This window comes from Microtus pennsylvanicus, chromosome 4 (genome assembly GCF_037038515.1).
Source record: "Microtus pennsylvanicus isolate mMicPen1 chromosome 4, mMicPen1.hap1, whole genome shotgun sequence".
Taxonomy (NCBI): domain Eukaryota; kingdom Metazoa; phylum Chordata; class Mammalia; order Rodentia; family Cricetidae; genus Microtus; species Microtus pennsylvanicus.
This window is the reverse complement of record NC_134582.1, coordinates 77,149,602-77,419,841: the sequence shown is the minus strand read 5'-3', so window position 1 is coordinate 77,419,841 and position 270,240 is coordinate 77,149,602. Positions and strand designations below refer to the sequence as shown.

Below are 270,240 nucleotides of genomic sequence, written 5' to 3'. Positions count from 1 at the left end.
GAAGTCAAACGGGGCCATTCAGATCGTTCACGCCTGGCAAGTATGGAAAGACACTCACAAGACAGGGCCCTGGAATCCCCTACACCAACCCCACACACCCCAAATCCTCCCCACACCCACACTCTGCTCTTACACCCACAGCACACTAGTGCCTAAAGGGTCTGGGACAGAACTCCAGCCAGGAACAACTGCACTCCTCTTCCGTGAAGTAAATGCAGCCCATGACCACCATGGAGTAGAAACAAAGAAAACAAAACCGACCCTGGGTCTATAATAATGAGTCTATTAACACTCCCTAGTAGAGGGTTGGGAGAATTCACAGACCCTCGCCTGGGATTCAGCGCTGCCCCCACCTCCAGCTGTGCATGCTCTGGAGAGGTACTGTCCTGTATGAGAGGTGGAAGGTTAGCTGAAGGTGGGACTCCATGACACCCTTCTCAGAGAAATCACCGATTGTTAGTCGGCCCACTCCTGTACACTCTTCACACTGCTGGGGCCTTTGGAGAAGGTAGGTGGCTCTTACACATTCCCAGAATCCTCCCTGCCCGCCATCCTCGCCAACAACCCCCCCCCTCACGCGCCCTGTTTTAATTTCCAGGAAGTTCTGAGATTTGGAAGTAGCAGAGAAGGACTTCTGATTAAATGCCCTCATTTGGGCAGAAATGAGGTTTTTGCATGAACAGATGGGAAAACTCCTCTTCCTCTCAGTCTTTGGCGCCTGCGGTCCCGACAGCTTCTTGAGAGCCATGTGTCAATAATTGAAGTTCAAGGAAGCAGCGCCCTTGAGTTTTCAGGGATCCTCGGGACACAGGATGAGAACAAACCCTGCTGTTTCCAGCAAGCTGAGCAGAGCACAGCTACTTCCCCGGGGTGGGAAGGACGGATACAGAATGCTGGGTAGATACCCCTTGGTGCTGAGATTACAGTCATGGGCCACCATTCTCGGTTTAAATGCAGTTTATATTGGCCTAAATTCTGCAGATCATGTGCTTGTCAAGTGGAGAGCACCTTCTACTGGGCAGCTGTGCACAGCAGGCATGCACGAACACAGTCACAAACCAGCTTCTTTGCTTGCAGCAGGAAAGAGAAAGAGCCTTCATCCTCAGAGTTCATGGTGCCTCCATCGTAGTAAGGGAACTTGAAGGACCCTGCAGGTGCTGACGGCATGGAAGACCTTGACTGAACACCCAGGACTCTTTCACCTATGGAGAACACACACCAATGGGGCATTCTGGGCCACTAAGGGATGTGAGGTTATGCTATAAGTGGCTTATCTATTAAACTCGCAAGAAAAATTCTCCCACCAGTGAGTACATTTATCAGTAGCCAACTGCTTGTCGTGGAGATCACAGAGTTTATACCAGTGAATGACTTAAAGTAAAATCCCATTTGTTGCCTTCCTAAACTAAATGTTTTTTTTTAATATTTATTTATTTATTATGCATACAATATTCTGTCTGTGTGTATGCTGCAGGCCAGAAGAGGGCACCAGACCCCATTACAGATGGTTGTGAGCCACCATGTGGTTGCTGGGAATTGAACTCCAGGCCTTTGAAAGAGCAGGCCATGCTCTTAACCTCTGAGCCATCTCTCCAGCCCCTAAACTAAATGTTTAACTTCAGAAAAATACTTTGGGTGCTGTGAGAGTGGCTTGTAAAACAATGATCCTCACTTCACAATAAGAGTGCTGGAGCTGGGCAGTGGTGGTGCTCATCTGTCTTTAATCCCAGGGTGCAGAGGCAGGCAGATCTCTGTGAGTTCTACAAGAGCTAGGCAGGTTCCAGGACAGGCTCCAAAGCCACAGAGAAACCCTGTGTCAAAAAACCAACAGGGTGCCTTCATTTCTACAGAAGCCAGACATCAGCCTGCACAAGAGGCAAAAACAATCATTACCATGACTCGACGCAAAAGTGAGGTTTTTATATATTCCTAATTGCATTTTCCTGCCCCTCAAACTCCTCGTTGACTGAGCTCTTCAGGAAGCTGTGGTCCTTCCTTCTGGTCTAGCACAGTCCCTTGCTGTGGGATGATGCTTTTGTACACTGTAAAGATTCGTCACTCATTTTGGTTTAATGAAACGCTGTAGCCAGGCAGGAAGTAAAGGCAGGGTGACCAGACTAGGAGAATTCTGGGAAGAGGAAAGGCAGAGATATTCAGTTACCAGCCACATCACTGAGAAAAGGTATCAAGTCACAAGAATTATGGATTAATTTAAGTCATAAGAGCTAGTTAGTAATAAACCTGAGCAATAGGCCAATCAGTTTATAATTAATATAAGCATCGGTGTTTCTTTGGGACTGTATGGCTGTGGGATCAGGTGGGACAGAAACTTCTGTCTACAGTCCCCCACTCCTACTCCCCACCCCAAATTCTCCATCCTCCTGGCGCTAGCTCCCCTAGTCTGAAACAAGAGCTGAGTCATGGAGCTGATGGTCTGTAACTTTTCAGCCCTAAGATAACTAAAGAGTGTCCTGGCAAGCAAGCGTGAGATGAGCCACTAGCTAAGGAAGACAGGAGCCTGTGCCTTCTGCTCATCTGTCATTCATTGCTGAGCTCTAAATGCCCCTCATACTGAAATGGACCATGTTTTTTTTTACAGTAGCTCAGTGGTTAAAGCATTTGCTATCCAATCACGAGGACCTGAGTTTGAACCCCCAGAGCCCACATTAACGCTGAGACACAGATGTCTATAACACCTGATCTCCTATGTGCACACAGAGTGTGAAGACAGCAAAAGCTTGCGTGCCAGTTAACCTGGAGTACACAACAGGAAACAAACAGACAAAGAAAACCACAGAAGCCCTATCTCCTACAGGACAGAAGGCGAGAGCCAACCCCTGAAACTGTTCTCCAACCTCCGCACATGCTCTATGCCATGTTCAAACACGAATGTGTGCACACACATTCATATGTACCATATGGAGGGGAGGAAACTGTCAGTTATGAAAATACATAAAATAATTGTCTACTGTTTGCTCTAAGGAGTTAAAACTCGTCTTCCCTCTGAGTTTGACTCTTTTTCCAGGGGAGGCACAGCCCCAGCTGATTTCATCCATGAAAACTGTTTTCCTTGCACCACAAAGTCATCTCCGACTTCTTGTCCTCGGCCGTGTTACCTCTCAGCAGTCTGTCTCTTTGTCTCTTTGATCTGCACAGCTGTGCGCACATCTATAGCACACCACTTAAATTGGTGTTAATCTCATACCTTTATTAATAGCATCTTATAGACTTAGATCTCATTAGAGCTCTTTCTTTTTGAAGATAAGTTGTTTTTTTTCTCTTTTCTCCCCCAAATTTATACTTTCTTCTTGTAAAAAAAAATGCTAGAAAATGTAGGACGCAGAAAGAAAAAGTGAAAATATTTAATATTTATCATTCTACCACTGGTGGTCATGTAGAGCTCCTTCTCAATTTGTGTTTTGAGGAAAATGTGTCCATCCAAAACATATTGCACCCTCATGATAGAAATAAAGCCCAAGCCTGTGCACAACAAATAACACTCTACCACCAGGCTGTGTCCCCAGCTGTCATCTTCCATTATTGTGCTCAGGTACACTTCAAAATAAAAAGAAACCCCATCAGAGTAGGAAGAACTCCAAGGCAACTCTGGTGGTTTTGGATGTTAGTGATGCTCCCCTGATAGCATCAGCGGGATCATCTGGCTGGATGGATATCACAGCCCACTCAAGATAGATGTTTACACCAGTTGGTGGCAGAGTGGGACATCAGACTGAAGTCTGAAAAGAACTCCAAGAAAAGTTGCTGGTTTGAATACAGATAGAAGGGACACAGGCAGCCTGGAGTGGGAGAGAGCAGTCCCCAGCTGACAGCCATCGAGGACACTGACCCCTCTGATCTAAAGCCACAAGGAACTAGATTCTACCACCAAGGCCAATGACCCTTGGCAGGAAGTCTTCACTCTCTGAGCATCCGGTAAGAGCTCTGTTGATGCCATGGCCCCTGTCTGAGAGAAAGACCTTAAGTAGAGACTCCAGCCAGCCCGAGATGAGGAGCAGGCATTCTGTGAGGCAACTAGTACAACCCACCCCTGGTGGCTTTACCGTGAAGAACAATGACTTTCTATCCTGCAGCCGTAGGGGCCTTGTTAGAAGTACGGATTTCTAGACTCCATCTTGTCAGATTATGCTCCTGTCTCATTTGTATGAAGAAGCCTAGGAATTAAAGCAAGCAAACAAACAAACAACAAAAGGGAAAAAATGAAAACAAACAACAATAGAACCAGAGTCTGTGTTTCCTGTAGCTAGGCCAAGCTGGCCTTGAACTCCTCTTGATCCTCCTGCCTCCATTGCCTAAGTTCTGGAATTATCGGCGTGTACCACTGAGACAGGGAGAGAAGTGGGGAAAGGATGAGGAGATCCTAAAATGAAACTAATCTTTCCTGCCTCAGCTGGACAGTAACTCAGGCGCTGGAGTCCTAGAGAGTCAATGGTCATCAAGCCATAGCGGCTTCAGGGTCCACTATCGCATTAAGTTGAAGAATGAATTTCACAGAGGATCAATGTGCTCTTCAGCTTTTACTGTCGAGTTGACACAACCTAGAGCCACATTGGAAGAGGAACTCTCAATTGAAGAGTGCCCTCAATGAGTTTGCACGTGGCCGTATCTTTGAGACCTTGTCTTAGCTAACAATTGCTATGAGAGAGCCCAACCCACAGCGTGTGGAACCATCCCTAGTTACAGGTACTCCGGGCTGTATAAGAAAGCTAGGGGAGGGTGAATCACGGAGAGCAAGTCATAACAGGGTTCCTCCATGTGCTTCAGTCCCTGTCTCTAGGTTATTGCCTTGGGTTTCTGACCCTATTTCCCTCGGTGACTGACCGTAACCTAGAAGTGTAGGCTGAAATAACTCCTTTCCTCTTCAAGTTGTTTTTAGCCACGGTGTTTTTCATAGTAACAGAAAGGTACCTGAGAGCAGTGAGCTTTGCAGAAGGTGTATTGTAGTCAGAGGTGAGTGCCGCAACTTTGCAGAAGGTGTATTGTAGTCAGAGGAGAGTGCCTCAGCTGGAGGGTACGAGTGTGTGCCAAAGATGGGTTGCTGCTGAGGACAGGTGTCTGGAGTTAATAAGGATTGTGTAGCCTGAGGCATGGGGTGTGGGGGGGTGAGCATTACAGCTCTGAAGGGAAAGGTATCCTGAAGCCAGGCTATACCTATAGGCCAAAAACACAATCTACCCCTGATTTGTGTTTTTTGCTATGTATTCTGGTGGTTTCCCAGCAGGAACATAGCAATCCTGCTCCAGAAGGAGAGGGAGATGGAGAGGGAGAGGGAGAGGGAGAGGGAGAGGGAGAGGGAGAGGGAGAGGGAGAGGGAGAGGGAGAGGGAGAGGGAGAGGGAGAGGGAGAGGGAGAGGGAGAGGGAGGAGGGAGAGGGACTACTACAACTCAGCTCTGCTCCACTCTGTTGAGGGGATTTCCGGCAGAGATGTCCTTAGCTTCTCTGCTCTGGCGAAAGTGTTTCTTCTCTGCTAAGGGGGAAACCCCATAGAAATATAGCAGTCTTCTGCTCTGGCAAAAATTGTTACTTGTTACTTCTCTGGCCTGGTCCACTCCTGCATAAGAAGGCCTTCACCCAAAACTCATTCAAGAGATTTATTGGGAGGGAGGAATCCAGGAGAGTGACTGCCTCTGCCAGGGTGGAAAAGGGAGCTCCCAACTGAACAGACACAGGGTTTATATAGGGCTTCTTAGGGCAGAGTTTTTCCAGAGTGATGATTTTCAGGGTGGGAATTGGTCAGATTTCAGTCTCTGAACTTGGACAAGCTCAGAGATGGGCTGGATTTCATTCTTATAGATTGATTGGTTTTCCTGCTCAGGGATTGGTTGTTCTTTTGTACTGAGTTGGTCAGGGGTAGATTGTGGGTTTTGCCTATGGCTTCAGGGCCAGAGTATGTATTTTTTTTTCTGACTCTGGTTTCAGGGTGAGGGTATGCCCTTTTACTCTACAGGGGGACCCAGTCAGTACAGTTGGCCCAACCTCTGGATGTTGTGGGATAATCTTTTTTTTTAAATTATGAAAATGTGTCTCTGCCAAGGCACCTTCTGATTGGGTTAATGAAGAGCTGAATGGTTAATAGCTAGGCAGGAGAGGGTAAGACTTCTGTGCAGATATAGGAACTCTGGAAAGGAACCAGAGAGACAGGAATATGTCAGTGAGACGTGGAGGAAATGGGAAGCACAGTATAGAGGAGAGGTAACAAGTTACACGGCAGAATGTAGATTAATGGAAATGGGTTCGTTTAAGTTATAAGAGCTAGTTAGGAATAAGCCTAAGCTAAGGCCATGCTTTCATATTTAATAAGAACTCTCCGTGTTATTATTTGGGAGCTGGTGGTTCAAAGAAAGTCCGGCTACATCTGGGAGTCTATGTACCTCTCCCATTCCAGGTCCACGGACAGAAGTTTCAGTCAAACCTTCATGCTCAGCTTCCAGTCACCTGTGTAGAAGAAGGAATATAACAAGGAACCAGAGCCTCCAATACTTCCCTGGCTTCTGACCAAGGATAAGAATGGAGGTCCCTGTAGGTGGAGGCCTCTTGTTCATTTCCCAGCCACCCAGACTCCCCAAATAATCACACAAAAATTATATTATTTAAATCACTTAAGCGTATTGGCCAATCACTTAAGTGTATTGCTAGCTAGCTCTTATATCTAGAATTAACCCATTTCCATTATTTTATATTTTACCACAATGGCAAGGTTCCAGCTAGCAGCTCGTGTCTTTCCCCTTTGATGGCTCCATGGCATCTCTGACTCCACCTTCTTTCTTTCAGCATCCATTTAGTTCCCCCCTCCCCAGCTTTACTCTGCCCTATCACAGACCAAGCCAGCTTCTTTATTCATTAACAAATACGTAGAAGGACCTCCCACACCAGGTCCCTGCCCCTAAAGCTACTTCACCAGATTCTACTTTCTCATGACATGACACCCAGCTCAGTATATTTAAAACTCTCCGGCTCAATGTCTCTTAAAAGTCATGAAAACGAGGATTCTGATGCCATCACTTTGGGATGGAGCCAGAGACTGTTGCATCTCACACAAGGTGATATTGATGCCATTGATCCCAGGAGCCACAGTCAAGGCCAAAGTCTCAGCAGGTTCAGAAGGTCTGCCCTAGAACAACTGAGCATTCTCAAGTCTAGTCATGGGACTAAGAGCATCCCCAAGGACAGTGACTCTCAACTTGTGGGTCGTGACCCCTTTGGAGGTCTCATATCAGATATCCTACATGTCAGACATTTACATTACAATTCATAAAAGTAGCACAATTACAATTATGACATAGTAACAAAATAATTTTATGGTTGGGGGTCACTACAACATGAGGAACTGTGTTAAAAGGTTACAGCATCAGGAAGGTTGAGAACCACTGCCCTAGGGACTTGTTAGAAAACAACTTTGGGGGGTCCCTGCTCAGCTCCATTGGATCAGACATTCCCCACAGTTTCAGGAAACCCACTAAGAGTTGCAGGAAGCCTGGGAACCACAGCCAAGGTTGGGGAAACACATTTGCTGGGACAGCAGCAAGGCCTGTGTTGGAGGGGATGCCTGGCTCTTTTCAGCTTTGTTCCCAGGGGCCGAGTCCCTGGGGCAGGAAGCAGACTAAGATCTGCCAGTGCAGCTGGGTTTCTGCTTCCTGATAAGGTCAAAGGCAGCTGCGTGGGCATCATTATGTAAATATGAAAAAAGCAACATTCTTGGGTGGGGGTGGGGGAGTCCTTCACTCTGGCTTTAATGAGCGGAGGCTCAGGCCAAGCCAGATGTCTATTCCACTAACAGCTGCCTGAGAGATAAAAACACATCTGATTTGTTTGTTTTCTCTCAATGTGATGTATCAGTTTCTAGCGTCTAAACACCCATTTCTGGAAAGCTGTGGGATTTCCCTGTGAGGAAACAGGAAAGCATCTCTCTGAAAGGAAGGGACAGGTTTGTCATTCCAAACTCGCAGGCACACGTTCTTCCCGTAATGTGCGGAATGCCTGCCAGATGGCAGCCTCTGTGCTAGGAATCAGAGACGGAGCTGTTTATCTTGATAGTAAATGCTGTCTTTACAATTATTGTCTCCTTGTAACCAGGCTTGCCTGGCAGGAAGAAAAATACTCTAAAGAGACACTTGTGTTGCTCAGTTTGAATCAATGAACCCCAAGAAACTGGAAAGCCCTCAGGGAGTTCACGTTGGCAGAGAAAAACACAGAGAGTCTGAAGCCTGGTGGTACCCAGAGGAAAGAAGCTTGTCTTCCAGAAAGAGATGCATCACACATCCCATCACACCACCTGCAGAAGAAGGTACTGGAACTATGTGGGGGTCAGTGACAGAAGGGACCACACCTTCACCAAGATTGCTTTTACCCTCCAACCAGCTCCCAAATCATGACACAGAGACTTAATATTAGTTATGAATGTTTGAACATATGCTCATTTCTTGCTAGCTCTAATAACCTGTTTCTCTTCATTGACATTTTGCCTCAGGACTTTTTACCTTACTTTACTTTTGTATATCTTATTTTCCTGCTGTCTCCATGTCTGGCTGGCTAGCAGCTGCTTGGCTTCTGGCCCCAGACATGACCTTCTCTTTCTCCCTTGTTCTTTCCTCCTTCTTTTCTCTCTTGAGTCTAGCTTTTTCCTCCTTATTCTCTCTGCCCACCAGTCATGCCTAGCCCTCTCCTGCCTAGCTACTGGCCATTCAGCTTTTTATTAGACCAATCAGGTGCCTTAGGTAGGTAAGGAAACAAATGTAGCCCACTTTTACATAGTTAAAGTAATATTCCACGGCATAAACAAATGTCACACTTCTTTACATAGTTAAATATTCCCTATTTCCCCTTTTTGTCTAAATAAAAAGAAAGGTTTTAACTCTAACATAGTAAGATTAGATACAATAAGAACAGTTATCAAGTAACAATTACATTTACAATATACAGTCCATTTGTATTTGGCAAAATTAAAGAAAATACTCAGGACCTATGTAGACATTTGTACCTCACATTAGGCACCAAATAAACCTGTCTTCCCCTTAGTCACACACCTTGACATAGTTAAATATTCCACAACAAAGGTTGAACATTTCTTTGCATTTCTCTTCCACTTGAGATGTCTCTATCTGTACCTCAATTTTTAATTGCATCATTTATTTGAGTTTTTTTCTTTCTAGTGTCTGGTTTCTTGAGTGCTTTATATATTTTGGAAATTAACCCTCTGTCAGATGTGGGGTTGGTGAAGGTCTGATTCTGTACGCTGCTGTTCTTTCGTGAGGTTCCATTTATTAATTGTTGATCTTAGTGCCTGTGCTTGGGGTTCTATCCAGTACTTTTTCTCCTGTACTAGTGTGTTCGAGGCTGTTCGTCACTATCTCTTCTATCAGGTTCAGTGTTTCTGGTTTTATGTTGAGGTGTTTGATCCACTTAGACTTGCGTTTCATGCAGGGCGATAGGTGCAGATCTATTTGCGTTCTTCTACATGCGACATCCAGTTAGACCAGCACCATTTGATGAAGATGCTCCCCCCCCCCTTGTATAATTTTGGTTTCTTTGTCAACAATCTGGTATCCATAGGTGTGTGGACTTATATCTGGGTCTCCATTTCAGCTGCATTGATCCTCCTGTCTGCCTTGATACCAATTTAGTTTTTATTACTGTATTTGTGTACTTAACTTCACTACAGGAAAGAATTTTAAGACAAGTCGGTATGAAGCTGAATCAAAGTAGGGATTTTTGTGGGTTGTGTGTGTGTATTTTAGAGACAGGGTTTCTCTGTGTAGCCCTAATGTCCTGGAACCCACTCTGTAGACTAGACTAGCCTTGAACTCAGAGACCAACTTACCTCTGCCTCCCCAGTGCTAGGATTAAAGTCCTGTGCCACCACTGACCAGCTGGAGCATGAATTTATTTAAAAAATATTTTAGGGTCTGGAGAGATGGCTTAACAGTTTGGAGTGCATACAATTTTGTCAGAGGATCAGAATTTAGATCCCAGCACCCAGCTCACAAATGCCTGTAACTCCACTCCAAGGAATCTGTTGCCCGTTTCTGGCCTCTATCGGCATTCATGTATATATACAAATGCACACACAGACACATAAACACACACCCACACATGTACATAAATAAGATAAATCTTTTCTTTATCTTAAGAAAAGCTTTGGACAGATTTAAGCATGGCTGCTGTAGGCACAGAGGGAAAGAGTATTACAGACAGAAGTGTGAACATGGGTGTCCCTGGAGAGAGCTAATGATATAAGTGTCCTAATAATAGCCATACATAGTTTTGGTGACTTTGGAATTTACATAGTTTAAACAGTGTCTAAAGACCTTAGTTTTTATTTTTCAGTAAATGAAGTCATAGATTGATCTCTGAGGTGCATTGGATAGGTGTTAGAATATGGCCTGTACCTTTAAGCCTGATCCCATAGCCTGAGTCAGGCCACATCTCCATGAAGCTTGGTCTGATTCCATCTGCCGAATCATGGCCTGGCCGCAGCCCCTAGTCTTCCACAGCACCTGGCTCCTCCACACTATGAGGCTGCACTAAATCAGATGCTATGAAACATCCTTCTGTCCTGAAAAGATTGAAAGTTAGACCTTGCTTCTGTTTAGGGGAATGATCAGCAAATCCTTGGAGACTTTTCAGAGATTTGGTTCCAAAAATGAAGGCTGCTCTCTGAAGAGGCTCCTCTGACCTCTACCCAGGCACCCCATAACACACCCCCCCAAACATCACACGACACACACACAAAAAAAACACCCCTTCCTTTTATCTCCCTTCCTCCTCCTCCTCCTCCTCTCTCTCTCTCTCTCTCTCTCTCTCTCTCTCTCTCTCTCTGTCTCTGTCTCTCTCTGTCTCTCTCTCTGTCTCTCTCTCTCTCACACACACACAAAACACCCCTTCCTTTTATCTCCCTTCCTCTCATTTCTCTCTCTCCTCTCTCTCTCTCTCTCTTCTCTCTCTCTCTCTCTCTCTCTCTCTCTCTCTGTCTCTCTCTCTCTCTCTCTCTCTCACACACACACACACAACACCCCCTTCCTTTTATCTCCCTTCCTCTCATTTCTCTCTCTCTCTCTCTCTTTCTCTCTCTCTCTCTCTCTCTCTCTCTCTCTCTCTCTCTCTCTCTCTCTGTCACACACACACACACACACACACACATCCTTCCTCATTGATTAAGCTTCCCTTCAATCTTAAAATGAAGTCTCTCTTTCCTTTGAGGCCCCATCGTGTTTTGAGATCTTTGTGTGTTGTTTTGCTTCTTTCTCCCGTTCTCTCTTTCTCCTCAAGGTCCAATCACGGCCTTCCCATCACAGTAATCATAATGATAAGATTATAATGGCTGAGCATCATCACAAACCTCCTCTCTAGCGGCAGTCTGTGTCAGCTTCCTTTGCAGACTGGTCACTGCTAGTTCATATTTTGCTGAGAAGGTGAAAGCCAGGGGTCAGAGGGCTGAAGGGAGGCTTACTGTTGCCGCCTGAAGGGGACTGAAGATGTGGTTTGACTCCAAGCAAAGTTCATAATCTTGCTTGTGAGATTCTCGGAAGGCATTTGCAAACTGACAGCTGGAGAAAGAATGAGGTTAAACTCGAAGGTCACACATCCTTGGGCCCTCAGCAGGGTTTCTTGCTATTTTAACATTCTTATTTCAAATAGCTCTGTAAAAATGATACGTCTCTGTGCAGACGGGCTTTACAGCTATTAGTGTTAATTATGCTGAAATTCTTGACTTCAAGCTAGCAAAGAGTCTTCCACCGGACTCCATAGCGAGAGGCCCCTCCCCTCCCCACGTCCCTTTCATTTTCCATCTTTCCATCCTGCCTTATACCTAGGAGAACTTGGTACAGCATCTGTACTTCATTTACTTCGTGGCTGTGGTCTTTTCACTGACCTTGCTACCTCAGGCTGGTTCTTGTCACTGGGCACACAGCGCAGGTGAGACAAACAGAAGGATGGAGAAGGTGACTTTGACTTCCGGCCTAGATATCAAGATTAGTGGGTTCTCAAGAGACCTCATCCCACCAACCACACCCACCCCAGAGGTCATAGGTCAGAATCCCAACCTGTTCAAGGTCATCAGTTATGACCTGGGAAGGGGGTGACTTATAGTTCCCAAAAAATCTCCTTTTAAAAAATATTTCATTTTAGCCTATATATATATAAGTGTTTTGCTGGCATGTATGTATGTATGTGCCACACATGCTTGCCTGATGCCTGCAGGCATCAGAAGAAGGCAACTGGAGTTATAGATAACTATGAGCCACTATGTGATGCTGGGACTAGAACTCGAGTCCTCTGTCTGCTAAAGCAACAAGTTCTCTTAACTATTGAGCCAGTTTTCTGCCCCCAAAAGATCTTTAAAATGAAAACCTCAGTAAATCCATGCCTCTCTGAGCTGGAGCTCTGCCCTAAATTCAGGGCCTCCTTACAGTGGAAAGTGCTGAGGAAGAAACAAGGGCCCTGGGCCATGGGGTGGAGGCAGCAAGACTTGGCCTCTTGTGTTTTCCTGGAGTGCATCCCCACCCTCCAGCTTCCTCCCTCCTGTGATCTAAGAGGTCACAGGAGATCTGAGAGATCTAAGATCTAGATCTAAGAGGTTTAAAGTCCCACTGCTCTGCCTAGTGGTGGTGGAAGCCTTTGAGAAGCAGGACTCCTGCATGAGGAGCCCACATGAAGCAGCTCACCTGTCCCTAAGGGAAGAGTGACTACTTCGCAGAACAGTGGAGTAATGTGGTGTAGGAGCCCCTTCTGTCTTGGTTAATGAATAAAGAAACTGCCTTGGCCTCTTGATAGGGCAGAACTTAGGTAGGCAGGGAAGACAGAACTGAATGCTGGGAGGAAGAAGGGCAGAGTCAGGGAGAACCGCCATGGAGCCAATGCCAGAGTAAGACATGTTGAAGTTTACCCAGGTAAGCCACTGCCACATGGAGATACACAGATTAATAGAAATGCGTTAAACTAAGATGTAAGAATTAGCCAATAAGAAACTAGAACTATTGGGCCAAGCAGTGATTTAATTAATATAGTTTCCATGTAGTTATTTCAGGGCTAAGCTAGCCCGGTGGCCGGGATGAACAAGTGGTTCTCCTTGCAACAGTAATGATTCTATGCTTCTGTTTCAAATCTGAGATGGAGGGGACATGAAGAGCCATGCACCAATGGCCACGGAATGTATCCAGTCAGAGCTGTGCCGAGCAGAGGGAGAGCCACCTCTATGCCACCTCCCACCAGGTACACACCTAAGGTCTGTGCATTGAGATACAGTGTGTTTGCAGTCATCCTGAGGGTGTGTGCAGGGGAGGTCCCATTTAGGGGTTCAAATTAAGTCAGATCATCCCCGTATCCCTCCAAGCCAGTTAGTGTCTGTATCCTAGTATGACCCCAGGAGCTTTGAACCATTTCTTGCCTCTTCTGTAACAGAAAAGCAGAAGAGACCAATTCTGGTGCATAATGAGCTGGCCCGTGCTAAGGGAAAGTGGGGAGCCAGCAGCATGGCTGGCAGGGTTCTGCTGAAAGGGGATGGAGTCTGGGTTCACGTGGCTCAGAGTTCAGTGGCAACAAACAGTGACCTCATTCAGGACACGTTATAAAAATGGAGCCAACGGGGCTTATTAATATATTGACTGGGGGTGGGACAATGGAGGAGGAGAATCGCAGATAGGGTCTAAAGGTCTGACATAAGCAACCAAATGGACTATCTTGTCACTTCCTGAGGCAGGAGGCCAAGGAAGACCAGGCAACGTGGGCTGGAGGGAGTTAAGAGTTCTGGTTCCCCCAATTTGAAACATCACTGGAACATTTCAAGTAGAGCATTGGATGCTAGAATCTAAGCGCCAGAAAAACCTGGGATGGAGGGCTTTTTTTTGTTTTAGTGACATGTATGTGTATGTGTATATGTATGTCTGTATGAGAGAACATACACTTGAGTGAAGGTGCCTGTGGAGCCCCCAAGAGGGTGTTGGATTCCCTGGAGCTACAGGTAGAGGTGGCTGTGAGCCTCCTCTGGAGACTGCTGGAATGGAACGCAGGTCCTCTGCAAGAGCCGTGCATGCTCTTAACCCCTGAACCCTCTCTGGGCTAGAGATTTATGTTCGGCACTGCTTTGGGGAAGTTTAGACTAGAAAGCATGCCTGAAGTTGTTAAGATGTTAAAGGTAAGGAAAATTTGGATTTGGCCCGAGATCACTTTGACACGGGCTATTGATTTAAGGGGGGGAAATGTGCTTTAAGAAAGTTGATTACAGGGCTGGAGAGATGGCTTAATGGTTAAGAGCTCTGGTTGCTCTTCCAGAGGTCCTGAGTTCAGTTCCCAGCAACCACATGGTGGCTCACAACCGTCTGTAATGGAATCTGATGTTGTCTTCTGGCCTGCAGGTATATATGCAGACAGAGAACAGTATACATAAAATAAATCAGTCCTAAAGAGAAAAGAAAGTGGATTGAGATAAGAATAGAAAGCAATGCCTAGCTACAAGGGGACCCAAGGATTGGACTATTGCCAGGAAGAGACATAGATTAGGAGACAGTGGGGTGATTGTGTTTGTGTTTTATTTTTGTGGGAAAAGGAGCTGTAATGATTAATGTTGATTCTCAGCTTGACTCTAAGAGGCCCTCTGGTGTAGGCGTCCTCCTCCACAAGACAGTCAGGATCTTGTCTATTTTGTTCTGTGTTTGATACTGTGTGTTCATCAAGAATAATTGGAAAATAAGATTTGAGTAAAATATCAACCTGGCATCTTCTTCCCACCCACTTCAGCTGCAGCAGCAAGGTCTGCTACAGGTTCAGAGGTTCAGTCCATTATCATTACGGCTGTGAGCAGGCAGAGGTGATGCTGGAGGAAGAGTTGAGAGTCCTACATCTTGTAGACAACAGGAAGTCCTAAGATCCTGGGGACAGGCAAGTTCCGCTGGACAGGTTTGAGACAAGAATTTAATAGAAAAAACACATGGGTGTGTCTATATGCATTAAACCATTTATCTTAGCAAACACTTCTCTAACCTATTAAGTCCTAGATGATGTAACTACTACAAGGGTCCCTGCCCTTGAGTGACAGATTCATCCCACACAAGTGAAGACAAATCTCATGGAGTATCTGGAGAGGGTGTAGAACACTAGACAGGAAACAAGTAAGGATGGGGAGGGTGTATTTGGTGTCCCACACATGGCCAGCACAGGACAGGGAGGGACAAGTTTAAACAAGAAAGGATGGAGAGGGTACTCAGAATCCCAGACACAGGATAGAGAGGAGGAACTTGGTTCTTTTAAAGACCTACAGAACAATTCTGGGTAACTGCATTGGAAGAAGGACATGCTGCAGGGGATTGTCACACTGGTCCTTAGTGTAAATAAAACGATAAAAGGTTCAGTGGGTGAAGCACTTGCCTTCCAAGCACAAGGGCCTGAGTTCGAATCCCCAGAACTATATCAGGTGCCATGATCCTATAGCACATGTCCACAAGGAGATGGAAGCCCCCAAACACGGGAGTCAGCTAGTCTGGTGCACAACACAGCAACAAACAACAAAAGACAACCCGTCCCAAACAAGACAAAAAGCAAGGCCTGCACCTGAGGTTGTCTTCAGACCTGCACACAAGAGCCATGACTGACAAATGTATTTACACACACACACAGACACCTTCAGAATTTATCACCCCTCTCCCATTTTTATTTTTTTTACCTCTATCCAGATGTATCTCTTCTATACATTCATAATTTTTCCTTACAGCGTATATACCCTAGCAAAATCTTTCAAGTAATAGAAAAATTACAATGTGGTTACATTCTATTTTTCAAGTGAATGGTTATGCTGAATACACGTTAAAAACATGTTTTCTATTTCCCTTACATGATTAAATATTTTACATATTACAGATGGAAAACAAATTATCCCCAAGAACCCACATACATTCATGTCCAAGCAACTTGTTATAGGTTAACAAATTGCAAGCAAGCAAGGTATTTTTCTCAGCCAGTTCTTTTGCTGGCAGACTGTATTTTGCAGTTACAAAGAAAGAATCAATCACTTTGCTATTTGACTCAAAAAGTAATCTTATAATAAAAAATCTTAGAAGAATCACAAATCTAAACCTTTCTATATGGAAACAATCATCTTTGCTTTAAATCCTCAGAGTGCATACCTATTAATAAACAGTTCTGTATATCAGGAAGCTGAGGGCAGAAATGGGGACAAGGAATTAATCATTGCCTTTGATCACAGACCCATCTTAGCAAGAAAGGTTCGTCAGCCAGTGACAGTCAGGCTGTTTATGTCCCTCACTCAATTATTAAAAGTGTGCCTTTCTAAACTTTAAACTGTTCCTCAAAATTTTCAACCTCAAAGTCATTAATAGAAACATCTTAACCTGATGTTAAGTCATTATTTAAAGCTTTGTTTCAGCTACAGTGCACACTGAAACCTGTGAACCCATCTCCCAACATTAAGATTAAAAGAACTTGAGCGAGCCTGGCTTTTGGGTCTCGGTTGTTTTCCTTAATCATTAACCTAAGCCACAGTCTATACAGTGGCTCCTCAAGAGAAACCAAGTCCTAGCTGTGTGACACTTTCCTTGTTCCTATTTTCTCTCCTCTGCAGTCCCTGCTCTACCAGGGCTGTGAGCAACACTATATCCTACCTTTACCTGTATTAATTTTCCCAATAAACTAATCTTTATCATAATCCCTTGGGGTGATATTTTGTTCGTGCTCTAATAAATAAAGCTTACCTGAAGATCAGAGTGCAGAGCTAGACCCACTAGTTAGCCATAGAGATCAGGCAGTGGTGACACACACCTTTAATCCCAGCCTTTGGGAGACAGAGGCCAAAGGATCTCTGTGAGTTCAAGGCCACCCTGGGCTACAGAAGACTGAATCAATCTATAAGAGAAACAGAGATTACACTTTTGATCCCAGCACTAGGGAGGTAGAGACAGGAGTGATATGGCTGGGTGAAGAGAGGAAGATAAGGTGGGAGGAGACGGGAGCTCAGAGTATCCAGTCTGAGGACTTGTGGAGACAGGACACCTGCTGCGGGAGCTCCTGCAGCAGACGCCACACTTGCTTTCAGGATTTTGTCGAGGCAAGAACTAGTGGCTGCCTGCTCTGCTTCTCTGATCTTCAGGCAAGCTTCATTTGTCACAGCACAAGTCCCTTACTACATTTGTTAGAATTCCTTAACCATCAAAATTCTATTTAAATTATTTTAATTAAGTAATTATACTATTATTGTATAAATCATTGCTTCAGCTAAGTAGTACAGCTTAAGAGGAAATCATCCTCATAATAATCTACAGGTAAAAATACCCAGTAGAACTAGATATTTGCATGAGATAATCATACTACATAAAGGCAGTGGGGATACCCCCACCCCCATTCACACCATGCTGGATGGATATGAGAGGAAAAAAGTAGTGGCAAACATGTAAAGGCACAACGGTAGCAAGAGACATTCTGGAGCCAAAGCCCAGAATCTAGCCTTGCCTAGCCTAGATTCACCCATCAGTGCCTTGCATTCTGGTGGGCTGAACTCCTGAAGTCAATAGCCACCTGCTGCTCCTTTGACAAGGCCACCAGCAATACACCACACACACACACACACACACACACACACACACACACACACGCAGACACTATTCTTTAAAAATAAAATACTGAGTGGAGGCTGCTTTAAGCTTACAAGACCCTCCTGGAGTACTTGGAGTGAAATCTCGATAAAGCAACACTGTGTGGTTTGTATAGGAATGGCCCTATTAGGAGGTGTGGCCTTGTTGGAGTTGGTGTACCCTTGTGGTGGAAGTGTGTCACTGGGGTTGGGTTTTGGGCTTTCAAATACTCAAGGTACAGTGTCTCTTTCTTCCTGCTACCTGTAGGTCTGGAATGTAGAACCCTCATCTACGTCCCTAGCATTATGTGCGCTGTGCGCTGCCTGGCTTCCTGCCATGATGATAACGAACTAAACCTCTGAATGTAAGGAAGCCCCAGTTTGTCATGGTCATGGCGTCTCTTCCCAGCAATAGAACAGTGACTGAGATAAACAAACACCGAAGCTTGAAGCCGCTGCTGTGATTTTCCCAGTATCTATGTCTTCACGGTGTCCCCAGATGTATGGAACTGGCACCAACAATTGTTCACTATAGGATCTAGTGAGATTGTATGCAGAGAAGTGACCAGTGACCTTAGCAGGTTTCCAAGTCATCAAAATTATATTAGCAACCATTGGATTAAGCAAATTAAGAAAAAACAAGTTGTGCCAAGTGGTGGTAGCGCACACCTTTAATCCCAGTACTCTGAAGACAGAGACAGGTGGATCTCTGTGAGTTCAAAGTAACTTCCAGGATAGGCTCCAAAGAGAAACCCTGTCTTGGAAAAGAAGAAGAGAAAGAAGGAGGAGGAGAAAGAGAAGGAGGAGGAGGGAGGAGGAGGAGGAGGAAAGAGAGAGAAAGGAAGGAAGGAAGGAAGGAAGGAAGGAAGGAAGGAAGGAAGGAAGGAAGGAAGGAAGGAAAATAAAGATCACATAGCCAGTCTTTAAAATGAGAATACAGAGCTCAGGGAAGCCAGACAGTCAGACTATATCGGCAGGTCTCAAACCCAGGATGGGATGAACAGATGGAAGCTGACCAGGGATTTCTAGCATTCAGAGGCCTTATAATTGCTCTCCCAAGGATACAGGAAGATGGCACTAGTAACAGTATTTGCTAATGGAGGCGTCTGAAATCACCCAGTTCAGGCAGCCAGACACACTGTAGCCATTGTCAGCAGTTACCGAAAGCATTGTTATTTTCCTATCCCCCACCTCCATTCTCCTGCCCCGACTTGTCTCTTCTGTTCCTGTCTTTGGGGATGAAAGAGATTGGGAAAAGTCTCGGTATTTTAGGAATAAGAATTGCCTGGCAGGAAGACAGAGTCCAGCCCTGTATCCCAGATGCTCCCCCTGGTGGGCAAATATTCCTGGACCACAAGAAAAATCGCCGGTCTTTGGGAACGGGAAACCCTCCTTTTAGTCTCCCAACCTAATCCAGACACCACTGGCTGCAGGAGCTTGTGCCCGCCTGCTTGTCCCACAGTCCCAGGGACCCCTCTCTGCCCATGCTCTGCTGCAATCATAGGTACAGTGTAGGTGTCCCGAGGACAGAGAACATCTCCCCAGTGTCTGCCTGGCGTGAGCAGCCCTAACAGGTGTGAAAACAAGGAATAAATGCTGAGCGTTAGCTCTCAGACTCAGCGGTGGAGCGGAGGGCGCACTGTGGGTCCACACATCTTCCAGGGTTTCTGTTCCCTGCCCTGCCCCATATGCGTCTGGAGTAGCGGGAAGGGGACAATGGAACATACACACCCTGTTGTTTGAGAACCTAGAGCCTGTCTGGGGTGTGTCTTTCTTCCTCTCTCTTTAATAAATGCCGAACTCTGCTTCACATTGGCGAGTCCTAAAATCTGTCGCCAAAGCCACAGATCCCTGTTCTGCCTGAGTCAAGGTCCCCAGGAGATGGGAATGCCTCTGGCGGCTGTGGGTAATAAGGAACCACACACAGCAGGGGTGTACACAAGCCTCACTTCGTATTAACACAGTCTGGTGTTTCCTTAAGAAGATGAACATACACTACTGTGTGATCCAGCCACCCTACTACAAGCTATTTACTCAAAAGAAAAGAAGGCACACGGTGGGCAGGGGTGGGGGGTGGGGCTGGAGCAACACTCGGAACTCAAGATCACTTAGAGGTGCTCAGCCATTCAGACCAGCTCCTGCAGAGGACCCAGGTTGGGTTCCAAGCCCACAACTATCCATGGCTCCAGTTCTAAGGGATCCAGCACCCTCTTCTGAGGGTTGATCAGGCATACACATGGTACACACACATGAAGCCAAACACTCATTTAAAAATCATTAAAAATTGAGGTATACATGAATGTTCTTAGCACCCTGTGGAGGTTTGAATGAGAGTGGCCCCCAAAGGTTCTTGTGTTCAAATGTTTGATTCCTAGATGGAGATAATCTTTGGAAAGGGTTGGGAGGTGTGGCCTTTTGGAGGAGGTGTGTCACTGGCAGCAGTTCTCTCTCTCTCTCTCTCTCTCTCTCTCTCTCTCTCTCTCTCTCTCTCTCTCTCTCCCCTTTGTGGATCAGGGTGTAACCTCCCCTCCTCCCCTCCCCTCTTACCTACTGCTCTAGCCTGCCTGTTGCCAAGCTCCTTGCCACAGTGACCATGGACTCACAGTCTGAAACGGTAAGGAAACCCCTATTAAATGCTTTCTTTTATAAGTTGCCTTGGTCATGGTGTCTCCACGACAAAAGAGAAGAATCTAAGGCACACCTTCAGTCATTATGATCCCTGAGCCAAAGACAACTGAATGTTCACAAACAGGTTGATAAACAATCTGTGGGTAAGGGAATGACAGATTGAGACTGTTCTGCAGAGCTGTCCTCGGAACCAGACTGCTGCTATCTTTGAGGTCAAGGGGGCCTGCTTGCTGAAGATGACTGAGCTGGGCTGGTTGACTGTGACCTTTCCTTGTAGAAGGAGGCCTGGGAGGGTCATGGGATCCTCAGGAAGTACCCAGCCTCTCCTCCTAACCAATTGTATCCAGTTCTGCCCTAATTGTGCATGGCCTCAGGGTGGTGGTGGGGGGGGGTTAGAAGTACCTCAGCTGGGAGAGCTAAGGAGGGGCTACACGCATGGGCCCAGTTGAGAGTTATCATCCTTGCTGAGTGGAAGCCTTCCCGTGTGGCTGCTTTAAGGCCACCTACATCCTGCTGTGTGGCTGTAAACTTAATAAATTCCCGGGCTCCCCAGGGTGAGCTCTGGTGAAATCGTATGTGGATTTGTTAGGGGGTGGGGTAAACATTGTCTCTCCCAAGGGAGGAATTTTAGCAACAGATAAGAAAGAACATGTCCAGGGCCATATGGCCTTCGATAAATTTTAGCAACAGAGACTTTTGCGTCCGCACCAAGGAATCTGAAAATAATTATGCGGAGAGAAAGACGCCCAGTGAAGACAGTGCTACTCTCTGGTTCCATGTACATAAAATACTCTGAAACTGATCTGGCCTGAGAGAGTAGAACAGAGCTGCCTGGGCGTGGGAGGGGCAGAGTTGGAAGTAGGAGAACAGTTTTACAAAGGGGCGTTAGAAATGTTCGCCATCTGGATCGCCATCTTTCCAAGGGTCTAGATGAGCTGTTCTTAACACCTGGGGTGCAGCCCCTCAGGGGGTTCACGAATCAGATATCCTGCATATGAAATGTCTACATTATGATTCATAACAGCAGCAAAATTATAGTTATGAAGTAGCAACGGAATGATTTGATGGTTGGGGTCACCACAGCTGAGGAACTGTTAAAACCACTGTCTAGAGGAATGCCAAAATCTGCCAGGTGCAGTTCATTGCCTGCCAACTCATTGCAATATTCTTGCAAAGACTTATCATCCACAGGGTTGCTTGTGTAGCCTTGGGTTGCACAGGGATAGGGATGAACTTGGTGGGACTTCAGTTGGAAAAAGCCGAGCTTTAAGAGTAGGAGCAGAGAGCTAGAGAGAAGGCTTAGAGATTAAAAGCACTCACTGGGACCTGCTTCAGTTCCCAGCACTGACCTCGCTTGACCCACAGCTGCCTGTAACTCCAGCTCCACGGGATCCAACACCTCCATGGGCGTTTGCACTCAGGTGAGCATATGCCCACAGACATCTACACATAATTTAAAGTAATGAAAGAATTCTCTGAAAGAGATGAGGAGCAAAAGGCTTTCCCAGTGTGGGATATGTGTGCATGTATATGTATGTGTGTGTGTATGTGAGTGTGACTGTGTATATGTGTGTTTGTATGGATATGTGTGAATGTCTATATGTGTGTTTGTATGAATGTGTGTGAATGTGTATATGTATGTGTATGTGTCTGTGCATGTGTATATATGTGTATGTATGTGAATGTATGTGTGTATGTATGAATGTGTGTGGGAATGTGTATATGTATGAATGTGTGTGAGAATGTGTATGTGTGTGTACGTATGAATCTGTGTATATAAATGTGTGTGAATGTGTATATGTATGTGCATGTATGTGTGAATGTGTATATGTGTGTATGCATGTGTGTAGTTGTGCATATGGGGGTTTGTTTATGTATGTATTCATTTGTGCATGTACGTGTGTGTGTGTTCATGAGAGACAGAGAACTGACCTTTCTCAATTACCCAAACACCTGCAGATTTCAAAAGCCACCAGATACTGTAATGAGCTGCGAGGCTTTGTGACAGAGCTTTTATCAGATTCTTACAAACATATTCAGTGACCCTCTTTGCCCTTCTGACTCTGCCATACCGTTTAACAGAGGAGGCTCAGGAGTGTCAAGTCTGCTGTCCAAACTGCACAGCAAGGAAAAGACAGAGCCTCAATACATGGGACTAAAAATGGCCGGACTGTTTCCTCTCCCTAGGACATGGCCCCTCCCTTCAGGCAGCTCCCAACTGGGTGACTGCAGATCCCTGACTGCCTGTGGTGGGTGTTGTGACAATGGGCCACGCCTGTCCAAGTGTTTAGTCCTCCTAGGTTAACTATAGTGCATAGTGCTATATATAGCAGGTTGTCAGAAAGAAAACAAGATTTACTTTTTGAAGGTTCAGAGGATCTGGGTGACCGGAGTGGTCCTGATGCTTTGCAGGAGGCCGAGAGGCCATTGTCTGAGCACAGCTGGTGTGTGGTGTGGGTTGGGAGGTGGCCTGGCTCAGGAAGGTGTAACACTTGGCTCTGCTCAAAATAGAGACTGGCCATTTCCTGAGTGGGAGTTAGCCGGAGATGGGAAGAGTGTCCAACCCTGGAGCCTCTGCCCACAGTCCCTCAGAGAACAGAAACTGGACAAATGTTCAGGGTCCCTGAGGTCTCAGGCTGGGCAGAGATGACAAGCGAGTTGGGTAGGTGTGTGGGTGACAAGGACAAGCCTTGGGAGACCCATGCTGCTGAGGCCACCTAGCCAAAGGGGCAGGGGTGGATTTTGGAGAGGAACAGCGAGGGCACTGTAGGGGCGCATAGTGGTGGGGAACTGGGGGCGGGGGTGTGCTTCAAAACACTGGGCGTGGGGAAAGTTGATGATTCTCACGTAGAAACTGAGCTCACAAGGATCCAGAAAAGGAGGCAGAGGCCAGATGATAGCCTCACTTGAGTCAGTGGGCAGCGAGCCCAATGGCTACTGAGCGAGCATCGGAGGTGGTAGTTTAGAACGCCCACAGGATGTGGCTCAGTTCCTGTCAGCGGTTTTTCATTGGGGCTGAATCCTGGTAGTTAACTGTAACTAGGCACTGCCTGAATGCCCTTTTCTGGTAGTTAACTGTACCTAGACAATGACAGATTCCCTTCTTGGTAGTTAGCTGTAACTAGGCACTGCCTGAATGCCCTTCTTGGTAGTTAACTGTAACTAGCCACTGTCTGAATGTCCTTTTCTGGTAGTTAACTATAACTAGCTAATGCCAGATTCCCTTTTCTGCCAACAACTCCCACAGCCTCTGACCCCATCCCATTACCTCCCACAGACCCCACCACTAGGGACTTAATTCTTAGTTTCCTCTGACTGACTGCTTGTCAAGGTTTGAAATGGTGGACTATCACCCAAAGAGAATAGCAGCCACCTTCTGCTGTTGGTTATATACCAGACCTCATTCTAGCCGGTGGTTCACTGCGTCAGTCAAGTAACAGACAAGCGCTGGGTGCCCACTGGGGACAGCTGTTGTGCCATGTTGTATACTGACCGTGAAACACAATGCCCACCATTCATTCAGCATTAACCCTCTTTGGTTAATTTTTAAGACAATGCTTCATCCTCAAAAGAAAAAAAAACCATAAGGTTCAATATGCTAGTCATTTTTTGTCTCAATGACAATACCTGAGAGAAATAATTTAAGAGAAGAAAGAGGTATTTTGTACCATGATTTCAAAGTTTCAGACCGCAGTTGGCTAGACCCATTGCTTTGGGCTGAGGGGGAAGGCAGATGGCTTGGCTGCAGAAGGATGTGGAGAAGGAGGCTGCTCACTTCATAGCAGCCAGGAAGCAGAGCAGGGAGTGGAGACAGGAAGGAAATGAGCCAGGTGTGTTTTCAGGACAAGCTTTTCAGAGTCTCCTTCCTCAAAGTAGGCCCTGCCTCCAGCCCCCCTCCCCCATGCCATCATACTGTGAATCTATCTAGGGATTGATCCATTGATCAGATTGGCGATTTCAGAACCCAGTCATCTCCCTATGACTATACCTATCAACTGGGGACTAATTCTCTAACATATGAGCTTCTGCATTGTCCAAACCTCAGCGCAGGTAGTGACAGACCCGGTGACTCCAAAGCCGTGTCCTAGAATCACTCTATACTGGATGGGAATTTGAAAATGCGTGCAGGGTTTTCTGGAAAACTGTGGCCGTTTGAATGAAATGGCCCCCACAGGCCCCTAAGCAGTGACATTATTGGAAAGGATTAGGAGGTGTGGTCTTGTCGTAGTTGGGGGTAGGCTTTGAGATTTCAGATGCTAAAGCCAGACCCACTTAAATAGGTCACTCTCTTTTCCTGCTGCCTGCCGATCCCCATGTAGGACTCTCAGCTACCTCTCTGTCACCACGTCTGCCTGCTTGCCCCCATGTCCCACTATGATGATAACGGATTATACATCTGAACTGTAATGACATGTTTTCCTTTATAAGAGTTGCCTTGCCCATGGTGGCTCTTCACAGCAATAAAGCCCTAATGAGGACAGAGACCACTATTCATTCTCTCCTCCACACATCCGCTGGGCACACAGCACCCTACTCTGCGATGCCTCTGACTTTGCTGCTTCATGTTCCTGACACCGCCCCTGAATTCCACAGATGCTGCCCTCATGCTGTGAAAATCAATTAGATTGTGCCTTGGGTCTCTGAGGGAATTTTCTATTCCAGTGGCCTCAAACTCTCCAGAGAGTACATGAGGCCTGTGACAGTCCTGTGCTGTCTACCTCTTCTGCCTCCAACTGTGGTCCCTTCCTGGACACCTCCTGTCTCTGCTTCTTCTGCTATGCTGAAGTCAAAGTGAGGCCACCGTTTTCTGTAGCATCTCCTTGCAGGCATCCTTGAAGATACCCTGTTGCTAAAAACAGCATCCCGCTGCTGTGTCCAGGAGCCTTTCTGCGGACCAATGACGGGCAGTTTCGTATGCCTCATTCCTCAGCAATTCAGGAAGGGCCCATGGATAAGTGAGCCACGAAAACCAGACCCTGTCCAAGACATTTGCAGACGAGGGAAAGAAAGCAACATTAGACGTATAATTACAGAAAGGAGCAAAATGATGTCAGATCTTAAATGGAAGAGTCAAGGTCATAAGAAGAGGAATTAGTATGACTAACAGCCAGGCTGACACATGAAATAGCCAGGAGAAAGGACAGGTCTCAAGAGCTGCCCGGGCAGTGGGAAAAGCCTAGGCCACAGCCTCTGGGCTGAGGTCAAAGTTCGGTATGTTTCAAGTCACAGAAGATAGAGAAAGCAGTGAGAGGGTTGGAACCAGGTGGTGAGGATGACAGATCCCTGAAAAGGGACTGTTCTGGGTAGCACAGGTGAGGTCTTAGTGCTGAAGAGGCCAGGCAACAACCCCGCGGCAGCATCCTTGGCACTGGGAAGGGGAGGAGTCATAAGTGTCCTTTTTCCACTGTGGTCCCAGCCAAAGAAGGCATCCTGCATTACAGTAAGCCCAGAGAGGCCACGGTTCAGCTTTGTGTCTAAACCTCTGGGGTCCAGACTGCTGCCTCTTCCAGGATGCTTCTAGTCCTCAGAGGCAGAAATAGCTGATGTGGTTCAGGCTAGAGACAGACAGTGGGAGGCTCAGGGGAGCCAGCAGGAGTAGAGAAGCTCCAGCGGCCCCTGTGTCCTTTAGGGACCCCTGTTTCTCTGCACCCCTTTCTCTTCCCTTCTCTCTTCCTGCTGACATACATGACATGAAGATGTCATCCACCAATAAAGATGGCCTCATGCTGCTTCTGACAAAAGAACCCGACAGAGATGTGAATTCTGAATGTCTCACTTATCTGCCTATCCTCAGGCAGCTGCCCACGGGGGACAGCAGTGTCCAATGGCTCTGGGCCAGCATTGCCTTAACTACTGGGTCAGACTCACTTTCCAGGAACACCGAAAGTGAGAGTTTACCCCCTGGGGAGGTTCTTCTCCTTCCCTCCCTCCTTCAAGTAGAATGTCACTCTTCCAAAAGCCATGCATGGTTCATACTGCAATCCTAGCCCTCAGCAGTCAGAGGTAGGAAGAACACAGGTTCAAGGCCAGCCATGGCTACCCATGATGGGTTTTAAAAACCCACGTCAGGTTCAATTAGCGCCCCCACTCTCTCTCTCTCTCTCTCTCTCTCTCTCTCTCTCTCTCTCTCTCTCTCTCTGTGTGTGTGTGTGTGTGTGTGCATGTGCATGTCTATCTCTCTCAGTTCCTGCCCTCACGCCATGCCTGCTTGCTGTCACTCTCCTCCCCATAAAATAATGGCCTCACTGAAACTGTAATCAAGCTCCCAGTTAAATGCTGTCTTCCATACGTTGCCTTGGCCATGGTGTATCTTCACAGGACTAGAGCAATAACTAAGACACAAAATATTAAGTTGCCAAAAAAATGTAACCCTGTATTCTTCTTTTCAGTTGCATCCTGGATGGAACTTTGGTTGACCTTTCTCTGGGTAAGCCTCATCTCACAGTTTTCTCGCTCTTATATTTCTCCACACTGATGTCAGCATTCTTGGTTTATTTGCATGCATGCATATAGTACATACATATGAGTGTGCAGGTGTACTAGTTTTTTATTTGCATGTATGCATATAGTACATACATATGAGTGTGCAGGTGTACTAGTTTTTTATTTGCATGTATGCATATAGTACATACATATGAGTGTGCAGGTGTACTAGTTTTTTATTTGCATGTATGCATATAGTACATACATATGAGTGTGCAGGTGTACTAGTTTTTTATTTGCATGTATGCATATAGTACATACATATGAGTGTGCAGGTGTACTAGTTTTTTATTTGCATGCATGAATATAGTACATACATATGAGTGTGCAGGTGTAGTCTCTGCTCACACGTGCAAAGGCCTGAGCAGGACACCACGCATCATCCTCCATTTTTCTGTCACCTATTCCCTTGAGAAAGGGTCTCTAACTGGCCCCGTGCTCACCATTTCAGTTAGACTGAGCCCTTAGGATCACCTTTCTCAGCCTCCCCAGCGCTGGGGCTGCAGGCACATGCAGCTGTGCCCAGCATTTTACATGGAGTATTAGGGTTCTCTAGAGAACTCCATAGAACTTATGGAACGAATCTGTGTGTGTGTGTGTTCATTAGAATGACTTACAAGCTGCTGTCCAACAATGGCTAGCTGTGAATGAAGAGTCCAAGAATCTTGTAGCTACTCCTTCCCACGAGGCTGGGTACCACAGCTGGTATTCTGTATGTGCTGGAATCCCCAAGAAGTAGCCTCCAGTGCCAGTGAAGGAGTGGGTGAGCTGACGAGGCGAAAGCAAGCAGGCAAAGAATAAACGCTTCCTTCTTTCATTACCTGTAGAAGGTGTGGCCCGGGTTAAAGGTGTGTATGTCATCCTGCCTCAAGATTCACATCACAGGTGTGCCCTCCACTTCTGGACGGCAGTTCATTCCAGATATAGTTAACTTGACAAACAAGAATAGCCGTCACACATGGTGACAGGGACTTGAACTCAGGTCTGCATGTTTACAGAGCAAATGCCTTTATCCGCTGAGCCACCTCCCCAGAAATCCCCCACCCCCGCAGTCGTATTATTATTACCACAGCTTTAGGTGTGACCATATGTGTTACACATGCACACGCCCACTTGATCACCCCTGATTTCAGCTTGTGGTTTTCACTTTCCTATTGTCATTTAACCTGGTCAGAGTGCACAGCGCTGCCCCAGGAAACAGCTGTCTGAGTCATTTTCCTTTGTAGGTGAGCTTTCTCTGTGCCTGGAAACATAGCAGAGTTCTTCCTTAACCTCACATTTGAGAACCCTTCAAGAGATGGCTGGGGTTTTTGCTTGTTTGTTTGTTACTTGGAATTTGATTAGCCTGTTCTAAAACTGAAAGCTTGTCTTTCTTTGTCTTTATTTTTTGCAAAGGGTCTTGCCGTGAAGCCCAGGCAGCCCTGAAAGTCTCTATCCTCCTGCCTCAGCTTCTTAAATTCTGTGGTTACAAGCCTGTGCCAATATGCCCAACCAAATGCAGGTTTTCTACAGCTTAGACTTCTGCTATTTCTTTTCTTTTTAAATGTGCTTGTTATGCCTGCCTGCGTAGATATGTGTATGGTCGGTCACATGTATGTGTAAGTATGTTTCCTTGGAAACACTGCCATTATTTATTAATATGCCTCTTCTTTTTTAATGTGTGTGTGTGCGTGTGTATGTGTGTAAGAGACAGGGTCTCACGTACTCAACCTGACCTCAAACTGGCTATGTAGTATAGGATGGCCATGAGCTCATCTTTGTGCATCCACTCCCCAAGTGCCAGGATCATAGGTGTGCGCCATCATACCTAGCAATATAATATCTTTTCTCTTTGCTGTTAATGAAGAAACATCTAACAGGACTTTTTATGATGCAGTTGCCGGTCCTGCTGGGCAGGCCTCGTTGAGTATCCAACGTTGCTGCTGAACTCTGGATTCAGGTCCTGTTGACTCTGAGGAGCCACTGCCTGGTCTCACGCAACAGTCTGGATGATGACTCTCCCTCCCCTTCTAAACTGGCCACAGGGACTCTCTCCTTCAAGGACATATGAAATAAAGAAGTCTCTCCGGAAGAAAGAGCTTTTCTGGGTAGCCGGGGAGCAGCACGCGTCCATCTCAGAGAAGAAACACTGGTAGATTTCTGATTTATTCCACTAAGTAAGCCACGCTGAGTTCCATTAGGGATTGTGGTACTTCTCGAAAATGATGAGGTAGCTACGACCCTGGCCCTGTTGGCTCTGCACTGGTTACTTCCCAGCACTGTGACTCTTTGTCAGCTGCAGGAACCTCTGATGGCTGCCCTGGGCAAGAACAGAAGGAGATCTGTAGGACTCATGAATCAGGTCTCAGCAAACGCAAGGTCAGGACCACATGGACCAATACCTCACCTCCCACAGTCAGCGGGGTTCTCAGTGGGAGGCGCACTGTTGCCAAGTCTTCCAGCTGCACCGAGTCCCAGCTGCCTATGGTGCATAGAGGTTCAACAACTCCCTTTGTGATCTGCTCGTCTTTCATGGGGGCAACCTACTATATTTGCCTCTGCCCACTCCCCTGCCTGAGCTGTTTCCTAGGTCACCAAAGTGTGTATCACAGCTGGTAAAACCCCGATGGCAAAGACTGCTTGAACAAAAGGACAAGGGCCAAGTACTTCTGGCTTCTTCCACACTTGCTCCTTGGACCACTGACAAGGCAGAGGGCTCTATCCTGAAATCCCCCTATCTTTTCACTCCCAACTGCTTATCTGACAGGTTTTATACTCAGGTGAAGAAAACACAGAGTGATGGTTTTTGTTGCAAAACAAAAATGAACAACAACCATAAACAAAACAAAAACAAAAAACCCACAAAGCAACAACAACAACAAAAACAACACACATGCACACTACACACACACACACACAAAATCCCAATCTGGACAATAGAGATCTATCAAATGCAGCTCAATAACGTCACTAATTTCTAGGAAATGGCAGTGAAAAGCTGAAATGCAGCATTACAGAAAATCATCAGACGGCAGAGCACAGTTCAGCCTCACCAACAGATGTGCCAGCGCCAGCGCCGGCACCAGCAGACAGTCTCCCACACGCCCTTGGCTTTCATGTTGTTTTGATTTTGTTGTTTATCTATTCTGTTACCTTAAGAGTGTTTTACCTGAAAAATAGCCATTCATCTGAAAGCATATTTTAGAGACAAAGAAGGGAGATTTATAAGAGCTGTTGAAAACTGCTTTATAATTTTGAATAATATTATGGAAATTTTAATGTCTTGGAGAAGCGTTTGCCTAATTTTTTAACAAAAAAATAATAATTTGAGATTATACATTTATATATGTAGCTTTCTGTCCTGATCCTACCTGACCTTATCTCTATCTTTATTGATTCAATTATGACTTTGAGGGTAATTTAATTTTTTTTAAGACAGGATCTCATATAAAGGATGACGTTGAACTCCTGATCCTCCTGCCCCCACCTCCCAAGTGCTGGATCACTGGTTAATTTATGTGGTTCCAAGATCAAATTCAGGGCCTCGTGCCGCTAGGTAAGTTCTCTACCAACCGAGCTGCATCTCCAGCCCCGATCAACAACTTATTAAGTGGAAAACACAGACTACTTGGGCTGAAGAGCTGACTCAGCAGCTAAGAGCCGTGTTGATCTTGTAAAGGACCCAGCTTTGATACCCAGGACCCATAGGGTGGCTCACAGCCATCCCTAACTTCAGGTCTAGGACATCTGATGCCCTCTTCTGACCTCCACAGGAACCAGTGCACACACAGGCAAAAATAAAGTGAAACTCAAAAATCTTATGCTAGGGCATGAAACCACACACACACACACACACACACACACACACACACACACACACGCACACAGAGGCACACAGAGACCAGGGTGGGGAGGGAAGGAGGGGAAGAGAGCTCCTCCCTGGAGCAGAATCCCTTCTCTTCTCTAGAAGGCTCATCCTTTTGCTCTTTGCTTCCAGGTGCTTCCTGCTCCCCGCTGAGCCCTGTGCTTGGTGGGACTGCTTTCTTCTTACCAGTGTCCTTACCCCAGCAGGCCTTTCAGAGACATCCTAAGGTAAGGAAGACTGTGGAAAGTATTGTTGTAACATCCTGAGTTCAAGCTTGCATACCTTAATAAAGGCTTTAGGAATGTTTTCTCCCCGGAAGACTTGAGTTGCAGAATACCATAGCCTGTCATATTTTCCTCGGTCCCACCCTGGGCATGACTGGCGCGAGGAGCTGTTCTTTGTAAAGCTATTGGTCATCCTAGCTCCTTCTGGGAGTACACTGACCTCAGGAAGTTGTGTGCCTCCATGGAGGGGTCAGGTAAAACGGGGTATTTAACACCCCCCCAAAATTGTGATATGCCTTAGCTAATGCTTATTTTGTGGGACTCTGAACTGTATAAACTATTCCGAAGGCAAGATCATGGCTATGACTTAGGAAAAATGGATGCTCACATCTAGCTCTGAGCCCTTGGAGGGAAGGAGCCAGACTGGACTGGTCTAGAGCTGAAAGGATGCTCCCCTAGGTGCCCCCTTCCCAGGGTGTGCCTGGGCCCAGCGGGGCAGGAGGAACCTGGTGGCACTAACCCTCCTGGGTCAGGCACCGAGTATGGGAAATCTTACAGAGCAATGGGCTCCCTTTTATTCCTGTTTCTGTGGTCATGGCTACTCCTATTGGTAAAAAGATCTTAGTGTATATTCTCAATATTCATCCTAATGGGCCTTCTGAACTGTAAAATTCTAAAACATGAGGTGTAAAATTTAAAAATAAATAGAATATTTTCCCCAGCATAGCAGGAGCCATATCTGTGCTTCCCAGGGGCTCTGGCTGTATCAGGAGTGCTCTTGCAGTTTGAGTGAGTAGCTTCATACACCACACACACGCACACACACATACACACACCCATTGCTTGCCAACACTCCCGAAGGTGCAGAAAAGGCCCAAGATTGAAAATGCATAGAAAAGCCATCACGTGTGTTTGGGAAGACCGTCTTCATACAGAACATCAGACTAGGTGGGGAAAGTGTTGGCATCGCATGTTCCCTGTGCCACAGGCATCCCTGCTCCCATCAAAGACTCTCAGCAAACCTCTGTGGTGGGCACTCGGACTGCTCCAGAACTGCTGGAACAACAGAGGCTCAAAGCCTTAGAAGGCAGCTAGCTGGTTTTGGGTGTTGGGGAGGGAGGTTGTTTGGGATTTATTTGTTTGTTGTTTTTGATGAGCTCTGAGGAATGTCATTTCCTACTTAAGGCTAGCTTGTGTTTCTACACCCATTCAAAGACTGCAGTCCCCAGAAAGGAGGCAGGCAGAGTTCAAGGGCAGGCAGGAGAGGAGGTGGCCAGCGAGTGAGCAAGGTATTTTAGAGGCCTGCGGTCAATGCTTTGATGATAAGAGGGAGGGTATGTTCCCACCTCTTCCTGATGCTTCCTCCTCCACTCTGCATCAGAGAGCCAGGGTCTGGGGAAGGAGAAAACTCACTTTAGGATGGCAGCCCCCTTCCTCTCCTTCACTCACACCCATGCGATGTTATAGCTTTTTGCAGTGTGGCTCAGTTTGTCTACGGAAAAGGCTCTGCTCAGGACATGACGTCTGTTCCTGCTTCTATTGACAATTGGGTCACAAACCCATCCAGCCAAACACTCTGCTCTTGATTATTGAGAAGTGGGGCTGGGAGACCCACACATCTGCCCAGGAGTCTCTCTGTACAGGGACAGGGGGACAAGGAAGTGACAGGGACAGTTAAAACCCTAAGGGAATGAGTGGCGCTCCCAATGCAGCCCGCAGTGTTGGGTCTGTCTTATCCCTGACAGAAAAGACAACACTTCCTGTAAGTACACAAGCTCACACAGTGCACCTTGTGCTCCCAGAAAGGGGACAAAGGGACAGAAGAGTGAAACTGATGGGAGCAAAACCCAGAAGAAAAATTTAAAAAACTGTTTGTCATGGTGTAAACATATCACATACACACACTCTCACACACACACAAACACACACACACACACACACACACTCGGGGAGGGGGGCGCAGGGCGAGGAGAGATAGATTTGGGGATATTTATTTTTATTTATTTATTTTTGGTGTTTTTGAAACCGGTTTCTCTGTATAGCCCTGGCTGTCCAGGAACTTGCTCTTTAGACCGGGCAGGCCTCAAACTCACAGAGATCCACTTGCTTCTTTCTTCCAAGTGCTGGGATTAAAGGTGTGTATCACCATGAACCTGGCTTATTTTTTGAAATTCAAAGAGCTTCACGAAATTAAGATATTATCTGGCACAGTAGCTCACACCTGTAAGCCAGCGCCTGGGAAGAAGATGGCCGCACCACCGCTAAGAACTCAAGATGCATTAGCGCTACAAAGCAAGCTTTAGGCTGGCCTAGGCAACACTGAGACTTTGAGTCGCCTGCCCCCCCACATTGAGGTAAGTTACAAATTCAGAAAAATGCCTGAATTAGACATAACACAGAGCTAAAATACCAATATACAAAGATCATAAGGAAGAGGGCTGGAGGGGTGGCTCAGTGGCTAAGAGCGATTGCTGGCCTCTCAGAGGACCCAGGTTCCCTTCCCAGAGCCCACATGGCAACTCACAACCATCTGTAACTACAGTTCTAGGGGATCCAATGCCCTCTTCTGGCCTCTGTGGGTACTGCACATACATAGTGCACTTAACATACATATGGGCCAAATACCCATAAACATAAAATAAAAACAAATAACCTTTAAAATAAGGTTTAAAGACAGATATCCCCAATAGTGAACTAGAACAATAATCATAAATTTAAAACAAATCAGTGGCTGATGAAATTTGGAAAACATTTAACTTCATTAGTAAATTCAAAATAGGTCTGTTCTGAGGTATAAATATTGGTTGGTTTTTGTACTTATGATGCTTGTGCTGATTTTGCAAAGCAGTTTGAAGGTGCTACCCCCTTCCCACTGAACAGAGTTCTTAATCCTGTGTGGTTCAGATTTGCAGTTTTATCTCTTCTTCATGGGGCGGAGGGAGGGCGTTCTGACCACTCAGGCTACCAGGTCCCCTTTCATAGCTTTTACCTTGTGCATCTACCTCAGTTGCCTGATGACAACTGTTGGATTTATTCCATTTGCCAACCCAATGAGACAGATAAATAATAGAGTTTATATTCAGGATTTACCTTAGGGTTTTTATTGCATTTAACCCTCCTGACAAGCTCACAGTATGCAAAGGATGAGGGAAAGACAGACACGCATCTGTGTAGAATGCAGATACTTGTATGTCCTTGCAATCTGCGCTCCTGCCGTAGGACTCCCACCCAAAGCTCCTGGGGCAGCTGTTTTAAGACCCGAGCTTTGCTACCAGAAAGGTCTGAGTTCCACAGCTTTGAGCAAGGTTCCCAGTCTTATCAAGCCCAGCCTGTGGTTGCTGGGAATTGAACTCAGGACCTTTGGAAGAGCAGGCAGCGCTCTTAACCACTGAGCCATCTCTCTGTAAAATTGTGATGATAATAAAAGGATGACTTCGCGGCTAATGACATGAGTAAGAAAAATGCTTAGAAGCCAGTGGATGGCTCAGCAAGGGCTGATGCCCCAGTCTGATGTGCTGAGTCAAATCCCCAGCACCCATGTGGCAGCAGGAGAGAACGGATTCCTGCACACGTCCTTCTAATCTCCGCATGCGTGCTACTGACACCGTCTTCCGAAGGAATCTGAGATGATCCCCCAAGATGACATGGTCTAGGGGTCTTGGTCAGGTTCATTCTCCCTGCCAGTTAAAGAATTAAAAGGCAGGAAAAACCTGAAGGGCAACAGACAGAATCGGCAATCGTGAGTGGCTTTTATCGAGGGGTGTGACAACAAACACACAGCACACACACAGAGAAAAAGACCCTCTGCAAAGCAAGGGGAGCTCAGAAAGCAAAAAAATCCAGTCTCTTCCCAAGGGCTGGCAGTTTAAACGTCTCTGAAGAGTTTTCCTCCCCGAGTTCAGGGCTGGCCAGTTTGAAGAAAGCTAGGAGGGTTGATTGGCCCAGAATTGTGGTGTGGCATGTCCTTGAACTTGTTGAGCTAGTCCGGCAGTGGTGTGCCAGCTGGTGAAAGATGGAAGCCCACAAGGGCTTTGTTTGAAACTGCCAGGCTTTTGTCTCAAGTCAAGAGGGTAAGGAAGAAGCCAGCCATCTTGGAAATGTCCCACCTTTATTACCTAGCCGTGGTTCCTCTCCCTGTCTGTCTGTCTGCCTACCAGGCAGTCTGTCTAACTCCTAGTCTCTCACGAGTGTGTGTACACACATACAAAGTAAATAAATATAAAAACTTTATTTTTAAAGAAAAGTGTTTGGTGGAGAGCCTGCAGTGTCTGCATTTACTACTGATATTCATAGACTTGACTTGATCATAGAAATGAGCCACTTTGTTTATATCTTAATTGTTTTTTATTCCTGAATTATTTTTAATGGGAACATTCTAAGCAGAAGTGTGTGTTTACTGGACTCAGATCACAACAGACTGGACCTAACAAATTGATTCTGCTTTGAAAATGTTTACTGTATTAAACATATATATAAACATACTATATTAAAATTAGATATATATTAATATAATATAAATGTTTGTTGTGCAAAGATAAGCTATGCAGTCTCTCCAGGCCACCGCTTTCCAGTTTGTGATGTGTCCTTCCTGGTTTTGGTTTTCGCCCAAGTGTCGTGGATAGTTCCGCATAAGGAACTGTGACCCTTGGGGGCAGGTTGTCTGCACTCAGGACATCACTGGATAAACTGAGGGTCTGGGCACCAGATGCATGTGTGACTGCTCCAAGGTATGGTTGAGGGGAAGTATTTTTATTGTAGATATGAGGGAGAGTACAGCCAGAGATAATCTGGATAATCCAGAGCAGAGAGAGAAAGTAGCAGATTGAACACGGCCAGTAGACTGGACTGGGCCATGAGAAGGGGGTTGTGGGGGTGGTGAGAGAAGAAGAGAAGGAGAGGACCAAGAGAGAGGAGACCAGGAGAGGGACACAGAGGAGACAGAGTGTAGCTGAAATGGCAGGGTTGTCTGGGAACAGCTGGGAGGAGGGAAGCAGTGAGTGGAGAAGTTTAGGGTAGGGGCAGAGAGAGAAGAGCCCAGAAGAGCCAGGCGGGTGTGAGACTGAGAAATTCCGGAGGCCAGCCCATGCTTTGGTATGCTAATAGGCACCACAGTTGGTCATTGGTCCTTTTGGATGCTACCATCACCGTCACCAACCAGTCCCTCTGCTTTTCTCTTGACTTTAGCCTGTCTTCCCCCTACCGCTCTTCTCATAAGATCATTCTAGTTTCCTTTGATTGAGAAACCACCTCTGAGTTAGTCAGTGTACACTGTCAGGCTAGCCTGACACCCGAAGATGGAGACTATCCCTGTCAGTCTTCAGGGGAAGCTAAGGGTTTCCTTTAGCATCTCAACTCTTTGATCAACTCTTCAGTACCTGGATGAATCAACCCCGCTAAGCCTCAGGGGCCCAGCTGTAAACTCAGTTTCAGTATCCGTTGCACTCACAGTTACTGATTGCCTGCAATAGGCCAAGCCTCTTTCTAAGTGCTGGGTCTATAATGATATACAAGGTAGACAACGCTCCCCACTCTGTAAGCAGAAAAAGAGGTGACAAAATGCACACACAGGAGTTAATGCCTGATTATGCCATCTGCTAAGAGGTGTGAGGACCGCCAAATGGGGAAAGTGATGAAGCTAGGGAGGTCAACGGTCTCCTTGGGTTATCAGGCCTGCAAATGTTTCATCAGAAGGTGGTGTAAACGTAAACTATGGCATAAAATATGTTAATTCTTAGTAAACAGGAAGGTGCCCAAATGTTTGTATTAACAACTGCTCGAGATTCTATGCCTCTCAAAGAGAAAGAGGTGTGTTGAGGGGAGAAGCTCATTCAACCGCACGAGTATGAGAAATAACGCCTTCAGTTGATAAAACCCTTCAGCCCGTCTCTTTCCCCAAGTGCAGCGGCAGGAGGAAGAGAGGCAAGCTTTTGGGTTTGCCACAGGGGTAGCCTGTCTTTCAGGGAAGCTAGCTGCTGGCACTCCAGCGAGTAAGAAAGACTTTTGACTGACACTCCGCACTCCGTAGTGTCCTTCCCTGGCACAGAGTGCCCCGCCTGCCACTGGTGGAGAGCACTAGCCTCTCCCATGAAGCAAATCCGGCATGAAGGCACATTTGCACATTCTGGTAATCCTCTGAATATCCAGTGAAGTGGGCACTGTTTTCCTGCCCAGCCGAGAAGCCTGGGGCTACTGGGGAACATGCAGGTGACTAAAGGCACGTGTGAACTGCTGCCCACCCTGCTCCCAGGCTCCAGGAGCTCAGGAACCATCTTGTTTTCTGGTCTAGATTGTGATACTCATTATGGTCTTACCTGACAAAGGGTCTTTGCTGTCGTTCTTCTAGGGGTCCTTGGTCCCCTTCGTGGTCTCTTGACCATGAGGAACATGGGTCTTCCTGCCCTCTTTTTTTTTTTCTGTAAGACAAGTGCTAACACATCTTCCTCAGCCATTTGTGAAGGGATGTCCTACAGTGTCAAATGTGTTTTCTTACGGATAGTCAGTCGCCCCCACCTGAAGTCAAAGTTCCCATTTGCTTGGCTCATTGCCATACTCTCAACATCAGACACAATTCCCAACAAATACTGGCCAAGTTGTGCTTGGAAGAAGGGGAGGAAGGGATATCTTGGTTTTCGAGACAGGGTTTCTCGGTGTAGCCCTGGCTGTCCTGGAACTAGTTCTTGTAGACAAGACTGGCCTTGAACTCACAGAGATCCACCAGTCTCTGCCTCCCAAGTGCTGGAATTAAAGGTGTGCGCTACCACCGCCTGGCCTAGTTTAGCTTTCTTCCCTGGTCATGGGATACCAGGTGTTGGAAAAAAAATCTGAGCCTGGATTGGACCCGACAAGGCTCTAAAGCGTAGGTTGGTTACTGTCTCTTATTTTTTTCAGTCCCTGTTTCTTCTTCTGTGTAATGGAAAATTAATATCCCTGACAATATTGAATGGTCATTGTCCTATCAATCGCATGAAAAGCATGAAGAGATGGAAGCCACAAAGGCCTGGAGATATGGACACACACAGTGCTGTGGTTTCTTGTCCTTCTTTCAGTTTGCACCATGGATGAAGAATTCTAGGTTCACTCCTGCTTCTGTTATCTGGAAGGACTTTGGACCAAAGCCCCGGGCTCCTCCTGAAAGCATGGGCTTGGGCCAAGGGCAAACATGCAAGGGCCTCTGCTATACGGCCCACTCCCGGAAGCTGAGGGCTTTGAATGCTGTGCCAAGCCTCCCTCCCAACTTTTAGCAGCAGCTTCCAGCTCAAAGCAGACAGAACAGTGGCACACACGCGCGCGCACACACACACACACACACAAAAGGATTCTGGCCTCAGATTCTCACTCCTACGCCCTTTCTTCTCCACCCTCCCAGACCCACATTTCTAGGGACCCCTTTGCCCTAAATTTCAGCAGGAAACAAACCAGCAGCCAGATGTCTGACTTCTTCACCCCATTGGCAGGAATTAGCCATCTTCCCTATACACTTCCTGCCCGTCCTCTCTGTTAGATCTTTCAGCTTGTTCACGCTCCATCTCCTTCAGCTCAGACACAGGAACACCCTCTGGAGGAGAAACAAAATGCAGCCGGGCAGGAGTAGCCAACGTGTAGGGGATTTCTGTGCCCTAGCAGCCAGTGGGCGGTTGAGGTTTCGGGGAGGATGGGTGTGGGGAGGAGAGCTGTATTCCTAGATGCATTTACTTTATCACTAAATTCAAGTCTGAAGAAGACTAGAGACTTTGATCAAAGACAAGATAATTAAACAAATGTACAACTTCAAGAACACACAGAGGAAGAGAGAGGAAGATGCTGTCGCTTCAAAGTATTTGTGAAAAAAACAAGCAGTCTGGAGTTGGGGTGTGTTTGTGAGGCTAGAGGGTGGGGAGTGTGAGGGGGTTGCTTCCCTGACACAAAGCAGAATCTTTGGAACAGAAAGAGACCACAGAAAGCATCTCACTCATTAGATTTTTTGCTTCCCAATCAGGGCAACCGAGGCTCTAATGGAAAGGGAAGGACTTTCCCAGGTCTGTGGCTGGATGGCAGAATGTGCCCTGTTCAGGAAACCACGCTTGGCTCTCTGGAGTGGTGACTGGCGTGGCTTGGCCTGCTTGCCGTCTCTGCCTGCTGTCTATGACTACCACTGGAAGGGCCCACTGCACCCAACCAGGAAGTAGCAGCCACCATGGAAATTTTTCTGTCTAGTGGCAGAGGGCTTTTGTTTGGCTTTGCTGAGCTTTGTTTTTGTTTTTTCAGGTCCTGTTGTGCAGCCCAGGTTGGCCTTGAACTTATAATCTTCCTGTCTTGGCCCCCCAAGTACCACCAGGCCCAGATCTGAGAAATACACATGAAAGGAAAGAATGAGAAATGACTCTGCTTTTCAAGCCTCTGGGCCGGCTCGTGGGGAAGGGAAAGTTCTTCAAGAAGAGTCCTAGAATCGGGAGGGGGTGACAGGAAGACTTTGAGATGGGATTTAAAGAAATGTCCAAGCAGGGCAGTTGTGACACACACCTTTAAACCCAGCACTTGGGAGGCAGAGGCAGATGGATCTCTGTGAGTTCAAGACCAGCCTGGTCTACAGAGTGAGTGTTCCGGGACAGCCAGGACTGTTACACAGAAAAACTCTGTCTTGAAGAAGAAAAAAGAAATAAAGAAAAGAAAACCAGAAAGAAAGAAAGAAAGAAAGAAAGAAAGGAAGGAAGGAAGAAAGAAAGAAAGAAAGAAAGAAAGAAAGAAAGAAAGAAAGAAAGGAAAAGAAAAAAAAGAACTGTCCAGTTAACTGCCCAAACTCCAGTGTCCAATCCACCCCTTCTTTTCCTCTTCTGGTCTTTCATCACACACCTCTGGTTCTATGGACATACATCTCCATCTCATTGTTTCTAAAAGTGTTGCTTGGGAGAGTCACTGATCTTTTTGCCTCAGTTTCTCCACTTGTAAAACAGGGACAAAGTTCGTATCTGGCAGTTTCTTGGAGGTGCTATGTGAAGAATTCCTGCAATTAGCAGTGGTAGACCTTTGTTAAGCTTTAGTTCTGGCGAATTCTCTTCCTCTTGTCAGAGAAGGCACCTACCTGTCTGTGTGCCTGTTAGGCAGAGGGTCCCCGCAGAACAGGAGAGCTCCCTCTCCAGCATTTCCCATAGGGACATAACTGGATCTTATCCTGAAACTCTGGCTATTCCCCAAAGGAGAGACGCTTCTAGGTTCTGTAGCATGCTTCCAAGCTTTCTGGGTTGGGAGAGCATTGCCCTCCGCTGTGGGTGCAGCATGTCCATCGAAGATCTGTTGGATGTTTGGTCTCGAGATGGTGATACAGGTGGTGGCAGGTCTTGAAGAGGTGGACTCATGACAGGCCCCTAGGCCAATGGGCGAGCTGTCCTCAGAAGGTCTTAATGGAGCTCTCATGGAACTCCTGAGGTCTTTTGTTGTTGGGAGAGCAAGCCTGCCCTTTGACCCGGTCTTGACTTCCTGTTTGAACATGGCATCTCTCCCTCTCACACTGGTTCCCACCACTGGGATAACCTCTGCCTTGTTGCCTTCATCAGAGCCACCCTGCTCATTCTCAACTTGACACAAACCCAGACTCACCCAGGAAGAGAAAACCTCAGATGATGAACTGCCCATATTAGACTGGCCTGTGACCATTTTCTTGGGAATTGGAGGGCCCAGCCCATCGGGGGCAGTGCCATCCCTAGTAGTGGGCCTGGCTGGATAAGAAAGGTAGCCAAGCAGTCCAGAGGGAGCACGCTGTGTTCCTCTGTGGTTTCTGCTTCAAGTGTCTGCTCTGTTGGAGCTCCTACCTTGGTTTCCCTCAATGACAGATTAACCTGCAAGATGAAATTAACCCTTTCCTCCCCTAGATGTGCACAGCTGTGCTTTATCACAACAGCAGAAAGCAAATAAGACACAAACTTTTCTTCCTCCGTAATAACCCATCTTGGGCGTTTGGTACATCATGGCAAGGTCGCTGTGGGAAGTAGGCCCATGCCCCTTCTTTCTTGGGTCCAGGGGCTATATCATTCATGTTTTCAGTCATTTACTTCACAGAACCTAGAGGAAAAGAGGGAAGAAAGACAGAAAAAAAGAAACCAGAGCCCCAACCGTAATGTAACTGAAACCCAAGGAGGGACTTGTTATCTGTGTTCTAAGCAAGAACTTAAGCGAAAATGGTGATGAGAGAAAACAGCGATCACTGACAAATCCAGGGGCAAGAGCAGGTCTGGTTCTGGGCAGTGGGTCAGAGCAGGCTCCCTCAAGCCACCTGAGATGCCCGTGGATTCTGGCAATAATTACCTGGGGGTGCCAAGCTGCCTGAACAGCTCTGCAGATTCATCAGCGGACTGAGAGACATGCCGGATGGCAAGCAGTCTGTCAGGCTTTGTGAAAACCGTGAGGTCTGAGGACATACTGGTAACCTAAGGATATCCCTCTGCGATGGACACTCTACTGAGGTGTCATCTGAAATCTCCACGGCCACGGCTCACTTTATATTCTGTCCACACCGGTCCCGCGGGCATGGGTCTACTGAATCAGCCCATCAGTTCTAGCTTCTGGCTTCCAGTGTCGCTTTGCTTGAGCGTCGGGTGAGACAGATGGTTTACTTGGAACGTTTTGCAAACAAACTAAGATATTAAACTTTTCTTCTAATCATGCCTGGCCACCTAGACCCAACACACATTCTGCCCATAACAGTCTTGCATCATGCCAGTAGGCATGGACCGGGTAGGTAAAGAAGTGAGGGTTTTAAACATAGCAACACAGCTGAGATCTAAGCTGTGGAGATACTGTGTCTCACATTGCATCGGGAGCTCATTACTTGGATACTCAGCTATCTAAAGGGCCACGAAGCAGTGAAAATGGTACCTCCAGCGAGTCTTTCATTTTCACAACTGATGGTGTCCGTGACAAGGGGAACCAGAGAGAATGTGTTGGAGAAGGGATATGGACTATCTACTCAGAAAGAAGATGCTACGCTCCCTCCTTGTAAAGGAGAAATGCTCGGCATGGTGGATCCCTAGCTGTCCCTGTCATGCCTCTGCCTGTCTCTTGGGGGTTCCTCAGAAAGTGTCCTCTGATTGTGTCCCCCCTCCTAGCTTTTTGTGAGACCTTGTAGCCAATATTGGAAGATGTCCACCATCATATGCCATGAGGGAATCTTATGACCAGGCTAGCAATGGCATTTTCTCTGTGTCTAAACTTGCCCATTACTAAAAGCCAAGACAACATTGGAGCACAACAGAGTGGTTCAGCTTCTGCCAGTAGGAGTGAAAACTGGCTCAATCCTTTTTACAGTGTCTGGCAGGATTTCTCAGAATGAAAGATGCGCTCATCCTTTAAGTCATGTCTTCCTCTTATGAACTCTGTCCCGTGGGAACGTGCACATGCGTGCACAGAGACACAGGTACAAGCCTGTTCTTCACCCTGTGCCAGCAGTACGGGAGGACTAGAAACAGCATGGAGCTCATCCAGATCCACACAGATGCACAGACGCTCGGTATGTCAGCTTTGTAATAGCAACCAAGAGCAAGATGAAGCAAAACCCCTGGTTGGAGCTGCTTAATGTCATGCTGGGCTGGATTAGTGTACAGCCCTTGGTAGAGAAGAAAGGCTGCAGATCTACGGTAAGAGAAAAGAGACTGCAAAGTGCTACGTGGAGTGAATTTAGGAGGTAGCAGATGCACAGAAACATGAGCTGCGTGAACAGACGGGAATATCACTGCTGCCGTCTTGAGGGCTGATGGAAGCCAGCAGGGCTCCTGCCCTCGCCATTCTCTGTTCCTGTGATGTTTGACTCTGATGAACACATACTAACCTAGAGTTTTAGTTAAAAACCAGGAAGAATGGTTGATGACAAACACAGGAACGGAACAGAGCAAATAAACCCGAGGGCTGGGACTATGTGGCACCCATACAACCCGCAGGACATACAGAGAGGGGTTGATTTTTGCTCTCTGTGGGGATCTTCAGTGGGCAGTAGGCAAGGTTTGCCAGGACCTGAGGCACAGCTAACAGGTCTGATGCTGATGAGGATTGCAATGTGCAAGCACTGGCATGTCCTGCCTTGCTCAGTGATATGGGAATTCTAAGCAGAGCACAGTGAGCCAGGCATCTGGATGCAGGGCCAGCCTCCTGTTTTTCTCTTCGCATGGATCTCTGGGCCAAGCCTGGCTCCCCTTTATGAATGAATCTGGGTCTGGGCCAACAGAGGAAGAGGGGCTTCCATGGGAGCCCATCTATGGCCCAGGCTGGGAACTCCGGATATCGGGTCTTCAATCCTTCCCTCCTCCTCCCTGGCTTCCTGAAGAAGCTTTTGTACTTTCTCTGTGACCCTCTGATTCTTCAAGCAACTGAAGGTATGGGTAATTCAGAGAAGCAGAATTTCCATAGCTCCTTGGGCTCTGCTCCCTTCCCAGCTGTGAAGCAGACCAGCTCGGCCCAGACAGTCTAGAGACACTGGTCTCAGCGTTGAGGCTGGAAAGCTCCGTGATCAAGGCCCAGCAGACCTGGGATCTGGTGAGAGGCATCGCTCATATACAGGAAAACTCTTGGACCACGCTCGTGGGCAGAGAGCTCAATCCTGATGGTGGAGCCCCATGACCTAAGCTCCTCCAGAGGCACCCCTCTTCATAACATCACACATCACTTTGGGGTGGGGGCAGGAGGCAATATGGGAATTTTGAGTGATGCAAAAATCCTCCCCAGAGCAGCAGCTGGCTCTCACAGATTTGTGGGTTGGGTAAATCTCCAGCGAGCCATGGACTGCTCCTCTACAGCCACCAAGTCCAGAGCCCCAGCTTATTCCCTGATCACCTGAACCCATAGGAAATATGGAAACTCTGCAGTTTCCTTAATTCTGACCAAAATGAGAATGACCACTGTCTCAGTTAAGGTTTTTATTGTTGTGAAGAGACACCATGACCACAACAACTCTTATAAAGAAAACATTTAATTGGGGTGGCTCACTTATAGTTTCAAAGGTTCAGTCCATTATGACAGAGAGCATGGCAGCACATGCAGGCGGACATGGTGCTGGACTAGTTGAAAGTCCTATATCTTGCAGACAACAGGAAGTGGACTGACACACTGAGTGGTATCCTGAGCACAGGAAACCTCAAAGCCCGCCCCCACAGTGACGCACTTCCTCCAACAAAGCCATACCCATGCAACAAAGCCACACCTCCTAACAGTGCCAATTCCTATGAGATTATGGGGGCCATTTCCATTCAAACTGCCACATCCACCAACTGCAGACTGCAATGCTGTTTCTGAAAGAAGCTTCTATCAATTGGACAATTTCTCTCTCTCTCTCTCTCTCTCTCTCTCTCTCTCTCTCTCTCTCTCTCCTTTCTGACATAGAGAAAATCCACAGGGTATCTTGTCACACACTCATGACTATTTAGAAAGATGCTACCTCACAGAAAAAGCTTTTACAACTAGCCTGTGGATCCTAAAACATGTCCAGCCTTATCAATGATGGGCATGCCTTGTGAGGGAGAGAGGCCATTTTTGCCCATTGTAGGGAGTTGTTTTTCTTAGGAACAGTAAAGGAAGTAGCAGCAAGCCTTTCCGAGTGATTTCTCTTCCAGTATCACACAGGCATGTGGCCTTCACGAGAGCCATTGAGTACTGGCCACACTCGGAATTTGGGCCAGCAAACAGAGGATGTTTGCTGCATATTTTTTTTTAACAGGATAATAAAAAGATGAAGGAAGGAAGGAAACTGGAGCTCTGTGTAGTCTTTGCCTAACACACATCCTGTTGCAGAGCAGAGGAAATGCTCCACATGGTGTCTACTTGGACCCTTAGAATTATTTTCTTTTCCATAAATTCAAGCAAACAATTTTTATCATCTAAAAGGCCAAATCCCCTGTGATTTCAGAGTCATTCAAATCGGTTTGAATTTCAAAGACAACTCTTCAAATTTATGTTTAATAAATTTAAGGCTTTTAGGAAATAGCAAATCTGGGGCTGGAGAGATGGCTCAGTGTTTGGGTGACTCACCTCTTCCAGAGGACCTGGGTTCAATTCTCAGAACCCACATGGCAGCTCACAACTGTCTAAAACTCCAGCTCCAGGGGATCTGGCACCCTCATACAGACATACACGCAGGTAAAACACCAATGCACATAAAATAAAATAAATAAACTATTTAAAAATATCTTATTCTCAGAGCCTATAGACACACAGTAAGACATTAAAATTCTGAGATTTGGAGTCTGATAATTGACTTAAAATAGCTTTAAAATGTGACCTGATCAGGGCTTGGGGTATACACCTTCAAATCGCAAGTACTCCAGAGGCGAAGATAGCAGAATCTCAAGTTTGTAGCAAACCTGGGCCACACAGTGAGACCCCATCTAAAAGAGAAACTCTTGAGGGTCACCTCAGGTTGCTATTGCTCTCAACCCCAGTCATCTCACTAAAACAGGGACAACAGCAAAGTACTGACAGCACATTCAAATTAATGTTAAACGTTCTAGACTGTCTGCTTATCTCATTGGATGCTACCAGCCAGCCCTGAGCTGCTGGTCTTGGGCTCAGAGCTTGGTGTCTGCTCCAAGTGTGGATTGTCAGAAAGCAAAGGGTAAGTACAGGGACTATGGCTGTCGTCCACAGACAGGCGTTTTAGGAGAGAGACGGAGGTAGAAGAGTGTTACCTGTGTTCAGAAGTCTTTTATGGACCATTCAGTTAAGAGTAAGGGGTGTCTGTCTAGAACGTCATATAAACCCTGGCCAACGGAGCATGTCCCTCTAGGAGGGGAGGGGCCAGAGAGACTGTCAGCATGGGGAAGCATCCTTGGACTCAGTTTCACAAGGGTAGAGCGGGCCAAGGTGGCCATCTGTAGCCTTCATAAGCATATCAGGTAAAGAGAACGCCCTAGCACAGGAATGTGATCTATCAGGCTTAGGGAATGGGTCTTCCATCCAGGAAGGAGAGAGCTCTGAGCCACATTTCTCAGCTTTCAGTTTCTGCCACACTCCATGTTGGAGGCCCAGGATCAGTAATGGAGAACCTAGCGCTGTCAGCTTCCTCCTGCTCTGTCCCCCAGGAGAGGCTCCTGAATGGCTCAGGGTGCCCTGGCATGGGGACTTGTTCATTCCATTCCAAACACATTTACTGATCACCCACTGTGTGCCAGGCCTGATGCTAGATTTGGAGGATACCATAAGCAGCAGAGAACCCCAGCCATCTACTTGGTCAGCAAATTGATTGGCCGGTCAAGCCCAGTTTATGGACACTAACCATTGATATCATTGGATACTTGGGACTAAGAAAAATCTGAGCTGTGCCCTAGTCCCAGGAAGCTCTCAGTCCCATTCCAGAGGTTCTCTTTGGGAACTCTGAGATGCTCCTCACACAGGGAGCATCAAAGACAGAATTGGTGGCCCATGGTCACCAGAGTAAGGCCCGGAATGCTGTAGAAATTGTGTGGACGAGGCAGCATGAACATCCTGAGGAAACAGGGATGGGAGAAGACACTATGGAGATGCTTTGGTTCCTGATGACAGGGCTGTTGCTAGGGTATCTGAAGCCGGTCTTCAGCCAAGTGAGAGCTGTTGGATGATTTTAACCCAGAAAGCATCATGCTTAGGCAAGTTGAGGTTTTCGGATCCTCCTGACTGTTGGGTAGCTTGTGGACTTTAAAGGATGAAGCAGGGAGGCAGGGATGACTGGGGATACAGTGACTGTCCTGGTAATAGAAGGCTAGTACTTGCGGGGAGCTGAAGAAGTCCCGAGTCCGTGAAGTTCTGAGTGACTGTGTACTGTTTGACTTGGGTGTAGTCAAGGACTCCAAAGCTTCTTCCCCATCACACACACAGTGGGAGTTGAGGCGTGGAGAGATGACAAAGCCTTCCTTGGCCCGTGTGAGGATGTTGACAGTGTGGGTCGAAAATGTCTACCAGAGCTTTCTCTCCCACTGATGAGATGGCTGGACAGACATTAGCTAACCTGCCTCCTTGTTCATCTGTATGTAATAACCCCACTTCTGTGTTCAGCTGTGAGCAATGACCCTACCTACCCATTCAGCTGTACATGATAGACACACCAGGTTTCAGGGCGCTGTGGTTTCTCCATCAGTGAGCTCAGTCCATTTTTGGAGCCTTCGCTGGGCAAGGCACGTACTGGAGCGATTTAATTCATCACAGGACCTGAACTCTCCATCCCGTAACACCTTGAAGGGTGTCTGGTACCCAGAGGAGCTCCACAGCCATGGCCCAAGTTCCATCCACAGGGTCACTGTAAGAGTGGGGAGAGACGGAGGGGGAGATGTGCATCCCGAGGTTGTCTCTGCTTCCCTCTTGCTCAGGGTCACTGTAAGAGTGAGGAGAGATGGGGGAATGCCCCCCCCAAGAGTCTCTGCTTCCCTCCTGCTCAAGGTCACTGTAAGAGTGGGGAGGGACGGGGGAATGAGCCTCCTGATGTGTCTCTGCTTCCCTCCTGCTGCTTCTTTCCTCTCTTGCGATGTTTCTGTAGCTCCATTGCCTCTGTACACGCCACCATTATCCCAGAATTCTCTCCTCCCTTTCCTGACCTGACAACTTCTACTCTGGCTTTGGATGTCACCTCAAACACTGCATCTTTAAAGAGGATCTGTCACCTCCCTGCCCATCACATCACCTATCTCTACACCCATCATCTATTGTAGATCAGCTACTGTGTTTGCCAGGGTTCCTATTGCTGTATAAGTGCCCATGGAGGGGCACTGCTTTGCTGGCTTACTCCCCATGGCTTGCTCAGCCTGCTTTCTCATAGAACCCAGGACCACCAGCCCAGGGATGGCAGCATCCACCATGGTCTGAGCCCTCCCCATTGATCTCTAACTGAGAAAATGCCCTACAGCCTGATCTTATGGAGACATTTCCTCAATCGAGTTTCCCTCCTCTCAGATGACTCTAGCTCGGGTCAAGTTGTCATAAAACTGGCCATGTACCATTCACCTACCTTCATCACACACACGTCTGTGTACTTCACCACATTGTAAGTTCACTGAAGACAGGAATCTGAAGTCTGCTGTGAATAGACAGCTCTGGGCCCAGAGCCTGGCACAGAGTAGCAGCCACTCTATCAAAATTTTGTTAGACACATGAATGATTCAAGATGTGTTTCTAGATGCTCCCATTCATTTATATACTTACAGAAGTTTGTTGTTGTTTGTTTGTTTGGTTTTTCAGTATCTGCTGGAGGCCGGATCCCAGGATAGCTTCTAACAATACAGAAAGAGGGAAGCAACTTCCCACCCAGTCGTCTCCATTCCCAGTGTGTAAGAACATGCAGATAGATGTGTAGAAGTTCCATGTGAACCCAGTCTAAAGGCCGGCAAAGCCAGTGCAGAGGAGCCTGGAAAGCAGAGGAGGGAAGCAGAACTGAGGGGTGGAGCTGAAGACCATTTAAGGGTGTAAATCTGGGGGTGGTGGGATTGAGAAGATAGGGTTGGCATCAGCTGGAGACACATTCAAAGGATCAAGGAGGGATGGAGGAGATGTTGTGGACCTTCCAGGTGGATGCTGGGGGTGGGGGTGGGGCAGCAGGGAAGATGGAGAGGTGGGGATAGTGATGAGAAGGGGAGACAATGATGAAGAGAAAAGAATCTTTCTGCAAACCCACATATAATCATTAACACCACTATGCACACGTGGACACACACATACGCGCGCACACACACATACACACATGCGTGCTCGTGTGCGCACACACACACACACACACACAGCCTCTACTCATCTTACTTGGTGCAGATGGAGGGGGACCTTATCTAGGTTAGAGTTCTTCCCTGGACTGGGCCCCTTCCTTTATTAACCACTCAGTCCTTCACTAAGGGAGAAACAGTGGGACTGCCTGCTAATAAAGAAGCAATGAACATTCTGGTAAGAGCCTGACTAAACACGGCAAAAGCATCCCCTGGGCCATCTAGTTCAGTCTTTGTCATCCTCACTGGACAGGAGCCTGAACTTCCAGACTGTCTGGGTTAATACCGTTCGGCCTCTATGGCTTCCTTCCTTCCGCAGGAAATGCAAACCGCTGCTCACAGCTCACACTCCCACACCGTTACCCTCCTCAACCCAAAGAACTTTGAAGCATCGTGCTCCCTCCCCCTCTCCGCCACACAACCCGACCCTCCGACACTCTCTCAGACTTCAGGCTGTTCCCTGGCAGTGACTCCAAGAGTCCTCCCTTGTGCCTCCTCACCCTTGGGTGTCACCAGCCTTCTCTCACTTCTCATTCTTGGCTTGATGTATCCATCACGCCACCATTTTATTTTGTCCTGGATGGAACCCAAGGTTTCTCTTGACAGACTCCCCAGGCTGCTTACATGGGAAGGGAGTGAGAAAGAATCTTCAAGAGCTGCAGGCTCCAGGAAGAGGGACAGCGAGCCCCCACTGCCCGGCCTGGCTCTGTCCCCTTCTCCTCTCATCCTCCTCGTCTCTGACCTCCCAGGGGTAGCAGTAGTTGGGAGATGTTTGGTCTCAGGAGCTGAACAGAGATGAAGACTTAGCCAGTAGGAAGTTTCTTGTAGTGAGTTCCACTTCAAAGCCAACAAGCAGTCACCTAGACAGAGCTACCTCCTCATTCCCAAGGACATTTCCTAGCTGGTCGCTTCCATGGTTGTGTGCCATGCACGGTACTGTGGGACAGGTCTGTGTGTGCAGGCACTGAGATGACCAGGCAGGGGTGAGGTCAGGTTCAATGGAGAAACATTTACATTTGTAGACATGTACCTAGTCAGGTCTCTACTGTGGGAGTGCCCAGACCCTGGCACCAAGTGGCAGACAGGTGGGTACCCTGTCCCTTCTCTATACCAGAAGGTGAGGGAATCCTGGCTTATCCAGGGTGCGATCCCCAGGTACAGGCCAAGGGAGCGATCCTGTGAATGAGTGCTTTTTCTGCCTTTCTCTCAGGCAGTCCCAGCAGGTATGAGCCCTTTCTCAGTTGAAGTTGGATTCTCTGGGATTTCCCCCCAGGTCACAGGTAAGTGCTATCTGTGACATTGCCTATGGGAGAAACCTGTCCCAGCTCAAGCGGGCTGACTCCTCACCCAGGAACCTTTCCAATCACACTCAGATGTCCCTTAGGGCACTGTGACCAGAGGATTCGTTCACAGGCCACAGTCACGTAGTGAAAATATACCTGGGCTCCAGTCCTGCTGAAGCGCTGACCCGAGTTCAATAAATAAAGCCCCATGGCCAAAACCAGAAGCAAGGAAATGATCACTACATGATGCTGGTGAGTGTGTGTGTGTGTGTGGGGGGGGTAAGCTCAAGTCTGCCCACCCCCAGCATTTACAGTTAGCTCATACAGTCCCCCCCCCCCGCCGTGTACAGAGCTTGTTTTGCTGTTAGCTTTGGGGGTGTTCCCCCTAGACTTTTCCTTCAAGGTCCTGCTCTCAGAAGAATGAAAACAGCCATTCAGTCAGCCCTCCCAGGCCTCCGTCTACCTGGCCTTCCCTGCTCCTCTCTCTTCTCACTCACGTTCCACACAATAGCAGGAATCCAAGTCAGACCACAGCCCAACAGAGGAGCTTCGCGGGCTTCAGGAAGGCCCACTGGGTGGTTGATAGGTGCCGGAAGGGTCTTGAGATGGCCCTGAGTAGAAGCCACAGGTAAGAGAGTGGCACTGTTCTTCAAAGTTTGGGCGAAGGCTTGTCTTTAAGTAACTGCCTCTTCCTGACAGCTTCCGCTCTGTGAACCACTTTCTCTGGGACCTCCTTCTCACTATAAGGGTAACTGCCTAAGGCCCAGAAGACTTTGGTGACCACTGATGACACGTGATTCAGTCAGGACAATTTTGAAAGCCTGTGATAGCCTCAGAGGCCTGACTGACTTACCTGTCCACTTCTGCAAGCTCCCCTTGCTCCGCTTCCTCTGTCCGACACCTGGAACTTTCTTTGGCTTCTCATAGTCACTCTCAGCCTCTCTCATGTTGCTGGGGTCTTTGTCCACAGGAATCACTCAGCGTAGAAGGCTCATCCCTGTGCCACTCAGCCATACTCCTTATTTCACTTTCCCTTGTCAGAGCAGTGTACCCGCCCCTGGCTTTGTAGCTTCATGTCTCATGTTCCTTTGTATAGTGTGGCTATTTGGTCATTGTCCCGTTTCTCCAACTGGGTTATACAGTTTGTGTGAGCAGGTCTAGTGTTACTTGTCATTGTGTCTGGCACCTGTTATTACAATGTCACATGGTGGAGTACGACTTAAAGTCAACGATACACCCCTGGCAGCGTCAGCCACTGAGCAAAGGGAATGGACGGGTTTCACTAGGCCTCGAGATAAACATGTTGGAACATGAACTCCATTCACTTAGGGTCTTTAAAGCTTGCTAAGGGCCCTGGCCTGGCTGTTAGAATAAAGTTTTATGGTCTGCTTGCTCTGTATGACTTTGTCACCACCAAATGACATGGATTCTGATTACAAATTGCAATTATGTGCATGAACACATTTATTTATTTATCCTTTTGCTTAGCAACCTATGATTTTCCCAGCTCACTTTGCAGAGTATTGTGGTTCCCTAGCATTTGCCTTATGATGCATAAAAACCATGTGGCTGGGGTGGAAAGCTGAATATGGTTCTGGGTTTCCTTGAGCCAAGTGCTTAGGCAGTGTCGTGCAGTGGTTAGACACAGATGGATGTGAATTCTGTCCCTGTTGCCGACTACCTAGAAATGCTGGAGACCTGACTTCACTGACTCCTGTTTCTTGTCTATGCAATGGTTGTGTAACCCCGTCTGCCTTACACCGCATGCTGTTTTCCTTTTTACACATTTCCCAGAATACCAAGTATTAAGAGAGGATCTCTAAGAACCAGTCCGTCCTTACAGAAGACCTGGAAAGAGATGGGTCAAGAGACAGGGCAGTCATCGGGTCACCTGGACTCTAGTACAGGTGGTTGTGAGGCTGAACTAAACTCAAGTCCTCTGGAAAAGCAGCAAGTGCTCTGAACTGCTGAGCCATCTCTCTAGCCCCCCAAAGACACCTTTTACGGTCGGGCCAAAACTATGTCCTAGGACTGTGAACCTACAGTCAGGGATGTGTGGTGACATGGGCGGTTTCTTAATAGTTGGTGCCATTGTTTCTTTTCTATACAGCCCTGGCTGTCCTAGAACTCACTCTGTAGACTAGGGTGGCCTTGAACTCAGAGATCTGCCTGCCTCTGCCTCCCAAGTGCTGGGGTTAAAGGAATGCATCACCACTGCCTAGCTTATAGTTTCTTAATGTAAAAAAATGAGAATGTTAGCAATTGTTAGTAAAAGTTTCCAGTGGTATTTCATAAAGTATACAAGGTAGCAAAATGAGTGTGCTTTCTCAGTGTGAGATATCACACACACACACACACACACACACACTGGGATGTGGCAAGATGTTACCTTATGTCTTAACTATAGCTATTTTTTATTCATAGAAATTCAAGCAATTTTACATTTCTCTAGGGTTTAAAGTTTCCAATAAATGTGCATTTCTCTAAAAAAATATGAAACTGTAAATTTTGGGGAATCAATGTCTTCAATTCCTCTTCTTTCTTTCTGAACAGGGTCTCATTATAAACCCAGAATGGCTTTGGACTCATGGTCCTCCTGTTTCTGCCTCTGGAATTACTAATGTGTACCATCACACGAGGTCCTGGAGTCCCTTTGTTAAAATCCGTATTTTAACAGGAAGAGTTGTCTATGGCAAGTCTAATTATACTTCGCTTTCAAATGGCTCCAGTGACTAGTTCTGTCAATTAGGGTGAAAATCTTCACTGCAGGAAAAGTGTGTGACTTTGCATTTTCACAGCTGAATTGTCCAAAGGAAACAAGGGTCTCTTTGTCAGAATCAAGCGTCACCTCCACAGTGGACAGTTGGCATTCTGAAATGACAGGCTTGATTTTCTCCTTTCCAGCTCTCACATGAAATAGTTGAGGAATTTGAAGACAAAACACAAGCAAGCATGCTCAGGGGACAGGGAGACCAGGAGCCCAGGAGATCGGGAGACTGGGAGTATTGCCATGACAGGAAAAGTACCTTTGTATGCCTAATTTTGAACACCTCACTCAGCATAATCTCCATTACTTAACACAATGCCTGGCACATAGGAGACACTGCTTGTGTGTATTTGTGTGTGTGTGTCTGTGTGCGTGGGAGTGTACATGTTTATTGATGTATGTGTATGTGTTTGAAGGTGTGGAGGCCGGAAGTTGATGTTGGGTATCTATCTTCCTCAATCACTCTCCACCTTATTTGTTTGAGGTGGCATCTCTAACTTAGTTGGAGTTTCTGATTCAGTTAGACTGCCTGACAGAAAGCCTTCGGGACTTTTCTGTCTTCCGTCTCTCTGTGCTGGGATTCCAGGCATGACCTGCTACCCCTCGTTCTTTACATGTATGCCAGGGGTCTGCACTTGGGTCTTGATAATCGGTGTGGAAAGGACGTTATGGACTGAGCCATCTAGATCTCTAGGCCCCATGCCTACACTCTTTATATGAATGAATGCATGAATGAATGAATGCCAATCTAAGGCCTGAATTTCTGTCACAGGAAGAAGGAGGTCACACCCCAGTACATAGTAATTGAGGGCCTGCATTAGTTGTGAAGCTTAATTACAGTGGGGTATGCAGACTTTGATCAAGTCTTGACCTGTGAGAAGTGAATTCCAGCAAGGCAAGAACTGGTTGTTCTCCGAGCATAGAAGGGAGAGCCCCAACCTAGAAGTGGTGGAGACGGAGGGAAAGAACTCAGTGCAGCTGGGAAAGGCCTTTGTAAGAAACACGCGTTTGAGATGCTGGTTGAGGAGGAACAATACAGTTCTCTAGTACTAGGCATAGCATTCCAGAAGATTCCAAGGTAGAGAGACAGGGGACCACATACACAAAGCCTCTGATTTGCATATGAGCTTGTGACCCCGCTGGAGGACGTCAGAAATGGTGGGATGGCCCCTCTGGGTGGGCTGTGGGAAGGCAGTGAGAGGGCCTTGAAGGGTTTTCATTTGAGGGTGACATCGTATTTAAATTTTCAACACTGGACTCAGCAGAAAGTCCAGGAGGTACAGGATAGTGACCTGGGCTTGGTTCCAGTGGTGATTGTCTGTGACAACAGACACGGAGACGTGTGGATGGATCTGAGATCATTTCTGAGTAGGACAGATAAGTCTTGAGCTGCATTGAGAGCAGTGGAAAGCCCTCTGGAATCATGCAGACTGCAGTCACACAGCAGCCTCGGGGGCTCTGCATCCCAGCACTTTCCCAGCCTCCCTCAGGGGCTCTGCTTTCCCACCAGGTCCATATGACCTTGTTGCATGTTAACAGTTACCTGCTTCCCTATTTAAAAATAAATAAAGTGACCCTCAGAGATGGCTTAATGGTTGAGTGCTTCCTGCTCTTCCGGAGGACCTGAGTTCAGTCCCCAGTCCCCACGCTGCGCAGCTCATAGTCCCTGTAACTCCAGCTCCAGGAGAGTCAGATGCATCTGCCCACCTTGGGAAACTATACTTAGTGTGTACAAATTCTCATACCTCACACAGTTTTCAAAAACAATATTACATCTTTAAAAATGATCTATTTGCATAACAATTTAGATATTTATCTGTTTTATCTAATTTCTCATCCCTAATGCCTAAAGCATGCTTGATACCTGAGAGGTGTTTAATAAATGTTTACCATCCTGTTGAATTTAGGAATAAATAAATAAATAAAGGCAAAAGCTAGGAGTAAGTACAGAGTGTTTTGGTTGACTGTCACCACAGGGCAAACCCCAATGTTGTGGAATATTATTTCCAGATGTGTTACGTTCATTTATGCTGTGGAATTTATGCAGTTGTTTAATGATGCAAAGACGTGTTGTATTCTTTTATGTTGCATTTGTTTAACTCTGTGAGGCTGTATTACTTTGCCTGCCTAAAACACCTGATTGGTCTAATAAAGAACCGAACAGCCAATAGTCAGGAGGAAAGGGATAGGCAGGGCTGGCAGGAAGAGAGAATAAATAGAAGGAGAAAAAGAGGTCAAGGAGCAGGAGAACAAAGAGAGGAGGACTAGGGGCCAGCTACCCAGCCAGCTTCGGAGTAAGAGTGAAAGTAAGATATACAGAAGTAAGAAAAGGAAAAAGCCCAGAGGCAAAAGGTAGACGGGTTAATTTAAGTTAAGAAAAACTGGCTAGAAATAAGCCAAGCTAAGACCAGGCATTTATAATTAACAATAAGCCTCCATGTATGATTTATTTGGAAGCTGGGTGGTAGCCCCCCCACCACCACAAAGCCAAAAGAGTAAAAAAAAAAAAAACCCAACCAAGAGCATCCCAGTCTCTGTGTCAAGGAACAAGACATTGTGTTTTCTCACACATGGGTCAGAATCTGCCTGAACAGCTGTGGAGCTGCTGGTATCGGTTCCACTCTGTTTTGTTTGAAGACGGGCCTCACTCTGGGGCCCAGGCCAGCCTCAAATTTAAGACATACCTGCTTTTGCCTCCTGAGTTTTGGAATTCCAAGTGAGTGTCATGATGCCTGGCTCTGGGACTGATCTAAAGATGGGTAGCAAATGACCACTTGGAAGCATCAAACACATTGACCAACTGTATTATATCACGTTTCCTGCCAAAAGTCATCCTGGCAAATTTGACTCCAAAGAGGCCAGGAAACAAATCCCATCATCACTAGTGAAAGATGCCACAGGCATCCACAGCACACATAGAGAGAAGACATGTATGTCAGTCATGTAGATATCACTTGAGTGATTGATTGTCTGATGTAACTGCCATCTCCTGAGAGAGGGAAGACTGGAGTGGGACCAGGCAGTGGGGGGGGGGAGGCAGGATGTCAAATATTAGGAGATCAAATTTGCACCTAACAGGTTCAGTGAGATTGCCATGGTAACTAACTGAAGTGTAACTAACTGAAACAAAAGCCAACTGCAGGGGACTGGGGAGAAGGCTCTGGAGGTCAAAGGGCATGCTGCCCAAAGCTGATGACCTGAACTCAGACACCCAGACTACACAGAGCAGGACATCAACAACAAACCAGAGACCCTGCCTCAAATCAAGGGTGGAAGGCAAAAACTAACTTCCCAGAATGGTCCTCATGCACATGTATGTGTGTATATGTGCGCGCGTGTGCACACACACAGGAGCAGACTGGAGTGGCTGAAGTAGTTGGAAAGTCTAAGGAGGATCTTGAGATACCTCAAGTGAAGCTGGATCCAGAAACTCAGAAGAATCTGGCGGGGAGTTGCTCCAGTGTTTTGTTCTCAGCTCTGAGTCTGTCTCTGTTGGCTTTGTTTCCAAACAGACGTCCTCCAGATGGTGTCAAGGAGGTCCCTGCTAGTCCCAGAACTAGCATTCACAGTCAGAGGGGGGAGTCTTCTATCAATATCCAGACATCTCTCATGGACCTAAGTGATGGTATGTGTCCCTTAGTTTACTGTCCATCGGTGAGCGAATCACAGTGACCTAGATTGCTAGGGTACTAAGAGGTCAGGTACTCCACCTCTCAGATAGGCAATGCCCACTGTGGTCAAAGTAGGAAGGAAATGTGTCATGAAGGAGGAAGGAGAAAGAGCACCCGGAGGAAGGAAAGTGGAAAATAACCCTGCAGCTACTACCCTGCAGTAGGGAAGCTGGGAGGGGAAGGTGGTTTACGGATCTGGAGTCTGTCAGTCAAAATGGACACATCAGTTTAGGAATTGTATAACTTACTGCTGGAACACTTGTCTAGCTTGTATATAATACACACTTTCCTCGTGTGTGTGTGTGCATTCTTTGTAACAGATGGTATCAGAGACCCTCAAATGAACAAAATTACCTACTACAGTACAGGGAAAAGACAATTTATTAATCTATAGGGTGAATACATTTCATGTAACTAATGCATTTGCTAAGAATATTTTGGAATTATCTGGCATGTCAGCAGGAAGTGGGTGTTTTCAAAACAAACACTGTGTAGCACTTGCTGTGTGTCAGGCATTGTGGGTGCCTTGAAGGCGCCGTGAGTTTAATCTTCGGGATGATTCTATTACTTCACTACTCCTGTTATCTCTGTTTTGTAGGTGAAGAGACACAACTGGCTAAGAAATCTTGTCAAGGTCACCCAGGTAAAAGTTAGACGGCCATTTTTCAAATCAAGAATTCCGACTTCAGGGCTCTTGCGGTTAACATTCCACACTGTCAAAGGCCGTCCTGGAGACATGAGTCTTTTATCTTCTTCCTCCCTCTCTTCAGTTCCATCCCACTCCCCGATTTTCACCTGCTGTTCTGGGTTTGAAGTGAGGTACACATGCGGTTTGACTCCCGAGAGATGGGGTCTCTGAGGATGTAAGCCGAGAAAGCAGAGCCATGGGAGTTAGCAGAGTTAACTGAGAAGTGTTCGCCAGCAGGAGACAGCAGATGCTGCTCCAGGCAGGAAGAGGCAGCCTTCTCTCCAAGCCCCAAAAGCCTCTTTGTTTTATGACTCTGGGTGCAAGCAACCCTTTTAATTTTGTGTTTTGGATTCCAGCCATGGAGAGTCTTCTTTAATGTAGCAGATGGCTGGAGACAGGCAGGCCAGGTTCTTACATTCTACATGAAGCCGCCTTCCCCAGAGAGGAGTCTCCTAACTATGCTAAGTGAAAAAGGAGAGAAGCTGTAACTTAACATAGACACACTGGCTGTTTACCATGTGTAAAGCAGCCGCTGTCTTGAGTGTCTGCAAGAATGTGGAAGTCAGGAAGTCGTTCGGGAGTCTAGTGAAAGCCATGGACTTTTTCTTCAGAAGATTTGTACACAGGTATACACAAAAAATGTTCTCAATAATCACAGGGGCCCGGGGATTCTCTGCTGTCATTGCTGGAGCTTCAAAGAGTCTGCGGTTGATAGTTTCCTGGGCTTTGAGTGGACACAGCTGTTATCCTCTCTTTTCTTCCTCCTCCTCTTACCGTGTGTTATGGCTTCAGCTTCCAAGTTATGAAAATAGATTTGACTATGGGTTCTTTTTGATTTTTGAAACAGGGGCACATGATGCAGTTCAGGCTGGCCTTGAACTCACAATCCTCCCATCTCAACTTGTACAGTGCTAGGAGTCCAGGTGTATGCTGCCATGCCTGGCTTACTGATGAGTGTAGAAGTCTTCTACACAAGAACACTAGAATTTTACTGGAAAATACTTTCAATTTTTCTATAAAAAATTATTTCAGTGTGATCTCCTGTTGGTGTGGCCCTTTGGTTTATTCTGTACTTCTTTAAGGTTTATTTTTATATTTAATTATGTGTATATTTGCACATCTATCATGGGTTTGTGCATGTAAGTGCAATTGCTCACGGAGGCCATAAGAGGTCATTGGCTCCTCTAGAGTGGCAGTTACAGGTGGCTGTGAACCATCCCACTGGGTTCTGGCATCTCACTCAGGCCCTCTGGAAGAGCAGTTTGTGCTCTTGTCAGCTGGACCACATCTCCAGCCTGGTTTCTCTTAAAAGAGAAACAAAGTTTCTTTTGACCGTCTATGTTATGTATTGCTGTTTGCTTCCCCACCTCTGGCCTGTGGGGTATCTTCAGGTGCCATTTCTTTGGAGCCTCGTTGCTTTGGGAACTTTGTTTGGTTTAGCTGTGCTTCCTACACTTTTTCTAGTACTAGGGATAGAGCCTGGGGGTATTTGGCCAGTGGAAGAACATGCAGAGAATGAACTCTCAGAGTTTGAAATGGAGGTTTTATTCTATCTAAGGATGCTGTCTGGAGAATGCATATAAGTTTGGACATTTCTTCTCCGGTGCCTACTTTCCATAACTGTCTGAGGAAGGGAGACATTTCTGGAGGCTATGAAGATACGGATGCCTCTGAAGATGTCGTCTCTGAGGGCTATGGAGATACGGATACATCTGATGATGTCGTTTCTGGGGGATATGACAATATGGATACATTTGATGGTGTCATCTCTGGGGGATATGATGATATGAATACATCTGATGATGTCGTCTCTGGGGGCTATGGAGATACGGATACATTTGATGGTGTCATCTCTGGGGGCTATGGAGATATGGATACATTTGATGGTGTCGTTTCTGGGGGTACAGATACATTTGATGGTGTCGTCTCTAGGGGCTATTGATGCCTCTGATGGTGTCACTCAGGGATGTTTCTGTTGGGTGACACCTCCAAACACTTAGTTCTTCTACTTACACTTGTGTATAGGTAGGTGTCCTCCTTTTGTGCTTAGAGTCAGCTGATTACCCAAAGCTCCAGTTCCTTATGACTTGGATAGCTAGTAGGCCCTCTGATTCCTACACCCTGTGAAGTTTAGGTCATGTCTCTGTTCTCTGGGAGAGTTCTTTTGGCTGCTGATCTCTCCATTCCTCTGTTCTGTGTTATTATCTCTCGCAACTGAAGGCCTAACCTGAGTGCCCCAAACCACCTGGGAACCTAGAGTCTGGTTGATTGGATCACTGTGCAGATACACAGTTAAGGAAATAAAACGTTTGGTTTTAGGGTTATTCGTGTGACTCTGGAAAGGACTCCAAGCCTCACCAATTGTCCTTACAAATATGCACACGTTTGTTTGTGGAAGGATTTTTACTAGTGGCTTGAAGGGAGGAGTGTCACTGGCACACACACAGTATTCAACAAGATCCTCTGCAAACATCAATTCTGAATAAAGGGCATTTCTCTCGCTACGGTTATAGGTACTTCTGAGAGTTGTAAATCCATGCCAGGCTCCAGAATCCATGCCTTCCAAGGGCTGGAAACATTGTATTTAACAACAAAGAACCAGTAAGCACGACAGAGAGTCAAGGCACATGGAGTCCTCGTTCACAGTTTATGATGCAGTAAAGAACTTTAAGATGGAGACCTGAGATTGCAAACTGAGGGCCAGCAGGCTAAATCAGGACCATGGGTGTGTTTTGTTTGGCTTGTGCTGGTGTGAGTCTTCTCAATGTCAAAGAGAAGGGGAGGGGGTGGAAAGGGACAAAGAGGCTGATCGGATAAATGTGAGAATTTCCTTTCGTGTAAAAAGATAAATTTCCAATCTTCTTTGTGAAGCCAGAAGATCTGCCAATACTGGGTCCTTATTCCCACACCTCTTCCTGCTGATGGCTGGCTACAGCCAATAACAGCCACTCTTCTTAGTACGGGAGTGGATAGATGCTCTCTGGTTACCCAGCTCCCACCCAGTTCGCTTCTCTCACCATTTGAGATGGCTGCTTCGATCAAGCATCATCAACAGCATTGGAAACAAGCCACGGAAACTTGGAACAACACGGAAACTGGCCCATTTGTGTATCAAGTGAGGTGACCCCGGTTTAGGCCGCAGAGGTGGCATTAAGGTGACAAGAAGTTGTCAGATTTAGGGTCTACAGAATTTTGAACCCAATGGTATTGGAGAATGGGATTAACTGGAGGTTTAAAAATAGTTCCAACTTATTTAGCAAGAAAACGACACAATCAGTTTTGAACACTTTAAAAAATAAACACAGAATTATTTAAAAGCTTTCCCTTGCTGTGCAAATCGGGTGCCCTAATACAGATATCATATTTCTAGGAATGCTGACCCTTTGGGGAATTAGGAGGGAAAGAGGAGCCAGACGGCCCGATTATTACGGCGTTAGCCTGTGGACAGGCTGTGCACCTCCACGCCTCCACTTGCGCCCAAGACACTCCCTGCTTCCAGATGTGGGGCGGTGTCCCTTAGACAGCTGGGATTGTGTCCTGAGAAATGGACGATCTCCCCTGAGCTCCGGGTTAGCACGGTCTCCATCTGCAGAGCATTTTTCCTTCGGGCGCCACGGTCTGGCTGTATCTAGCAAGCTGTATGATAGTTAGGATTTATATCACACGTCAACGTAAGAGGCGAAGTTGTAGCTGAAGACACCTTTCAACGCTTTCTATAGGCGAGAGCGGTCCCCCGTTGTCCACGGCGAGGACAACTGTTTGGTTAGAAAGCGGGTCAGTTCCGTGGGTGCAGAGCCTGGAGCCCAGTGCCACGCTCAGGCCGGCCGTGCACCGACAGGGTAAGCCAGGCCTTGGCCACTCCCGACGCGCATGCGCCGGTCTGCCGCCTTGGACCTCCGTCCCCCCCCCCCCCCCCCCCCGTCATCCGGGTCCCGGGCAGGCGGGCGAGCGGGCGCCGTGCGCTTGTCCCGCGGCCGAGCTGCTAATAAAGTTACGGCGCGTGCACGGCGCAGCGACGGCGTGAGGAGAGCGCGCCCGGACGGCGGGGAGGTGAGTGAGGGGCCCCGGGGCGGAGGGGCACGCGCGGCGGAAGCCGGGGTCGGGCGGAGGCCTAGCGGGTCCCCGCGCGAGACCGGACTGGACGGGGCGCCGAGCTGCGCGACGCGGCGGGGGAGGCCTGGCTGCCGCGGAGGCCACTGCTCCCTCCACGGTCCCGACGAGGCCCCCCCGCCACCTCGTCGCGCCACCGAGCGGTGCAGACGGCCTAGGCCGAGCCCGCGCCCCGCCGCTTGGTGTGCTCGAGATAAGGATCCGCGCTTATCGGTGGGAATTACACTCCGGCCCGCGGCGACCCGCCCCTGCACCCGGCTGTCGCCCGCCCGCCTGGGCCGCCCTCCGCCCGCTCGCCCTGCGCTCTGGGGACGTCGCCGAGATCCTCGCACCTCGCCAAACTTTATGTGAGGAACTGAAGTAGCTTTTGTCTTTCGGCCGGTCCCGGTGGTTCCCTCGGGCGTGCGTGCCCCAGTGCCTTCTCCACCCCCCACCCCCTGGCCCTGTTCCTTTTCGCTTTTCCGAGGCTGGTGCGGCGCCGAGGTGCGAGCCGAGCTTTGAAAACTCCCCCGTGGCGCCCGTCTGAGGTCGGAGCATGCTCAGTAGCCTGGACATTTTGGTTGCAGAAAGAGCTGGCGAGGATAGTCGAGGTATTTGGAGGTGTGCCAGCTATCCGAAGCGCCTGTCCCGACTCCGGTTTTTGGATGGCACCGGCGAATGGAGCCCAGGCCAACCTGGGAGCCAGGACTGGCCGAACACTCTAGGCCCGATCTTTATCTTCATTGTAAAGACAATGTTTCCTGGTCAGCTGGAGGTGGGGGGCGTACTCCTGGCCGCGTTTGCGTCTAAATGGGTGTGGTGCTAAGTATATCTTGTTTATCTTTCTTTGGAAAAAGTTTTGAAGTCTAGTGGCGTTTGTCACATCATCCCTGTTGCCTAGCGCTATCAAGTGTGTTCCTACCTAGCAACAGAGAAGGGGATCAGTGGACTTTGTTGGTTGGCTTTACAGCAGCTAAGAGAAAAGGGTACACGTGATGTTCTTTTCTCTCTGACAGGGTCTTTCAGTGCAGACCTTGAACTCCAGCCAGTCCTCCTGCCTCAGCCTTCCAAGTGCTGGGATTGCAGTGGTGAGCCATCACCGGTCTGGTCTGGCAGTCTTTCTTTTTTTAAACAAAGAGTACTTGGATGTCCTTAGTGTATGGGAGTTACCACTAGCGAGGTAGCTTTTCATTTTAACTTGAAGCTGAAAACCCAGTAGGCTTAGTTGAATGTTTCTGCTAAATGCCAGCCCATAGTGCCTGTTGTATGCAAACAGTGCCCACATGCCGCAAGACAGGACAGTTTCACACTCAACGGCCCTGTCCTGAGATTGTTTCAGATTTTGTAGAGAAAGTCAGTGGGTCAGTAGTAACAAATTCTATTCTTCCTTTTACCCATTTGGTAACATTTTTCCCCCTCTAAAAAGAAACCCTGGAGTTATAAAAATATCCAACACAACTGAGAAGCAACAGTTCATCAAAATATAACCTTTATAACGTTTATATATTATGCCCAGATTTTTTTTTTTTTTTTTTTTTTTTTTTAGCCAGGCATGCTGGCTCAAACCTTAAATTTATTCCAATACTTGGGAGGCAGAGGCTGGTAGATCTGCCTGAGTTCCAGGCCAGCCAGCGCTACCTAGTGAGGCCTTGTGTGAAAAACCTTTCATTTTGTTTGATTGCTTACACAATGATCTCTGGGGCACCTCTCCTTCCTCTGCTGCTCCCTCTCTCAGTCTTTTCAGATCACGACTGTTACCATGGAAGCCTTTACTGTGTCTTTGTTGCAAATGCCATCCATCGTTTGGTCACTTTAGGTCATAGACGAATCTTCTCAATTGACTTCCCTCCTCCATTCTGCAGACAGCTAGCCCAGGTTGGCCTCAAACTTGCTGTGTAGTCCAGGATGACCCTGAACTCTTACCTCTACCTCCCAAAGGCTAGGATCACAAGCCCGCACCCTCACACTTGGTTGTTTGTTTGAATTGGTTGGCTTGTTCTTTTAGCTGGCTGGAGCCTGCAGACTGCACTGCACAGACCTCACAGATAAAGTTTTCCATGCATCCATGGGATATGGGATAGATAGTTGAAGGAAGGAAGAAGTCAGTGAACTGGGGGAGGGAGTAAAATGTGTCTGTGGTTTGTGCAGCGCTGTGCTTACCTGCTTCACTCTGGTGGGCACCACAGAAAGGGGTAGACTGATATGTTGTCTTTCTTTTCCCTCTGGCAGAGTCAGCCATTAATTGCAGTGTGAGACAGTGGCAGAATGTTGCTAATGAGGTTTGAATCAGATTGTTGTGTGCTGGTTATGTAACATGTTGTGAGAGTGTTATTAAAAGTTGCCTTCTGTAGCAAGGAGAGAGGCAGGTCAATTCTGCTTACTCTTGTGGGCTTTCATTCCTGGCTGAACCTGAAGGCACATTAGACTACAGCTGTAATTATACCTGGGCTGCCTGTTTCCTGTTTTCATGATGGACCCAAACAGCATGGTTTGCAGTGATGAGCTCTTGTCCTTTGTGTTAAACAGAGGCACCGTGTTCTCTTTGCTGAAAACAGATTGGCGGCTTGATTGAACAAATTCCATTTTAGTGTTTTGAAGATAAGGCAGTAAAATGATAGTGTTTTACTTCTTAGTAGCTTGTATCAAAATTTAATATAAAATCACTTTCATATGCATATTCTTTGTTGTGTAAGTTTTAATTCAATACTTGTGTAGTGTGAATCAAGAAAGCTCTTTTTTTGTTGTTTATAACTTACCAATGTTTTTTATTGCCCGGCATTTGTATTGCTTTGGGCAGGGAGACCCACATCAGAGCTAATTGCAGGGCCTTCATTCCCCTGGTTTATCCATCTCCACATTATATTTATTCCTATTGTATGTTCCTACCTGTAAGTGCTCTGTATTAAGAACATGGTTTAGGCACCTTGGGTTCTATGATTTGCCAGCATACCTTGAAGAGGTCGGATTTTGGAGAAGATTCCCATCTTGTAATGGACAGTAGTAGCCTGAGGAATGATTCTTATCTTCACTAGGTGTCAGTCTGGAAGAGAACTGAGAAAGTGGGATGTGGAAAGCCTGTTACAGACTCAAGGTCCTCTCTAGCCAGAAAAGTTGGTGTAGCGCTTCTCCTCTCCCCGCCCTGGGGCAGGGAGGTTGACCTGTGCCTTCTTACACCTTGTTTTTCTACTTCTGAACTTAGTGGACTATTAGCAGTTGGAATTTTCAGGGCAAGGTCATCTAGCTAATTGCTATTACTATACATCCTTTACCTCCAACCAAAGCTTGAATGTAGTGTGTATGTTTACTAAATGGAACCATCAGCATTTAGAAGTCTTTCAGAAAAATTGTTTAAAACTAGATTATTAGAATTTTTCAATCTTTTATTTTGTTTATTTATTTTTTTGAGGCAAGGTCTCATGTGGCTCTGGCTGGGTCTCACTATGTAGTTCTGTCCAGGAACTCACTATGTAGGCCAGATGGGGCTTGAACTCACATAGATCCATCTGCCTTTGCCTCCTGGGTGCTGGGATTAAAGGCTACAGACTAATTTCCAAATCTCATAGGTCACATATTTTAAATCTTTATTGTTTCATAACTTGGGATGATGTAATTATAGAACATTAAGGCTTTTCATAATTAATCACTAGTTCTGGGCGCTGTGTAGCTTTGATAGATGTGTGAATATGCCCACACACATACACAGGCACACACTTTTTTCCCCCAGCCAGGTTAGAGGTTGTGGTTTAGTTTTACCAGAAGTATTTTCAGTAGCTTTTCTCTTTGCCCTTATTTACTGTGTCTTAATTTTGATGAGATTTTTTTTTTGGAAGAGTTATTAGGACAGTTCTCTTACATGAGCCTATAATTTTACTTCACTAGTTATTATTGTTAATGTGTGTTTTGTAAATAGGTTTTGTGCTGAATCCTTTGTGAACACAGTCTTTACCTGTAGTATATCTGTATTTTCTAGTTTGGCATTCCATGGGAATTTGGAAATATCTTGATCTTTTTTGAGGTTTCTAACTGGAGCATTTCCTTCTGATTTCCTGCATGTTACTTTGTTACGCTGGACGGAATGGAAAAGGTAGCAGCCACAAATGTCAAGTGTCCTTTCTGCCTTCTCAGAATATGCTTCAGGAAGAGGCTGGCACTCTGCAAATTTAACTTTGCTCTCTGAGTATGTGTGTGATCACAGGGGTTCTGTTCTCCCTGAAGTACTAGGTCTTGCCTTTTTCCCTCGGTGGTGGACTGCCTCACTGGAGGTCTGGTTATCCTGGTGTGTGTTCCTGAGAAGAAGGGATAGTGTAGAAATACTTCTGAGCTGTCTGTAGTCTTGCCGTATTTGCATTTTCCTGTTCTCTTAGGTGAGAGTCTAGTTAACTCACTGACTGTTTGCACTTTTCAGCTTGAGTGCAGATTAAATGACAGAACAGAAGGGCTAGCCAGCACTGGTTTTTGTTTGTTTTCTTCTCTTCTATTAAGGGGGGGTACTTGTACTCTCAGGTACACATGCAGTGCTGGAGGACAGCACAGTGGCATTGGAGTGGATGCTGTAGACTTCGGCTTTCTGTGCTTCAGAGGCTCATGAGGAGCAGCAGTGATTTTGTTGTAATTGAAAGGAGAGCACTGTGAAGGAGACTGGCCAGCTCTGTTTCTGGCCTTGTGCCTGCAAGCCTGTACAAGCACGGTCTACTTCTGGTGGCAAGGCAAGGAGTCTTGCAGGCTCTCTGAGGGTGAGCGATACATCTAGATCAAGCTCTGCTTAATTAGAGGACTCAGAGAAGCAGCTGCAGCCTAAAGAGTGGTTAAAAGCTGGGAAACAGAAGTCTGGATGTGGGCGATTCAAAGGAGGGACATCTGGGGGTACAAAAGAATGAGCAGGACTGTGCTTTGAGAAGTGTCGGGACCCCTGTTCATCATCCAGAGAGCTTTGAGAGCTGTTTAGAGCTTTGGATGTCTTTTTAAAATGTAATCTTTATGTGTTCTACCTGCGTGTATGTGCCTGGTGTCCAAGGAGTCCAGAGGATGCTGGAACTGGAGTTACATTTGGTTGTGAGCTGCTGTGTGGGTTCTGGGGATTGAACCTGGGTCCTCTGCATGAGCAGCAGCAGCTGAGCTGTCTCTCCAATGCTTTTGAAATTGGGAGTCAGAGCTGGTTCTCTAGGAAAGCAGTTTGAGTGCCCGTGTAACCTTCCTTCCTTTAGATCTTCCTGTAGAACTGGTGAGTTTCTGAGTCTGGAGGAGCTGTGCGTCCTGGCGTTCTCTTTCAGCTCTTCTGCAGCAGGCGTAGCTGCAGCCTACAAGTTCTAAAGCATTAGAACTAAAGCTTAGGCAGTGGTGCTGGGGTCTGTCCCTGTGATCCTTGGTGGCTGCTGTTTATGTTAGAACCAGAGGGAAAGAGATTTTCTAAAGCTTCATCCTGGTTAACCTAGAAAGTTAACTCGGTGTATGTTTGCAGGTGGCTTGCTTCTACTTGTTTGTTTCTCAACTTCTTGGTTCTCAAACTCACCTGGGATTCCTATTAGAAATGTGGGAAGGTTTTGTTTTGTTTTTGAGACAGGGTGTCACTGTTTGGCCCTGGCATGGAAGTCACCGTGTAGACCATGCTGGCTCAAGCTCATAGAGACCATTCTGCTTTCTGAGTGTGGACTACCACACCTGGCTATTTTTTTTTAAGATTTATTTTTAACTCTCTCCCTCTTTGTTTCCCTCCCTCCCTCTCTATCTCTACTCTCTCTGTGTGTCTCTCTCTTGTGTATGTGTGTGTCTGAGTGCATGACTATAGGTGTCTGTGGAGGAGACAGCTGTCATCTTCTGGAGCTGGAGTAGTTAACAGGTGTTTGTGAGCCACCTGAGGTGGGGGTTAGGATCTTCGGCAAGAACAATATGCTTCTCTAACCTCTGAGACATCTCTCCTGCCTTAAGATGCCTATGAAGAATTTTGGGGAAAAAAATGGTATTGTATTGCTGCCTCTCCTAAGAGAATTCATACATGTGGAAAATGCCTGTGTATTTAAGGAATGTAGGGAAATTTTGCTAAATCTTATTTCTGAATATCCATGTAGGTGACTCACTCTCAGTGTAAAGAATGCAGGAAAGTTTTGTCATAATGAACCATCAGTTCACATCCGTAAGCCATAACTTAAAGGAGTCTGTGAAAGAGTTGTGCAGAAGACCTTGAAATAGAAGTCAGGCCTTCCTCTGCATTGGAAGCATATAGGACATGTGAGACCTTGTACAGCTAATGTGTTAGCTAGGTAGAGTAACACATGCTTTCATTCCCAACCCATTCCCAGCCCTTGGTAATACAAGTTCTCTGAGATGGGTTGAAGGCTAGCCTGGCAGCATAGTTGCCTGTTAAGAAACCCAGATACCCTGGAAATGCATGGATTATGGAGAGGGCATTCAGCCACACTCCCACTCAGCAGACATGAAATCACTATGGATGTGAGAACCCAGCTGTTAAGAGTTGGTCTTGGGATGTGGTTCACTGGCTTTGTGCTTGTGAGACTTGTCTGATATGTATGCGTTTGTGATGGGGAATTGTGGGTCATTATGGAACGTTGGTTTGCATGGGATGGTGTTGTCAAGAGTTTGCTTTGCATTTTAATTTGAGTTGAAGCAGTAAGGGATGTTGGAGCAGAGAGTGAAGGAGCTGCTCTTTCCAGGAATTGAGAAGTCTGAGCATGAACTCTGTGTCTGGGGGAGGGTGATGGAGAGTGGGTTCTGCATTGGTCAAGATGAGTGAAGACCTGAACCCTTGAGTTACTAATCAGTGTTACTATGACTTATATGATACTGAAATCTTGAAGCTTAGTAACATTTTATTCCTACATTTAATATGTATACTATTAAAGTCCTGATCTTTGTTTAGACTGCTTATCAGCCTTTTCCAAGTCAGTTGATGACAAACCCTATTCTTCCAGCTGCTCAGACTGACACCTTGGAATCTTTATTGACTTCTGTTCTCACACAACTCATATCTCTCATTCAGGGATCCTGCTGTCTCTGTCTGCTTCTCACCACACCAGTGCTATCCGCCTGGTGGTAGTTGCCAGTTCCTCTTACTTAGATTACTTCAACTCTCAGCACACTAGCCACAGTCTGTTGTTTAGTTTTTAAGACAGTGTCTGTTTATCTCTAGCTGGTCTGGAATTTGTTATGTAGACCTGGCTGGCTTTTCACATGAAGAGATCCACCTGCCTCTGTCTCCCAAGTGCTGGGATCATAGGTGTGGGCCAACGTGCCTGGTCTCAGGATAATTCTCAACAATATAAATCAGTTATTGTGCCTCCTCAGCTCTCTGAGCCAGTCCGTATTTGACCCACAGTAGAGACTGACTCTCTTCCTGCCACTGTGGCTGGTCTGCCTTGCTTCCCTCTTTGGTCCCCATCCTTACCTTCTTGCCTTATTTTATTATCTCACTTTATTCCCAGGAATCACTTCGTTCCTTGAGTTCACCAGGTCCTTTAGGGTCTTTGTATTTCCTTTTAATGGTATCCCCCTGTTTCCTTATAATTATGGTTCATTTGGTACCTTTTCAGCGTGGCCCATCCCCATCATCTTATTGGAAACTGCCTCTCTTCACACTCCCTGTTAACCCATCTCTGTCTCTCCTCCCCCACCATCTGATTCCCCCCGCCCTTCTTAACAGTTTTGGATTTTTGATATAGGGTCTTGTTATGCAGCCCTGGTTAGCCTGGAACTCACTATGTAGATCTAACCAACTTTGAATTTGTGGGCAGTCCTGCTAGGAATATAAGCATCCCACCATATTCTGCCAGCTGTTACCTAACAAAAATGTTACTAACTACATTGTGTGCTTCCCACCACTGAAATATAAGTTACTAGAAGACAAGGGGTTTTGATTCCTCCCTGCCCCGAGGTTTCTCCCTGTATTCCGGACTGTACTGGAACTCACTCTGTAGATCAAACTGGCCACAAACTAAGAAATTCACTTGCCTCTGCCTCCTGAGTGCTGGAATTCAAAGTTGTGCCTCCATACCTCTTTCCTTGTTATATTCCCAGCTCATAATAATGCCTTAATAAGTAGTGAGTTAATTAATGTTTTATTCTTAGTTTGAATAAACAGTATCTAGTAAATAGTAACTGTGAAATGAGTGAGTTAAAGAATTTATTTTTTAACATTAATTTCATTTTTAATTATCTTCCTTGGGATGACAGCCAAAGCTGAAATCTGAGATAGGAGATGGAATTTAGTGGTTGGTACTTGAGCAAAGTATTACAGGGAAAAAAAAAAGGTGCATTTGAAAATCAGATAACAAAAGATAGTCTGGGAAGAAAGAGGCTTTTCAGGAATGGGGAATCAGGAACATTGCTTCTGGAGTTGTGCTGTCTTAAGATGTAGCCCCACCTTTGTAGTAAGGGCACGCTGGTGTGCGTAGACTGGATGCTCTTTCTTGGTCCCTCTTTGTTTCTTGTTCTCTCACATGTATCTCATAATCACAGAAGAAAAAAATTATATAGTTTACATATAAACTGGTGTCTGTTTTTAGCTACACAGGCAATCCCAAATCCTCTTCTTAAAGTCCTTGGAGAACACCGGTCTCAGAAGCAGTGCTTGCTGTTAGCTACTGAGCACAAGAGGTCCAAAGAGTTTTCCAGTGAGAGAAAGATTTTAGTCTACCTGTCTTGGATGATTCCCTGGGTAAAGAAGCATCCAGGAAGCAGAGGCAAGGCCTGGAGTTGGAAGGTCTTCTATCTTCTTGGAGGAGCTAAAGGATTTTGCAGAAGCTGCATGTCTGTGCTAGAAGCTCTTGTTAAAATGCCATGCCCTTAGATCTGTAAAGGCACTGAGAACTAGGTACCATTACCTGTTATTTAAACTGGGCATATAAGCTAAATTTAGGTGTGTATTTTATCCAATTAGTTACAGTTTATCAATGCTAGTAAAAAGATTAAAAGGAATAGTTTAATAAGTTAAAGAACCTTAAAACGAGCACACAGGCACACAGAAACATTTATAAAGTTACACAGACATACTGTGGCCACATCATTTTGACAGACAAACAAAACATTTTTAGAAACCTGTGTTAGCTGACCAACTTAAAATTTTGGCGTAGTTAGGTGGCAGAAGCCAGGAGGGTGGAAGGACAGAGGAAACAGATTTATTTTTAAAAAATTTTAGAGTGAGACAAACAACAAACAGCTTGGAGAAGTAGGGAAGGGGGGTAGCAGGGCAGGAGTGTGTGGCAGAAACTGCGGGCTTTTGGAGCCTTGTTTGAGTTAGGTGTTAGTCCCAATTTAAAAGGATTTTTTTTTTTTGTAAGAGGCTGCCCAAGTGGCAAACAGTAGGGAGGGGCTAGAGTGATCCCAGCATAGAAGGCAAAGGCCAGGGAAACAGCTGATGGACGAGTGCCTGTTCCAGAGAGATCGGCAATGGCCTCTGCTGTCCTCAGCAATAGAAAGGGAGTTGGGTTTAGATCCCAAACCGGAACAGGGGTCCTCACTGCCTGATGGAAGTGGGGGCAGGACAAACCGCTGGCTGTGAATGGGGGGGGGGGGCGAGAACACTGGCTGCGAATAGAGAGAAACACACACACACACACACACACACACATACACACACACACACAAGTGGGGGTGGGACGAGAGTGTGCATTTAGAAACCATGGGCTTTTGGTGCATTGTTAATTTACGTTAGATAGGCCCCCCCTTTTTTTAAAAAGATTTATTTATTTATTAAACATACAATGTACTGCTGGCAAGAAAGGCACCAGGTCTCATTACAGATGGTTGTGAGCCACCATGTGGTTGCTGGAAATTGAACTCGGGACCTCTGGAAGATCAGTGAGTGCTCTTACCCTCTGAGCCATCTCTCTAGCCCTAGATAGCCCCAATTTAAAAGGATTTTTTTTTGTAAAAGGCCATCTAAGGGCATTTGAATAATTGGCTTGGAATCACAAGAAACCCATTAGAAGTGCATGCCTCTGTGACTCAAGCCTGTTGTGCTGTGTTCACTGAACAGAGCCCTTGAGTGAAAATGGGGGTACATGAGAAATGAGTGTGGGGAGTAGTTTCTCCACACCCAAGTCCCATCTCAGCAAAAGTTCCTGGCTTTTGCCAAGTGGATCAGGATTCCAGCATGGGCCTGTGACTTCAGTGGAAAACCCAAAAAGCAAATGGGTCACCCCAAGACCATACCTGCAATGCAGTTTAAAAGGGGGACTCACTGAGTGAAGCTGATCTTGCCTGGCGGAGGGCACACGGAAAGGGCATTTTCCAGCAGGCAGCCCTGGACCCTAGGCCCTGGGCATGTGGGAAAAAATAGACTCTTTTTGGTGGAACCTCCATTTGTTTAATATTAATCTTAAGAAAAGCCACTCTGCCAGTGCCAGTCAGACCAGATTAGATCAAATTAAAATACCTGCGTTTAATAAATGCGGCACTCTCGGGTGGACCGAGACAGCATGGTGAGGAGAGGAGCTCATGAAAACCCCGAGACCATGTGTTCTTTTTTCCGGTGGAGCCTAAATACCCCGTGGGAGTGGTCCTGACCCTCCCTGGGAAGGGGTCAGTGCTTGACAGGCTGGGACTTGAGTCTAAGCACTTGGCAGGCTGGGAATTGGAGTCCAACACAATATTACATTCCAGACTTTTTGGATATAGGGTGTTAGAGGGCTGGAGTCTCACTTTTGACCAAACAAACACATTTTAATTTAATTATATGCTTACTTTTTATGTTGCTTAGGATTGATCCCAGTGCCTTGTACAAATGCTCCACTATTTCTCCAGCCCAGAAATGTTTCTTTCTTTTCTTTTTTGAAAAAAATGTGCATGTGTGCACATGCACACTTGTATTGCAATGTGTATGTATGTACAGGTGCTTGCAGGTATGTGTGTGTACATGTGTGTGCAAGTGCACATTTATTATTGGCTGTGTAGTCCTGAGTGAAGACATGCTATTTTTCCTCTGGAATGTTCATTCTCTTGGGGCAGATTGGGTCGATAGATGTAAATACAGGAATGGAAGCACTGTAAGTGAGACTTGGGATACCTTAAGTCCATTAGGGGATTCCTTAGGCTGGGTGGCTTGGAGACTTCCTGGAGAAGAGGTGTTTTATTTTATTTTTTATTTTTAAAGATGGCTGACTTTATTATTTTATTTATTTATTTGTTATGTATACAATATTCTATCTGTGTGTATGCCTGCAGGCCAGAAGATGGCACCAGACCTTATTACGGATGGTTGTGAGCCACCATGTGGTTGCTGGGAATTGAACTCAGGACCTTTGGAAGAACAGGCAATGCTCTTAACCGCCGAGCCATCTCTCTAGCCCCAGAAGAGGTGTTTTAATTCAGAGAGATATCTGTGGGAACTTTTGTAATGTAATATAGTGATTTTTTTTTGTGATGCACAGATACATGTTTTCTCTCTGCTCCCATTTTTTTTCTTGTGCTAGAGATCAAACCCAGGGCTTCATGTTCTACCACTATCCTAGACCCTATCCCTGTGGTAGCTTAGTTTTAGAAAGCTTTCACTTTTGGTTAAGGGTCCAGTGTGCTTCTCTGGATTTCTCAGCGATGTTCTGAATTTTATTCAGTGAGTAGTAGGAGCAATCCAGAGAAATTTCAAAGAATTTAACACACCCAGAAGTTTCTGTAGCTTACCATCTAGTTTTGTGCTCCGTTTTCTAAGAATGACAGAAAAGTCATGCCTTTATTTTAATCCCAGCACTTGGGAGGCAGATGGATCTTTGAGTTCAAGGTCAGCCTTACCTATGGAGTGAGTTCCAGAACAGCCAGGGACTTACAGAGAAACCCTATCCTGAAAAACGAAAAAAGAAAGAAAGAAAGAAAGAAAGAAAGAAAGAAAGGACAGAAGACATAAGCTGTATTAATATATGTGTGGTGTGTATTTTTATAAATCAGAGATAAAGTACGCAATGCCCATAGCAGGTCATGGGATTATAATTGGAGCAACACATGTTTCTGTGTGTCCAAGTCACCGGTTGTCTGTTTGCTGGGATTATGCTGAAATACTCCCGAGACCTCTTGTGGTGGTTCGAATAAGAATGGTCCATATAAGATCCCATATTTGAATGCTTAGTCACAGGGGTGGCACTGTTTAAAAGGGTTAGGATTAAAAATGTGGTTTTGGAGAAAGTTTGTCACTGAGGGTAGGCTTTGAGGTTTCAAAAGCCCATGCCAAGCCCAGAGACTTCCTCGGTTTCTCTGGATCAGGAGGATCTAATTCTCAGCTCTTGCTCCAGCACCATATCTGCTTGTAGGCTGCCGCGCTGCCCACCATGAACTAAATCTCTGAAACTGTAAGCAAGCCCCATTAAATGCTTTCTGTTGCAGTAGTTGCCTTGGTCATAGTATGTCTTGTACCAGGGGTGGGCTATTGCTGTGATAGGCCTGACCATGCTGCTTGTTGGCAGGATGTGGACTTTGGGATTTTGGATTAGGAAAGCAATTGAACACTTTAATTGGGGCTTAATGGGCCATGCTAGTGGGAACATAGAAGACAGTGGTGCTGAGAGCAATGTAGATCATTAATTACAGCCAGACTCGAGGGGTTTCAAAGAGGAAGAATATTAGTAAATTTGACTAGAGACCATTCTTGTGGTATTTGACAAAGGATGTTGCTGCTTTTTGCCTTTGTCCTAATAAAATGTCTGAGGCTAAATTGAGTTTTAGATTAATGGCTTTGGCAGAAGAGATTTCAAGATAACCTAGCATTGGCGCTGTCCTTTGGTTAGTAATTCCCTTATGGAGATCTGTAATGAAAAGGTGAAGCTCGACAAAAAGAAGTACAAAACGTACAGTTTGATGAGAAAAGGAGCACCAAAAAGGATAATGGAGCTGCGTCCAGTGCTCATAGAGATCAAAAGTTTATAGAAAATCCTGATGCTAAATGAATAAAGGGAGTGATGCCCTTAGGGCAAGACCCCACTCAGCTGAGTTCCAGCCTGTGAAAAGGAGTTAAAGAAAAGCTTTATCGGTGAAGGAAACCTCTGAAAACAGAAAGCTGACAAAAATGTGCTTAAACTAGGGGCCATGTTCCATTCCTAGTAAGCAGCAGAACTTGGCAGCTTCAGCCACATGCCTTCTGGCTTTAGAGTCAAGGTTACAAAAAAGGGGTTATGGAGTCTCCCTTCACTGCTAAGGAAGACTGCTGAGGCCAGGTGTGTATTAAGTGTGTCCCTGCCTGAAAGCCTAGAGAGGCCATTGTGTGAAGCTGTGAAGGTGAAACCTGAGTTGTATTGGAGACCCAAGATGTTGGAGATTCCAGAGTTGTGGGATACCTGCGGAGGAGAGCTGTTGACAGGGAGTGGAACCAACCCAAGAGAAAGAAGTGTGTTGCAGTCAACAAAGCTGAAAGGAGTTGGAGTTGTAGGAGCGCTTTGACATCAGACATGGAGATGCAGTTTGGAGTGTCCCTAGCTGGTTTTGGTCTTGCTTTGGTCCAGTGTTTCCTCACTACAGCCTCTTTCCTTCCTTTTGGAATGAGAATGTATGTTTTGTGCTGTTGTATGTTAGAAGTATGTGATCTGTTTTTGATTTTGATTTTACAAGGGTTTGCAGTAGAGAGATTGCCATGAGTCTCAGAAGAGACTTTGAAGTTTTAAACAATGTTGAGACTGATAGACTGGAGACTTCTGAAGTTGGCCAGAATGCAGTTTTGCATTATGAAACAGCTATAAGCCTATGGGGGCCAGGGAGTAGATTGTGGTGGTCTAAATAACAGTGGCCCCCATATTTTCATATATTTGAATGCTTAGTCATCAGGGAGTGTCACTTTTTAAAAGAATTAAAAGGATTAGGAGGTGTGGTCTTATTGGAAAAAGTATGTTACTGTGGGTGGACTTTGAAGTTTCAAAAGCCCATGCAAGACTAGAATCTCTCTCTCTCTGCCGATCTATAGATCGGGAGGATCTAACTCTCAGCTGCTGCTCCAGCACCCAGTGCCTGCACACTGCCATACTCCCCACCATGATGATAATCGACTAAACTATAAGCAAGCACCAGTTAAATGAGTCTCTTAAAATAGTTGCCTTGGTCATGACATCTTTTAACAATATAACTGTGGCTAAGGCATCTATATAGTCTTGATGGAAGGACATACTGCTAACAAATTTCTTAAGTATGAAAAAACATTATGTAGTAATTGATGAAACAATCTCAGATACAGATGAAAGACTGCCTTTATGACTTATAGCAACCCTCTCCAGATATACCTGAGGCTAAATAGCTCACTGCGTGTTTAGTCACATGGTCTTGGGAATAGGACTTTCAACCCCGCTTCCCAGATTGCTGGCAGGGAGAAGAGGCTGATGGCCAGCAATGTAATTGTGGTTGCAGACGTAATTGTCTAAGCTTTTAGATAGACAAACGCACAATGTTTCAGGAAGATAGAAGGAGCACATCTGCCTTGGGGAAGCATCCCAGAGAATTCAGAAATTTCTGTCCTTTCCTTTTTAGGCCTGTCCTATGTGTGTCCAGGTATATGTAATAAATTTGCATATGTGTTTTGAGTTTCGTGAGTTAGTCTCAAAATTAGTCACATGTCAGCAACATGATGTAAGTTAATCCTTCTAAGATTCTAGTTACCGGGCTGGAGAGATGGCTCAGAGGTTAAGAGCATTGCCTGCTCTTCCAAAGTCCTGAGTTCAATTCCCAGCAACCACATGGTGGCTCACAACCATCTGTAATGGGGTCTGGTGCCCTCTTTTGGTCTGCAGGCACACACACAGACAGAATGTTGTATATATAATAAATAAATAAATATATATATTTTTTAAAGATTCTAGTTATCCTCAGAGGAGAGACAGGGAAATCTCGTGGTTCTGATCCCTCAGCCTGTGCCATCTGGCTGTTTTACAGGATACAGTCACTGTTGTGACTTCTGCAGCATTGCCTGTTTGGATTGTGAGAACCCTGTCCCATGCTTGGTGACCCCAGTGTTCTGGGTTGTAGGATGTACAGAGGAACTTGATGACTTTTCCCTGCATACAGGGAGAGCCTTCATTTCCTGCAGACTGAGCTCAGATGAGGGAAGACTGGACTGAAGTGATAAGAGAACGAGATATAGTGTGCTAAGTGTTGTCATACCCAGTTTAAAAGGAAATGTATTGAACTATAATTCTTAGTCTCTCAAACTATATAGTCTTACTTTAAAGTAATAAAAAATATTTTGGAGAAGTCAAAGGAATATAAAAAGTAATAGAGTTCTATTTTTAACATAAAACATTACTTAAAATCCACTGAAGTAGAAGAACCTGGCATTTGAGTGTGCCATGACATGAACAATTTTAAAGATCTAAACAATTTATTAGAGTATAATTTATATGCCATACATTTTACTCACTTATAAAGTACAGTTAATGAAAAATGTTAATTAGTAATTATTAAAAGGAATTTTAGAATATTCAGTAATAATTTTAGGACATTTTAATCTCTTGCAAAGACACTGTACATTCGCAGTCAATCAATCTTAGCTGCCGCTTTCTCCAGGCTCTGGTGACTCCTGATCTATGTGGTGTCTCGGAATTTACCCATTTGTTTCATAGAAGTAGCCTTTTATGACTAGCTTCTTTCATTTAGCATTATGTTTCAAAGTTACTCCTGGCATAGAACTTTTTAAAATGATTCATTTAACTTTTTTCATACGTATATTCCACTCAAAAGATAAACCTAAATTCCACCCTGTAGGAGGAGGGCCCGCTTGTTTGTCCTGGCCACCTAGCTTGCTTAGCCCTGAAATAATCACACAGAAACTGTATTAATTAAATCACTGCTTGGCTCTAGCTTCTTATTGGCTAACTCTTACATATTTAACCCATCTCCATTAATCTGTATATTGCCAAGTGGGAGTGGCTTAGCGGCAATGTTTCAGCGGGTCTGACTCTGGTGGCGGCTCTCTAACTCCCCCTTCTTCCTCCCATGCTGTAGGCCAAGCCAGTTCTTTATTCATTAACCAATAAAAGCAACATGTAGATAGAAGAACCTCCCATACCATTTCCCCTTTTCTGTTTAAACAAAAAGGAAGGCTTTAACTTTATCTTAGTAAAGTTACATAAGACAGGTATCAATTATGAATTACAGTTATAATATTTATATCTCTTTTATCATAACTAAAAATAACTATAACTATCTATTCTTCAACTCTATCAAAGACTCCAGAAGTATATAATATTACCTAAAATCAGCAGGAAGTACATTATAAGCAACTTCCAAAACTCTAGAATTGACAGAGGCATCTTGCTGCTGGCAGTCACCCAAAGTTTTTCTGTACTGTTGGGGCATCCATCTTCAGCCTACAGGCCCATAGTATCCAGCAGACTTTTCCATGAAGCAGGAAATTTCAATGACAGGTCTGCCTATATTGACAGTTTGCCAGTTACTTTCTTTTGTGTCCTGCATAATGTCTTGCAGACTCGTTCATGTAGCACGAGCCCCATTTCACCTTTAGGCAAGTTCAGTAGTCATTTCTCTGAGGATTCTGTGTGTCCAGTTCATCTAAAAAACTCCATAAGAAGCCTCCTCGATACCCATCTTCCTCTTGAAGTAGATTGGTGCTTCCAGGAGCAGATGTATCTCACTGTCCTAAGTTCTTAAAATACTTAAATGTCATGTTCTGAAGGTCTCTGAAAGATTTGAAGAATACCTAACTGAAATATATCTCTGAATATCTAGAAAACCGAACATGACTACAAGCTTGAATATTATAGATGACTAACTATTAACCTATATTTCTTAATTATACATTACATTTTAAAATGAGCTATACAAATACAATACCTTAATCAAGATCAGAAATACATGTAACAAAATTGACCTTAAATTTGTATCAATAAATTAAGATCTACACTAATGCAGGTTATTCCTATCTATATTATATTCCCCTTTAAAGAAACATTTATAAACAATATTTGGGAATATGGGCATAGTTTTGTCCATACATCTTCCTGCTGATTGGAGGCGCTGTTAATCAGATCTTTTATGGTGTATTTTGTGTGCTAGGTTCATCTCAGTCAGCAGTTGGGCGAGGTAATTTTTGAGGGGTATTCAGGGCGACCTTTCAGGGATTCTTATTCCATCAAACCACACCAGTCTGAAAGCAATCCACAGGTTCTCATCCTCTGTGGAAACAAGAGAACCTCTTTTTCAAAGCAACATATCCTTAGACCCAAATTTGGAAGTCATGATACCTTTATAATATTCTGTTTTAGCTTAATAGCCCATACAATGAAATGTCTCTCTGTACTTAGCTCATTCACAGTCAAAAAATTTAAAGAAAACACGATAATATACATAATCCAGACTCTCTCTGAATTATCCATTTTTGTGTGGCTTATTTTTCTTTACTCCTTTTAATAATGACTATCTGTACTCTGTCTCTTTAAAAACTTTACCCCCCCCTTTCTTAAAGCATTAACTTTATTTTATGACTCTCCATACTCTGTTTCTTCTCTCTTCCAAGCCTATGTACATTTATCCAACACTGTGACTCATCTGGATTTGTCTTTATTGCACATCTGTAATTCTTTACTGTCCAGGAGCGCTTTTTAAAAATGGTAAGTGCTTCTTAAAACTTAAGATATGCCATTATTATGGTATATATGGTACTCTCTGCTTGCCTGCCAAGTCTGAAACTTAACTGCACCATTACTGTGATACATACGGTACTCCCTGCTTACCCCCCCCCCCCAGTCCAGCATGGTGAAGGCACTTTGTACCTCTGAGAACCATGCATACAGCCCCATTCTGAGGCACACAGCCAGTCCTTGTGGCAGTTAAGCAAGCTACAGCGGTCTGCTCACAAACCATATCCCCATTCAATGCTCTATAGCTGGACCTCCTGCCTGGCAGGAGGCTCAGAAAGCCGGCATTTTTAAACAGTAACAGCTGAATCAGGGAAACCTCTCTTAAGGGAGCTTCAGCATGCTGCCAATAAATGGCAAGAAGCTGTGTTAAACGCTGTATTTTTATATCTAGAATTAAGCTCTCTCAGGTTTTTAAGTGGATTTTAGTTGGCCACATGGGTGCCAATTTATAGGAAGAGGGCCCGCTTGTTTGTCCCAGCCACCCGGCTAGCTTAGACCTGAAATAATCACATAGAAACTGTATTAAGTAAATCACTGCTTGGCCCATTAGCTCTAGCTTCTTATTGGCTAACTCTTACATATTAATTTAACTCATCTCCATAAATCTATATTGCCATGTGTTAGTGGCTTACTGGCAAAGTTTTGGCATGTCTGACTCTGGCAGCGGCCTCATAGTGTCTCTCTAACATCTTCCTCCTCCCATGCTATAGGCCAAGCCAGTTCTTTATTCATTAACCAATAAAAACAACACATAGAAGGACCTCCTACACCACCCCGTTAGACTGATGTGTATAACTAAGTACGAATGCAGTCAGTGGTGTCCCCATTAGCATGCTCAGTGAATGTTGGTAAAGCAAGCTGTCTCCTATCCAGCCCTGCCCCTGGCAAGGGTAGAGAAATGGGTGTGCACTGGTGCCTCGTGCGCTGTGGTGACCCTGTTAGGTGAGAACTTTGCTGCCACAGAAATTCCCACTCAAAACTCACAGCTCCGAGTTCACTGCAGTGGTGGCTCTGTCCACTTTGCTCCTTCCACAGCGGAGTCATTGTGCCCATCAGGTTATAGACAGTTGTGAATCTCTAGATGTGCTGGGAACCAAATTGGGGTCCTCTGCAGGAGCAGCGAGGGCTTTTCACTGAGCCATCTATCTCGCCAGCCCCAGCAATTACATTTTTAGAAAAGAAGATACTGAGATTCTTGAAATAGCTGTGTTCTTTTTGAAAGTGCAAAAACTTAACCCTTATGAGTACCAAGATCCCATTGGTTGCCAGCAGTGCCATGCTCCATGCCTCTCACAGATTGTAACAGTGACAGCCACAAAGAGAGGCTCTGCCCTGTGTTTTGACTGCTCTGTGACAGTGATAGCTGGTCAGGAAAGTGCTTATATTAAGCTCTTCTTGGATATTTTATTTATTTTTTTAAGAATCAGGGAATATTCCTTCAGTAGAGCATTTGTAAATTTTATTATTTTTTTATTTTATGTGTACTGGTATTTTGCCTGCATGTGTCTGTGTGAGGGTGTTGGGTCCCATGGAACTGGAATTACAGACAGCTGTGAGCTGCCATGTGGGTGCTAGGAATTGAACCCAGCTCCTCTGAAAGAGTAGTTAGTGCTCTTAACCACTGAACTGTTTTTTCAGTCCCCCACTTCTTGGATATTTTTTTCTTCTGATTATTTTGAGGCAGGGTTTCTCTGTAACAGAACCCTGGCTGTCTTGGAACTCTCTTTGTAGACCAGGCTGGCCTGGAACTCACAGAGATCTGCCTGCTTCTGTCTCCTGAATGCTAGGATTAAAGGGGTTTGCCACCATGCCTGACCACTTCTTGGATTTTATTGTGAAAAGAAAATTCTCAATTAGAAGGAAACATTACATTATAAATATGAATTATTATGATAAGCAGTGAACAAATAGATTGAATTTTCCACAGAATAGTTAGCAAATCATCCTTCAGTATGGCATTTACAACATCAGCATTAAGTTTTTATTTTTCAAAAATATGTGTTAAGAGTCATGTGCTGGCTCATGCCTGTAATCCTAGTGCTCAGGGAAGAAGCAGAAGAATCAAGACTTTAGGGCCAGTCTGGGAACCAAACTGGCCACAGAGTGAGATCCTGCATAAAAACATCCTAAATATTTGTATCTTATATCTTTCTGTCTTCTCTGTGTGTATGTGTATATTTGTGTGTGTGTGTGTGTGTGTGTGTGTGTGTGGTATATATTCCCCCAAAGGCTTCTATTAATCTTTTCATAGTCAAATTACTCTTGAGTCCTTTGAAAAGAATATGGTGTTTGATGGCTTCTGACCATAAAAGTAGGAGACTCAAAAAGCTCAGTATTTGTAGATAGATCCATGGAGCCAAAACCATCTGTTGGAACCTTCGGCATTTTTTTGAGCATCTTAGAGACAAAGGAAACCTCGAGTCCTGTTGACGTTTATGCTGCTTTGCTGTGCTGTGAATGATAGCACATCTTTTGTTTCTGATCTGGGAGAACTTAGGTCCCTTGTCAGCATGCAAAGGGTGACTTGGACTAACCTAACTGACAGTGTGCCATGTGATGAAGCATACAGAATTTACAGGTATCTGTAGCCTCAATCTCATACTGCCCAGAGTAAGATATAATTTCAGTTTCCACAGAGGGCTTTGGGTGCTCCTCTTAGGACCAGTGGAAGTCACTAAAGCTCGCCGTTAGTTTTCCTAGTTTTGAATGTCAATATAAATGCAATGATATATGTATTTTCATTTTTCTATCAAAAGTTCAGTTATATTTTGTGTCAGGCGTGATATATCACTTGAAATTTCCATGATTTGGGCCTTTTACATACTGTAGACATACACTTGTTGCTTTCTTTCACAGCATTCATTATGTTGACCATATATATACCTGGAAATAGAATTGTTGGACCACAAGGGTCATTGTTTAGCATAATGGATGCTGTCAAACATTTTCCAAAGTGGCTGAGCTGCAATATGTAAGAGTTCCGTTTGGTCTGTATTATCATAAATGTTTTGCTCCTCCCTCCCTCCTCTTTGGAATATTAAGAGCCCTTTGAGCACAGAGCTTGTAGTGGTGCAGCTGAGTCAAATGGTAGTTTAATGTTTAATTCTTCAGGAGCCTCCATAGTGATTTACAAGTGACTGTGCCGGTTGACAGTCCCATCTGCAGCAAGCAAGGGTTCTCCCTCCCCAGCATTTGCTGATGATGCCATTCTGTCTGAGTAAGAGAATCTCCATGTAGTTTTCATTTGTATTTCCCCGATGGGTAAGGATGTTGAACACATAATCAAACATTTATTGGCCATTTGTATTTCTTCTTTTGAAAACTGTCTATTTTATCAGTCCACCTTTTGATTGGGAGATCTTCTTAGTGTTAGTATTTGTAGTTCTTTTTTTCTAGGTATCAGCCCTTGCCTGCTGTGTGCTTGCTGAAGGCTGACCTCCTGTCCTGTCGTCAGTTGATTGTTTCGTTCCCGGTATTCTATTTGTCAGTTCTTGGGAATGTTTCCTGTGCTGCTGATGTCATTTTAAGAAAGTCTCTGGCTGTGTCTGTATCTGACGTTTTTAATCTACCATTTCCTCTAGCAGTCAGTGTTTCAGTCTTGCGTTGAGATCTTGGACCCATTCTGAATAGATTCTTCTGCATGTTTGTGTGTAAATTTTCTTTGCTATTTGATGAAAAAGCCTTCTATTTTTGAGTATATCATTGGTTGTACCTGTGTAGGTTTATTTATGGGTCCTGTATTCTACTCCATTTGCCTACACATCTGTTTCCTGCTAGTATCAAAAGATACTGGCTCTGTAGTAAATTTGAGATTAACTTCCAGGGTGGCTGTTGTTTTACTTAGGGGTTATTTGGAATCTTTGGACTTCAGTGTGAATTTTAGGATATTTTTTTTTCTATTTCTGTGAAGTGTTTAATTAGATTTTTATGGCGATTGTGTTGTATCTGTAGATCTCTTTGAACAATGGGGCCATTTTTGCAGTATCCTGAGAATATACCCATGTATTCAATTTCTTCAGTGTCTTTAGAGTTGTATTTTTAGAGATCACTCACCTCTTTAGTAGATTTATTCGTCATTTTTTTTAAAGCTATTGTGAATGATTTCTTTCTCAGCAAGTTTGCCGTTGATACAAAGATTAGCTACTGTTTGCGTGTTGACTTTGGGTCCTGCCTCTTTACTGATGGTTTAGAGATACAAGAATTTTTCTGATGGAACATTTAGAATTTTTTAAGTATAGGAACTGTTGTCTGGAAATTGGGACAACTTGTCCTCTTTTATTTTTTTATTTGTATCCTTTCTCTTGTCTTGCTGCTCTATCTAAGACATTGAACACGGAATAGGAATGTGGAGAGAATGCCTTCTTGTCTTACTCTCAGTTTCAGAGGAAATGCTCTCAAAATGTCCACATTCATAGAGTGTCGGCTACGGGCCCCCAGCTAGTCTTTGTTATGTTGGAGTGCAGGGATCTTGTGCATTGTCAGAGGCCTGTTCTTCATCTCTTGAGATGACTGTGATTTTTGTCTTTAAGTCTGTTTGAATGCTGTGTTACGTTTATTACTTAATGCTTTGTGTATGTTACTGAATCATGCTTCCAGGCTTCCTGTAATGATACTATATGAATTCTTAATGCATTTTTGAATTAGGTTTGTAAGAATTTTATTGAGAATTTTGTGTAATGTTTAGGGATATTGGTCTTATATTATTTTCTTTCTTTCCTTTTCTCTCTTTCTCTCTTTCTCTCTTTCTTTCTTGTTAGGCTCTTACCTGGTTTTCGTTTTGGGTAAGGCCTCATATAATGAGTTTATGGTATTCCTTCCCTGTCTTGGTTAAACAGCACGTGAAGAATCATTCTTTTTTTTAAGTTGGTGTTCTTTTCTAAACATTGTCCTGTTATTTCACAGTGTTACTGTTTGCAGTTGGCACTATAGTGTTCTACAGGTAATTTTACCCCGTCTTAGCACTAGAGCACTGTAGCATGATTAATAAAATCCCAGACACACAAATGGGGCTCAACCTGGAGGTCAGAAAAGCAAAGCAGCCAGCCACTGGCTCTTACCTCTACCTCAGTCCGAAATGGCGATCCTGCCTCCAGGAATCTCAGAATGAGACTGAGACTGAGAGCTATCTCGTCCCATCTTATATTCCTCTCTAGTGCTGGGATTAAAGGATGCACCACTACCGCTTGGTTTCTGTGTCAAACTAGTGTGGCTACTGGGATTAGAGGTGTGTGTCACCACTGCCTGGTCTGTAAGACTGATCAGTGCTCTGAACTTCAGGCAAGCTTTCTTTATTAAAATAAAATGAAATGTCACTACAGAACACCATGACACAGAACTTCTCTTGCTATTTCCAAGGGCTTCTTGATAAAGCATTTTCCTTAACTAATGTGCTTAAATATAGAAGCCAATAGTCATTATAAAGTACAAACTGACATTTTGAGGAGTTGAATAACATTTATTTTCTAAGTCTCTTTAGCGTTCTTCATTCTAAAAATAGATAGTTGACACTTTCCTGGTAGTGTTTGACATTTTGGTGAATCCACGATTTTTTGGGGGTGGGGGCCTGGCTGTCCTGAAACTTACTCTTAATATGTAGCTCAGGCTGGCCTCGAACTCAAGAGATGCACCTGTCTCTGTCTGCCATGGCTTCTTTGACCTTTGCTTTGCAGCTGAACTGCTTGTGTTCTGGAGACAGGAGCGAATGGCATACTGAAATTTACAGACATTTTTGTTTTCTGGCTTTGGATGCTTTTCTGTTTTTATTTATGACAGCAAACGTGCTTTTCAGTTAGGCCAATTAGTGTTCTTAGATTTAATTAGTCTCCTTTTCCCCTCTCTTTCAGGACTTGAAGAAGCATATGGCACCTGTAAAGTTAAATGTCACTCCTTGTCGCCACTTGGACCTTCTGCTTGAGACCTGCATGTGACTTTCCATCTGTGATCTTGGCTTCTCATATCTACTGACTTTGATTACAGAAAAGTCTCTGAAGATTCATATCAAATGACGTCAATGGCCAGCTTGTTTTCTTTCACTAGTCCAGCCGTGAAGCGATTGTTGGGCTGGAAACAAGGTGATGAGGAAGAAAAATGGGCAGAAAAGGCAGTCGATGCTTTAGTGAAAAAGCTGAAGAAGAAGAAGGGCGCCATGGAGGAGTTGGAGAAAGCCTTGAGTAGCCCAGGACAGCCAAGCAAATGTGTCACTATCCCCAGGTCCTTGGATGGACGCCTGCAAGTTTCTCACAGAAAAGGCTTACCCCATGTCATATATTGCCGTGTTTGGCGCTGGCCAGATTTGCAGAGTCATCATGAGCTAAAGCCATTGGATATTTGTGAATTTCCTTTTGGATCTAAGCAAAAGGAAGTCTGTATCAATCCATACCACTATAAGAGAGTGGAAAGTCCTGGTAAGTTTCACTTCGCTGAGAAGAATTAAGAATAAACCACCAAAAACCCAACATGGCTCTTACCGATTTGCATATAACTAGGCTTATTACATTAGCCTTCGTTAAAGATTTCATCTTAGGAGGAATACTAGGTTTTAAATTTAGCTTTTTTGAACATTAAGCTCTTGATTGGCTGCTAGAACTCACTGTCTCTAATAACACCCACTTCTTTTCTGTGGCTGACATCTCTGAATGCTAAACCCATGTCCCATGTTCACACTAGATCTTGTTCCTTGTTTGTTTGGGAACTGGGCTGTCGTGCAGCAACTGTTTTTCTGGCTTTACATCTTACAAGAGTCGTTATTGTTACATTTACTGTGTGCGTGTGCTTGTGTGTGCTTGCATGCTTGCGTATGAGATGACACATGTGGAGATCAGCTGACTATTTCCAGGAGTCAGGAGGTCTTCCTGGGTCTTGTTACTCAGTTTTCATTGCCTAGGACAGTTCCCTTCACTAGTTGTTAGTAGGTACTGGCCAGTATTTTTTTGTTTTTTTTGTAATCAGTGAATTATATATTAGTCCTTTTATTGATGCTATAGCAGAATACCATAGACTGGAAAAGTTCACTCTGCTGAAAAGACTCCAAAACACAGCCAACATGTCTCTCTGATTTGCACATACCTAGGTTTATTAGCTAAAAGTTTACATGAGCCTTTGTTAAAGATTAACAATAGAAATCCTGGGGGTAGAAAGTCCAGGATTAGGAGACTGTCTGGTGTGGGCCTCATAATCAACTGTGCTACTAGCAGCACTCAAGTGTGAGTGAGACAGAGAAGACAGAGTGAAGCTAGAGCATCCGTAAGGAAACCTGTGGTGCTGGGGATCCAGACCAGTCTCGTGCATGTTAGGCGCGTGCCCTGTCATGGGCTACCCCCCAGCCCAAGTCATCTGTTGCTGTACCAAGGAGTCCACCTTCACAGGTACTACCTCATTGCTTCCTGTTAGGCCCCACCTCCCAGCACTGTCATGTTGTGAATTTTCTGGTGCATGAACTTCTCAAGATTTTCTATAGCAGCTGAGATACTAGTTGGGATCTTTATCTGTTGATAAACAATAAATAACATACCTGTGGTAGTTTAAGCACAACACACATTTATTACCTTACAGTTTCTGAGGTTCAGGCATCTGAACTACCCTTAACAGGTGACTACCCTTAACAGCATCTTTTTTGAGTTTCTAATCAAGGTGTCTGTGAGGGCTTGGTTTTTTTTTTTTGGAAGTTCAGACAGGGAAGGGGCTCCTGTGCTACTGACAAGATTTAGTTCCTGTGGAGGCCCTGGACTCTGGTTGACTATTGGCTGGAGACTGTGTCAGGAGTTCACCTTTCTGTGTGTTCTACACTGTCGTTCCCTCGCAGTGTCACAGTTGCTCTCTACAGAGGGTTTCTCAGAGCATGCATGCATGTTATTTTGTTTTCTTCAGAGCCAGGCAGAGCATTTTCCTACAAGAGGGCATTGAGTTCTTAGCAGTGTGATCTTGCACTCCCATTACTTTGCCATAATTCTGTTGGCTGGAAGCAAGTCCTCGGTCGCATGCTGGAGAGAGAGGACTGTCCAAGCTCATGAATACCCAGAGCCTGTCTTCCGTACTAGAGGAACTGCAAGCCTATGTGGTTGGATGCAGAGACTTGTGTTACAGTTCAACCGTGAGTTGCGGTTCATATTTGAGAAGAGTCTCAGTTTCTTATGGAGCCCAAGAAGACCCTTGGTGTGAGGGAACTGAGGAAGAAAGAACAAGGCAGATTTAAAGGAAGAATATTGTCTGAAAATTGAAAAATTCTCAAACTAGGTATTTACTAGCAATCCATGTAAGGATTTTGTCTGTTCCTTCTCATAGTCAAAGTGTAATCGACAGTGGCCAGTAGAATTGTCTTTTAATCCACTTTATTGTTCCGTGGAAAGGACCGGAGCAATTATGATACTTTACAATAACTTCAGAAATAGCTCGCTAGTTGAGTTGCTAGAAAAAGACTATAGAAACCTCATATTGGTCCCCTGCCCACATGTCTTGGGAGGGTGTAGCCTTATTCAGTAGTGATTGGTGTTCCTCCTTGAGCAAGCAGGAAGGACAATAGATGCCTCATCTCCTGGTACGTGCTAGTAAAAAGGGTGTTGCTGATTATGGTGACAGTGAGCAGTTTTGAGCACTCATGAACAGAAGTGCTCTCCTAATTCTGGGCTTCTTTTGTTGTAGAGGTAGACAGAAAGCCATGACTTTTCATGGCATTGAAGTCTATTAACTATAAGTCTTAACTTACACAGAGCACACAGTGAATGCGTGAGAAAAGGATGGGAGGTATAATGAGCCTAGAAGAGTAAGGCCAACCTAAATGGTCCAGTATTTTTTTGACTAGAAAGTATTATCTGGTGGCTGAGAGGTTAGTTTCTAGAGTTATGGTTTTACTATATAGTTATTACCTGTCCTCAGGCAGGATACAAAATCTCTTTGCTGGAGACAGTACTAATACTGACAACCTAACAGTGTTTTTGGGGAGATTGTTTGAGTCAGTGTGGATCTAAGTACTTAAACATTATGTAGCCCCAGTCAGTTTCAAATCAAGATCATTTCTCCAGAGGGATCCATTCTGGAAACAGAGCATATGGGGAGTGGGAGGATAAAATTTTCAGTAAACACTGTTGCAGCTACTTCGAACTGAAAATGCAAGAGCCAAGTAATTAGCAAAAGGACTGAAAAAGACCTACTGATAGAGTTCTAGTTAATCATGTATATGGATATTCTGAAAGCTTCCAGAAAGAAAATATAGGGCACATAAAAACAAGAACAAACAAAAGCTAGAAATATAAATTATTGCATTTCTTAATCCAATTCTGGATCCTAGAAGAAAATGAATCATTTATCTTCAAAATCCAGAAGGAAACTATGGCCTGGATTTCTGTATGTAGAGACATGAAAGGGAGAATAATTTCTTACATGTTTCCCATTCCGTTCTAAGAAGCAAGTAGAGGGCAAAGTCAGGAAAGGGGACCCAGTCAGACAAACAGTCCTAAGCAGCAACTAGGACAGATAGAGGAAAGGACTGAACACTCCAGAGGAACACAACACAGCAAGTCCATAATTGTTTGATTTATAGCATCTGAAAAAGGTGCTATTGACGGGCTCTGACAAGTGGGTTAGGATACTGGAAATGTGAGTGGTGTGTACTTAAAATTAAGGAAATCATTAACTTTAACAAAAAACACTGCTCAGGAGGAAAATGCACAGTATACTTGATTCCTCAATTGATTTTGTGTGTGTGTGTATAATATGTATGTATGAGAGTGTATAGGACGTGCATATGTAGTAACACTACATACCAACTGAGCCCAAATTTTAAAAAATAGGTTTTATGTGTATGGGTATTTTGCCTGCATCTTGTGTGCCTGAAGAAGCCAGAAGACAGCATCAGATCCTGTAAAAGTGGAGTTAGAGACTGTTATGATCTGCCGTGAGGGTGATGGGAATCAAACCTAGGTTCTCGCTCTCTCTCTCTTTCTCTCTTTCTTTTCTTTTTTTTTTTTTTTTTTTTTTTGGTTTTTTGAGACAGGGTTTCTCTGTAGCTTTTGAGCCTGTCCTGGAACTAGCTCTGTAGACCAGGCTGGCCTTGAACTCACAGAGATCTGCCTGCCTCTGCCTCCCGAGTGCTGGGATTAAAGGATTAAACTACTGAGCCATCTCTCCAGCCTCTTAACCCAATTTTTAATAGATTAGGGAAATAGAAAGGGCTAGACTACTATAAGAAAGATGCCTCAGCTAGTAGTCATAGTTCTTGGGAGGCCAAGGCAGTAGGATTGCTGTGTTTGAGGCTAGTCTGTGCAGCAAGACTGTTTGAGTTTCTCTCCCCCACCAACAAAAACAGTTGCTTCATTTACCATAAGAGAAGTTTATAAATAATGTCATAGAATCAATAATAACAGTTTATCATAGTATGCATATAGGATGCATCGCAGTGCCCAGCGTAAACAAGGTCTGTGGAGGAGTTACAACAGAAAGCGCTCAAAATCCCTTGCAGGCTGTCGTCTCTTACTAAATATGTTAGACTTGTCTCTTACTCTCCACATATTATTTTATGTGAAAATAAAAAATAAATAAAATCTTTTGCATAGATAGTATACAAATGAGAGGGAAAACAGGGATTTTAACTATGCCTACAAAAATACCTTGACTGAATTGAATTCTTTAGTTATTTTACTGTTATTCAGATTGTGGGATAGCTAAGTATAAATCCTTCCTAATTTCTGCTCTACTCTGCAGGCAGCTGTCTCGCCTTTCTCTAGTGATAGCTGTTGTTACTACATAAGAGAGCAGAGCACTGGCTGCAGGATCCTTATGTGTGTCTTTACTTCTGAGAGGTGAAGGATGACCTGGTTAGCATATATATTTGATTTTGTTGCTGCTGCATAGTCCAGAGTCAAATTATATTCTTTTTCTTCCCCCTGAAATGGAGTCAACATTGACAACTAAAAGAACATTGTGAAAGAGATAATCGGTACGTTTACTTTCCTGCAGAAGATAATCAGCTGCTCGTCATTATAGTTGGGGTCTTTAGAGGTGGACACTCGGATAAAGGAAACTACTCGATTATATTCTGAGAGGTTGTTACGTGTGTCCTCATGATGGCATTTAGAGGGCTGACTGTGAGCAGGCTCTCACTCTGGAGGGTTGTTGGATGGACGAGGAGAGCCTTACCAGTTCGCTGAATGCTGAACGTGAGCTCTCTGACCTACTGGAAATGCTCAGAGCACCGCACGCTGACCTCCACTTCTTTCCCTAGTCTTAACCACCTCTGCCTAGATCGGTGCTAGACCAACTCGCTGTTTCCTCCCTTCTCACCGCCTCTCTTCTCTCCTAGCTTTCTCATGGGAAATCCTCTTGTCCCGTCAGGTGTTACCCTTTCCATGTATTTGGTTTCTTGCTGGCTAGATTGCTCACTTCTTGAGTTCTTATTAATTGCATTAAATGTTTCTTATTCTAACTGCTTTTGAAATGGCTTACATGGAGAATGGCATCCTTTCTGAATTTCTGCTTCCGGAGTCCCTCATACAGGCTAAATGCCAGAGGGCTTTTGGTTTGGTTCTGATGTAAACACAGATTCAGATTCTACAGAACACTGCCCCCCATCAGTTAACTTTAATCACAGCTTGCTTCTCTTTTCTCCTCCAGCCTCTTAAGTGTTCCTGACTGACTGTTGTTTTTCTTTCAGTCTTACCTCCAGTGTTAGTGCCTCGCCACAACGAATTCAATCCGCAGCATAGCCTTCTGGTTCAGTTTAGGAACCTGAGCCACAATGAACCGCACATGCCACACAACGCCACGTTTCCGGATTCCTTCCAGCAGCCCAACAGCACCCCTTTCCCCTTGTCTCCTAACAGTCCCTACCCCCCTTCCCCCACCAGCAGCACATACCCCAGCTCCCCAGCAAGCTCTGCACCAGGAAGCCCATTTCAGCTCCCAGGTAAGACTGAGAGTGGGAATTGTTTGAAGTGCTGCTCTTCTGAGTGAGATTGCTGTGGGGGACATTTTCTTTAGGAATTTATTTCCACAAGAAGTAGAGTTTATTTTTCAAGTTCCATTATGTTCAAAAATCTGGAAATAAGGGTATTAAGTATAAATGTTTAATTTGCTGTTAGGCATTGTCTCAAATAAATACTTTCATCTTAGATTCAGTGCTATATGTAGCTCTGTCTTAATATATCCTGTATAAACCTTGAGGCAAAAGACAACTTCTATTTAGGTTTATATTTATCAAAACAAAAAGATCTAGCTGTAGCTTTCGCAAAAATTCATAACTTTGAGTGTTGGAAGGCCAAAGTTTCATTAACGTTTCCGAAGCTAATTGCTCTGTCATTTAATGGGGCGTGTTAGTTATTTGGGGGCATTACAAAAGAACGAGATAACTTCAAAAAGTGCATTTTGAAGGGACACAGTTTTAGAGGACACTGCAGTATGTGATGATAATGATGGCAATTAAAAATGTGCCTGTAGTATATGTCCAAGGTGGTCTGTGGCTGCACATTGCTGTGTTAGCTGCAGTTTCTTTGAACATAGATAGCTTTAAAAGAAAGAGAAAATTTTTGACCTTGGGTTCCACTTTAGTGTTGTTCCTGGTATCCTGGATTACTCAGGGTCCAAGTTAATGTATGCTTGTAGTAGGTGTGCTGGAGAGGTTGTGTGTGCTCTTTCCTGCTCTTGTACAGTATCCTACTATCTGTGTGTGCATTGTTCTCTAGTGAATCCTGCTGATAACCTTGTCAATTTAAAAATGCTTTTAGAGTAATAGCTTTAAGCAGAATGAAGACTATCTTCTTTGAGGAATGGATGTGTCTCATTTTCTTGCTCTTAGCTGATACACCTCCTCCTGCCTATATGCCCCCCGAGGATCAGATGGGACAAGATAACTCCCAGCCCATGGACACAAGCAGTGCCGTCATTCCTCAGATCATGCCCAGCATATCCAGCAGAGGTGAGAAGAGTGCTTGCTGCTTCCTTTTGTTGGTGCTATTCCTGCTTCCTTAACTGCTTGACCACTTTTCTTTACAGTGCTAGGAATCCAATCCAGGGCCCTCCTACTCTAGGTAAATAATCTCCCACCAAGTTAATTTCTCAATCTTAGTCACTTGTGCAAACAGCGTGAATGGAGTATGGCTGTAAAATCAACTGAGTGTGCAGGTCAGTGGTTTGGGCAAGTATATGAAATTTTGGTTCAAAATGTAGTTTACAAACATTGCCATAACCTTTCCAAAGAGATTTCCACCTCACCCTGGGCTCAACAAACCTCTGTTCTCTATACAGATATTTTTCTGAATGTTTCATAAAATAGAGTCATGGGGAAAAAAAGGCCAGGCGGTGGTATTGTACACCTTTAATTCCAACACTTGGGAGGCAGAGGCAGGTGGACCTCTGTGAGTTCGAGGCCAGCCTGGTCTACAGAGGAAGTCTCAGGACAGGCCCCAAAGCTACAGAGAAACCCTGTCTCAAAAAACCAAATATATACATATATAGCGTCATGGGGACAGTGAAATGGATTAGTGGGTAAGTGCATGTACTGCTAACCCTGATGATCATGCCAGGGACCTGAGTTTGTTTACCAAGAGGCACATGGTAGGAGAGGAATCCCCTCCTAGATAGTGTAATAAAAGTGCACTGGTAGATAATATATTTAAAGATTTATTTATTTTTGTTCTCTGTATATGCTTTGCCTGCATGTGTGTATGGGTGTTGTGAATTGAATCTGGGTCCTCCTCAAACAGTAAGTGTTCTAAACCACTGAGCCATCCCTACAGCTTCCAAATATAATCCTTTAGATTGTATTTCATTCACTTAGCACAGTGTGTCAAGGTCGCCTATGGTGTAGCGGTGTTCAGCAGACCTTTGAGTGGTTTGCAGTTGGATTAGTGTTCTGAGTAGCTGCACCCTTAGAGCACTGTATACAGGGCTTTGTGTAGGTACTGGCTTTTTTTTCTTTTTTAAATCTTGGGTAAATGCCTATGAGCAGAATTTCTGATCAGAAGGTAAGCTTAACTATTTGAGAAGAATAGCCAGACTTTTCCAGTGTGGCTGCCAATATCTGTCTACTTTCTATCTAAAGTCTAGCTTCTCCGTACCGTCCCAGTACTGTTACCGCCTAGCTTTTGAAGGGTTATTGTACCCGATGGATGTGAAGCACTCACTGGATTTCATTTGTACCCCCTATAGAGTACTGACGTTGAACACTAAAGTGCTTTTTCTGCAGTCTTTATTGAGCTGTAGCGTTTTTTGTAGATTCTGGAAGTGGATCACCCCACTCTTTTTGGTGAAATCTAACTCAGGTCACAGTGAGTGGTAGTAGATTGTTTACATGAAGAAATACTGTTCTAGATCAGTTTTTTTCTACTTAATTAACATTAAATAAAGCCATACAATACTTGTTTATTATTACTAGCTTATTTCTCTTAGCACAACACCCTTTTGAGGCCCACATACATTGTTGTATTTGTCAGAATTTCATTCCTTAGGTGAACAGTCCTTCCTTGTGTGTGCCCTGTGTGTTCGCCTGCTCTCACAGAGGAGCTGCTGTGCTGTTCCCACTTTTGCTCTGCTCTGTCATCTGCAGAAGCACCACCTGGAGGCTGCTGCAGCGTTGCCGTGGTGTAGATGCGCTCTTGTTATGGTACGCTGGTTGATTACAGCGCTCAAATGTTCTATTTCCTTTCTAATTGTTCTTTCTAAAATTGAGAGTGAAAGATTGAAGTCTCGAACAATTAGGATAGACTTACCTATTTCTATTTTCAATTCTTTTGATGATTACTTCATGTATTTGGGGACTCCTGTCAAAATGTACAATTCAGGAATATTAAATACATTCAGTACTGTGCAGCTGTCCTCACTGTCTGTTTCCAGAGCTTGTTTTCCTCCTAAATAAACCCTGTGCCCATTATAAATACCCCCATTTTTCTTCCTAGAACCTCTGGTCAGTAGCAGTCTACTTTCTATCTGAGTTTTCCTGTTCTGAGTGTCTGCTCTAGGTGGACTCATCTACTGCTTGCATGTCCTTTTGTGTTCTGCATGGCATGTCCAAGAGTTAGCCATGTCACAGTGTATGTTTAAATCTCATTCCTTATTAGGGATGAATGACATCTGTATAGTTGTTCACCATTTATCTATTTATGAACACTTGGCTTTATTCTACTTTTGTGGCCATTGCACAGCAGGCTGTTGCTTGGGTCTGTCTGAGTATTACATACATTTTGGAGTAGAATTGCTGTGTTCTGTGCTAATGATGTTTAACCTTTGGAACCCCCAAACTGCACAGCATCTGCATCACTGCGTTCCCAGTGGCACTGCATAAGCTTTTTGAGTTTTCCACATTCTCGCCAGCTTGCTTTTCTGTTGTTTGTGATATTGTCCTTGCTCTCCTCATTATTACAATGGTTGTCCTAATGTCTGAAGTGGTGCTATATATATATATATATATATATATATATATATATATATATGGTGCTTTACTTGACAAGTAAGGAATAGTGTAGTTGTTGTTTGTTTTTCCCGTGATGTTAGCATTGTGCTTGTGCCTTATGTTGTTACAAGTGTTTTACAGATGATTTACTGACATTTTGGGTGCTACAGAGGTATCTCTGAGTAAAGTCTTGCTGTGCAAGTATAAGGATGAGTTCCCATCCTTAGCATTCACATAAAATCCAGGCACACAGCACACCTTGAATCCTGGTGCTCCTACAGGGCAAGGGAAGTGGAAACAGAAGAATCCCAGTAAGTTTGAGAGCCAGGTAGTTTTCCAAACCAAGTAGCAAATAGTCAAGAACCCTTGGCCCCCAAAGAAGGTGGTGGAAGGCAAGGATTAATCCTTCAGTTGTCATTCACACTTGCACTACAGCATGCAACGAGATAAAGTAAAAAGATACCATTTACACTTTTAAAAGATCAGTGTGTGTGTGTTTTATCTGTGATATTCACCACAGCTAACTCTGTACCTAATGGTGAAAGATGGGTTTTCCACTAAACTCAGCAATGGCAGGGTAGCACCTCTGCAAGTGCTCCTGGTCTGTTTAGACCTCACGTCGTCTTCAGTGCATCTGTTTGTTTAGGATAATGTCACAGATACTAATGTACTTATGTATTTTCATAAAGTTGCTGGAAAAGAGTTTGACTTGACTAATTTAAACCTGTATTGGTTTACTGTAGACCTGTTTCAGAGGTGCTGTTGCTGCTGCCTTTGGGATTGTGTCTTTCCCAAGTTAAGTAGAGAACTTTAAGCCCCAGTCTGGTTGTATTTGGAAATGTGGGCTTTCGGGAGGTAATTGGGTCTGAATGAGATCATAAGGATGGAGTCGTCCTAGTGAGGCTAGTGCCCCTATGAGAAGAGGAGTTCCCTTGTTCTCTCTCTGCCCTTGAGCACAAGCCAAGGAAAGGCTGTGCTAACAAAAAGCAGGAGGGTAGTGGTCTACAAACCAGGAAGTAGCCCCTCATTAAACATGGAAGTTGCCTGGATTCCTTGCCGCCAGGACTGTGAGAAATAGAATTCTGTTGCTCACGTCAGCCATCGTGGGTTTCCTGGAGCATCTGAAGCCACTGATACAGAAGTTGATACCTAGAATGTGGTGCTGTTGTACAGATACCTAAGAATATGGCTATGGTTTTGGAACCAGTAGAGGCTGGAGAAAGGGCTTGTGAAGTGACTGATAAAAAGGAGTAAAGAATCTTTGCATTTTTTTTAAGGAACATAATTAATTTTGTGTTTGGAATGTGGTGGGAATATAGTGCTGAGCCTGATGCTTCTGCACTCAGGCCTAATTGAAAACACTGGAAGATGGAGAAAAGGCCTTCATTGTAACAAATTTGCAGCTTGGTTGGATTATGTTGATGTTCAAGTGTTTTGGGGAGGGAAGAACTATATAGATGCAAAATGAGTTACCTAACTGAAGATATTCTTAAACCAGTCAAAATATGACTGGTTTCTCCTGATTGCTAATAATAAAATATGAAAAGATTAAAAAGGAAACTCTTACTTAAAAAATAACTTAAGATTTAAGAGATTTTTCATGCTGTACACATTGTAAATAAGAATGTGTGTTTGGAGAAGAACTAAGGATTTTGTTTACATTTAAGAGTGGCCTGATCAGGCCCCTCTGAACCACGATTAATAAAAGCTCAATTAATAAGACCTCAGGATCAGAAGAAATTGGGTTTCAACCTGAAGATTTTAAAAGCAAAACAGCCACTCACTGATTCTTACCCCAACCTCAGTCTAAGATGGCGATCTTACCTCCTGGAATCTCAGAAGGAGACTGTGTTTCTGAGAGCTGTTTCCTCCCATTTTTAATTCTCTCTAGGGCTGGGATTAAAGGTGTGTGCCATTATGGCTACTGAGATTAAAGGTGTGTGTTACCATTATCTGGTCTGTAGGGCTAACCAGTGGGACTGTTCTACTCTCAGATCTTCAGGCAGTCTTTGCCTTTAATCCCAGCACTTGGGAGACAGAGACAGGCAGATCTCTGTGAGTTTGAGACCAGCCTGGTCTACAAGAGCTAGTTCTAGGACAGGCTCCAAAGCTACACAAAGAAACCCTGTCTTGAAAAACCAAAAAAAAAAAAAAAAAAAAAAAAAAAAGAGAGAGAGAGAGAAGAAGAAAATGCTGCTGTACTCCTCCTCCATCAGGAACAGAGTTAATTTGAGTTGAAGGTAGGTGGATTAGGGGTAAGGAAGACTGTTAGACTTTTACAAGGCAGGACATTTAAGCTCTTTGGTTGTAAGCTCAAAAGAGCTGGCCTGGAGGGTGTTTCATCAGGTTGCATGGACCAAGGGCTGAAGATGCTTAGAGCACAGCTCTCTGCAATGCACAGTTGAGCTATATCACAGCTGAAGAGGCTTAACTACAGACCTTACAGTTTTTACTGGTGTGAATTAAGTCTCTGGGAACTTGGGAGATAAGATTCGTATATGTTTTGCATGTGAGACAGAGGTGAAATAGTAATGGACCTAATTTTAAGTCCTTCCGATTGTGTTGAAACCCTAACCCTCAGTAAATGCTGTTTAGAGATAGGGCCTTTTAAGAGGCAGTTAGGTTTAAATAAATTCCTGAGATTAGGGCCTTCAAAATAGTTACTTTTCCTTACATATTAGACATGGAGGCCTGCTTGCCTGGGCAAGCCTAGTGACTAGACTTCAGATCCCTGAAACACTGTACAAAGAGCGATAGCATGTCTCTGTGATCTCAGCCCTTCTGCAGTGAGATAGGAAGTGGATGCAGCCTGGAGTATGTAAATAAAGCAGAGATAAGGAGATCCTGACACACACACACACACACACACAGAGTATGCTCTGAAGACCTTATAACACACAGCAAGAGGACAGGCAGCTCTCTGTTTATGTAACAGGAAGTGAGTCTCTACTAGACAGCACATCTGTTGACACCTTGGCCCCTGGAACAAACTGTGAGAAATAATTGTGGTTTTGTTATTGTTGTTTTGCTTTGAATTTAAGCTATTCAATCTGTGGTATTTTGTTAGAGCTGTCTGAGCAGACCAAGATAAGTTGTCTTGGACTCTAAGATAGAAATCTCAGTGAAATTTAAATGAGGTATCTATTTTCTTTGTTATATAATGCTTGGTTAGGCCTAAGGGTAAATAAATATTCACAGAACCTGGTGGTTTAGCTAATCAGTTATTAAACTTCTTTTCTGTTTTCAGATGTTCAGCCTGTTGCCTATGAAGAGCCCAAACACTGGTGTTCAATTGTCTACTATGAACTGAACAACCGTGTAGGGGAAGCTTTCCATGCATCTTCTACTAGTGTGTTAGTAGATGGATTCACAGACCCTTCGAATAACAAAAGTCGATTCTGCTTGGGATTGCTGTCAAATGTGAACCGTAATTCAACCATTGAAAACACTAGGCGGCATATTGGAAAAGGTAATCTTGAATTTCTTTCCATGCCGTTGAAGGAAGTCCTTTTTTATATTTTTGTATTATCTGGGTACAGTTCATTGCAGAAGGTACTGGAAACATCCAAAAAAATCTTAAGGCATGGCTTTTGCCTCAAGTTTCAGGTTTAAAGAATGTTATCAAATAAAATGACGGTAAGTGTGGTCCTGCTCAGTTTCTGTTTCTAGTACTAGAGACCTGAAGTTCTGTTGTCTGCTTTGTCAAGTTTCCCTAACAGTCAATTAAGTCAGGGCCTAAATGAAAAGTAAGAAACATATATAGAGAGAGACTAACCAGAGTCAAGGAGATACCGTGTAGCTGCTGAAGAAGGAGGAGAAGGACCTATCAGAATCTTTCCGGTAAGCCACAGCGTTGTGGCGATACACAGATTAATAGAAATGAGTTAGATTAAGATGTAAGAGCTAGCTAGAAATATGCACAAACCACTGGCCAAACAGTTTTGTAATTACAGTTTCTGTGTGATTATTTGGGTCTGAGTGGCTGGGAAACAAACATGCGGTTTCCGCCTACAAGCCTCCACAGAAGCACACAAACAGACTGCATAGGAACATATGTGTAACTTAATCTTTTGCATGAGATAAGGTTTAAAAGGATATACACCAAAGTCAGAGCAGTGTCTACTTATGGCTAAGAAAAACTTGAGCTAATTCCTAGATATATTGAAGAAGTATTTGGTAAATTTTACTATTAGAACTATTAGTTAAATTTTACTATTAGAACTGCTTTCTCATAGTGTTTTTAAGTATATTTGTAGAAAATTTTAATTGTATTTTATTATTTTGTGTGTATGTATTTTACTATAGGTATATCTGTGCACCATATGCATACAGTGCCCTCAGAGGCCAGAAGAAGAGGGTCTCCTAGGACTGGAATTAAAGATGGTTTTGAGCCTCTTTGTAGGTGCTGGGAATCCAACGTGGGTCCTCTGCAAGAGCAGCCAGTACTCTGAACTGCTGAGTCATTGCTCCAGTTTCATAAAGGGTGAGGGGGGAGAGACGGCTTTTTAAAAGAAAGGAAAATGAGTCTGCCATTTCAAAGCTCTTTCTTATAATCCGAAGTCACATCGTATGTTTGGATTTCTGTGGGTGATGGTTGAAATGCTGTGGTCCTGTTTGTCAGCAAATGGTGGAAAACTTCACTAACTTTTATGATGATTGACGTACCAGGCGTTTCTTTGAAAGTACTCATAGAATGAAGTTTTAAAGAGCATCTTTTCTTTGGTAGAGAAACAAATGATGGTTGGAAGAGCAAACGTGGCACAGTCCCAAGATCTTTTAGTTAGGCTGATTATTTTTGGCTACTGAAGGCTGATTATTTTTGGCTACTGAAGGCCATCTAGTGGTGGTTGTTGGCATTTGTTGTGCCTTTCTAGATGCTGTGGTTCCTCCACACTTGTCTGGCTCTCTGAGGTGCTTTGCTCAGCCTCTTTCTGGTCACTTCTCTTTCAGGTGTTCATCTGTACTACGTTGGTGGGGAGGTGTATGCCGAGTGTCTTAGTGACAGCAGCATCTTTGTTCAGAGTAGAAATTGCAACTTCCACCATGGCTTCCACCCCACCACTGTCTGTAAGATTCCCAGCAGCTGCAGCCTCAAGATTTTTAACAATCAGGAATTTGCCCAGCTTCTGGCTCAGTCTGTCAACCATGGGTTTGAGGCTGTGTATGAGCTCACCAAGATGTGCACCATTCGAATGAGTTTTGTCAAGGTGAGTGGTTTGATCTCTACTATGACTTTAGTCATTGTAAATATGTACACATTATTAAAAATTACTAGATGAAGCTATCACTACTTTTGACTCAGTTTGATACATTGCAAGTGAAGTCTCAAATTTAACATTTTAACCATCTGACAGGTTATTTCATTTTATAATATACATAAAATCCTTGATAATTTTGATATTGGGTGAGGATAAAGTTTATAAAATATTTCAGTTAGCAGACTAAATTTTCGGAAAGCATTAAATATTATAATTGCATTTTGAGTGCCTCAGATTCCATGGCAGTGACCGTGAGATTGAATTATAGTGCTAACTTACTTTACTGTGGCTCAGTCCTCTTACAAAGGATTTCTAAAACCTATCATTTACTTTTTTGTTGTTGTTTGTTTTGTTTTTAGTCATTTTCAAGACAGGGTTTTTCTGTGTAGCTGTTATAGAACTCACTCTTAGACCAGACTGGCCTTGAACTCAGAGATCCGCCTGTCTGTGCCTCCCAAGTGCTGGGATTAAAGGTGTGTGCCATGCTCACCTGGCCAGAATGACACTGTCATTTACTCTTGTGGCCTGCTGTTACTGAACATTCCAAAGATTGTCTCATTAGGAAAATGTTGAGGAAGTTCCACAGTCGGCTCTGCTCCACCCTGGTGCTGGAGGGTTAGCACAGGAGAGCAGCAGCATTGTGTGTGCAGTCTGTGTGCTTGCTTGTGTTATGTTGTTGTTGTTGTGTGTTTCAGTTTTTGGCATTTAATCCCAGTCTACTGTTTCCTTGCTGCTTGTCAGTCATATGAATTTACTTTCTCTTCCCTTTTTGAAATACGGCTTTGTCTTTTATTTTCCTGTCTCTCTTCATTTCCTCTACTTCCCTGGGGCAAGGAGCACTATAAACAGAAAGACAGAATTTGATAAATCAAGAAAATAAAAAGTAAAAATTATATATATGTATTTCTGTTTTTATCTGAAAGTTACTTTATCTTATTAATTTCTCACCTTTAAGAATAATGGCTTAATGTAATTACTAGAGGAAATAAAAAACAGACAACAGAAAAAGCCCCAAACCCTGAAGACCTTTTTCTGTGAGAGATCATAGTCTATGGCCTTTGTAAAATTAAAAACATTCCAAAATATATTTGTCCCCATGGGTCTATATCAGAAATTCTGTTATTTATTAAAAGTTTATAGCTTTGAATAATGAAACTATTTTCTTTTAATAGCATGTCACATGAATGCTGATTGGTTTTCTGTAGGTGTTCAGTTTAAGTATACTTTTTGTGTTTTTACAGTTAAACTTTTATTGTAAAAGTTAATATAGACTGTTGACTGTTCAAGAGGGATTTGCTTTGCTGTCTGTTCCTTTTCAGGGCTGGGGAGCAGAGTACCATCGACAGGATGTTACTAGCACTCCATGCTGGATTGAGATTCACCTCCATGGGCCTCTTCAGTGGCTGGATAAAGTCCTTACTCAGATGGGCTCTCCTCTGAACCCCATTTCTTCTGTTTCATAGTGCAGAAGTATTCTTTTCAACTATATTTTTACTGGACTTGTTTTAATTTTAGAAGAATTTCCAGTACAGATGCTGTGAGCTGACATGGAAAAACAGATATTATTGCTTATTTTTTCTACATAATTGTGACCAACACATTTGTATTTTGTGATGAATTTACATTTGTTTGTATTCATGTTCATTGTAACTTTCAAAAGTATTGTAAACAATGTAGAGCATTTTGCCCCCATTGAGAAGTTTGGCATTGATGTTAAACTGGAACATACTTTTGTTTATTGTCCCAACTGTTTTTTACAAGGCAGTGCACCACATAATGAAGATTTTCCTGGAAGAGGGCATGGAATGTGGAAAGTCCTAGGCGATGAGTTTCTAGTCAGGTCTTTGTCCTGCCACCTTTGAAAAAGCATAGTACATTGTTTTGCAAAGACATGGTAGGAGCTTAAAGGAAACTATTGAATCTCTATTTGAAGGATACTGTGCACTCCTGATGTGTTTGGTGAAAGCAAGGTGGTGGATCTCTAATGTCATAATTGACATTTAGTGGAGCTGGTGTTTGTCAGTGTAATGTGACTCTGTGCTATATATCGTTTGTAAAACATTTCCTTTAAAATGCCTAGTATCTGTCATTTACTCAAGTTTGTCATAAGTTTTATTGAACAGTTCAGTATGTACATGGCCTTGTTCAGCTGTGTTTGCTGCTTTGGGCCAGTGTTTCAAGAACTCTAATTTTAATGTGCATTAACCTTTTCATTTTGCACTTTTATGGGTGACAGTTTTAGTGTGACCTGCGCTAGAACAGTCAGATGACCTGATCTTAGCTCTTCCCTTTACTTCCTTGGCGCTCCTTTGTATCAGCACTGCCATTTAGAGATTCCAGTTGTGCAACATGATGCTTTCCCTAGCTTTTATCTTTTAATCTAATGTATGAAGTTGTTATTCTATAGCTCCAACTAAGGTGCCTGTTAATTCCCTACAATTTTATGGGTGTTATTAATGTTGAAAGATCATATACTTAATACTATTGCTCTTACACCAGACTTTCCATACAAGGACCTATGCAGTGTGGCCATCAGGCTCTTTGGGTGGGTCCTGAGGATGAGACTCCTGGTGTGCTGGTGACCCAGTCATCAGTGGGGGTTGGGATAGCGCATTTGTAACGTCATGTAACAAAGCATGTAGACTTGTCTCTCTCAGCATCAATGCTTTGCCTTTTTCTTTTATTCTTTTAGAGCCTACCTTGATGCTAGTCTCCAGAACACCATCTTGGATGTCAATGCTCTAAGACACCCATTTAGTTCACTGTGCCTTTGGCCTTAGGGAACAGTCAGACGGACAGTTTTGGCCTGAGAATGAAGACACTACTTTGATAAAGAAAAAAAAATGACCTAATTTCCCTATCAGAACGAGAAGCTTGATTTCCTGGTGCCACTTTATTCTGCTGCTGAAAATGTTATTTTGGTTTGACTTTTTATAATGCCCTTTCTGCCGTTATGGGGAAAACAGCTTTTTGGGGGGTGGGGGAGGCATGAGTCCCCTTGTTTTCTGTGTCATTATTTATTGCCTTTCAGAGTGTAGCCATTGGGTGGCTTCATTCCTTCCAAGAAGTGCTTTGCTGGGCCTTCAGTAGCTTGAGCCTTCATGGCGCAGTCTTTAGAGTAAGTTTGCAGGTCTCAAGTTGAATGACAGGTACCCGTCAGTGAGCTCTGCTGAAGTCTGGAAACAAGTGCCTTGCTAGTTCCTTTGTTCGACAGTGAGTTGGTTATGTTTGTCCACAGTCATGTCACGGCCCTCCGGGTTGCAGGGTTCTGTGTGAATGGTAGGACTGAAGCTCTTAGCTGTCCAGAGTTTCATGGAGAAGTCCAAACCTATTTCCTAAAAGTTGTCAACATCACATCTGTGTCTGTAAATGAGAAGTGCAGTCTGTCTGCCTGCTCCTGTAATGTCTAAGGACATACTTAAGGTCTGTGGGTAGGAAAAAAAGTGCGCAAAGCAAGTGCAGAACTCTGGCCTGCAAGAAGCAGTTCTTGTAAAGAAGCCGTTCAGAAGGGTGTGGCTGTTTGGCATTTGTGAGGAATGCTTGTCGTCAGACCCAGAGCAGCAGCCATACACCTCTCTGTGATGAGTCTCCTGCAGCCCTGGACTGGCATTGACCCTGCTAACTTGCTGAGAGTGGCCTTGAGCTTCTGATCCTTCTGTGTCTACCTCCCAAATGCTGGGGTGACAGATGGCCACTTTTGTACCCGTCTTTGTAGTGTTGAGGATCAGACTCAGGACTTTATGCATGCTAGGCGAGTGCTCTACCAACTGAGTGACATCTCAAGTTCAGTGACCACATTTTTAGTGTGCAAAATATATTAATATATGCCAGATAAAATGACAGATTTGCAAATAATGAAAATTGCCTTCAGTTTGGTGAATTCTACAAATGGTAGAATCAAATCTCAGTCATGGAATACAGCAACAAGATGCATGTAGGAAAAAGCATGGCCTGAGGAGGCCATTTGACTGGTCCGTCTGCAGGGTAGCATGACGGCCTGGCTGTTGTTACCAGACTAAACTGAGGAGGCCGTTTGACTGGTCCGTCTGCAAGGTAGCATCTGGATTGCCAGCGTGAGACCACTATTAAGATTGCTAGATACACACTTCAGCCAGCTACACTAATAATGCAGGTAGGGAATGTGCCGGTGTTAACGTGTGGACACCCTTGGGGGTGTAAGTGGCAGTGACATTGCCATACGAGATGTACTGTCGAAGTGAACACTGGGACTGCCTACGAGGACCTGCGGAATATTTCCGTCCCTGGCCAGTAGTGCCCTCGTGAGGAGAGACACCTCATGAAACCGAGTCGGGGGTATGGTGTGCCCGTGTTGCTGAGAGCACCGCGGTGGCACAGGCCCTGTCCTCATGCCTTTCTAGCCATTTCCCTGGAGCACTTGGATCGTCTTCCTCTTCTCACTTCAAGTTTTGTCTCCTTTTGATTCCTAATTCTTAAAAATTACTGGTTTTTAAAAATTTATTTCCTTGGGCTTTTGTTGTTTTGAGACATAGTTTCTCTATATAGCCCTGGCTAACATGGAAATTACTGTGTAGGCTAACCTCAAACTTGAAGTAATTCTCTTGCCTCTGCAGTTCTGGGGTTACAGGCACATGGCTCGGTACAGTGACCTCTGATGGTTTTTAGAGTTCAGCCTCAAGTGATGGTGTGCATTTAGACCTGTTATCTTTAAAGTGCTCTGAACCCCTTCTTTGTCTACCAGGTAAATCCTCTGCTATCTGGGGTCTCGGTAAAAATGTATGTTCTCAGTATACACACAGCTAAATAACAAAGCAGCTTTAATGTAGGTGACTTGTGGTTTTAGAAGCGTTTCTTGGTCTTAGGGGAGGGGATTTTCCTAAGCGGTGGTTTGTAGGGACCCCGATACTAAGGAGAATAACCTCTTGAAGGTAATCTCCGGTGCGTGGCTGTTTCCTTACAGTGGTAGGGGTTTCTCCTTTGGAATGTGCCAGTTCTTAGAAGTTTTGTTTAATAAGATGCATGTATAGGAAGTGAGCATTGAAGGCATTTGTTCTACACTAACAGTTTTCTGTCTGCTGGACGGACACTTAAACAGTTCTGTAGACTGTTGGGCTGCAGTGGAGTGTGTGCTGATAATGGCCAGCAGTGGTTAGCAGTGGCCTCAGTGGTGGAGCACTTCTCTGGCAGGCTAAAGCCCTGTGTTTAGTCCCCAGCACTGCATAAACCAAACAGCTCTCAGATGCACCAGTACTGTAACTGAAGTGACCACCCACAACTGGATGGTGTCAGAACCAAGGACAACGGAGTCTTAGCGACATCCTAAAAAGTGAGAATCCATGTTAGAACGCTCAGCCGGTGACTGTTGCTGCTCAGTGATGACCTCGTCCCCTGCCAGGATCCAGTGCTGGAGCATTGGACCTTTTAAGAGGAGTTTGTGTCCTTGTCCAAGTGAAAATCAGCATAAACAGTTACCATTTAAGGATTTGTTTGAAGTGCTCTTCTTAAAAATCCCCGAATTTTGTGTGCAGATGGGACACCTGCTGGCTCCCGCCCCGCTGTGGGTCCTGTTTGTTACTGTGAACTGGTGTTAGCCATAACTGCGCTCCAGTTAGGCCAAAGAGTCAGTCCTAAGTTCTTTTGAAAGGTTTATTAGAGTCGGCTGTCGTCTTCTGATGCCATTGGCAATGCTGCTGCTTTGGCATTCTATGGAGCTAAAGTATGGGGATCGTAAGTAATGATTGTTGGGCCGTGGCACTTTAGCATGCCTGGTTAAAGTTGCAATCTGAGTTTACTTACTTAAATTTGGGTAGGAATATAGTCATGGAGAACGAATAGCTGGTGTGTCCCTGCCTTTTCCAAGGAAGACCTCTCCCGTGTGGATGGTGGAGAGCAAGAGCCGACGGCTGCACTGTGGTCTGCTTGCCTGCATTGGGCCTGATTCCCTTCATGTCGTAGGAGATGAAACTTAGCAGCATGCTTCAATTCTGCTCCTTTTTGATACTTACAAAAATGTATTAGGTTTTACTATGTTGTGCTTCTCAAAGCCATAACTATTAAGCAATTTGTTTTGCATATTGTTTGCTAATACTTTATTTTAATAAACCTCAAAATGTGCTTGTGGTGTCTGTTTTTGTTTATTTTCTGGTTCTCTGTCCTAATTCATGATTCACATAGTAGTGATCTAAAGAGGGCGAGGTTTTCGTTGATGCAGAATGCTCAGTGCTGTGGACAGGAGGTGCATAGACCACACGCGCCCTCTAACCACGCACGTGAACTTGACTTGGAAAGTTTTGTCCATTTTGTTTGAATGGGAGTTGCTGTCTTGTTCCTTTTTGTGCCTTGTTTTGAAGAACGATTGAGGCCTATTCTGGGGTGTTTTAGTTTAGTCAGTGTGTTCTAGATCTGTCCTCTAAGTGACGGGCTTGCCTAGCAGAGTTGGCTATGTAGTGTGTGCCTGGCTGTATTTTAGTCCTGGGCCTATGGCTCTGCACTCCTCAGCAGGATGCTTAGTTACTCTGTGCCTCAGATTCTGCAGCTATAAAATAGAGTTCTGCTTCATAGAAAAATTAAGTGAAGCAGTACAAATCAAAGTATTTAGGCTACTGCTTGGGATAAAATAATTCATTAAAATTACCTGTTAAGTCTTGTTACTTTGACTTCAAGCAACTATTTCTAATACTATTGAACCTTGACCCTGGTTGATAAACTTGGTCAGTGGTCTTCATAATGAGCTAACTAAGCTAAAAAAAAAACCTTTTAAAAGTTTATTGTGTGCATATACATGTATGAGCACTCATGTCATAGTGTACTAATTGAAGTCAGAGAAGAACCAGGATTCTCTCCCACCATGTAGATCCTAGGGGTCACACTTAAGTCCTCAGGCTTGGCAGCCTGTGCCTTAGCCCTTTAGCCCAGCTTAGATCGTTTTTTAAAATTTTTCTCGTTTTCTTTTTTTTGGTAACTGAAGGCATACTAGCTTCTATGATCCTCCCTCTGGAGTGTGCTCCCGTGACATGAAAACCATGGCCAGAAGGAGAAAACATTAGATTCTTTACCCCAATAGAATAATCTTAAAAGGACACAGCATTCTTCCAGCCTAAGTCTTTCCTTTTCCATTTTGCTGCCTTAAAGATTAAGGGAGTGGGGTAGTAGGAAACTTTGAAGACAAACTGTAGGCGTCTTGATCTCCCCTGGACTTAAAGGTATTTAGATGGGAAAGGGTGATAGGATTTTGGCTGGTGTTTAGGCCTCTCCAGGTTGTATTGAGAGGGAAGTGATGTGTGGCTCCTGGGGAGAGGAATGTCCGGGAGCAGTTAGTGGGTTCTTATGTAGAGATGGGTTTTGTTTGTTTTTGTTTGAACCAAAGTCTCACATAGTCGTGTAGCCAAGGGTGACCCTGAGTCCTGTATCTCTTGCCTCTAGTTCCTGAGTGCTGGGCATACGGGCTTGGCCCACCAGGCAATGTCTGTCAAACCCAGGACATTGTGCGTGTTAGGCAGATGCTGCCTCTGCTGGGCTATGACTCCCCTAGATTGATTTTACAGAGTTCCTTTTACTTTGCCTTAATCTCTCGCCCCTTCTTCATTCCATAAACTTTACTCACCTCATTTTAAGGATTTTATTTATATTTTGGATTTTCGAGACAAAGTTTCTCTGAAGTTTTTGGTGCCTGTTCTGGAAATAGCTCTTGTAGACCAGGCTGGCCTTGAACTCACAGAGATCTGCCTGCCTCTGCCTCCCAAGTGCTGGGATTAAAGGCATGCGCCACCACTGCCCGGCAAGGATTTTATTTTTTATTTACCCAAGGTGAATTCAGAATTTTAACAGCCCAGAAAAGCACATGGTAAAACTCGCAGACTAATAGCTAACCACTGCACACTTAGGCATACGCCCTTCTTATCTGTTCAGGTAGTCACTCACCATTGGTTCTCTGCTTCCTTCGACAGAGTCCTAGCTAGTCATGGGTGAGACTGTGCGTGTGGCGGGGCTATGTTCATGGGTATGAAGATGTACACTCACCGCACAGGTCTAAGTATAAATGTATAACTGAAATGAAAATTTCTCATCTGAGCCGAAGGTCATCTGTCAAACCCCCAACAGCAGGCACGAAAAGGCTCTTTTTGACTTGTAGTCAGGATTGTCCAGGAGATTCCCAAAACATTACAGGCTATTGCTGTGACCACTTAGCTGTGTCAGCGCTTGTGAAGGCAGACCTGCATCCTCTGCTGGAGCAGTTCCCGAATGTGGAGTCTGCTGTGGGACTTGTTGACAATATTGAAGCTAGCTGTGATTTAATGCTAGAGGTAACCTTTTGTATAACGTAGTAAGACAGTTTTGAGTTAAATTGATTCTAGCCAGCATCATTAGAGCTCTTCACCATATCTCAGAGGGAAATTCAGCTAAGAAAGCATAGCTCTTAATCTGTTCCTCTTCTTTGAACCCTTGGGCCTTTGCCCTGATGTAATCAGGTACCTGGAGCTGTTGCTTAGCTGACCTTAAAGTGTGTGTATGTATATATATATAGCCGTTGAGCTGGTATTTTCACCTTTTGGCATTTGGTGTTCTCTCTGAGAAAGTAAAAAGGACAAGAGACCAGAAGAGACACGTATGCTCCTATTTTAGAGCCTGGAGGTGAATGCATTCTGATCTATTGTATTCTGGCTCTGGCCAGGAAGGTTCTCCCCAACCCAACCATTGCATGGAGGGAAGGCCTCTGAGAGCTGGATTAGGTTTAGTTGGTAGAGGTTATGTGAGTGACGGAGCCCTGGACTTGGGCAGCTATTGAGTACCATACAGGTATGTCAGCATTAGTTCAGAAGTGTAACAGCAGTCCACGATTAATCTCACACTTCTGCAAAATGTGCCTTTCATTAGCTTAGAATGGGTTAAGCCAGCTGAGGGATGCTAGCAAATGTGGAGAAAATGCAAACACCGACGTGAACTCGGCTGCAGAGAGGCTTCAGAGACATGGTCCCATGTGGTCTGCCTAACACGCTGCAAGCTGTCACCTCCCTCCTTCATACACCTGTGTTCCCTTTGCACAACCTGCCTATTTTCTGACCTAGATCAACATAATTCACCTAATATTTAAGAACTGTTATGTGGGTATACAGAGAAAAACCTTCCTTGCACATTCTCATTGATGGAGACACCAGACAAGGTAAACAAAATGTATGTTTACTGGCAAGTTCTAAGGAGACATGCTGGGAAGGGAGGGTGGGGAGGAAGGAATTACAGCTGTGGGTATGGCAGCCTGGAAAGAGCTCACTGAAAAGCTCATTTTGGGTTAAAGTTCAGGAAGGAGTGAGGAAGTCAGTGTGTGACAGAGATTGAACATTTTTATTTCAGGCAGTTGAGAAAGCATGGGAGCGACGTTGCTAAGATCTGTCCTTTCCTGCAGGAAGTGGAGCGTTGTAAGCAAAAATAGGACATGTACTAACATGTAAGTTCTGTACTCCATCTCCACAGACGATAATAATAATAACTCAAGTGTTACGTACACAGGAGATAATAATATAATAACTCAGGTGTTAGACAGGAGATAATAACTCAAGGGTTACGCACAAGAAGACAGGAAATGCTAGTTGCTAACACCAGATTGCCACCCTGGGAAACGGGCTGCTTGGAAGATGAGTCGGCAAGGGAGAGTTCAACTCTGTTTTGTCAGATACAGGTTTTGTTTCAAGTGAAGAATCAAAGATAAATGCACCAGTAAAACTCGCCTTCTGTTTCAAGGTGTAATTAACCAATGCCCACCAAGTGCCTGTTCTGTGCCTTGAATGCTAGGCATCTAGAAGAAGCGGTGAGCAAGACAGATGTCTTGATCTCAGATGACTGCATGCAATTGTGGGGAAGAAACAGGCTAATTATAGTCATGTCGTAACTCGTTAGGGACTTGAGAGGAGGAAACATTTGAGTCTGGAGTCAAGGTCAGAATACACTGAGTTTGAAATGACCACTTCCAGAGTGTAGAATGAGGTAAGAAGGCCAAAGGGAGATGGACGGTGGAGAAATGGGCAGTGATGGGCTTTCATGAGTGACTGTTGGGTTCAGCTGCATTAATATCCTTGTAAGTCATCTTCCCGATGACTGGGCTCGCCGAGAATAGAACCGATCCATTTGGGGAGCTCAGGCATGTCCTTTTTGTCAAAGATTAGACAACAGGACAAGAAGACATTGGCCAGAGGGAAGAGAAAGCAGTGTAATGCAGACGGCTCCTAGGGATTAATGGGTTTCAGATTCAAGAAGAGTATGGGGAAGTGAGGCCAGTTGTGGGCCAGAAGGGTGCAGGCCAAGTCTTTCAAGAGAAGGAGAAGCCATTAAAGTACAAGCAGGGCCTAGAAGCAGATGCTGCAATCAGGTACACGTGATTGGAGGTAGATGAAAGGGCTGTAGGGCTTTGAGTTTGAGGGGCAAGAGTGGAGGTGAAGGATCTGATGGGGTAGAAGAGCGTTTAGCAGATAGTATGAGCATGCTAGCAAGTGAAATGACTACCCTGCTTTTTTATATTAACCTTGGGTAGTTAATACGGAGATTGAGACTCCTGAACAACCCTTACCCTGAGATAGAACGGTGATGGGTCTTACGCTGGGTTTTTCTGTAAGATGCCCTGCTGGGGTGCAGAGCAGCCCAGCTGTGGAGGGGAGGGTCCTCTGAGGAGCACAGAAACCCCCCGAGAGTAGATGAGGCTCAGCCAACTCTGACTTTGGCAGACCTGCTGGAAGTGCAGACCCTCTATCTACCTGTGTCCCACGTGGGTGAGAAGACAGCAAGTCTCGTGGAAAGCAGTCCGTCTGTCCTGTAAGTACTTCTGGAGTCAGCATCCCGATTAACCACAACAATAGCCCACATTCAAGCACTTCCGACATCTCCAGCATGAGCTGATCACTTGACCTGAAATGTCTGTGTTGAAAATCCCACTAGGTAGGAGCACAGATGTGATCCGGGTATAGAGTATGTGATCACATTCAGATCACCAACTGACTCCAGAACATGGTCCCATGGTCCCTATTATCGTCTCTCCCTGGTTCCCATTATCTACAACCCCATACCCTCACCCCTTCTTACCCTGTCAGAGTATCTTTTTGATAATGCTTTTGCTTCCCGTGGCTCTTTGAGCAGGGGAGCACAAACACTCATGACATGGTGTTTCCATTACAACTTGGGATTAGGATAGCAGCAAGGTCTAGCTTCTAGATAGCCACATGTCTTAAGCGTGGGCTGCCCAAACAAAACACCATATTCGATAGATTAAACAATAGGAATTTATTTTCTTATAATCTGGAAGTTAGAAGTCTGGTTTGAAGATTCTGGTTAAGTCAGTTTGGGAAGAGGGTTCGAAGATGGCCAGCATCTCTGTATGTGCACACATAGCCTTCTCAGCTACAGGGAGTGAGGGGTACGTGAGGGCTTCACCCCTGTCTTCAGGAAGCTCCAGTTCCCTGAAAATGCAGCCGTTCTGGGAATCAGGACCTTGACATCAGATTGGGGAGAGCATACCTATCACTCCGCCCACAATACTAAATTGTAATCCCATTGTAGTCCGCTGGCTTACATATTGGCAGAGGAGATGGGAATTCAGCCACATCCTGCTGTCCCTGGGGTACCCCAGTCCCACGTAAAGAAGAACCATTGCTGCTCAGCCAGCCCAGGAAATAGGTAGAGTCATTCAGAAAGTGCTGGCACAAGGGGCTCCCTCTCACTCGGCCTGCTTTCTAGATTCCAGCTCCATGTAGGCCCAGTTATCTGAGACTATTCCAGAAGCATCTACTGAAAGTAGCCACAGCCATGTTCTAAAGACATGTGTTCCGGCTTGTGTCTCTCTTAGCACCTTTGGCCACCTTGGTGCTATGAGGGGGTCCCAATGGCTGTGCATCATTGTGGCTATTGCTGATAGTGGCTTAGGAACCACAGGTGACTAACTTCGTAACCTATCACTCAGTCATGTTCTTCTCTGAGGGGACCAGCCGTTGCTTTTTCTTGTGACCACAGAAGTCAGGTGAGCACATCCTGTCTGGGAGTCAGCTTCTCTCCTCAGCAGTACTGCCTCACATCTGTATCTCAATTTAACCATCGTTAGCATTTGACAATTCTTCAGTGGGAGCATTGTTCAGGCCGTTACACTGGTTTAGTATGCTGCCTGACAGAGCTTGGTGATACCATACCCATTTCACAGCGGAGGCCACAGGACATAGGTTAAATCGTTCACACAAGATCATATGGCTTTTGAGAGACAAGATGGCATGTAAAGCCGGAGGGTCAGGACAGAGTTGGGACTGGCTCAGCACATCACCTTCAAAGCTGGCCGCTGGGGTGTAGTAGAATGCCCTTCTACACAATATTCCCATCCTTCCCAGTCCCCAGTCTTGAGCATGTGATTTTGGTATGCCAGCTAGGGGCTCGTGGTTTGCTCGTCTATGCTCATGAAGTCTCTGCAGCCACAATGCCTGTGGATTAGCTGGCTTATCCTTACCAAAGGCTTGAAGATGTTTGGCTCCATTTCCTATAATCTACAATGCTCTGGGGAACTTGTGGAGTGGGTTGTGCTAGCTAGAGCCTGCCGGCTTTGTGAGCAACCCCACACCTGGAAACTTTCCTGCCACCGCCTGCCTCCTCCCTGGCTTCCTAGGATAGGGGTAGGAGGCATGGTGGAGAACCCTGCCTAGGCTGCCCGAGCCTCCTGTTCGGCCATCCGAACATGTCTAAAAGCCCTTATGAATGTTGCCGGCTTCCTGTGTGTATGCATTCAGGCAGGAGCTAATGTGCTTTTCCTGCTTCAGGTTCCCATGACTCCAGCATGGCTGAGAATTAACTGGATTAATATGTCAGATTCTTCTTCAGTAAAAATGTCTCCTAAGCTCAAGTGAAGTGAACTTTAAGCCAAGTAGCTCCTGGGAGTATTTTACACAACCATGAAAAGAACTTCCTGGCCTGGCACGGTAGCACGTTCCCTTAATCCCAGCCCTTGAGAGGCAGAGGCAGGGGCAGGGGCAGGGGCAGGGGCAGGGGCAGGGGCAGAGGCAGAGGCAGGCAGACCTCCATGAGTTCCAAGCCAGTGCTGTGAGACCCTGTGTCAAAAACCAACCATCTACCTGGAATTAGGCTGACTTTGAAAATAGCCAAGGCTGTCCCCAGACCTATCTCCTTGTCCTCCGTTCCTGTGGGGTTCTCGGGACTGACTTTTCTCTGCTTGGGAGGAAGTGGCCTCTCCCCCTTTTAGAACCTACCTTCACCAAGCCCTGTCTCTGGTTCAGAAGCTTCAGGCCCAAGAAGGCTCTGAGAGCAAAGGTGCGAGGGAAGGACCTGCCTTGCAGAGAGGGTCTCCATGGGGTCCTGCTAGAAAGAACTGATTCAGCAGGTAGGATGGCAGTTATCCCTGGAGTCTGCCAGAAAACAAAACAAAACAAACCCCTCTTCAGCAGGTGAAATGCTGGGGAAAACCAGGGAGGAGGTGGTATGCTCAGACCGGCCCTGGCAGGAGAAGATACCTTGGGTCTAGGCCCTCTAGATAGACCCGCTCATACTCCCTTTCCAAAATGGTGCAACTAATGATCAGTGTTCTCAGTGCTGGGTTTAATTTGGTGAGATTTTATTGTAGAAACATGATCCGTGGAGGCCTGAGGTGCAGACTCTCCTGTGCAGGACCCTGCAGCTGTGACCCTTTGCGCCTCCACTAGCCCCCTGGGCCCCTGCTCTTAAAGGAAACTAGGTAGTTGAACCCGAGCTGGACACAATGAACCCTTGCATTATTTCCCTATCGGATCCCCAGGGTCAAAGAGCAAGAGGGGTGGTAGCCGCTGCAGAGAGACAGCCATAGGGCTGGGGAGCCCAGTCCGGAGAGGCAGCTCTTGGTTAGTCCCTTGAGGTGCCTGCTGCCCCTCTGTGAGCAAAGCCAGGAACTCACCAGGCAAGCCAGGCTCCTGTCTGGCTGGGTACTCCTCTATCTGGATGGTTTCCTGGCAGGACCCGATGTAGAGGGTAGAAGGGGGCACTCGACTGGGGAGTACTTTCAGTCACCCCACACAAACCTCAACGGCTCTCCCGCCATCACTTATTCTCCAGGTCCGAAAGGGTCTTTTAGTTCTAGGCGAAGTGTCCCAGGGGCCAGCGACTCAGGAGCCCACCCTGCCCTGCTCCTGCTGGAGGCTCTTCGAGACTAAGACCAAGCACCCCAAGGGCCTGATTCAGTCTGCTCTAAACCGGCCGCGTCTTCCAGGGCGCACGGGCATCGCGCAGCGAGCGGTCGTGGGGCAGCGCAGCAAAGGCCGAGTGGCGCAGCTGGCAGCCGATGAAGAGGACGACGAGAGCCACAGATAGCAGCAGGAGGAAGAAGAGCAGCAGGTAGGTGGATAGGTCAGGCTTGGTGGCCGAGCCGTCCCGAACTCCACGCGCTGTAGCCAGTTCCAAAGGCAGAGCACCCTCTGCCTTAACTGTGGCTCCGGGGGCCAGCGCGCCGCTTCCCGCTACCTCCGGGCCGCTGGTGGCGTTGAACACGTCTCCGTACATGATCCGCGGGTCCCGCCGATCCTGGCGGGACCACCTCACTTCTGCTGCAGACCTGCGCTGCTCAGCGCCTCCATGGCGTTCCCTTCCTGCGCACCTGAGGAGGAATTGATGCCCCGCGGGCGGGAGGTCACCGAGACAACTGGAGGGTGGGGAGGGGCGTTCAGATGTGTAGTCCAGGCTACCCAGGCACCTCAGGTGTTCCCTCTTCCCATTGTTGCTACCAGGACAGAGTCCTGAGCCCTTGGCCCATCTCGTGATTTTTTTCTGTTGCTCTTCAGCTTGGATGAGCTCCGGAGCAGTCCTGGGCTGCAGCAGCTACTAAGGGTGCAGGTGAATGCAGCAGCAACTCTGTTGGGCTCTGCGCTGGGCTCGGGGTGCTCTGGGATCCTCCGCTTCCCCAGTCCTGCAGCCTCGGATCCTTGTCCAGACGCCCGGTGTGTAGGAGCCTGTCCTAACGCGCTCCCACCGCTGCTGCTGCTGCTGCTGCTGCGCTGCTGCTGGTGCTGCGCTCCTGTCTGAGCTGGAGACTGAGCTCCTAGCGCCTTCTGTCCTGGGAGGGAGGCAGGGAGGTGACAGGATTTGCAGCACTGCCTTGAGAGAGGCTGCAAGCCAATGGATGTCCTAGGATCAGAAAGGAGGCAGCACTGTGCCTGCCTCTCATCACTCTGAAGAGGACACTGAGGGGGGGAGAGGGAGAGAGAGGAGCAGGAACAAGAAAGGCTGGGAGGGGAGTGGGGTTTTAATTCCTCTTCCCAGTTGCTTCTCCAAGCCTCACACCTGAGTTTGAACGAGCTGGGATTTGAACCCGAGCCATTGCACAGTGGTTCTGGCAGCTGATGTTCATGGCTAACCACAGGTTGGATACAGGGCATAGGCTTCAGGGTTTAGGTCTAACACTTCGACCTGTCACAGCGGTGTGGCACCTCTGCCTGGAAGGATGTCACTTGCCAAGCTTGCACACCAGGGTTGTGGTGCAAGGGAGCCTGGGCTCAGTCCCTAGCTACCTTTCGAGGGGTGGGGCACAACTGATTTCTGACCAGCCACAGGCCATCAGGCAGAGCACTAAATTAAGGGGTGAGCTGATTACTTTTTGTCAATTTGACACAAGCTAGAGTTATCTGGGAACCCCAAGAAGGAAACTGACTGAGGGCATGTCTGGGGGAGGGGGCATTTTCTTGAATAAAGACAATGTGGGAGGTGTGCTGTGCCATCCCTGGGCAGGTGGTCCAGGTCCATGAGAAAGCCGGCTGAGCAAGCTATGGGAAGCAAGCTAGTAAGCAGTATTCCTCCATGGCTTCTGCTTCCGTTCTGCCCTGGCCTCCCTCAGTGATAAACTGTGACCAGGAAGTACGCCAAAAGAGACCCTTTCCTTCTCTGGGCAGGTCTTTCTTGGTCAGAGAAGCAAACTAGAATGGGGGCGGCCTGAGTCAGAGACCAAGTGCCACCAAGTGTCACCAAATGCCCCCTGTTCCCTTCTACCTTGCCTCTTTAATTATCCCCCCCCCCCGGTGTAGCCAGTTTGCATAGAGCCCCAGTGACTGGCTGCCCGTTGCTTAGTCTGGGCACCCCTGAGCAAAATGGGACTGAGGAGAGGTGATTCACACGGGACCTGTGGGTGCTCAGGGTTCCACGTGAGTCGGTCCCTTGCTCAACAACCCTTGTCTGCTCTGCTGTCCCATAAAGAGGCAAAAAGAGAGCATGAGCTGACCACTGTCTACTCAGATCGATAGCCCTGGAAAAGGCTTGGTGGCCACACCATAAGTGGGAAAGCAGTGGGACTGGGGGTGGGGGTGGGGGCGGCAAGTCTTGCCTTCAAGCGTGAGGCGAACACCAAGTTGCCACGCTCAGCAGGCGTGGGCTGCAAGGCCGGAGCCAGGCGCTGCAGGTGAGAGACACAGGACCAGAGTAGACAGTGGCCTCAGATATGCAGGGGCAGACACTTCTTCTGGTTTCCCATTCTAGACGTCTCTCTCACTCCTCTACTGTCGGCTCTGCTACCTCCCCCACTGTGGGAGAGCATTACCTAAGCAGCCATGTTCACGTCTGGGTCCCTCTGTGCCTTTCTCCTCCCCACATGGAGAAGTAAGAGCCTCAGGAAAGCATGGGCTGGCAGCTGAATGAGCTGATGGAAAGAGGAGCTAGTTTCTCTCCCACCGCACACTGGGTGCGGCCACAGCACAGCAGGTCAGAGGTCATCACCACAAGCCCAATTCTCCATGTCACGGAGACACCTCTTCACCCTGTCTCACTTGACATGGTGGCCCTGAGTGTTGAATTGAACAACACGTAGAGTATTCTGGGGAGACTCCCTGGGCCAGGAGGGGCCATGTAGAAGTTAGGGAACAGCAGGACTCAGCACTGCCCATACCTGCTGGGTTACCACCCTTGGCAGCCTCCGTCCTGGCAAGCAGCCTATGTGCTTAAAGGACACCAGTCCCTGGGCCTCCACGTTTGGCAACTGTTTAGACCAACAACTCACTTTTCAGATGGGAAAGCTGGCTCGGAGAGGTGCCAGAATTTATCTTCGTTAGCCCCGGACACTGTAACTGGCCCAGGGCTGCAGTAGCAGGGGCAAGTGTTGCTTGCTCTGTAGGTCTGGTCTAATTTGTACTGCAATTGCATGGGAGGTGAAGTCCTACAGACATGCCAAGCCAGAACAGGCCTCCCTGGCACCTTACCCATGCAGTGGTCAGCCTCGGGGCTGGATGGAGGTTTGCTTCTGGGATCTTGTGTGGCTTGAATGAAAGACCCAAGTGGTTAGGTTTGGGGCTTGGTCTGAACTCTCTCCCGAGCACTGGGTGGGAAGTGGTGAGGCTGACTTTGCCCATTTCTACTAAGTACCAGCCTGGCTAGATAAGTGCCCAGGCAGTGGGCTTCCTACAGCTATGTGGGCAGCTCAGTTGGGAGGTCCTAAGTGGCATCCTGGGCAGGACAATGTCTTTGGGCTATAAAGGGAGGCTGGGTAGCAGACAGATGGCTGGTCTGTCTCCGGTTGTGTCTCTAGGATGTGGCTGTGGAACGTGGGTATATAAAGAAGGCTTGGTATGAAGAGAGGGTCCCTTCCTTGCAACATCGTAGGCTCATGGTGGGGGCAAAGCATCTCTGATGCTGGCCCAGGCCCCTGACACCACTTGCTCCTCCTGTCTGTGCTGCGCAAGTCCTCCCGCCTGGCACTGAAGGAGCTGGACCACCAAGGCCGTACAGATGATGTCACTGAGCTGTTCTTATGGCAGAGCGGTTCTGGTAGCTGCTGTTCGTGCCTCTATCCACAAGCTGAGCACAAATGGCCTTCAGGGTTCATCTCGCACTCTGCAGCCTGTGATGGCACACTGCGGTACCTCTGTGCCTCCCAGGCAAGAGGGCGGGGCCTAGGTAAGGGGTCACTTCCAAGGTCACACAGCTGGGTTGCAGGATGAGGGAGCCTCAAATGCCACAGCCTGGGAGTGTTCACCCAGTCTACCAAGCCGCGTGTTATCAAGCTGCCTTTTCTCTTGACAAAGTTGGAGGGGTACCCTGCCCCTTTGAGGGAGTCCTCTAGTATCGATGAGGAAGCCACCGTTTATTTTCTGAAAGACAGAGCCCCGAGAGGGTTGATCATGTTCCCTGCACATCCCCGGACAGGCAATTGAACAAGCCTGTCACTGAGTGAATGCACAGATAGAGGTTGCGCAGTTTTTTATGCAAGCTGGAGTGACCTTCCATTAAGGGTGCTTTGTGGATGCACACATTTAAGTCTTTGAAAGATTATAAAAGGGGGCTCCAAGGCCGCCTTTGACTGGCAGAGGTCACAGGGCTGTGCGCTCACAAGGACCTCTCTCCCATTCCGTGCTTATTGAGTGGTATGTGTGCCCCTCCTGATGCCTGTCTGCAGAGCCCCAAGGGAGGCGAGGTAAGGACACCCTCCTGCCTTGACGACCATTTGGCAGTTGTTGAGTGGAAACTAGGGGAGCATTGATGTAGCACACCTGCGCTACGGGATGGTTCACGAGCCAGGAAAGGGGATGGAGGTTTAAATACATACACATACACACACACACAGACACACACACACACACAGAAACACGGGTCATCCTTGAAACAAGAATGCCAACTTGATTGTGTGCCAGGGAAGCTTATATAGGTAGGGATCCTTAACTGATAGCCACGCCCCAGCTCTTGGGATTTCCAGCTGTAAAACCCACCAGAACCACTTCTCTGCCATCAGGAATTCATGAGGGTCTCATGCTCAGAGCAGCTGCAGGCACAGGAAAACAACTTGTTTACTCTGCTCACTCCAGCAGGCAAAGGGTCTGAGCCAGACAAAGAAAATCAAGGGACCAGAGGTCTGCAGCCCCCAACACACTGAGCCCCAGGATTTTGTAAACTTTGCTGAAACTGCTACGGTGCGTGGTGAAGCCATTTCTGTTTCTTCTAAATGTTTGGGGAATCACTATGAAACCACTAATGTCAAACAGACTGGGGGCGAAGAGACTTCCTGTGTATGTGTGTGTGTGTGGGGTGGTGGTGGTGGGGCTCATAGTTCCCCTCTGAGTGATGAAGATACATACCCTGCTTGCAGAACTTATTTTTGGTTTGAGAATTGTTTTATTTATTTATTTATTTATTTATTTATTTATTTATTTATTTATTTATTTATTTTGGAGACAGGTTCTCTATGAGTAGCCTTGGCTGTCTGGAACTTGCTCTGTATACTAGGCTGGCCTTACACTCAGATCTACCTGCCTCTGCCTCCCGAGTGCTGGGATTAAAGGCATGTACCACCACCACCGCCGGGCTATTTTTATTTTTATTTTTTTTTTTAACTGCCTTTGCTCCAGCATCTGAGTCAACCTGAGGACAAAGAGGAAGTGCCATGTTTCCGGCATAGTAAACCCCCCTTCTGTGGGACCCCTCTCACATCCGGCATGCCCGTTCTCCCAGCCTGTTGCCTAGCCTCCTTAGGAAAACTGCTTCATTTTGGAGTCTTGGGGGGAATTTGTTGTTTATTTCCTAAAATGGCCATTCTAAGTGGCAGCTAGGTCATAAGCCAGTACAGTTGTCGAGATTGTAAAACAACAGCTAACTATTGGCAGCATGATGATTTGGTTCCTCTGGGGGCAGCTTCAACAAGGTCGAAGTAACTGCAGAAGACGTTTCTTTTTCCACCTCTTGATTTCTCCTGATTATGAAGAGAAGAAACTCCGATGTGATGCTCTTCGTGGGGGCCCCATGATGAGTGGGCTGTGTAGGTCCAAGAAGCCACCAGACTCTAGAAAGGAGGGCCTGAGAGGAACCGTTTACGACTAAAATGCCATCAGACAGGCCTGTGAGGAGTTCCCAAGCAAACATGGCCCCCTGGAGTCTCTTGTGGGGCAGGATGTAGGACATGGTGGCAGTTTTGAGCTTGTTGATTAATTCATCGGAAGGCTATCGTTCTATCGTTGCTCAGGCTTGGAGCTGGTGACCCTCTGTGGCCTGTTGAGTTCTGGGAGAAGAAACAGTTGGCAGGGGCTCACTTTTCCTCAGAGATCTCCTCTCTCAACCCTGGCCCCAGCCACGGCCTTCCTGTCTGCCCTTCTGCCCTTGCTGGTGTCTGAACCACTGTGAGCGCCCCCTTGTGGCCAATGCTTCACCTTTTTTTTTCTTTATGTTTTGTGTTTTATTTTTGCTCAAGTTATGGTCTCACACCGCAGCCAAGCTGTCACTGAACTTGTGACCGTCCTCGTGCCTCAGCCTCCCGAGTGCTGTGAGGTTGCAGAGGCGAGCGCCTCACCTGGCTCGGTGTCACTTCTGTGGTCAGCAGTGGCAGGCCCTCGTGAACCCCAGGCTTTGGGTCCTTGATGGGCTGACCTCCCTTTCCTATTTTTACTGAGGTAGCTTCTACCCAGGCCCAGCCTGTGTTGCCAGGCACGGAGGCCACAGCAGCTTTCTGCCTTTGCTCTTCTGAGATCCATTCTCAAGGCTGAGGGAAGCGTGGAGTTTTACATTTTACAGTGACGTAACTATACAAGGATTTATTCTCTTCTGTTTGATAAGTTCCTCCCTGGGACCAGTGACCCTCTCTCTGCTCCAAACTGTCCCTGTCGCTGTAGCCTGAGAGGGATAGCTCTCACCTCTTTCCTTCCCCTCCACCAAGGTGACGGTACTGTCCTTTCCCAAGGAGAAACTGCAGGTTATGGTGAGCTCTGTGGGGACTGTGGTATGGGTAGGGGCAGAAAATGGCCCCTGACCAAGGCAACCGTGCTGGGCTCATCAAGACCTGAGGAAGGATGCTTTTCCTGTCAGCCTCTGCAGCGGGGGGGGGGGGGGGTGAGACACAGGCTCATGGCCTGGCTCGTGATGAAATGTGGAATTGCGCGGGTGAGAAGCTGTCCTTTGAGTGGCATTTCCAAATCTAAATTGGAAATTCCATCAGCACTGCCATTTTGTGATGAGGGGACCTTTTCCTTCTTTTGGCTCCCCGCAAGGACACCCAGGCCCCATCCTGGGAACTCTTCTCTGGGGGTAATTTGTGAATCCCTGTATCCCAGCTCTGCAAGTGGAAGGGCTTCTCCCAGCCCTGGCCAGAGGGTGGCCTTGTCTGGGGCATGGCGATGTGGCCTGCATCACCCAGTCAGAGTTCTGTTTCGTGGGAAAGACTTTCAGATCACACTCCCTCATAGATGGCGCTGGGTCTTGACAGGGAGCTCTGGAAACCAAGCAGATACTCAGGGGGAGTGAAGAGTGTTGAAGATATGCCAAGCCAGCACCCAGCCTTGGTCTTCCGTTCCTGATCACCCACTAAGGTGATGGGCTGGGGCAGCTTTCACCAGTTATGGCCACAGTGTCTCCTTCCGGGGCCTCTTTATTATCATCAGAATGGCTTGTGCTTTTAAAAGTTAATGGTCTCTGCCTTGGTTTGCTTTCTGTTGCTGTGATAACAGCTGATTGAAACCAGGAAAGAGTTTATTTGGCTTATGGATTACAATTCACAGAGGGAAGCTAACGCAGAAACTGAGGCAGAGGGCATGGAGGAGTGCTGCTGACGGGCTATCTCCCTGTGGCTTGCTCTGCCTGCTTTCTTAGACCACATCGGCCCACCTGCTGAAGTGAGACACTGCCGAGAGTAGGCTGAGCCTGCCCACATCCATCATTGATGAAGAAGACTCCCACAGGCCAGTCTCGTGGAGGCAGTACCTTAACTGGGGTTCCTCTTTTCCAAGTAACTAATTAATTTGTGTCACACGGACAAAAGTTCTTCTGTTCTGTCCTAGTCAAGATTCAAACCTAGTATTTGGAGCTATGCATGGATTGTGTAGGCATGCGTGTGTGCTCTGTGTGTGTGTGTTGCAGGGGGAGGGGAGGGCAGGGCATGTGCTTGCATGGTACTGGTTAAGTATGAACCAAGGCATCCCGGCATTTGCTGACACTCAAGTTCCTTCCTGGTATCCAGAAAGCCGTTAGACTGTTGAACATAAACCTCGGAGGGGAGGGACAACATTGTAACACTCAGTTGACTGAGAAGGTGAAATGTTGGCTAAAATGTTTCAGCTGTCACAGCATGATGAGCAAGGACGAGCAGGGCTGTGGCCCGCAGCCCTTCTCTCCTGCATACTGCCTAGTCCCCACCTTTTTGCAGGTCACTTTGTATGTCCATACTGCCTCCCCCTACTGACAGCCTTGAGTGATGGCAAAATTTTCCATCCCTGAAGTTGGGAACTATTCCCCAGATCTTGGGGAGAGTACATGGAAAAGACAGTTGATTGGGAGATACAGGGTCCTTATATGTTGGTTGGTCTGTGAGAGAAGACTAAGAGGTTTGCTGCCTTAGGATAGCTAACAGAAACCCAGATAGAATGGGGACTCTGGATGCACAGGGAGGCAGTGCTTTTCCTACGCAGATCTCTAAGACCACACAAGTCCTCAGGGACATGGCTGGCTCGCCCCGAACCCCACCAGGGGTGAGGGGTTGGAATAAGTCCATAGATGTACCTGAGCACTCAGGGACTTTAGCTGCGGCCTCTAGCTAGGAAGTGGTTTGGAGGCTCCCTGGTCAGTGCCCGGAGAAGAATGGGAAAGAGGTCAATCATGTTTTGAGGTATGCTTCCCATGGGACTGGGGGTCCATATAGCAGTGGCCTGCAGAAGGGACTTCAAGGAAGCAACTGGACCTTTAGCAGCATGGTGGACGCAGGTCCAGACAGAGGGGTTCATGCATGGGAGGTCCTCTGCCTTGTGCATCAGACCCTGCCTAGTGCAGGACCGAGGTAGTGGGTGTGGCCACTCTGAGCGGGACTGAGATGTCTGTTCCTCAAAAACGGAATAGAGATGCTCCAGCCAGAACAGAAAGGAAAAACAAAACCAAACAAAAACCCCTTATATCTTGTAGCCAATTATTTCCTGTATTAAGATTTATATAAATATGCAAAGACAACTGTAAGCGAGTGCCTCCTAGAAACCACCCTGGACTGGATGGATTCAGAGAGATTTTCTTTTTCTTTGAGTGCTAAGGATTTTGGAAATTTCTCCAGCTGCTGTGGTTTGCTTTTTGATGAAAATAGTATTTTAAGGAAACAGCACACACCGGAGCAGCTAAAGCAATTTGCTTTGCCACTTCCCACCTATCTCTGGGGTGCCCATTCCTTAAGTGCTCCATCTGTGCCTCTTCCTCCGGCCCCTGCCAACCTGCAGAAGGCAAAGGCTGGCACGGGCTGGTGCTGTAGGGAGAATCTCATTGGTGATGCCAGAGACAGTTCATCATGAAGAACAATCTTTACCCCCTGCCTCCACTGGAGAGGACAGAGGGATGGATGGAGCTTTGTCTTTTAGGTTTGGGGGAGAAGTTCTTTCTCATCTGGCCATTAAGAAGGTTGGGCCAGAGGGTGACTGGGTAGGGTCTTTTTCACACCTATCCACACTACCAAATAGTCTCTCTCTCTCTCTGGCACTGTGGAACCTTTGCTCAGAGAGATCCTTTCTAACAGCAAAGCTAGCAGAGAAGCCCACTGTCAGCCCCAGGCCTATTTGGAAAGAGAAAAACAGTGAAGACAAAAGCTGGCAGAGCTGCTTTAAGGAGTTCCTGCCAGGGAGGGGTGGGGTGAAAATAGAAGTGGGCACAGGAGGGGGAGGTTTAGTGGGCTGGAGGGAGAAACGGGCTGATTATTAAAGACCGAATTACCTGGTCTAATTATGAACGCTCTTTAACAACACAGCTCTTGATGCAGATCGGAAGTGACTATATTCAGTCCCCAAGAGAAGGAGAGAGCAGGTAAGGAACCAGCCATGCTCCCGGGTGCATTGTGGTGGGGAGAGGTGTAGACCCCACCCCTGCCCAGCCTGTTAGAGTCTTTCATCTAGCTACCTCAGAGCAGTATGTTAGGGATGAAGACCTCCCCAGCCCCCCACCCCTGTCCCTCAGCCGAAGGTGCCAGAAACTTACAAGTTTGTTTTGCAACCCTGGCAGGTTGTATGTCTTGGTTCTGCAGCCCTGATACCCTGGCCTGAAGGTCACGTGGACCCTCCCCGTGTCCTAGGGGATAAATGCCATCTCTTTAACCCTAAGGAAAGGAGAGAAAGTCCACACACAGCTACTCCAGCCATAGCTAGTGTCCATGGCCCCTTTCTCATGGCTCTAGCAATGCCCTGGGTGTGGGGTGAAGGGTGGTACGCTGAGCTACGTGGCCCTGGCTCTTCTTTCTTTGCTGTTTCTGGTGCTTCATCCCTTGCCTTTCCTGCTTGCACACATCCTAAACCTCTTTCAGAAACTAGAGCAGCCCCACACTGGTCTGCCTAGGGACTGGGCCAGGACTGGGCCCAGCCATTTCATCACCACCCCCCCCCCCCCCCCGGTCAGCCTGACAACCATGCCATCTCACGAACTGTCGTTTTATCAGTGGTCCACTCAAGGGGACACTTGCCCTACTTAAGCTCTGTTTATGAAACAGGGACAGCAAATCCCAACCTGCCCACTCCGTTGGGTTGTTGTTAGGACTGAACGAGATAAATGATGGGAAAGTTCTCAGATGCCGTATGGAGAACTAAGAAGGCATCATTTTCATCTCTTGGACAACACGTTGGCCGGCTCTCAAGTGAATGCTTGAGATGATTCTCTTATTTTAAAAAGGTTTATTTTGGCTCACAGTTTGGAAAGTTCCAGGGCATGAATGGATGATTGATTGCACTTTAGGAAGTGTGTCAAGTGCTCATCATGAGGGGAGCATGTGGCAGGGAAAGCCACTTACAGCATGAGCTAGGAGGCAGAAGGGAAAGAGGCAGCAGCCAGGGTTCCACAAGGCCCTACAAGGACACACCCCAGCCACCTCAGACCTCTAACCAGGCCCTAGGTTCTACCACCCCCAATAGTACCGCTCTGAGGACCATGGTTTTAAAACACAGGCCTTTGGGGGACGTTCAGTGAACTTCAGCCAACAGACATTCTTGTTTCCTTTTGCTCTGCTCTCTGTGGTGGCCACAGCTCTCGTTAGCATTCCAGGGCTCTTCTTACCTATCCCCAGGCTCGCTCTTCTCTCTCTAGTGAATCAGCAGGCGTCCATGCAGTCTTGCTAGTCTCTCACACTGCATGGGAGCTGAGCTGGAGACGGAGTGAACTGCCTGTATCAGCCTGCTCAACGACGTATGCATCCTCCTGTCTGAAGGCCAAAGCTAAATGGTGTGCATGTGTGTGAGCATTGTGTGAGTGTGGGATTGTGTGTGAGTATGGGATTGTGTGTGAGTATGTGCATATGAGCATGTGTGTGTGTGTGTGTGTGTGTGTAAGCATATGTGTGAGTGTAACTGTGTGGGAACATGTGTGAGCATGTGTGTGTATTGTGTGAATGTGTGTATGAGTGTGTGTGTGTGTGTGTGTGTTGGTTTTACTGGTATCTAGAAACAGGCTTCTAACTGAGGCATGGCTGGATTTGGTGGGCTGGAAACCCTAACTACAGTTTTAGTAGCGCCTGCCCATGTGGGTTTTTTGGATAATGTTAGTGGAGGCAACAGTAGAATGCATCATTATTTGCGGATTTAGTAATGAGATTGCTTTTCCAGAGACAAGTAGACAAAAAGAGCATGGAGACAGGATACAGCTCCGTGGTAGAGTATTTGCCTCATATACAGGAGACCCTGGGTTCGTTCCGCAGCGCGGAGGAAAGGTTCCCGGACCATCTTCAGCCTCTTTGTTTAAATTGTCTGTCACTGGGTACCATGTACCTTAAACACAAGTTCGTACATCAACAAACTCTACAAATGTATATATTATATGTATGTGTGTGAGCCTGCATGAGTTTATGTGTACCACGTGTGTACAGGTGCCCTTGGAGATCAGAGAACACTGAGTTCCTTGGAAGTGGAGGTGTATGAGGTCTTGAGTCATCTGATGTGACAGTTGAACTCAGGTCCTCTGTAAGACAGTGTGCACTCTTAATCACTGAGCCATCTCCAGCCCCCATGCAACAGAATGTTTCTTCTCAGGGCTCAGCTGGGTGGTTCTTCTGCTCTCTGGGGCTGAATTGCCTGTGGGCTGCTTTCTGCTGGAGCTCAGCCAAACTGGAAGAGCCCCTCCCCTCCCCCGTGTTCTGAAGTTTCTCTCTGTGGTCATACTCCAATTAGGTGTGCCAACTTATTTACAACAAGGGACTTGTCTTGCTGTAAGGCAAGCCCCAGTGACCATGTACTCATCAAACTATTGCTTGTGCTTTATTTGCTAATGTCTTATTGGCTAATGCAAGTCACATGGTGGGCCAGTCAGGCATGTGCAAAGGGATTCATGGAGTTTGAGACATGGAAGGCTTGTATCATTGGGGCCATAGATGCCACAGCTCAGCACAGCCATTTTCCCCTTTTCTTCTTGAGAAGTCACCCAAACACTCCATAGAATAGATAGCACAGCAGCCACGGGAGACAGCTGAGCTTGTGGCAGTGGGACTTCTGCCTCAGAATGGTGTGTATCCTTCAACTGGGACTTGGTGCTGATGTCCCCCTCATGTCCTGTGTAGGACTTGCCAAAGGTCACACAAACCCAGGCTCCTCTGCCACTAGTCCTTGTGCTCCTGGCTGTGTGATACTGCCTCTTGCTCACTGACTTTGGGTGTGACCTCCACTGAGGCCCATCTTGAAGAAGCCTCCAAATGTCCTCAGGTCACCCGTCTCTGCCACGAGGTGGACCTGGATACAATCACTTGTCTGTCCCCCACCCCACCTCTACTCTTCCCTTCGGGTTCTATGTTGTTCCCAGCAGTCCCAGTCTCACCTTCAGATACCCCTCCTTGTCTCCTCTTTAGTGGGGCAGCATGGTGTCAGTGACAAGCGGAGGGCTTGTGTCCACATCTTGTCTCTCTGGACAGTTTACCTGCGGCTACCAGTGCACACAGCTGACAGACAGCTGAGTGCAGACGGACAACACTTAGTGTTGAGCTGGAATGAGAAATGCTTCTGCTAGGCTCGTCTGTTAGAACACTCCATCCCCGGGTGGAGCTCCGGGGAGCTGGTGGAACCTTTAGGGGGTGCAGCCTTGCAGGGGAGGAACTAAGTCCCTGGAGGCTGGCTTTGAGGGCTCATAGCCAGCCCCACTTCCTATTCAGGGCACAGCCAGCTTTCTGATCCTGCCACAAGGCCATGTCTTCCCTGCTGTTAGGAACTCTAGCCTCTGGAGCCAGAAGCCAAAATAAACTCTCTCTTCCTTAAGTTGCTCTGGTCATGGTGTTTCACAGCGATAATCTGATGCACACGCTATCCTCGCATGTTTTATGTCTGATGCACACGCTATCCTCACATGTGTTTTATGTCTGATGCACACGCTATCCTCACATGTGTTTTATGTCTGATGCACACGCTATCCTCACATGTGTTTTATGTCTGATGCACACGCTATCCTCACATGTGTTTTATGTCTGATGCACACGCTATCCTCACATGTGTTTTATGTCTGATGCACACGCTATCCTCACATGTGTTTTATGTCTGATGCACACGCTATCCTCACACGGTGTTTTATATCTGATGCACATGCTATCCTCACACGGTGTTTTATATCTGATGCACATGCTATCCTCACACGGTGTTTTATATCTGATGCACACGCTATCCTCACATGGTGTTTTATATCTGATGCACATGCTATCCTCACACGGTATTTTATATCTGATGCACATGCTATCCTCACACGGTGTTTTATATCTGATGCACACGCTATCCTCACATGGTGTTTTATATCGGATGCACATGCTATCCTCACACGGTGTTTTATATCTGATGCACATGCTATCCTCACACGGTGTTTTATATCTGATGCACACGCTATCCTCACATGGTGTTTTATATCTGATGCACACGCTATCCTCGCATGTTTTATGTCTGATGCACACACTATCCTCACATGGTGTTTTATATCTGATGCACACGCTATCCTCGCATGTTTTATATCTGATGCACACGCTATCCTCACATGGTGTTTTATATCTGATGCACACGCTATCCTCGCATGTTTTATGTCTGATGCACACACTATCCTCACACGGTGTTTTATATCTGATGCACATGCTATCCTCACACGGTGTTTTATATCTGATGCACATGCTATCCTCACACGGTGTTTTATATCTGATGCACACGCTATCCTCACACGGTGTTTTATATCTGATGCACACGCTATCCTCACACGGTATTTTATATCTGATGCACACGCTATCCTCACATGGTGTTTTATATCTGATGCACACGCTATCCTCACACGGTATTTTATATCTGATGCACACACTATCCTCCTATGTCTGTGCTCTTCTGTTTTCCAGGAACCATCCTCGTGTTTCTCCCCGGTGCAAGTCCTCTCTATCCTATGTTTGGACAGGAGGCAAAATGCAAGGTCGGCATTTGTGAGATGCGCCGAGAATCTGCCTGGAGTGGCTGGAAGCCCCATCCTTTCCTCCCTCTCCCAGCAACCTCAGCGCAAGTTAGATCACACCCCCTTATACTGCGCTCAGAGACAGACAACAGACAGGCTCAGGAATCCCAGGACACCAAACTCATCTTCCTCTCTGGAGGAGAACTGCTATGGAACACAGGGCTTTTCCGAAGCACAGAGTATTCATTGTGTTCACACTGCTGGTGACATACGGTGACGATAATTCTGAGTGTCTGCATGTGGAGCAGAAGAGCCAGTGAGGCTCTGTGGAATGCTCACCTTCAGCAGGGCTCTGCTGGCTTGGGGACCGCTGATTTCCTTCTGCAGATTGGGAAGGCACTGGGGGATCTATTTTGCTGCTGCCTTTCTGGGATTAAGCAGTGCAGAGCTGGAACCCTGGGGCCCATTCTCTGCTGTCATTGAAGTGATCTGAAGAGTCACTTCCTCTGTTCTCTCAGGTCTGGGCATCTGCAAGATGGTGAGTCAGAGGTATGGTGGCTGTAACTCTGCTCCTGAAGTCTGCACACACTGGGAGCTACAGATGTCCCCAGAATCAGTACTCAGTTGTTTTTATGTAACTCCAATAGTCGACTCCACCAGCCTGTACTTACAAAACGAGGCTGCATAGGTCCTATTTATAGCAACAGCATTACCAGCCAGAAATTGATCATCCACAGAGTGACTACTGGTTATTTCTGGAGTGTCTGAGGTTGGACCTCACAAACAAGGGTGAGAATGTGGTCACCATGCCTGCATCCTTTCTGACCTCTTTGCTTCACCTCCTGTGCAGTATCTCCATTTCCAGCTCCTCCACAGGGGCCAGACAGCTCTTTTAATCCCGAGGGGCCCAAATCCCCGGGCCACTGAGCAGCACTGCCAAGCCCCACACCTCACACATTCTCCTTGAGCTTTTGACTTGATCCCCCTTGTCTGCTCACAGTCGGTGCACCCTCGGGAGAAACAGTGCTTGTGGACAGCCTTGACATCTCGAACGGTGGAAGCTTGAAATTTAACACAGGGAAGGGCAGGAAGGAGTTAGGGGGACATCCAGCCAGGCTCAGGAGATCACAGGGGGGCACCCACTGCAAACCAGCTTGAGCAAATGTGGCGTTTGTTTGGCGGTGAACTAGAACGTCCCATGTAGCAAGTCACCAGGACGGAAGAGCTGTAGGAAGCAGGGCCGCAGGGGCGGGCATCACCCAGGGACCTACTGCCCTGCGCCCACTCCTGCCTCCCTTCCCTCCTTCCTTTCGCCCTTCTACTCCTCCCTCTGCAGTTCCTGTCCCTACAGACTGCCCCTCTCCATACGCCCAGGGATTGATGCATGTTCTTTTGCTCAGCACCCCTGTGGTCACATATATATGTGAAACTCAAGGCAAAACTACAAGCTGCCTTGCTTTGGGCAGTTGACTGCGTGGGAGGACTGTGCCTTTGGTTGGCTACACTGGCATCAGGTGCTGGCTTCTGCTGGCTGGAGTGAGAGCAGTGCAGTCAGTACCCCACGACCAATGTCTGTTTTCTTGGTTTCCGCACTTGCCACATCTTACCTGATTCCTGCATGGAAACGACATGGCTATGTTTCCCCCATTTCCTGGTTGTCAGGAGAAAGTGGGAGCCATTGACATAAGCTGGTGGCCCTGCAGGTAGCTTCTGCATGTCAATTGCTTGAAGCACACACGGGCCTTTTGCCTGTCAATGTGGCCGACACTATGCCAGTGGGCCAGGTTTGCCCCACCTCTTTCTGATTCAGACGCACCAAGGTTCTGAGATGAACACCTTTAAATTTACCTTTTGTAAGAGCACACCAAGGGCTGGAAGGGGCCCCTCCCCTTCCTCTTCCTCCTCAGTCCTCCCAGGTGCAGGGCAAAGGCTAGGTGCCCACAGGAAAGGCTGCGCTGTTTCTGGCTACTTCCAGTGGGCAGAGCTGCTCCAGCCAAGGCCCTGATCTCTAGGGTACCAGGACACCCCTCTTCCAGCTGGGCCTCCTGCCTGCTACTTTGGCCTCTCTGTGGCTTCCATGTCTCTCCCACGCTGATGGAAGGCACTTTGGGGTGTGGGAGAGCCCAGAGACAGTCCATCGCCATCTCCCTCAAAGGCTTGCCCTTGTCTGAAGCTCTTTTTCTCTAGACTCAAGCCTTTGGAATCACCAGCCCTGTTCCTTCAGTTCCTCCACATTTTGAGGCCATTCCTTTTCTGAAACAAATCAAAAGCTGCTTGCTGGGGGAACCAGAGGAGACTAGTGAGTGGGTGGGTGGTGTTCCCATGGTGTCATCACGCCTCTGTGACTCTTTCCCGGGGTCAGTGAGGGTGGGTTAGCCTCAGGATCTTGCTGAGCCCGGGAGCCAGCTGGAAGCGGTTTCATTGAGAGCCAGGACAGAGAAAGTTGGCTTACCTCTTTCCCTTTCCTGTGCCTCCTTCTCTCTAGAACTTTCTCCCTGCGAGAGGTGAAGGGAAGAGACAGACAAGAAAGGAAGGTGCGCCTGGCCGCACAGGTAGGTCAGAACCCCTTGGCGCGGCCTCCGCGTGCCATCCCCGTTTCCCTGCAGTGACAGTCCATGAAGCTCCTTGTTTTCAGGATGTCACAGCCTTCCCAGGCCTGCCACCTCCGTGTGAGGAACTTCCCTGGAGTCAGACCTATCAGGCCCTCACTTGGAGGGGAGGAGTGCTGCCTCCTCAAGCGTGTGAGAGCACGCTTGTCAGCGGCAGCAGCCCCACAGCTAATTGGGGGTTTGTCTGGGAAATGTCAGCAGGACCTGTTGAGTCCTATTAGAAGTCATTGAGAGTGACAAATGACAGACGATCTCCACGCTTAATCTCTGCTTACCCAGAGGCCTGATCAGGAGCCTCCCCCGGGCGGGGAGTGGGCTCTGCCAGGGAAGGCAATGGCCATCCTCCAGGCGAGCGGGAGTGGGGCCACATAGCACAGTCACAGCTGGACAAAAATGCAGCTTTGGAGGGCTTGCATTTTCTGCAAATGCATGCAGCTTTTCAGAGTCTGAGGGTGCTGTCTGCAGGAGCCTGGGAAATCTGGAACCTGGGAGGTCCCTGGCAGGGCTTCCCTAGGTGCCACTCTTTGGTTCCAGTCCATTGTGTACTGGAGACTAGTCCTGGGTCCCTCCCAGATCTTCCTTTTGGGCATAAGAGACAGATACCAAATGTACACATTAAAGTTATGTGAGACAGCATGACATGAGGTGGGCAGAGCTGCAGGAGATGGGATGGGCAGCTCCCGTCCCTCTGCCCTTGTGCTAGGATTCCTTCTCTCTCTTCACTGCCCTGCTTTGCCTGAGCTGCATTCCCCACTGGCCCTAGCTGATTTAGTGAGGGTCACAGGCATGGGGGGCACAAACTCGGGGCAGATGTGGAGTTTACCACTAAGCTCCAGGCTGGTGAGCTCTGCTAGGCCTCATTCAGTCCCGGGCTCTCCACTTGAAGCCAAGCCCCTCCTCCTTTCTTGCCCATCTGGCAGCCCTGAAAGCTCAATGAATGGGACAGTCTCAGTTCCAGTGCTAATTCTATGGCGGGGCCTGCTTTCCTTTATCTCTCTTGAGGAGCCGATCTGAAGCTTAGTTTTTTTAGGAACAGGGTGTCACACAGTTTGGCAACGCCTGCCAAGCGTCTCCGTCTGAAGGCAGACAGGGAAATGGGCCCTGCTGTGGCTTAGAAGTGTTTATCAGCATTCTGAGGAAGATAAGCGGGAGATCTGAAGGGAAATCTTCTGGAAACATTGGTAATTTGTCTTCTCTGGTTAAATTATTTGTTCTTCCTACCAAGTGTGTATGCCTCTATCCAGAGGCCAGGCTGCAACGGGACTCCTGGGTCCTAGTCAGAGGCCAAGTAAAGACTTGCTGCATGCATGCATTCATCCTGTGCAGGCTTGGGAGCCAGAAGGGTGACAAAGGGAAAGGCATTCTCTCTCTGGAGACCAGCTCACAGCCTAAAAGGCACCCATAGACTTGATCATTTTATTTTTTTAATTTATTTTTATGTGTATGGGTATTTTGCCTGCATGTATGTATGTTAGTATACAATGTGCCTGCAGCACCCACAGAAGTTCTTTGAAATACACCTACAATCCCCCTACTGATACCAGGTTAAGGACAGGGATTTATATTTGCAAAATGCCCATGGGTTTGCATCTTGCTCAAGCCCTGGGTAGAGGTATGGGTGGGGCTGGGAAGACCCAGATATGGAATATTGATTGCACCATCTTCCCTAGCTGCCTACCTCAGCATCAACAGATGTTGACTCCCCCGCCCTTCCAAATGGGGCAGAGTTGGCAAAATGGCCTGAGTTAGCAACGAGTGGGGATGTACCATCCTTGTTTCCCTAGGTGCTGGAACCAACTTCTCTTCTGTCCGTCACTGCATCCTGCCTGCTGTTTCCTCACCTCAGAGTGAAGCTAACAGATTCTGCAACTGGGTACCTGAAACTCAAGTCTGATCTTTCTGCATATATCGAGGCACGCTCACCCCTGGACTTAAGGAGAGTATATACAAATTCACCATGCCTACTCTACCAGACAGCAGTATAAACTTGTGCTCAGCTGGCCAAAGGCACCTACTGGAGTATCTCACAGGGTACCTATATCCAAAAATACTAGGTCCCCTGTAGAGGGTTGCCTGTCAGTGCATATGGTCACATATGCCCAGGAACAGCTGCCACCTAGCATCTAGAGATGTTACCCTATCTTGTATCAATACCCTAGCAAAACCCAAATGGAGAGTGTGGTTCCTACTGAATGCAGAGCTTTGACAAGACAGCAAAGTTGAAAAGTCATCCATCACACAGGTTCCCATCTCTACATACGTGCATACCCACAAATGTGTGCGGACGCATGTGTGTGCATGTATAACCATCTTTTCTCTCCTTTCCTTCCAGAGTATCTTCTAGGCATCTAAAGTTGGAATCCTGACCTTCCTTCTAGGGTTGCTGTGAAGATTTAGGAAACTTGTATATGGAGCTACTGATGCTTGGTACACAGTAGTTCTGATGCGTGGTACACAGTAGTTCTGATGTGTGGTACACAGTAGTTCTGATGCGTGGTACACAGTAGTACCGATGCGTGGTACGCAGTAGTACCGATGCGTGGTACACAGCAGTATACTTGGGTACACTGAAGCAATTCTGAAGTCTGTTTCTTTGGAACCAGTGGAGTCTCCTTCAATCCCAGGGCATTGGCACATTGTTTGGGGCTGGGCGCCACCTGGTGGCTGCTCTCTACTCTCACTTGGGACCCTTGGATGTGAGGCCCCTTTCCTTGGCCCCCTTGCCCTCCTTCTACACCCAACAGGGCAAGAACGCTCTAGGTGAGGGCTGGGAACACACTTGCCACTTCCCTCACCACTTCCTTCCTGACCTTGGAGAAGCTGTAGTCAGATCTGGAAATGGGAGGTGGGGCTTGGCCGTGAGGATAGAAGTGAGCCACTTCTTGCGGGGGCGTTGGCCTCTCCTTTAAGACGCCCTGACCCCGAGGGTCCCCAAAGCCAGGTCCACCTGTCACAGATGGCCCAGCAGACATCCACAGAGATCCCCAGGCTCTTATGAGGTAATTTTATTTCTTCTCATTTTAGGTAAAAATAGTAAATACAAGATAATCTTAATAAAGGTAAAAATACATTATTTGGATTTTGTCGTTTCTAAACAATGACAACTTTTCTCTACAGTACAATTTTTGATTTAGTGTTTTTAAACTTTTTTTTTAAATAAACAAATAGAACTATTTAGCTATTAGGCTATCTGGGTTCTCATCTGGCACTTAAGAGTAGGTCAGAGGCCACCTCCCGGTTCTGGTTGTGTGTATATGTGGCGAGGAGGAATGAGAAGGGACTCACAGGATGAGGAGGGTTGACTTCCCAGGACACAGCTGGAGTCCTGAGTGGGGTGGGAGGGCACATATGTGCATCCAAGATGGCCTTTCCCTGCCTTGACCACCAAGGCTGGGTGGGAGGTCTCCTGTCTGTCTGATGGCACTTCCTCCCTCCCGGGGGAAGCTCTTCTCTCCCAACAGCCTAGTTTCACAAGCCTGGGTCCAGGCAGGTCCTGGGCTAAGATGTCAGCCACGTACCCAGGACAGAGCCAGTGGATCCCTTGTATCCCAGGGGAGTGGAGTGGAACTCCTCCCCAACAGGGCTGTGACTGGGAGGTCAGCCCGGCTTTGGAATGCTGGTAGAAGTCACAGGTGCCCAGCAGGCACTAAATGTCCTTGCCCTTGTTCACTCGCAGGTGGTCTTTGTTTAAGTTCTTCCCAAATTTCTCACTGAGCTGTTGGATCAGGTCTGCTAGCTCGCCGGTAGCTTGTGACTTCTCTTCGAGAAGCTCATAGCGAAGGCTGGAGATGTCTTGCTTGATTTCCTTGAGTTCACCTGCAAGGACAGAAGAGGGTTCCTGGGATGAGCATGCAGAGGGAAGGCAGTACTGTGCTCTGGGTGCAGGTCCAGCCCCCTGGGGTTGTGGGGGGGAGGGTGTTGGGATCCTGAAGGTCCTTGTGCCCACAGATCTCGGAGAACAAAAGTGCCACCCAGCTGACTTTCCACTATGCACTTACAGCCCCCCCCCCCCCCCCCCAATTCCTGGAAAGCCTCCTCCTTCACAGCTTGGAGAGGTGGAGTTCAGGGCTGCAAGATTTCTGGCAACTGTTTCACACACTGCTGGCTCCAGTGTTGGTCTCAGAGCCGTTACAGGCAGATGTCAAGAGTGAGCAAGATGCTCGTTAGCTGGAACATTCACCTTCGGGACGCTCTGCTTGACTCTGTGGACACGGGCACCTGAGAGCTGGGCTCTACACAGCACAGCCTGGGGCTGGCCAGCTGCAGGGAGAGCTTCAGCTTGTTCTTAGAAGCAGCCTGATCTCGCCAGTTCGAGCCTCCCTGATGCCTGCAGCTGCCTCCCCCAATAGGGGACCACCAAGCAGTCACTTTCTTTTTCTGTTTCCATAGTAACCCACATGGTTAGAAGCCCATGGGGTCTGGCCTGTGGGAATCTCTTTATTAAACACAAAGGGGAGTAGAAGGCTCTTTCCTCATATTCTAGATACCAGATTTAATTCTGCAGGAGTCCACTGCTTGTGGGAATATTGTTCCTATTGCTTACATGGTGTGCTTAAATGTATAAAATGCAGAGATCTTATACACACTATTCTTATTAGGGGGCTTCGTGAAACCCCAGGCTCATGGTACCATTTAAGCTACAATGGCACCCACGTACAAATTGTGTATCAGTTACCTTCATGTCTGTTACAGTCATACATCCATAAGGCTAGGAGACATGGCACCTGGTGATCTCATAATTGGGGCCCACAAGGAGAGGGAAGTAAGTGTGCTGCCGCCCAGCCTCAGGTCTGCTTGCTTAGCAGCTAGATCGGGCATTGCTGCTTTTCAGACTGCATGCTGGGTACCCCCAAGATGAGGCAAAGTGTCACTCAGTAGCTGGGTTCTTTTGGTAGCACTTGTGGTCCCAGGGAGGGGAGGCAGAGTATCTCCAGTCATGGACAAGGGTCTTTCTGGGTAGCAAGTATTTATCCTGGGTGTTGCAGGAGTAATGACCCGGTGTAAGGTACCCGCCTCTCACTTAAGAATCCTTGATGAAAGCAGACTGAAAAATAACTGAGACGGTGAGGTGAGAGCGACCTAGATGGGAGCTCCGGTGTGCACGGGAGCCACCTGACATTGTCATCTAACATGGAGACCGCAGGCTCTGCCACAGATGCAGGGATGCATCCGGCTGTGATCTGTGCACCTTAATCAGTGGGTACTGAAGAGGGATGTCCTCAGAGAAACACAGCTCTTGTTAGAGTCAGAGGCAGGATGGGTATTTGGGGCTGAGCTAGTGGCAGATTCTGGAAATGGGGTTTTGTATACATGCCCGCATAGGAGGACATGAATGGTGGGCTCCTAGGCTCTCCTGAATTCAAGGTGCTGGATGCCAACTGAGGAAGCCATCACTGTGAGTGGCAGACTAACATCCCACACCTCCATGATGTCTACATTGTCACCACTGGTGGTTGGACTGAGGGTGAGTCATGTCACATAGTAAACAGGAACTAAGGTGACATGTGGAATCATGTGCTAACCAGCTGACTTTAGGAGAGTCCCCTGGATGGTGCAGGAACCAATCTAATCATGGCATTCTTAGAAGAGGAGGAGGTAAGATGGAGGCGGGTCAGGGCGGAGGTGGCAGTTGGTGGTAAGACAGGGTGGAGACTCTGAGAGGTGGGTCAAGTGTAGAGACCCCAGGGTGGAGCAGCTGCTGGGAAGGGAAATGAAGACCTTGGTCTCCCCGCCTCATGGTGAGCATCTGCTCATACTGGAGAGCAAAGAGTCCCCCAGAAATGACACAGAACCCCAACAACACCACAGTTTCAGCCCTGAGAGAACCATGCTTGACCCTTGACATTCGGAATCTGAATGAAATTGCCTCAGGGGCCCCCACGTACCTTCATTGACCTCATCGTTTTCTCTGTCCACCTGGGCCTTCAGCACATATCTCTTTATGAGCCGTTTCATGATTTTCTGAAATGAGAAGCACAGGCGGGCTCAGGGGCGGGGCAGCCAGCAAGGGCTCCTCTCTCGCACCCCAGGAGGCAGCACAGAGCACTAGCAGGCTGGTGCCTCTCTCCCAGGGTGCTCTGCCCAGTCGGAGGGCCTGGCAAAGCTCTGCTTATCTTCCATACTCCCCAGGAGGTGAGAACAGGAGAAGCCAAGCCAAGGAAAGAGGGAACCTTGAATACATGGCTCTGTGTGAGGCCTCAGCCCACTTTAGGCCTGGCCAGACAGGGAATGCTGGGAAATCTTAGCAGGTCAGCTCAGGTAATTGCAGCCCTTAAGAGGTGGCAGTGTGCGGATCACAGAGCGGCCAGGACCAAGCAGAGGAAGTCGACGGCGTCTTGAAGAGTTGCTGCCAGCATCCGTCAACCTCACTCTCAGCTGGGCCTCTGGGCCGTGATGGAGAGACCACTTCCCCAGACACCCCCAGGTCTGACCCTGTACCCCCAGGAACGGTGCAGCAGGGACTTTGGCCCCAGCTTCCCGACAGCAGGTAAGTATTGCTTACTGAACAAAGCTTGAACCACACTAAGGGACACCAAGAATAGTGCCAAGTGTCAGGAAGCCCCGAGGAGCTGAACTTTGGGTTTTGCCAGCTAGCTGTTCCAGGGTTCCTGTGAAATCAGAGTTTAAAAATATTCGGAGAGCTGAGATTTCTGACTCTTGAGAGATGAGCAGCATGGAAGAGGGGCCAGGGTTCCCTGCTGCCGCTGCTGCCCTGGCCAGTGGCCCATCATTTACCGAGCCACCCCAGAACCATGCTACCCTGGCCAGTGGCCCATTTACCGAGCCACCCCAGAACCATGCTACCCTGGCCAGCGGCCCATTTACCGAGCCACACCCAGAACCATGCTGCCCTGGCCAGTGGCCCATTTACCGAGCCACACCCAGAACCATGCTGCCCTGGCCAGTGGCCCATTCACCTGCTCATACCCAGAATCAGGAGGACACGGCAGCATCTTTGAGAGTTCAGACACCTGCAGTGGACCTGGGTTCAGTCCTAAATTCTCCCTCACCATAGAGAAATGGGATTGAATGGCATGCGCAGTGCTAGAGGCTTCAACGAATTTCCCATCACATGATGGTTCTCCTCATGCCCTCAGCTGGGACTGCCTAGCCAAGGAGATGTCTCCAGACTGCAGTCCAAAGATTTTACATGTCCTGAGCTAAGTTTCTTTCACCCATGGCCCGGGTGAGCTTAGGCCAGTGAGTCCTCCTTTGCTGGAGCCTGTGGGCCCCCCTTCCTATGTCTCCATGGTTTGGGTGCCGGGAACAGCTCATTAGCAAGATGCCCTGTTTGTCCTCAGATGGTGGTATTAACACAGCAGTGTCTGAAGTGAGGCCCAGCCTTTTCTCTGGGCCATTCTTCTAGTCCAGGAAGCAGGTTATCTATATCACAGGAGTGTGTACCCACTCCTTGGTACCTTCAGAAGGAAAACAAACCAAACAAACACAAAAATAAAAGCTGCCCTTAACTGGTTCTCCCAGAAGAGAATGGCAGTTAATCTCTGCACCTTTTATTCTAAGGAATTAAGAACATTCGTCTGCTGCACATTTTTAGGCCGATCTGAGAGGAAGGGTGAGCAAATTAAAGTTAGTTGCCAGCTCCAGGCCTGGACAGTGAGAGCCTGTCTCGGCGAAGCAAGCCAATGATTTCCCCACTGCCGGTCTCCTGAGTGAAAGAGTCTAGCTGTTCTTGATGCAAGAGGACAAGGCAGAGCCTGAAAGAAATGGGTGAGTGTGAATGACTCTTTGTGGGTGCAGCAGCCACCACAGTCCTGCCTAGTTAGTAGTTAGTATCCACTGAGCTCTGGATTAGGCCACACGATTAAATTGAGTCCTCTAAAATTATCTCAAGGGCTATACTTACAACACTCTAGCACATGCCTGCCAAGCTATGTTTTGAATTGATCCAGTTCACATGCATCTTCTTGGAGGAGGAAGAGGAAGAGGAAGCAGAAGCAACTCAGACATGTGCGCGACACCTTACAGACCATAGTGTGTCAGTCTTATTAACAAAAAGTGAGCTCACTCAATCTCTCCAGAAACTCAGCTCTCAGAGGGGTGCCCTCTCATCCATGTCCTGATTCTAGTCCATTGTTTGGGCTCTTGGTCATGGGAGCCAGGCTGGAAAAGACCTAACTAACCAAGCAGCCCGTGCTGAGGGAGCTAGTAAGCCAGACTCCAGGTATCTGCTCCAGTCTGCAGGAACCGCCTTTCCCCACCTCACAAAGCAAAAGGGTTAAGAAGATTAAAACAGAGAATTCTGCCCACCAGGGGACTCCCGAGGAAGAGACAGAGGGAGCTAGGCCCAGGGACCCTGTGACAGAGGAAAGTGTGCCCTGTCTGTGATTTCACAGGATTTCTGCAGATGACTACAGTTTACAAGGCCGACAGAACACGCTTGCAGTGAGCTGGTTGCTCTGGGGAAGGGAAGGGAGGGATGAAGGCTGCAGGTTCTATGCCCATCAAACAGTTGTGCATCAGAAGTACGTAGCCTGGAAGGTCCCCAGTGGGCCCCAAAGCAGGAAAATAGCCTCAGGTCACCCTCAAATCCACCTTTGCTTTGTAAGTTGCAGCTGGCAAAAAGACACTGATCCAGGCCCCTCCCGGTCCACATCCTCACCTTGGGCTTGGGAGTTTTGACAGATACCATACTAGAAACCACCAAGTCCCCCCTCCCCCCCACAAGGCAGGGACTGAGGGGACTCTAGGGAAGCACCAGAATGACAGGCTAGAGTCTGGGGGATGTGTTGTGCTGAGAGAAAAGGGCCCAGAGAATCAGCTGGGTCACCACCAGTTGTGAGGCCTCAGCCAAGGAGAATTAGTTCTGTAATCTGTAAAATTTGCTGGCATCTGGGGGGAAAGGACACCACTAGTGTCCAGACTGCTTCCCCATGACCTCTGGGGTCATCTCAAGACTAATTTAGATGACTAGCTCAGAAAGATACCTAGACACAGAGCCCAGCTGGTCCAGAGTGACCAGGTACAAAAAGCAGGGTGTTCTAAGTCCCTCAGCCCCCAAACCCAGTGCCTTCCTGCTTTTCCGTGAGGACTACTTGAGTAAGTAGCCTGGAGCTTTTCTCCAAGACGACAAAATAACGGTGAGCAAAGCTTCCCAAGGTCATCCCTAGCCTGAGGCTGCAAACATCACAGCAGGGGTTTCTGGGAGCTCTAGGCGGGAGGACTGAGATTGTGGTGTGGATAGGCAGACAGGGACAGCTGTGAGGTTGATTGCCATTCATCTGGGTGCAGGACAGTCGGTTGCAGGCAATCATTCTTCCTTTATCTCAGTAGCTGGTTCTGTCCAAGATCAGGGATTTCTATTAGGAGTTGCTATCTGTTCTGTGACACACAAAAATCTGTGCTCTCCTCCGAGAAGCTGAGAAATGGGAGCCCTCCCCTGGCAGAGGATTTAGCCTGTGAAACAGCTCAAAGTCGACCAAACGGGGCAGTCTCGATTCTGTGCACGATTAATTTCAAGATTTGCCCATGGCCAATTTTGAGCTCATGTCATCTGTTAAGACTTAAGTGTTTTCAAGGATGAGCTATTTCTTAATTGAACAATTAAATCCTTTCCAGTGTGTAGCTGGCTGCTGAAACCCGGGCGAGGAGATTCAACCAGAGACCTGTGTCCGGAATACGCCAGGTCTGTAGCCATGCCCCGTGGGAAGGTGGTACCAGGGACATGTCCCCTTCTCACCTCAGCCCAAAGTGATACCCAGGAAAACATCATATTACAGCCAGAAGAAATTATGGACAAGGGTGAACCCATTCATTGCGAGGAGTGGGAGGCAGGGAGAGAATGTCCCACGTGTTCCAACAGCTAAGTGGTAGTCGCCATTCATCATTGGAGCAGAGGCAGACCTGGTTTCCAGAAGGCATATGGGGACTGCACGCATTAGAGGGCTCCTCCAAAGTTCTGTAGCAAGCATCTCTGCAGGCTGACAGGTTCAGTGGTGATCCTGAGATCTACCTGGCCACTGAGGGCACACTGGGAGTCATGGAGGTGCTACTCCTCCCCTTGTCCCCACCCCGCATCAGGTCCAGTGCTGTGTACTGTATTAGCTCTGCCCCACTGCCCACTCACACAGCCCAACAGAAATAGCCATCCCTTAGATCCGAACGACAGGCACCACGCCTCCTCCTGCTGGTGTCTGCCTGGTCACTGGTGCTGAGTACAGTGTAATCATGTCTGTCCCCTGCCACATTACCCTCCCCTCCTGGACCTTAGAGAACACCGGATACTATTGCCATCCTGAGAGAAAGGTTCTCTCAGGATGTTCTCCCCGGCAGCTTGAGACCTTTGTGATTCTCCACCTTTACCAGGAAGGCCCCATGGCTGTCTCCTTTACCTGGCTGAGGTCTTGGCCAACTCTTCTCTCCATGAAGATGCCCTACCCCCACACTCCCACCCTGCCAGACCTTCCTGGTTTTCTCTAGTTTTAACCTTATTGTTTATTTCTTGGGATTTCTATCAGTTTGATGCAGTATGCTACCTATGTGTTTATTATTGTGTCTCCCCCTAAGCCTGCAGGTGCCACCGGGGTAGAGCCCTGTCGGCATCCCCAGCAGACGGCACAGTACTGGTACATAGCAGGCACTCTGGAGGAAGCTGTGATCTGTGTTCCCACAGCGGATTCAGTCTACTTCTGCCAACACGTAGGTAAGGAGGGGTAGTTACCTGGTATCTGGTGGGTTTGCTGAAAGTGTTGTTTGATGTCAGGTTTTCGGAATTCCTCATGCCAGCCTGGTAGCGGGCCTTCTAAATCAAAGAAAGAAAGATGCATACATACTGGCAGGGCTTGGAGTAGTATCTGGACACAGAGGTGGTCTGTAGGGAACCTTCTGGGAAAGGGTTGGATATGGTTTGACTTCCTAGACTGTCGCTCCTGGGAACTGAGTTTCTGTAGGGTTGTCAGAGTCAATGACTGTTGCTGGCCCATTTGGTCTAGGAAGCCCTGGGCTTTGTGTCTTTCTTCTAGACCTTCTCAGAGGCTTTGCTCCAATAAACACTGAGAGCACAGAGATGGGAAGAGCGCAGGGAACTCTGTCCTCAGATCAGCCTCTGGCTGCTTTCTATAGAAAGCCATATACTTCCAATGCTCTGGAGCAGTGGTTCTCAACCTGTGGGTCAGGACCCCGGGGGTGGGGTCAAATAATCCTTTCACAGGGGCCACCTAAGAACGTCTGCATATCAGACATTTACATTACACTTCACAACAGTAGGAGAATTACAGTTATGAAGTAGCAATGAAATGATTTATGGCTGGGGGTCACCACAGCATGAGGACCTGTGTTAAAGGGTCGCAGTGTTAGGAGGGCTGGGGACCCCTGCTGCAGGGGTTCCCTTCTGCTGGGGTCCTGTCTCTCCAGGCAGCAGGCAGCTTGCTGAACTGAAAGCATCTCTAAGAGACTTGGGGACTTTATCCTGGGCGGTACTTTGCTGAGGTGCCTGGTAGATTCAGCAAGGCGGTGGCTCCTTGTAGCATCTACGCTGGCTGGCTGGCTTTGTGCCAGGGGTGGCTGTTGGAAGGAAGGAGTCAAACACACGGGCCCCACCCACACTCCCCCCTCCCCACGACCAGATGCTACCTACCCTGAATTTGGAGTTCAGCATGCCCATTTCCAGGTCGTTTTCACAGCTTTTGGCCTTAGATTTGCAGAGCTTTATGAGGCACATCTTGATTCTTATTATGAGATAATAGAAGGATTTAGGGCTCGGCACTAGGTTAAAGGGAGCGGGTAGAGTCCTTCCTTCATCGAAGTAAGAAAGCCAGAGCTTCGCTCGAGCGAATTTCCACTCCACGTCTGCATCTTCCTGTGGAACAAGGGAATCAGTCACACACTAGGGGCCACAGCTTAACGTCTGAGCGGGGTGAGAACAGGGTCAAGTCTACAGCATGTGAGCGGCTCGCTGAACAGCACTGGTGTGCTGTGGGTGTGTACCCCCATCTGTGATGGCACTGGATAGGAGCATCTCTAAGACCATGTGCCCCCATCTGTGATGGTGCAGGCCAGGTGTGCTGTGGGTGTGTACCCCCATCTGTGATGGTGCAGGCCAGGTGTGCTGTGGGTGTGTACCCCCATCTGTGATGGTGTAGGCCAGGAGCATCTCCAAGGCCATGTGCAGGCAGCACTTTTAACACTGTCTACCTGCCTCGGTGTTCATGGTGGAAAAGCCCCTCCTCCACTCCATCAGTGCCTTCACCAGTGTCTCCACACCCCAGCCATGATACGCCCCTCCCCCCAACCAGCGCCTTCACCAGTGTCACCCCTGGCAGCTCCTAAGAACTAACTGTCTTCACTGCCGTTTCAGCCTTCTGCCCACTGACTTCACAGTTCTGGCCACTACAACATCGAGATAGTCATCTCCTAAAGGAGATTCCCCCAGAAATGTACTATGAGCCTCAGGCAATGGGGCGTAGAATCATTCGTATCTGGTTTCAAAGTCTCTCACTAACAATGTGGCTTGAGCTTGTGACTCCATAGAGTGTGGTAGCACTTGCCTCCTCCATGTTGTCCGGAAGCAGGCATCAAGTAACACTTGTTTGCACAGGCAGTGGCTACACCCCAAGGCACTGTGAGCCCGGCAAGGATGCACCTATAGTCGGCTGGGACGGACCACCAGGCTCTAAGTCCATGAACCGCAGGCGCCCTTTGCTTTCTGCCGCTAAGGCCCCACATGTGACCTGTGTACGCTGGGACACAATGGATGGAGCTTGTAGACTACGAGCTTGGTGAGGAGGGCTCACCCTGGTGTAACAGGGAGACTGGAAACAAGAAGAAGGCTGGCATACTGGTAAGAACCCTGGTCATGGTCTTTAGCAGCTGTGAAACCATGGCACCCCGCTTAGCCATTCTGGCCCTCAGTTGCCTCATTTACAAATGGAGACAGCGTAATAGTTACCCACCTCACGGGTGGCTGGAAGAGCTAAAGAAGCCATGAGGAAACATGGCTGATACTAGCACTGGATGGTTCTCGACCAGTTTGAGGGGGTAAAGTAGAATAGGTCTGAGTCACAGTGGGAGAGGAGCTGAGAAGTGTGGATCCCTGGTGGTGGGAGTTCAATGGAGAGGGGATTTTCTCAGTTTTAGAAGAAGACAAGTTTCTGACCAGGCGACTCATTTAAATGCTGACACAAAAGGCCACATGGTGAGCAGGAGGGTGAGGAGACAGGCAGGGAGGCAGTGGACAACAGCTCCTGTGGGCCAGGACTTCTCCAGCGGGAGGAAGGGAAGAGGATGGCAGCGGCAGGGGCAGCAGAGCCCGTGGATTCCTACACAAGGTGCTAAGATCTAGTGAATGAGTCCATAAGTGTCCTTATAGAAGGCGTACAAAGATTCACTCGCCACCACCGAATGTGGTCATGAGTACCCTGCATTATCCAATAGTTCACGGCTCACTGAGAGGGGCAGGCATAGCAGCTCTGACCTGACCAGGAAGTTGTTCATGGCCCAGGAGAAGGGGCTGGGCCACCTCAGTGTTCTGCTCACCTCAGAGATCATCCTGGTGACACCATGAGCTATGAGCTTGCCTAGTTCTGCACCAAGTCAGTGGGCATCGCTCAGCTCAGCCAACCTTCTTATGCCATAGCTATGAGGACCAACGCTTGTTAGGACGTGGCAGACATCTCTGGGTGAGAAATAAAAAGACCCATGGATTTTCTTCCAACACCACGTGCCTCTTCTTACACTCAGGGAAACTGAGGCCCATAATGATGGGAGGACTAGAGGGCAATAGCTCACTTACATAGGTAACCAAACATGTAAAAATGCTTCTTGAAAAGATGCCACCGGTCCATCTCTAAGGTGAGTGCCGCATCTCTCAGGGAGTGGGGGGGGGGTTTGGGGGATGTGCAGCTGATGCTTTAGGACCAGCCCCTGATTCCTCCAGCCCCCTGCCTCTTTCCCTGGCCCAGTTTGTGCTCTGTTTGATCCTCTCTGATCCGATAGTCTGGAACAATCTTTCTGGGAGAGCAGGTTATGGACTGAACACTGTCTTCTCAAAACCAACCCATTGCAGCCTAACCCCACCACTGTGGGATGGGACTGTATTTGCAGACAGAACTGTTTTAAAAGGTGCTTGAGGTTAAATGAGGATCCAAGGGCAGGTTCCCCAATCAAGCAGGATCAGTAGAAAAGTCACGTAAGGACACAGCTGGAAGGTTGCTGTGTGTATGCCAAGAAGGGCAGCCTCACAGGGAACCATCTGCCCAGACTTTTAGATCTTTTAGCCCCTAGGAAATATGAGGCAATAAATGCCTGATGCTTAAGCCACACAGTCTTGATTTTACTTTTTTTTAAAATTTAAATGAAAACCATATTAAATAACTTCTTTGTTTTTCTATATGAGAACCATGGAAATAATCATTTTTTATCATTTAAGCACAGGGTTAACCAGCAAATGAGAAAGGCCCTGCTTGAGCCTCCTTCCAAATCCTTGCCACACAGGAAGACTGTGGCCCCATCCCTGGCAATCCTTTTCTACTATCTCCCCTGGATATATGCATTTGTATCATCGTATAAATAAGAGATTTGCCTGTTTATATCAGGAGAAATTTAACTTGCATTTTTTCATTTACTAATTTCTGAGTGATTTTCTTCTAACTTAGAAAGCATAAAAAGGTATAAATTGAAAGAGACCCTGTTCATCACCTCTCCCCCAATTCTACCTGGTAATAGTCAGGTATCCCAGAGGAGTGTTACCTTTTCCCCCCTCTTAAAAAACATGTGTGCGCACACGTGTATGTGTGTGTGTGTGTGTGTGTGTGCGTGCGTGCGTGTGTAAGGTGGGACTATGTGCACAGGTAAGTGCAAGTACCAACAGATGCTGGAAGATGGCATAAGATCCCTGGGTGCTGGGAACTGAATTCTGGGACCCTGCAGGAGCGGTACCCACTCTTAATCACTGAGCTGTCTCTCCAGCCCCACATATCTTTCCTATGGCTTCCTTGAGAAGTTTTTTTCTTTCCCAAACACACATGCAGTGACAAAGGGGGTGAACTCATACTCCCCTGTGTCCCCTCTTCCACAGGAGAAGAATGCACTATTTATATCATTCTGCAAGTTGCCTCTGCCTTCCTCTTAACAGCAAGGCTTGTGGGCTTCACTGCCTTAGTTTAGCTAAAACCGCCCATCTTTTTTGTTTGTCTGCTTCTAAGCCTTAGTCTTGCCATGTTTCTGTTTGGCTGCTGTGTGCTGGGATGACATGCAGGAGCACTGATCTTTAAGAAATGTGCTGCACGTATCTATTATTTTGTGTGCATAGGTGTCTGGTGTGCACATGCCATGGTGCATGTGTGGAGTCAGAGAACAACATGCGGAAGTCAGTTCTCCCTTTCTGCCATGCAATGCTGGGATTGAACTCAGGTCATCAGGCTTGGCAACAGCTCCTTTACCTGCTGAGCCGCCTTGCTGCCCATCCCCACTATGCTTTCCTTTCTTTTCCACTAAGTTAAACGATTTCCCTGTGTTCAGATTCGTCCCAATCAATTTAACTTGATTCCTATTATTGCTCATTTGTGTTGCTTTTACTTTTCTGATGTTCTAAATAAGACTAAACCATGGCTTATGTATGTTAGATCCTAATAAAGGATCTGTTCGTACCTTTTGTTTCTTTGCAGAGCTGGGGACTGGACTATGACTTTGCCAGGCACATGCTACCATTGAGCTGTATCCCAACTTCATTATTTAAAATGATCTCCTTTCTGCCTCCTCTGCACCTCACTGGGGATCACATCCAAGGCCTTGCACGTGCCGGGTGAATGCTCTACCACAGCCTTTATCTTTCTGGCAAAGTAGAGTTCATCTTTAAAGTCCCCAAGCTTCCCGTCAGTTTCTCCCCCTTTGTTGTGCATCTTCCGTGCCCGGCTGTGTTGACCCCAGAGCATGGTGATTTAATGATTGCCTTACCTGTCCTTTTAAGACTAACGAATTATTTATTACTGTGTGTGTGTGTGTGTGTGTGCGCGCGTGGAGGTCAAGGGACTAAAGAATTATTTATTGCTGTGTGTATGTGGTGTGTGTGTGTGTGTGTGTGTGGTGTGGGAATGCATGTGCTGCAGTGCACATGTGGAGGTCAAGACGACGTTGCGCAGTTGGTTTTCCTTCCCGCTTTTATGTTGGTTCTGGGGGTTGAACTCAGGTCGTCAGGACTCTATAGCGAGTACCTTTACCTGTCGAGCCGTCTCACCAGCTTTTACCTGTTTTGTTTGTTTTTGCATGTGTATATATGTAGGGGATGTGCATGCATGGATATATGAGTGTGCACACTTACGTTTGCATCTAGAGGCCATAATTTATGTTGGGGATCCATCTCCACCACTCTCCACCATACTTGGGGGATAAGGTCTCTCACTGAGGCTGGAGTTCACTGACTGGCTAGGCTGGCTGGCCTGAGAGCTCCCAAGATTCTGTTGTTTCTGCTTCCCAGAGCTTGGATTACCTGCATACGCCACAATGCCTAGCTTTTTACACAGGTCCTGGGGATCCAGACTCAGGGCCTCAGACTTGCTAGGCAAGCACTTTACCCACAGAGCCATCTCCCCAGCCCCCATTCTGTTTTTCCTTATTGGCCTATGTGCTCCTTGGTGGTGGGGACTTAACAGTAGCATCACTGTCTTACCAGTGCTCAACACAGACTCGGCACACAGTAGGCTCTTCATAAGAAGCACAGTCAGGGAGAAGGGAAACAGGCACACAGCCACTTTTATGTGCCGTGGGCATCCTCTCTGAGTGGTGCATACTCCTGGCTCCTTCTGCTCTCACTGGGCCCTCCCACGTGGTGGTGGCAGCAGGGCCACCAGGCCATACAGGGAACTTCCAGCATGGTCCAGAAAGAAGGCCTGTTACTGTCTTAGCTGCACAAGTGAGACAACAGGCATGTCTGCTGTCTCTGCCCAAGTGCTGCGATTGGCTGAGGGAGGGAGAGCGCTGAGCTGGCTTACCTCGATTTCCTGATAGGAGTTATTGATCATGGCTATCAGCATGTTGAGTAGCACGACCACCATGGTGACATTATAAACGCCGTAGAGCACGTAGCCAATGTTCTCGATGAATTTGTGGTCGTATTTCAGCACCACCGAGATCACCTCAGACAAGCCAAATATGGACCAAAACAAGGTCTTAAAGCTTTCTTCCACTCTACGAGGAAACAGACAGTTCTTTCATGAGTCCTGGACTGGTTTACAGTTTTAAAATAAAAGCTGCCCTTCCAATATCCTGGCTTTAATGGTCCCCTGGAGTTGCACTGTGGTGGGCTGCTGATGCCCACATTCTGAAATACTGAAATACTCAGGTTTCTAAGAAGACACAGAAAGACTCTTACACTGCAATTTCTTCCTTCTAAAATTCAGGTCCGCTGGGGCTCCTGGCTGAGACACAGTTTTTATCTGGCTGTAATTAATCAGACATCTAAAATTAAACATGGGGCAAACGTTTGCCCTTGCGCCTCAAGAAAGCTCACTGTTCCTTCAGTGGACAGCTCTTGTCCGGCTACACAGCCTGGCCATGAACATGACCAATAGGCTGAGTTGGCATTGCTGCACCACGCTTTGGGCCTCATGATACTTGGTGGCAGGCTCATGTTTATCTCCATTTATTACCTGAGGCCAGTCAATAAATAAAGACCTATAAACCAGGGTGGGCTGGTATGGTAGTCTGAACACAGCTGACTCCCTTTCATAGGGAGTGCACTATTAGGTGTGGCTTTGTTGGAGTATGGCGTGTGCCACTGTGGGGTGGGCTTTAAGGTTTCCTGTGCTCAGGATACCACCCAGTGTTTCAGCTGACTTCCTGTTGCCTGTAAGATGTAGGACTCAGCTACCTCTCCAGCACCATGTCTGCCTGCATGTCGCCATGCTCCCCACCATGATGATAATGGACTGAACCCCTGAAACTGTAAGCAACTCATCCCAGTTAAATGTTTTCAGTGTAAGGGTTGTCATGGTCCTGGTGTTTCTTCACTGCAATAAAATCCCTAACTGAGACGGTTAGAAGAGAGGCTGAGGGCAATGTCCACATTGTTCTGATTCTGCAGGTGTCACAGCTGCTGAGAGCCATGCTTGCTCCGAGGGTCCAGGGAAGACTTGGCCTTCAGTAGATTACGCTTTGACCCTTTGACGTTTTAAATACAGTGGTTTCAATCCCTAAGCACATTCCACAGTCCTAGCCTTCTGGCTATGACTCCACATATTATTACATAGACTCCAAAAAAAAAAAGCTAGATTGTGATTGGATGGTTTAGAATATACTTGTATATTAGGGACATAAAGTTCAACTCTTCAGTTTGCATCTGGTTTCACTGCCTTTATAAGATAGGACTCTTCTTTTTTTCCTCTTTTAACATTTTAGATTTTCAACACTCACCCACAAATGACCAGGATTAACTCAGCTCACCCCGCCCTCCACCAGTGTTTCTTAGGCATTGAAATTTATTTGAGAAAATGTACAAAAATGCTAGTTTCCCAAATTAGGCTAAAAAAATCCACTCTTGCCTTGCATGAATTTACAGCTCCCTTGTGTGTGAGACTATGGGGGTGTCTATGTGTGTGGGGTGGGGTTTAGGGTGCACAGCCTGCAGTGTGGCTAATTTCCTGTGCATCCCAGAGCCGGAGAAGCTGCTATCCGATGTGAGTTTGTCTTGCTGTTGCTTGTCTTTTATTTCCTTCCAAGCTGTGAGTTTGCAGTGTTTAATCAGGAATTCAGTAGCAGTTTCTTGTTTCGCTTGGAGACGGGGTCTCACTATGTAGTCTTGGCTGGCCTGGAACTCACTGTGTAGATCAGGTTGACCTTGAACTGAACCAGATCTGCTTGCCTGTGCTTCTGCCTCCAGAGGGCTGGGGTTAAAGGCATGCAGCACTATGACTGGCTCAGTAGCAGGTTCTGAAGTGAAGACTGTATACAGAGCCATCTCGGAGAGCTCTGGGTCCCAACGCTCCTGTCATTAGGGAACATGGTTTCCTTACACAAGATGTCAAGTCCATTCTGTGTGAAGACATGGCGTCACTGTGTGTGAGGATTCACTGAGTACCGTTATGAAGGAATTACTCCCTTCTCTCTCTATGGAAAGGAACAAGGGCCTAGAGAGTCCCACACAATGGATGAGACCCAGATCCTAAACCGGAAGGCACCAGCAGTGCTCCATCCCGTGCACAGCTGATCCCTCTCACGGGGCCCGATGAAGAGTGCCAACACACTGGGCAATCGGTTCTGACGCAGGACTGTGCACTCGTCCTGAGCAACAGAAACGTGGTAACGCTTGTGACAGTGAGAGGTTTCACCCAGCCTCACTTTCTGTTCTTTACCCTGGATTGGCCAACAGGTCCCTGGCTGACACCAGTGAGCCACATGGAACACACGCAGGACAAGCCATCTACATTCTAGTTAGGGAAGACGGCTCAGATCCAGCATGTATGGTTTATCACTATGAAGTCCACCTCTGAGCCCTCATCTAGTCCCAGTTCCTTCATCTGGGCGTTCTGTCTGTAACCAGAGGAAGCAGAGTGGCCCATCTAGAAGACTATGTTCTTGTGAGTGTGTTCACAGTGAGGTCTGTTGGTGAGCATGTTCACAGTGTGGTCTGTTGGGGAGCGTGTTCACAGTGTGGTCTGTTGGGGAGCGTGTTCACAGTGTGGTCTTTTGGTGAGTGTGTTCACAGAGTGGTCTGTTGGGGAACGTGTTCACAGTGAGGTCTGTTGGTGAGCATGTTCACAGTGTGGTCTGTTGGTGAATGTGCTCACAGTGTGGTCTCTTGGTGAATGTGTTCACGGTGAGGTCTGTTGGTGAGCATGTTCACAGTGTGGTCTGTTGGGGAGCGTGTTCACAGTGTGGTCTGTTGGGGAGCGTGTTCACAGTGTGGTCTGTTGGGGAGCGTGTTCACAGTGTGGTCTGTTGGTGAACGTGTTCACAGTGTGGTCTGTTGGTGAGTGTGTTCACAGAGTGGTCTGTTGGGGAGCGTGTTCACAGTGTGGTCTGTTGGGGAGCGTGTGCACAGTGTGGTCTGTTGGTGAGCATGTTCACAGTGAGGTCTGTTGGTGAGTGTGTTCACAGAGTGGTCTGTTGGGGAGCGTGTTCACAGTGAGGTCTGTTGGGGAGCGTGTGCACAGTGTGGTCTGTTGGGGAGCGTGTGCACAGTGTGGTCTGTTGGTGAGTGTGTTCACAGTGGTCTGTTGGTGTGTTCACAGTGAGGTCTCTAAAGTGACAGCTCAGTGCTCACCCTGACTCCAACCCAGTGTGTTTGACATACATCCTCTCTACAGTATGTGTTTGAAATCTCTACAGTGAGAAGGTTGACCTCTGAACTTCCACTTAGCTTCATCTCTAGAGGGTAATTACAAGAGGCCCAGACCGCAGGGAGTGGCAGAATGAAAGTCTCCTCTCCAGAGGAGTAGCCCTTACTCCTTACTGGCTGAGAAGAGTCTTAGTCTAACAGAAAAAAGTCTGTGGTTCCATCTTCTCTTTGTGTGAGGCAGGATGAGCTGAAGCAACAGAAAAGGTGGGCACTGATCATCCGGGACGTTAGAGCCCCGGTCAGCTCCTGGGCTTTGTATCTGGACCTAGTCTGCTCCATAGGGGCATTCAGTGTTCTCACTGTGAACAGACCAGTGTTTGCCATTATTACTGAAGGGGCAGGCCTCACTGGCTGATTTATTGCGGATTGTCTAGACTAAGCTGTGAGAGGCATCATATTTTATCTAGACTCACACAGTCTGAATAGACAAGTTCTGAGTGGAATGGAAAAGTTAAAATTTGAAAAAATTCCTATGACTGAAACTAGCACATGATGTTGTTGAGAATTTACTAGATGATCTTTGCTTGGGGAGAGTTTCAGAAACTATGAATACAAACATCGAGAGATCCAATTACAAAGACATTAGCTCCCGAATGTCAAAACACCCAGTGAGTCAGAGATGAGAGGGAGAAGGGCTTGAGTCTGCAATGTCAGTCAATGCAACCAGAACCTTCCCTGTTCATCTGACCAAAGGCCCGAAGAGAAGCCCCTTAAGGTAGGACTCATGGTTTGAGATGATATCATGGAGGAACACTGGGTGGCAGGAGAATGAGGTGGTTTGCTCCAGTCTCAGTGGTCAGGAAGCAGGTAGGGGCTCAGATAAAGCCCGGGACAGACTATAACAGATAAAGCCTGCCTCTAGCAACCCAGCTCCTCCAACCAGTCTCCATCTCCAAAAGGTCCCATAACCGACCTACACAGACACATGGGCCTGTGGGTGGGGATATCTAAATTCAAACCATACAGCCAACAATAAATGATGTCCTGGGGACAGTCTCTTAGAGTCTAGGCTGGCTTTGAATTCAGTGTGTTGCCGAAGCTGGCGGCCTTGAACCTGATCCTACTGGCCCCACCTCCCAGCTCTGCACACACATAAGCACTTCTAGGAATCAGTATGGAAACAACAGACATGCTAAGAAAGAAAGGGATGTGTGTGCTGGGGAGATGTACATTCAGTGGGAGATGCCAGGTTAGTATCTTCTAGTCCAGGGTGTGGCAGGAATAAAATAAATGAAAGGAACTCAGTCTCACTGCCCTCCACGGGGAAAGATTTTTGTTACCAACACCTTGGAAGCCTACATAATATGTTCTTAGAAAGAAAGTGTCTTAGAACCAAACCAGTAAAACAGCACTGATCCCAAGGGCCTGGCCCTTGGGCCCTTGAGCTAGGCCCTAAGGTCCTGTGGAAGGACAGCATCTAAATCACCACCCACCATTTGTCTGCTTATCTGATTAATAGAGGTAAGGTCTCCTAGCCTGGCCTTGAACTCACGGCTATCCTTCTTCCTCAGCCCCCTGAGCACTGGCATTGAAGGTTTGGGCCCTTGTGCTTGGGTCATTGCCTAGAGTTTGCAGGACCCACAAGACCCAGGAGAGGAGGCCAAAAGTCTACTCTCATCACCGTCAACATCCGGAGCTGCCTTTCAGAAAGAAACCCCTGGGACTGACTTAATTGATCTTTACCACAAAGCCTCTTACAAAAGCCCCCATTGGCCACATCTGGGGTTCCTTGTTGTCAAGGATGGCAGCTGCTGGCTCCCCAGCCTCCTCTCCCCCAGTGGTTGTGAAGTTTGCCAGAGTTCCTCAACCGTGTCACAGAAATCTTCACAGTGCTAGGCGGGGGGGGGGGGGGGGGGGGGGAGGGGGGGGATGCATGTCTGGGTCCGAACCTCCCCGATACTCATTCTCGATGTGTGCATGTTTAAATATGTTACAAAGCCTGTTAGGGGCTCAGTTTACTCAACTATGAAATGGACAGAACGGCGCTGTATTGCTGCTCAGTTGCTAGGAAGATTAAAAGAACAACTCCCATAACATGCATAGTAAGAGCACCCTGAATGGCTGCTATTCTTTTATTCATTTTCTGGTTTGTTGAATCTGAAAGAAATCTAGACTGTGCTAGTGAGAACGCTGTCAAGCTGTAAGCCAGATGCTGCTGCATGCTTCTATGAGGGCTGGCAGCACACACAGCCCCATCAGCTCAGAAGCCTTGGCCCATTGAATGATGCAACTCTGAGGGATTACTGATTTTCCTGAACAGGCCCTGTTTCCCTTCCTATGGGCCAGATCACTACAGAAGCTTGACTTCATGCAAATTATCCCTCTGGCTCCTCCAGCCCAAGCTGCCTTGGCTGGCAGTGGAAGGGATGGAATTTCGTCAATAGGCCACCATAACATGAGAAGCACTCTTAGCAAGTGGAAGCAGCGAGAGCCTGTGAGAGGCACTGAATAGACCATGATTCACCCTTGTCTCCCTGGGCGGGAGTGTGCGTGGGAAGGTTGGGGCTGATCTGTCACGCAGAAAGCGGGGACAAGGTAATCAGTTCTCCACCAGGTCTGTCTCGCCTGGATAATGAGGCTTTAATAACAGGCTTCCTGAAGAGGCAGCGTGCACGCGCCTCAGAGAACAAACTGATCAACAAGGCGACACTTTAGGGCGATTGTTATGAAAATTGCTGCTTCTTCAGAAGCCCTCCCCGCAACAGCTCAGTTCTGTTCAGTTACCTACCCAAATGTGCAGCTCGCAGGCTAACATTAAGCAAGAGGATCAGATCAGAGGGCTGTTCTTCACATAAAGACAATAGCTGTGCCCTATTAAGTTCTGCCGGAGAGTAACACCCTCTTGCCATCCCTGCAGGTGATGGAGGAAGACGCCTGGCAGGGATAAAACGCTTGTAGGGGGCCGTTCCTCTAACACCCGGATCTCAGGGACCCAAAACGATCCCAAGGCTTGAGGAGGGTGAGGGTGATAGTCAAATGTCCAAGGAAAACTGTTCCTGCTGAGCGCTCTGCCCCAGAGCTCCCGCCTCTGCCTCTGAATCACCTCGTGGTTCTATCTTGGGCCTTAATAAGGAGTTGGGATTAGAAAACCCAGAGGAAAGCAGTCTATCTTGGGGTGGGTGACATCTATCTGGCTGAGCAGAAGGAGCTCCAGGAACTGAAGGTGTGTTTACGAGAGAACGGATGAATCTGTGCTAATGTGTTTTGACTTCCTGTTTACTGGCCTTGCTGTTGCTGTCAGAGGACGGCAGGTTCTGAGCCCAGGTGAGCCTAGTAACGCAGGCTCTCTGGATCTCTTTCTTCCTAGCCATAAGATGGGGAAATAAGTCTATAGTTCATAAAGTTGCTGTGAATCAACACAATGTTTGTGAGGTGCACAAAACAGTTCAGTGTGCATCAGTTGTTCACGAGCATTTTAGTCTTCCCTTTGGCCTTCGGGAGTCCAGCGCCTCCTTTTATTTAAATTGGCGTCGGTCTTTCAACCACGCAGTTAAATAAAAGGCTGTGATGAACTGCTTGAGGCATTGCTCATTCCTGTCCACGAGCCTCAGGCTCAGGCCGAGTGGGCTGTGGTCTCCAGGTATGGTGGACACATGTGGTAGCCTGCAGGGTTCCCGTCATCTGCCCAGTGCCCCCCGGGATTGCAGGATGCACCCACTGGGAGGCAGTGTGTCTGTACCTCCTGCTCCTGGGCCGAGGTGGGACACAGGAATTTTCCCATTAAGGAGTGTGGAAATTTCTCAAGCTATCGTGGAAAACAAGAGCTTCTAATTTTGCCCAGTGCTTCTAAAGTTATTCCATTAAAAGTAATTCCTGGGGAGATAGAGCAATGTTAGCAAAGGACCTGTTTTTGATTAGATGAGTGTGCTGTGATGGTCTTTCCACGGAGCCTATAGAAAAGGTTGGCTACGGTCATTTTATTTTTTTAATTAATTAATTAATTAATTATTTTTTGTGGACAGGGCCCACCCTTCATCTCTGATCAGGGTTAAGTGGAGGGAGCCAAGCTACCTACTGGGGCCACAGGGAGCCATTATGTATTGTGTGAGAGAGCCCTTTGCGTCTGTCCTGAGTCACTCATGGTTCTAGCCCCTCCTATCTGAGCGTTTGTCTGGTCATACACTGCATAATGACGAATCTGTTGGTGGTGACATACAGCCTAGGCAAGTAGGAGGCTCTGCTATCTGTTTGTGTCAGTACATTCTGTGATGTTCCTACAATGACTAAATAGTCCAGTGTCCCGGATGCATTTTCATTAATCCATGTGTCATCCTATAAGGAGGACACATTATCTCCTCTGCAGTCTCTTCCAGTAGAATTTCATGTGTGAGCAGAGCCCTTTAGTCTCTGTTTTCCTAACTCTGTTATCTCTGAGTGCCAGGATGTCAACATTCCCATTTACTCTTCAAGCAGAACATCTTTGCTTTATGGAATTCATGAATTTCAGCAAAGTTGACTATAAAACAAATTGGCAAAAAGCAGGCCTAAGTTTGTTTGACTTCCATGATGTAACCAACTATCCAACCCCAAGGACAGCAAACTCCTATGATTCCAGCCTGAGTTTTGTGAAGGAGGTGTGCTCTCAGGCCGATTCCTCTGCCTTCCACATCCACGGTTTGGCTACTCTGAGACTCAAGGAGCACACGACTGGTCTCAAATTCCCTGTCCTCCCTTCTGGACACCCCAGTTTTTAACAGGGGTGGTTTACAGATCACCAGCTGCCCGCAGGCACGCCGTCTGTCATGTGCAACAGGTCCCAGCTGTGCGCACACATGCTTGTTCCTCCCTCTTAGGAGGCCCTGCCACAGAAGCGCTTCTGTAAAGCCCCCGAGACCTAGAGAACCCTTGGTTCTGGAGTGGAAGGCAGAGAGCTTGGGAATGCTCCTGGGATCTGACTCCTGCCTCGCTCCTGCTGGATCTGGACCGTCTGCTCCCTGTGCTGAGGAGAACCTGCCTGCGTGGTCTGAGCTACCAGGCAGATGCTCAGTCGAGCAGACTCTCCACTTAGAAAGGAAGAGCACAGATGGTACCTGTTGTGTTGGTGTGCTGATAATGCTGGATGAGATCCACCTGTGAGTGGCTGTATGTGTGCATGTCTGTGCAGACACAGGTGTGTGCATGGGCATGGGTGTGGAGGCCAGAGGATCCCCTGGGTGCTATTTCTCAGGAGCTGCTGACCTTGGTTTTGGAAGCAGGGTCTCTCACCAACCTGGGCTCATGGATTGGGGTAGCATGGCTGTCGGGGAGCCGCAGGGATCCTCCTGTCTGTGCTTCCCTACCTCTGGGTTTGTAAGTTCATCATCTCACTCAGCTCTTTTATGCAGGTTCTGGGCACAGAACGCACGTCCTCTTAAGCCACCCCCAGCTTAGAGTCTCACTAAAAACAAAAACAAAAACCCTGTGACCTAATCATGTATGAAAATCCCAGTGGCTCTTTAAAAAAATTATTGATACTTTATACATGTGTGATCTCATTCAGATCCCAGCTCCCCCTTATCTCCCTCCCCTCAGTCAAGTTCTCTTCCTCCCAGCAAGGGGAACTTTCACAGGTTTTCATTTGTTTTGTCCTGTGGCCCGCCGAGCCGCACAGGGCCGGCCACACAGGCAGAGGTGCAGAGCCTTCCCCTGCAGCAGTGAGACTCACCACTGACTGCTGAGCCGCACAGGGCTGGCCACACAGGCAGAGGTGCAGAGCTATCCCCTGCAGCAGTGAGACTCACCACTGACCACCCCTGAAGATCATGACTGCCCCCATCCCTGTGTCCATGAACAGTCTGTTCTCCAGGAAGGGGCAGACTTAGTTCATACAGTGTTCCGGGCCTGCTCTGCCCGGATTAGATACCAAGAGGCAGGCTCCTGGAAACCTGAAATTTAGCCACTGCCCCTGGGTGATCCTGATGTCATCTGAGGACTGCTGGTCTCAGTTAAGATGCTGGGTCCTTGTTCATACCTGAAGATGAACCCATTCAACCCTCCCACATTCTTCCAGTCCCTCACCTGACGTCTGCTGGGTGGAGGTTATGGGAACCAGGGGGAAGGGTGAGTGGTCCTTGATTCAGAACTGGAGTACCCTGGGAATCTGAACAGGGTTTGGTTGAGGGCTGGGGGCTGCAGTCCACAGGAAACCCTACTTTACCTTTTCTTCCCAGTACTCTCAGAATATATGTCATACCCTCGCCTTAGGACAGCACAGGGCTTAGTGAGATTCCATTCTCACTGGCTCTGTGAGCTGCCTTGACCTTTACCCCAGGGTGAGCTCCCATGAGAAGGCTCTGGGCAGGATCTTAACAGCTGCCTTCTGAAGCGACCCCCTGAGCAGCTGTTGGGAGCCCAGCCTCCCCTGAACACAGAGGGCATGGAATTGGGGGCCAGTTCCAAAAGCGAGGGTGAGATGACTCTTGCAGTGTGTTCGAACCCAAATGCCCTTCCACAGGACTGTGGCTTTTGGAAGACCATGAGCACAGAGGAGAGGAGCCCTGTCTTAGCCTGCAACTTCAGAATCTACAGAAAGAACTTCCTGTGGGGTGTGTGTGTGTGTGTGCGTGTGTGTGCGTGTGTGTGTGCTGGGGGCGGGGCAGAGGGAAGATCCAGCTTTGCACTCCAGTGGTGTCTAACTTCAGCACCAGCACACCAACACTAAGGCAACCTTGAGTCCCCAAACACAGCTTCCTTTATTCCCTCCTGACATTTTTAATGCCAGCGCTGATCTCTTGGGGGCGACGTGCTTCAGCAGGCAGTCAAAAGGTAAGCGGTGACATTTACAAAACTCCATTCTTTCCTCGTTTTGCTTCATCACTCTATCGACTTTCCCATTCAATCGAACCCACTCGCAGCTACACATGTCCTTCCAGGAACTGCTGAGGAGAAGGCGTTCCTGTCTTGTTCTCATTGTGTCTGCTGTGCTGTTTGCTCCTCCTCCCCACCCTGAGAGGTCTGGGGTCATTGTTGGTTTGGTCTCCAGTATCTCTGGTGCCTGGCACATGGAGTGTATTTATTATCTCCCCACCCCATCCTACCATTCATCCTGATTCCATGACCCATGGACACGAACTCAGGCACCCTGCCCTAATGCCCTGTATTGATTAGCTTCGTTGCCTTAGCTGAGAACTGTGGTTGGACTCGCCCACTCTGAGTCCGGCCTCTCTCATGTTCCTGTGGACGTGGTCTGGGAGGGGAGAGGGGCCGCCAGAACAGCCAAACAGACAAAGTCAACACAGATACCCAAACTGTGGATTGCCTGGCCAGTGGCTTACTAGGTGGCCTTCAATCTGGCTTTATTTCTCCCGTTCATTCCCCATTCCTGTTTGCAAGACATTTGATGGGTAAATACTCTGAGCATGGCCCTGAGCTAGGCTGACATCTTCCCACATCTGTCGACAATGTGGCATTTGCTGGTTAGATGCCTTTATGTCCTGCCCTGCCATCCTCCAGTCCCGCCAATCCTCTGTACTCCCTCCCAGCACGTTCAGAGCAAATTTGTTTTTGGGTGGTTCAGGCTTATTCCATTTCTTCAGTGGGTGTTGAAGAAATATAAACCAGTCTGACTGACTACATCCTGTGCTGGAGGCCAGTCTGCCAGCTAGACCACTGCCCAGAAAGGGCCCTATAGTGCCGGCTCAGTCCCCACATCCGTCTCTGTCACTGCCAGTCACTGCAGGCTCTATGCACTGGATTTCCTGATTCTATCTGGACCCTAACAACAGTCCTGTGAGGCTGACCTTTACGCCTCTTCTGTCAGAGCTGCAGCAATCCAGGGCCCAGGGATGTAAGAGCCTGCCCAAGGCTACAGTGAGTCCCAGCTAAGAGCAGATGGAAATCTAGTCTTTCTGACCGTTGGGTGCTGCATGCATGCAGGCCTCTGTTGATCCTCAGCACTGGGCCTGGCAGGGACTTCTCTGTGGACACTTCACCCCCGGGACTCAGCAGCATGCAGGGTTACCCAGCTGAGCAGGCAGTGCCACCCACAGTCCTGAGGTAAGCAGCATGGAGCTCAAACCACTTTTTCTAAGATACAGGTATCTCTCCTTGATGCGTGATTTCTCCAGGAGCAGGGCTAGCGGAGCCTTGTTACAAGGTGGGGATTGCTCAGAGGACAGTCATTTCCAGAGGCTGGAGAACTGAAATGTCAGGCTACCCAGGCCTTCCTGGGGACATGGGTCAGGAGGTTCTTAGCACTCTTGGAACCAGCTGCAACAAGATTCTGGCCAGAGCTTGACGATGGCAAGTTCTAGAAGTTATGGGTCTGGAGAAAGACTGATTGGAGGCAGTGCGCCCAGACACCCTGCGTGAAACACCTCAGCTGTCTGAGGAGGGCTAAGGCACTTCTGAGTAAGGTGGGCAAGTCTCGTTTTTACAGATGTGGACGAGAACTCCTGGAAAGAAGTTGTGTCTGCAAAGACTTCTCAGATGAATAGAATTTGAGTTCTGTGGCAAGACTGGGATGCTGCAGGTCCAAAAGCTGGTTACCTTATCTTGGGCTAGTTCTAGCCCCACCTAGAACAAGGTGTCAGGACAAACATCTTGAGACAATAGAGAAAAACCCTCTTAATATTGATTACCTTAGCAGTCCACCAGCCTCTGCCAAGCCAGAAGCTTAGCATCCTGAGCCTGTAGGAAACCTTGCCCATCTCACTGTACCTGCCTCTCTGATGGACCCAATCGTTATATAAACTATACAACTTCATGAAACTGCTTCCATGTAGAAACATGGACTTGGTGGTAACCTAAATCTGTGTTCCTTGGCCATGCTTACTCAAAATGGTTCTGGAATAAACCATCTCTTGTTTCCTTTACAACGAGAGCTGTGGTTTTTGTATCAACACAGATGTGGACACAGAAGCTCAGATACATCCGATGACTTTACATTACATTAGCCAGTAACGTCCGTCACAATATGAGTTTGGCTCAGGGCTACTGAGTGCTATTGGTGGCCTCCAGGAGATCCCACTGTTCCTCACGGAGGGGAAGAGTTTTGGATCTTTTACACACAGGCTGCATGAGCTCTGTTTCTTATCTTCTTGGGGGTGCAGTTGGGTGTGGAGTCTTTGTGCTGTCCTGCATCTGGCTAGCTGAAGCAGCCATTTCCCCTGCCTCTCATCTTCCCTGCCTGGGCCTCCCCTATGACTGTAGAAAAGCATGGAGCTGCAGAGCTTGCCCTGTACTCAGCCAGGTGTGGACAGCTGTGGACCGGGGCCTCAGCAAGTCCCTGGAAGTGTAGGAGTCAGTGAATCTGACTCCTGAGGGACAGCAGGTGGGAGAGATCCAACGGATAAGTTCCCTTGTCTCTCCAGTAGGCTATTCAGAGACGCGTGCTTCCATCTTGTCTCCCTGGAGAATTCTGCTACGCTCAGGGTACATGCAAGGTAGCAGCCTGTGCTCACCTTGCCCAGCTCTCATTTCTCTCTCACCCTCCTCACCCTCTTCCTCGTCTCACTTCTCCTGGATTATAAGTCTCTGGGTCTAATAGCATGAGGTGTGAGGGTTTTGTCCGGGTGCTGTTCCTAAGTAATACAGGTTAAGTATATTGCTGTGATAATCACACATGATAAATATATGGCTCTCCAGCCATGTAGTGCATGTTTTCCAGGTTACCCCATCCCGCTGAATCCTCACACTGTTGTCACGAAGCAGGAACTGTTATTATCACCTCTTGTGGTGCTCTGGCAGAGAAATGCCCCTCAGAGACTCATCCCCAGTTGGTGGCATGGTGTGGGGAGGTAGTGTAGCCTTGCTGAAGAGGTACACCCCTAGGGACAGGCTTTGAGAGTTCACAGCCCACTCTTTTCCTGCACCTCATGTGTGTGGCTGAACACATGATCCATCTGCCTGCCGCGGGCCTCTCCTGCCATTGTGGAACCTGCACTTGAAACGGTAAACCTAAGTCATCCCTGTTTCTTCCTTAAGTCGCCTTGGTCTTGGTGTTCATAGCAACAAAGAAGCAACTGATACATTCCCATTTTAAAAATGAAGAAATGGCTGGGGATGGTGCATGTCTTTAATACCAGCAGTAGGAGGCAGAGACAGGCAGAGCTCTGTGAGTTCAAGGCCAGCCTCATCTACATCAGGAGTTCCAGGCCCCAGAGCCACATAGTGACAAAGTCAGGACCTAAAACCTAAACCATTTAGAATGAAACTCACATCATCCTCAAGGAAACCTGGATTCTTCAAGAAGCTGCTAGCAAGAACTTCCCAAGGATCCCCAGGAAACCTGGGGGGGGGGCTCAGGGAGGGAGAGTGCTGGGTACTCACGTTGTAAACGCTGGGTTGTACTTGGCACCTCGGTAGTAGGAGTACAGGTTGAACATTCCGATCATGAAGGCCACAAATACCATGATAAAAATGACCATGAACTTGAAGATATCTTTCACAGTTCTTCCCAGGGAGATCTGCAAGGGCCCGAAGCTCTCGTTGGCTGGCAGGATGTAGGCGATCCGAGAGAAGCTGAGAACGACGGCTATGGCATACAGCCCTTCGGAAATGATCTGGGGGTCTGAAGGCCACCACTTGTCCCTGGCTGGAAGAAAACAATCCTTGTTACTCACGGGGGCATGGGGTCAGCTCCAGAAGAGCACCCAGTTAGGTAGCTCTAAAAATTTGTTTTTATTGTCTTATGTCTCTGTGTGCAGGTACCCGAGAAGACTCGAGAGCTTCAGGACCCTCCCTCTGGGGGTACATGTGGTTGTGAACAACCTGACTTTGGTGCTGGAAGCCGAACTCAGGTCCTTCTGAAGCAAGTGCTCTTAACTGCTGAGTCATCATCTCTCCAGACCCGTTAGGCTCCACGCAGAAGCATGCGCCATTCTCTGGTCATCTCTGCTCTGAGGTAGTGCAGTACACAGAAGATGCTCACGTGCCTGGAACATGTGTCCTTTACTTCAGGTCTGATTCATTCCCAACCATCCTTCAAGATTCTGTTAGAATCATCTCTTTCCAGAAGGTGCTGTGAGTCCTGCAGGCTGGGTGAGATTCCTCTGCCCGGTAGGTTGCCATGGAGTCTGTCCTGTGTGCATCCATTAAAACAGCTGCCACAGTGTTCACCAGTAAGTCCCCTCCTCCACACACAGGAGTTGAGCTGCTCACTGGGGAAGCCTGACAAAGCAGTGGGGACGAGCACTGGGCCTAGAATCAGTCCAACTAGCTCTTTTGAGCCGCGCTGTCCCCATGTGACCATGACAGACAATCTCATGAGCCTTCATGGACTGTGGCCTTTAAGTCACACATGCTCAGAACAATCTGGTACAGAGCAGGCACTGAGAAATGCCTGTGAGGTGACTGAAGAAACTTCTAACCGTGAGTCAAAGCGAACAAGCTCCTCTGGGGACCAGGAATCTGAAGGGTTTTCCTGAGATCATAATCTTGTTCTCCTCCCCCTCCCTGAGGAGGTGGGTGCTGGCAGGCTTATAATCTTGTTCTCCACCCCCTCCCTGAGGAGGTGGGTGCTGGCAGGTTTTTTTATTTCCTAACTCAGCTAGGGTCTTAGAGGTGGTGACCATCCACATGGATTTGCCACAACTGTGCTGGAGAGTCCTGGGGCCCTTGCTGCCTTACAGGCATCCTCTAGCAGAGTGAACCTGCATTGGGCCCCTACTGTGCTACTGCTGACCTAAGTCTAAGGACCAGCATCCCTTGCAGACCTGCTACCTACGAGGAGTCAGGATCAGGATGGACAGTGAGTCTCAGGTGAGGGCAGCACCGCTCCCCTGGGAAGGAGTACCCCTTAGATGCCGAACATCTCAGAACATTCTAGACTGCATCACACGGTGAAAACTGCCCCGCTGACAAAGCCAACAGCATCCCTGTTGAGAATTGCTGAATGAAGCTTAAATGAGAAACATTGAGAAACTTAAATTAGCCCTCACACTAAATTAGCTGTGATTTTCACAACAGCCCTGTAGCGCAGATATTACTATTGCCATTTTTAAGATTGGATTTGGGGGTATGGGGTCCTTCTCAGAGCCAGTAAGTGCAAATAGAAAGCATATTACACGGCAATTTTTGGCACCCCAAGGGAGCTGGAGGGGGAAGAATTTTATTCTTTATTTTCAGAGCTAGACTGCTAAATAATTAGACTAGAAGCCTTCAGTAAGCGAAGCTGTGCCACAGAGTTTCATGCAGCACTTTCCAAATTACACTTGGAATACATTAACACAGACTACATGCTCACCAAGGTCAGAACTCAGAAGCCCACGAAAGCCAGATCAAGAGAACCAAGTATGTGTTTTCTAAAACAGTTGCTGCCCTCTATGGATAAATAACACATTTGAGTGTTATGAAATAGGAAGTGGATTTTTCAGTCAAACCGACACCGAAATGAATTTTTTTTCTTTAAAAAAAATGTCAACTACAATGCATCATCTTCAACCTCAGCTACAGCATCTCCTCTTAGCTAGATTCTGTCTGTTCCCGGCGGCTGGGGCGGGACTTCCGGTGTGGACCATTCGGCCTGGATGGGTTTGTCGGCTATAGGGATGCGTGGGCATAAAACAAGCTGCAGTGTGTGATTCAAACAAAGAGGCTTTCATCTCGGAGCTGCTTCCACCAGAAAAGAAGTCTGTTCAAAACCTAAAAAATCCCCGGGGCCTACGTTTTTGCTGCTGAACGTTTTTGCTCGACTGCTAGTCTCTCCACAAGAGGGAGCTCGGCTCCCGCAGCTGGGGCACAGGCACGTTTCCAAGGGCCCAAGGTGAATGGGAAAAGGCAAGGACAATAATGTGCTGCTAGCTGACCTGACACAATTCACAAAGGAACAGAAGTCACACAGGGATAATACTGCAGCCTGTACCGTTACATTAAGAAGAGTATGTCCATCGTTCCCTGAGCAGCATAGAGCAGGAATCATAAGCCGTTCAAGAAAAAAATCTGGATTTGTTACATTAACAAATGCCAGAAGCAGGGGCCAGGAAGCAATGGCTGCAAGACAAGCCACATTCACATCATGTGGTCAGTTCAAAGCAGCAGACTACAGAATGGAAAAAGATTTTTGCCAGTTATGCATCTGATAGAGGGTTAATTGTTGTGGAATATTCCTTTACACTGTGAAGCTATGTCACTGTGATTAGTTTAATAAAAAGCTGAACAGACAATAGCTAGGCAGAATTTCCAGGTACACTGGATGCTGGGAAGAAGAAAGGCAGAGTCATGAGGAGACATGGAGGAAGCAGGGAAACAGGATGGACAATCTGTATATGAGGTTAACAAGCCTCAGGGCAGCACACAGATAAATAAAAATGGGATAACTTAAGTTATAAGAGCTAGTTAGAAACAAGCCCAAGCTATTGGCCAAGCTATCATAATTAATAAATCTCCATGTGGTTATTTGGGAGGTGGCTGATGAGGCAGAAAAGTCCACCTACAGTAAATATCTAAAATGTTTAAAGAATTAAAAACAATTGGGCATTAAGAAAACAAATGATACAATTAAAATGGGGTACATAGCCTGTTGGTGGTGGTGGCACACACCTTTAATCTCAGCACTCGGGAGGTAGAGGCAAGTGGATCACTATGAGTTTGAGGCCAGCCTGATCTATAGAGTGAGTTCCAGGACATCCAGGACCATAGACAGAGAAATCTTATCTCAAAAAAAAGGGGGGGGGTTATCCAACTATGCAAGGAGTTCTCAAAAGATGAAACATAAATGACTGAGAAACACTTAAAGAAATGATCAACAAGCCGGGCAGTGGTGGCACACGCCTTTAATCCCAGCACTCAGGAGGCAGAGGCAGGCAGATCTCTGGAAGTTTGAGGCCAGCCTGGTCTACAAGAGCTAGTTCCGGGACAGGCACCAAAGCTACAGAGAAACCCTGTCTTGAAAAACCAAAAAAAAAAAAAAAAAAGAAGAAAAAAAAAGAAAAAAGAAATGATCAACATCCTTAGTCATTAGGGAAATGCAAATCAAAGCGACCTTGAGATTTCATTTCATACTTGTCAGAATAGCCAAGATCAATAAAATGAATGATAGCTCAATGCTGACAAGGATGTGGGGCAAGAGGAACACTCCTCCATTGCTGGAGGGAGTGCCAACTTGTACAGCCACTATGGAAATCAATGTGGTGGTTCCTCAGAAAACTGAGGATTGATCTCCCTCAAGATCCAGCTATACCACTCTTGGGCATATACCCAAAGGACGCTTTATCCAGTCACAGAGACACTTGCTCAACCATAATCATTGCTGCTCTATTTATAGTAGCCAGAAATTGGAAACAGCCTAGCTGTCCCTCAACAGATGAACAGATAATGAATACGTGATAGATTTACGCAGGGGAGTATTACTCAGCTGTTAAAAGAACATAATAATGAAATTTGCAAATAAATGGGAGGGGCTAGAAAAAAATTATCCTGAGTGGGGTAACCTAGGTTCAAAAAGAAACATATAGTATGCATTCTCTTATATGGAGATGTTAGTTGTTAAGCCTTTGATGGAGACTGTGGCAGCATGCACAGGGCCTGTATAGGGCCAAGGCAGATGGAGTCCCAGTGCTGAGAGGAAAACTAGATCGGAGACCCCCTCATGCAACACAGACGTTATCTCCTACTGACAAAGGAAAGGTCAGGGTTTTTTCCCCCAGTGGAATATCACTGGCTATACAAACTACATTTAAGGGCAGGCGCCATGCCCAGCAGTAAATGATCAACACAAAACAAACTCAATGCTCAATGATATTTTTGAAGATGTTTTGTCTCATAACACTTTGGTCTCTCTTTTTTAATCATATGGGTCTTTTGTTTATAGTTTCTGATTATATGTTTTTATGAATTTATGTGTGTGTATGTGTGTGTCTGTCTGTCTGCATGGCTATGTGTTTTTTCTGCTTTTTCTTTGTTTCTTTTTTCCTGTTTGTTTTATTCTAGTTTGATTGTTTATTTTTATTTTTTATTTGGCTGTTTTCTAAAGTGAGAGAGAGAGAGAGAGAGAGAGAGAGAGAGAGAGAGAGAGAGAGAGAGAAAGACATGGAGATGAACCACTGGGGTGGTGGGGACAATCTGGGAGGAGATGAGAGAGGGGAAGAGAATCAGGATTAGAATATATTGTATGAAAAAGCTATTTCAATGAAACAAAACAAAAAAGTCATTAAGTATGTCTACAGCTGCCTGTATAAGATTAGCACAAGTGCAAGCCAGTCAGCATTCTAGCATGTGAGGGAGTGCCCGTCTTCTTTACAGACGTGGCTCCCAGTAGGTTGACCATGCTCCTCCTGTGGATGCCCACCCACACAGGAGTATATAGGCTGCACAAACTGGAGCTGATATTTTTTTAAAGCAAAGGACACAGACTTGGGAGGTAGAGGTAAATCAGGGAGGAGTTGGGGGACAGGCTTGGGGGAAGTAGAGGTAAGTCAGGAAGAGTTGGGGGACAGGCTTGGGGGAAGTAGAGGTAAGTCAGGAAGAGTTGGGGGACAGGCTTGGGGGGAGGTAGGGGTAAGTCAGGGAGAGTTAGAGGATAGGCGTGGGGTGACTATGATCAAAATGTATTGTGATAATTCTCAAAGAATTAACAAAATATTTTAAAAATTGACTGTGGAGGTTGCCTACATTCTTTCTAAAGAAATACATTTCTAAAGAATAATATGAAAATAGCAATGATGTACAGGACCTTTGAGTACCACCTTGCTCCTTTCCAAGGTATAAACCTGCAAATTCCTGGGTACCTCACAAGTGAGGCTCTGCAGTTATAGTAAAAAACATTTTAGTTCCATTATGCAACTTTGTGACCTACAGTTTTACCTTAGCAGCTATAATGCCATCCCACACATCACAGGGGCCAGCCTGTGGTTTTGTTGGTGATCATTAGCAACCCTTCCGAATGCACCTTCAGAAGCTGCCAAAATTGTGTGTGCATACCACATGTGCGCGTGTGTGCACGTGCGAGGAGCTATTGTAAAGAAAGGCAACTCTTGAAAATCTTACACCACACGTGGATGCCTGATATTTTGTCTCTTCATTCTCTCTTAAAGCCCAAACTCAAATATTATGTCACAATCTCTTTTTAAAAAGTAATTATTAGTATACAAATTATACTCAACAATATCGTGCTGATATTTTATACATCTATGATATGCACTTTGATCATGTTTATCTGTCACCCTCTTTTGTTCTCCTGCCACTACTGCTGATCCCCCTCTTCCAAACTAGTCCCTCTTCTACTTTTATGCTTTTTGGGGGGTGGGTGATCCAACAAGCTTAGTGAGGGTTACTTACAAAAATCTCTTCTAAATAAACTCCAACTCTCATTCACACTGGCTCCTTCTGAAATTATTTTCTGCAGGGCCCTCAAGAATCCCGGCGTCACCAGAGGGGAGCTCTCTGTAGCCCTCCTCAGGCTTCTTGGAGACAGTAGCCTTAGCTGTGCCACCAACTCACATGAAACCCGTTTCAAACCCGTATGATCAATGTAGTAATGTCTCTTTTAAGAGCCTATCTCACCATGAGAAAGAATGCCGAACTAAAACAGGGCATACTTTTGTGCAGAATACAGGATCCAGAATGGACAGAAAAATTTCAATATATATATTCCCCATGTCAGGGGGAGAAAAAAGGATTCTTCGAAAACAAAACCCTAAACCGACAGAAATGCTCCCAGAACCTCTCCCAAACAAACCCCATTCTTCCAAAGGCAGAAGCCCATTTCTAAGTCACAAATACGTCCACATTCTGTAAGCGCTGTAGACATAGAGAGTTTAGGGCACCCGTGGGCTACAAATCCCAGGTCCTGGAACCACCCAAACCGACTGGCATGCTCCCCCATCTCAGACCCAACACGAGGCCCCTGGAACTCACCGTAGGTGAAGTAGGCCACTTCCGGCGGAAGTGAGACATTGTGCAGCGTTACATCTTGTACATACTGGTCCACATACAGCTGGGCCTCGCTGGCCTTGAGGAAGGCCATGAACCTGGCGGTGAAGGAAGCCACAAAGATGGACAGCATGCCGAAATCCAGTAGGTTCCACAGGTGCAGCACGTACTCCCGCGGCCCCTCCTCCCAGATTTCCTTGCATTCCGACCAGATCATTCCTGTGGAAGAAAGTCAGGCCCATCTTCAGTTTCCCTGGCAGGCGCCCAGGGAACTAGGTAGTAACGCACATGTCAGCTGTGTAGGGGGAGCTAGAGACAGACAGATGGAAACCGCCTTCAAAGACAGAGAAGACACGTTCCTGTCCCTGACCTTCATGGATAAACCGGCTCTGAAAGTGAGAAGAGGGTCCCCATCCACGGTCAGACTTTGTAGGCGGTGTATGAGAGGGAAGGCTGCCGGAAGCCACACTTTAATATGGAGTCGTTATAGATTAGGTCCCCAGTGGTTCTGCCCGGGACACTTGCTTGTGCTCCTCCCTTGCTTCTCCCCAGATGGCAAGACAAGCCCACTGACAGCTGCTCATATTACAAAACAGGCCTGAGGATTCAGCTGCCGAAACCTCTCTTAGTCAGAGATGATGCTGGCAGTGGACGATGGTGGTGGCTCTGTCCTCCAGAGTGTGGCCACCTTGGTTCCAGTCCCACTTCAAAACACATGAGAACCAGGAGCTGACTGCCCTCAGTCCTCGGCGACTCTGCCCAGGGACTGTTTGGATCAGCATCCGGAGGTGAAAAAGGCCCATCAAATAAAAGGAACTGAAATATTTTTCCAAGGCAAAAAGCAGTCTAGAGCAGCTGTCTACAGAAGAATCCCGCCTTGTTTTTTGAAGACTGCACTGGAGCCCCCACCGTGAGAAATGGCCCTACCCCTGCAGGTCTGTTTACAAGGCTTCTCACAGCCCCTGATTGTGTTTCTCTTAACAAAGCCACGTCTCAGCTCACCCTATGAAACCGTGGGCAGCAATTCAGCGTGTCCTAAGTTTCTTAGCACAGAAACATATGTTTATCTGCTTATTTAAAAGTGTTACTAGAAAACCCATTACAGGCTGGGGAAGATGTGGATTTGATTGTTTTTATTTTCTCTTCCCCAAGATTAAAATTAAATGTCATAGTGGAATATGACATTGTCCTCTATGGCATGGCAGGTTACTGCTTGGGAGTCAGCAAACGCTAGGCTCAAGTTTTCGCCTGGCAGTGGGACATTGGATAAGTCCCTTGATTTTGAGTGTGTTTTGGAGGAACTTCAAACACTAAAAGCTCTATGAATCCAAAATGCAAATTATTTTCATCAGGCCCTGAAAATTACTCCATGGTCAGCTGTCCTTGTCAGGCTTCCTAGATTTAAATATTAATTGCCTAGGTTAATTTAAGTCATTCCAGAGCCATAAGTAAAAGTAACGTGGGGTGAGGGTTTGAGCAGCAGGAATTGCCTAATGCAAACAGAAGTGTGTGAAATTAAGTACTTCGGTGAGGGAAATTGGGCCTCCTGCTTTCAAGATGCTGGGGTAGTGTATGGTGCTGTGTAGTAGCTGAGCCCAGGTCTTTTGCCCCAGCGTGTCAATCAGAGAAATGTTTGGAGCTCAGGGACCCAAGGGGTAAAGGATGCTCAGTACTTGAGACCCCTCCAGGCCAAGTTCCCATTACTCAGGAATGCCTGGAGCTCAGAGAACAAGGTCACCAATAATTAAGAAAGGTGCCTGGCAGAGAAGGAAGCTGGAGCTCACTAGGACGCCTCCAGGGAATCTGTCCTACAGCTTCAGGGTAATGCCTGCAGTCTATGGAGAGGGGCTCGGTGGAGGGAGGAAAGGCACTCACTCCCAGTCTGGCCTCCATGGCACTCAGCAGGGCTTCCCTTTCAGAGTCCTGAGATAGAATCAGGTGCATCTCTTACATAGTGAGAGGTCCACTTCTGCTGCTGTATGCCAGGGTTTCACATTTACCCTTTTCCTGAAGTCGGTTTCTGACCACTGGGCCAGGATGGGTGCTCCAAGGACTCACTGGAAGGAAATACACCCAGAAGCTCTCTACCTGCCCCTACTAGCCAATGCTGTCTCCATGATAGGGGTTCATTTGCTTGGCAGGCAGAAAGATGACACTAATAATTTCCTAAGAATTTATCTGTGTCTCTTTCTCCCCCTTTATTCTGGTTACAGCAGCCAGCAGTTGTTGAGCTCCTTCTAGTTGCCCAGCCCTGGGCTAAGCATTTTACAGATACCAATTGACTTTTCAAAATACGCTGATTGACAGCAACTGTAATTATCCCTATTTTCAAGATGAAACTTAGGTACAAAGTTGGCACGTCAGTTGTCCAAAGGCAATCAAGCAGTCCAGACTCCTTGCTGTCTGCTCTGCCACCTCTGCCATGCCCTGCACTAGGCACAAGGTTAGGCTGTGTAGTCAGAAGTCATCCATTGACCAGATGTGCAGGTTCAGGCACCAATCTAAGGCTAAAACCGTCGAGATAATGATAGCTTTGCTATAGATAGCCATCTGCCATGGCAGTACAGCTGCTGTCCTAAAAATTATACAGGGGCCAACTTCGGGAGGCACAGGGCTAAGAGGGTCAACATTGCAGAGTAGGACCAAGTAGGGTGCCCGTGTGCTGTGTCTTTGTAGACGCCGTGGAAGGGTGGATCCGTGGAAGGGTGGATCTGTGGAAGGGTGGATCTGTGGAAGGGTGGATCTGTGGAAGGGTGGATCCATGGAAGAGAGGCTCCTGGGCTAAGGAAAAAGAAATTAGCTAGGTGAGGGGAGGGACTGCAGTGGCTTTGAGATGTGGGAGAACAGGTCACTCTAGGAACTTAGGTTCAAGGGTGAGGAGAGCTTTCTGTAACCTAATAGACTCTCCCCAGGCTGTGCTGAGAACCGGGATTTACCCCAAGCCTGTGGGCAGTCTCTAAACACCATGAGCAGGGTAGTAATGTGCTTTGACTTGCTGGAAGAAACTTCAGTCATCTGGGGTATCATGTTCAGACTTCCTGGCTAAATACCCAAAGGCGCCATTGAAAGAGTGAATTAATATATAAGAACCAGGATGGAATTATGGAAACAGGATTGTATGCTTGTCCTCTTGACTAAACATGGAGGTATGATTAGGAGCTCAGGCTCAGATGTGCCCTCAGAGTTTAGAACCCTGGTGGGCAAAGGTGAGGGAGCAGGTGTGAGAACCTAACGCCAATGAGAGGAGAGCAAAGAGGGGTGAAGCTGGTCGGCCAGGGCTGTTACCTGACTGCAGTCCCAATCCACCCCTCTTTGCTGCATTTGCATGTATTTTGCAGCTATATTGACATTTGTATCTCACCCATCAATGGAGTTTTCGGCACTGCTCACAAGTGTGGAAGAAAATGGTACCAGAGCTGAGAGGTGGCTCAGCAGGTAGGAGCAGTTGGTGCCATCCAACAGCCGCAGGTCCATCTCCAGAACCCAAAGGGTGGAAGGAGAGAAATGACTCTTACAAGCTGCCTCTGACCTTCACACGTGTGCATGCCTGTCAGCCTTCACACGTGTGCATGCCTGCCTTGCCAGGAAAGAGTGGATTAATAACTCATGAAAAAAAGACAACTAATGGTGGGCTTTTCAGAGACTAGGGAGAGAAAGTCTTCCACAGAAAGATTCCTAGATGGAGAACCCGGATTCGGAGAGTCTTTCTGGTCTTTGTGGCTCTCTAGGACTTCATAGTTCTCTGAGGGCATCTTTAGAGACATGTTCTTTAATTGACTCTCCTCCAAGCTCTCCAGAACCCCAGAGCCGCTGCTTTGATGTGAAGCCAGGCAGCTGTTGGGTGTCCTCCAGGCTTCTCCGTGGTCTGCTCCCTGAAGGCAGTCATCCAGCAGGGCTGGAGATGGCAGGGCTGTGCCGTGTGACCATTGAAGGAAATCACTGAGGAAGCCAGATCCCTACCCCCTCATGGAGAGGATGAGTCAGCTGTATGTGGGGTGGCTTCAGGAACGCTGAGTCAGGCAGGAGAGGACAGAGACCACATGGTCTGGTCAGTCTTGGTGCTAGGGAGAAGGAAAAGGGACTGGGGGACGAAGAGGACTCAGATTTCTGAGCAGGTTGATTATAAAGGCCTCATTTGAAGAAGACCTTTGGGAGTCTGGGGGCCTGAGTCTGTGGCAGACTGCTTGCCTAGCATATGTGAGACTCTGTTGTCAATCCCCGGATCCATCTCACAGAAAGACCTGGACAAAGCTAGAACAGCGCAGATCCCCGCAGAAAGAAGAGCCAGGGAAAGGGCTCAGAGGCAGAAACAGACAAGGAGAACGGAGGGACTGACGTAGTGAGTGGGAGGAAGATGGTAGAGAGAGGGGGGTTGGGGATTGGAGGCCATCGAAGGCTGTTGTAACTGCACTAGCTGCCACTGTGAAGGAGATGGAAAGCCATGAGAAGTTCTGAGGCAGAGTGACGAGACAAGATTAGGGTTAAATAGGTCACTATCACTTCTGTGTTGAGGCACGGAAAGGGAAGGGCAGAAGCAGGGGGCCTGGACAAGACCTTTCACTTCTCAGTGGCTAAGACCTCCATATCTGAAGGGAACAGGCTGGGCTTGTTCAAGACCCTAGGTTCCTGTCACTGTCTGAGCTGTGTCTGGTGAGGAGGGAGCGATGGCTTGTGTCTTTGTGTAGCCAGCATGCCCAGCCTTCTACACATCTGGAGTGCAACAGACCAGAGATTTGGGCATCTCTGTTGGCAGTCAGTAAAAGGCGTTCTTAGCCATGTGGGAGCAGAAGTCCAAGGCCCTCAGCAGGGATAATGCTACTTCATACTCTCCTGTATTTGAGCAGAGACAGGCCTGGATGCTGAATCTCAAGGCATGTCAGCGCAAAGAACCTTCTGTAGATGATGGTCAGATCTTTCAAAGTCATTACTTTTGCAACAATTAAAGAGCTCCAGAAGGTATTTAGGGCAAGATCACACTAGTAATACTCATTGTTGTTTTCCTGATATCTGGCTGCCTAATGCATGAGAAAATACCTAACATTTAATGGACCTGCTGAGAAAAAGTGGTGGCTAGAAAATGCCAGGCAAGACCATCAGCACCTCCAGCACCTTATCAGCCACACCGTGTGCTCAGCCAAGACCACCAGCACCTCCAGCACCATATCAGCCACACCGTGTTCTCTGTGCCCAGTCAACACCCCCAACACCGTATCAGCCACACCGTGTTCTCTGTGCCCAGTCAACACCCCCAGCACCTCCAGCACCATATCAGCCACACCGTGTGCTCTGCCCAGACAACACCATCAGCACCTCCAGCACCGTATCAGCCACCCCATGTACTCCGTGCCTTCAGCTGGACCTGGGCTCCTGGACATGGACACTAGATCATACTTCCTGCCACCTCCTCAGGAGCTTTGCTTCCAGATGCCCCAACCTCAGGATGCAGCATCCCGCGATCTGTCAGCAACACTTCCTGGCTCACTACTCTCTGCATTTCCTTTTCTTCCCAGTGTTGACACTGCTGTGGCCTCTGGCTTGATCTTTAGTTTATCTGTCCACTTTCACAATCAGAGTGATACCATAATTTGCTTAAATATACTGCCATGCTCAATTTGTTTCCAGCCCCCAGCTTCTCCAGAGTTCAGACGGACATACCCGTTTAGTACTTAACATCTTCTCTTCAGTCTGATATACTCTAGTTTCTCTCCAGATGGTATAAGTCTTTGCCCTTTGAAGAAAATCTGTAGTGTGTATCTCAAAGTGGAGTCTGCATCCCCTCTGCCCCGCCGTGCTCCACCCTGGTCTTTCCCATCCTACTGAATGACTTTCTTTGATACCATTTTGCAAGCTATAACAGTAGAAATTGTTCCCGATGGTTCTCCTTTTCTCACCTCTCACAGGTAATTCAGCAGTAAATATTGATTTTACCCTCAAAGCGTGGCCTGTTCTCACTAACCATCTGATGTCCAACTCCTATAGGGGCTTTGTAACTGGACCCTGTTCTGCTCTTGTCCCACAACCACCCATTCTTAACACAGCACTCTTGGGAGAACTGAAGCTTTAGAATGTCCCCTCTGTTAAAAGCTGCACAGGCTCCACCCCCATTGCCATCGCCTCTCTTCTCCCTGAAATCCTGGTTTGGAACTTAGCCAGTTTGCTGATTCTTGGCTTTAGGCCACTCCACCCCTTCTGTCCCAGATGCTTTCAGCCTCCCACAGCGAGAGCAGGGAGCTCTCAGGCTGCTCAGCTCTTCCGTGGAATCTGAAGACCTGAAGGGAGAGAGGAGTCCACTTGCCTCCCTCTTAAAGAACACTGATTGCGGATTAGATGTAGGGAGATATAAAGGAATTATTTCCTTTTGATCTTGCATCCTGAGTCTCTCTCTGTCTCTCCCCAACTGTCTCCCTACTCCCCTTTCTCCCTCTCCCCCTTTCTCCCTCTGTAGCTCATGATGGCTTCAGATTGGTGAGTCTCCTGCCTCAGCCTCCAGAGATACAAAGATTACAAGTATGCACTCCCATGACTGTCCTCTTTAGCTTTGACCAAGGTTTCTGGTTCTCTTTTAGAAGATGTGTCTTGGTTTTTTCTGTTCCCAGAAGTTGAGTAAAATGAAGAATCGTTTGCAGAAATCAGAAAGAGGCAGCACAGGCATGTGGCCCCCCTGGGGAAAGAGAAGCCACTGGGAAGGCCTGCTTTCTTTCTGGGAGCCCATCCCCCCTTTGCAGTGGAGGGAATTGAGAGTGTAGGCACAGGAACAGGGAGGGGCTGAAGAGGCAGAGGCAATTAGATGTCACCTGGCAGAGCTCCAGAGGAAAGGGTACTCTGCAAGCCCCAAAGCAAACCTGACTCTGGCTGTTTAAGTAGAGTCCATGGCTGAGTTCCAAGCCATGAACAAATGGGCTGGAATTCCACACCCAATAGCCAGAGAGCTGACATGGGTGGGGAGAATGAGCTGTAACCACCAAGAACTGAAAGGCCTTGCTGGCCCTTGAAGCCTCCAGTAAGGACTGCAGAAGTGAGTCTCTTCAGCCATAAATAAATAGTCTTATGGTAAAGTTCCTGTGCTACACTCCTAGGACACCTGAAGAATGACCCAAGCTGATAGGCAATAGCTTAAGCCCCATCCGCATAAAAGCTCTCTAGAAGGAAGACCATGCGGTTGACGATGGCTTGTCTCTGCCAAAGCTCAGGTTGAGGCTCGGTGCCCAGTGTGCCAGAGTTGGGAGGTTAGGCACAGCAGGGGGTGTTGGGCACCGGCGTGAGTTAATGTCTTCCTCCTGTTAGTGACTTATTGCTCCTGTGGATGAATGAGGAAGGTTCTTGTCAAGGGGATCTCAAGAAGGGGTTCTCATGGGGCGATTTGCCTCCAGTATCTTCTTTCCCACATTAGGGTTCATGGCCAGTCTTACTTGCACCCCCTTTTGTTGCACCCTGTGTTGTGTTGAAGCAAGGTCAGGGAGCATCCAGTCACGCACTTGGCTTCCTCCCACATTCCACGCTGAGGTCCTGTCCAATGCAGCTGCCCTGTGTTAGGTACTCCCTCCACAACAAGAGCCAAAGGAACCCTCTTTGCTTTATGGATTACCCAGCCTTAGTTTTTCTATTATAGCAACAGAAACGGACTCAGGCAATAAAACTCAGCTGTTCAACACAATATGTGAAGTACTACGGATCAACCTTGATAAATGCCAGTTTCTAAGAGAAAGAGCAGTCTGTGGAAATTACACGGAAATGACAGTCAAGACTTAAAAGGTATCATAAATATATACAATATATTCAAAAAATATAAACACATTGGGGAAGGAAATAGACAATATAATGATATAAAAAGAATTGAGAGTTATAAAAATATGAATTTCACAAATTGAAGTCTACCTGAAATGAAAACAGTTCATTTGGATTAAAATTCACAGGCATGGTAAACAAATCAGCAATATGAAGCAGAGAAGGCATGGGATCAAAGAAAAGAAGCAAGACTTCACTGTTCTGCCATAGTCTACACAGCCCTGGCTGGTATGCAATTCACTCTGTAGACTAGGCTGGCCCTGAGCTCAGAGATCCGCCTGCCTCTGCCCAAGTCCTGGGATTAAGGCGTGCACCATGATACCTGGCAACAACACGATTCTTTCTTTCTTCCTTCCTTCCTTCCTTCCTTCCTTCCTTCCTTCCTTCCTTTCTTCCTTCCTTCCTTCCTTTCTTCCTTTCTTCCTTTCTTTCCTTTTTTTAACAGTTGAAATATTTATGCTCCCTGATCTTGCTTCAAAATAACAGAGGTGAAGGAAAAGGGGAAGCGAGCAAGGTTGGCCATGAACCCTAATGATGGGAGGCTCATCTGGTTCACCTTTTGAGTTTCATATTTTTTTTTGAATTAACTGTAATAAACATTTTGCAATTTTCCCCTTTAGTAAGAAAGTGAAGTCTTTATTATGCATTAAACTTGGCAAGAAAGAGGTCACTGTGAGTGGGCTTTTATCTTCTCCAACACGTCTGAGGTGTGCAAGTCCTTAAACTCAGCTCTGCTTTGATGACCGAGAGGGGAATCAGGCTGTGTAAGTCAGAGGCCTGCTGGCTGGAGCTGCGTCTCTCCCAGGCTGTGTAAGTCAGAGAAGAGGGCTACTGGCTGGAGCTGCGTCTCTCCCAGGCTGTGTAAGTCAGAGAAGAGGGCTACTGGCTGGAGATGTGTCTCTCCCTGGCTGTGTAAGTCAGAGAAGAGGGCTACTGGCTGGAGGTGTGTCTCTCCCTGGCTGTGTAAGTCAGAGAAGAGGCCTGCTGGGTGGAGGTGTGTCTCTCCCTGGCTGTGTAAGTCAGAGAAGAGGCCTGCTGGGTGGAGGTGTGTCTCTCCCAGGCTGTGTAAGTCAGAGAAGAGGCCTGCTGGGTGGAGGTGTGTCTCTCCCTGGCTGTGTAAGTCAGAGAAGAGGCCTGCTGGGTGGAGATGCAGCTCTCCTGCTTCTCTAATGCTCTGACTTCTAGGATGAGCCATAGGAGGCCTCAGGAGGAAGTCATGGCTCAGGAGGCTTAGCATTAACTGTATTTGTTTAAAGGAAGAGATCTTGTACTCACTGCAGTCTGGGGTACAGGTAGGAAAATGGGGTGAGTACAGAACTTGCACTGTAAACACATTTTTACTCAAACTGTAGAATGTTCCTTTACATCTTGTGAATTTATGTCTCTGTGATTGGTTTAATGAAGCCGACTGGCCAATAGCTGGACAGGATAAGGTTTGAAGGAGAGACAAACAGAATGCTGGGAAGAAGGGCAGAGTCAGAAGGGGTAGTGAGCAGACACAGAGAAGCATGCTGTACTGAGAAAAGTTACCAAATCACATGACAAGTTGTAGATAAAATTATGGACTAATTGAAAATGTAAGAGTTAGCTAGTAATAAGCCTGAGCTACTGGCCGAGCATTTATAATTAATATTAATCCTCTGTGGTTACTTGGGAGAGGCTTATGGGACAGAAACTTGTGCCTACAATAAACTCAGTGTGTGAATATCTGAAAGTACCTACTGTTAAAATGTTTGACTTTTTTTAAACCCAGGATGTCCAATGGAGACCTGGACTAGATTCTGAACTGTAAAAGGCCATAACCTAACCCATACCAGGCTTCAGTGTCTCTTTTCAGAGTTAGGGTCAATGACTCCACGATGAAGCCATAGGCTTGTCAGTTGGTCACATGACCCTGAGAAGCATGGCATGCTGTTCTGACTGCCTTAAGTCAAAACATCCTCCTCTGTGGTTCATGTAGGGTCCATGTTTCCAGTTGATCTCAGCTTGGGCACCCATTATGCTCTCTGGAAATTCAACTCTTGTGACCTTTTTGGGCTACATGTTAGTACAGGCCATGTGTTGCAGAACTTTTACATATCTGTTCATGATTTTGCTGTTTGATGGCATAAACACTTTGATCCTGAATATTTTTTTAAAAAAGGTTTAATTATTTTATTATAGTGTTCTGTCTGCATGTATGCCTGCAGGCCACAAGAGGGCACCAGATCTTATTATAGATTGTTGTGAGCCATCACGTGGTTGTTGGGAATTGAACCCAGGTCCTCTGGAAGAGCAACCAGTGCTCTTAACCGCTGAGCCATCTCTCCAGCCCTGAATACTTTTTTGACTTAATACTTACAAACATGGTGACAGTTATACAAATATTAAACTTTGCCACCAAAGCAAAATCTGGGTGAATGCTGTTGAACCAATTTAATTAATGGATCAACTCTTGCTACTACATAAATTTATTTCAGTTATCTTTAAACTTTCACTTTACTAGAAATAGCCCCATTAAATTTGAATCTTTGCAATATGAAGATTTCCATTTATTAAAGTTTTGCTTATTATATTATTGATAATAGCTTCAGCACATTTTCAATATTTTCCTTGAGACATTTCCCCTCCTATTATTTATCTGCAGGTTTTAGTGTTAGAAATTAAATTAACAGCAATTTTCTACATTCAAATTAGCCATTTATTGTCCAGACAAACCTTGACAGCATAAAATATCACCACAGATAGGAATCTTACAACCTTTTTAGCGCACTAATTTAAACAAATAATGCGTGTTACTCTCTGTATTGATTAGGCTATTTTTTTTCATAATGGCATAAGCTAGTGTCTTCTGGGAAGAGGGAACCTTCATTTCCCAGGCAAAGCCACCTTATAATCACAATCAGTACACTGTATGGAAGAGTACCTAGTGGGTACCCCCCAAACATTTCCTTTCAAAATTGGGGTTTCTGTGCCTCTTGTACACCTCTTAACTTTTGCGTGGGCTGGTGCATCAGCCCAGAGTGTGCACAGCAGAAGGGGAGTCTAGAAGGCGTTGTCAGTCAGGAGCAAAAGAGGTGGCTTACCTAAGACCCATTTCATGATGAGCATCTCCGTCCAGGAGAACTGCGTGGTTTTCACTCTGAAGATCTGTTTGGGGTAGTCTGTGAAGGTCTCATTGGGCAGGGTCTTAACCCCCTCAAAGCGGTCAGATGCGTTCACGACCAACAGTCCCAGGAAGATGGTAAACGACACGGCGTGGGCTACAAACTTCATGAAGGGGCTCCTCAGGGTTCGTCCTAGCTGGAGACAGAGTGTGCACAGGACAGGTCAGGTGGGCACGGTTCTCTGTGACACATCACTTTATTGCACAAAACCACACATTAACCAGAGAATCTCCCATCTTGGGCAGAAGCCAGAAGGGACACAGGCATTGTCTCTTGTACTTACACATGAGTGGCTGTTTAACTAGATCTAAGTTCTACTGACTTCCAAGGTTTTTTTTCTCTTCCCATTTATAGGTCTCGGGGAGGGTCCAAGGGAGTAGAGCACACAGACATATAATCAAGTTACGTCTGTTGGCCTAGGTCCCCTCAGCCTCATGGGTGTGATTTTACACCCTTCAAACCTGAGAAAACAGTGCTAAACAGAACTACAACTTGAAAGTGCATGTTGTTTTGTACATTTGCCTGGGCTGCAGGCTCAGATAGTTCACTTTCCATCTTTCTTGTATGTTGATAAATTTACTTAGAACCACATGGTTCCTGCTGAGGCTTTAGCTACACTTCCAAGAAATTTGATGCACCTTGGTATGTGGATTTTTGTTGTTGTTTTTCTTACTTTTGATTCATTTTCTACTCAGGGATTATTTGCTTTGCAATCACATGGGACTCTTTTTTTTTCTTGCTTGCTTGAAAAACATTCTAGGGCAGAGAAGTAGAGTCAGCGTTTTAAGGCTAGCTGATGCTCCGCAGGGAGAGCCTGTCTCAGCAGACATGGAGCTCTGTAGGGAGAGCCTGCCTGTCTCAGCAGACATCTGTAATTTTACAGCAGCATTTACAGAACGCAGGCTTTATGCCACCTCTAAAACCTCACTGGTTTCTCCTTGGGGTCCAATAATTGGTGTGATTATTTCCAGTGCATCTGGAATGACCCGGAATTCACCTTCCTGGGGAGCAAGCATTGGGAGCACCTTCTCTGTCTAATGACTTCCAGCTAAAGTTCTTTGTCCTGATGAGATCACACACATCCCCACCAGGCCATCTTCATCTCTCTCACCAAGTCTGACCCTTCTCCCCCAGGCATTGGCTGCCCGGCTTCTCCAGTGTGTATTCAGTTATGACACTCTGTTATGAGGATTCAGTGACTGACACTCTGACTTTCACACGTCCCTCACTTAGGAGTCCTGGAGCAGATGTCACCTGGGAGACTGAGTACTGGCCTGACCAACGGTGGACATTCGTCTACTGCAGGGTCTCTATGGTAAGATCCCCAATGACTGCTGAGGTCAGCATACTGTTTGTGTGTTAGCTGGCTTGATGATGTTCTTCTAGTATGTGCCGCCTAGTAACTACCCCTAGTCATCAGTGTAACATGAGTTATAATTATTCTGATGTCATAGAGAACACTGATAGGAATTTTATACAAGGCTGAGTTTTATCTTTTTAAAATAGTCATGACTGAGGTTCAGACATTAGGAGTCCCTGACCATGGAGAAAGTCACTGGTGCCCACATGTTTATTTCCTGAAGACATGCTGGGAACAACTTCATAAACCTTCATAAAGAGAGTTCATCTGACAATCATAGGTTCCCACACTCCTTACACATAGCATTTCTATACTTTAAGCTCATATATGTATGTATGTGTGTATGTATGTATCTATATAATATCTATGCTTATTGACTGGTATTTTTGACAAGAGGCAAATATACTAATTTGATACTGCAGAGTAGAAGGATAAACAGTATCTCACATGACTCCAAAAGAATCAAGACATATCTGAATTAAATACTGGGATCGAATTTGAATTTTTCAACATTTAGAATATTGCCATCTTGGAGCCTCATTTTGCAACCTTTTGACCTTGGGCTTTTTCTGTGCCCACGGGCCACCCTCCAGTGGCCATCACACTGTGTCTTGTCACTGTCTGAGTTTTCATAACAGCAAGGGAAGCTGGAGACTCTGGCAGAGGAGCAGGCATGGGCTACCAGATCCGTGTCTCCCAGAAAGCCCATCAAAGAAAGATGGAGACACTTTGAGAAGGACACAGCTCTTAAAAGATGGCTGGCAAGTTTCCCTGTAGTCTCTCTCTGGGGTCTCCCACTGATGGGCCCTGTGAGAATATGGTGGGGCAGACCGTTTCCTTCTCCCTGACTCTCACTATGTGTGTTACTAGACCCAAGGTGGCTGTGATCATCCCTGCAGTCCCTGCTGTAGGAGATTTATCTTCTTTTTGTTATCTTTTCAGGGCATTATTATCTGCTAGCCCAAGATGAGCCTGTAAAAACGATTATGCTTCCTGCAAAATGCAGCAAAAACCTCTGACAGTGCCTCCCACTGATTTGGAAGGCTACCCTGGTCTCAGTTTTCACTTGTGGTCGATAGGGAGGGAGTGCGAGGTTAGGAATTGATAGTTCTTCTGCACTTGAAAGCATTCTATGGGTAAACCGGAGGCAGATGAGACCAAGTCATTTCAGTGGCTCTTCTTCCTTCTTTCCTCCCTTCTTCCTCCTCCTACTCCATCCTCTCTCTCCTTCTCCCACCTCTTTTTCCTTTCCCTGCTTCTTCCTCTCCCTCAACTCTCTCTTTTGAGACAGGTTGGCCTCAACCTCATGGCAGTCTCCTGCCTCAGGAACTGCAATTAGAAGGTTATCCCACTGCACTCAGTATTTGTGTGTGTGTGTGTGTGTGTGTGTGTGTGTGTGTTTTTGTGTGCATGTGTGTTTGAGTGTTTGTGTGTGTGTGTGTTTGAGTGTATTTGTGTGCTTAAGTGTGTGTGTGTGTGCATGTTATGTTTGAGTGTTTGTGTGTGTGTTTGTGGCTGTGTGTGTGACTGAAATTTCCTGTTTTACCTACAACGATAATTTCTGAAACAGATTACCCAGGGGAAGAACTGCTTCCCACAAGCCTACTTGATGAGCCGAGAAAAGGCAAAAGCCCACTTAGTAAGATTTCCCAGCTCTGTAATTGTCAGAGCCGAGTCAAGGTACAGCTGCTGCTGGGGCTTTGGAAGGTGTGGTCACAGCCTACCCTACCTGCAGTCTGAAAATGTGTTGAAGCAGCTCAGCCACTGCTTCGGCCCTGTGAGCGGAGAGCACAGCCGTCACTGTGAGCCTCTGCTGGGATTTGGGAGGTCGAGGCAGGATGATCATGAATTTGAGAGCAGTTTCAGGTTAGCCCTGGGAGGAGATACTCTCTTAAAGAAAAGAATCTGGGCAACTTACAAACAACCTGCAACCCCATCTCCTGGGGAAACAGCATCCTCTTCTGCCTTCTATGGGGACCTGTACCCACATGGTGTCATTCTCATGGATAGACACATCAACACATGTGAAAGCAATTTAAAAGCAACAAAATCTAAAAACAAAAAGCCTAACCCAGGCCTCAGGTATCTTCCTTTTATGGCAGTAGACTTATTTTAGAGTGTGAAATTGGGGTGTTTTCATATTACAGTGGGAGACCACACCTGGTTTAGGGGCAGACGAAACACTCGGTGACAGGGGCTTTTACGGTAGGGTTTCTAATGAGGGGAAAGGGAACAGCTGGTGTTTGGCCTGTGGTAGTTGATTTTTTTTTCTAGAAAATTCTAGTCAGCTCTAAATATCTGAGTCAAGTCTATTTCAAGTTTAGCCAGCAACTAAGATGTGTACAGTAGGCACCATGGTCGGCACACTGGAGCTGTGTGTACATGTGGCATCGCAGTGACTATGGGCAAATCTCTTGACGGCTGTCCCTGGAACTGTGTGTACATGTGGCCATCGCAGTGACTATGGGCAAATCTCTTGACGGCTGTCCCTGGAGCTGTGTGTACATGTGGCATCGCAGTGACTATGGGCAAATCTCTTCATGGTTGTCCCTGGAGCTGTGTGTACATGTGGCCATCGCAGTGACTATGGGCAAATCTCTTCACGGTTGTCCCTGGAGCTGTGTGTACATGTGGCATCGCAGTGACTGTGGGCAAATCTCTTGATGGTTGTCCCTGGAGCTGTGTGTACATGTGGCATCGCAGTGACTATGGGCAAATCTCTTGACCTGTATATGCTCAGTTTCAATCACAATGCCATGCATTTGTGACAATTAAATTGATTAGTGTCTCAGTTTCTTCTATAAAATGGGATTGAAAAGATAAAATCTTCCTGTGGTTAGGGTAAGCAATGACTGATGTAACAGACACGAAATAGCACCTCCTCAGTAGAGAGTTCTTGACCGAGGGCACTGAGGGCGAGGGACCCCCCCCCCCCCCAGTGCGGAGCCTAAGAAACTTGACTGACTCTTTTAGAAAAATATCTTTAGATTTATTTATTCTATACAGATGACCTTTTTCCTATGTGTATGTCTGTGCATCATGGGAGCCCGGTGCTCTCAGAGGTCAGAAGACTATGTTGACTCCCCTGGGACCTGAGCTGCCATGCGGATGCTGGGAACTGAACCCCGGTCCTCTCCATAGCAACAAGTGCTTGCCCCACTGCACCATCGCTCCTGCTTCGGCTGAGCCTTGACGAGCTTGTCTGCAATGGCTCACAGAGGACCCATGCAGGGTCTTCATGTGTGCTGTGAACCTGTTTGGAGTGGACACTAGAGGGGATAAAGACAAAACAGCCCCCAAGAGTTGGCCCTTCCCTTCAGGGCTACTGATTTCCTAGTGGGGAGGCATGGGTTAAAATGATGGTAAAAGCTAAATAAGAAGGGACAGTGTGGGGGTCAGAGTGTGTCTGCAGTGGGGTGACTTGCCTCTGACACGTCCTAGTCCTGTCCCAGCAGGGTGCCTGCTGCTGGCCTACCTCTTTTTTTTTAAATATTTATTTATTTATTATGTATACAATATTCTGTCTGTGTGTATGTCTGCAGGCCAGAAGTGGGCACCAGACCCCATTACAGATGGTTGTGAGCCACCATGTGGTTGCTGGGAGTTGAACTCAGGACCTTTGGAAGAGCAGGCAATGCTCTTAACCTCTAAGCCATCTCTCCAACCTCTGGCCTAGCTCTTGGGACTCGGTGGCAGAAGTATTGGCAGTGGAAGAGGAACACTGGTCAGCTGACACAAATGTTCCTTCCATTGCTGTGACAGAAAACTGCTGTGTGATTTTCTGTAGTGGAGGGAGGCTTGCTTTCTAGTAGAGATGAATGTGGGGGAGTCTGTTCTCTTGTGGTTGGCGCCTGGGCAGTGTGGAGTGGGGACTCCTGCTTCTAACCACAAACTTGGTCCAGCAAAGCCGAGATCCTTCAGATCTGCTGACTCTCCTGCCCTGTCCTCCCTAGATGCCTGTTTGGGGCGGGGGAGGGGAGTGCCTACAAGTACTTGGGTATTCTGAACAGGAGCTGTGCAGCAGGCTTTAGACTGCACACTGCAAGGGCATCCCGGTGGGTCTGGGAAATGTTTATAGTTTTCCCCATCCGATTGCTGGGACTACTTTTGTCAATAACTGAGCAGTGATGGTAACAGAGGAAGTAGCTCCTCCCGGCTCTTCTTTACCTGGACTTGTGCCTCCCCGCACACTGCCCTGGTGCTGACTCTGATCCTTCCTGCTGATGAGACACTGCCTGAGGTCTCAACAGGTATTCAGCCTAGCTTAGGACTCGAAGAGGACCGGAAACTGGTTAATCAGCAGTGAAGGCCCTTTGCACAGGAGCCCTAGGAATGACTGAACTCAAGCCGACATTTTCAGGAACTCACTGGCCTTCCTGGCCATACCCGTGTTGGTGACGACAGTGAGGAACGATGAACAAAGTCTCTATTAATTTTTTCTCGATCCTGGAAAGCCTGCCCCTTACCCATGTCTGCACTCACCTTCGCCTGCACACGCCTGTCACTTGCTCATGCTTGTCAGGTGACAAATTAGCAAGCTCAACTGCTATTGATACACCTGGCTGCATCATCTCTTTTCTGAACTGATATTGGTACACCTGGCTGTCTCATCTCTTTACTGAACTGATATTGATAAACCTGGCTGTGTCATCTCTTTACTGAACTGCTATTGTATTGATACATCTGGCTGCGTCATCTCTTTACTGAACTGATATTGTATTGATACACCTGGCTGCGTCATCTCTTTACTGAACTGATATTATATTGATACACCTGGCTGCATCATCTTTTTACTGAACTGCTATTGATATACCTGGCTGTCTCATCTCTTTATTTAACTCTGTTTCTTAGGGACCCCCAAAACTTAAAATGTAATAGTAGAAAAGACAGGTTTAGGAGTTCAATAGGAAATTAATGAGTTCGTCTCAGAAGGCTAATCTGATAGCTTCAGTGTTGGTAGTTGTCTATGAAGAGAATGCACCATTAGGTTGAGAACAGAGCCTCTTAGCAGTCACTACATGCTGATGGACATGATCCAGTTAGTGAAGTTTGGCAGTGACATTTTACAAGTCCATCTATAAATGGATATGGCAGTCTAATATCTAGGCACGTGATAATGTCATTGGAACATGGAATCCCTGGAATGACATTGTGTTTTCATGAGACTACAGAAATAGCTGTGAAGGCAGTGACCTCACTGGAAGATCAGCCTATGAGACTCCTCCCAGTGCCTCCTCCTGAGAGGACATGGTTCTCTGTGCATCAGGAGCCCTTAGAACTGGCTGGCTTTGTCACAAGCAAGATCTGACCTCTCTGAAACTCCCAGCAACATCTCTGCCAAACTTGAAAAGATTTTTTTTTAAGTGGTAGAAGGAAAGACTAAAAATATCTTGACTCTTTTATCTGTCCCTTAGCTGCCTCAAAGCAAGCTTGACAAACACTTTAATGAGGGACTCTTGCCTTGTAATGAGTGATGCCACCGAGAGTCACCCTGTGTGACAGACTCAGGCCTGTCGGTCACGTGTCCACTGTACCCCCACCCAGTGGTACTTAGACGTGGAGTCTCGTAAATGTGCTGAAAGGACAAGTGGCTTCATGATCAGCTTATATTTGTCACTAGTGTTTTATTTCTTTGGTCTTAGTGAAAGATTTTGGAGCACTAACTGTCAATCAAGTTTCTGAAGAGAAAAGGAAGCCCCAGTCAAGCGCTAGATCTTGCGGCAGTAATTTCTCCGTGCTGTTTCGGAAGATGCCTGTGGCTCTACCTTCCATGTCCATGCTGTGCTAGCTTTCCGGGTTTCCTGGGCCTGGGATGCCCAGAATGCTCTCCCCACAAATAGACCTTTTCAGGGGTGGGCTTGGACATGTGTATGTTATTTGTGAGTCTTCTCAGACCTACCACAAGTTTATGAAGAATTAGATCTTTCACAAGGCACCTGGCAGAGAGAGGTGCAGATGTTTGCTGGTGTTCGCTAGCCCTGGGCTCCTGGAAGCTGTCCCAGTCAGTTTTGTTAGGGTGGGGGAGCTAGTAGCAATTCCTCAGTCATGTTATTTTAATGACTGAACTCTCAGGAGTGTGCTTGAAGACCCAAGAGAGTAAATGCAGATGTTCCTGGCCACACAGGTTCTATGCGTGTGTGTGTGTGTAGTTTGGGCAGGGGTGTTTCAATCCATTACAGACTGCTTGGTTGCAGTTTCAAGACACAGCATGAAGACATGTGCCTGAAGCCTGTGGCCCACGACACTCCAGTTCAGGTCTAGCCACTCTCCGACATTTTAAAAAAGGACAGAAAATAAAACCAAATAAAATCCTGACCCTGCCTACATATATATTGCTTGGAGAATTTTGACTTAGAAGTCCATGACATGAGGCTGCCATAGAAACAGGACTCTCAGTGTTGAGGACACACAGTTCAGTCTTGGAGTTTTCTGTCTGTGGGAGAAGCTTGCTCCGCCTCGAGGACTGCTTACCTACACCGAGGCACTGAGTTCCCTTCCTGGCTGCTTTGGTCGCGGGGGAGGGAACAGCAGTCTGAAGTCCTGGCCTCACCATTCTGACCCGAGTGTCCCACTAGTGGACTTGACAGGAGAGTCAGCTCAGTGGCAACACGGTGTTAACCGCATTAGCTGCTCAAGGTGTCTGTGGAGCAGTCTCCCTGTAGACTCCTGTGTTCTTCTCCGCTGAGCGCTGGTCACCTGAGCTCAATGCCTTTCAAAATGCGTCCCTAGATAAATGTAGTTTGAGAGCCTTGAAGATAATCTTAACCCCATGGGGCATGTTTCAAGGCTTCTTAATGATTTGGTGTTTGGGGCACAAACTCTTCCTGGAGCTGGAGTGTGGGTGCTTTCCGGTCCTAATGCCTGGGCCATGAGGAAGGTGGAGCCCACAGCGGCACAGGCGTCAGAGAACCTATAGGGCCACTCCTCTTCTCACCTCTGCCTTTCTGATATTCCTCCCTAGGCACAAATTCAGTCCCATACTTTCTAGATGCTCCTCCCATTTCTTCTTGCAGTCTATTTCATTGGCCATGTGGGCCAGAACCTCTTGATGGAGGCTGACGGACGTTGCAGCGAGTCTGCAGGGCCTGGCATGGGCTGTGCTCAGCCCTCAGCCCTCTGGGTCGCTCTCATTTCTGAAGAAGCTCCTGGAGCTCACGTGTTCTAATGCAATCAGGGAGTGAAACGGACTATCCCAAGAAGAACATATAACAGAGGAAGTCCTCAGGGAGCAATGGCTGTTCCTACACCGTGATGACGGTGTGCTGTGAGCTGGAGCACACACTCAACATGCTGTAGATGTAGAGGGAAGGGACTTTGGCTCTGTCCTGCTGCTTATTCATTCAGCGATGCCCTGCAGGTCATAACAGCCCATCTCTCACCTGTCTTTCCCTCTAAAAACTGATAATTAAAGACAGATTTTGAGATCTTTTTTCTCTTTTTGTGGATTTTCTACTTTTCCTTGTTCTATCAGGGCTTCTCTTCCTCTTCCTCCTCCCTCCTGCCCTCTCTTCCTTCTTTCCTTTTCATCTTTCTTTGTGGTACTGGGGCTCAAACCCCGAGTCTATGTGCTCTAGGCAAGTGCTTCCCCTAGCTCCAACTTAATACTTGAACAACACAGGAAGAATTCTTCCGCTGACTTAAAGGAAGCGCTAAGAAAAGAGAAGAAATAACTGCAAACAACATGCACACCTTAAGCAGTTTGTACCTTGCTGCACGGAGCAATCCAATAGGCTATGGCGAGAAAAGGGAGGCCTATGGAGACTCCAAAGACAGCCAGGAATTTCACAGCGATAGACTGTTGACGTAAGCCTGAGAGATTTTCATACCACATGGTAAGCAATTGCTGCTGACAGTTAGGGTGAGCAACGAACTGTAAAAACAAAACAAAAACAAAAACAAAATGCGAACAGGAAAATGGCGTCATAGCACTTGAACAGTACACAACCCAGGAGGAACATTGGAGCCGGGGAAGCCATGGCAAGCACCGGAGGGAGGGCACGGGCGTGGGTGGGGCTTCTGACCTGGGGATGCTGAGGCCAAGGCCAGAGCCTCCTTAGAACGACTGATCAACCAGGGCCTGAAGAAGTCTCAGACTTAGGAAAGGGCAGCTTTGAGGTGAATGTTTGTCGCTCGTCCAAGCTGGTTGTCTGATCAGAGAGTCTATCTTGGCACAGAGCTCAGGACCAAGCTACACAGTGTAAATCACTAATAGCTTTGGGAGTAAGGATTTTCTCTTTGAATTGTACTTTACCATTGGTTAGCTGGGTGCCCCTGGACAAGCTACTTAACCTCAATATTCTCACAGGCAAAGCAGGGTTTATCACACTGTCTTGGGGATTAAGTGAGGGATTATGTTTCCTGTGCAGCCGAGGAAAATGTTCACAGCATCTCCAGAAACCTTGGGAGAACTCTACAGAGCTTCCCCACTGATCCGGTGTTGGGCATGGCCTGTGGTGTGCCTCTGTGCTGGGATACTGACACAGTGTGCCTCCATGTAGGGGCTTCCTTTGGGGTCATCACTCACCTCCTTCTGGAACTGTTGGTTCCAATGGTTAAGTTATAAATGAACCTCTAGTGGCCACTTTATCCCCAGTTTGGTACTACTATTGGACTATGGCCCCTGAAGTTTTGTCCCTTGGGTATTTGGGGCTCTGCTGACAGGCAAGGATGCACTTAGTGGGTGGTTCCTTATAACTGGGGTCACATGGACACCTAGCAGGCACTTCCTTATAACTGGGGTCACACGGACACCTAGCAGGCAGTTCCTTATAACTGGGGTCACATGGACAGTGCTCTTACTGTGTAAACTTGTTCTCCAAACAAGCCAGTTAAAGGAGAAAGACAAAAAGAGTGAAGATATGCCAATAGGGCCATGGTGGTGTTTGTCCCTGTCTGGGGCTCTCCTGAGCTATGCTTAGATGTGCAAAGACGTGTCTTTGTAGACAGTCTTCCTTATTCTGCTCCATCTAGCACATTGACTGAGTTGCTGTCACTAAAGCCGTCTTTTCCTGTGGACAGTTGTTGCTTCCTGGCCATCTGTTGAGCTGACCCTGGGTCCTGGCAGAGGAAACGGATAGTAAGCATTTAAGCTAAAAACTTTGAGAAAATTTGGTGTACTTGTTTTTGTCCATGGCAGACAGAAGGCATTGTTCGCTGTTGGCAGGCCCATCTGGTGGCCCTGCTGAGGAGTCCCATGAGAGAGAAGACAGACTGGGCATCCCTTACAAGCTTCCCCACTGCTTAGCCCGAGTGTGATGGACCCCGTTCCCTCCCATTGGCTTCACTGGGTGTTGAGGAACGAGCATGCACAATGACTGAGAAATGCAAGGCATTCCCTCTTCATTCTCAGAACAACGTAAATGGAGTTATTGGAAATTCTCAGTGCAGATAGCAGTGTACATATATCTCCATCTTTGGGAACTTACAGCCTCAAAAGACCATCTGTAAGGATGCTGGCTATGGCTGTTTGACCCCCATGATACTGCTACCCGAGTATTAAATGCAGCGAGGCTTCTTGTTGCATTATCAGATTCACAGCGGCCATTGTGGTCTCCCCTTCAAGGTTCTCCTAGACTGAGGGAGATACCACTGCTCTGATACCCTGGCCCCTTGCCTCCCAGAGAAGTGGAGCAAGTGACAGGAAGTCATATAAATGCTACTGGAATTCTCTGGGTCTAGTCCTAACATGGATCGAGAGCGGAATGCTGGGTAAACACAGGGGCAGTCATTTCCAGGACTCTGCCTTTGCTGGGCGCTGAAATGGTCCTGTTCTGGAGACGCAGTCCTAACAGAGTGTGGGGCTTATGCCCATGAGAGAGTAGAGGAGGGTCACATGACTCCCCTGTGGCGCTCTCTACACTGTCGCTGCCCTGGAAGGCTCTCACCATGCTTACATTAGCCTCTTTGGGGAGATCCTACTCCATGACTTCTGTGACTGAGCAGCAGGGTTCTGAGAGAATAAGTGTGAGCCATCTACCCCCATGTTCTCCTGCTCCCCTGACAGCAAGACAGTGGCCTCAACTAAGAGAAGGTGGCTCTTGGGAGCCTGTCTGCCCTTGACCGGAGCCTGTCTGCCATTGACCGGAGCCTGTCTGCCCTTGACCGGAGCCTGTCTGCCCTTGACCAAACCTTGGCTGATTCTCATAAGGCACATTCATTTCCCCGCAATAAAGCAACCTAGCTTCCAGTTTGCTATTTATTTCTAGATAGACTTTATAATCCGCTCCCGGGAAGTTGACAGCAGCTAATAGCTGAAGCCAAATTGATGCTCGCCTGTCTGTGGGCACTTTTCTATATTCATGGCAGGCCTCAGAAGATAACTTGGTGACAGATAATTCAGTGTGTATCACAGAATTTTCCTTCTGTTATTCTACAGCACAGGAAAATATCACCCCTGTTCCAAGGAGGTTAAGAGTAAGAAAAGAAGTTGACCATCGGAACACAAAGGAACTCTGTGCAAGGGTACAAAACCACAAAACAAAAGCAGGAAGAAGAGCTTCAGAAGCAAGGTCAGAGGAGGCTCAGTGGAAAAGCCCACAACTAGAATAGGATGGAACTCGGGAGATGGGTGTAGGTTTGGGCTTGCTTCCTTTGTTATCTAACTCACAGAGGACAGCATGAGCAAAAGGCACACTGTGCTTAGAGCGTTGCCTGAGCCATTCCTGCCCTCATCACTCTGGCCTGGAGCATGGGGAAGAACTGATATGATTGCCTTGACTTTCCTGGTGAATGCCAAGTCTGTCATGAGCTGGAGTTGAGTGTTTGAGGTGGGTTTACATGAGGCCAAGCGGCTTTGTGGGAGAAGCGAGGCCCAGCCAGATCTGTAATTGGATGAAGCTCTGCAGAGAGTGGGTGCTGCAGCGGAGAGAAGGCAGACCACCAGGAGAGCAGCCTGTGACACTGAGACCAAATTCTCCCGACAAGGGACTGGGATTCACCTGCCTGAGAATAGGACCCCAAGGGCACGAAAGACCAAATGTGCTTGATTCTAGTTCTCAGATCCATCCCAAGCCTATTATCCTGGCGGCCCACTGGCACCACAGTTATTGTTAATGGAATGTTTGCATTCAAAACTACTTTCTGCTAAAGCCTCATTCAAACACGCTCCCCTCAGGTACGGCTGGCCTGCTGAGGCTGTGAGGCTCGTTTGTGTTCGCAGGGACTCCTGGCATGTCTGCTAAACCTTAGCCTGCCCTTTGCTTCTAATTAGTCTGTGGCTTCTTTTCTTTCACACCTCAAAGGAAAATCCTTCCCGTCACTCTTTCTCCTGCTTTCAATTCACCTTTAAGGAAATGGCCAATGTTTAACAATAATAGTTGAAGAGGATCTGCAAGAATCCCTCAACTACCTATTAAATACTCAGGGAACTGTATTCTGAGCTATTGACTTCCACAGCCCAGATAAAAGGCCCAGACAAGTCCCGAGGTTTTCCTGGTGGTGGGTAGGAAATGGAGGGCTTGTGGCTGGGCTACCTGGGCTCCAAGTCTGGCCAGATATTTGCCAGCGGGTTGGCCTCTGCTCTTTCCATCTTCGCTGTGTTCTCTCACGTGGGGATAGTCATGGGATGAGTGCTGGAAACACTCTGTAAAGGAGTGTTGCTTTACAATGCAGTAAATCAAAACAAGCCAGTGGTGATGTGGAATATTAGTTTAAGATGTGTTACATTTGTTTATGCTGTAGAACATTTGTTTACTGGTGCAAAGATGTGTTACCTTCTTTTATGTTGCATTTGTGTAACTCTGTAAAGCTGTGTTACTTTGTCTGCCTAAAACATCTGACTGGTTTAATTAAGAGCTGATAGCCTGTGGCTAGGCAGAAGAGAGGCACCTGATTGGTCCAATAAGGAGCTGAATGACTAATAGCTAAGCAGTAAAGGATAGGTGGGGCTGGCAGGCAGAGAGAATAAGTAGGAGAAGAAATCTAGGAAGAAGGGAGAAGAAGACAAGAGAATGAGGAAGAAAGAAAGATACATGCTTGGGGCCAGAAGCCAGGCAGCTGCAGGTCAGCCAGACATGATAATTAGTGAAAGTAAGATATACAGAAGGAAAGAAAAGTAAAAATCCTCAGGCAAAATGTAGATAAAGAGAAACAGGTTAAGTTATAAGAGCTAGCTCTATCCTTATTTTCCAGCTATAGTAAGGCATAAAGACTGTCTCCTACTTCTCAACTCCCAGTTTTTTTTAAGTCAACTAGAATTATTTACACAATGTCACAGATTGGCAGGTTTCTGTGAAGACTGTACTTATGGCTCATTATCATCTCTCACCAAGAAATGCTTTTCTGATGAAGACTGTCATTCATGAACCAACTTATGTCTTAGTGGTGGAGGTTCAGGGAACAAAACTAACGGCATTTCACTTGTTCCTGAGCAGGGAGTGGACTGTTAAGTGATGTAGGCGGCAAGAAACTTTGGCTGGCCTTTGGAGGTGAATAGAGCACTGGGATTTAGTGATTTATAAGACATGGTCTTCAATCAGGGTAAACTGTCAAGCCATGGTCCTCCTGAAGGTTTAGATGACCATGTCTGTGTTTTCAGTGTCACAAGGAGGACTTTCTGCACAGCTAAGCAGTTCTTTCCACCTCACTTGGAGCTGTTTCCTTAACTGACATAAAGAAGAAATGGACCTGCCTCTAGAAAACTCTCTAGGGTTGTCTGTGGTACTTACCTTCCTGAACCCTTATCTCTAGGCAAGCTCTGCACCTACATTCTCAAGCATGGCCTAAGTAACCACCTCTTGTCTGTTGTCAAATTCCATCCTGCTCTTCCAGATTTTCAGGTCCTAATCAGCCTTCAAGATCTACTTCCCTGCTCACCTTCAAGTCCTGCCAAGTTCCTCAGTCCCAGAGATGTCTTGAACTCCTGTGGGTCTCCACTCACTTGCCACTCACTTGCCAATGGTGGTGGCTTGAATGAAGATGGCCTCCCACAGACTTATGTTTGAATACTTGGTCCCCAGGTGGCAGAACTTTTGAGGAAGGATTAGGAGGTATGGCCTTGGAGGAGGTGTGTTACTAGCTTAGGCCATTGCAGCTAGCTTCCCCTGCTTCAGGATTGTGGATGAGATGTGATCTCAGTCACTGCTCCTGCATCATGCCTGCCCACCCGCCCCACTCCCTGCCAAGATGGCCATGAATTCTTACCCTTTAAAATTGTAAGCCTCAATAAACCCTTTTATAAGTTGCCTCTTTGCAGCAATAGAAAAATAACTAAAAGACAGCACCATAGTTCATGACTATCAGTGTGGATAGCTACTCTTGTGTTTGCATGTGATTTGTCCTTTGTAATCTTGAAAGACCTACTCCCCTGTGAGTATGTCACTTTAGTGATGGGCAAGCTTCTCTTGGTTGATCAATGATTGCAATGCTCTCCTGTGTCCCCCTAGGATCTGCTCCATGATTTTATTGGTGACTCATCATCCCAGAACATTTTCTAAATATAACAGTCCTTTGTTACTCAGGGTTTGGTGAACACTTACTTGCCTTCACATCTTTACTAAAAGACAGATATGGAGAAGTGTCAGGAACTAAGGCAGGCTTTTATCTGGTTGTACAAGGGAAAATTAAAATGTCAGTCTAATATAGGGCTTGATTATTAATATTTAGATTGGATGAGAACTGCTTAATTTCTCTATGTAGTAGTATGCTACAATCAATTCAATATTTTAACATAAATCACATATTTTTATAATCATAACTACAATGATGAGATGAATAGTATTCGTTGAATATTTTCCATGTAAGGCCTTATGCTTACTAGTCATTATGTTGTCTAACGCTGTGTCAATTTATTTTAGTTACTATAGCCAAATACTTTAAGCTGGAATCTTAGAAAGATATGGAGTTTATTTAGCTTACGGATTAGTGGTTGTCAGTCTAAGATTGGATGACCCTATCGTCTGTTCTGGCTCTTGTAAGGAATTTCTGGCTAAATCACAACATGGAGGATGGTATCAGTTGAGAGATGGAGCTGGAGAGACCTTACAGTATGACAGAAAGCCAGAGGGCAGAGGGGAGCAGCCTTTCTTTAGTCCTGATTCACTCTTGCTAGATCTTCCTGATTGCAACCAACCTGATCCATTCGGAGGGTGATGCTCCTATGACCTAATTCAGTTGAACTAGGCTATCTCCTCTCAACACTGTCACACTGAGGACCAGACTTCTCTCTAAGAAACCTAAAGGGAACTCTCAAACACTTTGAAGCCATAGAAAACTCTCATATCAGTTCCTTGAGGTGTGAATTCTATACCCTTGTTTTAAGTAGAGGGGCCTGATACACAGAAGTCACTAGCTTGTAGCCAGCTACACAAGTGATTGTTTATAACAAGATCTGGTTTTCAACCCAGGCTGATGTGACTTCAAATGTAACATTTTGAACTGTTTTCCTGTATTTTTAAAAGGTATATTTAAAATCAGACAAGTCAAGGCAGAGGGGTGGTGATTTCTCCAGGTTTGCATGCCACTGAGGATGATGTAGAACTCTTGTCTCTCAGCACCTACTCATTGGTCAGCCAACTTCCAGTGCAGACAGATACCGGGAATATGCAAGGGGATGGCTCAAAACCAGTTTATTCCTATTCTGTCCTCTTAGAAGGAGCAAGTTATCATGCTAAAGACAAAACCCTGGGCTCTCCCCCCCACTTTTGGACAAGACTATCAGGGACTGATTTCATGATGGCCCCAGTGTCTGATCTGTCTTCTGCCTGTAGTCTCATGAAAGGTCATGGAGATTTACAGCTTAAAATAACTCATACTCAGCCCTAAAAACTGCCTTGGTGAGGGACCTCGTTTGAATCTCAGACCCCTGGCCAAACTCCACCTGCTACATCCTACTTGGCAGAGCTGTGGTTCCAGTTCCCTGAGTGTTAGCTGAGACTGGATAATTGGTTAGGTTGTTGGATACCCCTGTAACACTCTTGTGGCTGTTCTGCCCTGTGGGTTCTAGGATCCATGGATAGAGACATGTGGGGCCTGCCAGGTGCCAGTGTTGGTCCCAAGGATTGTGAGCAAGCCAGACACCTCTTTGGTCTTTAATCGGTCACAACCAGGGCTTACTCATGGGAACTCTCACTGGCTTAGAAACATGGATCCAGTTTGTGATTTATGGGCAGGTCTTAATATTCGCTGACACATTTTATTTCATAATTATAAAACACTTCTGCCATGCACTGCAATTTTAATTAGCCAGAGCTGTCTTTTCTTAACAGAGAACTTTTGTTTGGTAGTTTGTAAGTTGAGAAAGAAATTTGATCATCACTAAAAGCAACATTTTATTTCTTACAAGAGTAATCTTTGATTCTTAATTCAAACTCGTTATCAACAAGAGCACAGGCTCACAGTTATTGATGGCGGGCAATACAGGAAATCTGCATGGAATTTGTACCTGTGTTTAGGGAAATGAAAGAAGACAAAGACAGACTGAAAATGCTTTCACCAAATACAAACCCTAAGTGCGACCAGCATAGAAATTCCAGCCGAGGCAGATGGGGCTCAGGTGGGGTGGGTGGGTACACTGTTTTCACAAGACTCCCTTGTATTAGCAGATAAAATGTTAGATCATTGCACTGGATGCAAGAGTCTATGAGAAATCATTTAGGGTTATATCTTAATATTTCTAGGTTTTTTCAGATTTCTTTTTCTGATCACTGTGTGCATGACTTGGGAATGATACATTAGATCTACTTTGAATGTAAAAAGAATGTAAAAAATTGTATTTCATTTTATGTGATTATTTTAAAATTATACTTTAAAATTAACTTCATCTCCTATGAATTTATACAATGCTGACTTTTGCATATCATATTTGCCCATATTTAGTTTTCCTGACACTTATTTTTATATAGATTTGGCATATACTTGGGATTTGGTGCCATCAGTTTTTAAATTTAAATTTTGTATTTCTCAAACTTACAAAATGTGACGGTTGCCAATGTTGTTACATTTTGAGATGTAAATGTTGAAAAATTGAATAGACATTGGTTAAGAATTAGAAATGATATGGGTGTGACCCTGATGCTCTAGGTCTTGGCTGCGCCTAATATAAACCGGGTTGTGTTGGTAGGGAGTTGTCCATGCGCACACCAGATGTGTGGTAAACGTCTCTGTTGGTAGGGAGTTGTCCTTGCACACACCAGATGTGTGGTAAATGCCTTTTGGTACTTGGCACACACCTGTAAGCACAGAATACAGAGTCTGTCTTCTAAGATGCTTAAGGCCCTACCTTTGGGGTGTCCATTAACTTCTCAGTCCTTATGGTACTAAGTCCCTTCAGATTGGATGGCAGTCTTACAGACTCCTCTGTATGTACACACCACACACACACACACACACACACACACACACACACACACACATTGTGGTGCTGGGGGTCAAACTCAGGCCTTCACACATTACTAAGCTCTCCACCACTGAGCTACATTCCCAGCTTCTCATCTCCAGATTACTCCACCTGCTCTTAAATGGCCTGGGTGCAGGCCATCAACTCTGCTTTGCTTACAAAGAGCCCCAGGTAGGCTGCTGCACACCCTGGGCAAGCCTCTGCGAACCCGAGCAGCTCTGCACTCAAGCTCTGCCTGCTCTCCCGTTAGTACTTGGTGCTGAAGCCAGGTGCGGCCAGCCCTCTGCCCACCACTCTTCAGGAGCTGATTTTCTGTGGTTCTGGGTGTGGAGGTTGCATTCTTCCAAACTGCTCCTCGTCATGTGGACTTTTCTGTAGGGCAAAGACAGCCAACCCCTCTCCTTTGTTTTTGCCTCTAGATCACTACTATCAATCAGAAATGTCTCTTTCCTTATGTTTGTTTTTCCTACAGGGCAGTCTGTCGCCACAGCTGCTGAGGACTGTGTCCCAGGCACACTGACAGTGTCCACTACTTCACAACTGAGAATGGTGCCCCAGGCACACTGATAGTGTTCACCATTTCACAGCTGAGAATTGTGCCCCAGGTACACTGACAGAGTCCACTACTTCACTGCTGCTCTTTCCCAGGCTTGGGCACCATGGCTCTGCTTCTGATCACCCAAGGCAAGGATTGCCGACTTCTCTCCCCCTTGTCAGACTGTGAATTGGCCATCCCTTCTCTCCCCCAAACCTCTTTCCACACGAGGCTCATGTTTTAAGGCATTTTAGAGGCGTGTCTAATAGCTCTTTATGCTATGCTCTCCGTTCACACTTGAGTGTCTAAAGAACATTACTGCTCACCATTTGTTCTTGGCCTTCCTATCGCTGCAGCCCTTTAATATAGTTCCTCATGTCATGGTGACCCCCAACCAGAAAATTATTTCTGTTGCTACCTGATAACTGTAATTCTGCTACTGTTATGAATTGTAATGTAAATATCTGATATGCAGATTTCTGATATGTGACCCCCCCCCATGAAAGGGTTGTTCAAAGGTCCGCAACCCACAGGTTGAGAAGCACTGGCTTTAACCAAAAACCTGGCAGAAATCCCTGATTGACACTCAGTAGATGTTGGTTTAGTTTGCCTTGTTCATACACACCGTGGTCACCCTATTCCCCAAGTCTTCCATTTTGGATAATTTTAATGTTCTCTCCTCTTCTCTGAGAAATGCCACGATAAGATGGAGGCTGAACACTAGTCAGAGCGTCAGTGCCTCGGGTGCTAGAAGAAGCTGCAGCAGCCTTGTTTTTTACAGGGGTAGACCAGATATCCAGAAAGGAAGTTTTTATGTATATAGCCTTGCCCCCACTGCCACCCCTGCTGTACCCCATGCACTGAAGAATAGAGCAACATCCTCTAAATGACAGCACCAGACAGTCTCAGAAGGCTCCAGGAGCAGCTGATTCATTGAGCTTGCCTCGTGGACAATGATAATTTATTGCAGTGTCCAGTATTCTGTTTGCAGCCTCTTTAAATGTTAATGATCAATAATATAATTATGATGGGGAAGGTTCCTGGGCTAGTTGTGGGTTTAATTGAATTTTCAGAGCCATCTGGAGCTATGCAGAATTGTTTTTATGTTTCTTTCCAGACGTGGCTTGGGTGGCCTTTAGTCACACGATATCAAGCCTACAGCAAACACTGCCCCTAGGCTCTAAGGTCCAAGAGGGAAGATCAGAGTCTTGGAGGTGCATTGGCTGATGGGAAATTTGGTCATCTCCAGCCTTTCCACCACTCCAAGACAGGGAAGGAGGAATATTCGGCTGGCAAGGATGCAGCTCTCTTAAGAACGGGGCCTTATGCAGCTGGACAAGGGGCCAGACCAGCGGCCACTTTCCATGATGAGAAACAACTTCCTGTCTGTTCCCATATCTGTGAGACTGTTGGTAATCTGGTACTTACCGACATTGCACCCTGTCACTTTCTCCTTAAATGCCTTGCCATCCCTGCTGACCTCCTCCTAAAGCTGTCCTGTACACAATCTTCCTCAACACTGTCCAAGTGGAACCTTACTCCTCCTCTACCTGTCCCTCCCCGTTGTAGCTCCCTGCTTTATCTCCTTCCTTCCTTCCTTCCTTCCTTCCTTCCTTCCTTCCTTCCTTCCTTCCTTTTTTCCTTCCTTCCTTCCTTCCTTCCTTCCTTCCTTCCTTCCTTCCTTCCTTCCTTTTTTCCTTCCTTCCTTCCTTCCTTCCTTCCTTTTTTCCTTCCTTCCTTCCTTCCTTCCTTCCTTCCTTCCTTCCTTCCTTCCATCCATCGTTCCTTCCTGTGTGTGGTATGAGTTTGTGTATATCACATTTGGGCCTGATGCTCACGGAGGCTGAACATGCTGAGCCCTGCTAGACTTACTGGGCCGTGTAACTGTGAGCGATGCTGTCACCTGTTTTCCTAAGCCTTTAGATTGTATATCCTCACAGATAACTGGAGCACTTTTGTTCAGTTTCCATGCCCAACATTCCACATAATCTCCTCTAGGAGACTTGGGCCAGAGATCCTTCCCTGCTCCTCACTCACACCCTCTCTGCCTTCAGACTCATCCTGTGTCCTGTCTGTTCCCCATGCCCTCCACATCCCAGCCCCTCTCACCCATATTCTTCCCCTTCTCCACCTTCTGTATAAAGTGTGGCTCCCATAACTATTCCCTTACGCTCTTTCTCCTTCCTTCCTAGTCTCCCTTCCATGGACAGCAGTGTGAGCCAGCGCTGCTGGCCCTGCCCTGAGCCACAAGTACATTCCTCCTTTGGCCCTGTGCATGTGGTTGGCATCTGAAAAGGCATGCTTGGGAGATGAGCTTGCTTTGTTTTGTTAGCTGAAGACACATCCTGAAAGATGAGGTGAATGCTTTTGCTTTTGGTTTCCTGAGGCATGGCCAGGAGGGCCCTGTGTCTGTAGAACAGGAAGTGGCTCCCAGATTGCAGGGCATTTGGGGTGATGCAGGCCCACCGAAGCGGGGCGGGAGAGACCCAGAGAGGAGGGAAGGGCTTGGGAGTCTCCCGTGGATGGTGTACACAGGTGTCATTAAGTGGTGCTCTGGAGAGCGGGGCCAAGGATGCTCTCTGTGGACATTCAGGGCCATAGCACCATCGCCCTGGGAGGGTTTTTCCATAGGGATATATTGGAGACTTGGGATTTCTGTCTGCTTTGTACCCATCCCTGGCACCCGCTCTCCCAACATACTCTGGATGCTCTAAAAAGACGTTGGATGACAACAGGGAGCCACAGCTAGGCCAGATGGTGGGGATCAGCATTTGGAGTGGCTAAGGTATCCACAGGGGGCACAAGTCAGAGTGCTCCTATGGTTGTACTGGTGGATCCTCAGGCCCAAATAGAGAATGCCCAGCCCAGATTGAGATGGGATTTCTTGGCAAGCCAGGTGGGCACACTGAGTCAGATTCATATCCGCAACGGAAGGCAGAAAGTGGGCACGACTCACCGTGGCTTGCATATATTTAAGAGGCTCTGAATGACATGGTTGTATTGATTACTTCCTTACGAGAGCCTATGGCATAGATCTAATTTTAGCTCTTGGTTTACAAATGAAGAAACCGAGGCTCAGAAACTGAGGCCATACAGCCAGGATGTGAGGCCAGACGTGCCTGCCACCGCGAGATCTGTATTCTTACTAGTTATGCCTGCATCTCCAGCCATCATGTATTTAACTTATCTATAAGCATATCCAGATAACGTATCAAACTGCATGAATGATACAGTAATTCTGACAACAGGTCTAGGTTAGGATAAACCTCCTTTCCTATTAGTAGCCTACAGCACCACAGTGGCCTGTGTGTCACCTGCCACTCAGAGACCCACAGCCGGCCCCTGATGAGCACTGACTGTGGGTCTGGTCAGTTCATTAAAGAGAACATTTGCAAGGTGCCATAGTCTGGAACTTACTACAAACTAGAAGTCCACGAGCAAAGTAAAACAGCTTTATTCATCAACCAATAAAGCAAGGCATAGTCAGAAGGACATGCCACGTCAGTCCCTGCGCTGGGTGAGGTGACCAAAGCAGCACTGAGAGGCTCACTCGGTGGCTCCGAGCCATCACACGGTGGTTGCTTCATAGGAGGTTTTCTCCACATCACAGTAAAAGGGCTTTTTTTTTTTTTGGTCAGAAACATGCATTTCTTGGGGGAAGCATTCAATTATTTTGGGAAGACATCTCTCTCTCTCTCTCTCTCTCTCTCTCTCTCTCTTTTTTTTTTTGGAAGACATCTCTTAACAGCTATGTAAGGAGGTTTGAGGATAACTGCCCTGTCTGCAAATGCAATAGATTACAAGTATGAGGGCCATTGCGAGCCTGTGGGTGTCCCCTGTCCCTGCAGAGAGCCATCAGCTCCCTCAGGGCAGTGGTTTGATAACAGCTTAGGAGCCATAATGGATGCTAATGGATTTGGTGGCTGAAATCTGTCTTTGTAAACCCTCTCTAAAGGATCTTAATTCCACTAAATTTCACCTCGGTGGTCACCAAAAGCAGCTTCCAAGTCAGTCAGCACTTCCCTTTGCCCACAAAACAAAGGTCCTTATTAGCCATATGTGGAGCTGGAGAGATGGCTCAGTGGTTAAGAGCTCTTATTGCTCTCGCAGAGAAACCAGGTTCAGGTTCAATTCCCAGCACCACGCGGCAGCTCACTGGTGTCTGTAAATCTAGTCCCATGGGATCTGATACCCCACTCTGGCTGCTGAAGGCACCAGGCACACATGTGGCATGCAGACACACATGGGGACAAAACACAATACACATAAACAATTAACAACTGATAAACACTAACCATGTACAATGATGCTGCTCTAATTGAAAGTGACCCAGGTGAGCTGGATGAGGATGGTAAGGGGAGGAGCTGGTGAGAAGTGAGGTACCTCTGCAGACCTCTGGGAAGCAGAGCAAGGGTTCCCAGTAAATTCCTGCAGGGACTCCTCTGCCAGCCTCCTGAGCAGGAAGGCTTTCCCAACACCTGGGGCCAGCACAGTGTGGCAGTGCATGTGGTGGCTAAGGGTTCAGAAGAGAGGCCTTTTCTGTATGTGTGTGAGTCTGGGTCTCTGCATGGCGTTTTCCCAGCTGTATGACGTGAGGTGACGAGCTACCTTCTCTGTTAGAAAGCCGAGTGGCTGCAGCTGGCACAAGAGTGCAGCCTGTGTGTGAAGAGGAGGGTGGCCTCTGCTGGCACCTGCCAGGGGACTCCTCCACTCCCTTCTTCCCGAGTGCCTCTCTCGGTCCACCCCGATTGTGAGGGGCCCTAAGGCCTCCTTCAGTGCTGCCCAGCTTTTACCAGCAAGTCCTCTGTGCTTATAAAATGGCTTCCACCTCTTCCCTTATTGGAATTATACTTCTGCTGGGGTGAGTTAGGGATCTGAGCAATTCATCCTATGATTGGCGGACCAGACTCTCACAGACATTTCTGGACTGACTTGGTGCTTGACTTAGAAGCTGGTATTTTCTATATCTGAAATTATAGCGCCACACATTCATTCCCTGGACACAGCGCTGTCCACAGACTCCCACACCCCCTCTTTTGTCTCCCAGCACCGATTCTAGTTCGTTTTCTGTCGCTGGGACTAACACCATGGTCAAGAGCAAACCAGGGAGGAGAGGGCTTATTTCATCTTATGCCCATAGCCTATCTTGGAGGGAAATCGGGCAGGGACTTGAGCAGGAACTTGAAGCTGAAACCACAGAGGAATGCTGCTTGCTGGCTCTCCCTCCTGGACTAAGAACAACTCTCTTATATAGTCCAGGACCATCTGCTTAGGGAAAGGCACCTCCTACAGCGAGCTCGACCCTTCTATGCCTATAAACTATCAAGATAATGCCCTGTGCCTCCAGGACCACGTGATGTGGGAAGACCTTCACCTGAGACGTCCTTTAGGTGACTCTGGGCTGTGTCAAGTTCACAGTTAAAGCTGGAGCTACAGAGCCATCCAGCACGGCTGCTGGAAGCAGAACTTGGGTCCTCTGCAAGAACAGCAAGTGCCCTTAACTGCTGAGCCACCTCTCCAGCCCCATGGTGGGTATTTGTCACAGTAATGGCAAATGTAGCTGAGACTATAGGGAAATGTAAGTATATTTCAAGTGTGAACAATAAGGAAAACATATACAACGGCACATTGGTTGTCTGCTAGCATAGAAAAGAGCACCTATGAAAAAATACAGAAAAACAGTTCCATTCTAATAACGAATCGAATTACAAAATCATTTACTCTAAAGCTAGAAGTCTGCAAATCTATGTGCACAGGAAAGAATTAGACGACTGAAAACAAATTAAAGCAGCTGCTGTCTGAGGTACAGGAGTGCATGTTATTGCCTTACTTTTAATTATCTTCCTTATTTTCACCATGTCATATAAGAAACAAGATAAGCGATATGAGAACTCTTGTCTGCAGAGGTCACCCGAACAGCCCTGCCCCGTTCTATAGGAGACTTTGTCCTTCAGCCCCTCCCAGACAGCCAGGCTTTTTCTTACTCCAGGCTTCCTTCCTCCCTCTTTCATGTTGCCTCCTGCTCCCCAGCGCACCCCCCCCCCCCCCGGCCATCTGCAAGCCCATGTTCCCTGTGTTGGGGACAGCTTTATTTTTCCTTACGTTTCTGACTCCCACTTTCAAAGCCACCTCTTTCTCCATGACTCTTTCCCCAGCATTTTTGTCTTAGTCTCTTTTACCGTCTGGCTGGTCTCAGGTCCCCGTGTGTAGCCCTTTAGCGGATACAGGCTGGATCCTATTGATTGGCACATGGTTCACAGTCAGCTGAGCAGATCTCTGCTCCCATCATGCTCTACCTGCTGACATCCATCAAAACGGGAGTGGCTAGAGCAGTCAGCAGGGTGCACCCAGTTAGTAAGTGGAATAAGAAGTAGAAGAGGGTGATTCATAAGACTCTTCCATAATTAGCATACGTATTACATTGGTTATTAAGTATACTAACAAGTATATAATAACTAGAGATTAATTTTTTATTTCTCCAGTTGCAATTTGGAGATCAAATCACTAATATTTTTTATTAAATGGAATTTTTATGTTCAAAGTATTTTTTAAAAGTACGCTAAGGCCATCAGACATGACCTGGTTTCCAGGGACTAGGAGTTTGAGAGTGAGGTGCTTGGTGGTTAATGTAGACCCTGGGGCTCCAGTTCTGCTCCTCCCCTTTAGAGCCTCAGAGCCCACGAGCCCCTCCCACAGCTCTTAGGACTGCCCTTCACCTGGAGCCTGGGGTTCTGTTGTCTTCACTGAAAAGACTAGATAAAAGCTCAGGTGTGATTCATTCATTTCTTCAGTAATTATCTCAGTAGTTTTGAGACTACTTGCCTGGGTCTGCCCGAAGTTAAGGACACAGTGTAGACTCTAACTGGAGGGTTTGAGTGAAAAAAATTAAATAACTAAATAAACATATCACGTTCCCCACAAATGACGGCATTGGGATGGAGGAGTGGCTGTGTGGGAGGGATAGACAGTGACGTCATGCTGAGATGGGGTGATCAGGACGCCCCCTGAGAGACAGTTCTGAATCAGGACAGCTGAAGGGATGGGGTTGTGGAGTGTGGAGTGTTTAAAGAGGAGGGCTAGACCATGGGGGAGGTCAGAAGGGAGTTCAGTGTGACATGAGAGTGAGGAAGGCAGGAACCAAGCCACAGAGCAGCCTGTGGGCCCTGGGGGTGGCGGGGTGGGTCCTGGGGGTGGCGGGGTGGGCCATAGGGGGTGGCGGGGGTGGCAGGGTGGGCCCTGGGAGTGGCGGGGTAGCAGGATAGCGGGGTGGCAGGGTGGGTCCTGGGCTGGTGGGGTTGACAGTGCTGAAGGGAAAGAAGCTGCCAGACTGCCAGGGTCCCCCGACCAGGAAAGAGCACCCACCCTTGGCTTCTGGAGTCTAGGTTGCTGAAGGCTCACTCAAAGAGAAAGACAACAGAATCCCCATCATGGGAGCCCCTCTGCCCAGACGTGCCTGGGAGGTAGTGGCCTCTCCTTGCAGGTAGTTTGCATTTAACATGGACCCCGCCTTACTGCGGGACTCCTCCAGTGCTAGGCACTCTCCATAGACTTCTGGGGAGCCACCACTGGCTTCTCTACTCCATCCTACTTCTGTAATTTGTCCTGACATCACCCTCATGACCATTTGTGAGCCATGAGCCCAGCCTCAGTGATGATCACAGACTGAGCTCCTCATTTATATGGAGATAGCAGATTTAAGCTTGGACATGACCTGATATGATTACTGTGTGGCACGAGTGTGCATGCGTGCATGCCTCTGTGTGTGTGTGTGTGTGTGTGTGTGTGTGTGTGTGTGTGTGTGTGTACGAGGGAGAGAGAAGATGCAGGAAGATCACTTAGAGGCTAATACCATTCAGGCATGATGTCAACTGTGGCTCAGACTGCATTAACTAACACATCCATATTAAGCAAAGTTTTCCATCTGCAATTATACTTACAAAACTCGCCTTCCATGAAAAGGATTTGCAAGTGTCTTTAGACAGATGAGTGCTAAAAAGGAACGGGGCATTATGGGACACAATGGAAGGAATTTGTGAAAGATCAATTCCTCATTTAAAGTCTAAATCTATGGAAATTTAGAACCAAAAAATATGATCCAAATGTACATTTTTCTTTAGCATTAAGTCTATTTAGAGTTAGCCAGAAGTCAAGATCTTTTTGATTTATGGGGTAAAAATGATAATCTGAAGATAGTTCTTATTTTTTTGCATGTTGTGATAGTAAATGGTTTGCATCTGTTCTTGGGGATGAAGAGGAGTTTCTGTTCCTGTGTTAAAAACCGGTCAGACTCCTTCCTGCTTACTGACCCTCAATTCCGAATGCAGTCGTGATCTAGCTCAGTCTGCTGCAACAAGCCCAGGACCCAATGGATACAGTTGAGCCCATTAAAATTGTGAGGCACAGGAAACGTGGTAACCAAAGAGAAAAGTGCTCCAAAATATTCTTCTTTTACACAATGGTTCATGTGCAGCAAACAGCTGAAAAAGGCAGACATGCTCTGAACTGTGGTGACAGTGGCAGCTCTCACCTCCAAGACCAGGGGTCCCTTCTGCAAGTTAACAGTAGTGTCCTGTCATTAGAGAAAATTGTGTCAGGCATTTTACAAGCTGCCTGTAGGAGGGCAGAGGGGCCTACAGGCATTTCCACATACTGTGTCCCTCCATCCAGGGTGGAATGTGGGGATGTAGTAGTAACTCAGTCTAATGAGAGAGCGTGCCTGAGACCAGTTGTGAGTATCCAGTGCTTCCTGATGTGAGACCCGAAGGCAGAGTCCCCATTGCTTCCCTCTGACTGCAGGACCCACTGGGACTCACCTGAGATTGCCAGGGTTTCCCTGAATAGCAAGATGCTTCCTGAGGTTCCCAAGCCCAAAGGGACAGAGTTTATAGCAGAGGCATTGGAAATGTTGAGTCTGTATTCTAGGGACAGCCTTGAGCGTCATCTAGGTTCTGCTAGATGTGTTTTTAATCACGAGTCCTAATTACAGAATTGGAGGAGCAGCAAGGCCTCTGGTTTCCCACCGAACACAGCACATGACAGACAGGATGTGCACTGTTTCCAGAGAGACTCCCACCTTCTGTGAGTTCATGCTCCAAAGCTGAGAACCTCTTGAGAGCTTTAAAAGCACTAACTGATGCGCTTCCCTCAAGGCTTACTGTTCAGGACTGGTTAGGGACAGGCCTCAGTCACAGAGCTCCCAGGTGCCTCTGTTAGGGAAGAGAGGTACAAAGTCCTTGGATAGCGATGGTTCCTATCCTGGAGACTTAGAACTAAGGGGTTGTGTAGCCCAGAGTCTGGAAATGAGTCCAGAATTTCCCACAGAGGGTGTTTCTGTCCGCCTTGTTCTCAGAAGGAGATTGCAGTCAGATGCATTTTGGTTGGTACAGTTGAGGGGGGGTGATGCCCTGGGCATTCCTCACAGAAAAAAAAATAATGACCTGGCCCAAAATATTGTAAATAGTGGTACTGAACTCATTTAGTTCATTTAGTTGGAGGGGTAGTTCTGCATACAAAGCCAACATGATAAATATCGTCAATTGGATAATCTATTGTGTTCATACAATTTTCTTAGATTATGTGTGCTAATAAAGATTGAAGATTGTTTCTAAGGTTAAATGTTCTTATATATAGATGCGAAAACTGAGGTCCTAAGATGGAATTACACACATAAAGGGCATTGAGACTTTGACACAGGGAAGTAGGCATCTGCCAGGCACTTCCCTACCGCTTTTCTTAGGAGGTGTTTCAGGCAGAAAAGGGATCATGAGTCATATATATTCATTCTGATTATTCGTTCTTCCATTAACATTTCCTGCTGGGGAAAACCACACTTCCTGGAGTAAAAGACAGCCCTTCTAAGCCAGGTGATTAATGGACACTGGGCACTTTTGTGCCACGTGGCCAGGCTGGAGCCATGGAAGTGAGGAAAGGAATCCCTGAAGAGGCGGATGATTGACGCGTTGGTACCAACATGGTTTGGCAGTGGGCAGCCTCACGTAGTGCAGCTTGGGGTAGCGCCTGACCAGCCAGGCTGCTTGCTCTCATCTCGATGCTGAGCATCTGCTGGAACAATGTGCCGCAGGGAAGCACAGTGGGGGAATGTCTGCCTGGGCATGTGCCTGTCTGCCTGGCCCCTCCAGTGTCCTCTGGAACGGCCTCCTGTCCCCAGGTCCCCTTTGTTCACTGGCCTTGCCTGTGCTTTGTGCAGACAAAGGAAATGAAATGGGACTCAACAGAGGTCATTTGCCCTCTCTCCAGTGTCCTGTCCATGGAGGATGCACACGGGGGACAATGCCAGCTGCTTGTGGCTGCTGCTGGACCTCACTTTCTCTTTTTCCTGCGAGGCTCTGGAAGGTTAGAACAGCATGTGATTTTCCGGAGAAGCCCCTGGCTAGCGTCTATATCCACATACCGGGTAAGCGAGAACCGTGCCACCACGCTCCTAGCTCCCCTGCAGTGCTGCTGCCCAGCAGGCTCTGTTTCCTTCTAGCAGCTTTTCCAGTAGAAAAATGGATCCATTTATGACAAGTCTATAAAGTGAGTGCAAGGTGTTCATCTGGCCCAAGTCTCCATCTTCCCGGCAGCCAGACACTCTCCCACTGAGCTGCTTCCCCCTCAGTGTTTCCCTGTGAGGAAAGACTAACATGGTGTTGAGTCGTGGACACATTTTTATGAGTTTCTGTCCCTGTGCTTATAGAAGAATCTCAAAATGAGGCGCAGCATCAGGGAAAGAGCTGTGGAGGTTGCTGGCTTGGTATGTGTGATGGTTAGTATGACTGTCAAACTGACAGAGTATAAAATCAGCTAGAAAACAAGCCTCTGGGGATATCTGCCCAGGAGTTCCTAGGCTGGGTTAATTGAGGTGGGAGCTCCCCCAAATGTGCACTGTAACCATTCCACTTGGCTGGGTGGACTGAATAAACACAAGAAAACAAGCTGAGCACCAGCTTCTCCTGCTTCCTGACTACAGATGCAGAGTGACTCCCCTGCTTCTTTGCCTTGTCATGATCTCAACAGTCAAACTGTGAGATAAACTCTTTCTTCTTTAAGTTTTGTTTTTGCTTTTTGAGACAGAGTTTCTCTGGCTGTCTTGGAACTCCCTCTGTAAACCAGGTTGGCCTCGAACTCACAGAGATACACCTGCCTCTGCCTTCTGGTACTGGGGTTAAAAGCGTGTGCCACCACCGCCCAACTTAAATTGCTTTTGTTAGGTATCTTTGTCTCAAGATGAGAAAGTAACTAACATACGAAATTGGTATGGAGTGGGGTTGCTGTTGTATTAAAGATGATCGTGTGCTCTGTAGACCTTTGAGCTGTTTTTCAAGATTAATTTGTGTGTGTGTGTAACTTAGAGTTAGAAAAGCCCTAAAACGCTATATGCAGAGCTTAATGGACCATCCTCGTGGGAGTTTAGGACAGAATGAGCAGGGGAGGCCCAGCTCTTGAGTCTTCGTAGGGTCATAAGCACACTGTCCGTGCTTCTCTTTTTTTTTTTCTGGTAAAGAACTTAGCTATATTCTGCCTGTGATCTGATAGCTCAGAATTATTGGCAACATTGCTAGAAGAAATCTCAAGACATGAGCTTGTAGGCTAGGCAAGGGCTACTTCTCATGGCTTTTATTTGAATCTGTGGGTGAGAGACAGTGCAGTAAAGGGAGCAAAACTATTTGACGAATGTGGGAACTGGAAGGGAAAGGAGAGAGTTACAGACAAGATGGGTGGCTGTAATTACTGAATAGCATCTTTAAGAGAAACCTCCTGCTGTGCACTGGGACAATAGGAAAGGTGCCCTGAGGGTAAGACTGAAGTCTTCATCTTGGGAAAAATCCAAGTTCATCTGAGAGGAGAAAAGCCTAAACTGAAAACATCACGGACCCTGCCGGAAAAACAGCTGCCTAGGGCGATGTCCCAAGATCCTGGCATCTCCAGCATCCCAGGGTCTCTATTACAAATGGGGCTTCCTTTTCACAGCTGCATGCAAATACCTGGCCCAGCAACCACCGCACAAGCCTCCACGACCCTCTGTTCTAGCATCTTTTACACTTGTAAAGCCATATACCACATTCATGATGTTACCAAATTCTGCTGTCCGGTTAGGAAGCTACCTGGTTCCCTCAGTTGAATCAGCCTTTGTGTGGCGACCCTGGGTAAACAGCTCCCCAGGGAAGGCAGACATCACCCCTTTAAGTCCACAGGCCATGAAGCAATAGAGAGGAGGAAGAGAAGTGAGACTGTATTCTCCATTAGACAAGTTGTATACTTCACTAAAGACAGGTTCTGGATCTCTGTGACAGTCACCGAGTGTCACCACATACTGTCTCCTGGGTTTGCTTTATGGATCAAGGTTGAGCTGGAATTGAGATCTAGGGTCCTTGGACCTTTCCAGAGGGTGTGCCTGGAAATGCCCTAAGCTTATTTAGAGTCAGTAGATTGTGGAAGAGGAAGGCCTTTGAGAAGGGTATTTGAGACTGAGATAGGCAGCAAGCAGGCCTACTCAGCTGGCTATGGCCCAAGGAGATGATGAAGCATTTTGAGTAGCTACAAGCCAGAGATAAAGGGTGGTTTTAAGTAGCTGAAGGGCACAGCCTCATCACTGTAGAGCTTTGGTGCAAGGCGACATGAGGGATAGAGGCTCTTATCTCTGATTTCTCATAAGGTGAAATTGCTCTCGGAGGTGGGTGGCAGATACGTCCTTAAGTGAGCCCTTGATATGCCCCCTTGGCTGTGAGCCCTTCAATGAGTAGACTAACACTTCCTTCTTCAGAACCACAGGGGCTGAGGTCTGGCCATATTTAAGATACACATATTTTATTCCACTTGAGTCTCATCAGAGCCTGTGAAGTTGGCCTTATTACCCTAGCTTTAGTGATGCGAGCAGTAGGCACACAGAGTCTAAGTGTCTGCTCAAGTGACTCCATCAGTAAATGGTTAGACCCAAATTGACCTCACTGGGCTCACCCTCAGCCACATCTCGAACACTGTCTTTAAGTGCTGTAATACCGAGGTTGAGTTACCCTCTTTTGTTTTTGAGACAGGGTCTTGTTATGTAGCCCTGACAGTCCTGGAACTCACTCTGTAGACCAGGCTGGCTTCAAACTCACAGAGCCTCTGCCTCTTGAGTTCTAGGATTAAAGGTGTGCACCATGATGCCAGACTAAAGCAGAAGTCATGGAGGATAGTCACAGCCTCACAAGACATTTGGCCACTCCAAGGGGAATTTTATACTAGATGATGTCCTTACCATGGGACCATTTTTTAGCATTCTTGGGGGGAGATAACAGGACTAGTTAGAGAATGTCTCAGGTCAGTAGGACATCTTAGAGTCTCCAAAGGTAGTCATCGCCGAATAGCAATAGTGGTGCTTCCCTTTTGAAGTATAGGGGATTGCATCATTTCCAGAATAAATTTACAAAAACTCTATGAAGAAAAAGCGCGTTCATCTGCTTTTGCAGCTAGAACATGAAATTGCTTCAATGACTCAACCAAAACCATAATGCTGTAGAATATGAGTCAGGCTCGAAATCTGTCTCCTACACTAGCTCAGAATTGTCCTCTTTACTAGGGGCTCCCCATCTTCATCTAATGGCCACAGACACTGGGCTAGATGCTAGGGTTAAGTCCTGCCAAGAGGCAGCTGTTCAGATAAGAGGCACTATCTCATGCACGGTCAGGCACAGTGTCCCCAGCCACTATCTGTCTGTCTATCTATCTATCTATCTATCTATCTATCTATCTATCTATCTATCATCTACCATCTATCTGTCTACCTATCTGTCTGTCTGTCTATCTATCTATCTATCTATCTATCTATCTATCTATCTATCTATCTAATCTATTATCTACCTACCTGTCTGTCCGTCTACATGTCTATCATGTCTATCTGTCTGTCTGTCTATCATCTATCCATCTATTCGTCAGATACAAAAGGCCATCAATGGACTTGTCCACTGGCCTTGACATTTGTCACTTGGAATCCGAATGTCCAGAGTAGGACTGTATTTATGAAAGTATGCTCAATTTCCTAAGTTAAAACTGAAAGTCCATTGTATGATTCATAAGCCCTTCTAATACTAGGCATTTTCATTAGTGATTCACAATAGAACAAATGTCAAGAAAAGCTACAGGGCTGTCTGCCTTTGCATGATGGCATGCATGGTCTGAGGGAATTTGCCCGGCGGAGGTCTCTGAAATCAACAAGGTTAGCATTCCACAGAGGTCCTTTATCATCTTCCCACCTACGGAGGCAGCAGACACTTGACATTCGTGACAGATATTTCTAGAGACCTTTATGATTCCCTTAATTGGAAAATTCCATTAGGGCAAATAATTTCCCTCCTGAATCCTTTTTATCCTGACCCCAAAGACCATGACCATGGAGAGCTTGGGTTTTCTATCTCATTCATTATCACGTCATTTGCACCTTTAGCTGACAGTAAGGGGGACATGACTGTGAGGAAGTGGCCAGATATCTGGGTTTATTGGGTAATTCTACCTTCAAGGACAGTTTTGCTAGAGGATCTGAATTTATGTTTTAGGGAAAAAGGGTACTGTCTGTCTACAAGGTAGGCAAGGTTGTGATTGCTTAGTCAAATCCTGTGACTATAAACTGCAGACCCCCAGTATTTCCTGTTTCCTGGCTGTTTCAAACCCAATCATCCTGCCCTTCATAGGGCAGGAAGCTACTTGCTGGCAAAGAGAGGAGTATTTGGAGATTTGGAGGACCCCAAGCTCATCTTCACTAATGTCACACAGCCCCCACAGCAGGCTTGTTTGAACCCAAGGGTGTAGGAAGTCTCAGAGCTCCAGAATGAGACATCTGTGCTTTGGTTAAAAACAAAGCAAAAGGAAAACCTGGTAAGTTCCAGGGTTAGGTTAAAAATGCATTCCATAAACTGAGAATATAGATTTGAACTTGAAGCTTGACTTCCCCCAGCACTTGGCAAAACTTTGCTTTGCTTTTGGGCTCAGAGCCTTGGGGAAATAACATTTTCTTCAGGACTTATGATCATTATTAAAGTAAAAGAGCAGAAAATCTTATGAATCGTGAAAACCTCCTAGGTCCCTTGTTGATGGCTGGTTTATGCCCCCTGCCTGCTCCCACTTGGATAATCAAGGAAGAGGAGAAATATCCAGGACCCAAATTGGGCCATTTAAATATCATTTAGTTACTTCTTCTTCTTTTTTTTTTTCTTTAAAGAAGTTTTATTTTGTGAGACAGGGTCTTTCAGTGTAACTCTGGCTGGGGATATAAGGGGTACTGAGACGCCTTGGCATGTACTGACGAGTTGATGAACTTTCCTTTGGGCATCTACTTGAGCTATCTATTAAGAACATTTATGAGACTCTGGGGTCCATGGTTCTCACTGCCCTCTTCTCCAAGCTCTCTATGTGACTTTCCTAGGGGCAGAAACCCAGCTCAGTGCTGTGCTTCTCAGCAAGGCCTGGGGTTTGCTTGCTGGCCCGTGGGAGCTCTTCTGGGAGTGCTCCTACAGCAGTTTGGAGACTGTGATTTTTGTTCTTCAGGCATAAGGTCTGCCCTGGGCTGATTGGGAGTTCTCTCTGTTGGGGGATGGGAGCCCAGGTAGGAAGGGGTGGTGAGATCTGAGCAGCTCTGCGGAACTGGCAGATCCCTTCCACGCAGAATGGGGTGTCATCACAGTCACATTGTGGGGACACGGATATGCATGAGCACGAAGCTAGGCCAGCGGCCCTGCAAAGCCAGGCAGGAAGACCAGGAAGGGTGAGGAAGCTTACCTTTTTGACTTCATATTTAATGGCGAGTTTGATCCGGCTCAGACTTGGACGGTGGTGGTCGGACCAGACTTGCAAGTTCACATCCCCATTTAAAATCGCTTCCACCTCTTCTGTGTCTCGGCACAGGTCCAGCACGCCCACCACAAAATCCTTGCATTGCATAGATAACTTCCTGTAATCGTTCTAACAGAATAAAGAGAAATCAGGGTGTGTCACACTGAACCCCACAGGGTGACTGGCGCAGCATAGCACTGAGGCTCAGCATTGGTGGCCAACAGTGAACCTGTGAAGGGCCTTGGAGCCAGAGGTCTGCACTAGACTGGGCCTGACTTCTCTAAGTTAGCCTTTGCTGAGTTTGTGATCCACAAGCCACTTGCGTCAGTCACCTTGGGTACACGCTGAAGTCACAGATTCCCAGACTCCACCCTACTCCCTGAGCCAGAATTCCTAGGGATTGGGCCCAGGAATCTGTCTTGTCTATGCATCTGCCCCCCACCTGCTAGGTTCTTTCAAAGCAGCAGGTCCTTGTGCCTAAAGCTGAGTCAATTCTGAGATTGTAGGGAAATGTCACTTCTGTCTGTGCTGGTGACTGCCTCACAAGGCTTTACTGGAAAGCTATGACTGGGAGGCTGAACTGGAAAACAATATACACAGGTGTGCTTTTTCTTTTTCTTTTCTTTTCTTTTCTTTTCTTTTTCTTTCTTTTCTTTTCTTTCCTTTCCTCTTCTCTTCTCTTCTCTTTTCTCTCTCTCTCTCTCTCTCTCTCTCTCTCTCTCTCTCTCTCTCTTTCTTTCTGAAACAGGGTTTATTTGTAGCTTTGGAGCCTATCCTGGAGCTAGCTCTTGTAGACCAGGCAGGTCTCAAACTCACAGAGATCTTCCTGCCTCTGCCTCCTAAGTGCTGGGATTAAAGGCGTGTGCTACCACCACCTGTCTTCTTTTTTTAAAAAAATTTATTTATATATTTCATGTATATGGATGCTTTGTCTGTATGAACATATGCACACCAAAAGAGGGTACCAGACAGTTGTGAGCTGCCATGTGGGTTCTGGAAATTGAACTCAGGACCTTTGGAAGAGCAGTGAGTGCTCTTAACTACCAAGCCATTTCTCCAGCCCCACAGGTGTGTTTTTTTCATGTTCTGGAAGACTGGCTTATACATTAAAATATGAACTATAATTCACATCTAACATGATGCTCCCCTGCCGCATATACATACTTATCTAGCAAATTGGGCTCCTATGCTCCCTGCCTACTGAATAAACACTCCTAGGTCTTGACCCCTTCACCAGCATCTCCCCTTCCTTAATGAATTGCTCCTGGGTCTCTCCTTCCCCAGGCCAGTCTTTCTGAATACGTTTGGGAGGTTTACTTAGTGACATTCCAACTTGTCTCTCTTCCTAAGAGATAGTTCGGAGTCCAGACAGTGCTCCAAAATGCTGGGAAAAAAGAATGTTCCATGCCACCTCCACACCACCTTCCCCCTTGACATTTTCTCCCTAAGGCTTCCTTTTTGATTTCTTAGTTGTAATCACACACATGTCAAATGTCGCTATGCTAATCACTGTCAACAACCCAGGGACTCACAGCCCGCAGCTGGCAGATAGGACAGCTTTGCCCTCCCAAAGCCTGGATTCCTCAGCAAACAGGCAGTCACTGGCAGAGGAGCAGTGCGGGCGTTGGCCGGAGTTAATTTCAGCTCCTCCTGGATGTCACATAGAATGTCACTTTGCATTAGACTGTGAGGTCAGCAGTGCTTGTTTGCTAGGGGAAGGCGAAGGATCAAGAAAATACTCTCGGACAAGAGTGGCCATGCTCCATTTTTATTCATAATTTTGGTAGAAAAAAAAGAGTTTCAGAAACTCAGTGGAGTCATGGCTGCTGCCGAGCTTGGGCAGATTGGCATGCAGGGTCTGTGGAGAGTGTTGGGCATCTAAGACTGGGCGGTGTGGTGACATGAAAGCTGCATTCTGTCTTCCTTTATCCCTAAATTCACCCGCTCACTGATCATTCATTCATTCATTTATTCATTATCAAGAATCTGCAGCATACCAGGTAGTGGAGTTACCAGTGAGAGGCGCAACTCTTGCTTCTGCGTACTCTGGGGTAAAGGAAGCTGGGCCTCTACCCTCAGTTCCATAGGAGAAGAGCGAATGCCCAGTGAAACCTGCACAGAGCCTACCCTGGCCCACATCACTCAGAGGTCATGTTTGGGGATGCAGAGGTTTCCCAGTGCCAACAGGCAGCCCAGAGGAACCATCTCAATCCTCACAGAAACCTGTGATGGAGGGACTGTCATCAGTTCCAGCTGAAAGGTGAAGAAACCGAGACCCTGAGAGCTCAGAGAGCTGCATGTGCCTGCTCTGCGCAGTCATGCCTTCTCTCTCGCGGGTCACAGAGGACCTTGTTTGCTGTCAGAAGAGAAGCCCTCCGTGCTCACCGCCACACACAGACTGCCCCACGTGCCTTTGTGCTCACGAAGTCTGTTCCTCTCTTTCCTTGAACCAGTCACCTCTGCTCCTTCCTAAACCGGCTCCTCCACTCAGGCTGAATAGCTGCTCAGGGACCAGCTCCTCCACTCAGGCTGAATAGCTGCTCAGGGACCAGCTCCTCCACTCAGGTTGGATAGCTGCTCCAGGACATTCTCCACAGTCTTCCTTCCTCCCTAGTGCTGCCAGCTTTCCCGCCTCCTACTGGCTCAGCATACACACACGCCGTTATTTCTTTGTCTTAAAAATAAATCTTTACTGACTCCCATTACTGCTCCAATTTCCTGCATTATTTGACGGCAAAACTCTGAACGGAGTTGTCTAAGTCACTGTCTCTAGTTGTCCTCTGGAATGTCTTGTTGTCCCAGTGAATAATGAGTTCATGGCCTGAACACCACTGGGACTGTTCTGGTCAGTAGCTGGCTCCCAGTCTTCCCCTCTCTGACTGGGTGACGGCTTTGACACAGTGGCTGCCCCCACCTCCTCCATGCGTGTCTTCACCTGTTTCTAGCCCGCTTTCCCACCCTGTGTTGTTTATTCCCCATATAACTATTATTTTTGCATTCTGTGTTGATTTATTTTCATCATATCTTAATTTAGAATGTCCCAAAGAAGTGTCCAGTCCTAGACCATCTCCTTTATCTCGCGTCATGGCTCTCAGTGCTCTGACCTCTCCACTGTGATGACCTGTGAGCCATAACAAACCATTTCTCTATTCTCCTTTGTTGGATTTTATCACTATAATAGTTAAGAAAAGAAGACAGTGTTCCTTGGTGCCTCATAGCAGATGAAGTTCTTTTCAGCTTGTCAAAGCCTTTGGCTTCCATAAAACCAGAAGTTGGGTTATCCAAATGTGGACCTTGCCACACTCTTTGTGAGCTGCTGTGTAGGCCTAGGCCTGTTTTGCTTCATCTCCTGTTAGGAAATGCTCGAGTCTGCTCTTTAGAACGGTGATGCGGAAGGTGTTTGTACCTTGTGGGAACTGGCGGATGCTGGCGAGCCACCTCATTGGCGGAGGCCAGCAAGCGGCACCACTGGTGGAGGCCCCACTGGTGGATGCTGCTGAACCTCCCCACTGGTGGAGGCTGGTGAGCCTCCCCATCACTCACGCTTTGGACCGCTGCACATAGCTGTGCTTCTTTGGGCCATGAGCTGTGTCTGTGCCAGACAAGAAGGAGGCCCTAGCGTTTTGCCTTTTGTAGAACGGCAGATACATGGGAACTGTATAGTGTGTGTAACCCTTCGAGGTCAGACTCTTTCCCTCCGCAGCATCTCTCTTCAGTTCATCCGTGTAGTCATGTGCATGAAAAGCTCGTTTCTTTCTGTGTGGTGGGGCCACGCTTTGTCTACCCACTCCCTTGCTGAAGCCATTGGTTGTTCCTAGCCTTTGGCAAAGAAGAGCAGAGCTGCTATAAATGTCAGTGTACACGTTTCTGTTCAAGCTCAAGTTTTTACTCACTAGTGTAAATACTAGGGACTGGGTGGCTGAGCATATGGTAAATGCATGTTGGATTTAGTAACTTACTTCTGGAATAAGCATACCATTTCATATGGCCTGTCCTTTCCTGGATCCTCTGTCTTTATTTATGTAACTTTACATTAAATGCCAAGGTTTGGCTCTCTGAATCCCTCAGCTTTGTCATGCATTTAAATATTGCTTTGGCTTTTAAAAAATTCTTTCATCTTTTACATAAACTTAATAGCAAACTTATTCATATATTTAGGGAAACTGTGTTGGGATTTTGTAATGATGTTGGGTTAAATCTGTAGATGAATTTCTGATCCCAACACAGATAGCAAATGGAAATCGCGAAGCAAAGCAGTTGCTATGGTAAACCTTGGTGCTGAGATTGCTGTTTTAACAGCATCACTTTTAACAAGTTATTAGTTTTCTTGATTTCGTTGAAGAACTCCAACTTGTCAGTTTTGTCAAAGTGATTGACAGATAAAAATTAGGAGGAAGAGCAGGAGAGGCTCATTACCAGTGGGGCAGAGAGAAGTGACTTTCTCAGGTTGATGCTGTGGAGACGCCCACACATTTCAGGATGATTAACACTCAGTCTTCAATGGAAATCTGAGAAATCAAATTTCAAAAGACTGTGGACTTCAAATCGACTCCAGCATTCTTCCCTTTGGGGACCTAGTTACGTGGAGGGAATATTTACTGAAAGCCTCTAATGGATCAGAAAAGGGGGGCTGTTAGCAGAGATATGTGCTCTGTATGGCTGGAAGGAGCTTTGGTTTCTGACATGCAGCTGGGTCCAGAGATGGCCGCAGCAACAGTTACAACACAAGTGCTCTAAGCACGGTCGTCTGCCATCACTCACTCACGGCTCTCCCTAAGTAAGAGCATTGTGGTTTCCTTACTGAAGATAGTGATTTGGGGGTCATGAGTCACCTGATGAAACGGCTCTGGGGGACCGTGAGGGGTATGGGCACAGAGCACTGAGGAGAAAGAAAGGCCCTGTAGCCAGTGGGACAGATGGCGCTCTAGAGTTGTGTTGTGAAGGAGACAAGAAAAACTGATAAATAGTTGCTGGGAGAAGCAGGCTCAAGAGTCTTTTCTTTTTCCTCACTTTCTCCATCTCTGCCTTCATCCTTTTGGTTGTGGTTTGATGTCAAGTGGCCCCCAGAGGCTTGTTTGTTTGGAGACTTGGTCTCCAGCTGGTAGTGCCATCTGGGGGTGGGTGGGGGGTGTGGCACCTTTAGGAGGCAGAGCTCATGGGAGGGTCAGTAGGGTTGAGGCCTTGAGGCACTGCAGCCCAGGTCCTGTTCATAGTTCTCTTCCTGAGTATGAACTCAGTATGCACAACAGACTCCTGCTCATGCCAGCGGATCCTTCCTGCCCCTGCTGCATCCTCCCCACCACCACTTAGGCTGTCCCTCTGGAACTATGCCCCAGTGAACCCTTTCCCTTAAGAAATTTTGTCAGGGCAACAGTAAAGTAACTTCCTCCCTCCCTCCCTCTCTTCTTCCTTCCCTTTTTCCTTTTTTTGAGTTAAATATACACAAAATCGACTAACCAAGAGCTAATAAGGGAGGTGGTAGATTTGACGAGAACTCAGATACAGTTTCGGGTAGACTACAGGAATGAATGGATCAGGAGCACTGGGGGTGCAGGTAGGAGGTAGCAGACTTTACACTAGCCTAGGGTTGAATAGGGAGTTGGAGAAGAGCTAAAAACAAGGCTCTATCAAATCTATCTAAACAAACAACTAAACAAAACAAACACCATGACAGAGTCCATTTGCCCATTTGAGGTTTATGGTGATCAATTTAAAATGAGGTCATTTTTTCCATAGATGCACTGTGCTTCTTGGGCGCTTACACTGAAATGAGGCAGAGACTTGGGTTTTTCTGAACAGAAAACCCAGAGGAGTTGAGGGCTGTACAGGGTGGTTTTGAGGACAATGTGTGGAACTGAAGCTGGCATATGTGACAAGGAGACCCTAGAGGGGAGGAAAGTGGGACGAGGAGTGTATCAGTGACTCCTGGGCTCTGGAGGAAGACAGTATTGCTGGAGTTGGGGATTTAAGGGCGGTTGCAAAGTATGGCGTGTGAAGGGTTTACATCTATGATCGTGACAGATGAGTAGCACAGGTCACTCATGGTGACCAGGAGAGGTGGGGTTAAGACCACTGGAGGAAGAGAGTCCTGGAACCCAGTCAGAGAGCTGCAAGGGTGCAGTGTGTTCACACGGAAACACTGAGACTGCAAACAGCTGCAACTGAGCCACGGGGAAGCGACTGTGGGCGACCCCTACCATGCATCACTGTCACATTGGCAGCAGTGGCGATGATGAGTAACGGGTGAGAGGGCCTGATGAAGAATCATTCAAAAATGGAGGCTCTTGGGATGAGAAGCACAGTAAGGTTGAGGTGTGGCAAGGAGCAGCTTCAGCCCCAGGCCCAGTGCTGTGAACACTATCAGGGGCAAAAGCTGTCCTAGGTGAGGGCTGCCAGCAGCTGTGTCCTTGGGGGCTTCTCTTCAGAGAGAGGATGGAGGCATCGCTTCTCTCAGGGACAGAGTGAGTGATGTGGGCTGTACTGAAGGGTGTGACCCAGGGAATGGAGTGGAGAGTGTTGTAGATGAAGACAAGGGGTATGAGAATTAATCGCAGTGTTAGTAGGGTTCTGACGCTTCAGATGCATTTTCTTTTTTAAAAAAATTTTTTATTTATTTATTATGTATACAATATTCTGTCTGTATGCCTGAAGGCCAGATGAGGGCGCCAGACGTCTTTACAGATGGTTGTGAGCCACCATGTGGTTGCTGGGAATTGAACTCAGGACCTTTGGAAGAGCAGGCAATGCTCTTAACCACTCAGCCATCTCTCCAGCCCTTCAGATGCATTTTCTATGAAGTTCTGGAGATGCCATTTCCCATGGTGCTGATGGAGAAGCCCCATTACATGACAGTGTGAGGATTCTGTTGCCTGAGGTCAGAGAAACAGGCAGCATGGTACTGGGCATGCCAGATACATGTGGGACTCTAGAGCTGACACAAGACTTCATGCTGCACCCGCCCTAGTCTGTTTCCTTCTACATACTTCTCGTTTGCTAGATGATGGATATGCTAAGATTTAACATGTATGACTGAGTTCTGAAATCAGCTGATGGATGTGAAACACTAGGTGAGACCCCGAGTCTGGTGCTCATTATTGCAATGAAAATTACAATTAATTGTTTCATTTACTTTTGCCACATCAGTAAGCCCAATGTTGCTACAAAGCTCATCAAGGTAGGGCTTCCTCAATACTTTATCGGGTATTTTTGTTTTTCAGACAGGCTGATTTTTTTGCAAAGAACAAGGGATTCTGGGTAAATCAATACAGCAAATGACAAGAATTGGCCAACACTGTACAGTGGATACTTATCTGTCTCGGGGTAGCTCTTCCAGTGCCTGCTTGAATAAGGCTGACAAAAGCCTGTATTGGATTCACTCCTGTAACTTCACTCTGCAAAGTCCTTGGGTGCATAGTGTAAGCAGAGGGCAGAAGCTCAGAGCCTGGGGATGGGACAGAGTTCTGATGACTCACAGTCTGGACCAGGACCCTGGACATGGGGTGCTATGTCGGTGCAAGGATGCTGGGCATGGGGCACTGTTTCTGTGCAAGGGCCCTGGGCATGAGGTGCTGTGTCTGTGCAAGGACCCTGGGCATGGGGTGCTGTGTCTGTGCAAGGACTTTGGGCATGGGGTGCTGTGTCTGTACCAGGACCTTGGGCATGGGGTGCTGCGTCTGTGCAAGGACCCTGGGCATGGGGCGCTGCGTCTGTACCAGGACCCTGGGCATGGGGCGCTGCGTCTGTACCAGGACCCTGGGCATGGGGTGCTGTATCTGTACCAGGACTCTGGGCATGGAATTCTACACCTGTACCAGGACCCTGGGCTTGGAATGCTGTGTCTGTGCCAGGACCCTGGGCATGGGGCACTATGCGTGTACCAGGCAGTGCTGACTGGGCCTCTGTGGACACTTTAATAAGCCACCTGGACTTTAGTTTACTTGGTTTGGAGCCATTGACATTGTGAGGGATCAGCACACTGATGTATCTGTGAGATTCCAGAAGTAACAGATCGGTGTGCTTGTTGCTCTTTTTAACAGGTCCTTTGTTGGATTCAGAGGCTTGCCTAGGGACAGAGCTACATTTTAAGAAAACAATTCCAGTTCTGTTTGGGAAACTCAGGTGTCACACCCACTAATTCTGCAAGTGTATTTAAGTAGCCACAGTATGCCAGGCCCTGGGAATACAGATCTAAGTAAAACATAGCCCTTGCATGCAAGTTATGAGCAACCAAATGGAAACCACAAGGTGCTGGAAGTGCCCTGGGACAGAGCTGGGCCACTGACCTAGAGACAGCAGGGCTTTCCAAGGGGGATGCAGTATGACCTGAGACCCGCAGGTGAGCAGAAGCTAGCTGGGCTGAGGCAGATGCAAGATGTAGCAAGGGTGAACATTCTGGAGAGGAAGGCTTACAAATGCTCCTTTGGGAGAGGGCATCCATCCCTGTGCAGGCCGTGCTAGATGTCGGTGACTCTGACCTGGGCTTGGCCATGTGTCTGGACTGTATGTTTCTCAGCATATCAGGTTTGCTCCCGTTTCTATAGAGGAGACCACATGCTTTGCAAATCTACCCAGAGCAAGGGCATTGCTGGGTTATCTGTTGCCCCTAACCCTGCATACTGCCCTGAAAGCAGGGGGACGGTAGAGTGTGGCGATTCTCTGCCCACTGTATTCACTCCCAATACTGTCTTCGGTCTCACTACTCACTTTTCTCAGTTATGAGTCCCCTGCCCACCCATATCCCTGTCTGCAGAGTGAATGCTATGGGACCGGGGTGAATGAAAGCTTGCAGCATCCCCTGATAGTGTCTTACAGGATTTCATAGCTCGTTCCTCAGGGACACAGAGAAACAGCCTGGCAGGATGTGGCATTCCTGTCCATGCCAGCTCAGTCCCTGAGGGGTTGCACAGTCGCAGCGGGTAGCTTTCTGAAAGCACATTTTTGGGGTCTCTTTGTTCCATTGTAGCTGAAGCTGATGATATAGTTGCAGATGCTGCCAAACCAGAAGTACCCCGTCCTTGGTTCCCTCCAAAGCTTCCGTCCATTGACCACTCTCAAGCCGTATGCACCCAGGCTTTGTCACAGGAGAATATGGGGTTTCTCATTCATTCATTTACTCATCAGAGTTGAACCACGCATCTGGGGTGCAGGCACTAGCTGGGACCCCAATACATCATGGAGAGTTGGGCAGTCATGTCTTGCCCCTGTGAGGCTGCTGGTCCAAAGTGAACGATGCCAATGGAACCCTGTGCAGAGTTAGATAGTGGGCTGTTTTGCTTGTGAAATTGGAGCTTGTGTCTACACTCAGACTGTGGTAATCCCTGGGAGACATTTCCTTTCCAAAACTATTAGTAAGATGCAGAAACTGGCTAAGAATGTGTTAACCCAAAGGCCAACTGACTTCTAGGAACATCGCCTTGGAAAGTGTTCTCCCTGATCTGCCTTGCACTGGAGCTACAAGGAGGAGTGACATGGTCTCTTCTTGCCCGTGGGGACATTGTTACATGGTAAGATCATGGTAGATGATCTTAAGATATGTGGTCAGTGTTAACTAGCCACTGAACAAAGAGCCACTAAGTACTCATGCAATGCCAGGGACTGCGCGAAGCCTTTGAGATGCAACCATAAGCAAAGCAAGAGCCACACTCCTGTGGGCCTTGCATTTTACCGGGGAAGGAAGGCTGCCTAGAGAGGTCACCTTTTTATCCAGATGGTGAGGCAGGAGCTCCAGAGGAGGTAATTTTGAAGGAAGAGTGGAGGAAGGTGAGGGAGACAGCTATGCAAATTTGTGATGTGTTCCAGACAGTCTTCAGAGGATGGAGAGTGCAGAGCGAAAGGGAGAGGGTCAGGGGTTAGCAAGGAAGAGCTGGAGGGGCAGTGGCTGGGGCAGAGTGAACAAAGGAGGAGAGAAGAGTTGAGGCCAGGGCAGCAGCAGTGAGCAGATGGCGGATGTCTGTCCAGCGCTGCTGAGGGCTGCTCTCCTCTTCCTCTGGGGAGATGGAAGTCATTGGAAAACCTCGGACACCATCTGATTCATGCACTCAACAGATCAGTCTAGATGCCAGGAGAGAGTGAATTGCAAGGAGCAGAAGTGGGAGCAGAAGCAGAGAGCCAATGAGGGAGCTGTTCCATCACCTAGAGGAGGGATGAAGGTGGCCAGGGCCGGGAAAAGTAGTTGAGGGGTTGAGGCATATGAAGCTCTGGAAGTGTGTGCAAGATGGCCTGGGGACTTGCTGATGGGGTGGAGCTTAGGAAAGGAAAAGGGGGGCAGGGGAATCTGAGGTTTGGGGCTTCAATACCAGGCTGGGCTAGATGACCGCTTAGCAATCCACCTTCCTTCAAGTCCTGGGAGAAGCTCCCCTCCTTTCCCACTGACACCAGCTGTGGTCAGTGGAGACAGCATGACAGTGGAATAACACTCTGGGAGTTCTAACCCAGGCCTGGGGACACCAGGCATCTCTGTTGTCTCCCTGAGTGTCTGATTGCTTCCAAGAGAAGAATGTGCTCAGGACAGGCATTTCTGAAGCCACCTCACCCATTTCTCCTGTCAAAAGGTGGGTGGGTGGGGTTTCTTAGCAAGCTTTTGAGATGTCAAGAGTCCCTAAGGTGTGTCCGTGGCTAACACTAGGACAAATGATTGCTTTGCCTTTCCATGGCAGCCTGGACCCACATAAGGGTAATCTTGCTTTTGCTTGCACTCTCTCAGAAAGCTGACGCCTCTGCTTAGGGGTGTCTTCCTTTCTGAGGGTCTTTCCTTCCCTTAACACCCACGCATCAGCCTGTATTAAGCTGTCTTTAATAAAACTGCTTTGCTGAACAGGCTAGTCCTGAAATCCTATAGAGTGTTGAAGCAACAAACCCCAGTTTAGGCTGAGTCAAGGGCCCCCCAAATCTAAGCAAACTTTTCGTGCTGTTGAGGGTGGCAGTGTGAAGCTGTGTCTTGGCCTCTCAACACTTTCACCCACAGGCCCAGAAGACCCTCCCCTTCTGACTTGTAAACATGGACAAATGTTCGTTTACAGAGAACTGAGTTTGGAGGTGGCTGTCATGTCATCTTATGTGGCGATAGTTGGCAGATAAAGATAGGCTGGGTGATTTGGCATATCATCACCAGAGATGGGTTCTGCCCATGTGTGGGTGGTCAAGGAAGTCACCCTGAATGAAGTAAGTGTAGAAGGCAGAGCCTAGAAGGAGAAACTAGTCACCCAGTTTTAGAGGTGGAGGAATTGGACCATGGAGAGGTCTTATTCCCCGGTTAGGCTGAGTGTTTCTCTACAGGCAGGGTGGCCACCAAAGCCTTAGGTGGGGACGTGTCTTGTCGCTGACTCAGTGATGTGTCATAAAAGCAGGATCGACAGCCCGCAGTGGCGGGAAGGGTGCAGGACATGACTGGGGGAGCGTTTATGTTCTAAGATTTAGGGTGCAGAGGATGAGAGCTCAGAGCGTGACAGTGCCTGAGGCAGACTGGGGAGGGGAAAGACTTTCCTGGCCGTGCTGACACCTGATAGGATTATAAATGAGTTTTTTCTTCCATACAAATACATTTTTATATTAATAATACATCTCCAGTGTAACCAGAAAAGAAGACTTTGGATGTGTTATGGTTTTTAAACCCTTTCTGTTTGGCTTTGGAATACATGTGCTCAACACAAAAGTCCCCGGGGAGATGGGAACCACATATGTACCATATATTAACTGTATCTTTTGAAAACAGTTCACAGAGGCACTAATTTGAAATTGGCATGGCCAGGTGACACCCTGAGAGAGCATTATGTCTTGACCCAGGTGACATCTGAGAGAGCATTCTGTCTTGACCCAGGTGACATCTGAGAGAGCATTATGTCATGACCCAGGTGACATCTGAGAGAGCATTATGTCATGACCCAGGTGACACCCTGAGAGAGAATTATGTTACGACTCATCTGATTATAGATTCAGAATAAGAAATGTATGTGAGATTCCTTGGGAGAATCATTACGGTGTGGTATATGTATAGAAGCACATTTGAAAATTGCTTGTGATTGCTGAAAATGCTATTGATTAAGAAGGACTAATAGCTAGATGGCAAAGTAGCAATTAAAAATGTGGAGCCTTCTGATGATAAAACAAAGAGCAAAAATCAAGTTAGGCAAATCAGGGCTTGTGATTTCCGGGTTTAGGGCCTCACTGTGCCTCTCACTGCAGGCTGCTCGCTCCCTGGGTCCTGCCTCCCTCCTTGCCACTACTAAGACCCTTTTCACAGCTGCCCAAAGGATAACTCCAGGGTAGTCTGCCCTACATCCCTGGAGAAACCTGCTGTTTCAGGCCCTGGGCTCCTACAGTGTTGCCTTTTTTGCATTTAAATAACTGTCCTAGAGCTTTGTATTTTGACAGGATTTAGCTTAGTGGTAGAGCAAAAGAGCAAGGCCCTGGGTTTGGTCCTCAGCTCAGAAAAAAAAAAAAAACCGACAAAATAGCAAATCAAACTTACTACTCATTTGTATTTTCCAGCCCAGGAATGACATACTATAGGACTTGTAAAATAATGAATTGATTTAACATATGCAGTCTGGCTTAAGAACCTTGTTTTGAGGGGTTGGAGGAATTGCTCAAAGGTCAAGAGAACTGACTGCTCTTGCAGAAAACCTGGGTTCGATTTCCAACACTGATCACAGTTGTCTGTAACTCCAGTCCATGGTGTGAGGCTTGGTGCCCAGAAGTCATGCAGGCAAAACATTCATGCACATGAGAAAGACTGAGAGAGGGATGGTGGGGTGCGGGAGGAGAGAGAGAGAGAGAGAGAGAGAGAGAGAGAGAGAGAGAGAGAGGAGAGGGCGAGGAGGAGAAAAGACAGAATCTTGTTTGTGAGATGCTGGGGGTAGTGTTAGTGTGTGGAACCCTGACTGCTTGACCTGAGAACATTCAGGGAACATTTAGTTTAAGCCTTGAAACAGCTGTTTGTTACACAGCACAGTTATCCTGGGCACAGATGGATGGAGTGACTTTCTAAAAGTTCTGGGATACATAGGGTGTGTGGTGTTGTGTATGTGTGTGTATGGTATGTGATGTGTGTCTGTATGTGAGATGTGCGTATGGTATGTGTATATGGGGTTTGTGTGCATGGTATGTGGTGTGCGTGGCATGTGGTATGTGTATGTATGTAGGATGTATGTGTGTGTGGTGTGCTTATAAGTGATCAGAAAAGTCAGATTCTAGCTTTTGTTTGAAAGTGACTTGATCTAATTCATGACTGGATGTCACAGAAATAGATGTTATACCTGTTCTGTGAACTAGGAGGACAAGCCTGTGGCACAATCTCCTGTATGATTTCCTGCAACCGCACAGCCACTGTTCTCTCCTGTGAGGTTTTATTCTGGGACTTCTCCTCCAGCCCTAGCCTGCAGTGTAAGGAGCTGACTGGACCATCACTTCAACCAACCAAGCAGGTACCTCAAAGTCTGCACACCCTACACTGAACATGCAGGTATTCTGTGGACTCCTCTGACTCTATTTGCCTTCTGTTCTCACTTGCTTGGCATCCAGAGTGGGTGTTCTAGGCTCATCCTTATCTCTGCCAGTTTGTTAGCAAAACCTATAGAGTGTTAACTTATGCATTAGCTTGCTGATTGGCATCAACCACAGTCTCCTCTACGCAAGCACCAGAATCTGTAAGGGAAAACTCGGGGTCCTAGTATGCCTTGACATACCTTACTAACTCCAGTCCCCTTCTCAGAAACCAAACTTTTCTCCAGACACACCTGTTCTCCAACTCTTCTGAGCCCACTCTGCCTCTGTGCACACTCACTTGCACACTCGCTCTTCATGCTTTCTGTTCTGTTGCCCATTTGTGAAACTCCTTCTGAGGCACTGAAGCCTCTGCTCGCTTGGCCCGTTCACGGCTTGGTCGTGTGTTTTCTTGGTTGTGTTTCTTTACCATGAATCATCTGTGATGACCTTACTCTTTCGCTTCTTCCCCAGTTTTGAGGACAGAGCCCAGTTCTCATTCCCTCTGCATCTTTAGCCCTTGTACGAGAATTGGTAGCTAGAGGGAAGCTACCTTTTGCGGATGGATGTTTTAACTACTTAGACCATTTGCTTATCCGTAAAATGGGAACAATAATTCCTTCTTACATTTCAGTTAGGAGATTGTCTATAGTGGCCTAGTATTCTGGGCTTAATCCTCTATAGTTTACAAAGTTGTGTGTGTGGGTGTGTGTGTGGTAATGTTCTGCACAAAAGGCTTGAAGCATTGGGGGTTATTAAGGGATTGTGTAGCCCAGGAACACGGGCCTTCAGAACATGTCAAAGTCACGTGACAGAACCCGGGTCTTTTCTACTGTTCTCTTGAAGTTATCTCCCTGTCCACGCCCCACCCTGCTCTTTTATGAATGTAGCATCACTCATCACATGTGGCATGGCCTGCGGGGAGAGTTTGACCATGAGATCCCAAGCTGTTGAGCTCCCTGCAGTAATGTTTAAAGCGCAGCTACCCCGTGAGCACTCGACAAAACTTGTGTGGCATATGCGTGCTAAGAGCAGACCCAACACTGCTTCAAGTGTGGTTTCCAAATTTGTCTGTATAGAGGAGATACTATTTAAAGGCATCAGTTCTGGCTCCTGATGTTTACAGCCTAATTTGAATTTTTTTCTATTCTTGCACATTTTCTGGAGCTCATTTCCATGTTTATGTTAAAATATCTGTTTTAGGTCCATAAAACATCAAGTTTCTAATGTGCGGTGCCAAAGTGTTGAGTGGACTCTTTGGAGAATGAACTTCAAACCCAATAATTGCCTGGGAAGAGACGTTGTTCCCAGACAGACTTAGTCCCCAGTCCCAGGCTTGACAGAAAAAGGCCCAGACTAGAGTTGTCAGGTACCATGCAGGAGGAGCCAGACGCTCTCTACAGACAAAGCACCGAACTCATCCAGTACCCAATGGGAGGAAGAGGACAGGAAGGAGGCAGAGGATGCGGAAGAGGGTGCGTAGCAAAATTGACAGAGAGGGTGGAGGAAAGGGAAAAGGAGAGGAAGAGAGAGTGGGAAGGTGGGAAACCCTTTGCCATCAGTGATGGGCCATCTTTCCTAGGAGCCTGGGAAGCCAGTTGTTATTGTTAATTTCACACTATGTAGCTGAGGGTACTGGAAAGATCAGAGTGATGTGGTAAACGAAGACACCACACAGTGTTTGGGCTCCATTTTGATTTGAACCTCCGGCTTCCTTCAAGCACTATAACTTTGGGAGACCATAAATGCTGTTAGTTTTAATCAGTTTTCTGTATCTTCTATCACTGCCTCTACTGATACCTGAGCTTGTGGCCTCAAACTTCTGACTGCTTGGTCAGCAACAGTGGAGTATAGTACAGCTGGAGGCACTGCATTGCAGTGGAGGAGAGTGCAGCTGGAGCTGCCACTACAGTGGGGGAGGGTGCAGCTGGAGCTGTCACTGCAGTGGGGGAGGGTGCAGCTGGAGCTGTCACTGCAGTGGAGGAGAGTGCAGCTGGAGCTGTCACTGCAGTGGGGGAGAGTGCAGCTGGAGCTGCCACTGCAGTGGGGGAGAGTGCAGCTGGAGCTGTCACTGCAGTGGGGGAGAGTGCAGCTGGAGCTGTCACTGCAGTGGGGGAGAGTGCAGCTGGAGCTGTCACTGCAGTGGGGGAGAGTGCAGCTGGAGCTGTCACTGCAGTGGGGGAGAGTGCAGCTGGAGCTGTCTCTGCAGTGGGAGGAATGAGCAGATGGAGGCCACTATCCCTATTAACTAAGTAAAGGGGAAAGTGCGCCCCTTCCCTCTCTCTGGGTTTGACAGGTGGCTGTGCTAGGATTTTCAGGAGCACTTATTTCGGGGTACCTTGTCGCTATGCTGTGTTTGAGTGTGAAATGTATTCTTGGTTCCAATCACATGGCTTACAAATGGGAAAAAAGAAAAGACATTCATTTAATCAATGTCAAAAGAGATTTCTGGATTGTTACCTTTAGTGACAGAGAGTTTTCACTACAGTTTCACTACAGTTCTCTGATTTCTTGATTGGCATTAAATGGACTCTTTGGTACCCAGGAGTTGAAGTGGCATTTACCAGCTTCTCATGACACATGGGTTACATAAAAACATGACTTCTTATCTGTATGTAGTTCAAAATCCAATCACTACAGCAACACTGAACACAAACCTAAGAAAAAAATGAAGTGGTTGACTTGATTTGAAATGGAATGTCTTCATTGTCTGTTTAAAATGTGTCTGAGAATTCCCTTCCTGGGATGGACAGATGAGTAACCATTTCCCCCATGGCCTTCCTTGATTGGTGTTTTCTCAGGTGACCTCTCTCACAGACTTGGCCCTGCTTCTGTCTTTGAACTCCCACAGACATGCTTCAGGTTGGGAAGCTATTGGACTAACATGGATTTGGTTTTGTTGATGGCGATGGCAGAGTTTTCTAGGTATCAGTGTTTATTGAGTGATATTCTAACTTGAGGAGTGTGTATGCCAAAGCTACAGTACTCAGAGAAAAAAGACAGGACCACAGATTGGTTATATATTCCTGACACAACTGTACAAGACAAATCCATGCATATAAAACTAGCACCATCACACAGCACACAATCACCTCTACCCCATTACCCTCACTACACATCTCTACCACCATGGTCACCTCCACTACCACCATCACACTGCCACGGTCACCTCCAGCATCAAAATCATCTCCACCACCGCCACTGTCACAATCACCTCCACCACCACCACTGCCACGATCACCTCAACCACCACAACTGCCATCACTACCATCACTGTTAATACCCACCAACATCACCATCCTCCAACTTGGTAATCATTTAAAAAAAAAACAAATTTCTAGGAGTGAAACTTGAGGAATGGGTGGGCTAACAGCTAGAAGGAATACTGGAACGTACTAGAAAGCACAGAAGCAGAAGCACGTGCAGTAGGGAACTGGTAGATGATAGCATAGACAAGAAAGCTGGGAAGCAGATTATTTAATGGATGATGGTGGGACACCATTTGTTTAGAAAAAAAGCAAATCTGTTAGAAACTCACTCTACATCTACAAGGAAGCTGCACTTGGACTGAAGACGAACATGACCACCAAGTCTACGAAGGAACAGGGTAAGAGAGACTATTTAGGACTTTGGGAGACAAGGGCAAATGTCTTTTTGAGCAAGACTACACCTTCAAACTATTTCAAACTATTCACAGAAGTGCTGCAGACAGGTGACAGATTTTAGATCTTAGGAGGTTTCCTCCAAAGAATTCACAACCAGGAAGGTTCCCCTCACCTTTTCCTTGCTGGCCTATGTTGAGAGTTGTTATAAAGAAAATTTACTACTGGCCTCCCCTGCCTCAGATCCAGGAGAAGAATGGTGGTGTACACAGAAGTCACAAGGAGTCTAGCGAGCCTTGCTGTGTTGCCTCGTCAGCCTGTTGCTATAGGTCATGGCCACATGTCTGGCTACATTTCTCCACATGCCACAAAACATGCCTGAAAACAGATGGCATTCCTGTTCCCATGGTAGGTCTTCACTCAATGAGTGTCAGTCCCTAGAAAACTTAAACATCACCATCACCAAAACCAAATCTGGATAATCCAATGGCTTCCCAGCATAAGCATTTATGTGGGGTCCAGAGACCGAGGCAGGGTCCAGTAGAAAACAAGAAGGGAGGAGGTGGGGAAATGATTGCTCATCTGCCCATTAAACTCCATGTAGGGAGTTCTCAGACACAGACTTTAAACGGCAGATCAAAACCATGCTCTCTCCAGCTTTTCTGGTTTGTTTCAGGTAGCTACAAAGGACACAGTTCTTAACTGAATAGCTCATGTCCACGTCCAGACGTTGGAATGCTCTGATGTGACTGCCCTTTGGGAGGGAGGAAAGATAGGGTCTTATTTCTGAAGGCTCCTGTGTCTGAGAAAATTTAAAAACTGAATTCACTATACATCTGTTAATCTGACTTTTAGTGTAAGAATATCATTCACAGTACTTGTGATAGACAAAAATGGCATGCACCATTAATCTTGGCAGAGACATGATGGCATGTCCAGTTCATATCAGCAGAGACGCGATGGCATGTCCAGTTCATATCAGCAGAGACACGATGGCATGCACTGTTCCTCTTGGCAAAGACACAATTGGTGCAGGACAATTGTCTATATTCTGTTAATTATGTTTTAAATAAATGCTGATTGGCCAGTAGCCAGGCAGGAAGTATAGGCAGGACAACCAGACAGGAAGTAGAGGCGGGTCAAGGAGAACAGGAGAATTCTGGGAAGGAGATAGCCCACTCCTCCCCAGTCCTGCCCAGACACGGAAGAAGAAAGATGTGACTTGCCTCGCTGAAAAAGGTACCGAGCCATGTGGCTAACATATACTAGAATAATGGGCTAATATAAGTTATAAGAGTTAATAAGAGGCCTGAGCTAATGGGCCAATCAATTTATAACTAATGCAGACCTATGTGTGATTTCTTTGGGGCTAAACAGCTGTGGGACCTGGTGGGAGGACAGAAACCAGGCAGGACAGAAAATCTCAGACAACACACAATGACATGTATGTGCATCTCAGAAAATACACAATGGCGTGTACCGTTCATCTCTGCAGACACATGATGACATGCACTGTTCATCTTAGCAGAGACAGATGTCAGCCTGGGAGAAAGTCTTCTCGGGGTGAAACAGGCAAGGATTGTTTATTGAGCACGGGAACGGACAAAGGACAGACTGCAGATATGGAGACTGTTATACTGACAGTGGACAGACATGACAAATGAAGAACTTGGGAACAAAGTAGATACAAGGATACAGACAAATGAGAGCTGTAGACACCCTGTTCACATGTTTACATGCCCTGTGCATGTAAACCAGAAATGGATATCCTTGGGAACACAAGAATAAGGAAGGAGGAGCTACAAGTGCATTAGCAGTGTTCTGTTAGCAGGGCTCAGCATGTCTGTTTAGATTTTTGCACTTGGGCTGAGGAGGAAGTCTAGAAAGAAAAATATCAAAATATGTATTTTTATGTGGTAGGATTACTTTTGATTCTTTGGTCCAGCCACTTTCTATATTTTTAAAAATTTCTATAATGAATAGTCTTTTTTATTATCTCCAAGTTCAAACTTGAAAATGACTGCCTCATTCTTGGGAGGGTTAGTGCCTTGGAATCAATTTTTTTCCCCTTCTTCTGCCAGCTTCCTTTTCACCTTTACCATCTTCTTCCCTAAATACCACACACACAAGTGCACACACACAATCACACATGTGTGCACACACATACATATATACATACACACAAACACATGCACACACACGCAGATGCTTTTATGGAATTATCAGGATTTGGCCTTGGTAGACAGAAAGCATCAGAAAGCAGCCTCCTGTTTTCTTTGTACTGGCATCCTAATTTGGAACTGCTGATACCTGCCTCTGTTTGCCCTCCTGAAGTTCAGCCTGGATTCCAGGTCTTGGCCTCCTCTAGTTCATCTCAGCCTGGTCTTTCCCCTTGTGTGTAAAGTTGAATTTTGCACTTCCCCAATTCACATTCTTCTTGGACCACGAGCACGTGACCTTGTTTCATAAGAAGGTAGCTGCAAATAGAACTAATTATAATGAAGCCCTACTGCAGAAGGGGAAGCCCTTAATCCAACAGTATTGGTATACTTCTAAGAAGAAGAGAAACACAGAACCACACAGGGAGCTTTCCCCACGACAATAGTGGCAGGGACTGGAGCAATGCACTGGCAAGCTAAGAACTGGTAGCAGCCACCAGAAACAAGTGACAAGAAGGATGCCCCTTGGTCCTTCAGAGATTTTGGATGACTAGCAGCAGTAGTAGGGTGTCATATACTTCTCTCATAAACCAAAGTGTTTTGGGGAGTAGACTAGAGCAGCAGTGTAAGACTGAGGTTCAACTGAGTGTCCAAGGAGGGTACTGGATACCTTGAAAAGTCTCCTGTTGGCTTGCAATTCTCATCTCCATACCCCCAAGGCAAGGAAGGAAAAGCTGTCCACTGCCAGTGGCCGTGTCGGAGGAGCAACAGATGGCCACCGACTCAGGGGAGCAGTTCACCAGGAAACCAAACCCTGATGGGTGAATCTCGGTGAGGTCAGGCACTGAGAACCTAAGCCCCAGAAGGTTTGATACGGCTGTGTCTTTGTGTATTTGCTGCTGCTGTTTTTCTCTGTTGTCGTAGGCATGGGGAGATCCCCACTACCCTCAATGCAGTATGATCATCTCTTGGAAATTTCCTTCCAAGCTGTGCTGTTTAACTGAAGCAATGAATTTATGTAATAATAGCGTTAGTTTAAGTAGAATTTTGGTGATTGACAGTATTGAATAAATATAGTAAGGAATTATGATAAAGGTTAGTTTAGTGGAAAAATTAACATAGGTAATGGTAGGATAAAATGTTGCACCTGCCTCTGATAAAGCAGAGAATAAAAACATAAAACAAGAAAGTGTCACACAGCCAGAACACAGGAGTTTCTGTGGATGAGCCATACAGACTGTGACTTATGCTAATGATTAAGAAAAACAATTGAGTCCCAGTAGCCCAGCTGGCTTAAAATCTTTTCATCTTAATGTTGGGAGTTGTGTTCACAGGTTTCAGGTGCATCATAGATGAAATGAAGCTTTGAAAATAAGGTTAGACTAAGATGTTTTTGTCAAATGGCTTTGAGGTGAAAAACCCAAAAAGACAATCTAAAGTTTTCGAAAGGCACAGAGCTGAGTGAGAGACTCGTCAAGGTCAGAGAAGAAAAACAAACCAGCCCAGTTATTATCAGCTGACGTGCCTTTCTTTCTCGCTAAGACGGGAGGGCGATTAATCCCTTGTGTCCATTTCTGCCCTCGGCTTCCTGATGTAAAACTGCTGATGAGCGGGTGTGCACCCCGAGGATTTAAAATAGAGCTGGCTGATTCTTTTCATATATAGATGTTAAATTTGTGGATCTTCTAAGATTTCTTATAAAATTACCTTTTGAGATAAATAGTAAAATGATTTTTTTTTGTAACCACAAATTGCAGCCTGCCAGCAAAAGAACTGGCTGAGAAAAACACCTTGCTTGCTCACACTCTGTTCATCTATAACAAGTTGCTTAGACATGAATGTATGTGGGTTCTTGGGACAACTTGTTTTTTGCCTGTAATACATGAAATGTTTAATTATGTGAGGGATACAGAAAATGTGCTTTTTATTTTATTTATTTATTTATTTGGTTTTTTGAGACAGGGTTTCTCTGTGGCTTTGGAGGCTGTCCTGGAACTAGCTCTGTAGACCAGGCTGGTCTCAAACTCACAGAGATCCACCTGCCTCTGCCTCCCAAGTGCTGGGATTAAAGGCATGCGCCACCATCACCCGGCGAAAATGTGCTTTTTAAAAAACTTGTATTCATTGTAATAATTCACTTAAAAAAATAAAATGAAAAAACAATGTAATTTTTATATTTCTTGAAAGATTTTGCTGGGGTATATAAGCTGTAAGGACAAAAAAATAAAGTGAGTTAGAAGGAAGACAAGAATGAGAGGAAGAAATTACCAAGAAAGATGCAGAGGAAAACAGAATAATAAAAAGAAGTCAGAAGGAGGCAAGGAAGGCCCGCCTGTCTGCCAACCCAACCTCTGCTAGAGCCAGCAGGGCAAGGAACGCCCACCCACCCACCTGCTTACCTGCCCAACCTCCACCAGAGCCAGCACAGGCAGGCCCGACCTCTGGAAGCACCAAGCTACCTTTAGTGTGACCGGAACCATGGTCCTGACTCCACTACCACAAACGACTATCTAAGCCTTGGATCCACTGGCACCTGGAGGAGTCATCACCAGAGACACAGCCCCAGCTGTACCAATTGGAGGAAAAGATGGGTAGACAACAAGGTAAGAACACACTCAACAACACAAAGAGCAACACAGCACCGCTGGAAACTTCTTACTCTGAAATAGTAAGACGTGAACACTTCAACACAGATGAAGCAGAAGAAAATGACTAAAAAAATAACTTTCGGAAAACGTTTGGGGCTCTTAAAGAGGAAATGAAAAATTCCCTCAAAGAAGTGGAGGAAAAGACAAGCAAAATATTGGAAGAAATCAACAAATCCATTAAAGAAAACCAAGCAAAAACAATGAAACAGATGAAAGAAACAATTCAAGACTTGAAATCTGAAATAGAGACAACAAAGAAAACACAAACAGAGGAAATTCCAGAAATGGAAAATATGGATAAACAATCAGGAACCACAAATGCAAGCATAAACAACAGAATACAAGATATGGAAGAGAGAATCTCAGGCATTGAAGAAACGATAGGGGAAATAGATTCATCGGACAAAGAAAAGGTTAAATTTAACAAAAGCTTAACACAAAATATCCAGTAAATATGAAACACCATGAAAAGAGCAAACCTAAGAATAATAGGAGTAGAAGAAATCTAACTCAAAAGCACAGAAAATATATTCAACAAAATCATAGAAGTAAACTTTCCTAATCTAAAGAAGGATATGCCTATGAAGGTCCAAGAAGCTTATGGAACACCAAATAGACTGGCCTACAAAAATTCCCTGTGCCACACAATAATCAAAATACTAAACATACAGAATAAAGAAATAATATTAAGAACTGCAAAGAAAAAAGGCCAAGTAACATATAAAGGCAGACCTATCAGAATTACATCTGACTTCTCAATGGAAACAATGAGAGCCAGAAGGTCCTGGTCAAGTGTTATACAGACATTAAGAGACCATGGATGCCATCCCAGACTACTATACCCAGCAAAACTTTCAATTATCGTAGATGGAGAAAACAAGATATTCCATGACAGAACCAGATTGAAACAATACCTATCCACAAATTCAGCCCTATACAAAGCACTAGAAAGAAAATTCCAACCCAAGGAAGTCAGCTACACCCACAAAGACACAAAAATAGATGATTTCACAGCAGCAAATCCCAAAGAAGGTAAAAGCACACACAATAGCATCACCGCCAACAAAAACTAAAATAACAGGAACTAACTATCACTGGTCATTAATATCCCTTAATGTAAATGGACTCAACTCACCTATAAAAAGACACAGGCTAACAGATTGGATATGAAAACAGAATCCATCCTTCTGCTGCATACAAGAAACACACCTCAACCTTGATGACAGACATTGTCTCAGAGTAAAGAGTTGGGAAAAATTTTCCAATCAAATGGACCTAAGAAACAAGCGGGGACCTTGAGATTTCTGTCCCGTGCTCCTCTGTGGGTTTTTGATCCTACTGCACGTACTGGCTTTGGGGGAGCCTAGGCAGTTTGGATGCTCACCTTAGGAGACCTGGATAGAGGTGGGCGGTCCTTGGGCTTCCCACAGGTCAGGGAACCCTGATTGCTCTTTGAGCAGATGAGGGAGGGTGACTTGATCGGGGGAGGGGGAGGGAAATGGGAGGCGGTTGCGGGGAGGAGGCAGAAATCCTTAATAAATAAATTAATTAAAAAAAAGAAACAAGCGGGGGTAGGTATCCTAGTATCTAACAAAATAAACTTCACACTAAAATCCATCAAAAGAGACAAAGAAGGATATTTATATTTGTCTCAGGAAAAATCCATAAAGAGGAAATCTCAATTCTGAATATGCCCCAAATATAGCCCACAGTCAAATGTAAAAGAAACATTACTAAAGCTTAAATCACACATTAAACCCCACACACTGATAGTGGGAGACTTCAACACCCCATTCTCGCCACCAGACAGGTCTACCGGACAGAAACTTAACAGAGAAATAAGGGAACTAACAGATGTTATGACTCAAATGGGCTTAACAAACATCTAACATCTAGAGAACATTCCATTCAAACATAAAAGAATATACATTCTCAGTACCCCATGGAATCTTCTCAAAAATTGTCCACATCCTCGGTAACAAAGCAAACCTAAACAGATACAAAACAAGTGGAATAGCACCATGTATCTTATTGGATCCCTATGGCTTAAAGTTAGTTAGACTTCAACAACAACACTAATTTCAGAAAGACCACAAACACATGGAAATTGACAAATGCTCACCCAAATCACCAATGGGCCAAGGAAGAAATAAAGAAAAAGTAAAGACTTCCTAAATTCAACGAAAATGACCACACAACATACCCAAACTTATGGGAACAATGAAAGCAGTGTTAAGAGGAAAGTTCATAGCACTAAATGCCTACATAAAGAAGTTGGAAAAATCCCACACTGGTGATTTAACCGAATACCTGAAAGCTCTAGAACAAAAAGAAGCAAACACACCGAGGAGGACTAGACGATAGGAAATAATCAAATTGAGAGCTAAAATTAACAAAGTAGAAACAAAAAAAAAAAGCAATACAAAAAAATGTGTTTCTTTCTGCGACTCTCAGAAGAATGCCCATCTTTCCAGACAACACCGTCACTTCATCTCTGCCCCAGCCTAGGGCCTTTGCGTCAGACTCAGGGTTTTCAAAGAATAGCTACAGGTCATCTGTGAGTCTCTAGAGCCGGTCTACTGCTAACAAAACACTAATAATCAGCAACTCATAAAACCCGTGTCTCCATCCCGACAGTCTGTGTAGATAAGACAACCAGTTTGCACGGCGCTGTGACCTTTACTTCTCAGAGAAAAATCCTTGTGTATCAATTTGATTTAATTTGTGCTGCTTCTCACTGGCTAATTTCCTTAAGAACCATCACCATTTTCTTTAGATCTCTAATATTTTAGACTGACAGTTGCAATTCTGAGGAAAATGATTTGTGTGTGTGTGAGGGGGTGGGGTGGAGAGGTAGACAGACACACAGACACACAGAGAGATGAGGAATATTTTCCGTGGAGATATTTTTAAAAAAATAATCTGTGTGTTTGGTGTGCCTGCCCACTTCAGCCTCCCTCCTCTTCACTGTCTTTTTCCAGCCCACATAATTTCTTTCCACAGTAATATTTTAGCAGCTCTCTTATCCAGTTTCGGCGCTCTGAACTTTTCCAATTGAAAGTACTCCCCTGACTCATTTCCAATCATGACGCTCATGTGTGTAGACTAGATTTTTTTCTCGTTCTGCAAAGATCTGCTAAGGGGGTGGGAAGCTTAGCTAAAATTGAGGAGACCCCCTAAGAAGAGGAGGTGCTGAGACGTGAGCTGTGTTCACTGGAAGGGAATCTGTGGTGCCGAGGCAGTAGGAAACCAGAGGGAACTTGGATCAGCAGACACGCAGTGCCAGGCTCTCTCAGGACGGCCTTCTCTTCTTACAGTACTGATCTCATTGAACCCTCGTCCACACTGAGAGCTCACTAGGGGTAAACATCTCCAACTTCTTCACTTGTTCTTGAGCAAAGCATGGGTGTGAGGATTCGCTGGGCAGTAAGTGGGATGAGGTGCCTGAGGTTCTTGCAGACTGGTGATCATGAGGTGGACATCCCAAGAGTAAAAGGAACAGCTTAGGAGGGGAAGTCAGCATCCACCAGACCAGTTACAAGAGTCCAGTCCTTCCCACCCTCCATTTTCAGACAAGAAAATGAACTTTCAGATGGTGCTGGAAATCCCGTGTTTAATGGGAGATAGAACGTGGGTCAGTCTGACCTCAGGACCCAGTTCTTGGCTCTTACTCTGCACTGAAAAAGTAAAGCTTGGTTATCTGAGTGCCTGGGGGAGCCTGCGCCCTTCCCACGCTTTCCTGAGTGTAGTGGCCTCCTTTGTCCTGCTCAGATACCTGCCACCCAACCTACACATTCTACGCTGATGCTCCCGACAGCACAAACCCACAAGAGCAGGACCTTCTAACTTTATGTACTGTCTGTGACCCAGTGAGTGAACGGGCATACTGAGCAGCCGATTTCCTGTGACGTCAATCATTAGCGCACACTCTGGGGCACTGCTCCTCCAGACACTCAGATGGTAAATTGGACGGAGCCTGGTCAAAGGCAGTCAGTCATCTTTTTCCTATTTCCCACACGAAGCCACTCCCCAGATCTTGCTCTCAAGTCCAGGGGCCTATGAGTACTGCCCCGGAGAAGACTAAGCGCATTCAGACAGCACCTTCCCCTTAAGTGCTGGGACCACACTTGCACCATGTGGGTCCACATCTGCCTGCCATCAGTGATGGCAGGCTCAGCGCACAGATGGACAGGCGCCTGCCTGAGAGCTCTCTTTCCTTCGCTCAGCTTGTGTGTCCTTAAATGTTCTCACACCGAGCTGGTGTGGCACCTCTATCCCCAGGGGTCCCAGGGATGACAGTAAAGAGACTTCTTTGAGGACTTTGCTGCCAGAATCTCCTCCACACTTACCCCACCCACAAAAAAAAACCCTTCCTTTTAACACCTGCAGCCTTCACAGCTTAAAAAAAATATTTTCCCAGTGGCAAACGAAACCATTTTCAAGCTGTTCCCTGCATATTAAGCAGACATCTGTTTATACTACCAGCCAGCTTCAAGGAACTGTGTTTTCCTAGGGAGTTGGTTTATACAATTTTAAAACCCAAAGCATGTGAGAGGCCGATTCCAACTCTGGAGGCTTGCTCAGCTTCTTTCCCTGCCTGCCTCTGGCCCAGGCTCGCCCTTTACTCTGCTTCCTGGCTCCTAGGCTCTAGTTGGCCACGGTTCAAATGTCCTCTGGGCTCTCAGCATCAGGAGACAGATCCGTGCTCCCTCCTCTTTCTTATCCCTCTGAGATGCTCTCCAGCAGATTGCAGACTATCATCTTTACCTTGTATGGGGGCTTACCTGACTCCCAGCAGGTGGTAAATCGGTCTGATTTATCATTATTTGCATTTTTAGTTTGCGGTATTTTAGGCCCAGAGGTTTTTTTAAAATGGATCTTTAAATGACAGCACCAACATTGATACATAATTCATCATCTGTTTTTCATAATATGTGTGGTTAAGAATCCATTGATACACAGAAAGGTCATTAGCACTCTCTCAAAACGGGCTACAGTTTGATCTTCCTGCCCTCCCTACTCTTCCCCCACTGAGCTCTAGGCAGAAGCACAGGGTGCCTCCGAGCTGGCACTGTACCAACAGGAAAGCCTCCTCGGTGGCACCTTCAACCATCTCAGGACTGCCAATCACTAATGACAAACACCTTGACAGGCTTCTTCCTTCCCTGACTTAGGAACACAGAGCTCCTGCTCCTAAATGGTAGCAGAATGTGCTGGAGCAAGAGGGTCCTGGCATCACACATGGCCTCCTCTCCTTCTGAAGCTCTGACATCACTTGGTAGTAGTCCTTCCTCACTGCTCTCACTCAATCAGGCAATACCACCTCCAAGAGCTACTTTAAGGAGAGCCTGGAACACACCACACACACACACACACACACACACGCCCCCCCTCCCACAGTATAGCATATAGTCAGTCCCTGGTTATTTAGTGTATGGGCTTCGTTCCTCCACTGTGTTAGCTGGTTAGTTTTTATCAACTGGACACTTGATTAATGATAGATGTGGGAGGGTCCAGCCCACTGTGCTGGCGTCATTCATCCTGGACTGTATCAGAAAGGTAGCTGAGAGAGCCAGGGAGAGTAAACCAGAAGCCAGACTCTCCTATGGTCTTTGCTTTGTGACTGACCTGGCTCCTGCCTGCATTTCCCGCCCTGGCTTTCCCTGGTGATAGACTGTGACCAGTGAGCTGACACAGCTCTGTTCTCCCCAAGTGACTTTTTGTCATAGTGTTTATTACAGCAACAGAGAGTAAACTAGAACCCCCACCAAGCTGGGAGCCTTGTTAGAACGATCCAGATTTACAATGCATATCAAGTGCTTCCATTATTAAATAGACGCCCCTGTCAGAGAAGGCTAAAGCACATCCCAAGTAATCTCACATCTCAGTAGCCAGAATGATGTCCCTTTGGGGAGTTTTCCTTCTTTTCATCAAGAATTTCCAGAAGGCCTAGTAATTCACTAGGTCCCATTCAAGGCACTAGGAAGGCTCTAGTGACACCTTCCTAGAGCCAAGACAATTAGACTGAAGACAGTCCTCGAGTGGCTGTATAGTCTCCTCGCCAAAATAACAGCTTGCTGCATCTCACTTCAACTACATTTGCCCAAGACCCTGGTATAGGTTACACTTCTTATTAATGACTTTGCTTGATTCTGTTAATAAATCACGACGACTCCAGAAACAACAGCCAAGGTGACTGAATGCAGGCTTATTGTGTATAATGTTTCCTACCCAGGGGAGGCCACTCTAGACTGTTTTAAAGGACATGAAGGGTGACATATGACACATTTCCAGTGATCCTGGTGGCTCTATGTAATTGATGCCATCTGGTCGTATTCATGATGTGGCTACCTGAACAACAACAAGTAGTCCCTTGAGAACAGAACAGACTCGTGAGTGCTTGACAGAATGTGCCCACGGGTTCTTTTTCCTCTCGCTGCAATCTGACTTCCTGCGAAGCTGCTCTCTGAGATTTATAGTCCTAGGAATGGACATGCAGAGACGGGTGAATGAGCGTAAGTTCTAAACATCAGTCAGGTTAATTTATAATGGGCCATTTATCCACAGTCTGAAATGAGTTACTTCACGTGCACTAACTAGCAAGGCGTTAATAGCCAGTGAGTGTCCTTCAGCTACCTCTTTACTCAGGGTGAACCACTGCATTCTAGAAAATGCTTCTCACCGTGTTCATAGCCTGCTTAATGGCCACAATTTTCATTATTTACTTTTGAAATCAAATGTCATATTTGCTTTCAAAAGATGCTTTCACAGACCTTCCTGATTTAGACATTATGTATATTGGAGTATGACAGACTTCTGATTTCACTAATAGAAACAAATGCCTCAGCTGTGTTTCCAAATGTTAGTCTAGTGGTGCACACTCTCAGGTGTGAGGTAAGTAGAGAGACACGCGATTACCCAGATAATCTGATCCAATAACGTTCTTTGCCTGCTCTCCCACCTTTGGCCAGGATTAATAGCTGGGTTAATTGGCTTAGGCATTCCTTCTGCACAGCGCGTGCAGGGTCCACTTGAGCACTGGGCAGCAAGCAAAGCCCATTTGCTGGGCTGTCCTTGGCCTCAGGAGACCGAGGTTACTGGACAGACAAGGAAAGAGGCAACAGCTGTTTCTTGGGAGCTTCTCTGGGTTGCCGTGCACTCTGTCCAAATGAGGCCAAGAGCAGTACAGCGATCTTGGGAGGAGCTCCGGTTCAGTGCACAGGGCCGGGCTGGAGCAGATGGAATAAAGTAGGCACAATCACAGCACTCCGTTTTCATAGCCCGTGGCCCTGCCCCTTCCTATTAGAAGAGCTCGCCTGGCCCTGGCTTATGGGACAAGCTTCTCCCAACAGACAGGCGTCTTTGGTCTCTTATTGCATAACCAAATTGCCTCTTTCGCTAGTTCCGGTTTGCACCCTGTAATTCATCTTTCTTTCCTGTCAATCAAATTTCTGAATCTCTGTCACCATTGTAGTACCTTCCTCACAAGGTTTTAGTGGATCTCTATTTCCTGCAGGATACCATTCAAAGTATTCAGACTTGACGAGCAGGGTCTGTGTGCTCTGGGCCCCCCACATTCATGCCTACACTGTACCTCTTTGGAATAAATCCCCCACCCATCTAGGGAGCTGTGCTGTAGTCACAGGGAACGTCTTCTCTGTCCCTTCCCTTCTTTGGGCTGTTGTGACTCTCACCTCCACCTGTCTCATCTGGGCCCAATTCTCCCGTCAGTCTTTCCCTGAGTCCTGCCTGAGCGGCTTAGCAAAGGCTCCCTCGCCAGAGGCAGGACTAAGCATTGACTACTTACTTGTGCCCCACACAGGGACACCTCTTATGTTGACATCTGGTTTGGTGACATCTTTTCCCGGCTGGATTGCCAACTCTGTGCGTGGTGCCTCCTTGTATGTCCATGGCACACAGCACCCAGAACAGCCTTCTCTTAGCAAGCGACAGGGCGAGATAGACTGAGTCTAGCTGTGGCTGCTGCTCTCCTTCTCACACCCCGCCATCATGCCCACAAAGCAGATGAAACCATGGAGCTGAGAGCATGAATGAGGCTCAGGTCCTTGTCAGCTGCAGGCTTGAGTCGGCTTCGGGGTCTGGCTGCTTCCTAAACTGTGTGTTTTCAGTCCTGTGCTCGTATGCAAATAGGGGCGTTGTACCCTTGACACATGGTGGTTGAGCTTAAATAAGATGTCACAGGTAAGCCAGGTAATTGCCATGTAGCAGCAAGTGCCTAATAAATGTCTGCTCTTCTTAGTAAGCATTCTGTCAAAAGAGACTCTTAAGCCTGGGTAGGACCTTCTCTTTTAGAGACAGCGAAACTGAAACTTCAGTCATAGCCTTTGGGGCAGATCTTCAACTTTGGAGCTGACCTAGTGGGCAGAGATATTGGCCAGGTGGCTGAATTCTGGGACAACCCTGGACCTTATTCACTGGAATGACAAATTCAACCCTTCTTTAAGAAGAGTTTGATCTCATGCCTCTGCCACAGCCAGTTGAGAGAACGGCACCCCATATTTGTAAACACAGGCCTGTGGAGGCTGAGGCAGTAGAACTAGGAGGCTAGTTTGGAAGATGTAGCAAGATTCTATCTCAAAATTCTTTGAAAAGCTGATGTTCTTTTCCTGGTCATTCTGAAGTCGACTGTATAACTCACAGTCCAGGACAATTCCAGAAATGTGCGTGTGAGGGTTGAACCACCCAGTGACACAGGAGTGCTAAATCTCAGTCCCAGCCCCGTTAATAACTCCAGATCCTCGTGTGTTTGGACCTTCTGGGCTTCTGTGGCCAAAGCTGCCTCACTGGTATTCTCTCTCTTTCTCTCTTTTCTCTCTCTCTCCCTTCCTCACTCTGTCTCTTTCCCTCTCCCTCTCCCTCCATCACCACCCCCTGCCTCTCTACTAGCCTATGTAGTTGAAAACATCTCAGGCTGAGCTGCTTTTCCCCAGGCCTACACCCGCCACAGACGACTATATCCACCTACCCCTATTGTGAACCCCAAAGACAAGAACCCAAGATCTTTAACCCTGTTTTAGATAGATGCACAAGCCATTTTGTTTTGGGGTACACGTGGACTCTGAGCCACCTGCCTGCAGGATGGCCAGGGAGTAGAGGGTTACCTTGAATTCAGTTTCAATGTTGGCCAGTCTGGCTAACTCGTTGCTCAGCTCCAGTGCAGTGAGGACAGGGTCTTCACTAGACAGGGACAGGTAGGCGGCGCTGGCCAGTCCTTTGTAGGCATTCATGCGCGAGCGGGAGTGGCTGAAGGAGTCCTTGCGCTGCTTCTCTGTACACTCATTGCATTTGCAGAAGTAGTCGTGGGGCCGCTCAATGCGCGCCCCCTTGAGCAGCAGGATGTGCACAATCTCATACTCCTGGCAGTGCGCCGCCAGGATGATGGGCGTGATATCGTGGGAAAAGCGCGTGCCATCCTCGTCATAGGCGTAGAAGTCATCGTCCCGCAGCTCCTGCTCCAGCGGGCTGAGTGTCAGGCGCTGACCCTGCGCGAAGGCTGGATGGTTGAGGATGGCCTCCACGATGCGCACGTAGCCCTTGCTGATGGCCAGCAGCAGCGCATCGCCCACACGTGCCAAGTTCTCCTTCTTCAGCAGCAGTTCCGTGACCTCCAGGTGCTCGTTACCCACAGCTAGCTGCAGTGCGTTCTGCCCCATATAGTCTACACAGTTGAAATTGAGGGTCTTGGACTCCTCCAGCATTTTCCTGACCACTGGTATGTTGCCATATTCTGCCGAGTCCAGGAAGCGCTCCTCCTCGGGCGTCAAGCTGGTGCCCTTCTCGTTGAACATGTAGGCGGGACCCCGGATGGCCTGGCGGCGCCCCTTCTCCCTCAAGGTGGTGTGCCTGCGCTGCATGTTTTTGAAGGTGTTGCTCCCCAACCTGAAGGACAAGGGCAAAGAGGCTTGGTTACTTCTCTGGGGAGCTGGGGACTATCCAGAAGGATAAACAAAAACTGAGTTAAGAGTATTGCATTGTAATTCTGCTCGACACTGTCTTTACCGCTGACATCAAGACTAGCTGAACCACCTGAAGCACTGCTCTTGTTTTGTTGTTGTTGTTGTTTTCAACTGGAAGAATACTGACTGTTCCTCCCTGACGTTAGAGGGGTGGAGCGAGGTGGAAAAGCAGACTGAGAAGCCCTGTGACAGGAAGTGCACTGTGTGTAGGGCTGTGGGGAATTGGGCAAGGAAAATTTTATTTCCGTCTGTGTAAAGCAGAGCCGGTGCATTCTTGTTTTCTTACCTGTACAATATGGACAGTGTTTTGTGTGCCGCGATGTGGGTGCAATCTGGACGCAGAGCCTAGAGCATTCTCCCTCTTAATTTCATCTGCCCCTTCCTGTCTCTTGTTATGCCCGGGTTCAATGGGTGGGACGTGGACCTGGCCTCATGGCTAACACTGCCTTTAGTTCCCATGTCTCGGCCTCTGCTGAGTTCTGACACTAACCTGCAGCTGCACTAGGCTGCAAGCCTGGCCACACAGGACTGTCCCTACATTTGGTTCCATTCTCTATGTGGGCCATGTCTCTATGTGGTTCCACCTCTATGTGGGCCATGTCCACTGATCCTCAGGCAAACCAGCTATCTACACAAGGAAAAGGTGTGTCCGGGAGCAGGACTGGGGATCTTGCCTCTTCTGAAGGCCAGGGATCAGCCTCTTTGGGAAGTCGCCACATCTCCTTCAGACTTGATTCAGTTCAAGCTGCCTTCACTCTTCTCAGCAGAAGAAGCAGCTCAGTTTCCATGTTGTGCTGGCTTCCAGGCTTGTTGCCCTTCCCTTGTGGCACAGAGTAGCAGCTCATGCTGGTCTGTGAATAGCAGCAGTTAGCATGTACTGAGAAGCTTTCATGTTGTAGGAGTGGTGCTAAGAGCTTTACGTAGTCAGGTTGTGGAGTTCCTCCATCAAACCAGCAGAAAAGAGGTTTTTATCCTCAGCTGTGCTGATGGAAGAGGACTTGGAATCCACACAGTGCTGGCAGTCTGGAGGCTTCTTGGCTTTGCCAGATCACCTAAGAGTTTGCCAAGGGTTTTTGATTTTTCTTTACTTTTATCTATTTCTCTCTCTCTCTCTCTCTCTCTCTCTCTCTCTCTCTCTCTCTCTCTCTCTCTCTCTCTGTGTGTGTGTGTGTGTGTGTATGTGAGAGAGAGAGAGAGAGAGAGAGAGAGAGAGAGAGAGAGAGAGAGAGAGAGCGCACTTTGGAGGTCAGAGGGGACTTTCAGGAGTTGGCTTTTCTCCTCCTACCATGGGAGTTCCAGGCATCAAACTCTCAAGTTGTGAGACTTGATGATAAAGGCTGAGCCACCTCACTGAGCCATGACAAAAATTTAAGATGACAAACTAGAAAGATGCAGCCATAATGTAACCTGAGTTCACACCAGGCCTTTCTAGCCAGCCTCAGGACCTTGAACGGGTACCCAGTTTCGAGGCTCCAGATTATGTAAAATAGAGGTGGTAGACCACATACACCCCCAGGCCAGCACTGACCCCCAGTTATTCCTGCCTGAGTTCTCCTTTTCCTGTCTGTTCTCACTCGCGCTATCTAGATGATCCAGGATGGCATAGCTTTAACCCGGAGAGTGTCTGTTTCAGAGCGAGAACCCCAGAGTTCGCCATGGTCCCGAGAACCATTTCTCTGTTCCCGACTGTGTCTGCGGCATGCAGAATGCTTGGTTCTTCACTCAAACCGTAGGAAGAAATAAGCTTTTAAATCAAACTTGGTGTTTTATGACTGTGCAGACTTTGGAATTTTGAGCTCTGTTATTTTCCTACTCATTTAACCTGTGACCTGCTCCTGGTCCTTGGGGGATGACCTCTGCTGTAGAGCACTGGAGGGTCAGAGCTTGGTAATCTAAATCCGTGTGGAGCTTGGTCACACTCCCCTTGGGAAAGTCATGGCACGGCCAGGTGGGGCAGCTCCTTCATCTGCAAAAACTGAAGGAGGCAGTCATGGGAAACCCCTCCAAGACAGCTCCAGGCAACAAACCCTGATGGTGAGCTCTGCTGAGTCAGGAAGGGAATCCAAACTGCCCTGTTCTAGGGTGTACTTTGGTAAAAGACTGCAGGGGGAAGAGTGTTAGGGTTCCAATTTACACGTTCCTCCTGAGCCCTGTCTTCCCAAAGTGCCACCATTTCACAGGGGCTGCTGCTTCCTCATGCAACAGCAGATCCCAGGTGGGGATGCCCATCAATCATTCCACAAGAGAGGGAGGCAAATCCCAGGAGGGGATCCCTAGCAATTGTTCCACAAGAGAGGGAAGCAGATCCCAGGAGGGGATCCCTAGCAACTGTTTCACAAGAGAGGGAAGCAGATCCCAGGAGGGGATCCCTAGCAATTGTTCTACAAGAGAGGGAGGCAGATCCCAGGAGGGGATCCCCAGCAGTCATTCTACAGGAGAGGGAGGCAGATCCCAGGTTCCACGAGAGAGGGAGGCTCAGATAGTGGGCAGGTTTACTATTATAGGCACTTGAGAAGGGGAGAACTGTCACCTTGTTTGTCTTCCAGACCCTCACCCAGGGTTTGGATGAGCTAATTTTCAAAGCCTGTCGTCTGGGCACAGAAACACCCAGAAATTGTGGAAGCTGAAACCCCAGAAGAGTAATCTTCCTCATAGAATTACTCAGCCTGTTCTAAGATGCATTTCTGTCCTGCTTGGGAGCATCTGTCTGGACTTAGTCATCACAGCTTCACCCTGGGAAGAGCATGTGAGCTGTGTGTTAGGGATGGAGTAGCCCCTGTCTTCAAGGGAGAAAGCAGGGCAGCTTGATTCGCTCTCCCCGTCCCATCAGAGGTATGTCCAAAAGGGATAGGAGTCCAGACTACAAGGTCAAGGGTACCAAGCTATTACATAGCAAGAAGCCTTGGGGAGCAAATTCAAAGGAAATAGAATAACCACTGAACCAAGTCAGAGCAGAGAGCACTTTGCAGGAACACAGAAATACCCAATCTAAATTCAAACTCTATGAATGTTGTAGACATCGAAGCCTACAAACTTAAAGAAAACTCACCTATTGTTTATTAATTTTTTCTCATTACTAAAGCAAAACAAAAGAAAATATCAGAATATCAATGTGCTCATCTCTTAAGTGAACAAACTGTAATAGGTGAAATGAAAGGTTTCCATCTTAGGGCAATGGGGATTGGTGTCCTATGGTGTGCCTGTAATGATTACACCGTGTGTGTAGGGGGGCATGCACAGGTGCACATGTGTGTGAATGTATGGCTGGGATTTGTCAGAGGGAGACTGTCCTTGGTATCCTTGCATTTTCCTGAATGACCTTGAAAGCTGATTTAAGGTGATAAACAACTCTGTCTTTCACAGCCTTTGAAGTCTCAGCTTTGAGATGCATTTGGATGTTCAAATAATGATCAGTTCTCCTTGTTTTCTAGTTGAACTTGGGATTTAAAACTGAGATCTTATAAGGCTTCTGATCATGCATGGCTAATAGCATGTAACATGGGATATGCCACTCAGTTTGATAGCTTCTGACAGGAGGGCCTCACAGCAGACCTGGAAAGACTAAATACTGGTGAGCCCCTACACCTCACTGTGGTATTCTGAGCTCCCCCAGTCCTAGCATCCTGCTAATGATGGCTTTTTTAGACGCTTGTACACTTATGGATATATTTAACTACCGTTTCTTTGCCATTTACTCTTGATATGACAGCATTCATACTTTGGGACATGTTTATCCCACGGGTCGGGCAGAATCCACAAAAGACATCCTACTACAGAATCACTCAGCCCACCGCAGCTGGCGCTCAGGGTCAAGCTTGAAAACTCATGTGTCATCCTCCTGGACCCCTATCCCAGTTGCAGGGCCAATGAGGGAGGGATTGTCCCTTGGTGCAAATGGCATTTGGTTGTCCTTAATACTCTCCTTAAAAACAAACTTTAAACCCAGATGCCTTTTATCCACACTCAATGCTGTTGAGACGAGTGATCAAACTCACTGAGCCTCTCTGTTAAGATGCTGTGGCTTTAATTTTCCAGAGTGCGCACACTGACGCTGGTGTCATCAAGAAGAACTCCAGTGGAGACGAACCATCTGAGGGGGGGTGGTTAATAAACTCCCTTGAATGCTATTTTTATCAAGCTGCTCTCACCAACACATCAGTCAGTCTGAAGGAAGCCAGATGTGAGTAAGCCATGAAGGTAGCAATCTTGCCCCGAGTCCAGCTGCACACGTGTATAGATTTGGAGTTAGGGTTGAGCTTGATTACTAATGAGGAAATGGCCACTTAAGAAGGCCTTTTGAGAGATGTGTTGTCTTTTTTCTCTCTTTCTAACATTGCTACATGCATCAAAGGCCTCTGTGCCGATCATCCAAGCCTGAAATCGATTCAGTCAGTAACATTCTCCAGCTGGATGCAGAACCAAACAAAAGCCAGAACTGAGATCAGGTGCCGTGGAAACCCAGCCTGGTTCTGCGCTTCCTCTTCTAATGAACAAGTCTGAGTTCTAGTCCACAGTGAGGAGAGAGTCAATACTCTAAAGTCTTCTCTGAAACCTCAGTGCTTTTTTTCAGTATTCACTGAAGATTAAGTGACATTTGTATCAAGTGTGCTAGACAGTTTAGAGACAGTGATGATCAAAACATTACATGCAGGCACACTCAGTTTCTTTTGGCTCAGATTGTATTCTATGCTGATACAATCAGCCATTGTTTCAAATGACTGTGAACGATCCAGTTGGTAAACACACATACATTTACCATGTGCCAATCACCATATTGAGTGCTTTATATAAATTACTAATGTAAATTATCATATGATAAACTTAGCTATCTTCCTAAATGACTATTCAATCCTTACAATTAATATACATACTTACCAACATTAACCACAGTAGCCTTCAGGCCGAGCACTTCACAAGCATCAACAATTTAACTTTTAAGACAGTATGGCATTATGTAGGTGCTATTCCATCCACTCTTAGCAGACAAGGAAGTGAAGCTTCAGTACATTAGCCATGTTTCCCCAGATATCCCAGGTGTGGACGGGGCACCCTCTGTCGGGTGTGTGCTTGGTTGGCCTCTTAGCTCCTGCATTCGTCTGGGATGCTGTGGTCACACATCTGCCTCATGTGTTTTCTATGTTTATTTAGCCTGAAAAGATTCCTGTCAAGGCACAGGAACCTGGTTAGCAAGGGGATTGCTTGCTTATAGTGCATATGGACCTGGCATCCAGTGCCCCTGAGTTTAAGACGTGATACATGGTCAAATAGGTCAGTTCTCAAATGCTTGATGCGGATTGGTCTTTAATTTGATTTTTAATGATAAAGCTCCGGTATTGACCAGTGTTGACTTTCTTGAATACAGGAACCAGATAGTCCTAGAGGTATTATTTCTTGTTTCTCATTGAGAATTCCAAACATAAGGTACCAACTCCGAGGGACCAGCTCTGCCATGAGTGAGTGACGCTAATGTTAGGCAGAGAAAGCAGCTAGCATCAGAGGGTCTGTCTGTCAAGTTCTGAATGTCTAGAGCAGAAAACCAAAACATTTCCATTTTGTCATCACACTCCTGAAATTTTTGTAGATTTCCAATGATTTCTGAGTTGTATCTTCCCCATATGTTGAAGTCGGGGTGAAAAACTGCATATAAATTCCTTTGTTCAGTATGTGCTCGTGTGTCCCTGAGTATCATTACATTTATTGCATTAGTTGTGAAGCTAACTTAGTTTGGGCCTAAGTTGGTGGGAGTAAAGTTTGAAGAAAGCAGATTCCTGGTTAGTTACTTCACTGTGTATGTGGGTTCATCTACTTCACAGCCAGGCCCTGCAAGGGACCAGCAGACCATCCTTGCTATCCATGCTGTTTATAGCAAGGGCTGCCCTCCAGCAGTTCTGCGAAGATCCATTTGATCTTGGGTTGGAAAATATCATCTAGTATTCCTAAATGTCAAATGCTTCTACTAGTAATTCATTTTCTCAAAAATAGCATCATTTAGGAAAAAGTTATTCCTAGTGTCTACAAACTGTGCTATGGATTACCATCCAGTTAACTAGTACTTTGACTTTTGTCTTTGCTTTTTTTTTTAAATCCTCATTTGCCTATTTTTACTGCAGAGGACACGAAACTAGGTGTCTATCTCTCATATTTTACACAGTTCCAGATAGAGATGAAATAACCAGCTCAAATAATGATGTTAAAACTAGTCTTGGAATAAAATAAATGTGCACAGTGCTATGAAGTTCCTCTACCTCTGTGACAAGAGTCTGGAATGAACTAGAAGAGAAACCCATGACTTGCTGAGTGTTTGCTGGAGGAGGAGGGATAATTGCTTGTCAGAAGCAACAGTTCCTGGTAGTTCTCGTCGAAGATACCACATGCATGCCACAATTAGCCACAGGGAGGCACCACATAGTTCTGATTTTTTTTCTGGGTTAATTACTGCCTAAAGGATTTGGCTAGTCTACATACCTTTAAGCTAAAGAACAAATGTTTGAGGAAATCAATATGAAATTGCACTGTGATTTAGAAGCTTGGGAAGTTACTGTATAGTCGATTTTAGGGAATGGATTTGTATGATATCCATAATGGAAATTCTGGATTTTATGTGAATTCATTCATAAATTTGATGTGTGCCCAATGCTTTAGAAAAAGGACCCACCAGCAGGTGGCATTCTGAGGCAAAAATTTACTGACTGCTACCAGACAGGGTCAGTCATTATTGCCTTTTTCAGATCTACCCTGAATCCATTAAATGACAATTAATGGCACAGCGTCTTGGTTATAACTACTCAGCCTTACATAAGTGAATTTACAGCTTATACTCCAATGAGGGACCCTGTGTTAAAGCTTATGCCCAAAGTCCTGCCCAGATTTACATCTCTTTTTATTAAAAGCATATTTGTTATCTTGAAATGAATGCCTAAAGGAAATATATCTCCAGGACCTTATTTGTAACAAGAAAAAAGATAAAAAAAAGAAGGAGAACAGAAAAAATAACCTTTTAATCATCACCTGTAGTTCTTTAATGATAATAATCTCTTATAATGTAGCTACGGTTCTCCTCCCAACTCCATATTTATATTAAATCAAACCAGAGACCCTCTCAGTAGTGCAGAAGCCCAGACAACACACACGCTCTCTTCTAGGAAGAAAAAGGTACTATCCCAGCATGAAAGGGCCAGGATACCAGGCTGGGTTTCCTATTTCTAAATAGCTTGTAAACTTAGACCTCTGATAAAGGGGAGAAATATTCTACCAACTCAGTAGCTAAGATTTCAGCTCCAGACTTAGATCCCCAAATCTAAGCAATGCCTGCGAAAGGGCTAATAAACAAAGTTCAATTCCATATTTCAGGGAGAAAGCAGTCTCTACTGAGAAAATCAGTATAAACCAACCACCATAGCCACTTACATTGAGAGTAGAACACGCAGGTTTGTCCCTCCTCTAGATGACCCGAATCCTGCGCTGAGTCCCGGGGATCTGGCTCCCCATGGGTGGCCGAGGTGCCGCTCTCCGTGGTGCTGAAGTCGAGAGCTGCTCCAGAGAGCGGAGTTGCGATGGTGTGGAAGTGCACTCTGCCTTCCTTTGTGCGGTAATGGTGAAAACTCGCCGTTTGTGGCCGGTTTGCCTTCCTGTCCTTTTCCTAGTCTGGGGGAAATTTCCCGGAGAATGTGAAGGAGAAGCATCCGTGTGTGAGACTGGCATACAGCGTGATGATGGGCTGGTATAGTCCCCACCCTCTTCCAGACGTAGCTTTGAAAGGGAGAGAGTAACTATGTTTCTGCCAGGGCCCTCAGGATTCCTTCTGCCCCTCCTCCTAGAGCAGTGCGTAACACACCACACACACACACACACACACACACACACACATATAAACACACACGCACACACTCACATACAGAGCCTTCAGTTATGCAAAGCAAAATGAAGAGTCTTCATGAACTTAAACAAGTGAAAAATGGAGAAGGGACTAATTTCCTACCTGTTGGTTTGTAGGTGTTTACACCGGTGGGGTGGGGATTAAGAAAAAACTAAAACCTTTTGTAACACTCCAAACCACACCCACTTTCTCTTTTGAGAGTGGTGCATTCTCTAACTTGACCCTTGTTATTTGATCTTTCAGTATTTCCTAGGACAATCTGACACTGGTAAAAAAGACACTTAATAATGATTAACTTTATATGTAACTTTCCATATTTTGAAAGAAAATTCCCGGTGTACAAATCTATTTTACTGATAGATCCCATTCTTTCCAACTGATATGTTATTAAATGAGTCTTAAACACCAAGGTATCTTGATGACATCATGGGAAAGAAATATCCTTACCTGTGATGCCATGGCAGTTTCCAGGGTCGATTTGGGCTGTTGACTCAGAGTGCTTATTCTCTGAAACCAACTCAAAGATCAGTAGTAACTGTCACCTATAAAAATTGCCTGTATATGCAAATGCAGCACATTAAAACATTGGCTTCTAGTGGGTTTTTCACACTTCCATTCTAGTTTTATATGCAAATCAGATTGCACTGACTCATCGATATGCTCCTAGCATTTTCTTTGGAGATGTGTGGAGAAAGACCCTAGGATGTTAATTTTCTTATTAACTGTGTGACCTTGACAATAATAAATAGTTAACTTCCCTGAATCTCAGCTCCTCCATATGCAAATTGTGGGTGATAGTGGGGTTAATGGTGCCCTTTATCAATTGTTATGGTGATAATTAACTGAAACAACTTATGCAAAGCACCCAAGAGAGTTGGCATTTCTTGCAGTAGTAGATACATTTCAATATTTTCTTTCCCTTCTTTGTTCAAAAGAAGCTAGGAAATTCCTCTAGTTAAAACTTTCTATGATTGGAGACAAATTAATTCTATTCCATAAGCCTCCACACAAACCTTCCAATATTAATGATTGTGTTTTCTTAAATAATGTACTTTCTAAAAGATTTTTTAAAAGTAAAATATCTTTCTTTAAAATATTTATGGCCCTAAAGGATATAGGATTTTAATTTTTCATTACACTTAAACAAGTAGGCTTAATCTTTCTTATAAAATGATAATTTTATGAACTCTTTAATATTACTGCAGAAGTGTTTTGCACAGCCATTAAGTGAGGTGCTTCGGTGGGCTACATCCTCATCATCATGACTAGTGATCAATCAAAATAGAACAAAATTTTCTTAATTATAAAACACTTTCTCATGAATATTGAGTTAGGGCTTTAATTTCTAGTGATAGAGATGCTGGTCTTTTAATAAATAGGCAATAGTATATTTTTATGAAATAGTATAGTTTTATGAGATAAACTTCCTTTTTTCTATCCATAATAATTTAATTGAAAAATATATTAATATATACCAATGATAAATAAAGTTTATATATATATATATATATATATATATATATATATATATATATATATATATATATATATATATTTGCACATATATCCATCTATGAAGGGAAACAGGAGGGGGAAAAGAGAGAAGAAAGGGGAGTGAACTAATTATTTTATAGAAATAATAGAAATCTTAATTAGCTGAAGAAAGATCAGCCTCAGTTCAGATGAGAGTTAACATATTATGAAGGATGTGGTCTTCAGAGGCCTCATTATCAGAGCTCCTTACTTACACTTAGAGAGGTATTTGCTCAATGGGCAGCTACTTACCGTCTGGAAAATGTCACAACCATATGAAAGCGCCATTTTTAATAAGCAGAACACTGGCATAATCAGGTATTTGCTATCCACATTTAAGATGAGAATGCTCTCAGCTCTTGGACTGGAGGGTGTCTAAGGTTCCTCCATAAAGGATCTTGACTTTGGCTTTCTATCCCGGTAGAGTGTAGCATACATGACTTCTCACCAACATATTGTGTTTGCATCATCCATTCCGAGTGCATGTTTCAGTCCTGTTACCTAGAAAATGAAAATGGCAGCAGTTGCTTGCTTATAGCTGCGGTGAGGGCACTCAGAGCTTAGAGCAGTGCCTGGCACAGACTTCAGCCTTTGCTATTACTCAGCATTGTTGAACAGCGATAATACTCAGCTGTTTGTGGTCCAAACAGCCCAATCAGCTTGTTAAAAGTAGAAAAAAATACTGATTCCTGGTGCTCCTTTCACAGCAAATTGTGCTATTGCACCCAAGAACTTCACAGGTAGCTCACCAAAAACCTCCCTTGGAGGAAACACTTTCCTGTTCTTTTCTAGAAATTGAAGCCACAAGCATGAAAGTCTTTTTCTAATAAGTGAGTTCTTTGAGATGTTCTTTTCTTACCTCTCAGAATATTTTCAAATAGCCTGTGCTGTTTGGTTGGGTCCTGGACTGATGTGTTCCTTCTGTATAGCAATACACAGAGCAAAAATGTGACAAAAATTTCATGTTCTAGACTGTTTGTTCTCAAGTCATGAAATATGTATCTTTATTCACTAACAATTAGAAGGTAATTGGAAGCAGTGTCTTCATAATAGGATGATGTGTGTAACATTTTTTTTGAACCTCCAACTCCAAAATTGTGACACAGACACTTACTAATAATCGTGAAATCTCAGCCTTAGCTTAGGCTTGTTTCTATGTAGCTCTTAGAATGTCAATGAACTTCTTGTGTCACGTGGTTTGTGGCTTTTCTCCTCCTGCATGTCCTACTTCCTATGTGTCTGGCTGGCAACTCTTCCTTTTTTTTTTTTCCCCAGAGCTCTCTCTGTCCGGAAGTTCTGCCTTAACTTTTGCCTAGCTATTGGCCATTTAGTTTTTTATTAAACCAATCACAGTGACATGCCTTTACACAGCATAATCAAATATCTTACGACAGGTGCTAAATTAGTTGTATGTATACTTACGGTTTATTAAAAATTGTGGCTTATCCAATTTGGCATGTGCATTGAAATTTCAAAGGTTGTACTAGAATTGTATAAGCTATATAATCAGCCCATAAATTGTTGAAGGTTTTTTATAAAAGAAAGTGAAACTAATATGAAATACTTTAAAAAATCAGTATATAAAACCATTGATTTTTACTGTGAAAATTTCATAAATAAATATAATGTGCTGACTGGTCTTATGTCATCTTGACATACAAACTAGAGCTGTCTGGAAAGAGGGAACCTCAAATGAAAAAAATACCCCATAAGATCTGGCTATAAGGCATTTTCTTAATGAAAATGATTGATAGAGGAAGACCCATCCCATTCTGGTTGTTCCTGTTCCTGGGCTAGTGGTTCTGGGTTCTATAAGAAAGCCGGCTAAGCAATTCATGGAGAACAAGCCAGTAAGCAGCACCCTACCATGGCCCCTGCATATGTTCCTGCCTCCAGGTTCTTCCTCTCTTTTAGTTCCTGTTCTGACTTCCTTAAGTGATAAACAGTGATCTGTACTGTGTACACCAAATAAACTCTTTCCTCCCCAGCTTGCTTTTGACAGTGGACAATGTCATGCACCATTGGGCAAACTATCACAGTTGGATTTCTCCTCTGCCTATCCCCCTTTCCTCTCCCCTCTCTTTATAGACATTGATCTCTAAGGCATATTTCCACTGAAAAGTCTGACTCCTGGAGAATGTATTCTGCTTGAACTGCTACCAGAAATAAATTAAGAAACTAGACAGTGGGATTTCAGACTGGTTCACTACCATCCAGTTGGTGATATGGATCCTACCACAAGTCCTAAATGAAACATAGATGACTCATGGAACAAGGCAATGGTCCAGTGCTTACATTTTCTCTTGTAGTGAATTAGGAGGTAGAAGAATATACAGTAGTGAGCTGTATCATGGATCGAAATGTAGGAGAAATAATTGCTGACTGAATAGTACTAGATAGCTGTTGTTAAATACTACGGATGTTTGGTGGAAAGATAATGAGGGTGTATAACAGAATACTGATATCTGGGTATAAAAGGCAAAGGACCCTTGTTACATGTAAAGAAGTGTGTTTTCAGTCTGAGGAAAGTTAGTGTCTGAGTCACAAAATCTGTATTCAGAGCAATGGAATTTCACAGATGACTAGCTCAGCCAAGTCAGACTTGCCAAGGTGAGTATCCGGGACTGGTGGGACGAGGGTATGCGGATCACTGAATAACTCAAGCTTCACAGCCACCTCTGAACACTCTAAGACCTGAGGACATGACCTACCCTCTTTACTAAGTGGTCTCAGCAGACTGGGGATGTAGCTCAGTGGCATAGCACTTGTCTGACATCCTGAACGCATAGGTTTTGACCATTAGAATGGAAGGGAAAATGAGCTGGAACCTGGTGTCTATTGCACACTGGATGATATATAGGCCTCATTCATATGAAATAGCTTGTGCCCGATGGTCCCACACCACCATCCTTCTTCCCACCATGCCTGTATTTAAGGTTAAGTTGTACACAATGTCCAAGTTGATATTAATATCCATAGATTCATAATGCAGTAGAGGAGGCTCTGAGTCAAAGACTGGAAAAATTAATTCCCCTAAGGAGCCACAAGAACTAGCTAGCCTGTACCAGCAAGAGCAAAGGAAACATGAAGAAGTAAAGTCTCGAGATGCTAAAGGAAAGATTGCTCTGTAAGAGTTGATTAACTTCAAATTTTTATCTTGAATCATGGTATTTAACTGTTAGGCAATGATATTAGGGGGTCCTGTGAATTGGCTATTAGAACGGCCCTGGAAACATGGAAAGCAGTGCTGCGATTGTACAAGGTTGTGATGGGAGAATTTCCACTGTAGAAGGTGGAGACTGAGAATACAGGTCTCTCAAGCATGGAGACCTGGAGTCTGCTGGTGTGCATTCATGATGTAGAATTGTGACTTTCTAGTTTCAGTAAATATTCTCAGTATGTCACTCACCCAGTAAAAACGTTTATGCTTCATTTTATATTTACTTATTTACTCCGTGTGTGTGTGTGTGTGTGTGTGTGTGTGTGTGTGTGTGTGAGTCTGTACATGTGAGTGCAGGTGCCTGTGAAGGCCAGAAGAAGGAGGTGGATCCCTAGACCTGGAGTTAGAGGCAGTTGTGAGCCACCTTCCTTGAGTGTTGGAAACCAAAATTGAATCTTCTGGAAAAATAGTACATTCTTTTAACTACTGAGCTATTTCTCTAGGCCCTCATTAACTTTCCTTTTAATAAATGAGGGCCCTTGAAGGCATAAGAATGTGGCTCTGGCTCGGAGCTGCACCAGGGTCACAGAGCCTTTCAGCAGTGGGGCTCCTCTCAGAGCAGCACCAACAGGAAGATAGTCTGTTACAGGCTCACTGGTGGCAGTATGTGGGATGGAACCATGAAGCAAAAGAGGCCATATGGCTATGCTTCAACATCCTGAACAAGACCATGACAATGACTGCCATGACCAGCAAAATTGGAGAGGCAGCCAAAGGGTCATAACCCACAGAAATATGGAAACAGTTACCAGAACATAGCCGTCCTATAGACAAAATGGAAAGAGCTTCCTAGGATATTATTTTGCTTGTGATTGTAGTAATAATTTTTCAAAGGCTGTTTATTATACTAAAAAGCTATTATTCTAGGTCACAAATGTGTATTATGAAGTAAAAGAAGTCTCAGTGGCAAAGTAACATATTGTGTAATTCCAGCTATATGGCATTCTGAAAAAGGCAAAACTATGAATATGGTAAAAAAACAAAAGACCAGTGTTTGCCAGAGCTTAGGAGGAGGGAGGATTAATGAACATAACACAGAGGGTTGATAGGGCTCTGAAACAATTTCATATGTTCTGTAAAGGAAGATATTATACATATTTCAAGTGTTGGACCATCATAAATGTCAAGAGTGAACTCTAATGTAAACTGTCTTTTTGTGAAAATGAAAATCTATATAGGGCCATTTGTTGTGACAGTTCTTATGCTGTTGATAATGGGGGAAGCTGTGTATGTATAGAGGCAGGGAGTATGTGAAGACGGTTTCTACTTTCCACACCATTTTATTGTGAACCCAAAGTACTCTGAAACTTAGTTTTATGTTTGTTTATAATTTCTTTTCCATTGTCTGAATCTGAGCCAGTATATAGATCTGAACCTAAAGAGGTAAACCCAGCCTCGAGGGAAAGACCCCTGTTTTCTTCAGGGTAGTGCGTCCCTCAGTTCTCCAGAGCTCTGGGTCCTCGTTCATCTGCCCATTTACTTGATTTATTTTGCCTCGAGGAAAAGAGTAAGGGCACAATTAGACATTGGGAATGCTTCTGAACACAAACTATTAGTTGGAATTAATACTCAGAGGCCCAAAGACTTGTCATGATCTGACAGAGAGAAGCTTGCATCAAGTCTGCAGAGCCCAGGACCTCTCCTGTGGGCCATTTTATTGGCCCCCAAATGAGTGGGTCTGAAGTTCTTAGCATTTGGACCTCCAAATGGAGTCCTAGTCACGTGGGTAAAACCCTTCATGGCAAGGATGCCTGGATGGCTCTCTCATGCCCCAGACCATGATGGCAAAATTTAAAACTACATAGCATCCCAGAGAAAGGAGGTGGTGGAGATCACTGAGCAACTGAATCCTTCATTCATCCAGCGTCTGTGGATTCAAAAGGAATCAGTGAACAAATGAAGCACAGAGAGGTGATGCTTCCCAAGTTAGAGTCTTCATTTAACTGCCAGCCTGGCACTATTGGAGCCAGGGGTCCTAGGATGGTAGCAGCAGGTGGCTACAAGTTCAGTTCATTAGTTGGTCTGATCATTATTCTTATGCTTGGAGTGATATCTTTGTTTGGGTAGATTAATAGGCCTGAAATATATTGTCATTGTTTTGAAAAGTGTTTCCATATCCTAAATTATAAAAGACTCTCAGATATAATTTACATTTAGATGAAATCAATAACATTATATGTGTATGATTTGGTAAAGGGTTTATGTTCACTGCCCCACCCTCTGTCATAAGAGAGTATACAGAGATGTAGGTTTTCTGAGCATACTGCAGCATGCTGTGGTGGTTTAGCACACTGATGATATTATAATACATTGATTGGCCAGAGGAGCGAGAGGTGGTTGGCATGTCAGAAGTCTCAGCGAGATGCTCATGTTCCAGAGGTCAGGACATAAAACCTCCCGTGGGAGAAAGTGATGAATTTTCATCACTAACCTTCTTAGGAGTTCAGAAATGAAGACATGCCAGTAAATTTCCTCCAAAGCAAAAGACAAATTGCTGTGTCTTTCAGTCTCCCACCCTGAGAAAGAAACAAGGTTTGGTAATCGTCCATGGCTTCTGGAGGCAACACATCTACGCCGGGAATTCTGCTCCAGCTCATATTCTGGGAAACATGAAAGGTTGACTGTAGCCCAGAGCAGGAAGAGACTCTACAGCAGGTCCAGCCTCTTCCATGTGAGTCATAGAACCTGATGAGCCCAAACCAGCGGGAGGTCATCAGTGGTAGGTACGGTTTCATACACAGTTTAGGTCATGTCTGTGAGGGAATCATAGCATGGGCTTTATGTTCTGGGCAGTTGGTTGTATGTCTATATCATTATATAACTTTTGAAAACTGGCTTCTGCCATGACACTGGTTCATCTGAATATGAGGAGCTGTGTGACCATGTATCTAGAACTGTGGGCTATGAGATTCACAGCCATAAAAGTCTAGAACAGTCATAATAAATCAAAGTAGTATGCTTGCGACAGGGCACTAGGAGGACAGAGAACAAGCAAACTGCTTCAGCCTGGGCAGTTGACCCAGCACCATGGTGCCTTCCACTATGGCACCAATGTCCCTTGCTCATCTCCCCAGGTGAGGAAGATGGGAAAAGCTGAATTTTGTTTATAGAGATGTTGGCTTTGTACTTGAGTATAAGTCAAAAGTACATGGTAAATAAACTTCATTTAGGGGGAGCCTTGAAAGATGATAGAAATCCTCCCAGCCCACAGACTTAGACCTGGTTGTTTCTTTTGCATATAAAAAAAATCTGAGTTTCAACATATACAGATTCATCAGTAGTAATGAAAAGCCTGACTAGTTGGCAAGAGGCATGGCAGGAGAAAGGATGGGGGCCTGGTGATAGCAAGAGAGACCGACCTAGCTGACATGTGTTAGGCTGTGGTTACCAACTGTCTTGCTAATGGATAATGGCTATGTAACTATGGTAACAATGGTGATAAAGGGTCTGTGGGACCCCAACAGTCCACGTTTCCCCAGGGCAAGCATTTCTAGTTATGACCACTGCTGAACATATACAAGAGAGACTAATGTTAATATACCTTCACGCAAGGAGGGCATCAAGACTGGTAGGTTGGCTACACTGGGTCCCTTTCATCCTAGTAAGGTTAATTGTTTATGTATCTCACAGCCAGGGACATACATCTGGGCTATGAATTTGCTTTTTCTCTCCACAGTGTTTTAGCCAGCACTACTATCTATAAACAAATATCTACCTCTTAATACATAAAGATTTGGCTCTTAGCATATTAATAAACTGCAGGCATGATATACCTTTTGGGGACTTGTCTTACTGGAGATACAATCTACACTTGTCAATTAAGTGCTATACTGGTCTTTGGCCCACATCAACCCTCACTGCTTTCTCTAGTTCTGCTCTGTTTTGCCAAAGTGTTAACAACTGTAGGATCCATCTCCCAGGCTTCCCTAGAACTTGGTTTCTATCTGGGGTTGACCTATGGGAATCATTGATAGGAGATCACTAAATAGGAAAAAAAGAGGCATTTCCACTTTTCCACCACAGATACCATCTCTCCTTAGAATTTTAACATTTACTTGGAGACCTTATTAAACTCTTGGGGCCATTTTCTCCTGACTTTGACAGTTTAGCCTTGAGGTGATGGCTTCTTGCTAGTGACAATTTTTGAGTCATCTTGTTTGGTTTCTCAGCTCATCTGTCACTCATGTAACTAATTCCACATGTAAAATTTAAAATAATGCATACTTAAAAGTAAGTGTTCTTGATACAATAGACATTCATCTAAAACAAAATAGTTTGACATCTCACACAGCCAGCAGAGTCAATCCCACACTGACTGGAGACCTAACTGTAGAAAACATCCCATGTAAACATCCCACATAAGCATCCCACATAAACATCCCAGATAAACATCCCTTGTAAATGACAAAAGAAAACCTGGACCACTTCACTTCAGCAGGAGAAAACTTCCAAATGGAACCACAAATCCAGAAATAACCAAAGAAGAGACTGGCAGTATCAGTTGCACCAAAAAATGAAAGGTGATTTTTACACTAAAGAACAACCTGTCTTTTATCAAAGGACAAATGACAAAGCCGAAGGCTCAGAGCAGAGGTAATTTCCCAAGATAGATCTAACCCCAGAAAATGGAAGAAAACTGTGGAATGCAAAACAAAATGGGCAAGACAACCATGGCAGCTCATGCTTCTAAATACAGAAGGCAGTTAAACTTAGTTATAATAAGTGCAAATCACAACATTGTGGAGAGACTCTGTCTCACTTCTGATCAGAAGCCCATAGTGTAGGTAACACACTTGATGAGGCTGTGAAAGTCAAATATTTTCATGTAATTCCAGTAGGAATGCAAAATGATGTTTTTCCTCTAGAGGGGAGCTTGACAAGATGTAACGTTTATTTTTTTTGACCCAGAAAAATCCACTTAAATTTTCCCCCTCCGCAGACATGCCTCCACAGACAGGAAGCAGCATATGTGCACAGTTGCTCATTAAGGAATAATTAGTGGCGTCTTGTACTATATCAAACACCACACCGAAGTCCTTCTGAAGGACTGCTTAGCGCTGGTGTGATGGACACAGGATGACATTCGAGGGTTTGCAGCACAGCCAGAGAGCAAGAATGGGAGGACACTGTGATTCCATAGGCTATCAGGGAAGTAAAAGTAGTTTCAGTGGCGTTTTCACAGCAGGCTACTGTAGACAGACAAGAGAGATGCCCGTTCTTACAAAATGGAATGGGAAATAAAAAACCAGAAATTCATGAACCCGTTTACTTCTGAGGAAGGTGGAAGCATATGTAACAGATTTGTCTTAGTGAACTGTTTGCACACTTTCATCTTCCAATGAAGTGAACAATTTCTTTAATTTTTTAGTGTATTTGTAAATTTTATGAGTATGGGTGTTTTAGTTGCATGTATGCCTGTGTATCACCTATGTGCCTGATACCTGTGGAGGTCAGAAAAGGGCATCAGATCCTTTGGGACTGGAATTAAAGATGGATTTGAGCCATCATGTGGGTGCTGGAAATTGAATCTGGGTCCTCTAGAAGAGCAACCAGTGCTCTTAACAACTGATCCCTCTTCAGCCCCACTGTGGATGGTTTAAATGTTCAAAATTATAAAAAGATGAAAAGGCAGGTACTAAGTCTGAATTGCAATTCCAAAACACAAAACAAACCACCCCCCAAACAACAAAAACCATGCCACCACCACCAAATTAGCTGTATATCAAGCGCAAATTGTCATGCAGAGAAAAGCAACTTTGAACACAGTTTCGACTACACCATAAATAGAATACATTATAAAGTGAGAAGGGATCTTAGGGATGGGAGCAGCTCATGGAAGAGAACTGGCCTGGTCTAGGCTTTCCAAGGCCATGGCTGTCTTTGGTGCCTACTGTTTACCTTGCAGATCTGTACAGCTTGTTTTTTTTTTCTTCAGACAGTCTCCTGTAGCATAGGCCAGCCTGCCCTCTCTATGTAGCTGAGGATGGCTTTACCAACTGAACTGTATTTCTGGTTCTAGGTTTGTCCTTGGTGGTGGTATTGTTTCTTAGTATAATTTAGGACCTATTTTGTGTGTTTAATAAGATAAAGTGAATGTGTAAATAAGTACACTGATACTTTAGAGAAGCAGATTTTTATGTTTTTAGGTGGACAAACTGCACAGAGTTGGGTTTTAACCAGAGTTGTCAGTGCAGACCATCATATATGAATAGACCCATGGGCAGAAGACATTGTCTGATGCTGCCTGCTGGAAGGATTTAGCAGCCAGGAGTGCCCCAATGCTGGGTCCAATTCCACATTCCTGTCACCACTAAGCAGCTCCTTAGAAGAATGGCCATTGCCAGACGCAGAGCAGGGACTTAGAAGGTAAACCTGACAAGCCTGATCTCCAAAGCCAAGCAAGTCCACAAAGACTAGTGCGTCCATTCAAAAGAAACACACAAAAGCTGGCTCGCTTGGGACGAATTGCACACCAAGCAGAATGATTATAATTAGTCATAATGTGCACAGTAAAAACTAAATTCATGAGTTCCTAATGAGAAGACGGTGAAGCCCTTTGTAATAAATGAGCCGAAATGATGCAACCAGACAATTAGCATTTTAATTCATTGTAATAGTTGATTTAAGCAAGGATGAACAGTTCATGCTAGAACTGTTGGGTAGAAGGTGGCCAGGGAACAGGCTGCTCAGGTGGTCTCCAAGAATCTCCCCAGAGATATGGAGGATGAAGGAAATATTGTCCTTGTGTATCAGACAGCTTTGTGTGGATGGAATTTTCTGTCCAGCCCAGTCCCACCACCATTTAGTCCCAAAGAAACACATAGAAGATGATATTAATTATAAACTGGCATATTTGGAATATTGGCTCAGGCTTATTATTATTATCTCTTACAACTTAAGTTAACTCATAATTCTTATCTATGTTTAGCCATGTGACATGGTAACTTTTATTAGTGAGGCATTCTCATCTTGCTTCCTCTGCATCTGGCTGGTTACTGACATTTTGCCTTTTCTCTTCCCAGAATTCTCTTAGTCAGGTTGCCCTGCCTATACTTCCTGCCTGGCTACTGGTCAATCAGTATTTTATTAAACCAATACAAGTGACAAATCTTTACATTGTACAAGAGCATTACCTACAGCAGCTCTGGTGCACCACCCCTTAGCCAAGAAATCAGCCCCAGGGTTGCTAGATTAGTGCTTCTCAACCTGTTGGTCCTGAGGATCCTGTGGGTCATGGCCTTTTCTTAGGGTCACCTAAGACCATGGGAAAACACAGAGATTTACATTATAATTCATAACTAGCAAAATTGCCGTTATGAAGTAGCAGTGAAAATACTGTTACAGTTGGGGTCACTACAACATGCAGAACTGTATTTAAGGGTTGCAGCATTAGGAAGGTTGAGAACCACTGGCCTAGAGTGAAATAAATTGACTTGCACCTCCTGAAGGAACATAGTAAGTCAGATTCATCTATGCGTGTTTGCTAAAACCTCATCTCATCTCAGCCTTGGGTCAGTTTTTGTAATGGTGTTTTATGAAGAAAATTTCTATGTGACCAAATTTATTAAGTATGTTCTATGATATTCTCTTATACTGCAACATAGGTGGTAAAGGCGAATTTATTTATACTATGACTAGTTGTGTCTTTATTCTCTTCCTTGACCAATTGCTGTGATTTCATTAATTGTTTTCAAGGAAATTTTTGATTGTTTTTTTTTTTTGTCTTGTTAGTTTGGGCCAAAGGAAAAAAATATCATTTTCCAGTGAACAGCTCTCATGGTCTGCACCTTAGTCAGTTATGCCCATTTCTATACATATTCGTATACATATACATATTCATCACATATATTCATATACACATATACATATTCATCTCTTGTTGCCATTTACTTTGGGTTTATGTTGCAGTATAAGACATTGATTTAGGACTTCTCTTATTTTTATTATGAATTTTATAGAGTTATATATTTATCTGTAGGCAGTGCTTACACCCCTGCTATAGATTATGAAATTGCTGTGTTTTCTTTATCATTCAACAAATTCTTGTTTTTCTTATAATTGCTCTTTGACATGCAGATTAGTCAAATATAGTAGAGGATTTTCTAGGTACAATATTGCTGTTAATTTGCAATTAAATTCTGGTGTGGTAAGAGGACACATCTCTAACATTTCAATCCTTTATTTAAAAAATATTATTTTATATGTGTGAGAGAGCATGAGTGTTCACAAGCCACAGGAATGTGGAGGTCAGAGGACAACATTTGGGAGTTGGTTGTCTCTTTGCACCATATGGATTGTGGGGATTCAACTCCAATCCTCAGGCAGTATGACAAACACTTTTATCTATCTAGCTATCTTTCCGGCATCCTCTGTCACTGGGAACTTTGGCAAGCTCCATGTTGTGTGCCATATGTTAACAGGTAAATTGGGGTTCTCTTTCTGGAGAATCTTGTTTTATTAACAAGAATCAAGCTTTTTAATAAAAGAATTTTAAAACTATATTGGGAAGGAAGCTCCAGGGTAATTTCATTAGAGTTTGAAAGAGATATAAAAGGACAGTCAGGCTATAAATGGGAAGATGAAAGTGAGGAGAAGAGGCAGCCATCCATGTGTGAGCAGCCAGAGGACAAGAGAGGAGGTGGTTTTAGAAGAAAGAATGAGAAATGCTGGAGTAGCATTGCAGGCCCAGTGAGAAAAACCCATTTCCTTCTAGTCCACAGAAAGAAAAATGCATGCTGTTGTCTCCTTCCTCCAGAATTAATCCAGATGGGCCTTCCATCACCTGGCTAAGGAACCACCCCTCAGGAAGGCAGATTCACAAGAGGAATTATTACCCCTTTAATGAGATAATGTACTTCTCTTCCCAGAAAGCCCATTCCTGCTACAGGGATGTACAAGGGCTCTGTTACGTCTGCCTACCTTTCTCACCATTGTTTCAGTTTCTTTCCCTCTATCTCTGTTCTGGAAGCTGACCAGAGCCCGAGAACACTCTCTTAGATACCCTGGGCTTCTGCACACTCTCTCAAGTTCTCTCTGATGCATAGCTGCTTATAAATAGTGTGTGTTTTTTCTCTTCCTCTTCTTCATCTCTCTCCTCTGGGTAGCTGTTGAGATTTAGTGTTGGACTACCCTGGGTTTTTCTTTTAAAATCTAATAAAATTGTCCTTAATTTTTCTTCTGAGTTCATTATTAAATTCTTTCATTAATGAGTTCGAGACTTCCTTGAAGAAACCCTTGTTTCCTGGGATTGTGGTACCCCGGGTTAGGTGCTACCAAATTTCTGGTAACACTGGTTACATTATTCACCTAAGTCTCAGGCACCACTTAATTCTCGACATAATCGGCACTCTTATTACCCCCATTTAGGCACATCATAGAGAAAGATAGAGTTATATAATATTCCCCAGTCATGTGACTAGTAGCTGAGAGATTGGTCTTAAACTGGCGCCTGGTTAACCCCAAAGCCTGTGTCCACGTCTTTATGCTGTCTCTCTCTGTTTAACCCTCTAAGTGCTTTCTCTCCTAATTTTCTATTACTTGATGATAATATCTTTCTTTGCATAGTGAATGTTTTCTCCATTGGCATACCAGTTAAACACCTGCCCTTTCCATATGTGCTAATGACTGCCAAAGCTGCGCTGGGTAAAGTGTAGGTAAGAAAGGCTATCCAAGATTGTCATAGTGAGGAAGGGAGGTTGGAACTCATCTGACTGACCCTCACTGTCAAGCACAGGACTGGAAAACTAAGACTGAACAGAGGCGCAGTCAGGCTGCCCATGTTTGCTTATTGCTTATTGGCTTATTGGCTTTCTGGTCCAACAGAAAAAGAAACTTTCTGAATTATTGAGCAAGGCACCCATGACATTTAAGCTCCTATCCTTCCAGGGAAAAGCACAAATTGTGGACTCTTAATGACTTTCAAAGATTTCTAGGAGATTTTCCAACCTACAAAATGATGTGCCAATGTGGAACAACTACATCAACATAAAACCTGAAAGGGTTTGGGAAGGATTCTAGACGCAAAAGAGCAGAGTTGAGCACAGCACATTGTTTTTTTTTTTTTGTATGTGCTTTGCTGTTGGTGAGCAGGGGTGTTGTGACTCCTTTAAGAGAGGTTTTCCTGACTCAGCACTGACAGTGAAGGCTGTGAGGCTTGTTTTTAAAAACAGCAGCTCCCTGGTTTGTGCTGCAGCATGAACTCTAGCTCTTTTGGGAGGTCCTGCACTTAAATAGGGTTTGTGAGTATCATGCTGCAAGTTACTTGTTGATGACATGACTTCCCAGAGTTGAAGTGGTGAGCACAGCTCCCACCCAGCAGTCCCAGAGCTGGTGGTGAATATACCTCTGCCACATTAGAAGGCAGAGAGTAGGCAGAGTCAGGAAGAAACCATGTAGCTGCCAAAGGAAAAGGACCTGGAACCTTTCTGATAAGCTACAGCCTTTTGGCCATACACAGATTAATAAAAATGGGTTAATTTAAGATGTAAGAATTAGTTAATAAAGCCTGAGCTAATAGGCCAAACAGTGTTGTAATTAATATAGTTCCTGTGTGATTATTTAGGATCTGGGCAGCTGGGAAATGAATGAGCAGTCTCTGCCTATGGAAACTAGAAGGTAAGTCTTATGTCCCTCGGTGTTTACATTTCAAAGTGGGGGACTTCCTGGGCCTGAAGCAATTGTAAAACTTGGAGTTTGTCCTGGTCAATTGTTTTTGTTTGTTTGATAAATTTGACACTTGCTAGAGTCATTTAAAAAGAGGTATCCTCAACTATAAAAATGCTCCCATCAGAATGGCCTGTAGGCAAGTCTGTGGAGTGTTTTCTTGATTAATGATTGATGTGAGAGGGCCCAGACCACTGTGGGCAGTGCCATCCCTGGGCCTCTAGTACTGAATAGAGGTTGATAGAAAGCAGGTTGATAGAATGGCTCTTAATGACATTCTGCTGTACTCATGAGGAGTGCCTAGATCAGCCATCATCAGAGAAGCTTCCTCCTGCAGCAGAAGTAATCAAATAGAGAGACCCACAGCTAGATACCATGCAAAGAGTGAGAGACCCTGGAATACTCAGCCCTAAATGCGATGTCTTCATTAAATCCCTCCCCTCAGAGCTTTGGGAACCCTGCAGATGGGGAGGCAGAAAAAGAAAAAAAAAACAGAAGGGATGGAGGACACCAATTAAACAAGGTCCTCTAAATCAGCATGATCTAAGCCCGTATGAACTCACCTAGACAGAAGCAGCAAGCACAGGTCTGCACCAGGTCTTCTACTTACATATTATGGGTTACAGTTTAGTGGGGTCTTCTTGGTGTGATCAGTTTTCTCTTGATTTTGTCATTCCACATCCAGGCCTCTTCCTCACCACCTTGTCTGAGGATATCAGGTTCCAGGACCAGACAGGCTGATGTTTCAAAGATGATTCAGTTGACTCTACTAACCACATACTGCTGGACTCCTATGTGACTTTTAGTTTAGCCAATCTTCCTGGTTTCACTTTTCTGAGCTAGTCTTGTAGCATTTGTAGGAAATGAATTTGATCAGAATGTTGCTTCTAAGGTGCAGGCTTGCTATCTCTGATTGGGGCAACTCAATAAAAGACCATCTCCTACTGAAGAAGGAATGGGGCTGGGCCTGGGCCTTTGAGTTCCCCCTCTTTTGAAGTATATGAATATTTTCCTTTCCTTTTCTCTAACTTCTTTGAGCTAGACTAATTGATGGTATCTCCACTCTGTCATGAATTATGAGCTATAATGATTGCCTTTGCTGGTGTAATGACAGGACACCATGAAACTGGTAATTTCTAATACAGGCATCGGGTGATTTACAGGATCAGCATCACCACACTGCCAATTTTTAGGTTTTTTGAACATGACATACAAAAATAATACCTTTAAAAGGAAAATATCTTTGGTATTTAATATAATACAAAATGTCAGTGGAAATACAAGCTACAGACACTGTACTATGGTAGTTGGCAATGCACAACAGGAAGACTGCCTGGAATATTGGGGACCAGTTCTGAGCTCAGGGATGATGTGACCAGGGTGGTCTCTTGGTCTCTCTGGGTCTCAGTCACTTCTGCTGTGGTACTGGGTTGGGTGTTTATATTAATGAGGCAGTAGACATACACTGTGTACATGGAACAAAGACAGAAATTTTTCTTTGGTCAAACTGGACTCTCCTTTAGCAAGAGAAACTATTTCTCTACTTTGTGAGTTCCGTGGCCTGGTCCATCTGCTACTGGGTGCCTGCTCTAACTTGTTTTCAGTTGCTCTGGTGAAACATTCTGACCAAACACACATGGGAGGATAGGGTTTATTTGGTTTGCACTTCCAGGTCACAGCCCACAATTGAGAGGAGTCAGGGCAGGAACTGAAATAGAGATTTTGGATGCTGCTACTTCTTGACTTGCTCATTGCTAGCTCTCTGACTCACATTCAGCTACCTTTATTATATAGACCAGGCTCAACTGTATAGGGATGGTGCCACCCACAATGGCCTGGGCCCTTCTACAGTTATTATCAATTAAGACATGACCACAGGCCAATCTGATTGTGACAGTTCTTCAGCTGAAGTTTCCCCTTTGTGGGTATCTCTAGGTTTTGTCAAGATGATAAATGTGACCAGTACTGTCCTTTGACCATTGGAGATGGATGCTGCAGTTTCCCTCCTAAGATAGAGGTGCTTATCCTAGAGTCACTGGGGCTCACAGCTGAGTCCCTTCCTAGAAACTGCCTTGGGTAAAAGACTCTGCCAATGATAAAGTCCATTTGTAGGACACATTAATGTCCAAATGACTGATGGATATGGGTGGGAGTCCAAAGGCTGGGTTGATAGAATATTTTTTTAATTTGTCAAATATAAGTGGACCAAATATTGTAACCATAATTCTTGCCGGAGAACTATTTTGTGTTAAAGTTAAAACCGTCCTTTTTAATTAGACAGAAAAGGGAAAAGATGTGGGATGTCCTTCTTCATATGTTTTACTTTTATTTGTCAATGAATAAAGTGGTTTTTTTTCCAACAGCTTAGCAGAGTAAAGCCAAGTGGGAAACCCAAACAGAGATATATAGAGAGAATATGTAGAATCAAAGAGACATCATGTAGCTACTGAAGAAGAAAGATGCCAGAACCTTACTGGTAGGCCATAGCCTAGTGGCAATACATAGATTGATAGAAATGGGTTAATTTAATGTAAGAGCTAGCCAGGAATATGCCTGAGCCATTGGCCAGACAGTGTTGTAATTAATATAGTTTCTGTGTGATTATTTGGATCTGAGCAGCCAGGAAATGAAAGTGCAATCTCTGTCTACATGTGTGGCAGTGTATAAGGAGACCATTGCAGGTTATAGATATATTCCCATTGTTGGTGATGGTAAAGGGATGATAGGCATCATCAAACTCATCCTGTGGCTTGTTTGAATAATTGTAGTTTATTCTGAATTAATTATACTTTAATAATGCTGTTAAACAAAAGGATAGAGGCAGCGGTCACATTCCACTATGAGTGTGCCTCCTCACAGTGTTCTCTTGCCCATGAATTCTACTCCCCACCAAAATAAAATTCTTCTTCACGTCTCCCTTTACTGGTCTTTCTATACCCTCATTTATTCCCTCACACGGGCATTCTTTGCATACCCTTTAAGGCCAGATCCTATTCTAGG

The 270,240-nt window shown here is 46.3% G+C and overlaps 3 protein-coding genes across 8 annotated transcripts; 1 reads left to right on the top strand and 2 right to left on the bottom strand.

Moving 5' to 3' along the window:
• The first annotated feature begins 60,776 nt into the window (after positions 1 to 60,776).
• Positions 60,777 to 105,246, top strand: Smad5 (SMAD family member 5). 3 transcript variants are annotated; one of them, XR_012910350.1, is made up of 8 exons: positions 60,777 to 60,907; positions 84,363 to 84,923; positions 90,164 to 90,415; positions 91,304 to 91,423; positions 97,143 to 97,364; positions 98,846 to 99,102; positions 100,473 to 103,137; positions 103,207 to 105,246. XR_012910350.1 is itself a non-coding variant. In XM_075969470.1 (7 exons), the coding sequence occupies exons 2-7, from the start codon at positions 84,521 to 84,523 to the stop codon at positions 100,614 to 100,616; spliced, it is 1,398 nt and encodes a 465-aa protein (XP_075825585.1). In that variant the 5' UTR covers positions 60,777 to 60,907; positions 84,363 to 84,520; the 3' UTR covers positions 100,617 to 105,246. The 3 variants fall into 3 exon arrangements, 2 of the variants coding, with proteins under 2 accessions (XP_075825585.1, XP_075825586.1); XM_075969470.1 differs by having other exon boundaries at positions 100,473 to 105,246; XM_075969471.1 differs by lacking the exon at positions 60,777 to 60,907 and adding an exon at positions 60,939 to 61,314 and having other exon boundaries at positions 100,473 to 105,246.
• Positions 105,247 to 110,378: 5,132 nt separating this feature from the next.
• Smim32 (small integral membrane protein 32) lies at positions 110,379 to 114,211 on the bottom strand. 3 transcript variants are annotated; one of them, XM_075969468.1, is made up of 2 exons: positions 113,036 to 114,211; positions 110,379 to 112,514 (listed from the first exon to the last, which is right to left on the bottom strand). In XM_075969468.1, exon 1 carries the CDS (start codon positions 113,635 to 113,637, stop codon positions 113,326 to 113,328), a length of 312 nt encoding a protein of 103 aa, XP_075825583.1. In that variant the 5' UTR covers positions 113,638 to 114,211; the 3' UTR covers positions 110,379 to 112,514; positions 113,036 to 113,325. The 3 variants fall into 3 exon arrangements, with proteins under 3 accessions (XP_075825583.1, XP_075825582.1, XP_075825584.1); XM_075969467.1 differs by having other exon boundaries at positions 110,379 to 110,573; positions 112,359 to 113,781; XM_075969469.1 differs by having other exon boundaries at positions 110,379 to 110,573; positions 113,036 to 113,781.
• An 18,826-nt stretch (positions 114,212 to 133,037) lies between these two features.
• On the bottom strand, positions 133,038 to 251,781 carry Trpc7 (transient receptor potential cation channel subfamily C member 7). Of its 2 annotated transcripts, XM_075970930.1 has the most exons (12): positions 251,357 to 251,781; positions 243,095 to 243,872; positions 212,031 to 212,213; positions 187,115 to 187,279; positions 177,969 to 178,185; positions 167,104 to 167,337; positions 160,579 to 160,843; positions 146,987 to 147,182; positions 141,637 to 141,858; positions 140,722 to 140,802; positions 135,929 to 136,004; positions 133,038 to 133,859 (listed from the first exon to the last, which is right to left on the bottom strand). In XM_075970930.1, exons 1-12 carry the CDS (start codon positions 251,629 to 251,631, stop codon positions 133,690 to 133,692), a joined length of 2,862 nt encoding a protein of 953 aa, XP_075827045.1. In that variant the 5' UTR covers positions 251,632 to 251,781; the 3' UTR covers positions 133,038 to 133,689. The 2 variants fall into 2 exon arrangements, with proteins under 2 accessions (XP_075827045.1, XP_075827046.1); XM_075970931.1 differs by lacking the exon at positions 187,115 to 187,279 and having other exon boundaries at positions 251,357 to 251,683.
• Between the last annotated feature and the right edge of the window lie 18,459 nt (positions 251,782 to 270,240).

Excerpts from the sequence above, each read along its gene's own strand:
- Smad5 (XM_075969470.1), top strand. The coding sequence starts at position 84,521 with ATGACGTCAATGGCCAGCTTGTTTTCTTTCACTAGTCCAGCCGTGAAG. Across the intron at positions 97,365-98,845 it reads TAGGCGGCATATTGGAAAAG|GTGTTCATCTGTACTACGTT; the intron begins GTAATCTTGAAT and ends CTTCTCTTTCAG. Across the intron at positions 99,103-100,472 it reads TTCGAATGAGTTTTGTCAAG|GGCTGGGGAGCAGAGTACCA; the intron begins GTGAGTGGTTTG and ends GTTCCTTTTCAG.
- Trpc7 (XM_075970930.1), bottom strand. The coding sequence starts at position 251,631 with ATGCTTCTCCTTCACATTCTCCGGGAAATTTCCCCCAGACTAGGAAAA. Across the intron at positions 243,873-251,356 it reads CTGCGTGTTCTACTCTCAAT|GTTGGGGAGCAACACCTTCA; the intron begins GTAAGTGGCTAT and ends CTTGTCCTTCAG. Across the intron at positions 178,186-187,114 it reads GGATTGCTCCGTGCAGCAAG|CTAGGACGAACCCTGAGGAG; the intron begins GTACAAACTGCT and ends CTCTGTCTCCAG.
- Smim32 (XM_075969468.1), bottom strand. The coding sequence starts at position 113,637 with ATGTACGGAGACGTGTTCAACGCCACCAGCGGCCCGGAGGTAGCGGGA.